Source organism: Macaca fascicularis, chromosome 3, assembly GCF_037993035.2.
Source record: "Macaca fascicularis isolate 582-1 chromosome 3, T2T-MFA8v1.1".
Classification (NCBI taxonomy): domain Eukaryota; kingdom Metazoa; phylum Chordata; class Mammalia; order Primates; family Cercopithecidae; genus Macaca; species Macaca fascicularis.
In genome coordinates this window covers 158,905,028-159,152,085 of record NC_088377.1, presented here as the reverse complement: position 1 = coordinate 159,152,085, position 247,058 = coordinate 158,905,028, and the positions used below count along the sequence as shown (strand labels likewise).

The window sequence follows — 247,058 nt, the reverse complement described above, 5'->3', positions numbered from 1 at the left end:
CAATGTAAAGATTATGTCACTGATCTTGAGAACAAAACTGAATGCTCTCAAAATCATAGATCATATCTACATTCAGGTGGTTCTAATGTGTTTTTTTTTCCTGCTCACATACACCTGCTTAAATTATATCTAATTTGATTTGTTAGTGATAAGGCATTGTGTTTTATGTTAGCTTTTCTGAAGATAAAGATCCCATTAGTGTACTCAAGAACTAGAGGTGAGAAAACAAAACCAAATTTGGAATACATTATTAAGATGACCTGTAGTAATTGATCCATGTGACTGTCAGTAACATTCAACAAACGCACTTTTTGTAATTGGTGGCAGACTGCAAGATGTCTAAAGAGGACACTTAGAACAGGGCTTTCAAAATACAGGTAAAGACCTACCAATGGGTCATTATAGCAATTTAGTGAGTTACAACTAGCGTTAAAAAATAGAAAATGTCAGTCATCTTCTATTGTCTCACAGTCAATACAAGAACTGTTTGTGAGAATTTTGTTTCTATCATGTGGATGTAAGAATGTATGTGTATGTATGTAACACAAAGTATAACTGTGGGTCACGGTCAAAAATCTTTGAAAGTCAATACCCTATAATGGCACCTAGTGGTGGCAGTTCTTTACTGCATTAGTTAAGTGGGGGCTGCACTGAGGGGTCATACAGTCTTTGGTGGTAAACAGTCTTGGGGATGAATTAAGCACTGCTGTTTGTTAGCTGTGTGGCATGAGACAACTTTTTTTTTTTTTTTTTTTGAGATGGAGTCTCTGTCACCCAGGTTAGAGTGCAGTGGTGCAATCTCGGCTCACTGCAACCTCCACCTCCCAGGTTCAAGCAATTCTCCAGCCTCAACCTCCAAGTAGCTGATATTACAGGCATGCACCACCATGCCCAGTTAATTTTTTATTTTTAGTAAAGATGGGGTTTCATCATGTTGGTCAGGCTGGTCTCGGACTCCTGACCTCAAGTGATCCACCTGCTTTGGCCTCCCAAAGTGCTGGGATTACAAGCATGAGCCACCATGCCTGGCCAGTCTTTTTTTTTTTTTAACTACAGAGAAAACATAATAATAATAATAATAATAAAAACTACAGGTTGTCCATGAGTGTTAAGAGAGAGAACGCAGAAAAGCCGCCTTAGTTGCCTCACAGATTCATAAAATAAGTAATCAATATCTCAGAACATTTTATGGTATTCCATATGAAGCAAATTTTAAGGATCTGAAGTAAAAGCAATACAATAACAGTAGGAGACTTCAACATCCCGCTTTCAACAGTGGACAGATCATCCAGACAATCAGTATAGAAATATTGGACCTAAACTTCACTTCAGACCAAATGGGCTTAGATATATACAGAACATTTCCTCCAACAGCAGAATATATTCTTCTCAAGCACACACACAACATTCTCCAGGATAGGTCATTATTAAGCCACAAAACAAAACTTTAAGAAGATTGAAATCATATCAAATATCTTTTCTGACCTATGGTATGAAATTAGAAATCAATAAGAAATTTCAGAAAATTCAAAAATATATGAAAATTAACATGCTTAACTACCAATGGATCAGTGAATAAATTAAAAAGGCAAATTAAAAATATCTTGAGACAAAAATGGAAACACCATACCAAACCTTATGGGGTGCAGCGAGCCAGTTTTATGAGGGAAGTGTACAGTAACATACATCAAAAAAGAACAAAGATCCAAAATAACCTAAATGTCACACCTCAAGACATTAGAAAAGCAATCCCATTACTGCACATATACCCACAGGATTATAAATCATTCTACTATAAAGACACATGCACAAGTATGTTTATTGTGGCACTGTTCACAATAGCAAAGGCTTGAAACCACCCCCAATGCCCATCAGTGATAAACTGGATAAAGAAAATGTGGCACATATACACCATGGAATACTCTGCAGCCATAAAAAAGGATGAGTTCATGTCCTTTGCAGGGACATGGATAAAGCTGGAAACCATCATTCTCAGCAAACAAACACAGGAACCAAACACCGCATGTTCTCACTCATAAGTGGGAGTTGAACCACAAGAACACATGGACACAGGGATGGGAACATCACACACCGGGGCCTGCCGGGGGGGAGGGGTGTGGGGCTAGGGTAGGGAGAGCATTAGGAGAAATACCTAATGTAGATGACAGGTTTATAAGTGCAGCAAACCACCATGGCATGTGTATACCTATATAACAAAGCTGCACATTCTGCACATGTATCTCAGAACATAAAGTATAATAATAATTTTTAAAAAAAGAAAGAAAAACAAGGACAAACTAAGCCCAGAGTTAGAAGAAAGGAAATAAAGATCAGAGCAGAACATTTTTAAAAAGTTGCAGCATTCCAAAATCTTTTCAAATTGTAATAATTCACAAATGCTGGCAACTATATTATGAAAATTGGATTTTAAACCATGAGTGTATAATTTAATTCATAGAAATATCTAACTGAAAATTAATAACTATAACACTTTAGCAATTTTCAATTTCATTCTATTTTAAGAGTTTCTCCAAAGTAGACTAATACATTTTGTAGTTATTTATGTAAAAGAGAAAACAAGTAGACTTTATAAAAGCTAGTTATTAGAAGTAGCCAATTTTGATAGGCAAGATCAATTTTTCACAAATACAATGTTTTTTGTGAGCAGTTAATCCTTAGTGAACATTAAATTCAGTTGACTAGGCCCAGGCATCACCTTATTTAGGCATCTGTTCTTAACAACTAAGACCCATTACAGGAAAGTCACTCTCTGAAGTAATGTGATGCTTTCTAAATTCTGTCCCATCCCTTTGCAAAATCATTTTATTCAGATAACATTCTACAGGTGTCAAAGGAGGAAATGAGTGAATAGATATCCTCTATTAGCCTGGTTTTGACCATGAATAAATATGTTTAGCTGTGTATCAAGATGGCCATTGAGTGTGAATTTGAAAGAGAAGACTGGGAAACACACTGAGAAGGAATGTGCAGTTACATGCCACATCTAGTCTGTCTTTCATAGTGAAGCACTCATATCAGGAGTTGCCAGCTCAGGTTCTGGCCATGGAGTTAACTACAGTGACACTTAACATCTCTGGCTTTAATGTCATCATGGTAAAAATTCAGAGGGTTTTTCTGCCTCCTAGAAAGAAAAACACAATGGAAACATTTTAAATCCTGCCAGTTTTTCCAATATATCCTGATACCTTATAGTAAGGGCATCAGCTGTGTATATCACAAAAGTCATTTCAGTTGTAAATTTAAGCAAATCAAGAATATATTTCTCCTAAGATAATTCAAATGTTCACATCTGCTCAGAGTGGCTTCAAACCTTACTTATTTATTAAAGTAATATTGTGCTAGGGACTAGGAATAAAGCATTAAGACATGCCAGGCACCTTCCATCTTAATAGGGCTCAGACAGTAAATAAAGAAACAAAGCAAGATAATTTCTCATTGTGTATGTTCTATAAAGGAAATCAGTAGAGTGATGTATTAATAATACAAAGCACTTGGTAAAGATCATGGAAGGAGGATTACTTTAGAGCAGAATGGTTCAAGAAAGGGTCTTCAGGGATCAGGGTACATAGCAGCCAGGGTAAGCAGCATTGGCAACCCTTCTTATGGAAAAATAGACAAGTGGGATTAAATTACATTAAACTAAAAAGCATCACACAGCAAAGGAAACAATCAACAGAGTGAAGAAGCAACTTACAGAATGGAAGAACATTCTTGCAAACCACATAGTTGATAAGGATTAATATCCAAAATATATAAAAATTCAACTCAACGGAAAGAAAACAACCCAATTAAATGGGCAAAAGACCTGAATAGATATTTCTCAAGAGAAGCCAACAGGGATATGAAAAAATGCTCAACGTATGAATCATCAGGGGAATGCAAATTAAAACCACAAGGAGATGTCACCTCACACCTGTAAGAATAACCATTATCGAAAAAGATGAAAGGTAGCAAGTGTTGGAGAGGGTGTAGAGTTACTCCTTGTACACTGTTGGTAGGTATGTAAATTAGTACAGCCATTATGAAAAACAGTATAAAGTTTCCTTTAAAAATTAAAAATAGGCTGGGCATGCTGGTTCACGCCTGTAATCCCAGCACTGTGGGAGGTTGAGGCAGGTGGATCACGAGGTCAAGAGATCGAGACCATCCTGGCCAACATGGTGAAATCCTGTCTCTACTAAAAATACAAAAATTAGCCGGGTGTGATGGCATGCACCTGTAATCCCAGCTACTCAGGAGGCTGAGGCAGGAGAATCACTTGAACCTGGGAGGCAGAGGTTGCAGTGAGCCAAGATTGCACCACTGTACTCCAGCCTGGTGACAGAGCAAGACTCCATCTCAAAAAAAAAAAAAAAACCACAGAAAGAAAAAAAAGAATAGATCATATGATCCAGCAATCATACTACTGGTGGGGCTATTTCCAAAGGAAATAGTGTCAGCACGTCAAAGAGATACCTGTACTCCCATGTTTACTGTAGCACTATTTACAATGTCTAATATATGGAATCATCCTAAGTGTCCATCAACAGATGAGTGGATAAAGAAATATGGCATATATACAAAATGGAATTCTATTCAGTCTTAAGGAAATCCTGTCATTTGCAGCAACATGGATGAACCTGGAGGACATTATGATAAGCAAAATAAGCCAGGCACAGAAAGACAAATACCACATGATCTCACTTACGTGGTGGAATCTATAAAAAGTGTGAACTCACAAAAGTAGAGAGTAGAATGGAGAGGAGATTGGGAAGGTATTTCTCAAAGGGTACAAAATTTCAGTTAGAGGCTAGGCATGGTGGCTCATACCCGTAATCTTAGCACTTTGGGAGGCTGAGGCAGGTGAATCTCCTGAGCTCAGGAGTTTGAGGCCAGTCTGGGCAACGTGGCAAAACGCATCTCTACAAAAAATACAGAAAAAAAGTAGCCAGGTGTGGTGGTGTGCACCCGTAGTCCTAGCTACTTGGGAGGCTGAGTTGGGAGGATAGCTTGAGTCCAGGAGGTGGAGGTTGCTATGAGCCAAGATCATGCCACTGTACTCTAGCCTTGGCAACAAAGCCAGATCCTGTCTCAAAAAAAAAAAAAAAAAAAAAAAAATCAGAAGGGAGAAATAAGTTCAAGAGATCCATTGCACATCATGGTGACTACAGTTAATAATAATATGTTGGCCATGCACTGTGGCTCATTCCTGTAATCCCAGCACTTTGGAAGGCTGAGTGGGGCAGATTACCTGAGGTCAGGAGTTCTAGACCAGCCTGGTCGATAGGTGAAACCCTGTCTGTACGAAAAATACAAAAGTTAGCTAGGCAGGTGGCAGGCACCTGTAATCCCAGCTACTTGGGAGACTGAGGCAGGAGAATTGCTTGAACCCAGGAGGCGGAGGCTGCAGGGAACTGAGACTGTGCTACTGCACTCCAGCCTGGGTGACAGAGCAAGACTCTGTCTTAAATAATAATAATAATAATGCACCGTATTTTTTAAAAACCTCCAAATCTACAGATTTAAAGCCATCCTAACCAAAATCTATGCAGGAAGTTTTGTTTTTAAGAGGTCAACAAGCTCTTTAAACACATTTCCCTTTTAATCGGGATTTTTTGGTGTGTCTTCTTGGTTTTCTGAAATAAAAATAGCACACAGATATTCAAGTCACTCTGACTTAGAGCCAAATTCTTTCTACGGTGACTACCCATTGATCTGGGGCCTTTTATTCTCTTTAGGAAGAGAAAACAGCCTGACCAAGTTTATTTGACTTTCAGGCCTCTGTGCTAAGGGACCTAAACAATGTTCTATTTTCTTCCTAACAAGTCCTTCAGGGGGTATTTATGTCCAAAATATTTTTTAAAGTAGAAGCAGTGTGAGTTGGTTTTATCAAATGAGTTTATTATTCAGAACTTCCTGACAATTTACTTTACCTGGGCATTTTCAAGACTGGTTTTGTGAGCAATGACATTGGAACTAGTGTAATATACAGCCTCCGTGTGGTGTAATTTGAGAGGCAAGGCGTGGTGTTCCCGCTATGCTATTCCTCTCTTCCTTATTTCTGAACTGCCTTATGAGAATGTGATATATTACAGTATTTTGTGATATGGTAAACAGAGAACTGAAGTAATGAAACTCCTCTCTGTTCTGCCCGTGAGTGATCTGTGTCATTGACCATGTGACACTTTCCTGGGCCTGGGTTTTTAACGTGGGACTAAGGTACCTTCTAACTCCAGAACTCTGCTTCTGTAATTCATCAGGCACATCTCAAATAGTTCAGATTTTTTTTTCCTGCCCAAATGCTGAGGGAATGGAATCAGAATCCTGCATTTAGTTAGAGGGAAGGAATCAGATACGACTGAGGAACCTTTAACATCAGGCGATGCCCCCAGGTGCATGTTGTTATGAGCGGGGGTAGTGACCAAGGACCTGCTGGAACAGGAAGTGGGGAGCAACAAAGCCAAGGAAAAGATGGGCCAAAAGCCAGAAAAGCGGACACGAGGGCAAAAAACAACACAGGCTGAAGATTAGCATTTTGGTAAAGAGATATTTCATTTGGCTAGTCCTAGCTGCGTCCAGGAACTTTAAGGGGGAAAAGAGTGTTCCAAATATTTACTACCAACCAAATTCTGTCAGCTGCTTGAAGGCGAAGTCCATTCATACCTTATTTATTTTGGCTTCTAATACCTAGTACTATCATATACAAGAACCATAGGAATATATGTTTGACAAGAACTATAAAAATATGATGATCATGATGATCCTCATGATATAATGGTGGTGTCCTAGCCTAACCAAGACCCCCATTTCAGTTCAAGCTCCTCTCAATTAAATTTGTGAGTTTTTCACTCTCACCATCTCCACCACCATCACAGGTATCTACATGTCTATCATGTAGGCTTTTAGAACTCTTGCAGTCACATTGCATGAAGTGGATAATCAGAGGGCAAAAACTAAAGAAATAGAACTGGCCCCATGGAAAGTGTGGGCAATCAGCCAGCAAACAATGTATCCTCAAGGGCCCTGAACATCCAGATAGGGCCAGTTGCAGTGGCCTCTCTCTCTGGACACTGGCTAGCACCCATGGAGTAGCTTCTCTCTTGAACCACGTCTTTTAGTAATCCCCAGTATTTGCGTTTTGGCATTACCCAACCCCTTTTTTGGTCTTCCTTTCCCACCTCCATCATTTCACACCCACCCAACCCCTTCTCCCTTGCAGAAGGTGCTTGGGTTTCTTTGATGCTTACACCCTAGTCTCTCCCAAGAATATCTTCAAAATATTTTAGCCAGACTACAGAACTTGAATACTTATTTAACCAACAAGATCATATTTCTAACTTCCAGCAAGCTGATCGTCAAGTCACTAATTTCTGACATTACACTAATTAGCAAAGGCTTTAATATCAATCAATAATAAAGTTAGAGAAGTGCTTGTGGTAGCTGCCTCTGCATTCCTCTTTAGAATGCTAGCTGACCATCCTGGGGCATGGATTTTTAATTAGGAAGTACTAAGTGATAAAGAGAAAATCTTAAATGTAGCCAGAGAAAAAGGCATGTTACAGGAAAGAACTACTTGAGATTTATCATAAACTGTATTCTGCAAAAGAAAATCAAATATTTCTGAAGTGCTGGAAGAAAATCAAGTATTTCTTAAGTGCTGGAAGAAAAACATTGTCAACCTAAAAACTTAGTATCTAGTGAAAATATCTTTCTAAAACAAAGGTGAAACACAGGAGAAGAAAACACATGATCATTTCAATACAGACAGAAAAACATAGGACAAAATTTAACACTCATTTGTGATTAAAAAATAACTCTCAGCTGACTAGGAAGAGAAGGCATTTAACTTGAAAAGTACATCTGTAAAAAACAAATAAAATAAACACAGCTAACATTATGTTTGCCCCTAAGATCAGAAATAAGACAAAGATGACCTTGCCTCTTCTAGTCATCACTGTACTTGAGATTCTAGCTAGTACAAATAGACAAGATAAAATTAAAGTTTGCATGGTGAAAAAGTTGTAAAACTTTTTTTGCAGATGTGATTGATGTTACAAAAATTAAGGAATCTAAAATTAAGCAACTAAAACTAATAAATAAGTTAGCAAGGTCATAAGATACAAGATCAATATATAAAAATAAATTGTAATTCCACAGACTAGCAAATTGAAATTTAAAGATATTTATAATAGCATCAAAATTAAGAAATATCTATGGGTACTTTAATAAAATATATAAGATATATATACTGTAAACTAAAAAACATGGAGATGTACCATGTCAATGGATAAGGATCAATATTTTTAAGATGTAAACTCTCCCCCAAATAATTCATAGATTCAAAGCAATCTCCATTAGAAACCTTTGCAGAAGTTACAAAAAACTTCTGATTTTTTATAAAAATAAGCTGAACCTATAATTTATATGAAGATATGAAAGATATAAAATAGCCAAAACAATTTTGAAAAGAATAAAGTTGTAGAATTGGTATTAACAGAAAATACTTACTATAAAACTACAGTAATTAAGATAAGGTGGTACTGGCATAAGGACAAATATACAGATCCTGGAACAGAATAGAGTTCAAAAATATACCCACTCACACATGCTTAATTTTTTTTTTATAAAGTGCCAAAGTTGTTCCACGGAGAAAAACAATCTTTACAACAAGTGGTGCTGAAACAGTTGTATTATCAATAAATACCAATAAAAGAAAACTAATCCTTCATTTATAACATATATAAAAATAAACTCAAAATGGATGATAGGGCTAAGAGCCAAAATCATACATCTTCTAAAAAATAGGAAAAACTTTTACCTCAGATTAGACAAAACGTCTTAGGACACAAAACACTAACAGTTGAATTTGCCTCCAGGCAACTCAAGCCACATCTAGAGAAGCTGATGAGATGCTTGGATGCCCCAACTTTTGCATTATTGAGAAATTCAAACCAAATAAACCCCAGCTTACACAAGAGAACTCTCTCTCCAGCCACACTACTCCACCACATAAAACCCCAAGTCAATTCTCCCTCCCTGTTCTCTCAATCCATTTTTAGACTTGCTTGGGAGCCTGGCCTGCTTTTCTCAGAAGACCTCATTATATGAGTAATAAACTTTTTATACCATCTTGAGGTATATGTGTATATGTATGTGTATATTTGTGTCATCATTAGCATTGATATCTGAACCGAATTTTGGGTGTGCAGTTCCAACTTCCTCTGTGGAATGACCACAACACTATCTTCCTTCCCATCCTTTGAGACACTAAATATTATTTTATACCTCACTTAATCCTGTAAATACTTATAAGCATCTTGGCCTTTAAACCTAATATTTATCCAACATACTTGAAAAGCATTACTCTGCCAACTAATCCTTCATACAATGTTCACAACTGGGCAGTCACGTCAGTCTTGTGGTTTGTATTTATTTATTTATTTATTTATTTATTTATTATTTCAGCACAAGCCTACACCCTGTTAAGATCACATCTACCAACTTCCCCATTCATTACAGCATTTACACAGCCAAGATGAATCATTTTGTTTCTTGTCATGCCTTTCTTGACAGATCTACTTCGTCATCACTTTAGACTTTTCAAAAATGAAGCCCAGAATCATAGAATCATACAGTACCTTGGGGGCAGACTTGAGATTAGTCATTTGAATGTCTGCCTTCTTTTCCCATTGGATATAGTCAACCCATATATTGTAGAGCCACATTTCCCATTGGATATAATCAACCTGTATATTGTAGAATCTAACCAGCACAGTCTCTTTAAAGAGTCATCAACAGACATATGCTTTAGGGGACACTATTTGTATACATTTATATAGAATTCCATGTGAATGATACCTCCCTTTGACTGAGAAAAGTGTCCACCTTCCCAGGGTATCTACCACTCATGACCAAGTCGTAAACAGAGCCTACCCTAAATTAAAGAGTTATTGCTTTAAAACCTCAGGTGAGTAACTTATCTGCGCCAAAGTCAAGATGCAGATTGCCAAAAATCACACAGATGAAATATACAAGTTCCATAAGACTTCTAGAACAGTCATAATTCTTGATTTTTGAATTGGTATCTAAGTCTCAAACTTCTGCAGGGTACTTAGGTATTTGCCTTTTTGTTGAAAATTTTTATAAAAATTAAACACTTTTAATACTCAAAACAAGAATCTCTGAGAAAACTCATATGCTGCACCCAAATATAAATAACTCTTCCCCAAATTCTACCACCACCACCAACACCCCCAACATCTTCTCCATCTCCTGTCAATCACGCAGTGAGCTAATCAAGCTGCTTACATTGCCTGCTAGTTATCGCACTAATGTTATACACCTTAGGAATCTTTTCTTTTGGGCTCACTCTTTTTCCAGGTCAATTCTGTAGTTCCTAACTTGAGAAGATAGCCTTTTTCCCCTTTTTTTAAAAAAAAGTATATCAGAAGGGTCAGTTATGCTATCTCATTTGTCGTGCCTTAATTTTTGAAGAAAATTGTGTGTTTAGTTGTGGGCACTAGGTCAAATGGAAGGCAGAAAACAGGACCCAGTGTCTATTTCTCCACATCAATGATCTAGAAAAGGGGGAAATCCAAGCTAGAGAACACATGTTAAGAAAATGATATATAATAACTGTGGAAATCCCACCCCTGATATTCAACATGGGTTCTTTTCTATTTCCCTAAGCATCAGCTGATCTGAGAAATAAAGGGAAAGAGTACAAAAGAGAGAAATTTTAAAGCTGGGTGTCCGGGGCAGACATCACATGTCAGCAGTTCCGTGATGCTCCCTGAGCAGTAAAACCAGCAAGTTTTTATTAGCAAGTTTCAAAAGGGGAGGGAGTGTACGAATAGGGTGTGGGTCACAGAGATCACATGCTCCACAAGGTAATAAAATATCACAAAGCAAATGGAGGCAGGGCGAGATCACAGGACCACAGGATGGGGTCAAATTAAAATTGCTAATGAAGTTTTGGGCACACATTGTCATTGATAACATCTTATCAGGAGACAGGGTTTGAGAGCAGACAACTTGTCGGACCAAAATTTATTAGGCGGGAATTTCCTTATCCTAATAAGCCTAAGAGTGCTACAGGAGACCGGGGCTTATTTCACCCCTTCAGCTTCGACCATAAGACAGCCACCCCCAAAGGGGTCATTTAGAGGCCTACCCTCGGGGCACATTCTCTTTCTCAGGGATGTTCCTTGTTGAGAAAAAGAATTCCACGGTATTTCTCTTATTTACTTTTGAAAGAAGAGAAATATGGCTCTGTTCTACCCGGCTCACCAGCAGTCAGAGTTTAAAGTTATCTTCCTTGTTCCCTGAACATTGCTGTTATCCTGTTCTTTTTTCAAGGTTCCCAGTTTTCATATTGTTCAAGCACACATGCTCTACAATTTGTGCAGTTAACACAATCATCACAGGGTCCTGAGATGACATACATCCTCCTCTGTTTACGAAGATGACGGGATTAAGAGATTAAAGTAAAGACAGGCATAGGAAATCACAAGGGTATTGATTGGGGAAGTGATAAGTGTCCATGAAATCTTCACAATTTATGTTCAGAGATTGCAGTAAAGACAGGCGTAAGAAATTACAAAAGTATTAATTTGGGGAACTAATAAATGTCCATAAAAATCTTCACAATTTATGTTCTTCTGCCATGGCTTCAGCCGGTCCCTCCGTTCGGGGTCCCTGACTTTCCACAACAATATAACACATATAAACTATATTATTGTGAACATATTAACTTTTAAAAATTCTTCAAATTGAACAGTCAATCTTTTTTAAAATTTTACAAATACACAGAGATAGAAAGTAGATTATGTGTTGCTTAGGACTGGGGGAGATAGAAAGGATGGGGGCTGATAGTTAAAGGGAATGAGTTTTCTTCTTGAGGTGATTCTAAAATTGATAGTGGTGATAGCTGCACAACTGAATATACTGAAAGCCACTGAATTGTATACTTTAAATGGGCAAATTGTATGATATCCTATGTGTATGTGAATTATATCTCAATAAAGCTGTCATTAAAAAAAAAAAAAAACACATAACAGGCATAACAGGCCAGGCACAGTGACTTACGCCTGTAATCCCAGCACTTTGGTAGACTGAAGCGGGCAGATCATGAGGTCAAGAGATCGAGACCATCCTGGCCAACACGGTGAAACCCCGTCTCTACTAAAAATACAAAAATTAGCTAGGTATGATGGTGCACACCTATAGTCCCAGCCGCTCAGGAGACTGAGGTAGGAAAATTGCTTAATCTTGGGAGGCAGAGGTTGCAATGAACCATGATCATGCCACTGCACTCCAGCCTGGCTACAGAGCAAGACTCCGTCAAAAAAAAAAAAAAAAACTAACAGAAAATTGCAATCCGGGGATGGTAATGCCTTTTTCATAGGCCACATACAATTGTTTTCCTCTTCATATGGCAACGATATTATAAAACAATACATAATTCAGTCTTGACTCTAGCAGATTTGTTGAGTTTATTTCAATTATTGCTAAAGTGGTACTTCTAACTGTAGATGGAGTGGCCAGTTGGCCATGTAGTTTGAGTCATGGTCATCTGGATCAGAAAGCACAATCGGACTCATTCATATTTTTCTACTTGGAGCATAAGATAGACTGATTCTGGATGAAATCCACCAGGGTCAAGTAGCAGAAGTATGAAGGTAGAGCTGGTCTAGGTCCGTAGCACATGGCTATGACTACTTCATTATCCTGCAACCTCTGAGGAGAATATTTGGAGTTTCAGGAGGGTCATTACAAGTGTGGCTTCATGGTAAATTCCTTTGGCAGATCCTAACTTTAGGCCTGAGCACTGGCCATTTACCTAAATTAATTACAAGTGTCTCTAAGAGAGAGTCAGAGAGTAAGACGATTGAGTTATTAAGGCTTGTGTTATAGATAACACAGTTCACAGTTGAACTTGGACATGAGGCAGCCAGTGTGCTTCAGTGGTCCACAGACTGGCCATTTGGAGACATCAATCAAGTAATCCTTTTATCTTGTTTTATAGGTAAGAATAAGGAAGTCTAAATGTAGGAGGTCATGCCAATGTCACAAGTGATTTAGCAATCACAAGCAAACTGGAGAGATGATTGCATAATGTCATGTGAACTTCTTACAACCATGGGGAAATCAATTACCCAAGCCTTAGATGTTCCCTTGCCAAGGCAGTGTGGACAGTGTTTAGCCATGTTTATTCACCTGGAAGTTGCCTAATGAAAAGGGATGGTTGTAAGAACTATTTGGAAAATGTTTTGGAAAGGATTTCCAAATCCTGGTGCTAGAGGATTATTGGATCAAAGATGCAATTGCTTGTTGAAATGGAGCTCTGAATGTCCTCTGTATACAGACAGCCAGAGTCTCTGAGAATTGTAAGCCAAAAAAGTAAGAACCTTAAGTCAAAGAAAGGGCAGCTCACCTCCCCACCTCTCAAAGAAAATAAAGTACAAAAAAAAAAAAAAAAAAAGCTTACAGTTAGACTTATGGAGAATAGAAAAAGTGTTCTCATCTGAGTTGGATTGAGTTGGAAAATGTTCTCACATGGAAGTTTCTACCACATCTGAGAGAGACTAAACCTCCCTCAGAGCCCTTTCCTTAACCACACTAAGGTACGGTCCATTTACCTCCTTTGCTTTATGACATCAAGTTTCCTGCCTATTCTCCAACTCCAGTAGACCACATTTTTTTCTCAAGTGGCAACAACCCAGCCTGCTGCCTGGAAGGATAAACACATCTTCATAATCCTAAAAGTAAATACTGTTAATACAAAAGGATTATTAAAATAAGTTCATGTTTTGTTGACCTTGACAAGGTTTCCTAAAAGATGATGTCTTTTCCTCTGAAAAAAAGGCACCCTAATAGACCAATAGTAGCAACCTAGGCAAAAATTGTAGTGAAAATTCATTACCAGAGTTTACCACCAAATAGAGAACAAAAAACCTCAAGAAAGGATATAAAAATTACTAATCATGAAGCATCTAAGCACCTACTATGTAAGTAAATGGCACCAGAGAAGTCTCTTGGAGGGGCCTATTTAGTTGGACAAGAGTTCCATGATTTTAATTTCATTCACAACTATTAAATATTTACTGGTACCTCTGCATAACACTGCAAAGCCTCAGATCAGTCAAGTGTAAAGGGTCTTAAATGTGTTTTCTTGTCTGGAGTTCACTGTGTTGCATTAAAAATGAAGGTAAGGAGGCTAGGCATAGCTAGTTGCTGGACTGTGTTGAGCCCTATCTGAAAAATTTAACAACAGCAGTGAATAAGCTACAAACTGTACAATAGGCACATTTCCCAGAAATAGTAGCAAATCAGTTTTTAAGATAGAGGCCCTGATTATGCAACATTTTGCATATCTTGTAATTTCCAGTAGTTTTTATCCCAAGTAACTGGCAAGGTAGAAGAGGAACTCATTATAGATTTGTTACTGATGTGTGAAAATATTATTCCACATTACAATTCCATATCATAAACAACTGGAGTCTTATCCAAGTGAAGAATCAACATTCAACATTAGCTTCTTTACTGGTAAAAATCAGATTAGGTAATATAGCAGAGCTACTTCCCTTCCTCTCCAAACCAAGACCTTGACTATGATTTACAAACCCATTGGCAGGTGAGAAAACTAAGCAAATAACAAAGACCTTGCCCTAACACTACCATGTACCAAGCATATGTAATATCCTACCCAAGGTTATAACTCAACTAGTTCATCACAGTCTAGAGAGCACTTATTAGTACAATATGACATCATGGAAATGAGCAAAAAGTACGATGTGCTGTAACGTCAGTTATGCTTGAAAAACAGGGAGAGGGCCTCCAAACTTCTAGGTTATATGAACAACATAATTTACCCAGTTGCATTTGTAATCAAACATATGAGACTGTAGATTTAAAGAGGGACTGAGTAATCTGTTAGTAATCTGGGCATGAGGTGGTCACCATCCAGCCTAGATGAAGGCCTTGAAAAGGCAGATTAAAAAGGAGAAGAAAGGTTTCTGCCTGGTACAATAGCAGACGTAGATAACAAATCTGTCACCATTATACCCACTTTATGAATCCCAAACCAAAGCCACCTCCATAAAGTCTTTGAGTCTGTCCTCTCTTTTACCCACTCGGGTACTCTATTCCTCTTCTGAAGTTCCATAGGCTTTATTTCTACCTCTCTTATATTACCTGTCATAGTCTGCCTTGCATCATAGGTATTGCTGTTAAGTTACACATTCCTGGATGGCGGAAATCCATTCTTATATCTCCTCCTGTGCTTCATACATAAGGCTCAATCAATGTATTTTTTTGTGTTTAATCAAATAAAGGACAAGTTACTAATAACTTTAGAATTTTAAAACTTGGGCAGCCTTGGAACCAGGAGTGGCATTAACAGTAAAGAGATAAGTCACAAAATCTACCTTGTCTATTCTTACTACATCCTTCTGGAGGAAAATCATAGTCATGCTGTGTTAATGCCACAACACATCACAGTCCCTTATGGTACCCATTCTCAGTGAGACCTTGTGCAGATCAAAGTCTTACCTTCTTTCAGTTCCTGCTCTTCTAAACCATCACTCAAGTTTCTCCCCCAATTCCATTCCCTATTCCCATTCTAGCTAGAATAATCCTAATACTCCATACTTCAAAAATAAATGAGGCCACCACCTGGGAACTCACTTATCTTCCTGTTCTCATTTCTTGACATCAAGATCAGCCACAGTTATATCAGGGTTTCACCATGAAAGCACACTGCTCAGATGTCCTGAGCATGCATAATTGTTGCTGACTTCAGCTGCTACACTCTGGGTTCCCCTCTGCATCTGTTTGAGACCAGGCTTCCAGCATGCTGCTCCCAACTGGTGACTGAGAATGGAGGGGACACTTCCACACCCATTTCTGTGGGACATGTGTCTTAGACCCAGAGTGATTAACGTAAAGCTACCTACCCAAGTCTGTTGTAAAGAGAAACTGAGACCCAGGATGCTAATGCCGTGCACCTCATGCTGCACTGACAGAGGGTACTGAAGTCACTATTTCGCTGTGGAGGATGTGTTCCAAGACCCCCAATGGATGCCTCAAACTGAATATAGTACTGAACCCTATATGTTTTGTTTTTTCTATACATACATACCTATGATAAAATTTAGTAAGTCAGGCACAGTTAAGAGTTAACGACCCTAATAATAAAATAGAAAGTGTATAGCAATATACTTTAGTAACAAGTATATTGATGTTTTCTCTCTTTGTACTATACTCACCTATTTTCAGATCCTGGTTGATCTCACATTACTGAAATCACAGAAAGCGAAACCATGGATAAGGAGGATTTACTGTAAATGCAAGAGAGGTCAGGTCCTGCAGCAGAGGCTGCTCCACAGCAATGGGGCACAGAGATATCCTTCACATGTCATCCTCACGCCATGCATCTCTGAGCTCAGGGCGTAATCTCAAATACCATCTGACATTGTGGCATGTATATCAACAGATCAAAGGACAACCTAATCTCTTCTGCTTGCCACCAGTGTGACAAGGAGCAATGGTGTCTCCCTGGATAATAGACCACAAGACCACCAACCATTTGGGGTGAGAGGCCATTTGGGGTGAGTCATCCTCCCAATATGAGCATCATATAAACATCTATGAGCATCATTTCAAACAGGAGAAATTTCACTGTCTGCAAGGGAAGAGAGTTCCGGCTGCCTTAAACTTGGCGCAACAGAGCTCAGAAAATTATGAGCAATCTGATGAAACGTAGTGATTCCATTGGGATATAGGAGAACATGTTGAAGTCATTACAGATTCTTTTTTTTTTTTTTTTTTTTTTTGAGATGGAGTCTCGCTCTGTCACCCAGGCTGGAGTGCAGTGGCACGATCTCAGCTCACTGCAAGCTCCATCTCCCGGATTCAAGCAATTCTCTGCCTCAGCCTCCCAGGTAGCTGGGACTACAGGTGCCTGCCACCATGCCCAGCTTAATTTTTTGCATTTTTTTTAGTAGAGATGGGTTTTTACCATGTTAGCCAGGATGGTCTCAATCTCCTGACCTTGTGATCCACCCGCCTTGGCCTCCCAAAGTGCTGGGATTACAGGCGTAAGCCACCGCACCTGGCCTACAGATTCAATTTTTAAAAGCTTAGCAGATCACAACAATATTGTATAGTGGGCTTGTAGCAGAGTCTAGAATTAGTTCTTTTTGAAGAATAACACCTAGGCCAGCCATGCAAATAAGCACTTTAAACTCACTAATCCTCAGAACGAGAACTTCAGTTTTTTCTTCCACAGTGGATGATGATATCAAGTACTGACATTCTACAATGTAGAAGGCTCTGTGACCATTTCATCTGATTTAATCTTTACTACAACACTATGGGAGTTATTGTTTGCATTTGAGGAAAATAAAGACCATGTAGGTTAATTTTCCAAAGCCACACAAAACTTGTTCTACCAGGAAGGAACAAGTCTGGAGGTAAAATTCAGGTATTTCTGACCTCAAAGATCTTGTTCTTCCACTATGTTCCATGATAGACTGTAAGACGATAATTATCCTTTTGTTGATGCTCCAATCACTGGCTTAAGTTTAATTTTAGCTAACTACCACCATGTTGGAAAATGTCCTTGCCACCTCTCCTCAACTTCCACATGTACAAAAAGTGCAGAAGTGACATGGGAAGTATTTTCCTTACTTAGCCAGCCCAAATGTTCAGCTACCTCTGCTTGGTAGGCAACAAAGGTGTATCTTCACACTGAGATATTTTGGTTGGACAGGAATTTGGGGCTAAGGACACTCTAGGGTTATAAAATTAGGTACCATTCTCTCCAAACCCATCTCTATGTAACCACTGTATCTTCCTATATTTTCTTCCTTTGCACATAGAAACCTACTCAAATGTAGATACGCACCAAAATGATAGAAGACAGACACTTTTTAAGATACAAAACATTTGTTCAACTTTGAGAAACTATTTGTGTTCAAGGAACTACTGCATTTCCTTAAAGTATAATTCCATGTGTTTTGACAGTTGTGTACACCTGTGAAACCACCAGCAAAATTAAGATTCAAAACACTTCCATCACCTCACGGTGGGTGGTTTTTTTTTGTTGTTTTTGTTTTTTCTTTGAGACGGAGTCTCACTCTGTCTCCCAGGCTGGAGTGCAGTGGCAAGATCTCAGCTCACTGCAAGCTCCGCCCCCCCACCCAGGTTCAAAGGATTCTCCTGCCTCAGCTTCCCAAGTAGGTGGGACTACAGGCCCGTGCCACCACGCCTAACTTTTGCATTTTTAGTAGAGATGGGGTTTCACCATGTTGGCCAGACTGCTCTTGAACTCCTGACCTCAAATGATCTGCCTGCCTCCCAGTGTGCTGGGATTACAGGTGAAAGCCACTGCACCACGCTACCATGGTGAGTTTTTTAAAATAATTTTATATTTTATGTATTATACTTTATTTACGTATTATTTATGTAGGTCAATTTACCATTCGAAATATAAATTGTGGACATTTTTCTAAGTTAACAAATATAGCTCCCACACATTCTTTTAATAGCTAAATGCATGTCCACTTTTACATACACCATAACTTATTCATCTGTTTTCTTAACAATGGACTGTATCCAGGTGTTTCTGGTTATTTTGGGTTACTTTTGCTATTGTAGTCAAGGCCACAGGAAAATCTTTATGCTCTAAAGTATCTGTAATTTTGTTTCTGTAGGATAAATTCCTAGAAATGATATTGCTATGTGTAAGGCCATCGACATTTTTAAATTGTGACCTGTAATATTTGTGGAGAGACATCTTCTAACTCTCTGCACCTCAGAACGTCATCACTTCCTCCTCTCACATTAGGGAATGTTATACCATACAAAATAGCAGGCGCCAACAAGCTATGGACAGACTGTTCCTTCTAGTACTCTCAGGAAGTTCACAGTATCAGGAAGGACCACAGGGGCCTTCCTGACACTGCCCTCCCTCCCTGTTTTCCTTCATCTCCTACAGGGCATCTTCTGGCTTACTAGGTTCCAAATGTCCTCCTTTCTTTTCTCGAACACACCAGGGCTAGAACTTTCCAATTTTCTTTTTCCAATTTTTGCTTCTACTTGAAAATATCTTCCAACATCTTTAAAAGGCTGGCAATTTCTAGTCATTCACATATGAGTGAAAACATCGCCTCCTCAGTGAAGCCTATCTACTAGCTACCCAATGAACGACGTTCCTTCCTACCCTCCTCTCCATCATGCCATGTCTACTTCACAGCACTTTCCACTCTCTGAATACCATAGGCTCTGTGGTCAAAATCCCACCCAAGCATGACCCCTTCTCCACCCATTGCCCCCTACAGTCCAGTACTCACACTGTCGCCAGGGGGTCTCCCTTTAAAATTCAAGTACATTCATGTTGCTCTCCTGTTCAAAACCCTCTGCTCGCTTTCCCATAGTACTTGGAGTAACAGCTCTTGTCATGGTTTACTAGGATGTTTGAGCCCCAGGCTACAACTCAGTCCCTTTCTCTGTCCTGGTTCACATCAAGAGGCCTCACTGGCCTCCTATTCTTCCCAAATATACCACGAACTTGCTCTCTTCAAGGTCTTTGTATTCACAGTTCCTCCCACCAGGACACTAAACCCAAACGTTCACAAGACTCATTCCCTGGCTTCCTTCAGAGCTCAGATCAAAAGACACAAAGCTCTCTGACCCTGCAACCATTTGCCCTGCCTTTTATTTCCTGATAGCACTTATCACTAGCTAAAGTTATCTGTGTACTTATCTACTCATCTATGCATTGTCTCCCTACCAATAGAATGTAAGTTCTATGAAGACATGGACTTTACTCTTCACCTTTTCTTCATTCTCAGTGACTGTCACTTGGTCAGTTCTCAATAAATACTGCTTTTAGAGCACCAATGAAATTATACTTGTTTATCACTCTCCCAGCGAGAACGTAAACATCCTGTAAACAGGGACCTTGTCCCTCTGGTTCATTATTTTGGCCCCAGCACTGATCAGGACACATGAGAGACTTTTAATATGTATTTGTTAAAGGAACAAATGAATGAATATAAACATGGAGCTGATGGAGCTTGGGACATGGTAGTGATTATTTACGTGTAAGTATTTATTTGAATCACATTTAGTTTTATTTAAATGAATTTAGTGTATTTAGAAGCAAACCTTCAAGACTACTTGCACTGAGGTGAATAGCATGCCCCAAAATTCATGTCTATCCAAACTTGTGAATATGGCCTTATTTGGAAATAGGATCTTTGCAAATTTAATCGTATCAACATGAGGCCATATTGGATGAAGGTATCCTTAAGGACAAAAAGAGAGAAATTCAGCCACACAGAAGGAGAGTGCCACATGATGGAGGCAGAGATTCAAAGGATACATTTACTAGCCAAGGAACACCAAAGATTGCCAGCAACCACCAGAAGCTAAGAAGCAGGAAAGAATCCCCCACTAAAGCCTTCAGAGAGAACATGGCCTTGCTAATACCTTGATTTCATACTTCCAGAACTTCCAAAACTGTGAGAGAATAACTGCTTTTTAATTAATCTAGATTGTGGTCCCTTGTCATAGCAGCCCTAGGAAGCTAATACACTATATCTTCTTAAAATGCTGTTAATCCAAATATATAATGGTGTCAATGTTGAAAGGATGCTAAAGAGTTTAATCATGAGCTGGAAGTTCCTCCATTTTGAATGCTGGATATTCTGTAAATAAGATTGTTCAGGGCAAGGAACTAGCCATGAGCTTGTCTGGCCTGTTGGACCTTTGTCTGAAGAGATTTGAAGTTATTTTCCCATGCCAGGTAATGTGTGCTCATTTGAACAGCAGATGAGGTGAGCAAGCACATGTTGCTATGGCCTCTACTGACAGGAAGTCAAGAACATAAAAGGCATTGAGCCATAGGAATATATTCTGAGACAGCCTTCAAGAAAGTTAAAACTTACATAAGTGTAACAGGAAACATGCCTAGACAGGTATAACACTCATTAAACAACATTCTGTAAGGGATGAGGCTTATGTGGCCTAAACTCATTGGGTACCAAAATCTTAATTGAGATAGTCAGTTGAGGTTATAGATATATATCATGAACAACACCTGAATACACCAAGAAATTATGAAAACATAATTGAGAATTAAAACCTACCTCATGGCAAAATTTTATACATATAAAGTACTCCCATATCCACCCCACCCTCCCTCTGCCCCAGCAAACTTAGGAGGATTAATTAAGAGAGAACTTTGAGGGCTGAATTCAGTGGCTCACACCTGTAATCCCAGCACTTTGGGAGGCCAAAGCAGGTAGATCCCTTGAGTCAAGGAGTTTGAGACCAGCCTGGGCAACATGGCAAAACCCCATCTCTACTAAAAATCCAAAAAAAACCTAGTGTGGCAGCACACATCTGTGGTCCTAGCTACTTAGGAGGCTGAGGTGGGAGAATAACTTGAGCCTGGGAAGTTGAGGCTGCAGTGATTGCACCGCTGCATTCCAGCCTGGATGATAGAAACCCTGTCTCAAAAAAAAAAAAAAAAAAAGAACTTTGAGGCCCACTGGGGTATAGAAGGCTGGATGGCTGAATCCCAGGAGAGAATAGGAATAATGTTTATGTCACTTGAATACTTAAAGATATTTTTTGGTATTGCAGAAGGATGGAGGAAGAGAAAACAATTTCTTGCCTATTCTAAAGGGAGAGCAAGTTTTAATCCCTTCTGGGAATTTCTCCTCCAATATAGGAGAAAGAAAAAAGTGGAAAAGGCCACAGCTCCCATTATAGAAGTTGCTGATTCTATTGTGTCAATCAATGTGGAATTGATGTGTTTCTTCAGCGAAAATGGTCAAATATTAGCTGTTTCATACGGCTCAAACTTATAAGTTCTGCCTGGACTTTTCTGGGAGGTTCCTTCCCTCTCTGCTTCTTTTGGTGGGAAGAATAACCCCCGTGTTGAATTCAAAGTGAGTAGGATTCTTCATTATGTGTAATTCCATTAAACAAGTCCCTTGATTCAGAGCCTGGTAGTTAATTCCTTCACCTTGTTATGCCTACACTTGTGGCAGGACACATTAGCAGAACTCAGGAATAGTTAATTTTAGAAATGAAGATGTCTGAATCAAACCTAGGAAATGGCATTTCTTTATATTTTTCTCTAATTTGTATATGACTTTGTTTTTAATATAAATTATGTTTATAGAATTATTTTAATTAAAATGACCCTTTTAATTTTAGAAGCAAAATGGATTTTTTTATTCACTCCTGGCTGTCCTCCAACTAATACAAGCCTAAACAAGTGTCACTGTCCACCTGGAGCTGTACTCCAAAGATAGATAGCCTATGTAGAGAGAGGTCATTTCCTCATACATCTAGTTACACTCTGTCTTAGTCCATCTTGCGCTGCTATAAATAAGCAAAATACCTGAGAGTGGGTAATTTATAAAGAACAGAAATGTATTTCTTACAGTTCTGCAGGCTAAGTCCAAGGCTGAGGGGCCCACATCTAACAAGGGTCTTCTTGCTGAGTCATCCCATGGGAGAAGGCAGAAGGGCAAGAGAGCATGTCTGTTACAGAAGAAAAGAGGGGAATTGGGGAACTCATCTTATCAGGAACTCACTCCCTGGCTGATTAACCCACTCCCACGATAATGACATTAACCCAGTAATGAGGAAAGGAGCCCTCAAGACCTAATCAGCTCAGCTCTTAAAGCTCCCACCTCTCAATGCTGTTGCATTGGGGATTCAGTTTCCAACAAGCTTTAGGGGACACATTCAAACCACAGCACCTACACTAACCTAATCCAGTGATGCAAAGTCACACTGGCTTGATGGTTTGTCAGAGGAAATCAAACTGGTTTTGAAAATAAGTAGTTTGGCATTGCTGTTTTGTTATTGTTGTCTTCTCAGCAAAAATAGCTTGAAAGCAGTAACCCATCTGGCTTGAGGGAAAAAGGAGACAACTTTCTAGACTCTGAGAGATGTGCTAAAGAGCATCGGATAGAAATCAAGGATAAACAGCATCCAAGAAATACTTGCAGGACAGTTGCTTATTTCACATTTATTAATAATATTCTGCCAGCCTGTCAGCTTAATAGCAGTCATTTCCTGAGCTGCTCTGCATGTCTACTCTAAAGAAAGACTCATCCATTCTGAGAAACTATGCAGGTTTGCCCACCTTCTCCATGCTGCTTTCTGGAGGTAAAGAGCTCAAAGGATCCAGGGCAATAATATTTCAAGAGGATCCCAGCACACATTCCTTTGAGGCCTCTCATGTTTGCCATGGGTGTTTATAACCCAGACAGCAAGAGCTGTGAAAAGAAAATTTAGTGAGAACTGACAAGATAATTTAATGGAAGTTCCTCCAACAAATAGGATGTCTTAAAATAAAGGAACCAAGCCTCTCTGAAAACCAAACGAACACCAATACAAAAGCCAAGGTCAAAAGTAGAGCCAAAAAGTTTTTGTGTGTGTGTGGTTTTTTTTAGATTTTAGTGCTGAGAAGATAAACATGATGCCAGCCGGTTATGTTGACCTGGTCTCCTTCACAGGGGTATTGTCACTTTGTCACTTTTGTTTTAATTTAAACATTATCTCAGCCTCTTCCCACAACAGAGTGAAATAAAATATAATCACCATGCTTTATGTGTCTTTCCTAGAACTGATTCCAGGTTTATATGGGAACTTTAAGGTTTGTATAGAGCATATTACTGAACATTAGCTTTTTTGCTTTTTTTTTTTTTTTTTTTTTAAGACAGAGTCTGGCTGTGTTGCCCAGGCTGGAGCACAGGTGCAGTGACATGATCTCAGCTCACTGCAACCTCCGCCTCCTAGGTTCAAGCAGTTCTCCTGCCTCAGCCTCCAAGTAGTGGGATTATAGGCGAACACCACCATGCCTAGCTAACTTTTTGTATTTTTAGTAGAGATGTGTTTTTTCCATGTTGGCCAGGTTGGTCTTGAACTCCTGGCCTCAAGAGATCCGCCCTCCTGAGCCTCCCAAAGTGCTGGGATTACAGGCATGAGTCACCATGCCCAGCCAGTTTGTTTGTTTGTTTTACCTCAAAGGATAAAATGTTGTAATAAAAGACTATTGATAAACATACAAAAATTCCCTAAAACAATGCAAAAGTATAAATAAAAGCCTTAAGTGCCTTTGATTGAAATTAATTTTCATTCTCTTTTTAAAACTGAGTCCAGCTTTCTCCAAGGACTCAAACCAAGGGTAATTTGTTACAAATTACATTGATCTTATCATGGAAAAGAGTCTACAAGAATTAGAAATGATTCTTGATGCTGATAGAATAGTAATCATCCCTAGTTTTAAAAATTGTAAAGCTCTTATATTATATTCATGTGATCCAAGTCTCTGAAACTGTTCAGTGTCAGTGAACTCTTGGATGAAATAACGTTTATTTTCTACATGTTAGTTTTGGTAGCTGCTATCAGGTACTTCAGTTAGAGTTAATGAAATGAGGTTGAATTTGAACCACATATTGCATTGCTCCAAAGCCAAACAGCACACAAATCACCTGTTTTCTCTAACTCTGCTGTCTGAAGCCCAGGCAGCCCCCAGCTATGAAGGTTATTGATTATATCAAGAAGTGAGTGTATTTGACTTAAAATAACTAACTTTAAAGAGCAACACACATTCACATCACCCGTCTTTTTTGTGACTGGAGAACAGTATTCAGACTTTCTTTTCAGACTCGATGTTCATTTGTTTTGATATCGCTGTTGACTGGAGTTGAGTCAATACTGAAAATCCCACTGGAGATGGTTAAAAACATACCTCTGCACAGAGGCTTGGCCCAGAAAAACCTTTAGGATTGCCTGGAATTCTTGAAGTTCGTACATGCAGTTGTAGAATCTTTGCTACTAAAGAGTAGGAGATTGATATATAAACCATCTGCTTTCCAAGAACTAAAAATCCTGAAATGCCTTTCATTTAGTCAACAACATTGATCATTTTAAAATAAAAATAGAACTGAGTGCAGCACTATGAAACCCTATTTGAATAGCATGAAAGGGGCTTATTTGGCTATAGAACCACACAAGAAAACTTTTCTACATTCTGTCATGGATGTGGGGCTGGTGTATGAGCACGTATACACGGCCAGAAGACAGGGGCATTTCTATGACTTACGGAAGGACCGGAGGAGTTATCAGAAATCAGTGTGAGGAAGTGAGGGGATTACCTCACACAACATTCTGATACATGACCAGCTGCAGGAGGAGTCAGTTGCTGCCAGCATATGGATTCTTTTTGAGGATGGTGATTCAGATGGGTTCATCCCTGCCTGCATTGTCACGAGCCATGAGTAAAACGTAAATCTGTTCAACTAGCCACAGTGAATTGAAGCAAAGATTGAGGCGCCTTTAGAAACAGTATCATATGCTTTGCAAGAAAATGCACACACGGACAGACCCTCATTCTGGCACAAAATCCCAGGGGGGTTATGCATCCCTGAAGCCTCAGTTAAAACTCCTAATGCTGAAAAAGCTGACCGTCACAGAGGCGACTTGGTAACCACGTCCAGTTGTGGAGCATTATAGCGAGAGATCAAAAGCCGACCCGATTGTGTGCTCTACATTGTGTGAGGGGAACAAAAAGAAGACAAATTACCTGCCTGCCCTTTGATTGGAGGTAAGAAGCCTGTTGTGTGTTATTCCAGTTCTGAAACCCTGGGACCAGGGGGAATTGAGCAGCTGATGAGGAAGTTTCCCATCCTTACTATTCGAACAATAAACTCCTATCATTGCAGCTGATGGGTATAGGATTCCTTCTTGTGACCTTGAAGAGCCCAGCTAATTCAACTGCCAGGATGTGAGGCAGGATGTCCCGCTGGGGTTACTCAACAAACTGTGAGAAAGGCAGACTCACCCTTCCCTACCTCCTCCCTGTAGCTTCCCAGCAAAGATGGGACCAGCCCACATGCCAGCTCTTATCCTAGATACTGATTGTCTTTATTGCAAAAACCTCTTGTTTGCTTCTTATTGTGGGCATAGAAGTAGGTGGTTTCTGGGTAACTGAACTCTGAAATGAGTAATCCAGTAACTTGGAAAACAAGTGTCAACAAAGATTGCCCAATAAAAGGCTATGAAGGTAGGAAACTGCATCTCAATTAGAACCTAGACAGACTCCTGGAATTTTCTAGGTGTCCTTCAGCGCACAATATTTTCGAAAAGAATATTCGTCAAGATAAGTAACAACCAAAATCACACAGGTCATAGGAAATATAAGTATCATAGCGATTCATAAAGATCAGGTCTAAAGGGCATTCAGGGCACCACTGTTCCCCCACATATACACCAGAATACACCCAGTCTCACATCCATGATACATAACATTAAGAGGGAATGAGGATTGTTTATGATTTGGATCAATGTTCAAATCAGAAAGGAGATTCCATAAAGAGGCTTTATGGAGAGAGTCTTGAAGAAAATGGATAATCACTTTTCCAGGATAAATCATCTTAAGACAGGGGATTAAGACAAGATTCTTGACCAGGCATGGTGGCTTATGCTTGTAATCCCAGCACTTTGGGAGGCCGAGGCGGGCGGATCACGAGTTCAGGAGTTCAAGACCAGCCTGGCCAACACAGCTAAACCCCATCTCTACTAAAATTACAAAATTAGCTGGATGTGGTGGTGGGTGCCTATAATCCTAGCTACTTGGGAGGCTGAAGCAGGAGAATTGCTTGAACCCAGGAGGCGAAGGTTGCAGTGAGTGAGACGAGATCACACTACTGCACACCAGCCTGGGCAACAGAGCTAGACTCCATCTCAAAAAACAACAAACAAGAACAAGATTCTCTTTCTTTTCTCATTTCTGGAATCAATTTTACGAAAGTTTCAAGAAAGGGTTGAGGGAAGGCCAAGCAATTTTCTCAGCTGGATTATGGGGAAATTGTTTTCTGTCTTCAGAAGAAATATGATCTCTGAAAAGTGATGTTAGATAACCTGCAGTTGCTTGGGTAGAAAACACTGAAGCTATCTGGAGTTGTTTGCTCTCCAGTATCCATAAAGCAGCAGTTTTCGTAACAAGAAGCCTGCCTCTGCAAGCCAGACCTTGGCACTTGAGCTCTCATCTCCTTAGTACCTCACACATACCACAATGGTCTCTCATCTCTCAAACCTTCCCAATTTCCCCAAACTATCTCCTTGTGCCTTCCAGAGTCACAATCTTCTCAGCAAAACTTCCTGCATCTTTAAACAGTTGGTGAATGTTTTCTTTCACCACATGGTCCAAATGAAAACCTGCCTCCCTTTGGGGACACTGTTTTTCCAAAGGCCTTCTCAAGCAGGCTGCTTTCCTCCCCCAACATCTTTGATAACCAGACATGGAGGTAGAGGATGACAGCCTCCTTGCTCCTTATTGTCACTTGTACACATCGTATCTCCCTCCCCAACAAATGCCCTTTTTTTGAAGTTCTGACCTCAGACTCTACCACCAGACTACACTGGCCCTTCTTTGGATAGTCATGTCGATTTGTTGGGGTTATGCTACAAAATTTGCTACTAATTTGCTTCCTTTGTTGAATGAATCAAATGAATTGAATTTTACCTCCAGATTCACTGTCACCCTCCCCTGTTATCATTGATAGAGATTTTAATATCAATGTAAATAATTCCTCCAATACCATCACCTCTCAGTCCAACAGCCTCTTTTCCTCATGGTGCCTCTGCTTCTTACTCCCATATAACACCCTTCGTCATTACCATCACCTGCATCTCATCCATGATCAATTGCAAGCATTCTAGTCTCCAGTCATCTCCTTCCCTCTTGTATCTCCAAAAACACCAAGACCCCACAAAATTCAGAACCCATCAAACTACCTTTTCAATATTCTCCTCCTATTCCATGTCCTAATATCTCTTCTCACCTGATTTATATTACATGATCATAGTTAGTCTACACTTGGCATCTCTCCTCAACTCCCTCATCCCCTCTCTTTCTGTTGTACTTGCTAGGCATAACCCCAAACTTAGTTAAATCCAGTTCTAGCCCTATTGCATGACTACACCTATGTAGCTGAAGTGGTTAAAAAATACAACCATCCTCACCAGTTCCTCTTCAAATTCATGAATTTCACTGCACATAAGGTATTTCCTGCTACCTGACTACCTTTCTGCCTGTCTATGCATCATTCATTCCCATCTCTTCTTTCAGAGCTCCCCAATTCATGTGTCAAACAGAATCAGGATGCCAGAAGATATTACTTTCTTTAGCTATCTGGGCAAATGGCAACCAGAACCCCTGAGCCATTTGCCTCTTGCCCCAGTAAACTTGGCCAGGGCTCCAAATCCCCTCCTAGTTGCCACTCAAATATTCTCATTTTTTAATGTGTGCCATGACTTTAAAATGTTGGGGGAAACTGTCTTAAGTGACAGTTCATATGTTATTCTCCTTATATCCCCAGTATCTTCTTTCCCCTCCTCATTTTTACTTGATGAATATTCCTCCCTTCACATTGATAACAACTGAGTCAATTGAAAGAAACTTACAATTGTCTATCCCCACATCTACCAAGCTACCTTTTCTCCTACTTCTAAGAGTGACTTTCCATCCTCCTCACTAAAGGTGATCCCTTGTTCCTAGGGTTCCTTCCCTCTCAACTATTCAGGGTATCCTGGAACAACTCTCAATTCTCCCCTGTTCTGCTATGGGCAGGTATACCCAACCCTACTCCCAAACTTAGAAGCTGAAGCTGAAGAAAGAGGCTGATGTATCCAGTTTCTTGGAAAGAAACATTTAATAGAGACTTACAAACAGAAGCCATGTCTGTATCTCAGTGGCAGTGAGACAAGATGCTGGATCTCCACACCCTTACTTTCCATACCCCAGGTTTACAGACCATAGGGAAAAGGTATATATGTGCTTCAGAAGGGATGTATAGAACAATTGGTTAAAGGCAGGATTTATGGTAAGTACATGCTCTTACACAAGGAACAGTAGATAAAAGAGAAATCTTAGAGGCATTCTCGGAAGAGGGGTTAATCAGAAGTCAAAATGGTGAATTAGCCTCCAAGACAGAGTTGCTTTGACCTCCACATACCCCCACCTCTGCCAAATGCCCCACCCCTTAATTTGTTATCTGTATATCCACCATACCAGTAGAATATTATTTCTCTCGCCTTTTTTGTGTTTTGAGTTGGGGTCTCACTCCATTGCTCAGGGTGGAGTGCAGTGTCATAATCAGAGCTTGCTGCAACCTCAACCACCTGGGCTTAAGCAATCCTCCCACCTCAGCCTCCTAAGTAGCTGGGACCACAGGCACATGCCACCATGCCTGGCTAATTTTTTTTTAAAGTTTGTAGCCACGGAGTCTCAAACTCCTGGGTTCAAGCAATTCTCCCAAGCCTCCCAAAGTGCTAGTATTATAGACATGAGCCACCGTGCCCAGAACCTTCACCTGTCTTCAGTTTCCCATGCAGTTCTCCCTTTCTCTCCTTTCCTTTAGAAAAAACTCATGAAGGTCTATCCTCAGTCTCTAATATTTCTCTTCCCAATATCTTGAATCCTATTAAAACGCTGTTATAGAAGTAATTAATGACATTAATATTGCTATATCCAGTGGTAAATTAGCATTCCTTATCTTAATTGACCTACACGTTTAACTCCCTCCTTCTTGAAACACATTCTTAACTTGGATTTGAACACTATTCTCTCTAAATTCCCCTTCCCTACATCATCTCAGTCTCCATCTACTTTTCCAAGGCCTCCAAAGATAGATTGTCTCAGGTTCTCAGTCTTTCTCTTCTACATTCATTCATACCCTAGGTAATCTAATCTAGGAATCCTCAAACTCTGAAGTACCTACAGATCACCTGGGATCATGACACTATCCTGATACTGAGTCAGCAGTTCCGAGGTAGGGTCTGAGAGGCTGCAGTTCTAACAAGCTCCCAGGTGATGTAGATGGTGCAAGTAACAAGAATCTAGTTCACACTCATTGTGTTAATGCAATCTCCATTTTGATAACTTTTATAATTCTGTCTCCACTCTGAATCTTTTTCCCGAACTTCAGACTCAGATTCAACTGCCTTGCTTGCCATTCCAACAAGATGTCTCAAACTTAACAATGTCTAAAATGCCCTAAATCCTTCCCATACCACCAACTTCTCCTTCATTCTTCTCAGTCTCAATAAATAATTTCATCCTTACAACTCCTCAGACCGAAATCTTTCACATCATCCTTGAGTCTTCTCCTTCTTTCCTACACTATACAATTCATCAGCAAATTTGGATGCTTAGATAAATGCAGAATCTGACCACCTCTCCGATATACCTTAGTTGCCACCTTAGTCCAATCTGCTGTGGTCTCTCACCAGGACTATTGCAATAGACTCCTAACTGGTCTCCCTGCTTCCATGCTCCATACCTTTCATTCTGGTCTCAACACAGCATCAGAGTCACCCTGCTATAATGTAACTCCAATCACATCACTCTTCACTCAAAAACTCCAAAGGTTTCCCTATGACTTAAGTAAAAGCCAGTGCCCTTACAGAGGCCCATATCATCTAACCCTCTTTGTCCCCAGGATTCACAGCACTTCCTTGCTGCTCCTCCAACATCCCAACCATGATTCTGCCTTTACATTTGCCCTTCCCTTTGCTTCAAACACTGTTCAAGACACCCACACAGCTGACTTCCTCACTTCCTTCATGTTTCTGCTCAATTGCCACCATACTAATGACTTTTTGACGATGCTACAGCAAATAATCTAATTCTCTGATTTTTCTCTTTAGTTACCATCTGCTATATATTTTTAACATTTACTTACTTTTGTCCTCATCCACTAGAATGTAAGCTCCATGACATCGAGAACTTTGCCTTGTTTGCTGCCAAGTTCCTAGCACCTAGGACACATAGACGCCCCTCAATTTGTTGAATGTCTGGTTAAGAATTCTCGCCTGATGTCATCTCCTCTTTTTTAATGAGCACCTCTGAAGTACCCTCAGGTGCCAGGCACCAGCTTACTGTTCTTTTCCCTGTTGACAAGCTTCAGTCTCCCCGGTCAAACTCCTGCCAGGCTCCCCTGGCTTCCTGAGCATCGCAGTTCTTTCAGTCAGCCTGAAAAGCCCAATATAAAAATCCATGCTTCTCAACTGGTTGCATATTAGAATCACCTGGGAAGCCTTTCAAGCTCTCAGTGACCTAACCCCATCTTCCATGATTCTTCTTTAATTGATTTTGGGTGGAGCCTTGCACCGGTGTTTTCTGAAAATCTCCAGATTTTCGTCATGATCATCCAGGTGCTTATATCTTCCATAAGCAGACCCTAACGGCTGACAGATGGAAATCCTGTTGATATACAAATATATTCCAGCTGAAAGGATTCAGAACATGTGTTTCAGAACATGCCACTTCGGCATGTTGATCATTTTGAGCTAAAAGAAACTGAGAACCAGCCAATACAGGAAAAGCTCTTTACCGACTTCTCTACATAAAATAAAATATAAATTCTCCCTTTTGTAAAGGAAATTTATATCTATAAAGGAAATGATCATGAGTAAAATATATGTACCATGAAGGGAGTTACTCTTTGGAAACATCTTTATCACCTGAGATACTTTTATCTGCGCAACAACCCAACCTTTATTGATCATACATTTCCTCTCCTCGCCTTCCCAAAATTTGCCTCCACAACCCCCCAAAAGCCCCAAACCCTTATCCCTTTCTGTAGCTCAGGATAATATATAGGTCTCAATCATCTGGCTGCTTCCTTGAGTCTTACATTTTTGTGGGACTCCCATATATACACACATAATTAAAGTTGATTTTCTCCTATTAATCTGTCTTATCTCAATTTAATTTGTAAACTAGCAAAATAAACTAAATGGGTAAGAATTATGCAATTTTTCCTCCCCTACACTGCCAAAGGTAAGAATTTCCCATGCCCTTTCCTTTTAGAATAAATGTTCTAGGCCAACCTTCCCCAAAACACAGGATATAAATGGCACAAAAAAAATAGGGTTATGTAGTCAAATCAATTGAGAAACACTACATGTGATATTCCACTCTTACAGAGTCAAATGCACCTTTGCATACTAGAGACCTTGAGTAACCCAGTACCCAGTTACCTGCAGTAACCCAGAGTAGCCCACTAAACAGATTAATAAACTGCAGATTTAAGACAATCTTACCCCTTGTTATTACACCTTTACAGACTTTGGGATGTGTGAGATAGAATTACTTTGACATTAGCAAGACTTAAAAAATCAAATACAGAGGCATAAGCCTGAATCTTAGTAGTGCTAGAAAACATGAGTTTTATCCTGCTGTGAGCATTCTGCTTTTCTCAGTAGATTTCTGCAGTTTCAGACCCCATGGGAAAGTACAGCAGGGCTGGTTGAGTCTCTAGAGAGGAAAACGTAACTAGGAAGTAGTTATCTGACTCCCTGTGTGGGGCACTGTAAAATGACTTTCCTCTGATTAAAAATGAGCTAAGTTTTCCAGTAAGTATATAAACTTTCTAAAGGTTCCAAATCTGGGAGAGCTGGGTAATTTCTGGAAAGATCCTTACCCTCTCTAATCCTCTTAGTTCTTAGAACCTCCTTCACAGAGATTGTGTGAAGAACAAAATGAGAATTATACATAAAAGTTTCAGTCAATAATTTAAATAAGAGTTGTTTCAAAGAGTCATCCTGGAGGTAAAAGTTAAAAAAAAAACTGAAAAATTGAGGAATTAATACTAAACTAAAAGACAATTTCTAGAAGAGCGAGGTGAGGAGCTCTGTGGACCAACTACCCATCAAAATAACCATTACTGGTAACAATTATTAATCATTGAAAGTCTCTGAAAATGGCCCTAAGCACATACAGCAAAAGAAGCAGCATTTATTCCAGAAAATATGCTAATCTCAGTAAGAACAAAAGTTTATGGCACTGCTGCCACAAACTGCTCCCTCTTCCCTCCCCCAATTTGGTGTGATAGAAGCTCTGCTCCAGGCTGATGTGGCCAAGATGACGGCATTCCCTCTCCCTTGAGTTTACAGCCCAGAACTGTACTGTCACCCCGGGAAGTGCAGGTCAATGGCATTTCTTATCCCCTCAAGTCCCAGCTCTGTGTTGTGGTGGCTAAATTCCAGATGAGTGAAACTAAGAGGTCAGGGGCTCCCTTCCTGCCTGCAATCCCCCTTTGTCTTGATCTATTTTGTACTGCCGCAACAGAATGCCACAGCTGGGGTAATTTATAATGAACACACATTTATTGGCTTACAGCTCTGGAGGCTGGGAAGTCCAATATCAAGAGGCCAGCATCTGGTGAGCGTTTTCTTGCTGTGTTATCCCATGGCGGAAGGCAAAAGGGCGAAAAGAGAGCAAGAAAGAGAGAGAAGGGGACCAAACTTGTCCTTTTATACTGAACTCACTGCCATAATGGCATTAATCCATTCATGAAAGCAGAGCCCTCATAGCCTAATCACCTCTAAAAGGTTCCCCTCTTTCTCTCTTGCTCTCTATGGGCCCTTCCACCCTCTGCTTTGGGATGGCCTAGCAAGAATGCCTGCCAAATGCCCCAGAGGAGGTGACATCAGCAAAAATCATTACCCTAAACAAACTCTTGGAGATATTTTGAAGTCACAAACATTGAAGTCACAAAGGATACAATGTTAGAAGCTGGTCCAAAATTAGAAAGGAGTATGACAACTTGCCCAGGCATAGAAAAGATGCTTTCTTCATATTGCAAGTTACATAACCAAAAGAAACCAAGTATTGCTCAAACTACTCTTGATAAGTACTTTAAAAGAAACATTTTAATTCTCAATGTTTCTAATGTTTTAAATTACTTACTCAATGTTTCACTATTTTTGTGTCGCTATTATTTATAACCAACAGTAAGAGAGTTTTAAATTTTTAATATTTTTAAAGGTCATGGAACAATTTTTCCCATTAATTATTTAAATTCTCTTGCATGGTGATTTTCATAGTGCCATATTAATCTGCAACATGAGGACTACCTCATGTTTGGGAAAAAATTGACAATGACATTTATACATGGAGTGAATATTTGAGGATATTAAAGATGACTGTTTTTCTAGTTATGGTAATGGTAATATGGATCAGTTTCAAAAGAAAAAGAATGATGGAGAAAGCCGTGTCTTTTAGAGACAGAGGGCTAAAGTTATATGCTGTTTGGATTTGCTCAAAATAATATAGGAGGGAAGTATGAGGGAGCATAGATGACATACGATTGACTGTGAGCTGATAACTATTGAAGTTCAGTGACAGGGGTGTGATGTTTATTATACTCTATGTCTATCTTTGTATCTATTGGAAATTTTAAACAATTAAAGTTTTAATTGACCAGAATATGTAAAAGAATGTAATGGTCGTCTCAGGCTCACTTGGAATGTTTGACTTCTGTGGCTCAATAGCTTGTCAACATTGCTTGGTTCAAATGCAAATGCGTGGTGTGAGCTCCAAGCAGGAAGGAAGCTGTGTTTGTGCAAGGACGCACGGGTTCCTGGTTTGGCTCCCCAAGGACACTGGAGTATCTGATCCAATTGGGAGATAAGAGAAAATAAAAATCATAATTTTTTCCTTACAAGAGGATTGCCTATGATGACAAATTTGCTCACACAACTTCTCTTTTAGAATATGAATAAGCCCATGGTACCTGCTGCCACTGAAAAGGCAAAGCACAAGAGAGATCATTATATTTAAAGTAGTCTTATTTTTAATTAGCTTACAAAATATTGACAAAAAATTATGGCCAGTCAATTGTGGCCAAATGCATTGATCCTTTCTTTTAATAAAACACAGAAAGTTTATTTCTTTACAATTTTTGGTAAATTATGACTTAAATTTCATAAGGATTAATTACAAGGTAGATTTTTAAATTTCTTGTATGAGTGTTTGTGTCAATATTCATCAATTCAGTTTTGGTTTCATTTATCAGCACATCTGCCATTGCTGATAAAGATTGCTCCTTCTATTATTCCATCAGCGACAAAGGTGAATGCGAAAGAACATAGTTAAAGAGCAATTTGTACCCCAAAACTATTCAGGCTTCATTTCTACTATTCCAAATGGCTTACAGATAAAATGTCTTTGAGATTCACTTACATTAGTATGTGAGGCTCTGTACTCATTTCTGTTGTTGGCATGTGTTCTTTCGGGAAATTGGCTGACTTAACAATAGAACCAAATCTCCACAAGGTGGCAGTTTTTGAAGATAAAATTGTACTTTGTGGACAGATTCTGTACTTCAATGAATAGAAGATGTATTGGAACTGAATGAATCATAACTTTTGATCCAAGTAACTTTTTTAGAATTAAACCCAGCATTAGCATATTCACTTAAAAGTTGTTGACCACCTTTCATAATGTACTTAACCATTTTACAACTAGAGAAACTGAAGCAGGATATTTCCCCGACGCCTTCATGGGATATGAGACAGGGGTGCCTCATTTACCCAGCCCGCCCTGTCTACCCCTTGTGGGAGGGAGCGTGCGAATGAATGAGTACAGAACCAGAACAAGCGAGCGCAGGAACCAGACAACCGCTTTCAGGTGTGGGCAGCGGCAGACTGTGCGGGGCCCTGCGGCAGCATCCAAGCAGGAGTGCCTGCGAGCCTGGAGGCCAGACGGTGTGTTACAGTGCTCTTTTAGCTCTGCCGTCTGCGGACGGCTTAAGTGTTAACAGCTCAGTGAGCTCTTTGCCTTTTCATGTGAGGCGGCTGCCCTCCACCAGCAAGGGCAAGGAGCCAGTGTGACAGCCTTTTGTATCCATACTCGTGGCCTCCAAGCTCTTGTCTGGCGTCCAGGAAAAATGAGGTCACATGAACGAATTGAAGGATGGTAAATGCAGGGGATTTTATTGGTGATGAAAGTGGCTTTCGGTGGGAAAGGGAGCTGAACAGGCGACAGCGCATATAGGTAATCTTCCCCTGAAGTCTTGCCTTCTCCTGTCAGATTCTTCTCCAAAGTATGCTGTCAAGCTGTCGCTCTGAGGTCAAGCCACTTCTCTCCAATGTCCAGTTACAGTCCCATCTACCAACTGAGTCAGGGGTTTTCATAGGCACAGGATGGGGTGGGGCAGGCCGTGGGTAGTTTAGAAAAAGGCAACATTTGAGTGGGAAAACAGGGATGGAAGTTCTCACTTTCAGCTGCAGTTTCAGGTTTTTCAGATTGAGGGCGGGGTTTTGCCAGGGACTCGCCCTTTTCTGCCTAGAATTTCTCTGCCCCCCCGTCCCTATCAATACTGAGTTATTAAAGAGCAATTGAGTATTCCCACAATATGGAATTAAGGATAAACCCAAAATTTTGCCAAGACTTCTTCCTTCTCTGAGAAAGTACACAGGTATTGAGTCCCTGTTCCCTGTCAACTGACAATGACTAGGGTCTCTTAGCTCTGCACACTGGGAACAGCTTCTAATTCCTAACCTAACAATTTGGAGTTCTCATGCTCCAATGTATTTGTCTTGCATTTGTAGGTTTTTTCACTGTATTTTTAAATAGGGAATTGTGATTGTCCACACCTGTTTTAACAGGTCAAACAGGTTTTTACATTGAGCTCTTGAAACCTCATTTTAAATTGTCTTCCACATAGTATTTGAGGTTCTTTCTTTAGTGAACTACTAAAATATTTACTTTGGGGGTTTTATTAGCCTTTCACTCAAATAGGTAACAATTTCCCAACCATGGAAGGTCCCAGGTTACTGGAAGGAAGCGTATTCATTTCAGGTTTTGGCTTTTTTTCCTCATAATGAAGATAAACAAAGTGAAACAACTAGGAAATAAATTAAGAAAGTGTGTGTCAGATAGGAGTGGGCATAGACAGGGACAAGTAAAGCCCCCAAATCAAGACTTCAATACAGAAAACAAACAAACAAACAAACAAATAGAAAGTATGTGACTAAAATAGTTTATTTTATTTTTTTAAATGCAAAAGAGGAAAGAAAATTTGATATGAGGAAAAGTCAAGTATCAGGATATATATAAGCTAATATATAAATGAAATGAACACCAGCAATGGTAAAAGGGACAGAAGCTAGAAATTTGTAATTTAAGGTACTTGCACTGATATGAAATGGAATATTGTTATTTAAAGGCACATGGATCACTTGTAAATGTTTATTGCCAACTGTAGAGGGCAACCACTAAAAAAGGTTAAAAAAAGAATTGCTGTGTTAAGAAGGTGAGAAAATAGAATCCTGTAAAATGCTCAACAAAAGTTAAAAAGGCAAAAAAATGGGGAAAGTAAAAATAGGAATAAAGAAAAAAGGTAACAAACACAAAACAGTAATAAATATGGTAGATATTAATCCAATTATGTCAATAATCATTTTAAACGTCAAGGGCTAAAAAACAAAGATTGTAAGAGTGAATCAAAGAGCAAGACATATATGATGTCTGTAAGAAATCTAGTTAAATTTAAAGCCCCAGGTAGATTAATAAAGGGATGGATAAAGTTATACCATGCTAACAAAGGAAATCCAATAAAGGAACTCAACAATAAGACACAACCTGATCAAAACACGGGCCAAAGACCTTAATAGATACCTTGCCAAAGAAGATATACAGCTGGCAAATAAGCATATGATAATATACTCCACATCATGTCATCAGGGAAATGCAAATTGAAATAACAATGAGATACCACCACAAAATTATTAGAATGGCCAAATTCTAAAACACTGACAACACCAAATGCTGGCAACGATAAGGAGAAACCAGAACTCCCATTCATTACTGGTGGGACTGTAAATGTTATAGCCACTTTGAAGACAGTTGGCAGTTTCTTACAAAACTAAACATCTTTTACCATATGATCCAACAATTAAACTCCTTGGTACTTACCCAAAGAAGTTAAAAACTTACATTTACACAAAAACACACACACAGAGATGTTTTAGCAGCTTTATTGAAAATTGCCAAAACGTTGAAGCAACCAAGATGTCCTTTAGTAGGTCAATGAATAAACTGTGGTACATCTGACAATAGAATATAATTCAGCACTAAAAAGAAATGAGCTATCAAGCCATGACAAGATACGGAGGAATCTTAAATGCATATTACCAAGTGAAAGAAGCCAATCTGAAAAGGCCACATACTGCATAATTCTAAGTAGATGACATTCTGGTAAAGGCAAAACTATGGAGACAATAAAAAGGTCAGTGGTTGCCAAAAGTTGGGGGAGAAAGAGGAATGAATACGCAGAGCACAAAGTATTTTTTGGGCAGTGAAACTACCCTGTAAGATACTGTAATGGCAGTTAACATGTCATTACACATTTGTCCAAACCCATCAAATGTAAAATACCAATAATGAACCCTAATGTAAACTATTGTGTTTGGGCACTAATAATGTGTCAATGTAGGTTCATTGGTTGCGTTAAGAAAAAAGTGACTGAGGCAGGTGTCTCAATCGATAGAGAGTTGTTTAGCCAAAGTTTGCAGATGCACCCAGGAAGAACACAAGCCAGAGGAGCATCTGCGACCTGTGCTTTTCCAAAGAGGGTTTGGGAACTTTAATATTTAAAGAGTAAAGTGCAAACATGGAGAAGGAAGAGGAGGGAGGGTAGGCAGTGAGGCAAATGGTTCCATTCAGGTGAGGCTCTGGTGAGTGTTCAGTAAATCCAAATTTTATAGGTAAAAATAGGGAGTAGAGGAAAAGTCAATTATGCGTTCATTGCAGGGTAGACAGCGGGATGATTTCTAGTCTTGCCCTTGTCCTGTGCCTATGAAGACAAGCTGGTAATTGACATTGTCGGGGTGAAATTCAGCATAACTCAGTTTTAGGGATATTTTATAGGAGCGATATGTATCCTAAAAGATAGGGGCTCACAAGGATTTTTCTTGGGAGCAATTGTGAGGGAGGCCATTTCAGGAGATACGTAGTCTTCTATCATTGTGGAAACCTGGTGTATGGATGAGGCTATCACACAGGATTGTGAAGTTACAGCTACTGTTAGGGAACAAAAGGAAGGGAATATTGAGTAATTCAGCTCTGAAGCTTAACTTTCCCTTTGGCATAGTGAGCTTGGGGTCTTGAAATTCTATTTTCTTTCACAGTTGTAACAAATGTACCACTTTAGTGTGGGATGTGGAATGGGGGAGGCTATCATGTATGGAGGAGTTATATGTAAACTCTCCATACTTTTTGTTCACTTTTGATGGGAACCTAAAACTGCCCTAAAAAACATAAAGTTCAGTAATTTTTAAAAAAGAACTAAACTAGAACATGCTCTGAGACTGCCCTCTTGGGGTTACGTGTGAAAACAAACCTCTCCAAGAAAGAGAACACAGGGCCGGAGGGCCTGGCATTCAGTAGGGATCTGCAGTTCGTCCACCACATGCTAGCAACTGCACATTTCATGAAGAAGCTCAACAAGGAAGCAAAAAAGGAACTAAAGAAGCCTCATCAATTTAAAAGAGGGATTTGGACAAAGAAAATCCATGCAGGTGCCAACACAGAAATAGTATTTTCCTTGATGAAGTTTTTTAAGTTATCAAGAGCTATGAGATAGCTAACACTCTTTGAAAAAACTTTAAAAGAAATAGATGGACACTTGCAGAATATAAATCTTTTGTGTTCTATAAGCCTCCATTTTAAAATAAAAATAACTTCAAACATATCCTAAGTCATGAAAGCATGGACATGAAGAAATATTTGTACACCCATGTTTATAGAAACATTATTCACTATATCCAAAAGGTGGAAGCAAACCAAGTAGCCAGTGATGGATGAATGGGTGAGGAAAAATGTGGTACATATTTATAGAGTGGTCCCCCCATCCAAGGTTTTGCTTTCTGTGGTTTCAGTTACCTGTGGCACAGTACAATAAGATATTTTGAGAAAGAGAGAGACCACATTTGTATCACTCGTGTCATAATATATTGTTATAATTGTTCTATTTTATGATTATTGTTGTTGATCTCTTACTGTGCTTAATTTATAAATTAAACGTTATACATATGTATGTATGTATAGGAAAAAACACAGTAATCAGGTTCAGTGCTATTGGTGATTTCAGGCATCCATTGGGGGTCTTGGAACATATCCCCTAAGGATAAGGAGGGACCACTGTATAATGAATATTATTCAACCTTAAGAAGGAAGAAAATTGACCCATGTTGCAACATGGTTGAGGCTTGAAGACATTATGCTAGATGAAATAAGCACAAAAATACAAATACTGTATGATCCCACTCCTATGAGGTCCTTCCAGTAGTCAAAATCAGAGACAGAAAGAAAAATGGTGGTTGCCAGGCATTAGAGGAAAGATAAATGGGGGGATATTGACTAACGGGTAAAGAGTTTCAGTTTTGCAAGAAAAAAAAGTTCTGTGGAAGGATGGTGGTGACATTTGCACAACCATGTGAATGTACATAATGACACTGAACTGAATGTTAAGATGGTTAAAATGGAAATTTTTATGTTATGTATATTTTACCATAGTTTAAAAAGATAACTAAAAATGTGTGTTCTAATTCATGTGAGATTCTCAAAAGAGGCTATATCTAAAAGACAGATTCATGTTTCATGTTCCATGAAGCTTAGAGATTGGAGTAAGAGACTGACGAAACATGACAAGTGAACGCATCTGAAAACAACGAAGTTTCACACAAATGTACGGATTTTATTGACAAGTGGTATTTTCTTACAGTAATAAATATAATGCAATCTTCTTAAGAGTCAGGTTGGAGTTAGGAAGGCAGTGTACCCTTTATGGGAACAGTCAGACTGGTGGTACCATCTTCTTCAGAACTGCATCTAAGAGGGAACCTGTGTGCTGGCTGGGAATCACACAGCTGTGGGAAACAACTGCATCAGCCCCAAGGCTTCCCTCCAGACCTAAAGGTGATTCATGGCCCCTGGTTAATATCACCCTAGGTTCTCCCCTGTCCCAGTTTTAACATAATATATCATAAAAATAGCTAGTGCCATAAAAAGTCAACATTTCAAATATAAAAATTATTTTATACAAATATAATTCATAATTATTCTTTTAAAATACAGCATTGTTACATATGTTTGAAACATTATTAAAATAAATATTTCGTAGAGAAAAAATTTTGCTTCACAAAATTATAAAACAGAAGCATATAAAACTAATTCATGATTGGTGCTTCTTCAGGGTGTGTCTCATTCTCTCTTAGTGTAGGCAGCATGAAGTACATACATCTAGCCTGAAAACATACCACCATCACCCTATATATCTAAATGCTTGGAATTCATGTGTATCTACCCACAGTGCCCATGGCCTATCTACTTACACATCCTCTACTTGGAGCTTCTGTGAGAAGAATGGCTTTCCTGTGGCAATTTGCACTAACATACTTTTCCAGTCAACCTCTAGTTCAGAGGTCTGTGAGCTTGTCACTTTCTGGAGTTTGGGAAAAGGCATATTAACTTCTTCATCAAGGGAACCATCCTGTCCCCTGTGTAAGACTGTAACAGCCCTTTTCCCAGGTAAGGAAAGTATTGTGATTATCTGAAATATCGAGATTGTTGGTAGACCTGGACAATACTAACCCTGATTTCCAGGATCTGGAAGTTCTCTTTCCTGACTGCTCACTAGATGTTGGATGGGCCATATTTTGATGTGCAGTCTTGTGGTTCCTGCAGTATTCTAATACTTGCTTGGAAATGAGATAGTTGGAATGCTTAGCAAACAATATAGTTGTGTTTCTAAACATCATGGGGAGAAGAAAGAAAAAGGAATACAAGCTTATATAAACCACCTAAGTTTCCAGTTATCATTATTTAATCATAACCCTAAGAAGTATGATTTCAGTTCTTCTCCAACACTACAAATTAATGAGTTTCACTAGACAATAAGTTGATCAACTAGGCTGATTGACATTTATAGCTGTCTTTCCAATTACTAACACATGGCAAGGGTTTTCAGGAAAATCTGGCTTGCAAAACACAAGTGGTAAATCTTCAAGGATTTGAAGTACCTTTCACACAATTTGACCATTGCCAGGAAGCTATTTATCCAGACCCATATCAGTGTCCTCAATTCCTCTTACCAAAATGTTTCTGTTTTAAAAAAACGTAATTCATCCTTGTTTTCTGAGGCAGAGGTGACTGTTCTACAAGCTCCAATTCCATGAGGTGACTGTCCCACGAGCTCCAATTCCATAAGCAAATGTCTCATGTCAACATTTAGGCTGCTCTCTAAAGCCTTGTATCTTGCACCTCTTCTTCTGTCTCCTCTTTCAGAGCAGCAATTTGGGGCTGAGTCTTGCACTTGCTTGAGTTCCGGTGGGGAAAGAGCTTCACCCTGTCGGAGGGGCTGATGGCTTGCCGGAAGAGGCTCCTCTCATTCAGCAGTTTCTGGATGGAATCATACTGCCGCACTTTGTTCTCTTCTATGACCTAGGGAAATGGCTGTTAGTGAGATCTGGGACAGAAGGCAGGTCAGACTACAGCAGGGACAGAAACTGGCACAGGCTCAAAGGAAAATAAAAGTCAAAGAATGCAATGTCCAGAGCCTTGCATTTTGAACAATCAGGTATATCACATTTAACTGCTGTGTCCTTTTGCTCTAAGGAGGTTCTACCATCTGTGAAATTAGCTGTGATTTTCTATTCAGCAGCTGGAAGATTCTTCAGGGAGGTTTAGTGGAACTGAAGGTGCTTTGAAAACAAAATGTTAGGTCCCTTATATATTACCTTAAAAATGAGTGTAAGTCTACAGCACCATAAAGAGTTGAACTTCTTCAACAGTGATCTGAAGCTTAAGAATTCCAGGCTAGTCAGGATGTCCCTGAGTTTAATACACCTCCTTGGCTTGTTCAAGTTGAGCAAATCCAAGATCAGACAATAGAGGACTTTACTTAGATTCTTGAACTTGTCCATGGCAGGGCAAGAGGTTGTGAGTCTGTCCCCCTAATTTGTTACTTCAAGCTTAGTGATAATCATGGTAATAACAAGCCTTCAGCAAGGAAACCATTTACTTCCAGGAGGCTCAAAAGCCTGAACAGAAATGACGTGATACATCATCCTCAGAACTTCCTTGTGACTAAACCGTAGAGAATTTGTAAACATCACTTGAAAGAATCTGTGACAGTTTTATTTTGTTTTAATAAAGACAGATGGGGCCTCACTATGTTGCCTGGACTGATCTTGAATTCCTGGCCTCAAGTAATCCTCCTACCTCAGCCTCCCAAAGTGTTGTGATTACAGACGTAAGCCACTGTGCCTGGCCCTGTGACAGTTTTTTAAGAACAGTGAGAAGGTGGTTGAGAAAGGTACTACCTGAACCCAAATCATGGCTAGAAAAATGAAATGTGCCTCTCAACTTTGTCATTAATACCATAAATTAGACTGCAAGACAACTAGGCCTGTCCCAGACCACATCCATGGGAGATTTAGTTATTGAAAGAATCATAAGGACCTTTTTAAAAATCTTAAACAGTGGAGTATTTTGTATGGCTTGGTCCCCAAATAAAGGGCTCAAAAATTATATATATCCTATTTATAAATATAACTTAGTAATATGCTGCCATTTTAGATTTACTGTATTTCAACTTCACCACACGGCTCAGATCAAAGTGAAAAACTTGTGCGGCTATTTTGAGTAAAGCTGGATGGCTGTATGACACATATTTTTGAAAAGAACTTGTACATTATTACAGTTTGCAGGAACTATCACACCTGAGATTGTTATCAAGCATTACAAGGGAAACAAGATCTTAAGTAAAGTTATAAAGACTCACCAAAAATTGTTGGCATTCCAGCATTGCTTCTATCCTGTGTTCACAGAGGATTACTGTGCAGTCAGCAAATGCTTGTTTTAGAGTTCTTCTAATTATCTGGTATGTTCTAGAAAAGAAAGAAAATACTATACATAATATCACAGAACAGTAATTATCTGTATTTACTATTACTAATAGTAATTATGTCTATTGTTCTATTAATTTATCTCTTTAAATTACTTCTTTCTTTAAGTTCTTTTCACATAATGTTGATATAGAGTTAGCCACAATCAGCTTTTCAACCATGGGGTAGATTCTAAGTATCCACAAATAAACAGGACAAATATTTCGAAGAAACTTTTATAAATGAGTGTATTTTTCATTATGTAGATTCACCAGTACTTCTTTATTTGGGGCTATAAACATGCTTATGGTGTAAATGGGATACAAAGGCAAATCATAAGGATCAGATTATGCCCATGTATTTAAAAGTTTCATCATGTATTGACAAGGGGGAAAACTTTGTATGAAACTAAAAACTATCTTCAGAAGAAAACACAAGACTCTTAGATAAGGAAATAAGCATTTATGCTCATTTCCACTGGGCAATTATTTCATTTCCTGGGGGAGGCCCCCACTCACAGACATGATAGCCTAATAGAAATATGTGTTACCATGAAGCAGGCATAATGATTCTGTTCCTATTGTGCTATTAAGTAACAGAACTTCTGAAACTCACACTGGATCCAAATGAGCACTGGGTTCATCAAGCAGCAAGATCTTCGCCTTACTGAGAACAGATCTAGCCAAACACATCAACTGCTTGTGGCCATGGCTTAGGACACAGCCCCCATCCACAAGGACAAAGTCAAGCTTCCCAGGAAACTGTTCTATCACAGATCTGAGCCCAACCTGCAGTTAGAGAAGGTAGTTCAGATACCACAGAGTTAAAAACACTCAAGCGGTCGACATTCTAAAAATAAACACGGGAGTTCTGAAAGCTTATGTTTTTCATACCAATCCCTCTGGCCCCACTACCTGCCACCATTTGAATTTGATTGAGCAAAAGTCTATTTATTACCTTGACAAGTCTAAAGAATCAGTCTATAACTTGTTTTATCTTTGTACTTCATTCATTAGGAAACTTTCAATGAGTGCCTATTATGTGCCACGTATCCCAAAAGGTAGTAAGGAAACAATACGTGGTACATGGTTCTTGTGAGGCTCAGGGTTTATAAAGGTGTACCTAAATTATTCCAACACAACTGAATGCATGCTGGAAAAGATAATATGTATACATCGCAGGTATGCCCTCTAGTATGACATCCTATGTAGACAGAAGATAGAATGCAGCATAAAGGATGGAGGTATGATATCATCCTTGGTGTTACGTCCCATCTTCTACTCTGTCATGATTGAGGACAAAAGATAGCATAAAATAATCAACTGTGGGGTTTTTTAAATTACATATGGAAAATTGCTATTCATCTTTTGAAATCATAAAAACTAATTGTAACAAATAGATAAAAATATGAAGTAAAAAATACTGGCATTAAAATAGTGGCATAACACTAGGACATATAAAGCCTCTTAGATATTGGGGTAGAAAATGAGGGCTGTATTAGGGTCAATGACTTTTTTTTAAGCTAGACAGTAAAAGTAAAGTTTGAAAATGCAAATGAGATATAGAAACCCATTCTATCAAAATATGACAGTTATTGAAGTATTGGATTTATCGATTATTCGAATAAATGTGCATTAAATGTTTATTTTTGGCAAGTACTCCTGAGTGTATGAAGGCCAAAGAGATATACAGATGATTGTCTCCTGCCCTTGAGAAGTCTAGAATTTAGTATCAGGAGGTAAGATGGGCTCCCACCTGACTGTAATGGAGAATGAGACAATGGCCTCAGAAAGAATCTTTTGATTTCAGAGTTAAAATCAGAAATGGTCCAAAACACTGTGTTTGTTCATAAAAAATTAACTGTGTGTCCATCATCTTACCAGGAGATTTTAAGCCTCTTTGATATGGGGTAGAATATGAAAGTTGTGTTAGGACTAATGGCTTGTTTTTTTAAGCTGGATAGGAAACAAACAAAACACATTTGAAAGTATATTGCACATGATACTCCTTTCCTTGGTTGGTTTTTCATTAAAGTAATCTCACCTTGTGGAAATTAATTAAAGTTTGAGAAGAGTTTCTGGTATGGTAGGAAATGTAAGCACATTTATTCGACAAGGGGGGCTACTCTGATGTATCCCCGAAGACTCGAACATAAAACTTAGAAATACAGGTGCTGAGAATTTGAATAAAGGGCATTGGGCAGGGAGTTAGAGGACCTGTGTCTTTCTTTGTGCCTTCAACGTTTTTTATTGTTTCAGTCTATGAAGCTAAGCTGCTATGGTCTATCTTTTTTAAAAAAACAAAAACAAAATCCCTCCCTTGTTTCTAGGTTCTCCTTTAGCTATCATTCAACATCCGCCTATTTAGTCATCTAGAAATCTCAAGAAATTAATGTGCATCTGTTGTCTCTACTGCTTCACACCACAAGAATTTTTCTTTCTTAAAACATCTACTCCTTGGCTTAAGAGAAACCACACACTCTATGGCCATTTCTTCCTATTGTCATGTGTGAACAACTCTCCCTCTTCCTGCCCCCTTGAATATTAGTCTTTGTCATTTCCAACTCTCCAGACTCTCCTCTGAGATCCCAGTCATTTTCAGGGAATTGAGGACCACCTATAAGCTAATAATTTTCAAATCTTTATCTTGATCCCTAGACTTCTTCCAATTACTTTTTAAATCATTTTCCTTCTTACCAACTCTATTACAGTGACCCCAGTCTGGGTCATCATCATCTCTTAGGCATCATCCTACAAATCTCAATTAATCAAATTGTGAGTGCACCATACAAACACCCCAGGGATCTTCCAAAGATGTAGGTTTGACCATATCACTTCTGTTTTAAATCCTATGGTAGTTCTCCTCCTGGTGGAATAAAATCTAAGGTCTCTCACCTGGTATATGAGGCATCCAAATGGAGCCCTCTTCACTCTTATTCCCAGCGGCACCAAACATCTTGTAGTTCCCTAAACACCTTGATACTCTCAAGTGATGCCATTGCTAAGCCTGACATATCCTTCTGAATATCCCTGATCATCTCCTAAGGCATTCAACCAGGTACCTAGTGATAGTAGAATTTGTGCAAGTTTCCCTCGTTAGACTGTAAGCTTCTTGAGGGTAAAAACGTGCTCTTCAGCTCTGTGTTCCTAATGCCAGTCCTGGGTAACTGTCAACCTCAACAATTCATTCATTTATGAAATAGGTACTGAGCTCCTAGAATGTGGGTGGCCGAACAAAACAGAGTTTTGATGAATCATAAATGAATCAAAACTTAAGGATGAATGAATGAGCACTGGCTTAAGCTCTGCCATTGTAAAATGTTATCTAAGACATATCACTTTGCACGTGAGTATTTAAGATGCTATAAATTTCCCACAAAATCAAATTATAAAATTAAAAGTTCCCTAACACTGACAGAAATGATAGTACTTTAGATCAATCAGCAGTATTTGAGGTTTTGTTTTGTTTTTTTTTTCCAGTCAAATTAACCAGCAAGAAAAGGTCTGGCTAAAGACTGGAGCTCTAGAGTCAAACACAGTCAGCTTTGAATCTGTCCTCTTCGGCTCATTTGCTGATGATATCAGGTGCATTATTTTAAGTCTCATTTATCTCATATGTAAAAAAAATGGAGAAAATAATAATATTGATGTCAAAGGGTTGTTACGAGGATTACCAGAGATAATTTGTGGAAAGCGGCTCCCACAGAGTATGGCACATGGTAAGTACAGTAATTATTAGTATTATTGGAGCCTGGGCAACTCCAAGGACATGGGCTCGGTAACTGAAACACTACCTTTGTGTGACAACAGCTTTGTAAAAATTTTCCTTCACAAGTTGCCTTGGGAATTAAATTAGCAGGAAGTACTGCAATACTGTGAAGTTAGTGATGGCCATAGTAACAGGGTGGAGATTTTGGTCAGAATGCAGTACGCTCCCTCTAGATTCACACTAGTCATACACTGATTTCCTAAGGCCATACTAGGAAAGCTGTTTGACTGTCTTAGACTTTGCACTTGTGGCAAAGAGCGGAGCAAAGTATGTTTTTCCCCAGATGAAATTCTTTATTAGAAGTAAATAATTACATAAATTTATATATAACTGTCAATATTTAGAGAATAGAATTTTTAAAATGAATGACACTAAGACTGACCAATGCAGGGGATATTTTGCAATATTCTTATCTCACTGTTTCATTCACTATGAAGTATAGTAAAAAGCTTTTTAGAATCATCTTCATTACAGAAAAGTCAACATAGTTAATAAAACTTAAAATTGAAGTCAGTAAACATTTAAGAAATTTATTAAGTGCCTATTTTCTGCCAGACATGGTAATAGGCTTTGGTGAGATAATGGAAAGCAAGATAGATTAGTAATTGTTTTTGAAAAGTACAAAGTTATTGTTACCAATCATATGTGCTGATAAGAATTCTCCTACGGATCTTTCGGATGTAAATGACTGCTTAGTCATGTATTCCTTCAACTGGCTCTTAATGAGAGTTTATTAAATTCTAGGTACTCTGACAGACCCAAGATTCAAAGATGAGTAACAGGAGCCTCTGCCTTAAAGGAAATTATGGTCCAAAAGGGGAGAAAAATAGTAAGTGGAAAATTACTGTTCAAAGAGATAAGCACTATGGGCAAAAAACAAACAAACAGGAAATTGCTAGAGATCATCTGATTTAGTGATCTGTGGCAGCAGAATCCTTTATCCTTTAAATATGTATATATATGCACACACATACTCACACATGTATATTCCCAATATAATCTTTCTTTTCTTTCTTTTTTTTTCTTTCTTTCTCTTCTTTTTTTCCTTTCTTTTTTTTTTTTTTTTTTTTGAGACAGAATCTTGCTCTATTGCCCAGGCTAGAGTGCAGTGATGCGATGTGGGCTCACTGCACCCTCCGCCTCCCAGGTTCAAGCAATTCTCCTGCCTCGGCCTCCTGAGTAGCTGGGATTACAGTGCCTGCCACCATGCCCAGCTAATTTTTGTATTTTAGTGGAGACGGGATTTCTACATGTTGGCCAGGCTGGTCTTGAACTCCTGATCTCAGGTGATCCACCCGCCTTGGCCTCCCAAAGTGCTAGGATTACAAGTGTGAGCCACTGAGTCCAGTCCCCAATATAATCTTGTTAACACTATCATTAGAAACCATTTTTCAATAAATTTAAAAAAAATATGTACAAACTTTAGCTCAGTCCTGTCCAAACCAAGAAGACTTCAAAATTACTGGAATCTAAAGTTTTCTAATTATTTTCATTACAACCTAGCATTAAAAATAAATAAATAAAAACATCAACAGTTTGTAGATATAAAGAACTTTAAGAAAAATAACTTGACAGCTTCATGCTAATGAGCTAGTAAGTAGTATGTACTTCCCAAACTGCTGTGAAAAAAGAAGAAATTTTGTTTTGTAACATGTTAAACTAAAAAAAAAAAAGTCTAAGAGTTTGTAAAGGATTCAAAATGTTGACTTTTGCTATTGCCGTACTCTGGAATGTTATTATGGAGCAAGAGTTTGCCCTTGTGACAGAGAAACATGAAAAAAAAATCATAAAAGTGAATTGCAGTTTTACTGAATAATCCGTAAGTGACAGTTATAAAAATAGACACAGTCAACTCCTTTTAATACTCTGTTTGCTACTCTGTAGATTTTTCAGGGTAAATTTTCAACTTACGAGGCCACTATTGCTGCTATTTAGCTTGTTTTCTAAAATACCTTACTATCAATGAGTAAGGATGTAAACTATTTTATAAGTAATTGAAAAAGCAAACAATTACCCAAAAAGCCTTCATTCCAAAATCAACAGACATTGTACTTAGATTACAGACAACCCTGAGATAGCCCACAGGGGTGATGAAGCTCTGTTCCCGCATCTGCCAGCTGTCCCAGTCGAGGCCCTCAGACATCTCAAGGCTCTGAGTCCTCATTTTAAAGTGAGGATGGTAATACCTGCTGTGTATCAATCATAAGGCTGTTTCCATGATTTATTACATATGAAATGAAAGAACGCCTTATTCATTCAACTGATATTTACTGAATACCATCCGTGTGTGCAAGACTACTCTAGGCACTGGAAATACCACAATGAATAGGATAGAATCCCTGACCTCCAGGAACTTCCACTCCAGTAGGGGACATGGACAAGTTAAAAAGTAAATCTCCAGCCAGAGTGAGAAATGCTAAGAAAGGGGTGGAGTTATAGGGTACACCTAAGAAACTGAGACCTGGAGTGTCGAGGCAGATTTTTGGAAAGAAGTGATGTGTAAGGAGAGGCCTGAAAGATGGTAGAAGCAGGCAGTGAAGGGCTGGGGAGTTTCCCAGGTGGAGAACAGCATGTGAACAAAAAAGCCTCTGCAGAACAGAAAGCACATGTGCTTTAGAGAACCAAAGAACATCAGTATAACTGAATCATGGAAAGTAAGGGGAAGTTGGGCAGTGAGTGTAGAAAGCCAAACAAAGATGAAATCATGAAGGACCTGGTAAGCTACCTTAAGCAGTGTGGACTTAGTCCAGAAGGCATTAAGGAGCCATATGAAGGGAAGAAACAAGTGATCAGATGTGGGGTTTGGAGAGATCACCAGAGCTGCAAAGAGCAGAATGAACTGTTGGGGGTCAATGAGGGAAATGAGCCAGGAAGCTATTTCAGAAATTCATTCAAGTGTTAACAGTGGTGTCACGTGGAAATGAAGAAAAGTGAATATATTCCAGATACTCCCGAGGGACAGCATTGACAGGATGTGGCATGTGGGTACCCGTGGAGGAACTTGAGAGTGAAAGACGAGTCCCAGGTCTTGGCTTTGGGAAACTGGAGGGTGGGATGTCATTCAGTGGAATTAGGAACACAGGACAGGTATGTGGTGGGGCAGGGAAGGAACACAATCATAGACATAAGGTGCTTTTCATATGCTGAGATATCAGATGGAAAGCTCTGGGAACAGGCAGATATGGAGGTCATCAAAATAGAGATATTAGTTAAAGCCAAAAGGACACATGAAATTTCCCAGGGAAATTAAGTAAAGTGAGACAAGAACTAGGATTCTGTCAAACACCATTTAAAGGATGACCAAGTAAAGTCCAGATTAAAAAAAACATGATTATAGTTACTTTTACTTGGTACCTATATTTGCCTGGCACTGCGCTGGGCCCATTTTACATGTAAACTTGAAAAGTCACAACAATCCTACCAATTTATTGGGCCACAATGCCAGAAGTCTATTTGTTTTTCTCTCGGGATTCAGTTTCTTTTAAAATTCTCTTTTGTCTACACAGCTGGTAATTTCAGTTTGGCACCAATCTTGGAGAGAAGCTGTCTGAGCCTAAGCTGTTTTGGGATGGGTAAATTAAACTATCCAACTTCTAGGTCTTAGAAACTCTCTTTCCTTCCCTTGGTCTTGCTTTAAATTCCCCCATCAAATGACAGGGCAGAGTGCCATGGTAAAGGTCTGGACCCAGGAAATAAGGAAAAAGGAGGCTGTCTGGACCAGCTTTGGTTCTAAGCCTTCCAGCTAGTAACTAGGCACAAGTCCTCATGGCTTCATGAGATGCAGTCCAGATCAGCAAGGATAAGATTCTACACTGGAGTTGGAAGCCAAGTCCAAGCTAGAAATAAAGCATTTCTTGGCCTGGAATTGTCACTGTATATATTTTTAATTTCCATTTGGGATAATGGAGAATTATGTAGGAGGTGCTGTTGGGATAAGATTCAGGTGTTTGGCTATTTGTCATTATTCTGTTCATTTACCTCTAGAGATACTAGTCATGGCAAGGACACAGAGAGGACTAAGTGAGATGACATACATCCTGGTTTGCCCTGGAAAGTCCTGCTTTACACTGTTGTCATAATGTCCTCTTCCAGTTTAGTATCTGACACGCCCAAAAATGTCCTGTTTGGGCAAATTATATTATCAACTGTATTAGACTAAAGCCTAGGCCTCGTGACTTTGAAACCCAAATGCCTTTTCTGCTTCTCTAGGCTGATATTTGCTTATTTGTATGCTGCTAGCAGGCTTCCTCATCAAAAACCTATCACTACTACTCAAAAAAGCACACTACTACTCAACAAAAACTCCGCACTACTACTCAAAGTGCTCATGACATTAAAGTTAGACTAACATCATCATCTTTGTGAATAGTGAATTATTAAGAAGGAGAACAGTAAAAATATAAATCTAAATATGAACTGATTAAATAAAAATCTAAACAGGTAAAAGTTTTGCATTATATTAGTATTTAAAATCGTAACCACAGGCTCTAAGATTTTAGATTATACTTATGATCCTGCTTTCCTGTAAATTTTATTTTGATTTGGCAATACTTGCAGATTTCATAAAGGCTAATGTCTTCCCTCCCAAGTTTCTCTCCCATTGCATTGTGTTCCTATAGTGCATTCTCTGAAGTCACATCAAAGATCTTAAAATGTGTCACTTGCAATTTAGTTAATGTTTTCTTTAAAGCCCCTGTGTTTGTTGGGTAATAAGGAAACTTTGATAATGAAAACGGTTAATCTAAGTACATTTTATTAGGGGCATGTTAAGGTTGGGCACTCAACGGGTAAGTGTTTAACACTCACAGGCATTTCAAAGCTCCTGGCAAGGTCCACTGTGAAGGGAGGCAGAAAAGGGAAGAACATTTGGGATAAACAGAAATTGGGCTACAAGGACCAAAAGTGCTAATAGTGGAATACAGTTTTTCTCTAAGAAGACCTTTGAGGCTGAACATTTTAGGTCCCCTGATCCTATTCTGCTTCTGCCACAATCCAGACCTTTGGACTTAAGTTTAATAAAACAAAATAATTTATGTTCCCCTTTTCTTTAATATAATGCCTATATTTTTAAAATTATAAGTTTATAGCTAGAGTATTCTGTTAAAGAAACCGAGAATTTCTCCAGCTCTTCTCCCCACCAAATTCCTCTGTATAATGCCCTCAATTATAATGAACCACCTGTTGGATAAACATAAGGTGTTATTTAGAAAATTTTATTCCATTTTAGTTAATATATTTCCTATATAATGTCCTAATGCTTCGAAGGATGGCATATGCCTCATCTAGGTCATGTGGTATTTTGCCTGGCAGTGCTCACAGCCACATACCCAAAGGCAGACGATTCCTGGCAACTTCCAAAGAAAACTATAGTCATTTGCAGGTGCTCTAGAATGAGCATCACTCTTTTGTGCTAAACCTATGTTTCCCAGAGAAGTATATCAAGTCAAACCAAAGCCTCCTTCTTGTAGTGGAGAACTTCAGAACTCAGATAGGGAGTAGATGAGAAGGTGTGGAGAGATGATACCTTATACTGGGAATAATCCCAGTGTAGTGGAGTTGGAGTTGCCTGAGTCTCTTCTAATTCATGTTTCATTGATGCACATTGATTACGGAAGGACAAAGTAGTGCTATCTATGGGTTTGCTATAAACTGAACTCTTCTGTCCCCCTGCCAAAGTCATATATTGAAATCCTAACTTCAAAGATGATGGTATTAGGAGGTGGGGCCTTTGGGAGGTTATTTAGGTCATGAGGGCTCTACCCTAAACCCATGATTTGGATTAGTGCCCTTATAAAAGACATCCCAGACAGCTAGCCTGCCCACTCTTCTGCCATGTAACAACACAGTGAGAACACAGACATCTGTGAGGAAGCAGGCCTTCACCAGACACAAAATCTGCTGGCACCAGATTTTGAACTTCCCAGCCTCCAGAACTGTGGAAAATAAATTTTACTGTTGTTTATAAGACATCTGGTCTACGGTATTTTGTTGTAGCAGCCCTAATGGACTAAGACAGAATATTGGTACTAGGATCTGGGTACTGCTGTAACAAATACTCAATGTGGAAGCAGCTTTGGAACCAGGTAATAAGTAGAGACTGGAAGAGTTTTCAGGTACATGCTAGGAAAAGCCTACATTGCTGTGAATGGACAGTTAAAGGCAATTCTGGTGAGGGCTGCGGAGAGGAGAGCTGTAGAGAAAGCTACTGTCTTCTTACCGAATACCTAAGTGGTCATGAGCAGAATATTTGCAAAAATATGGATGGTAAAGGCCCAATCTGATGGGTTTTCAGATGGAAATGAGGAACACGTTATTGGGCAATGGAGGAAAAGCTATCCTTGTTATAAAATGTCAAAGAACTTGGCTGAGTTGTTTGTGTCCTAGGGTTTTGTGGAAGGCAGAAGATGAAAGCAGTGAAATCGAATATTTGACTGAGGAAATATCCAAGCAAAATTGAAGGAGCACCTTAGTTATTCTTGACTGCTCATAGTAAAATTCAAAATGAGAAATGACTTTAAAATGGAATTATTGATAAAAAGGGAAGCAGAACTTCAAAATTTGGAAAATTCTCAGCCTATCCATATTGTGAAAGATGAGAAAGCCTTCTCAGGAGAGAATACAAAGGTTGTGGCCAAATTTGATAAGGAGATTACTATGGACTAGCCATCTCAACAGAAACTAGCTACTATGCATTAAGACAGTGGGGATATTAGTCAGCCACCTAAACAGAAGCCAGAATTTATAGTCCAAGACAATGGAAGAATGACTCCAAAGCCATTTAGAGATCTTCCAAGCTGCCTTTCCCATCATAGGTTCAGAGTACAGAAGCCTGGGGTGGGGCAGAAAGATTTCAAAGGAGGGGCTACAATTGCCCCATGCCACCTCACACTGCAGACTTCACATTGCCACCTCATTGCAGACTTTACATTGCCACCTCACACTGCAGTGTTTGCTCCTGTATTAGCCCATTTTCACACTGCTATAAAGAGACTAGGTAATTTATAAAGAAAAGAGGTTTAATTGACTCACAGTTCCGCATGGCTGGGTAGGCCTCAGGAAACTTACAATCATGGCAGAAGAGAAAGAGTTATGTCTTACATGGTGACAGGCAAGAGAGAGGGTGTAAGAGCAGGGAAAACTGCCTTATAAAACCATTGGATCTCATGAGAACTCATTCACTATCACGTGAACAGCATAGGAAACCATGCGAATGATCCAATTACCTCTCACCAGGTCCCTCCCTCAACACATGGGGATTATGAAGATTATAATTCAAGATAAGATTTGGGTGGGGACACACCCAAACCATATCAGCTCCCCATACTCCATTGCCAAGCATCTCCACCACCCTAGGTGTAGCTCTAGCAGACTCCAGGGCTCATGCACTACTCTCAGCAAAACTGTAGGGGGATGGCTGCCTTCACCTAGATTTCAAGAACTCAGAGAGTCACAGGGCCCAGGTAGAGGGCCAGGGAAGAGGTCATCACATAGCGCCCACAGTAGGGCAATGCCCAGTGGAGCTATGAAGGCGGGGCCACCCATGCAATCCCAGACCAGTAGAACCGCCAGGCATGCAATTGCACACTCAGGGAGCCATAGGTGTGGGATTGGAGCACAGACCTGCCACAAAGAATGAGACACTCAAATCCATGAGGATAGAGCCTCCACCCCAGGGTGTCCAGAGGTGAGACACCACTCCAGTAAGCCTGGAGAGTAAAACAAAACAAATTATTCTCGAGCCTTAAAGTCTTAGACTTATAGAGACCTGTCACTCCTTTTTTCTTTTCTATTTCTCTTTTTTGAAATGGGACTGTCTAGCCTGTGCCTGTTTCACCATTTTATTTTGAAAGCACATAATAGGTTTGATTTCACAGTTCCATAGTTGGAGAGTAATCTGCCTAAAGATGAATCACACCTTATGTCCCACTCTACCTGATTTAGCTGTTTGTGCTGATTTAGATGATATTTAGATGAAACCTTGAACTTCAGCCTTGTAAGTTGATGCTGGAACAAGTTAAGACTTTGGGGGCTATTGGGATGGAATGAATGTATTTTGCATGTGAAGAAGACATGAACTTTGGAAGCCAGGAGTGAAATGCTATGGTCTAAATATTTGTGTCCCCCCACCCCCTCAAATTCATATGTTAAAATCCTAACCCCCAAGGTGATAGTATTAGAATGTGGGACATGTGGGAGGTGATTAGGTCATGAGCACAAAGCCCTCATGATGGGATTAGTGCCATTGTAAAAAAGACCCCAGAGAGGTCTTGCCCCTTCCATTACATGAGGACACAGCAAGAAGGCACCATCAATGAACCAGGAAGTATGATCTCACCAGACAACAAACCTGCTGGCACCTTGACCTTTGACTTCTCAGCCTCCAAAGATTGCTTATAAGCAGCTCAGTCTTTGGTATTTTATTTTAACAGCCTAAATGGACCAAGATAGGGCCTGATAGTTGGAGCCTTACTACTGAGGAGAGAAGTAGGTCCAGTCAAAAGTACCTGTTGCTCCAGGTATGTTAGGGTACTCCATTTTAAAGCTGTGCACAGAAATACACACACACAAAGTGTGTAGAATGATCTCAGCCATATCAACCATTTGTGTTGGTATGAGTTACCTCTTTCGAAATCATTTCAGTTACAGGTAGGTCCAGTCAAAAGTACCTGTTGCTCCAGGTATGTTAGGGTACTCCATTTTAAAGTTGTGCACACACATACACGCACACAAAGGTGTAGAATGATGTCAGTTATATCAACCATTTGTGTTGATATGAGTTACCCCTTTCAAAATCATTTCAGTTAGCAGCCTTACCTCATCTGCAACTTTCCATATTTCTTGATCACTCCACTGTTCATAGGGATCCAAGTTTTTTCTAAATGTTCCAGAAAAGATAAATACTTTCTATATCAATAAAGAAGAAAAAAGTATGAATAACCTATATATCTTTTTATTTTTCCCTTATTGTATTGTAGAATATTTCAAGTGAAAAAATATTTCAAAATAAGAAACACCCGTGTACTTACCATCCAGTTCTCTCAAATTTTAATATTTTATCATGGCTGCTTTGTATCATACTTTTAAGAAACAAATATTACAGCAATATTTGGAGTCCCTCGTGAACATTTTTCTAATCCCAATGTCTTTAGAATAAATAAATTGAGATAATTGTTAATTATTGAATATTAAAAAATTTTATTCCTAGTAAGATTCCTTATTACAAGCAAATGTAATATAAAATTTAAAAGTAAAAAAAAAACAAAAAAACTGTAAGTTTATGAGTTATAATTAACTTGGTAGAACAAATTCCTAGTTTGTTAATGTATTTCTTTGGATTTCTCTGATAAGCCTAGCTTCCTAAGGGATTTTGAAATTTCTTTAACTTATGCTTATTCAAATACACATGTTTATCTCATCTATAAACCAAGGCAAAACTCTACTTATCTGATCAGACAGGCACAAGAGAGAGCCTCAACTTAGAAATCAGTGGAAAAGCAGAAGTCAAATATTTGCTTAACTGAATGCATGTTCCTGGTAAGGAACAAAATGACAATCTAATTCCCTGCATGGAGCATTGCACAGCTATCACTCTGAGACATCTACTTACCAGATCACCGTCTGCTTAGGTCTACCTATATTATTTTAAAATGTCTTAAAAGAAAATCACTGTCTCATTGGGGAATGCCTATGCAATAACAATAATAATATTTAGTTCTCTGTGCATAGGGGTGAATTGAAAATAATATTTTTGATATCAACATTTAGAATAATTTTTTTATCCTTTTTTCTTTTGCCTTTGGTTAATAACATCCATTAAGGGGAATTAAGAATGAAATTTCTTGAAGTGTAGTTTTTACCAATTGCCTTGAAATGAGAATATTCAGTGGCCATCTGGTTCACAAGGAACCACATAAGGCAAGTCAATCCCCAATTAATGGTGTCTGTGTCTCTCAGGCAGGAGAGTATCCTCAGCAAGGCAGCCAAGTTTACTGAGGGTCATGTTAGAAACGTCATACCCTGGGGCATACCTTATGACTTAAAGAAAAAGTTGTTGTCACATGTCTCAGGAACTCTCTAGAGAGGTCAGCTAGGAACCCTATGCTGATATTTCTCAACCTACATCAAAATCACCTTCCTGAAAGGTACCTACATTGCTTTACAGAGGTGAATATAAGAGATAAGCATATGACTCATAGGATCATAAGATATGTGATGGATATGTTTGTGTATCCACCTCCAAACTTCTGTATAAATAAAAGTAATGGCTGAATAAACGGAAGAGAGTAGACAAAGGTCATTATTGGAGAATTCTGAAAAACTAAAGAGAATTAAACAAGAAGCAGTGCTGAGAACTTGAGTCAGTTCATTATTTAAGCAATTGGATTTATTTAGTATATAAAGTTAAAAAGCCTTGCTGATAGAATTTTGCCATTTGCTGTTTTTTATATATTTTTCATTTTATATTGTGGTTCTTTAAATAAAAGGTTTCTAGCATTATAGAAAAGAACAGGAAATGATAATTTTAAGGGTTAACCAAGTATCAATGTATTACCTGCTACAGAAAAGTTATCTCCACCAAAAGGATGGACCCATAGCTCCCATTTATGGCAGACTTACTATGAACCATGTCCTGGGACAGGCTCATTCTATATGTTATCTCTTTCAATCTTCATGTCAACCTCATGAGGTAAATCCTATTATGTACATGAAGAATCAGCAGGTTGGAGAAGGTAAGTGACTTGTCCAAGGTCATTTAGCTAGGATATAGTAGGAGCTGGAATTCAAACACAGGATTGTTTGTCTCTAAACCTGTGCCTCTCATCACCACAGCAAAATGGCTCAAGTCCTTGTGGACCATTTTTTCCTTCCTATTTAAAGCTCAGGAAAGATTAAAGGTTGGGCAGCAGCAGTCTGATGGATGCATATAGAGTCCATCAGTGCTCAGCAGCATATTCTTTATTTAGACAATTATCCATCCCTCTGGTCACAGGCTCAGTTCCTGGAGAGACTAGCTTCCTCTTCCTATGCAGGACCTGAGTTGAAGGGTTTTATATGGGCTACAGCTTCATTATAACTTTCAAGGAGACTTAACACATTCAATGGAAGCACACAAACTGAAATGAAATAATGGCATTATCATGGAGGACTGCGGGAGGATGGTGGGGGGAAGGCCAAAAATGTTACAGCATCAACACAGACACAGAGTTATGAAAGGCAATGTGGCTTGCAAAGATGTTGTAGTAATGCAGTTCTGGCCTGGAAGGTATGTCTACAAACAGGAACCAAGCCTCTTTGATCCTCCATGTTTTATGAAATAGGTGCTACCTTTCTTCTCAAAGCTACTCTACCCCTAGGCCTTATCATCTCAGTGTATGGTACCTTCATTTCCTCAATCCAGAAACTTGGGAGTCATTCATGACTTATCTTTCTCCCTGATCTTCCCAAATAAAATTAATTATCAGTCCTATCTGGAGCAAGGCAAGAGCCTCCTAATTAATTTCTTTCCTTTCACTCTTGCATCTCTTCCCATCCATTCTCATTCAGCAATCAAAGCAATTCACTACAACAGAAATTAGAACATCTCATTGACCTTTTAACAAACCTTCAAAGGTTTTCCACTACACTCAGGCCTTTAAGATGGCCTACACGACCCTACATGTTTTAGCCCCTCCTACTTCTCTGACTCACTTAGTGCCCTTCTCCACTCTCTTCCCTTTCTTCCTGCCACCACACTGGCTTTCCTTCACTCCCTCAGCTTCTTCACACATTGGATTCCCCTTGCCTGGGAATCTCATTCCCTACCTTCTTTCCATGGACAACTGCCTTATTTAGGTTTCAAATTAAATATCACTTCCTCAGGGGTATCTTTCCTGATCCTCCACACCAAATAAGGTCTCCCAACATATGGTCTCATAATACTCATACTCTGCTTTCATAGCTTATAGTGAGTATTAAGATTATACATGCATTTGTGAACATTTTGTTTTTAACATCCATCTCTCCTACTAGACCATAACTGCTGTGTACCCTGTCCTTAGCAAAAGCTGTGTTCGTAATATAGTCTCAATCAATTCTGCCCAAATAAATAAATGGACTCATATGAAAATATAGGAAGTAAAATACAAAAACATCAAACTCAGAGTTCAGCACATGCTGTTTTTCTTCTTTCTGAAAGAATAGCTATTACAACCTAGTATTTTGTTTTAGCTCAGAAAAAATATATATATACACACATACACACTATATATATGTACAGATATATGTATGTATGTATACACACATGTATACATACACACAGATATGTATATAGATATATACACACATATATATACATGTATATATCTATCTAGATGTGTATAGAGATATACATATATATCTACTGCCATATATATAATATGCACACCCATATATATATACACACACACACACCATGTATAATTCTATTAAAATGTGGCCAAATATTTATTAGTATCACAGTCTTTAAAGAAATAATACTAACAACCCATTAAAATTTTTATCGTTCTCTATAATTGCTTGGGAAATGGTAGGTCTAACTTTTATTCATAATACTATAGTCTAAAAGTTTATATAAAATATCTATCGAAGTATATTGATATATATTAATTTTAGCTAAAATAGATATATATTCAACATTATGAAGAAAGAAAGCTGTTGGTTGAAATTAGACATCCCAAAGTTTTAAGTGTGGTGAATTTGATACCATTCAGAAATTCTGTAACTCTTTTGTCTACAGTTTACTGTCTAGTGTTAGGTACTGAAGTAAGTACTCTAATTGAAAAAGAAAAATTAACTGAACAAACTGGTTCAGTTAGAATTCAATTTCATACAATTAGGCATTTCATTCCTGTATTACAAATAGTACCTGGCACTCTCTTGCTTCCAGGGGTGCCAGTGGGTGTCTTAGTTCTGTTTTATAAACTGTTTGAACTTTCCACAAACTCATCTCTAAATTTGAAAGGTCTTTGGAGGTCACCCAGGTCCTTTCCTCTGGTTTACAAATGAAACAGTCAAGGCCCTGAGAAGTTAAGTGGTTTGCCCAATGTGGTACACTCAGACTGATTTTGCAGCAAAAAATATACCTGAAACTATCAATCACACAATGGCCCTTTATCTCTCTTTTAAGAAACTTCACCAATAGGAAAGTTAGGATGTGCAAATATCTGATATTTATTTAACGCCATATATGTCATAAAGAGCACTTGAGACCCAGAGAAAAATAAGAGCACCATTACTCACCCTGTGACAAACCTTTTTACTACAGCTTGAGTCCTCAACTCAACTCAGTGGTAACAGATGAGCCTATATGGAGGTCTCAGGGTTGCTCATGTATATTTCACTGCAATAGGCATTATGCTTTAGCATTGGATGTCAAACAAAAAACAATAAAGCAGTTTGGCTAGTGTGGTGACTGGATGTAATATAAATTACATAAGTGGGAAGTGTGACTGTTTCTCTTTAAGCATACAGTGCTGTTTGACTTTGGCTCAGAATGGAAATCTATCTATCTATCTATCTATCTATCTATCTATCTATCTATCTATCAATCTATCTATCTATCTATAGTAGGTAGGTAGGTAAATAATGTGTATATATATGTGTGTGTGTATGTGTATATATATATTTATTTAATGCCATACACACACACACACACACACACACACACATACACACACACACTCCATGTATAGTTCTATCAAAATGTGGCCCAAATGCTTATAAATATCACAGTGGTTTGGATCTCCCTTTTTGACAATGTCTGCAACATTTTCTTATAAATTGAATCTGTATACTAAAAATCTGTTCAGTGTGAACAAATCAAGATCCTAAATTTATGTTAGAGAATGTTTAAAAATAAGTATTGGCCAGGCACTGTTACTCATGTCTGAATTCTCAGTGCTTTGGGAGGCCAAGGCAGGAGGATCACCTGAGGCCAGGAGTTTAAGACCAGCCTGTACAACATAGTAAGACCCAGTCTGAATTAGCTGGTGGTATGGTTTGGATCTGTGTTTCCACCCAAATCTCATGTTGAATTGTAATTCCCAATGTTGGAGGCGGGCCTGGTGGGAGGTGACTGGATCATGGGGGTGGATTTCTCATGAATGGTATAGCACCATCCTCTTGGTGCTGTTCTCATGATAGCGATTCAGTTCTCATGAGATCTGCTCATTTCAAAGTGTGTGGCACCTCCTCCCTCACTCTCTCTTGCTCCTGATTCGTCATGTAACATGCCTGCTCCCTATGTGCCTTCCGTTAAAAGGTCAATGAAATGTTCTAATTTCTGTTGTAGTGAATTGCTTTGATTGCTGAAAGTTTGTCACCTTTCAAACTTGTAACTGAAGATTTAGAAATACATTTTAAAATATTTTTTCTGTTTTTTATGAATTAAGTGCATAATTGATTGAAAACTTCCCGGCCGGGCGCGGTGGCTCAAGCCTGTAATCCCAGCACTTTGGGAGGCCGAGACGGGCGGATCACGAGGTCAGGAGATCGAGACCATCCTGGCTAATATGGTGAAATCCCGTCTCTACTAAAAATACAAAAAAAAACTAGCCGGGCGAGGTGGTGGGCGCCTGTAGTCCCAGCTACTCGGGAGGCTGAGGCAGGAGAATGGCGTAAACCCGGGAGGCGGAGCTTGCAGTGAGCTCAGATCCGGCCACTGCACTCCAGCCTGGGCGACAAAGCGAGACTCTGTCTCAAAAAAAAAAAAAAAAAGAAAACTTCCTGAGGTCTCCTCAGAAGCAGATGCTGCTATGCTTCCTGCACAGCCTGAAGAACCATGAGCCAATTACATTTATTTTCTTCATAAATTACCCAGTTTCCAGTATTTCTTTATAGCAATGAAAGGATGGACTAATACAGTTGGGCATGTTAGTGCGGGCCTATAATCTACCTACCCAAGAGACTGAGGTGGGAGGATCACTGGAGCCCAGGAGTTCAAGGTAACACACTCAAGCCTAGGTGACAGTGCAAGACTCTGTCTCCGAAAAAGTGTTGCTTTGTTTTCAAGAATATGTATTAGTTAGAACAAAGTAGCTATAAATAGATGAATAAAATATTCCTCAGTCAAAAATATTTAAGGTTTATAACAAATACAGAATAATTTTGTAATATTTACATATCTTTGCATATAAATGATTGCATGTAAGATATCCAAATTATTGTTTCCTCTAAAATTACTTAATGCCTTACAACCTTTTTATACTACATCTTTTTAGTATATACTTTTTCAGAGATAGCATAAAAGAAAATACTTTCCTGGTCTGACCAAATAATCAAAAATTTCACATTTTTAGGCTCAGAAAGAATAAAATTACATCATACCTACTTCTATACAAATTATTTTTCTCTCCTCCCTTGAATTCAGTACTCCACCCCTACTGTCCTCATTTTACTCCAGACTCATCACTTCATAGCTGGAGAGCTTCCTAGCTCATGTCCCTGCTTCTCCTGCCACCTACACCCCATGCCGCAAGCAGCAGCAGGGTCCTCCACCACCCTTTCACCAGCCTCTTCCTCACTCAAAAAGGCCCAACCCATTCCTCGTGAAGCCATGTTGTCACTTGTCAAGTATTAACTTCTTTTTCCTAATACTCCCTAACTTGTGACCTCCTCTGACCTTTTGCCCCTCAACTTTTTCTAGTTCCCATCTTAGTACTTGTCCATAATCTCCCTGCCTGGCATCCTGGAATACCCTCTCAACATCCTCATGCCCCCAACCATTCTAAAATCTACAAGCTTTATGACCCTTTATGAACCACTTTAATTATCACTTTCTTTGGGAAACTATATTCTTTTGTTCACTTCTATGGTACATACCTCCAATAAAGTACTAAGATGGGGACATTATTTCTTGTGCTCAAGGAACTGTAAATAATAATAACAACCACAACACAGCATATTGTACTTACTCTGTGCCAGGGAGTAGTACTAGTTATTAACTCATTTAATCCTCACAAAAACACAATGAATTAGTTACTGCCATTACACTCATTTTACAGAAAATAAAACAGATGCACAGATAAATCAAGATTACATAGACTAAAATTCAGATACTGATGGAACCACAATCTCTCGTTAAAGAAATCAAGCATTTAGTGATTCAGCACAAAACAACGCATATTGAATTCTTATCAAGCAAGCTATTGTGTTATGCACTCTATAAGGGACAGAAAAATTAGTAAGAAAAAAATCTATGTTTTATCTAGCATTTCTATTACATTCTTTTATCAACTCTGCTTTAATCGTTGATGATTTTGTGTTTAAACCTTGCTTTCTTAACTAGGATACCTGCAAGTATTTACATTGCTAAGTGGAAATTAAACAAATACAAGGATTACTCTAATATAAGATATATTAGAAGTGCCAGGTTTATAAACAACGCTCTAAATCCCATGTGGGACTGGAATGTGGGGGTGGAATGTTGGGATTAGTCAAAAACACCAAATTCACACAACATGAATGTTGCTTTGAAAAGTCTAATTTGTGTGACTCATAACAGAGCAACATAAGGGAAAAGATGAGGAAGGCATTGCAGTGGGAGGAGAAAAAAAGAAAGGATCACTGATGTGGGGGAGTAGCAACAACAGGGCTTGGGAGCTGGCCTTTCCTAATTACCCGCATCACATTCGCTAACTAGCCCATGCCTTGACCCATGACTCTATTTAATCACCTATATTTAATTCATCGTTTTGGTTAAACCCTTTCTTCCTTGATCTCTGACTTACGACAATGAGTGTAATTTTGAACTTTTCATTTGAAGCTCATAGGTTGGATTGGGACCTCACTGTGACATTTCAAGGACAAGTGCTATCTATACCTTTTATATAACCACAGAAGCTATCAGACTTATAATGTGAAGCATGTAGGAGTTTAATAATTAATTATTAAGTTGTTAATTATTATAAAATGAGTGAGAACTGCTACACTGCTGAATCGTCATTCACATCTACAAACACATGTTTTGGTCCCATTTGATATGTCCCAGAGCAAAAAGTGCCCCAACTTTGTGGTGGGAGTTATGTGTGGACATAGATTCTTTTCAGATCATAAAGACTAGTTGCAAGAACAGGCCTAGTCGTTTCCTCAGAATAGTTTGTCACCTTTCAAACTTGTAACTGAAGATTTAGAAATACATTTAAAAATATGTTTTCTGTTTTTTATGAATTAAGTGCTTAACACAAATTCAAGGCCAATAAACCATTTCAGATCTTGTTGTTCTAACTGCCTAAACCAATGGGGCTCTGATGATAAGCCTCATTGTCTCCTCTTCGTGACCTCACAGCTCACAGGTAACACAATGAATTAAAGGAGGCTCCACCTTGAAATTTACACAATAGTCTTCCAAGCTGGCGCATTCTCTAAGATTGCTGTCTAGTTACAGGAGGGAAGAACATTAATAAAACAAAACAAAACAAAACACCTGCAAGGACCTGCCAAAACTAATGACATGTTATGATTCCACAGCTGATGTCTCAGGATCATTCTGAGAAAAAGAGGGGAAATTTCTTGTTCAAAGTTCCTGTTTCATGTGTCTGGAAACAAATGACCCATTGATACAGAGATCTCTAATGTCTCAGTGTCAGAGATCTTCAGAACTATGCCCTTGCAAAGTCTGGGAGTTGGAAGGAAGAAAAAACTGGAAAAGCAAACAAACATAATTCTCTTTGGATTTTTAATTCCTTCTTCCTTTTTTTTTCTTTTTAAAGTTTAAACTTTAGGACAAGATAAAATTACTTAATTTGAACTTTCAAAGAAAAGTTAGGAAAAGCATCTCTTGGTTTAGACATCAAAAATATATGAGGAGTTTGCCCTCTTGCTCTTTCTTGGTCATTCACATAATGTTCAAAATTTGTCACTAAGAAGAAATAGCATATTCTGTTTACAGACATCTTTATGATACTGAGAGACAGCCCCAGAAACCAGCATCATAAACACGTATATGAGAAGCATCTATATCAAGATCATCCAGCATTTCTGAAGGCATCTCTGAACATATTTTTTTTTGTTTGGTTTATATAATGCTAGAAACCATAGAAGAGTGGAAATGGGGGGGTGGGGTGGAAGACAAGCTTGGGAGACTCACTTTGGCAGAAAGGCAAGATAAAGAATTTTCAAAACTCTGGCCCACTCGGTTTTCCTCCACGTCTTGCATATGTATGTTCCTAAGTTGAACATGCAATAACACGAAGCCTCTCTACTACATAGTAGATAAACTAAAGGATTCTCAGTGAAATTGAAATTAATTTTTAGAGCTTGAATTATTCTAATGGGCAGATTTGTGTGAACAAGAACAACAAAAACCAAAAAATTCACTATTTTTCATTTAAAACGGGACCAGAAGACTTAGGTTATACTGAATAACAACACTTCTCTATCAACCAGTTCTTTTTCGCTTTTCAACATTTTTATTTTGCCTAATGCTATCACCTTGGGATACTTGTATTTCCAGTGTTTCTTTACCTATAGATCATCTAACAATCCGTTTTTTCTTTCTGAGGAAACAATACTGTTTTCAAAACTCCAACCAGGATAAAGCTTCTGGCAACATGACAAAGTCTAGACAAATAAATTAAAAGCACCAGTTGAGCAGTTACAATATTTAGTGCCTCATTAGTTGAAAGGAGCAAATGTTCCACAAAGGTAATCTATTAAGAAATACGAGCCTTTTTTTCAGTCTAGATTTATAGTCAGTCTACCTGGAGATGCTCCTGGCATTTTAATTTTGTGTAAAAAGTAGAGTAGTATTAGAAAGAACTATGGTAGTGGAATGGATTCAGGGCCCATTAGTACAAAAGGAGAAAAATGATCATTAAGTGTGAATATACACGGAGAGACTAGAGAAAATACCAGCAAAAATACAGTAAATGTCATCCAGATTTGGTCCCAGTAAAGACATTTCTTGGTTTTCATTTAGATCATTTTAAACTGAAACTGTTGCTATTTCTCTCATATACAAGAAGTGCTCTTACACAGTAACATTCTAATTAGTAGAATGATACTAAGGCAGTGAGGCTAGAGATCCTTTGTGACCCAAATCAGAGTGACATTAAAAAAAAAAAATAGCTACAGACTAATCTGACATGGTTCATTCCATCCAAAGAACAAAAAACAATCATTACACTTTCTATTTTCAATTCCACTACCTCATGATTCCAAGTGTTTGTTATTTCAGGAGCATCTTTTGTCTTGCAAAGCATTTCTCAACCTGGTGATTGCTAACTTGGAGGTCAGGCCACTGAAGCAGGAACAAAAAAGAGCTGTTAAAAACAAAAGCCCAAGGTTCCCACTGTAAATTTGGTCTTCTGAAGAACACTATCAAAGCTATGAACATTTCAATAACCAGAACTGGAGAATTCCAAACTTTTAGTGACATATTTTCTGCCTATGAGAAAACTGCACTGGAGAAAAAAAGACAGCAATGCATAACAAATATATTTTGCAGAGTAATGTGAATTTCTTGAGTACAAGTATCAAATAGCAGTAAAAAATGTAAATCAGTTGCCTTTTTTTCTGACTAAGTCCTTTTGCTCACCTGTGGTATCACTCCAAAGGCTTTCCTCCACTGTTGCAAAGTTATTGAATCCCAAGACACACCATCGATCTGGATTTCTCCTTCAGTGTTCAGTAGTCTCAAAAAAGCTGATAACAAAGTACTCTTCCCTGATCCAGTTCTTCCCAAGAGGCCCACCTATAAGGTAAAAGTGATGGGATTACTCCTGTGACATATAGATACCATGCATTAAACATAATTCAGTATTGTACTTCAATAAAAACCACTGGAGTATTTTATCCTGTCACCAGTGGAAGATATTTACTTATTCATTCAAACATTTTTGCACACTTTCAATCCTGACCAGTGTTGATATATGGAGACAAACAACCTTGGAACAGAATAGAGAAACTGGCCATAAGGAATTGGACCCCTGATGCAGACTTCTTTCATCACCGACTTTTACTAATGACAAAAAGAATGAAAATGCCCCTTTTGCATAAAGGAAAAGCAAAGAGTGTCTTCATCATCTCTCAACATAGGCTCACGCCAGAAGCAGAGACCTGCAATTTGATCTAGTACCCAAAGTGGATATAACTTAAAAATTACTTAATCTGAAATAGTTCTAATATTTAGATGTTGACCCTAATAAATTAATTAGATCAAGTTCAAGCCTGGCAGTAAATAATGATATGTTCGGGCAGCAGTATATTCCCAGAGAAGACAGGTTGGGCGAAGGCCTTACCACTCCTCAGTGAATGAGTACTTTGGACAGTGGTCAAATCACATTCTGACATTCACCCGCGCTGGAGAGAAGGGAATTTCAGGAAGCAAAATGTATATTAAGGAAAAGAAAGAAAATTATTCTTGTTACCTAAAGACCATAAGAACATAGCATGGATGTGAGAGCACCATGCACTGCATGAGGAGATCAAATGCTAGAGGTGACCCACAGAGAGCCCCAACTCTGTGTTCGGATGTCAGCTTACATGCCAGAACTTGAAGAGGGTGCTTTGAGCAAGGTAGAACACTACTGCAGTCATTAACTGACCACTGAAAAATCTGACTGACAGTTAGTGGCACTGAATAAATGTTTGTTTCATCATTTTTTAAAAAGTCATTTGACCTTTATGTACTATAACTGAGCAAATGGTCTTTTAGTATAATGCTTTTCAATCTGTAGTGAAGGACAGTTTGTTTTCTTTTTAAATTTCTAATTCACTACATATCAATACTTTAAAAATATATAATAAAAATGAAATTCTAAATATTCACCCTCAATTTTTATACTATGTCATCACAGACAAGTAAGTTTGTAAACCAGAACCAGTGAATGGACCACAGTAAATGTTTTAGAGTACATAACGACGCTTAATAAGAATAACTTACGGAACACTATTTGCAACCTGGTAATAAACTAGGTCTTTGGGATAAGCTGGAAAGCAATAATGACACAGTTGACCCTCTATCCATAATAAGAACTCTACAATGAGATTTTCACAAATGTTTGTTCTCAGACAACTGAGAAAACCAGATCAATCAAATGTTATGTACAACACCCTGTTGAATTTCTTCATAGTATTAATCAAAATTAGTACTTTTTATATTTTTTCTTGATTATTGCTTGTGTTTGTACCAAAAATATAAGTTTAACAAACACAGGGGAGTCTATCTAGTTTTGTATTGAATTATTAGCACCTGGCTTACCTAAAGTGCCCCATAAATATTTATGTGAATTGATTAACGGACAGCCAGATGGAAGAAAGGATGGATTTATGAGCAGATGGATGAACTCATGTAATTTAGCTGATCTGACAAATAGTGGATTTAATCAATTTTGTTCAATTGCTAGACAAACTCCTAATTTTAAAATATTGTGGAATTTCAATGCACATTTTCATTTATGAATCAGCCCATGTTACACAAACACATTCATCATGTGTCAAGATTTTTCTAACACAATAGTAAAATGTTGTATAAGCAACCTGAATATGCCCAGTGCAGGTAAGGTCCAGGGGAATAAAAGAAAGGAAAGTTCAATAGGTGAAAGTAATTTGCTATGAGGTCGTATCAAGAATTTTGGTAAGGCACTCCAGCCCGGGCCACAGAGCGAGACTCCGCCTCAAAAAAAAAAAATAATAATTTTGGTAAGAAGTACTTGAGGTCTAAATCCTTGTTATCATTAGATAGGTTTCTAATGAGGATTAGATAAATGTCCATGTTCCCTTCTCTTCAGAAACAAATACTGAAATTTTTAGAGAACTCAATTTTTAGGCTGGGAAAGACTGGATGAAGGGGCAATTTGTAAATCTTTGGTTTAGCTTTAAAGGTTTTAGCTATTACTCTGGTTTCCTTATATCATTGAACTGCTGGTAATGCATGATATCTGACACATTTTTCAAAAGCAAGGAATCATTGGTTTATACCCAACAAAGTCTTCTTGTTTATATAATTGGCACATAATAATTAGTTTCCGGGATTTGTTTTTTCAGGCTTCTCACTGATCTGTTGAATAAGGCTAGAGTACTTCCTGCAAATAACCTTTTAAGACATACCCTAAATCTAAGTCAGTGTTTTCTAGTAACTTCAATGCACCTCCTCCCTGAGAATGTTGGATCAAGATAAATCAAAATAATATGTGGAAAGTTAAACAGTGTTGAATTTGGTGCTAGCTGTAATTGCATTGTACCATGAATAGAACATTCTTTTCAGGGTGTCTTACTCGCCATTTTAATACTGCAACAGATGAAGACTCTTGTAATTATTTTTCATTACCTCATGGTCTCCAGAAATCAAGATGACAAGTCAACTGAAATTTAGATCCACAAGGTGATTATAATTGAATCTTTTATATGTTCATATATCTCTATTAATTATTAATGAAACATAGTATTGAGAATATGCTGCTTATACCCACTGAATGATTCAACAACTTTACACCAATTTTTATTAAGATAGAAAATGGGATATGTGTTTAGCAAAGCAAACAAGTATTTAGGTGTTTGTGCTGATATGATTTGAATCCTTAATATTCTTATAAATTATTTCCGGCATTTCTGTATTTTGAAGAGACTACAAATGGAGAAAGCAACTAAGTTCATCCAAAAGTATAGATCTTGAAGTACTATCAAATATCTATTTAATCAGAGGACTGTCCAGTACTGTGACACATACAATATACCATCTGAGGAATTTTGATAAGTCCAGATTTATCATGAAGCATCTGACTCCAAATTAAGTTCCCAGTAGGCATTTTGAGAGGAAAAAGAAAAGACAAAAAGGATGGGATATTCTAGTTGGGGGAAGGTGCTCTGGCTATTACAATTTAGATAAAAAGTCAAAAGTTTTTAAGAAAAAACTATTTGAGATTAAAAAGAAAAATAGATTTTAAAAGTAAAGGTTGTGAAATAGCTGCTACATTTTTCATGCATTGATAATAAAAACTTGTAAAGTATAGGTTCTTTAAATTAAAGGTCTCAGTTAAGAGCAAAGAAAGTAATATGACATCTTTTCCATAAAGTAATTGCTATGGACAAAGTGTTTTCACATGAAGATTGAATAATTTTTCTGCACAGAATATTTATTCTTTTCATCTCTTCACCATTACCAACAACACAGAAATCCATTAAAAATTAAATGAGATGCCCACTTAAGTCCTAAATTTTAACTGCTTTTTCTCCCCCCTAAGAAGAGCAGCCCAAAACTGAGCTGGCAGTGTTTTGGGATATCCAAAAATATTACTAGTATACTAAATTTGAGTTGACTTCTTAATTCAGCACATAAGAAATATGTGTGGAGCATCTTGTGATAGTTTGCAAGATGCTGTTATAAGTTCTAAAGGCAAGGCAGTAGAATTTATATTCTTCAGAGACTGCTCAGAATAACAATTTTATTTTTTATTTTTTTATTTTTATTATTTATTTTTATTTTTTTAATTTATTTTTGAGATGGAGTTTTGCTCTTGTCACCCAGGCTGGAGTACAGTGGCACAATCTCAGCTCACTGCAACCTCCACCTCCCAGGTTGAAGCAATTCTCATGCCTTAGCTTCCCTAGTAGCTGGTATTACAGATGGCCACCACCATGCCCAGCTAATTTTTGTATTTTTAGCAGAGACAGGGTTTCACCATGTTGACCAGTCTGGTCTTGAACTCCTGACCCGTGATCCTCCTGCCTTGGGCTCCCAAAGTGCTGGAATTAAAGGTGTGAGCAGAATAACATTTTAAGAATCAATTCCTATTCTAAGGAAGCATATAACCTAGAAGTAGATATAAGCTATGCATTCACTTATTTAAAATGTATTAAGATAGGTAACATGCTAAATAAAGGCATAAAAAAATAAAAAAAGTAAAAAAAAAACAGGACTTCCAGATTCTGATCTGGTTTGTAGAAATTATGTCAGTGGTTGGCTTCATCCTAAAAACAAGTAAAAAGCAGAGCATACTGAAAAATCAACAACTTTTCTTAGATCTGTCAGAGAAGTGAGGTCACAGGGCAAACCACTGCCCCCCAAAATGGGAGACAGGCAACTAGGTACAGAGAATCACAACTTACAGAACAGAAAACAATAAGCAGAAACCTCTGAGAGAACCAGTATTAGGGTAGGAAAATCTAAACTGCAAGTGAAAAATTGCTGGAGATTCAGTGTGAACAAGTGTGACAGCAAGAAAATTCCAAGTGGGCCCAAGTCACCGGGGGACTTCTATAGTTTTATGAATTTTGCCTGTAGGATGCTTACCAGGTTCTTACAGTGAAGATCAGAGGAAAAAAGGGAAAAGTAACCATTTTGAAATATGCCAGAGCATTCTTTTTTTTTAGATGGAGTCTTGCTCTGCCGCCCAGTGTGGACTGCAGTGGTGCAATCTTGGGTCACTGCAACCTCCACTTACTGGGTTCAAGCAGTTCTCCTGCCTCAGCCTCCCGAGTAGTTAGGATTACAGGTGTATGCCACCACACCCGGCTGATTTTTGTATTTTTAGTAGAGATGGGGTTTTGCCATGTTGGCCAGGCTGGTCTCAAACTCCTGACCTCAGGTGATACACCTGCCTCAGCCTCCCAAAATGCTGGGATTACAGGTGTGAGTCACTGCGCCTGGCCCCAGAGCATTCTATTCTTATAACAAGACCTGTCCTCAAAAGAGACTATTTTACCATGCCTAACCTCTCAGGGTTTTTTTTCAGAGCCTAACTGACCTGGGGGAAGGAAAATACTTAACTCCAACTCCCTCTCACAATAGTCACTATGTCCCACCAAAAGGGGTGAAAAAACACTTAAGTGCTTCTAAGCTGCAGAGGCACAGGCTCACTAAAAGACTAAAACCTAATCATAGGACTACAGAATACTTCCCTCACCCTCTGCTACACCTACCATTGCATGACTAAAGGCCTATTTACTACAGTTCCTTTTACCCAGCACATCATGTCCACCTTTCAATAAAAAGTTACAAGGCTTACTAAAAGGTAAAAAAAACCACAGTTTGAAAACACAGAGCAAGCATCAGAACCACAGTCAGATATGATGGGGATGTTGGAATTAACAGATCAGGAATTTAAAACAACTATGATTAACATGCTAAAGGCTGGGCATGGTGGCTCGCACCTATAATCCCAGCACTTTGGAAGGCTGAGGTGGGCAGATCACTTGAGGTTAGGAGTTCGAGACCAGCCTGGCCAACATGATGAAACCCCATCTCTACTAAAAATACACAAATTACCCAGGCATGGTGGCAGGCACCTGTAATCCCAGCTACTTGGGAGGCTGAGGCAGGAGAATCACTTGAACCCAGGAGGCAGAGGTTGCAGTGAGCCAAGATCACACCACTGCACTCCAGCCTGGGCAACAGTGAGACTCCATCTCAAAAAAAAAAAAAAAAAAAAAAAAAAGCTAAAGATTTTCATGGAAAATGTAGGCAACATGCAAGAACAGATGAAAAGCAGAAGAGAAATGGAGATTCAAAGACAGAATCAAAAGAAATTCTACAGGTCAAAAATTCTGTAATAAAAATGTAAAATGCCCTTGATGGACTCATTGGTAGACCGAACACAGCTGAGGAAAGAACCTCTGAGCTTGAGAATATGTCAATAGAAACTTCCAACACTGAAATGCAAAGGAAAAAAAAAAAAACTGAAAAAACAATATCCAAAACAGTGGGATGACTACAAAAAGTGTAACATACATGTAATGGGAATACCAGAAGGAGAATAAAGGAAAAAAAAGGACAGAAGAAATATTTGAAGCAACAATGACTGAGAATTTTTCCAAATTAGTGTCAGATACCATACCACATATCCAAGAAACTCAGAGAAAAACCAAGCAGAATAATGCAAAAAAAAAAAAAAAAAAAATCCGACACATAGGCATATCATGTTCAAAAAGAAAGGCATATCACATTCACACATTCATTAAAAAAAAACTTGATAGATGCCAGAGGAAAAAACATCTTGCCTATAGAAAAGCAAAGATAAGAATTATACCTAACTTCTCAGAAACAATGCAATCAAGAAGACAGTGGAATGAACTGTTTAAGAGTTTGAGAGGGAAAAGAATCACCAATTGAGAGTTCTGTGCCCTATGGAATTATTCTTCAAAAGTCAAGAAGAAATAAAGTCTCTATCAGACAAACAAAAATTGAGGAAAATTGTTGTCAGTAGGTCTGGCTGGTAAGAAATGTTAAAAGAATTTGAAGAGAGAAAAGGAAAATTATACAGGTCAGAAACTTGGATCTACATAAAGAAAGTATATTAGAGAATGAATAAATGAAGGTATTTCATTTTATAATAAAATTAGAACTTCTATTTTTCTCACTCTTAATTGATTTAACAGATAACAGTTTTTATCAAAAAATTTCATCAATATATTCAATCATAAATATGATAATGTGTATACCTAGGTATATACATATATGTAAGTGAACTAAATGATAGCTACAATACAAGAGACTGGAAGGTGGAACTGGGAGTGTTTTATTATTAAAAGGTACTTGCACTACACATGAAATTATTTAGTATTATTTGAAAATGGACTTAGATTAGCTGTCAATGTATATTGCAAACTCTAGGGGCAACCACTAAAAGTTTTTTTAAAGAAGATTTACTATGCTAAGAAAGTGGACATGAAGTCCTTTCCCATGCCTATGTCCTGAATGGTATTACCTAGGTTTTCTTCTAGGGTTTTTATGGTATTAGGTCTAACGTTTAAGTCTCTAATCCATCTTGAATTAATTTTTGTATAAGGAGTAAGGAAAGGATCCAGTTTCAGCTTTCTACTTATGGCTAGCCAGTTTTCCCAGCACCATTTATTAAATACGGAATCTTTTCCCCATTTCTTGTTTTTCTCAGGTTTGTCAAAGATCAGATGGCTGTAGATGTGTGGTATTATTTCTGAGGACTCTGTTCTGTTCCATTGGTCTATATCTCTGTTTTGGTACCAGTACCATGCTGTTTTGGTTACTGTAGCCTTGTAGTATAGTTTGAAGTCAGGTAGCATGATGCCTCCAGCTTTGTTCTTTTGACTTAGGATTGTCTTGGCAATGCAGGCTCTTTTTTTGGTTCCATATGAACTTTAAAGCAGTTTTTTCCAATTCTGTGAAGAAACTCATTGGTAGCTTAACGGGGATGGCATTGAATCTATAAATTACCTTGGGCACTATGGCCATTTTCATGATATGACCCAGCCATCTCATTACTGGGTATATACCCAAAGGATTATAAATCATGCTGCTATAAAGACACATGCACACGTATGTTCATTGCGGCACTATTCACAATAGCAAAGACTTGGAATCAACCCAAATGTCCATCAGTGACAGACTGGATTAAGAAAATGTGGCACATATACACTATGGAATACTATGCAGCCATAAAAAAGGATGAGTTTGTGTCCTTTATAGGGACATGGATGCAGCTGGAAACCATCATTCTCCGCAAACTATCGCAAGAACAGAAAACCAAACACCGCATGTTCTCACTCATAGGTGGGAACTGAACAATGAGATCTCTTGGACTTGGGAAGGGGAACATCACATACCAGGGCCTATTATGGGGAGGGGGGAGGGGGGAGGGATTGCATTGGGAGTTATACCTGATGTAAATGATGAGTTGATGGGTGCTGATGAGTTGATGGGTGCAGCACACCAACATGGCACAAGTATACATATGTAACAAACCTGCACGTTGTGCACATGTACCCTAGAACTTAAAGTATAATAAAAAAAAAAGAAAGTGGAAACATATAAAATGCTCAGTTAAAACCACAATGGAAAGAAAAAGAGTAGACAATAAAAATATGAACAAAGAACAAATAGTGTAACAGACAGAAAACAGTAATAAATATGGTAGATGTTTATCTAACTATATCAATAATCACTTAAAATATCTATAGTCCAAGTATTCCAATTAAAAGACAAAGATTGTCAGAGTGGATCAAAAAACAAGTCTGAACTATTTGTTGTCTACAAGAAACCCACTTTAAATTTAAAACAACATACAAACTAAAAGTAAGGGGACGAAGAAAGTTAAGTAATTTTAACACCAACCAAAAGAGACGTGGGGAGACTGTATTTCTTTCAGCGAGAACAGACATCAGAGCAAGGAAATAATGAGGGGCATTATACGAAGATAAATGGGTCACTCTCCAAAAGTCATACCAATTTTTCATGTGTATGTTTCTAGCAACAAGTATCAAAAGACACGAAGCAAAAGTTGGTAAAACTGTAACAAGAAATAGAATATTCACTACTAGAGTTGGAGACTTCAGTGTCCCTCTACAAAGAATGGACAGATCCAGCAGGTGGAAAATCAGTAAGGACATAGTTGAATTCAAAAGCACCATCAATCAACTGGACACAATGGATGTGTATAGACTACCTCATTCAAAAATAGTAGAATACACAGTCTTCCAAAGCTTACATGGAACATTCACCAAGATAGATCACATTCTAGGCCATAAATCACACCTTAACAAATTTTATAAAAATTAAAATTATACAATATGTATTCTCAGACCACAATGGAATTAAACTAGAAATCAATAACAGAAACATAGCTAGAGAATTTTTTAAAATGGTGATTAAACAACACACTTCTAAGTAACACATGAGTCAAAAGAGAAATATCAAGAGAAATTTAAAAATACTTCAAACTAAATGAACATGAAAATACAACTCATGAATATTTGTGAGATGCAGACAAAGCAGTGCTTAGAGGAAAATTTACATCATTGAATGTATAAGAATGCAAAGGGATCTTAAATCAATAATATAAGCTTCCACCTTGGGTAACTAGCAAAAGATCAAATTAAATCAAATATAAGCATAATAAAAAAACATTAAATTGAAATCATGAAATCAACAGAGAAAATCAATAAAACAAAAAGTTGGTTCATCAAAAACATCAAAAATAGAGATATCTCTAGCTTGGCTAACAATAAAAAAAATAAAAGATGTGACACAAATTGCTAATATCAATAAAATGAAAAAGGGGACATCAAAACAGATCCCTTGAACATTAAAAGGATAATAAAAGAATACTATGAATAACTCTATGTCAACAAATTTGATAACATAAATGAAACAGACTAATTCCTTGAAAGACAATCTGCTAAAACTCACATGAGAAAAAGCAGGTAATCTGAATAGTCCTATATCTATTTTAAAATAATTAATGACCTTCCAAAACAGAAAGCACCAGGTCCAGATGGGTTCACTGGTGAATTCCACAAAAATATTTAAAATAGAAATTTTACCAATTATCTTCAATCTCTTCTCAAATGTAAAAGCAGAAGAAATACTTCCTAACTCATTCTTTGAGGTCAGTATTACCTTAAGACCATAAGCAGATAAAGATGTCATAAAAAAACTACACACCAATATTTTTTCATGAACACCAATGCAAAAATTCTCAAAAAGTATTAGCAAATTGAATTCAACATGTATACAAATGATTATATACCACAACCAAATGGGATTAATCCCAGGTATACAAGGTTGATTCAGCATTCAAAAATCAATTAATGTACTTCTCATCAACAGGCTAAAGAAAAATAAAGTGCTCAAATCAATAGATGTAGAAAAGCATTTCACAAAATTTAACACCCATTCCTGATTATTTTGTAAAAAATCAGCGAATTAAAAATAGAAGGAAACTTCTTCAACTTTAGAAAGAAAACTTCTATGAAAACCCTACAGCTGAAATCGTACTTAATAAGAAACTTGAAGCTTTCCCACTAAGATCAAGAACAAGACCAAGATATCCCCTCTCACCACTACTTTAACATCATATTGGAAGTCCTAGCTAATGAAATAAGAAAAGGAGATAAAAGATACACAGATTGGGAAGGAAGAAATAAAACTAAGTTCAGATGATGATCATCTATGTAGAGAATTTAAAACAGTTGACAAAAAAATCCTTGAAACTATCAATAATTGATTATAACAAAGTTGAAAGATATAAGGCTAATATGCAAAAAAAAATCAATCATTTTCCTATATAACAGCAATGAAAAATTGGAATTTGAAATTAAAATCACAATACCATTTACAGTGGCATTCCTTAAAAATGAAATACTTGAACAAAATATAACAAAATATGTAAAAAAGACTATATGAGGAAAACTAAATTCTGATAAAAGAAATCAAAGAATCAAATAAATGGAGAAATATTTCATGATGATGGATAGGAAGCTTCAACATTGTCAAGATGTCAGTCCTTCCCAAATCCATCTATAGATTCAAGCCAATCACAATCAAAATCCCAGCCAGTTATTTTGCATACATTGGCAAACTGATTCTTAAGTACATAAAGAGAGACAAAAGACCCAGAATAGCCAATACAGTATCAAAAGAGAAAAATAAAGTCAGATAACTGAAACTACTCAAGTTTCATAGTTCAATTAAAAGATTGAGGCAGCACAACACAAATACCTTCAGTTTCCCAACTCTGTGCTCAAAGGTTCTCTTTAACTCCACTTATCTCCTTTCCTCCTATCTTGGAGAAGATAGTTTTCTCCTCAGTGCAGAGGCAAATGCCTCCATATTGCATTTGCTATGACCATTCCCCACAGACCAGTGCTCTTGCTTTCTACTTCCTACCACCAACACTGGTGTTCTACATAGCTTCTTATTTCAGTAACCACCCATTCCCTAACCTTTTGCAACTAGTCTTTTACCAACACTCCTTTATACCTAATGGCTTTATTTTTCATTTATCTTCCTTTTGTTTTTTGTTTTGAGACAGTGTCTCACTCTGTCATCCAGGCTGTAGTGGTGCCATCACAACTCACTGCAGCCTTAATTTCCTGGGCTCAAGTGATCCTCCTGCCTCAGTCTCCCAAGTAGCTGGGCCTACAGGCACACACCACCACGCCCACCTAATTTTTGTAATTTTTGTGGAGACAGCATTTTGCCATGTTGCCCAGGCTTGTCTAAAACTCCTAGGCTCAAGTGATCCTCCCACTATGTCCTCTCTAAGTGCTCGATTACAAGCATGAGCCACCACACCCGGCCCTAACGGCCTTCTTAAACAAGAGCTTTCATGCTTGGGCAAGAATGCATCAGCACGGTCTGGAAGTTGTGCTGAAACTCAGACCCCTGTTCACACCCTCAGAATTTTAAATTCTTTGTTGGGGCCCAAGAATGAACATTTCTCATTAGTTCTTACGTGGTACAGATGATGCTGGTCCAAGGACCACCCTTTGAGAAACCCTGCTCTTGAAGATGACCAAAGACCACTAAAAAAAGAAAACAAACTGTTTTCCCTATCCTACTCACAATACTTCTGACACCAACAATGTGGGTTTTCGACACCAAGCAATGCTGATAACCATCGGTTATTAGCATAGACCCCACAGGATAAGGGCTCATTCCCTTAAGACTGCCTCCCAACACACTTCAAATGCCAATGGCAAGCCCAGATTGTCACCTGTGCTTCTGACTGAGCATCTGTAAATTGCACATATCCATGAACTCTTTAGGTTTGCTAATTTGCTAGAATGGCTCACAGAACTCAGGGAAACAGTTTACTTACTAGGTTATCAGTTTATTATAAATGGATACCACTCAAGAACGGCCAGATGGGAGAGACGCATAGCAAAAGGTACGTGGTAAGGGGAGCAGAGCTTCTGTGCTCTCTCTGGAATACTACCTTCTGAGCACCTCAATGTCTTCACCCGCCTGGAGGCTCTCCAAAAAAAACTTCCAGTTAAGGCTTATCAGGTGACTTCATTACATAGGCATGGCTGATTAAATCACTGGCCATTGTTGATTGTACACAATTTTCAGCCACTCATCCCTCCCTGGAGGTCAAGGGGTGAAGCTGAAAGTTTCAACCCACCCCCCTGGCAACCAGCACTTCCCCACTCCTGTCTTTAGGGACTTCCCAAAAGCCACCTCATAAATAGAAACTGGGGTATGGTTGATAGGGGCTTGTTATGAATAACAAAGAATGTTATTCACTTTTATTGCTCTAGAGCTATTTCAGGAACTAGGGGGGCGGGAAACATATAACAAAAGATGCTCCTGTAGCTCTTATCACTTAGGAAATTGCAAGGGTTTTAGCTCTATACCAGGAACCAAACAGCACCTAATAGCAAAATCTACCTGGATCATCTGAGTTTTCAACTGTATTGCTTTAGCTCTCAAAATCCAAAATTGGAGGTTGGGCACAGTACCTCATGCCTGTAATCCTAGCACTTTGGTAGGATGAGGCGGCAGGATTACTTGAGGCCAGGAGTTTGAGACCAGCCTGGGCAACATAGTGAGATCCTGTCTCTATATTTATATAGATTAAAAAAAAAAATCCATAGTTTCTTATCTATCTTGCTCCAATCTTGTCTCCCATTGCTTTCTTTGGCATCCCCCAACCTGATTGAACCAGTCACTGTTTTCTGTGCATGCCCCTTGCCTCATGTTATGCCCTTTGCCTGGAGCACCCTTTCCCACCCACTGAGACAGCCACATGCCTAGGCAGATTTTAAAAAGGGTCCCAGAGAATCTCTAACCGACCCCATAAGTGTTTACATCAGATGCTTTTGCGCAGATGAGGGAACCTGCCCAGGGCTCGTCTGGGCGTGTGGACTGGAGTCTCACAAGCACACCGAGGGGAAGTGGGTGGAGCTATGGGAAATTTGCACCTTATGCAGGGGAGAGGCTGATCTCTTCAGTTCCTGCGTGGTGGCTTGGGATTCAATCTGTGAGCAAGACTCCATCTCAATTTGCTGAGTTTTTTTTTCTTTTTTTCCTTTTCGCCTAATAAAATCCTACTCTACTCATGCTTCAATGTATCTGTGTGCCTATATTTTCCTGATCATGTGACAAGAACCCGGGTTTTTAGTTGAACTAAGGAGCAAAATTCTGCAACACCACCTTTACTTGTTCAAAAACACAGCTCAATTCTCAAAGCTTCATTCTAAATGCCACTTCCTGTATAAAACCTTCCCTTAATAGCCTAACTCTCCGCCAACTGATACTAACTGCTTCCTCCTCTGAATTCCCATAGCATTTACTTGGATATCTCTTATTCAAGGGCATTTCAAGGATTTTGGGGGCCCAAGGCTTGTAAATTTGGAGGGAGGGCTCTTTTCAATAATAAGGATTATAGAATTATAAATACAAAATTAGATACAGGGCCTTCGAAGTTGGCTCAGGCAAGTGAAGGTCTGTGAAACTTAAGCTTTGTTATTGTCACAATAAATCTGCCTCAGGTTTCAGTGGATCTTATGTTTCCCCTTTTAGATTATCATCTCCTGGGACAGAAACTTTCTTCCCCTGCCCCATGTTTTCTGTTCTTCCACCTTCTTTAAAGAGGAGCAATGGTATCTGGTGAAAAAGCACTTTGAACTCAGACAGATTTGGGTTTAAGATCCCTGCTTCCTTACTCACTTAATTGAACCGCAGTTTCCTCCATTGTGGAAAATAAAAGCAATCATATCTGCCTTTAGGGTTATAATGAGATCAAATGTAACAGCAAATAAAAGTGTTTAAACAGTGCTTAGGAAATGATAAGCTCTCAATAAATATTAGAGTCCCTCTTTGGATGTGTCAAACAAAAATTACAGGAAGTCATTGTTTTAGATTAAGCTCTCTCACGAGGCCTCAACAGACAAGACTAAAAGTAAAAATGGAATCACCCATGTTCACCAAAGCAAAACTGAGTCGTTATCTGGCCTTCCAAGAAATCAAGAAAGAAGACAGCCTGATTTCCCAAACAGGTCAGTTTCAAACTTCAATCTTAAAGTTCCCTCTGTTTTAATTATTAATGCAATGTTAACCAATCAGTGACTTTCCTATTATTCTGTTTCCTTATCCCCACCTTTCAAGAAAAGTAACTTTGAAATGACCAATTCTCTTTTTGTTCTTTGTTTCTGCTTCCTTTGGCCCTTTTTTTGGGTCTATAAAGTCAAGCTCCTTTGCTCAACTTAGTGGAACACTTATTCCAATTTGTGAAATGAAGGATTGCCCAAATCTAGAGTAGAAAATAAAGCTGACTGAGATCTTTAAACTAAATTTGTTGTCATTTTGTCTTTTGACAAATGGCACAATCCATAGCCTTATGCGAGTGATTTTCAATTCCCCCAAAGTACCCAGACAGTGCCTTGCAGTGAATAGTTACTGAACACACATGGCCTATTTTGTATATACAGGTTCAAAGAAAATGAAATACCTGAGCATATTACTTCTTTCTCATTTTGCTACATCTCTAATTACTAATCTCACATCAGGGAAACTTCCTATATTAATGAGGACTCCACAAATTCTATTACTTTACTAGGGCCTGCTTGAATTTAATTTAGTGGACAAATGAGCATTAGCAAAGCAAAGGGGTGGCAGGATGTCAGGAGGAGAGAAAGTCAATTTATTAGGCTTTCTACCAGGTTTATACCAACCGATTCTTGCTATTGTTTATAATAATGATATCACTTTTGGCATTCATCTTGGTGCCCCAGGAAAAGACACTTTCAGTTACCTATGGTATTCTAAAAGTTCTAAAATCCATGGGCAAAATGAAACTCATATATTCTGAAACTCATGAGCAAAACTGTTTCTATGGCAGTGTTAGTAACGGTGGCCTAACATCTTTACTAACTGTATCTCTCTCTATATTTTTGCATCTGTGTTTGCAATTAACCACAGAGAGATAAAGTTTTAAAATTCAGTTTTCAATTCAGTTTTCAGCTCCCTTTTATTTTATCTAAGTAAAAAGAGAAAATCAATCAAAATATATAATACTCTTGTCTGGATTTATAAAGCAGTCCAGAATTAGGGATTTGAAGACAATTAAGAACTATGTTTATGGAGCCTGAAGTATATGGATAATGATCATCCCTGTCTCCAAGAATCAATTCCAGAAATTAGTATATATTAAGTTCCTTCTATGTGTTCAGCACAGTGCTAGGATCCATGAGAAGGATTTCAAAATAATGCCAATTACTCATGCTTAATAAATATAGTAAATAACAAGGAAAAATAATCTATATCTCAATTAAAACTTCAAAGAAAAACAAAACAAACTCAAAAAAGCTAGAAAAAAAGTATCACTTGTTTGGCAGAATAGAACTTAGATAAAATTTAAGACAATACATGGAGTCAGTAATAAGATATTATTGGAAGGTATTTTCAAGATGGAAAATCTAAAACATGTTATACTTTTGATTTATTTAATGGCTTCTTTAGTTATTAACCTAGCAATTAATTAGATATTCTGCAAGTACAATCACATTTAAAATAAACCCATTATATAGATTCAGGACTCTGCAAATTAAATTTCATATTAAAAATAATGATTCCATATAATAAAACATGTATGTTCAACGTTGATTCTACTCTACAGTAATAATGTTACAAATAGATTCTATTAACACATTGCTTCAGGCTACTGGGATTCACTTACTGAACAGAAGTCTAACAAAGCAAGCAGTGTTCAAATCTCACCCTCTGGCCAGGACTTATTGAGAAGGAAATGTTCTCTAATATGGGATTTCCACCTTCTGTGTATTTTGCTGTGAGATCTTTGACGGTCATTTGGCCCCCCGAGGGCCAGATGTCATCTTTCTTCACGTGTGAATTCTCAATAACCATAACTTTCGAGAGTTGGCCATTCTTGTATGGTTTGGTTGACCTGGTAGGTTTACCTTCTTCTGTTGGCATGTCAATGAACTTAAAGACTCGGCTCACAGATCGCATCTGAAATAAAAATAACAACATTTTTGTTTTTAAGAATGGCAGACAATTTCATAATTAGTTTGATGTTTGCTAAAAAATAACTTGTAAAATGCGACACTTGCTACTTGTCACTTGGTTATTTGTTGGGCTTTTCAATGAACTAACAGGAAATAATTGGACATAATTAAAAGCTTAACCGAAGAGAAACAACCAGGACTTATATAAATGGGCTCTGTATAGGCCTGTTTATTTTTGTGATCACCTAATTCTCAGTTATGTAAGCCACACATAAATAGCCAAACTATTCTCAAGGGAATAGATGACGTCAAAGAGAAAATTTATTTCTACTATGAGCAGCACTGCACAATGCTGTATAACCGGTATATTCTAATAAAATGTACCACACCTTAAAATCACTACTGAAGATTCTTCTCTTTCTCTCGAACTACCTTAGTAACTAACTATAATTTTATGTGTCAACCAGGTGGTTAAGTGAACTCTTGATGATTAGACAATTTTAAACAACTTCGCTATAATCTTCAAACAATTTAAGTAATTGGTAAATATCTGCAGTTAAATAATTACACTTTTAATCTAAATTACTTAAATACTCATTTTTAGTGCTAAGGAAAATGTAATTGCATATAAGGGTTATATTTGAAGTTAAATATTTATCTGCTTTATAAATCTATTCATGTAACATTTAATAAAGTTTATCTTTAATGCATTCAGAAATAAAATGACTCAATAATTTTTAAAGGTGTTCCTTTTTTTAAAAAAAAACATACTTCTTTGAATAATTACGACTTACTGGAATTTGGAATATGATTTTTAAAACAACATGGCATACAATAAGTACCCAATAAATATTTGAACAATAAATGAATAAAGGAATGAATATACTAGTGAGTAAATAAATATAAATGAATAAAAAAAAGAATTTGAAGACTTTGAATTCACTCAACTTCTGTTTTTAAAAGATATCATCTTTGATCCTGTGACTCAATCCTTCCAGGGTATTAGTAGCTGACTAGACACAATTTTACTCTTATTTTTAGTCTTACTAGTAATTATTGATGCTGGCTTTATTCAGTCAAAAGTTTAACGAGCTTTCCTTTACAATATTAACATATCATCTTATTTATACCAAATGTTTAGACATTAAAAATTATTGTTTTTGGAAAAAAATGTGTGCAAAAGTGCATTTGCTTCTATTATTTCTATTTTTCATTATCAAAAGCTGAAATGGGAAAAACTCTTCATCTTTAATATGGAATGATTAGTGGATAAAGCAGAGGAGTTTAGACACAGATCCTTAATTGAACATTAAAATTTCATCTTAGCAACTTAACTGTATTGCCTGTTTTCACATGCCATTGATCAAGCCTGCACTGTTTGGGAAGTTCTTTTTTCATTCTAGTGATTCTGGGCTTCAGTTTCCTTCATCTTGAAAATATCTTCAATTGCTGTTCATCAATTATTCAAGATTCAAGAAAATAATCCTCTGAAGTCAAGCCCACTATTAATGGAAGTGAAAAGGACCCAAAGCCCACACCCTAAATAATAGTTGAGGAAGTAAAAGGCATATAGTCATGATTGTTCCACATGTAATATTTTAAATTCTGATTTATGAGTTACTTTTAGGGGTAGCTAAGTCTTAACTCAGTCATTCTTGATTAACTTTGAATTAAAATACACTCTTACAGTGTCATTAATTGTCATAGAGAGCTACTAGTTTATAATAAGGTCTGGGAGATAAATTAAAATTACAACTACTATTGAGATGAAACTGCCAGAGATACAGTTACAATGCATTTAAAATATCTCATTGTATTTATCCTGCATAACAATAGTATCCCTCTCTTGAAATAATTGAAGGGTATACACGAATATAGATTAACTGTATAAAGTTGAGACTTGATGTTTTTGCACGTTAATTCTATACACAATTCTAAACTTATTTTTTATTAAGCAAAATAGGAAAGACACTATATAACAAGAATCCTTCACATTTCAATACTTCCAATCAATAAAACATTTAACTGTTGCTATTAAATGACTCAAAATTACACATAGTATTATTAGAAAATAAGGACTTTCAAAACCACTATTTTGGCTGCACTGGAATGTAACATAAAATGTTTTCTGTTTAGTACTTGTGTTTGAGCATTGCAAATTACATTCTGCATTAGTGAAGCTCACCATAGAGGGTGAGTCCACAACTTCTAATGTGAAATGTGACAAATGGAATGTATCAATCAAATTTAGAAAATGTAACTTTCCAACTCATTGTCTTTCTTACAGTCTAGCTGCTTAATGTGACTCTAAGACAGACTATTATAGCTCCCCAAAGCATGGACAAATATGCCTAGCCAAGAACACGTGATTTAATCTTAAGACGGGGCACTCATTCACAGCATATGATCAGACAGTCATTCAATTCAGTGGGTGAGAACACTTTCTGACAGGAAGAAAAAGTGGCTTGTGCAAACACTTTCACCATGGTCAGTTGTGCAGCCACTGAGATGCCATTACTGAATAGATGTGGACAGATAACATTATGAATTACTAACCAATTCCTTGTAGTCGCAGGCTTTCCAGCTTGACTATTCTACCTCCAGTATCTCCGGAAGGAGAGGCCACATCAGAACCAGAGCAGAACAAATCAATTCTGGTCATTTAAGTTTCAAAAACTGGCTTTTGAAACTCAAGTCAGATATTGATCATTTGAAAATTGTGAGCCATGTGAATATTGGCCTTTAAGCGCCAAAAGCCAAAGCCTAAGGACTCAAAACATCGTGTTCATGCAAAAACAGTAACCATAGACAAAATTATGATGGATTAGAAGTAGTCACTCTCCTCACTCCATAAGTGGGGATAACAAAAGGGTTTAGATACCAGGTCCTCTAAGAAAAGTTCTGCCTTGCAACCAAATCCTGGCTTTATCCTCAAGTAGATGTGGGGAATTTTAGAACAAAGGAGGCCTGTGCCTGACTTCCAAGGCAAAGCCCAGGAAATACTCATGCCATAGTGAAGCTTCCTGTGCCTTGCATGACGTGGCAGCAGTAGAGTGAACTTGGTTGCTTGGAATGTCTACGCACAGATGATTTGATCTAGCTTCAGATTTGAATGTTTTGACCCCTCACAGGCAGCAAGGGAGAGTGCACAGTGAGAACAAGAAGGACAAAGACTCCATCTACCTGGACCATGCCCCTCTAGGTCGCACAGGAACATCACTGCCTCAGAGATAGCACAGACAGAAGATGATGTAGGGCAACACACTCTTTAATCCCTAATATCATGGCAGTCTGTACACTCTACTTAGAACCCAGCAAAATCTCTGAATTCAATGATATTATTTTCTTTCACTCAGTGGAATGCATGCTCAAATAGAAAATAAACTCAATCACAGAAAAAGTAAAGTCCTATTTCTTGTACACTTAATTTCATAGTCAAAGATTCACAGCTGCTACCAGGGATGGATCCAGGTTTCGTGGAGCCTGAAGCTTAAGTAATTTCGGGAATTCTTTAAAAAAAAAAAAAAAAAAGAATCCAAATCCAAATTATGCATACAAAATTAAGTACAGGGCCTTCAAAGGAGTTCCTGCACGTGAGAGGACCTGCGGCTTATGTCTCATAGGCTTCAGGTTAAACCAATTCTGCCTACTACAGTAACCTCGTTCAAAGTGTTCCTTGTTATATTCAAACAATGGACAGTTCAAAACATCCCTTCCCATCTAGTGGTTAGTACCATGCAGTCACTTAATAAATCTTTGTTAATAATGAATGAATTCATTATTCTACCTCCTATGCAGAAAGCAGTGTCTGTGCAGTAAGAATGACAGTGCTACAAGTCTACATTAGCAAGTAGTCCAGGCTGCAATTTTACCCCTCAGCTCCTCAGCCTCAAAATATTCATTGCTATTTGGATTAGACGGAAGTTACAACCTATCAAACTATTCTTAGTCTCATCTGTTTGTTTTCTTTGAGCTTTTAACCTCACTTAACCTTTTCTCTCATTTAGAGTGCCTACTAAACATTTTCACCTGATACATAAAAACTGTGCCATTGTGTAGCTACCTACCTAGATTGTGCTGGATAGAAATTCACATTCCACAATTATCAGAATGACTGGATTGGCAAACTCCTTAACCCCAGCCTGCTGTTTCCTGTGCACAGAAAAGAGTTGTCCAAGGAGGATCGAGGGATATCTCTGTCTAGAGCAGCGAGCTGGCCTGCCAGCAGCAAAGTCTCATGATAGCCAACACCTGCTTCGGTAGGAGCACTTTCCTTAGACTTTGAGAAATAGAAGATGAAGCCAAAATGAGACCCAACCAATGACACAATGAACCCCATTCTTCATTTGTGGAGAAGAAAACGTGACATAATTTGTGCAGACCTCTGTACATTAGAGTTTAGCCCAAATTTGATGAGAATTTTTCTTAAGGATCATCATCTGGTTTAAATTCTTGGTTTCATTATTTAATTTTATTATTCTCCAAAACCTCTTCTGAGCCCCCTGAGAAGGGGTCAGTCCTTAAAACTGGACCTCACTATCTTTATAAAAATGGTCAAAGTTCAAACTAACCTAAGCATTAGAAGAACAAAGTGTTTTGGGATTATGACAGTCTTGACAAAAAGATAGCTTCACAGCCTAATCTCAGCCTTACTTTGTAAAGGATGCATTTAAGCCAAGAAGAAAATAATTCTTGATTTTCCTTTTCACTTTGTATGACAAAGAGGGAAGAGGAGGCTTACAGGCTTTTTCTAGAATAAGTCAAGAAACCAGACTCCTCTCCCTCACAAAAATATTTGTTCTATTTCCTTTCATCCTTTTGGTTGTCCAGAAGCCAGCACATCAAGATTAGGCATTAACACCCAAACTATGTGCCATCATACCCCAAAAGCCATAATAGAAAATACACTTCACACACCTGAGATCTGGCTGGCAACACTATAAAGAGACTTCATGACTGATAGTTACTGAAGGATTGCAAGAAATAAATATGAAGAGAGTCATCTAGAAAACAGGCACAATGTAAAAAAGTCACACATTTCACAGGAAAAATTTTGTAAGTATGAAGTATATAAAAGGGGAGATTTAGGGGTTTTAAATCATAAATCCTTCTCAGTAGGCAAAAACTATGCTTTTCAATACTCGCTAACACAGACCTGACATCCAAGGCCAAGTTAGATCCATTAGCATAATCTTTAGGCCATGAACATAAACCTAAGAAATAATAGCAAGAAAACAGACTCTGCCCAAAACATGTTCTTGAAACTCTGGTCTATGTTTCAACATCTATTACTTACACGACTAGAGCACATAAAAAGTCAGTCAAGTGCCATGTTGCTATAAATTATTAACAGCATAAATGAGTTACTTATATTATACTATAAACCTAGCCCTTTAGTGTATTATTACAGCTTGCTCTCTACAGAAATGGTTTACGTATTTTAACCTGTGTCAAATCACCTGAGAAGTCAGTGTCACTTTTTCTATTAGAAGTGACAGAGATGGTGATCTTCATAAAACAGAAACAAAACCTATTTGCAACATGACAAAAGGCATATCCCAAGTTAACACCAAGGTTTCAAAATATGCTGGTGCCCATTTTCAATAACTAAGAACTTTGGTAAACATGGTACTAAGTGTGTAAATGGGCAAACGAAGACTCAAACTTACTCTTCCATGTAAAAGCTCAGACATCACTCATCACATCTATTACTTACTCTGGAGCTTAATTACAATCTAGCTTGGTGAATGCAATTGGATTTATGTGACTTCCACTGAAAATATTTCGAAAGAATTTGCAAAAAGAGGAATCCAAAACAACAAATCAAAATGCCTTCTCACAGTTTTCACTATTTTAATACGATTTTTCTCCAAACATTGGAATTTTGCAATATTGTGTCTTCCCCAAATTACTCTGTCATTAAGCCTCATCCTTTACATGTCTTGTAGAGATTTATGTATGTATCATTGATTGATATAGGACAAAAGTCATTTGCTGGTGGTCCATCAATTCAAAAGGAAATTCTATGACATAGACCAGGGGTCAGCAAAACTATGACCCACAGGACACATGTAGCTACTCCCATTAGTTTACATATTATGTACAGCTGCTTTGCCCTACAAACACTGAGTTGAGTTGTCATAAAGACAACACAGCCCACAAAACTGAAAATATTTACTATCGTAGTCTTTATTGAAAAAGTTTCCTGAGTCCTCTGCTATGACTCACAGAAAATCAGAGCTAAAATGGGTCTTAGCATGTAGTTTAGTGGTTCACAAGTCTTGCTTGATACACACTAGAATCACCCGGAGCACTTTTAAAATGACAAACATCATACTCAGTCACCCTGCCCCCTACCAAGAGAACTGACTTCACAGGTTTTAGTGGACCCTGAATAGTCTGTGTTTTTGTTTTGTTTTGTTTTGTTTTGTTTGAGACAGAGTCTCACTCTGTCGCCAGGCTGGAGTGCAGTGGAGCTATCTTGGCTCACTGCAATCTCCATCTCCCAGGTTCAATGGATTCTTCTGCCTCAGCCTCCCCAGTAGCTGGAAGGCATGTGTCTGGCTAATTTTTGTATTTTTAGTAGAGACAGGGTTTTGCCATGTTGGCCAGCCTGGTCTTCAACTCCTGTTCTCAAGTGATCCACCTGCCCCAGCCTCCCAAAGTGCTGGAATTACAGGCATGAGCCACCACACCTGGCTACTCTGTGTTTTTATAAAAATTCTGCATGTGCTACTAGGATGAGAACTTGTGATCTAATTCATTCCTTCATTGCAAAAATGAGGTTATCTAAACCCAGGAAGTAAAATGATAGGCACAAAGCCCAGTGAATTTTCTAAACCTTTCAACCTTTTTTGTTTGTTTGTTTTTAACATTCCAGCAATCTCTTAGGGTTCTTGTTAAACCTCTTCTACTAATTCAAGACTCTAGAACATAATAATGGCATTTCATTTGTTAGTTCTCGTTACACACTGGCTCAGAGTTCTTTGGTCAGCTCTGATAATTGCAGCAGTGAATAACTTAATCAATGGACTCTAGCATTCAGGGATAGTAGCAGAAATGTGATTCCTGTCAGGATGTGGAATAATACCTGCCTACACGCTAATCAAGATTTGAAAAGATCTAGAAGAGAGAGATTCTCAAAGCTGGAAGGAACCTTAGAAAACTTCTCACCAAAGGGTTTCATTTTACAAATGAGAAAAATAAGGCCCTCAAGGAATCTAGGACTTGCCCAAGGCCACACGTGGCAAGGCCAGAATGGAATGCAGGGCTCTTACCACAGATACTCTACAGGATGCAATGAGAAGAGATGGATGGAAGGAAGTCTTGAGACAGAGGTCATGAGAGGAAAATATACCACAAAGACTTGTGGAAATAGAAAAATAAAGATAGACGTGATCAAGAAACCATTAAAAGGAGACCAAAAAAAATTGAAGAAATGACTCCTCCCCTCAGATTCTTACAGCAAAAACTACTTTCAGTACAAGAAAATTAGGCATCTGGAGTAATGCAGAAAAGCCAGGTACCCCTTTTCTCCACACATCAGGTTTCTTGTTGGTCATTGTACAATCAGTCGCTTGATCTTTACTGGAACCCAAAACAAACACAGACAATAAAAGGACAAAGGAGAAACCGCGGGAGTTTCTATCGACAGAAAACTCTTCTCAGATTGCATCAATCTTGGAAGAATTTTCTAGAGCCTCACTAACAGAAATCTATCCACAAGCCTTGCAGATTCATTGCCTTCCCTGCTTACCCTGGTGGCTTTCTTCTTCTTATGTTATCAGAAACACAAAGTTGAACAGGGTAGACAGCTAATGGAAACAGGGATGATTTATCTGCTGCTTCTCTGGGAGAATTAAAGAAACAGAATAATATCCACATGCTCAGAATTAGGCAACAGGAGTAAGGCAGAAAAGCCAGGTTCCCCTTTTCTTTACACATCAGACTTCTTGTTGGTCATTGTACAATCAGTCACTTGATCAATAAAACAAACAGTAAAAGACAAAAAGTAATCTTTTAGTTGTGCCCATTATGTGGTAGACAGTCTTGAAACAAACTGAATTGTCAATGGCTGCTTTCCAACAATGTGACTATGAGTGTGAGTAATTTATCAGTCGCTAGATGGCTTGGTATGGTTCAGTTTGAAGCATCACCTTGTCACCCTTTCTAGATCTTATTTGTTTAATCTTTATTCGTTCATACAGATAGAAATCTTAAGTGCTTATTTAAGTTACATAACGCTTAAGTAGCTAAGAATAGGAGAAAGAGAAGACTTATGTTACTAAAAATTGAAGGCATCTTATGAGTCCGAAGAAAATAGACCAGCACACAACTTTCTTTTGGAGGAAAAAATATAAGATAATTGCTTTAGCAATAACAACTATAAATTCATATAGTATTTGAGGTATGGAGTTTTAAAAAATCAACACTTTTCTTTTCACCCCGTCTATAGAATGGTATGAGAAATACAATTGAAGTGAATAGAGATAGAAGCCACAATTTATGTTAAAATAAAGAGTGAATTATTAATAGAAATAAACACTTTTTAAAACATTGAGATATCAATTGAAATAACTGGAAATCCCCTAACATGGGGTGTTCCAACAGGAATTATTAAATTAGATTCTGATAATTTTACTATTTATTAAATTACAGGGGTGATTCACAAACTATTAAACTATATTATTCATAAAGTGACAATGTTCAGATGACTTTTTATCCAACCTGCCAAATAAGGCCAGACACATTAGTAAGTAGAATAGAAGCTTTGTCTTGTTTTAATAGTCTCCTGAGACCCTGGGTATATTTTAAGGAGATACTGAACAGAAACTCATGCCTTAAAATGTCAAGCCTACTGAAAGACATTCTGTAATTGTGTTTTATGAACATATGGTGGTGTCAAGATGAGAGCTGGATACACATTTAGAGAGCAGGATAGAGGTCTAAACTAGAGATACGAATTTATGATTCATCAAGAGATGGTTTATTTTCTTTGTGTGTGTCTGTGTGATGGAGTCTCCTCTATCGCCCAGGCCAGAGTGCAGTGGCGCGATCTCGGCTCACTGCCACCTCCATCTCCCAGGTTCAAGCAATTCTCGTGCCTCAGCCTCTCTAGTAGCTGGGTGCATGCCACCATGGCCAGGTAATTTTTGTTATTTTTAGGAGAAATGGGGTTTCACCATGTTGGCCAGGCTGGTCTCAAACTCTTGACCTCAAGTGATCCACCTGCCTCGGCCTTCCAAGATTCATCAAGAGATGGTTTCTGAAGCATGGGTTTAGAAAATAACAGCTAGAGAGTGTCAGTAAAACAGGGCTGAGAGAAGGGGCCAGGAAAAGGGACCAAGGAGGAGCCAGAGAGGTAGAAGGAAAATGAAGCGAGAGAAGTGTCATGGAAGCAAGAGAGAAAGTATCACAAGAAGAACTTGTCCATGGCATAAATACTGCTGGAGCTGTTAAGGGAGACAAGGAAATTGGCTCTGACAAGATGTTGATCCTGAGTTATGGTGCTGATGGAAATAAAATGAAGTAGGTTGTGGAAAGAATGGGTTGAGGAAAACAATGAAATGAAAGTGGATTGAGAAAAAAATGGAAGTAGGTTGAGGAAAAGATGGAAAGTTGTCCTTTCTCAGATATTTTGCTATATATAGGTCAAAGAAACGGGATAGTAGCTGGAGATCAAGGGAAAGTATTTTTATGCTAATGAGAAAGGTCCCACGAAGAGGGAGGTATTGCATATTACTTGCTCCTGAATATAGGAGCAAGAACACCAGCAGAAGGTGGTGCATGAGGAGAGGTGCAGTAGGCTGGTGCAACCAGTGGAGAGAAACGAGAAAATTCTTTCTGGTTGCATCAAAAATTTTTTTTAAGTTTTTTTAAAAAGATATAATAAAGTCACTGGCTGAAAGTGCAGGAGTTGGAATTATTGGAGCACTTGAGACGGGAGAAGAAGGTGGGAAAAAGCTATCTTAGGGAATATAATAAGGAATTTAGTAGGAAAATCTAATAAAAAAGGTTGTTGTACAGTTTTGTGTACCAATATTTGAGATATGTGATCACAGACACAATGCAACTCGAGGTTAAATGTTATCAAAGCATTACCTTTATTAGTTGAGCGCTACAGAAAGCTAGGCACTTGGGCCTAAGCACCAGGTGGAAGGTTAAAAAAAAAAAAAAAAAAGCCACACTGTCATTTTTATAACTTCAGAGTTATGTTGACATTTGACTTTGTGTTGTTGTCTAAACTAGGCCAGTTGGGTAAATAAACTATTCTTTCCAAGTATAAACATTTTTTTCTGAAAAAGTAGAAGTATACATCAAACTAAACACCTTGTTTACTCCATTGTAAACTCAACGCTAAATTCAGTTAACAACTCAGTAAGTAAAATGACAACACTGAGTTTTTACTTCAGAAGTCACAAGGACCTTTGGGATTAACATCATACAAACGTAAAATTTGAAGGCACAGTCATATCTATTTCCTACTCTCAACATATGCCAAGGTGAAAACAAAAAAGTTACTGTATAAGTTTAGCAATGGCATGGGTAACAGCAGTATGATGGGAATCAATAACCAGATTAATGCCCATAAACATCCAGGAAAGCCTACTTGTGCTATTTGGCAGGGAAATAACTCACATATTAGCTTTGATATTCAAACAAAAGAATGTGATTTTTAAAATGTGATCAAGTGCAAATACTGATACTTTTCATAGACTGTATTATAACATAATAGGTCCTTGCAAAGATCCTTCAGTGCCACAAGATGAAAGGCACAATATCAAAGCACAGGTCACAAAGCCAGGATGCACATGTGAAAAACCAGAGGAATGAAAATGCCTTACAGAAACTCTCATGGAGATTGAACATGCAGAGTAGAAATGCACCAAACAGAGGTTTTGACATCAATGTGTAGAGGCTACTATGTAAACCAAGAAAATTAATACAGCAAAGAGAAAGGAATTGTATACATCCATGGTAAAAAGATGTTTTTAGGTAAAGAAACATGTAAGTGCATGAGGAGCTTAAATATAAAGTCAAAGTTGTAGAAGGTTGGGCAAAGAATTAAATAGATGTAAGCAAAATATTCATTTAATATTCTCCTGCTGTTTTCCAACAGAAATATTTCTATACATTTATGAGACCCAACTCCAAAAGCATGCTGGAATGGAATTAAAGACAGAACTACAGAAGCTAAAAAGAGCTGATCAAACTAAAAAAAAAAAGTTAGAGGTAAAGAAACCAACTTTAGTATAAATCATGTTCCGATTAAATTACAGCTCAATGTGTTATGAAAATGCTTAAAGAAAAGAAGAAGACACATGGACCAGAAGAGAGCATTAAAAGGGTTTTCTTTTCCCTGGAGATATTTTTTATAATGCTCTTTGTTCTGACAGGAGTTGATCATACAAATTTTATAGCTGAATAACTGTGTGTGGTTTGGGAACACGAACACTGTCTCAGAGAACAAGGAAAGACACTTAAGCAAAAAGCATAATTTTAAAAAGAGTATAATAATAGTGTTGCACAGTCATTCTTAACTTGGGTTTCTAAGCCATCTACAAAAGCAGTGCTGAATGAATAATTTTAAATACAGTAGCATAAAAATACTTTAAAAATTCAATGATGAAGCTATCCAGACCAACCACATAGTCTGATTGAAAATTATGCATTTGGTTTTTTTAATAAAAATGGGTAAATGTGCATCATTTCCTTTAATTTCTCAGTCCTGCTGCAATGGGATTTGTGCCCCTGATATGGTATTAACACACAAACATTACTATAATATTAATGGCTCTGCACTCTAGAAAACCAAAATGAGAGAAATAACACAACTAAAATGTGGTCTTTGTACACACTAATACAGTATACAAATGTGTGGCAATATTTATCAAGCAGAAAGAGAGAAGGCAAAGATAAGCACTTTAGGAATAAGAAAGGCACTATTACTAAATGATGTGAAAAACATTTAAATAATAGTATAAAAATGTTATGCTGCTAAATTTGAGAGCTCAAGATAAGGAAGGAATTCTTAATAAAGATATCAAAAGCATAAAACATAAAGGAAAAGACAATAAATTGAACTTTATTAAACTTAAAATCTTCTTTTCATCAAAAGACTCTATAAGCCAAGCCACTGACTGAGGGATTATGGTTGAAATGTATAGAACTGACAATCCATAACTCATAAATTCCTACAAATTAATTAAGGAAGAAAAAACAATCTAGGTGACAAATGAGTAATCAACATGAATAAGAAATTAATGTAAGAGAACAGCAAAAGCCAATAATTATGTATCCAGATGCCCTACATTTTTAGCAATCACTTCACATCTATCAGACACCAAGTGTTGTTGAAGATATGTAGCTATGAGAACTCTTGCACTCTCTTGATGGGGATATATGTCAGTACAACAGACCTGAGGACAATTTGGCACCACTCAGTTAAGCATGGGTGAATTCTATGACCCAGTAGTACAACTCCCAGGTATTGGTCCTAGAAAATCCTGAACAAGGAAACAGATGAAAGAATGCTCACTGCAGTATTAGATCTTTATAGTCGCTATCCATGAGGAGGAAAGAAGAGATAAGGATTTAATGAAAGATACACAGTGACCCTCAATTTATCTGTAATGTTTTATTTCTTAAGCTCAATATAGGGTATATAGTTCTTCCTCATGCTATTACTCATACTTTTTTACTTGTCTGAATTTTTTTCATTAAAGTTAAAAAGATGATAATGACTTACCAAGCTATCCACATCTATGCTGGAGTTTACAGCCCACTGCAATGTACTCATGATATTCATGGCTAAAGTCAGGATAATACCAACTGTTCCTTCTCCTTCTCCTATAGATGCACAAAAGACATAAATGAAACTCATGTTATTAAATTTACATTTCAATTTTATGTTGATTTTAACAATTTTTAAGTCTCAGTTCATCACAGCATTTACTAATAGAATAATGTTCTGCATATAGTAAGTATTCAACCAGGATTTTAAATCAAAGAGTGATAGAATATTAGGAAAGTGTTGCCCTTTTTAAAAAATGTTACTGATGTTGGAGGTGCTGTTGGTATTGGGTAGGTACCATATTTGTCTCTTCTACTATTATTCTCTAAGTAATAAGAGAACAAATATTAGAATGGGCAATGGGAAAATATCCTGTATCCAGATGAGCTCCTATACAAAGAAACCAAAAGCAGGGGAATAGTGTGTCCAAACAGCATCTGCATGCTTAGATGTTTAGATGTGCTCTGCGCCTTTGCAAGGAGGACATTTGTTAATTGCATACTGTTGGGAAGTAAATGGACTTAGAACTTCACCCGACAGTCAGAAAACTAACAGGTCTGCCATTTGGAAAGAGAAAATAATACCCTCTATGTAAAAAAAATAAAAAAAGAAAAAAAAAGATTAGTGCACCTGGGAAGAATGATACTTAAGTGTTTAATTACAATAAATTTTTTTTAAGGGCTAAAAAGGACCGCTAATTAAAACTCGTAAGTATTCAGTATTATGGCCATAAAAAATCTCTAAGAGGAATGTTCTTAAATTATTATAAAGTTAAACTATCAAGTCCCAATCAAGAGATCTTACACCTGTAATGCATGATAAAATTGTCAAAAGGTTCTACAGTTGGGAGAAATAATTTCTCTTATTATTAATTGAAATTTTCGTTTCTGCAATTCCTCTAACAGAAGGCATAATATACAGAGCATATATCTGTAGGTAATACTAAATTATTTTCATATAGGTTAGATTTATCTAGACCCCAATATATTGTTTGTTCTGAAGGTTAAGATGAGAAGATAAAATTTTAATAATAATAAGTCAGATAACATTTATTTAGTATTTACCATGGACCAGGCACTATACTAAGTGTTTTGGACAAATAATCCCATTTACTATTCACCCACACCTATGGAATAGGTAATATTATTGTGTCTATTTACACTTGAGGAAAATGAGGGGCTTAGAGAGCTAATTAACGTTTGCAAGTTAACACGGCTGAAGACCAGTCGAGCCAGGGATAATAATAGCTGGGTGACCAACATCCACTCTAGCTGACCATCTGATTTGATGGGTAAGTTCTGTACTATAATGATTGTTAAATGTTTTGATTATTGCCCCTAATAAATCAAGACTCAATCACACTCAACCATGGTATAGCATGTGTTATATTGGTTTGAATTAATTGTTAACAAATCTTCATTTATGTAATTCAGCCTTCTTTGATCCCATTTTCAAATAACTTAAAAGAATTTTTTAAAGTTGCCTAAAATTGCAGTACTGATGAGGATTAGTACATTTGCCTGCCCATGTATATTCCTTCATAGAGTCATTTCCCACTGCCCTAGCTGTGAGAACAACAAAGGTGGCGAACCCACTATCCTCATAGCAGTGGAGTAGACTGCAGGTGGACCCCTGAGCCAAAAGGAACCTGTTTTCTGTTCTCTCCAGGACTTTGCAATTGTACAGAGGAGCTCTCCTGTTAATTCAGGAGGCCAGAATGGAGACACTACATAAAGTCAATGTTGCATAGCCCTGGTTCACCAGGAAAGCCAGTTAATTCAGGAGGCCAGAATGGAGACACTACGTAAAGTCAATGTTGCATAGCCCTGGTTCACCAGGAAAGCCAGTTAATTCAGGAGGCCAGAATGGAGACACTACATAAAGTCAATGTGGCATAGCCCTGATACACGAGGAAAACCAGTTGATTCAGGAGGCCAGAATGGAGACACTACATAAAGTCAATGTGGCATAGTTCTGGTACACCAGGAAAGCCAGTTAATTCAGGAGGCCAGAACAGTGACACTACATAAAGTCAGTGTGGCATAGCACTGGTACACCAGGAAAACCAGTCTTCAGAGAGAGAAAGGAATGAAGCAGTCACAGAAAGGCATGGACCCAGGACAGATATAGACTCAAGAAGAAGAAGAGTTGCAGCTGACTCTCTTGTGCCTGTTTCAGCTTCTTTAAGAGTCAAATGGCACCACCTTCTCGTTGTTCCTTGAGGCCTTCCTGTAACTCCAACAAATGCCTGCTTCTGGTTTGAGCAGAATTCTGTTCCTACAATCAAATGATCTCCCAGATTTGGCATTGATTTGGCATTTACTCTGCCAATATTCACTGTCATATATAACAACTTACTTCAATACTTATCATAAATACTCAGAAATTCAAATTCTTAAATTAGAGAAAACAAATTTACCTACATACATTTTTATTTTACTTATTATGAAATACTTTGTTTTTCACTAAAGACCTAAAATCAATCCAGAACATTTGTGTTTAAAACACATGGCACTTTTTTTTTTCTTTTGAAAAACATGAGTCTTCCTTTCTTTTCTGTGACAGTTTTACTTTGTGCAAAATTTGCAATTAGATAACAAATTTTACCTAGTAGAGATTTAAGAAACAAAACTTACCGACAAGGGGAACTGTGTGTGTGTGTGTGTGTGTGTGTGTGTGTGTGAATGCAGATGCTTCATTTCCCTTCTTTAGGGATCTATTAATTTTGAAGCTAGGACTCTTCATCAATATGAGTATGAAGAGGTGACATTTTTTCCCCTTCAATCACAGAATTGCTATCTGACAATCTGCGTGCCTTGGTTTTTAAAACTGTGAAAACAGGGATAATACCATATATATCCAACTTCAAGTAAATTATTTGTTCAACAATAAAACAATGGAAATTCAAAGAAATCATTTGTTCAATGATAAACCAACAAATTTGTTAATTATTAAACTCCAAAAAAACTCTAAAGATACCAAAAATTGATAACCTATAAGAATGCAGCATTTTATTCATTGACAAAGTTTTTACTAAATGCTTAGCTAAAATTAATCAGTTCATAGTACCTGTTGTTAAAATGGAAATGAAGGTAACAGCAATGAAGAAGATGACAAAAATCATTTCTATTCTCATTTGGAACCAGCGCAGTGTTGATAGGTACAAGAACCAGTTGGCAGTATGTAAATTCAGAGCTTTGTGGAACAGAGTTTCAAAGTAAGGCTGCCGTCCGAAGGCACGAAGTGTCCATAGTCCTTTTAAGCTTGTAACAAGATGAGTGAAAATTGGACTCCTGCCTGTGAAATATTTCCATAGAAAACATTGCAAATAACATAAACACAGAATGCAATTTCATAACACCATGTACCTGAAAAAGACTAAATTAGAGTAATCATATCGCAAATGTCATTGGTTAAAAAGATTTTTTCACACTGGTGCCATTCTTTGAATAGATGTGATTTGTTATTTTATTAATGAGCTACCCTCCTTTTTTACTTGGCTACTAGAGATGGGAACTTAAAAAATCACCACCAACATTTATTCCTTTTTCTTGGCTACCACTGGGAATTTTCTGGCTAATTCTAAATTAATTATCACTGAAAAAAATGTTAAGACAATTTTTTCAAGTATCTACATTAAGGAAGTTTATGTGACTTGATTTAGCTAATAACCTACAAAGCAGAAATACACTGAAAAATTATTGCCTGAAAATGTACCAACACTAAGGCTGTCACTGCAAAATGTGATTCCCTAACAGCTCAAGTAGAGTTTGGGGGAACATGAAATGGCAGCTCCAATACATGAAGGAAGGGTGTCCGAAGACAAAAAGTCAAAGGGACAAATTTGGTCAAGTATCATTTGGGAACCCAGAGAAACCTTTAGTAATAGCAGCACTATCATTTTTTAATTTAATTGATATAAGTTTATTATAAATGAATGTCCTATACACCAACTGTGGTAAGATTCTATATACCCATTTTAAAACCAAAATGAAGTCACATGGCCGTTAATTAAGAAAAACAATCCATGTGTACTTTGTAATACAGTTTCCTTTTATAGACACATACATGTAGAAAAAAATTATTGTTACATGATGTGAAAGTTTAAAAACAGAATTTTTTTTGAAAAGTAGATTAACAATAAAGAATCTCAAATAGCTCTTGTAGCTTTTTTCCAAGATGAGTAGCACACATTCACTTGTCATACCTTCAGATTCCAGTTGTTTGAGTTGCTGTGAGGTTTGGAGAAAATATGCTCTCAACATAATAAAAGCCACTATCACTGGCACTGTTGCAACAAAGATGTAGGGTTGTAAAACCGCGACAACTGCTATAGCTCCAATCACAATTAATAACAACTGTGAGATCGAAGAAAACATGTTTGTGAGTAAACGTTTTCACATTGCAAAGTGGACAAAGTGTGTCAGTGATTTATTTCTAAATACTCTCCCCATTCTATTCCTAGTCGGAAAGTAACCATTTGCAAGTACATTTTTCATAGGCTCTATGAAAATTTTAAAAATTGTTCATGTCACTGATAACATTTTTGAAGTTTTGAAAACATGGTGTTCTTTGATCTTGGGATATTTTCATTTCCCAGGCACTTTAAAGTATTGTATGATAAATACATTTTAAGTGAATATTAATTTAACATAAACTTTTTAAATAATTTTAGTATGAAGGTAAATCTTAGGATTTATTTTGGTTAGACAGTTTTTGAAAGTTGGGCGTTCATCTTGGAGTCTTTTGATTCAGAAAGTTCTGCTTGAAATACAAGCTTGTCATTTAGGCAAGCTATCTAACCTTTTGGAGCATATTTTCTCATGCTTAACACTGAAATAAATCATACTTAATAAATTCCATATTTCTACATTACACCAAATACATACATTTTTAAAAGGTACAAAGTCTGCCAACACTTACTTCACAAAAACCCATTTGAATAAAGTATAAATAAAGTAACTGTCAGCAGAAAGGAAAAAAAATAAACACTTTATAACATCCGTATGCTATTCAGTGAGGCAGTTCTCTACCAGTTTCCATAAGTGACACATGCATTTTCAACTGATATAACTTTAGAACTGAAAGGGACCATTATTAGGTTTATATTCCCCATTCTACAAGTGACAAACCTGAGACCCTTCAAGATAAGTGTCTGCTCAGGGTAAAATAGTGGGAATCTGTGGAAAATAACCCCGATTTTCAATTTTCACTATACAGTGCTCCAATCCAGAAAGCAAATTTGTCAGAACATTGTCAAAAGTTAGAAAATAGAATGAAGATTATATGAGATATCAAAATACTCAAACTCAAAGAAGCAAAGAACAGAACCATGGGCAACAGGACAGGGGATAGAGGGAAATGGGGAGTTACTAATCAACAGGTATAAAATTTCAGTAGTGCAAAATGAGTAAGTTCCAGAGATCTGCCATGCAACATTTTGCCCATGGTGAACAATATTGTATTTTACACATAAAAATCTGTTAAGAGGGTAAACCTCATGTTAAGTGGACTTGCCACAATAAAATTAAAAATTTTAAAAGAGAAAAGTAATAGAAAATAGAGTGAACAGAAATATTTTTTAAAAAAGAAAACTTATAGGTATGCTTTATTTTGTGCAACAGATCTGCTTCTGAAATGTCATGAATAGAATTAAATTTTATTTGTCTGAAATTAAGTATAACTAGAGGTATAACACAATTAAGTATAATCAGAGGAGTTCACAATTTAAAGGACCCCTGTGATTAATCATTGAACAAAATCAAAATTAACCAAATTTGTACTGTATTTGGATTGTCGTATATTATGCTCTCTTAATATGAGACTCTCTTACAAATAAAATAGGTAAATTAATATAAAAGACCTCTGCTTAATCATCTGTGAAACAACAACAAATGAATCTTAGCATTAAAAGTTGAACCGGGCCAGGTGCAGTGGCTAACACCTGTAATTCCAGCACTTTACGAGGCTGAGGCAGGTGGCTCACTTGAGGTCAGGAGTTGAAGACCAGCCTGGCCAATGTGGTGAAATAATACAAAAATTAGCCAGGCATGGTGGTGGGCACCTGTAATCCCAGCTACTCTGGAGGCTGACACAAGAGAATTGCTTGAACCCAGGAGGCGGAGGTTGCATTGAGCCAAGATTGCACCACTGCACTCCAGCCTGGGCGACAGAGTGAGACTCCGTCTCAATTTAAAAACAAACAAACAAAAAACAAACACGTTGAGCAGAAGTGATTCAAATTGGCATAAAAGAAAAAATTTGAGAGCCATCACGTATGTCAAAAATGGTAATTTATAAAATGAATATTTAAAAATTAACTCTTACAGAGGAGTTCTGAAGTGAGCCTCAAATAATTATCAAGAGGCACCATTGGCAAATACTTTCAAAATCAAGTCAAGAGGTTCACATTCCAATTTTTATCTGATGTAATAATATTATATTTGGGACAAGTTATTTACACTCTTAACATGAAAAACAAATGTCAGCATTTAGTGACACAGGACATGTTTCTTTGAATGCATGAATTCAAAGCATGGATTTAAATATTCCATCAGCTGCTTCTAAGTTATATCTTTAAACAGAACAACTGAAGGATATCCAAAATGCCAAAGTTCACTTGGAACAGTAAATATACTTGTGTCAATCATTTCAGATGAGGCTAACTGACAGTCTGATTTTTCTGCACCTGCCAATGTTGGTTATATATACACACTTACGTGATAATACTTCTTTTGTTTTATATGTTCAATCAAATACAGTATTATTATTTTGCAGGGGTGGGGAAAGAGCAAGAGGGGACAATGACTCATCCCAACATGGGCAGCATCCTATTCCAACTGTTTCTCCAGGGAGATCACTGAGACTGTGGTATTTGCTCTCTGGAGCTTGACCTAAACCAGTCAGGAAGCTCAGGAAGCTGTGCTCAAACCTGGTCCAACAACCACAGCTTACAACACTCCTTAAATCCTGTCACGTATGGAGACCTGATGTCCCAAGGTCACTTTCACCTCCTCCACTGCCCTTTTCTTCTCCACTCTCACCACCAGTCAGTCACCCCAACCCAAAGAGTCAGCCTTTGAGCCAGGCTTCCCTGGAGGCCTGTTCACATCTATCACTCAGGGACAGCCCTCATAAAACCCTAAATTTTTCTTTCCCCTTTCTTTTGTTCAAAAACTTATCTTTGCTTCTCTCTCTTCCTTATGGTCCTTACTGTGGGGGAATGGGCTAGCTACTCTGTGCTAAAATGTTCACGGTGAGGCTAGTTTCAAGTGTAACCCACCCAGGGAATCCATCTTCATTCTAATACAGGCCTTTTGCGGGGAGGTTGGCTTCCATAAAATAGCGATGCCAATGCCAAAATGTCACACTTTGCGGCCAGTGATCTGGGGAAAGATAGCCCTTTGTGCCTCTCAAATCACTCCCAAGTAGACAGCTATTACATCTAAATGTGGGATTGCCTCAGGTCTGGGCCAGATAAACAGTTCTGACTTGTTATTGAATTTACTAAACTTACGTCTATTTTGAAGGCTTTGGATAATCACAAAATTAATTCAATAGACAGGACTTCAACTCTCAATCAAATAAAAATTGAAAACGAAATTGCATTTGCTTTTGTTATTATTTAAAAAACAACATGGCAAATAGACATACTTAACAGTACTTATTTTTACATACCTGGATGAAGTCAAATATGGTAAGAGGCAGAAGATCATCCAAAATTGCTATATCTTTGGAGAATCTATTAAGAATCCCACCTATAATATACAAGATGACAAATTCCTCAAAAGATATATCAATATATTCAATACTAAATTTGGATCACAGTAGACTCATTCAGAACCCAAATAAGAATTAGCATGTAATCAGATAAAGACTTAGAAAATTTTGTTTCTTTCCAAACATTCTAAATAATTATATGTTCAAGTTATTGTCTTGTACTTTTAAACGTTTTAAAAAGTTTCAGATTCCTGTAAGATTCAAGTAACAACCAATGTCTTTGAAATAGATTTTACTATAAATTATGTTAGGAATAGGTGGGTATTCATCCTGCTATTACAATCTTATTTTTGCAACCTTGCATTTAATGACAACTTACTCGATACGCTGTCACCATCTCCTCCATTTGTATTCCATAACATAGGGGTCTCCTTTTCCTCTGACTTCCATACCTTTTTGACATACCTCTACCAAAACCCTGGCTGCTCTCTCTCCCTGCCTGCCCCACTGTCTGGTCCTCCCTTGTCATACTCTCTTTCTACCCTCTTCATGGACAATCTACATTTCAACCTGTCATCTGAATCATGGATTCACATTTGTAAGGTTGATAACTTGTTGCTTCAATTTAAAAAGGTTATATACAAGTGTCTACTATGTACCAGGCACAATACTAGGCACTGAAATAACTGAGGTGAATAAGCCATGCTCCTTGTCCTTGAGAAATTCATTGTCTAGACAGGAATTAAACAAACAATTTGATAAAATGTAACATAATACTGTACAAATAAAGTGATATTGAATCTTATCATTTACCCCCCATAAACTGCAGGATAAAGTCCAAAATTCCTAGTTTAATATTTAATGCCTTGCATAATTTGGCCTCAACCCACCTACTTAGTACAAGCTTCCTCTGCTCAAATATCCTGTTTCAGCCAAACTGGTCTATTCTTTAAACACACTCTACACTTTCCTACCTCCCTGCTTTCCCCATGTGGTTCCCTCCACCTGAAACCCCTTTCCCCTCAGCTCTCATTGTCAAAATCTGTTTCCTCCCTTGCTCAACTCAAATGCCCCTGCTGCAAGAAAACATCAGTGTTTTCTCCAGCTGGGATTAATCTCTTCCTCTGGATATACTTAATACATCTTGTTTGCACCTCTGTTATAATGACTATATGCATGTCTTATATCACAGGAACTTATAAACATATCTTAACTCTTTTTCTAGGTTATAAATTGCTAAAGGTCAATGGGATCATGCCACACTTATTTTGTATCACCCATAGCCCCAAGAAAAAAGGCCGTATATGTAGGAATTATTTAATACATATTTATTAATACATTCTTTGGCATATTTAATTAAATATATTTGTATCTTTCCATGATAATCAAAAATTGAAAAAATAGCCATTGGTATTTATAAACAGTGTTTAGAAAATGAAATTTGCTTTGGTGGAAAGAAAAAACCATCCTGGTGCTTATTATATTTCAAATGGTTTGGAACCAACTATGAACAGCATTAAAGGGAAACAGGAGCTTGGAAAAGAAGAGGTGGAATGGCCAGTGCACCCTCTGTGGGAACAACACCCCACAGAAGGGAACCACGGGGAACTTATATTGATTTCCCACTGGCTATGTAGCAGGCAAGTAAATTGCCTTGTTTCATTCTCACAAAGATCCTCTGAAATATTCTTTTCCCCACTTAACAGGTGAGGAGGCCAAGGCTCAGGAGAGTCACTTGCCCATGATCACTGCTCTTATAGCGCCAACTCAGAGCTCAGGCAATGCTCATGTTCTTTCCACTGTGCCACATGGCTCATGTCTGACTCTTCTAGAAATGTGCGAGAAATCCCCTGCCTGCTCTGGGTCTCAGATTTCCATAAAAAATAAAATCAATGGATCAATTAATTGGACATCTTGAGTCTAAAATTCTTAGCTCCAAAACAGAGGATGGTGATGAGTATATCCAAATGAGGCAAGATTTCAGCAAGACACATGGGCTTCAGAATAAATATCAAGATCTTCCTACATACTATAACACTGAAATTTTGTCATCCAGAAAATATGATGGGTTTTTCTTATCTTGAGTTTTTAGATTTCTGAAAATTTTAGTCTTGGAATTTATTCCTTGCTTTATATCAAATGTTTCTGTGTCAATTCCTCCTCTCACCTGTGACCTCCTCCAGGGCAAGAACTGTGACTTATTCATCTTTTCATATCACAGAGTAAATGCCTCAACAGAGAAAGTGCTCTCAGGTTGCTGTGAAAAAACTTGGGGGAATCCTTATTAACCTCAGTCTTTCAGTGCAAATTTGTCTAATGAGGAATCAACAGAATTGATTTCTTCCAAAGTATCTTATTAGTTTTTAAAATTTTTAGTATCTTTATTTTACTACTCTGACTTTCTATTACTTCAAATATGATAATACAAAAATAGTTTTAAAATACATTTGGGATCCCCTCTACCATATAACTTTGAGCAGTTACATGAAATTAGATTATTCTACCCCATCAAAAGACTTAATCAATACAAAAAAACATATTTTCTTTGATCACTTTAAGTTTCCTGCCCTTTTGAACAATATTATATATTGGCAACAAGATGCCCAGAAGAGAGCTAGACCAAGTATTTGAAAAGAGAGGTATGACTGACCCATAAGGGCCTTCTTGTGCTGCTACAGTCCCACCAACATCACATTCTTACAAACCTAGCTACTCTAATTATCTAACACAGAAATATTAGGAGCAACAACATATGATAACCTATAATATCTGAGAAATGTGCATGCTAGTCAAAAGGAGGTTCAACAAAGGACAGATGCCTCTGTGCAAAAGCCAGCACTGCCATTAGAAAACCAACGAAACCACAGGCCCTATTGATGGTGGATCAGCAGTTTCATTTCTTAGTCCTAGTAAAGTACCTGCTTTCAACGTGTTGAGGGTTGACATAGGTGCTTGAAGAACAGAATGTAACATTTTGTGGTGTAAAATTTTCGACACTGTGATTAGAGTATGCACCAGTGGTAGACCTCTGAAGAATCCCATAGCAAGCAAAGTGTCGGCTACTCCCACGTAAATGTAAAACACATAATACGAACTGGTTCTGGTGATAATCACTGCATAGCTGTTATTTCTACTATAAGTACTATTCCCTTTGTCTTGAGGAGGAGTGCTGTAAAGCAAAAGGGAAATTGTTATTTGGCAGCCAAACTTACTAATTGAATTTCCAATACATGTAAATGGAACTAAATTTGAGTCTAAAGAAATACAATATATTGCATTAGAAGAGTGTGCACCCTTAATCTCAAAATCTTACTATTATTGCAAGAAAATAGATATGTTTTCTCATTATTGACAGAGATTGAGTTGTTCTTTATTAAATTAAAACATTTGAAGAAAACTGTAAAAGTGTAATGTTATTTCAAATATTTTTATTGTGTTTCACAGAAACTGAACAGAACTATATTCTTTAGAAACTGCAGGAACTGTACATGCTCACAATTTATTCATTTTATTTTATTTTATTTTATTTTATTTTAGATATAGGATCTTGCTATATTGTCCAGGCTGGAGTGCAGTGGCTATTCACAGTGATAGAACACTACAGCCCTGAGCTCCTGGGCTCAAGTGATCCTCTTGCGTCAGTCTGTGGAGGAGCTAGGACTACAGGTATGTGTCACCTTACCCAACTAATGGTCATCCTTTAAACAAAAAACCTTATTTTTCCACTACCATAATGCTTGGGAGAAATGAAACAAAGTAGATTACAATACATACAAACAGTGATTTACAATATTTAATCAACAGAAATAAAACACAATCTATACAATAGGACATGGAATACTCACTTTCCAAGGAACCACAGCACAACCAAAGAAGCAGCCACCTGGAATGGAACAAGAAAACAGTTGATTTTTTTCTAACATCTTCACCTAAATTCACATCGCACCATTTGATGTGTGTACCAATATCAATGTACACACAATTTCATCTTCCTTTGCTTTGTGTTCCCGGGTCCAGCAGCTGTAATAGTTGTTCTAAGTACTATTATTTGGATGAGAACACATTAAGTTAACGGAATTCAAATTTCACTGCAGTAAATTCTTTGCCATTTATCTCCTTTATTCAATGGAAACGACTGAACCTCACAAGAAAGCCAAGATCACAGCTGAATGTTTTAAATAATAAACATTTTTTAAAGAAACTAATCTCAGCCTGCTGGCAGATAATTAATCTGTTTATTTGCTATAAATAATTTCATTTGCCATTCAATGATTATAGGGGACTAATACCTGTGAAACCAATTAATTACTGGAAAAGGCGAGATTAATATTAATGGAAATGAATTACAAGTTTCAGGCCACGCACAGCGGCTCACGCTTGTAATACCAGCACTTTGGGAGGCCAAGGCGGACATCACTTGAGGCCAGGAGTTTGAGGACAGCCTGGCCAATGTGGCAAAACCTCATCTCTACTAGAAATGCCAAAAAATATTAGCCAGGCCTGGTGGTGCACACCTGTGATTCCAACTACTCAGGTGGCCAAGGGACCAGAACTGCTTGAACCCAGAAGGTAGAGGTTGCAGTGAGCCAAGATCACACCACTGCTGCACTCCAGACTGGACGACAGAGTGAGATTGCCTTCAGTAATTTACTAATGGAACAATAACCAAAGTAATGTTCAAAGACTGGTCTAGTCATCATAATATAAAATTATTTCGTGGCTGTTTCCACATAGAACTACCAACCTAAACTGCTTAAATTGACTAGAACAAAATATTTTCAAGGACTTAGCATAATACTTTTTAAAAATATTTGGTACATATAGAAACAATAGGGTAAGCAAGTTCTGTCATTTCATTTTCAAAATGTTTTCAGGTTATAAAGGTTATTCAGTTTATGATAGAGTGACCGTCATAGGTGATTAGGGTAAAAAGGAAAAATATTTTTATTTTCAATTTTCTCAGGGCTTTAAGAATCATTCCATACCACATAGAAAACAGCATGCTTAATATCCAGATTTCAATGCTTCACAAGTCAAATGACACCCTAAAACATAAACCAACTGTCATAAAGCTGCTCTAAAATAATTACTATTAGTCAACAGCAGCAGTGGTATTATGGGAATATACTACATATCTACTACTAATAATGTAAAGCCACTCAGGGATTTCTAATCAACAAGCAGAAGGGAAGTCATAAAGAAACAGGATAAAGCAGTTCTATAACATATTCTTAACAATCATAGAATGAAAGTATTAAAAAGGATCTTCAGATATTCCAGTCAACAACAAGACTCTCTAGGTGTTTTCAAAAGAACCAGGAAACTGCTTCCTAATGTATTATTTTCATTTCTTCTCCATCTAGTCAATGATGCACTGCCAAGCAGGGGTTCTAAGAATTAACATAATAGATTTTTTTTTTTTTGGCCTATTTCTTCGGTGCTAATGTCTAAGAACTCACAGAAGATACTGCCCTATAGCAGGGAAAATGTTACAAAATACAAAAGTAGAGTCACTTTCTTTCCAAAATGATAAGTGCTAACAAACTGAATAGACCAAATTAATTTTTTTCACTTTAACAGCTTTGAAGAAGTTTTTAAAAAGACTACATACTTCATATTTCAAAAGGGAAGCATATTTTACCTAATCTATAAAAACATAAATCTAAATTGAAATTTGAACCTTAGGAAAACTAAAAATAGATAAACCACTTACATCAAGGACAAAATGTATCTTAACCTTTCTTTAGGTTCTCTGGTCATGAGTACAAGACTCTCAATTGAATTTAAAAAAACTAAACTGTCATCCTGGATTAGCAGTTGTACCAGAATGTGACATGCTCATGATACATTTCAATGGTAATGAGAAATGGGCACAATGGTATCATAAAGGAGCTTAGTCTAAAAGAAAAACTATGGAAATTTTGGCTCAAAGAAGGCAATAGAATTGTGAACACTGGTGAATGAATTGCTTAGTTGTATAATTGTGAACATACTTTTTAAAAATTACTATTTTTCTACTATCACCTCTTGTGCTGATGAGGATCTGAACTTGTGGCCTACCATGCAATTTTCATTCTTTCCGCCCCCACTCTTTTTTTTTTAACTTGGCCATGTGAAGAACAGTAGAGGCTTGGTAAAGAAACCACAATGGGGACATTGAAGACAACAAAATTTCTGTAAGCAAGTGTGTGATTTGACTCTCTAAAAGGGTTGTCTAAAATGAATGCTAAGCCACTAATACATATCTAATCTCATTTTGTGAAGAAATCTTCATTTAAATAGTAATTGCCTGCATATTTAACAATAAAATATCTAGAGCAGCTGTGTCCAACCTTTTGAATGAGAGGACTATTATGCTTATCTGTGGTGGCAGATATCACAAAGATTATGCATGGACTTTTTTTTTCTTTTTTTTAGCTCATCTGCTATTGTAAGTGTATTTTATGTGTGGCCCAAGACAACTCTTCTTCCAATGTGGCCCAGGGAAGCCACAAGGTTGGACACCCATGATCTAGAGTCAAATGAATTTAAAATTTAATACAGATTTGCTTTCAGTGTTTTTGTTGTTGTTGTTGTTGTTGTTTATAATTTATTTAGAGATATGGTCTCTCTCTGGCACCCAGGCTGGAATGCAATGGCACAATCACAGCTCACAGCAGCCTTGACCTCCCAGACTCAAGCGATTCTCCCACCTCAGCCTCCTTAGTAAATGGTAGCATACAAGCACACACCACTATGCCCAGCTAATTCTTTAATGTTTTTGTAGATACAGTGTCTCACTATGTTGCCCAGGCTGGTCTCGACCCCTGGGCTCAAGCAATCCTCCCCGTTCAGTCTCCTAAAATTCTGGGATTACAGGCATGAACCACCGTGCCTGGCCTTTAATTTCAATCCAAATAAAAGCCTTCTACTTTGGGTTTTTTAATCTCTTAACATTTATTGTAAAATCTATTAAAAACTCTTATCTTTATATTTAAATACATTTGATATGTAATATGAAATAATAAAATATCAATAGTGATTCTAATTGGTTAATTTCAATCCAAATAAAAGCCTTCTACTTTTGAGTTTTTGAATCTCTTAACATTTATTATTAAAATCTATTAAAAACTCTTCTTATATTTGTATTTAAATATATTTTATATGTAATACGAAATAGTAAAATATCAATAGTGATTCTAATTGTTGATTTTTCAGAAGCTAAGAATTATATGAATCTATACTATTATATACTGTAAAATCACAAATATATGTAATATATAAATATATACATACTTATACATAGTTATATATGTGTGTATATATGCACACATACATGTATACATATATATGTATGTGTATATATACATATTTAAGTGTGTGCATATATATGTATACATCCTTCGAAACTATCTTAATTTAACTTTAAATCACAGTATACTTTACAATAGAACAGTCTTACCTCAGCCAGAAAAATTACCAAGCACCAAATTAGCACAAAAATTAAGCTCTTGTGGACAGTAATATATCGAAGGTATGTGTTCCATGTAGTCACTGCTGGTATGCTCTCCATATCATCAAAAAAGCACTCCTGAATAAGAGAATTATGGCTATTACAATAAGACAATACAGTTTCATGCCACCATGGTGGTTTTATTTTTAATATATGAAAATAAAGGAATAGTATTACTTGAATCTAAGTGTATTTTAACAAATATAAATCAGTATAAATGCCATGTATGATGTCATTTTATAGTCAGAATAATGTCTACTGGAGCAACACAGCTTTATTAAAACTGAGAAACACCGTAATTTTTCAAAATTCTAAAAATGTATCACTGATTATGTAACTGTATTATTATTGGACAGTTTTACCATTAAAGGCTTAACAGTGGCATACCTTTTATCAAATGAATGATACCACCTAAATGAAGTTTCCCAGAACTCTCTTTGATTTAACCTGTTTCTTCAGGGGTCCATGGACAAGTACAGGTCAGTATACTGCACTGTATATACTATAAAGGTCTTCCAGTAGACTGAAAGCCCATTTGTGTTTGAACATTCCTTAGTAACTTAGGACTATCTCTCTTTGCAACTATGATTTAAATTACATAATTCTCATCCTAGGCATATTCCTATTCCTCTAGAAATCTTTGTCTTTTGGCATATCGATACATTTCAAAATTTTGAAAAAGAGAGATTCCAGATAGTCCAAAGGAAAAAGATAGTTTTGTTTCTCACAAGATCAACAAAACTCATAGGAAAGCACTATGAATCACAAAGAAGAGGTCCTATGGTATTGGGATATAGTGCACTGGTTAGGAGTATGCATTTTTTGAGTCAGACAGATCTGAATTTGAACCCAAACTCCACCATTAACAGCCTAGGAGCCGCCTGAATTCAAGCGTGTTGCTGAACTTCTCTGAACTTTAATTTCCTTATCTGCAAATGTGAAAAATTTTAAGTACCTTCCAGGGTAGTTGTGGGGACTAAATGTATGCCACCTAGAACTAGATGCAATCCATAAATGGAAACTATTATTAGTCAAGGCTATCATTCTTTACAACTAAATTTTTAGGCTCAGGATTGAGAAATTCATTTAGATTGATATTAAATTATATAAATGGGTTGGGCACAGTGGCTCAGGCTGGGCGCGGTGGCTCATGCCTGTAATCCCAGCACTTTGGGAGGCCAAGGGGGGCAGATCACAAGGTCAGGAGTTCGAGACCAGCCTGGCCAACATGATGAAACCCCTTCTCTACTAAAAATACAAAAATTAGCTGGGTGTGGTGGTGCATGCCTGTAATCCCAGCTACTCAGGAGGCTGAGGCAGGAGAATTGCTTGAACCCAGTAAGCAGAGGTTGCAGTGAGCCGAGGTCACGCCATTGTACTCCAGCCTGGGTAACAGAGTGAGACTCCATCTCAAACAAACAAACAAACAAAACACTATATAAATGAATTATCGTTTAGGAAACCTTCGTAAAGTATGGAAATTCTAAAATTACGCACTTTAGGGATCTATTTTATTCCCTCATTTTACAAAGAAGGAAACTTCAGCCTAGAGATGTTAATGGCTTGTGTCTTGTCAAAGGTCACATTATTCTCAAATGATCTATACTATTAAATATATCAATTAATTACAACCCTGCCCATGGCTCATTTCATCCAAGGCATTAAGTTTTCTACTAAAATAACAAAAACTCTCCTTTTTACATTATTTCTTGTTTTAAAAATAAAATACTTTTATTCTTAAGACCTAATATAACAAACTTTCTGTCTGAAGATTGGCACTAGTACATGTTGAGCTTCATATACCTTCTCTAAAAGAAATCTCTTTAGCAACCCAATGTATAAAGCAAACTCACAAGATAAAAAAAGCCCACAATAGCTAAATTCAGGCAAGACTGATACACAAACTAGAATGTGAGTCCCATCAAGAGTCTAAATGTTTATACACCTTATATAAGCTACTTCCATACAGATTATTTTGCGAGCTATAAATAATGAAAGCTACTATTTATTTATACAGTTACTTATACTGCACCTCTTCCCATAGAGGGTTCAGATGGTAATAAAGTAGATGCTTTCTAACTTATAGTCACAATTATCACTGGTTTAGTAAAGGACCGAAAACTAAATCCTTTCCCATTTTATGGGAAGAGATATGTCCATCGCAAAAAGAAATCATTTGTTATTTTACATTTTAAAGTTGCTTACATAATTAATGAACTTCATACTGTCTGAGTTTTAAGATAAACCTTATCCTAATCCCATGATTTGAGTAAATTTTGTTACATGCTACATATTGCATTCTACTCAATTGCACCCTGTATGGTGAAATACCCACAAGCAATTTATACCTACCTTTAAGTCTTCTTCATTAATTTCTTCACTTATTTCCAAGCCAGTTTCTTGAGATAACCTTCTTGAATATATATCCAGTTCAGTCAAGTTTGCCTGAGGGGCCAGTGACACTTTTCGTGTGGATGCTGCTGTCTTTCTGTGAATGCTCTGACCTTGGTTAACTGAGTGTGTCATCAGGTTCAGAACAGACTGCCTCCTCCGTGCCTGAAGCGTGGGGCCAGTGCTGATCACGCTGATGCGAGGGAGTATCACCTCTCCCTGCTCAGAATCTGGAACTAAGGACAGCCTTCTCTCTAAAGGCTCATCAGAATCCTCTTCGATGCCATTCATTTGTAAGGGAGTCTTTTGGACAATGGAAAATTTTCGTATAGAGTTGATTGGATTGAGAATAGAATTCTTCCTTTTTTCCCCAAACTCTCCAGTCTGTTTAAAAGATTGTTTTTTTGTTTCGGTCCAGGAGACAGGAGCATCTCCTTCTAATGAGAAACGGCGTAAGGTCTCAGTTAGGATTGAATTTCTTCTTTCTGCACTAAATTGGTCGAAAGAATCATATCCCATGAGTTTTGAGCTAAAGTCTGGCCGTAGATTTTGGAGTTCTGAAAATGTTCCATAAAAATAGCTGCTACCTTCATGTAAAATTAATATTTTGTCAGCTTTCTTTAAATGTTCCATTTTAGAAGTGACCAGAATCCTAGTTTTGTTAGCCATCAGTTTACAGACACAGCTTTAAGATATAAAAATATATAAATATCAATTTTATAAATACTTTATTGCAATAATGTCTTGTATTTTAGCATTTTATTAATGTTTTATTGCATATAATCTCTATCATACAATTTTATTATATTTTAAATGATTCTATAAGTACTCTGTAGTAATTGAATTGGTACCTTGTGAATTCTGATAGCATGAAATAACATGCTATATTGAAAAGTTGCATGTTAACAGACTGGGAATGAAATTAAATTTCCTATATTAAGTAGATATTTGACTTTGAGCAAATCATTTATCCTCTGGGTCTCAGTTTATTTATCTAGAAAATGAGGAAATTATTAGATGACCTTTAAGGTCCCTAGAGATTTGTACTTCATTTCTTTTAAATGTCAGAGCTCTGCTGTTCTTTAAATTTTCTATTAATTTCTTGTTTACATTTTAGGCTGACCACCAATTTATTTCTCAAGTGCTTACATTAAGACTAATCTGTTTTGCTAAAAATAAAACAGCAACAATAACAACTGAGAATTGGATAATTAATTTGACTCTCCTCTAATAAAACTTTAATCTGTTCTAGAAGTAAATCCTGACTAGAATCATCTAAGAAATACCAGTTTTTTTAGGTATTATGTAATATATCATATAGAAAGATACATTGTTCTACTTTGTACTGTAACACACTAACACAATAAAAATGTAGTAAAGTTTATATTGATAGAAGTTACTTTTCACAGTCTCAGGGTTGTAAAGATAGTATCTTGGATATTAAATTTAACTAAATTCTAAGAAAGGTACTTCTAGGAATAATCCAGCCATTTTATACACATATACATCTTTATTGCTTAAAATCTTTATTTCTAGAAGAGTATATAACTGTTCTCCCAATAAACTATTTGATAGTCCATGAAACCATTTTGAAACTTTGAAAGCAAACCATATACTGATTGTCTGTCTGTCTAGGGAATTTCATGTATATTGGACCCTAACAGGAGTTCCAAGGAAATATAATTCCTGAGCTCTGTGTGACTGAGGAGGAGATCTCCAAGGAAGTATTGAGGTAGATGAGTGGTCTAAGCATTCACCTATATTAAACCAGTAAAACACTTAGCATATGTATTTTCTTAAGAAGTTTACTATCTAAGGAGAAGACAGAGTAAAATACACAAAAAAGTAAATAAGAATGTTAAGTATAATAATCAATTAAAGTAATATATATCACAAGGCAATGATACTGCAAAAACTACATAGATAGCAATTGCTATAACAGTATAGCAATGGGAGAAACTGGTTTAGCATGAGGTGGTCAGAAAAGGTTTTAATGAAAGCAATCTTGACTCTTGGCCAGGTAGGGCAGATCAGATGTGAGTTAATACCATGCTACATTCTGCCATACCAACAATGGTGAACATATTTCTCAAGAGGTAAAATGCAATCTATGATGGGATAGACTTTCTTTCTTGTGTTTTAGCATAAGCATTATAAGCAAGTTATTCAAAGAACATACCTTTCAAATATTTCTTTTTCTGTTAAAACATCTAGGTATCCAAAAGGAGAGTCTAATAAATACAAATCAGCATCTTTGTATACTGCTCTAAAAAGAAAAAGGAAATTAAATTACTATTTCCTGTGTCTTTTAGTGTAGATGATTTGCCTTAAACAGTTCACTACATGCATTACAATATGGTCATTACATCCATTCACTGAAATAACGCTATTCTCAAAAGTGGTGCAGAAGTAGCTCTTTTATACATGTTTTTACTGGGGTAGATGATTTTAAATGAGGAATAAAGGAATAAGTTGCAGATTTTTATCACTTTTCACAACATTCCAAGAACTGCTGAAGTGGTTTTGCTAACTGTAAGTGGCATAAACTAGCAAAAGTCACAAACTGAATTGTACCATAGCATACACTATAAAATATTACCTTAAAAAAAAAAAAAACAACTTTTAACAATAGTATCTATTTAGAGACAAGTACCATGCTATGTGCTCAAAATACAATGGCAAAAATTATACAGTTCCTGCCCTCGAAGATGTTGGGTTTTGGTGAAGACACCAAGAAGAAAATAAACTATTTCAAACTGTAAAATGTCAGAGATAGCTAATGAATTATAGTACTTATGTGAAATTATTTTAAAAATGTTTTTCTAAGTGTTAACCACTATCAACAAATTGATAGCAGTGCTGCCACAACTGTAGAATTGATATTGCATTTTGTTCCTTGTAGTTTTAGTCTCTATGTCATATTTATAAAAGATCCAAATAAGGAAAGTATGAATAATTCACAACAAAATGTATATCCATATTATTTTACTATTTAGCTAAAATATGAAACTATAAGCAAGTAAAATCTACATTGAGTTGACCTTAGAACGGTAATAAAGATGAAGACACAGTTCTCATATTAATAGAAATGAGACAATTTCTTTTATAACATTTACATTTTTCAAGTGTGATTTTAGTAACCTTACTTATATCTCAAGCACATAGGATTCTGTGTTTATACATGTAATTTTTGGTACTTCTGTGAAAAAGAAAATTGTATTCAGCACACAATTAAGAAATTTTTAAAACCAAGTTTTAAAATTTTTAAAAAACCAATGAGAAAACTTTAAAAGTCTAAAACAACCTTTATAGTGTAACTTATTTTTGAAGACAGTATGCAAGAGCTACATAATGGATCCCGTCAAAATGTACACAGTTCCATCCCCCACACTCAGTTCTTAATTCTCTCCCTCACATGTATGACAAGTTTCTTATGAGATTAGAAACAATAAATTCTTCATCCCAAACTGGACAACACATTACACATTCTGATCAGAATAAGAATAGACAATTATTTGTAGTTCCTCAAAGTGTGTGCACCTTACAGCAAAACCAAATCTTAAACTGATAACACAAACTCAATTCTATGTTGGATGTCTAGAAGCCATATACTCTATCTTATCTAAATTTGTGGAATACTTAGAATAAATCTTACTTTGGCTCTCAGATAAAAATAATCAACTTCCATATTTTTTAGAAGCCATTATCTTGTCTGTGAATTATCCATATCTATTGATTTATTACCTTACAATGTGTTTCCAAGATCAAAGCATGGTTTAATGTAAAGAATCAAAAGGACCTGGTTCAAATTGTGACTCTACAATTTTCCTGTGTGGCTTTTGGCAAGTTAACATCTAACAGCCTCAATTATCTTATGATCTCTTCTGTAAAGCAGGGAGAACAATTCTTACTTTGCAGAGCTGTAAGGAGATTACATACACACAAAAATACACACACGACTAGAATACTCCCAGGCAATTGCAGGTGCTCAGTGAGCGTTAGTTTCCAGTCTCAGCTTCTGGAAAGCAACAGAAAGTAAGGGAAAGGAGCCAACACATCAATGAGTCAATGTGATTTCTTGTTAACGACTTTGGCAACAAAGTGAGAAGAATTTTGTTCAGATAAAGCTTGAGAAACATTTGACATCACAGTCACCAATAATTGTTTAAACTGAAAGTTACAGTTTAACCACAAAGCTCTCTCCTTGACATACATTATCTATATTTACATCTCTTTAACAGCTTTAAAAGGCTTGGACCAAGAGTGTTTCTACCTAGGGACCTCCTCCCCCAACAATGTTAATGTGTTTGTCCTGTTTATTTTAAATATTATAGATTTTAAGCTAAGTGACATCATTTGCCTTCCTATTTTGCTATGAAAATCATGATGAAAAGCTTTGAAAGTAGATGTTTATCTATACCAAGAAGCCTAAAGCTGGTGTGTACATTGGAGTGGCGGGGTCCATGATGGAACTCACAGATATTTACATCTTCTCTTGCCAGTATTGTGCAGAATCCTAGAGTCTTCCATTTGTAGTAAACTATACCATGAGGCAAACAAATATACAGACACCAAAATATGGGCATGGATTTTGAATAAGCCATAATCTCTACCAAATCTGGATACTATACCATTATTTATAGTTCTTAAATGTGATTCTTAACCCACTAGCTATAAAACCCCAGGATTTTTTCAATTCCAGAAACAGAATATAAAGCAATAGAGAAATGTCTGTAATTTTTTTTACATGAATGACATTTACGGCAAATGCTTGTTAGACCAATAATTATTCACCTTGCTAAAGAAATTCTTGCTCGTTGACCTCCACTCAGTGTGATTCCACCTTCTCCAAGAACTATATTGTCTTTCTCTGCAAACTTGGAGATGTCCTATTATCGAAAATAGAAAATTAGAGAGTGACTTTTAGTACGCTCAATCTGAATTTGAAAGGCACATCTTATATCACACTATTGCTTTAACCACAGTTGAAATTTTGAACATTGCATCTCCATTATTTCAAAAGCAATTTATCTAGTTGGTCAAAAACAACATTGCTGAAATTTTAGATGTAAATTTTTATTTAATTTTTAAAATGTCATTAAAGATCATTAAATAATAATTATAAAATACCAAAACATAAAATATGTATATATTTATAGGCATATAAATGTGTGTAGATCATCCATAGGTCCATTTTACAAATTCAAATGCTATCAACATACTAAAATGCACTTTTCTCCAATTTAAGTTCACTCGTTTCAAAAGAAATCTCCCAAAATGAATCAACCTCCTAATAAGAGAAACTAAAAGAACACTATTTACACCTCTGCAGGATCTAAGTATCTTCACTGGGCTTCCATGGTTCCAAGGCAATTCCTTTCCATACTTCTCTCACCTATCCTCCCAACTAAAACAGCTTTCTTCCTCATCTATCCTCAGCACCTCATTCCCACGACCTCTCTCCACTCATTCTGCCTCTCCTGTCATCCTTCCTCCCAGGTAATGAACATTTCTGTGGCAACAGCCATTCTAGGCATCGTAAAAGAAGACTGGAATTTATGAGAAATAGTCCTTGACTCCTAGGCATTATATGTCTAATTTAGAAGGTAAGTCATAATCCTGCAGAAGGCTAAATACCATCCCAAAGATTAGCTAACCATTTTAAGATAGTTTATAAAAGAGTTCACAATTATTGGCAAATTAATTTTGCACATAACTGAAGTATACAATAGATAGAATACCCTAGAGGTTTTCAAATAGATGGGATTTGGTCTGAGTCTTGAAGAATGAGAAGAGTTAGATAGGTAGTAAACTCTCATTAGCCTTAAAAAAGAAAAGAAAAGAAAAAAAGCTCTCTCCCTTTTCTCCTCCCATCCTTGCACATTTGTTTCCACCTCCTTCTTCCTCCCCTCTATTAAAAATTCTCTTCCATATGCTTCTTCCTTCTTCTTTCACAATCCAGAAATAATCCAATATTATCTATATCTAAAGTGTCAAAATGGTTACTTCTGTTATTCATTTGTTTCATTTATCTATCATATGGACATAAATAGGACTTCACATGCAAAACTCCAAATGCACAAAGTAAATAGATTAATAAGTAGTCATTTGTATTGAGAACCATTTGGCAGCTCCTGTTGGCTGGAATCATGCTAGCCACTGCCCTCAAGGAACTGTTGCTATCAACATTTCTGATCTAGAGTGACAAAAGGCCTGTGAAAAAAATGCTGACATGTTGGAGGAGATGTAGCAGGACTCAATGGACTCTGCTACTCAGGCGCTGGAGAAATAAAATAGAGAGAGGTCATTAATACCCATAAGCACTGCTTATGGGGAGGACCTTCTGTGGTTATGAGACCTGTAAAACATAGCTCTTTCTTTCTACCTGGCCTAAATGAGCATGCTTTTGTTCAACTCATGAACTGGACCACGTGCCTAGGATTCCATCCAAATAACAAGACTGCAGTAGATTTCACTCATAATTTAGAAGGTAGACTTCACACCTAATTTAGAAGGTAATGAGGTAATTTAGAGGTGTTCATGGAAGTGCTCCTTTAGCGAGGCAGAAGATTTCAGTTTTATAGCAATTACAGGACAGCTCATGTGTGTATTTCTTCTCTCCTGCCTCACATTTTTCCCTTTTCAAATCGCATTCTCTTTTTAAAAACTAAATCTGGTTGGGCATAGTGGCTCACTTATAATCTCAGCACTTTAGGATGCTGGGTGGGAGAAATGCTTGAGATTGGAAGTTTAAGACTAGCCTGGGCAACATAGCAAGACCCATCTCTACACAATTTTTTTCTTTTAAATTAGCTGGGCGTGGTGGCATGCACCTGTAGCCCCAGCTACTCAGGAGGCTGAGGTAGGAGTATTGCTTGAACCCAGGAATTTGAGGCTACAGCGAGCTACAATCACACCACTGCATTGCAGCCTGGGTGACAGAGCAAGACTCTATATCTTTAAAAAAAAAAAAAAGCAAACAAAAAAGCACTTAAATCTCTTGGGGAAAAAAAAGAGAATGAAGAGAATGGTTTGCTTTTGCCTTGTATGAATAGATTCACTGTAGGCTTTTGATAAAGAGGCGAATTTTCTAATACATTATTAAAAAGCAGGAGGTTGCTAAAATTATTACAGTTTTCCATTGTTTTTTCAGATTTGAACTCAACATTGTATTAATTAAACTGGTTAAAATTTCAAAATATTTTTAAGTACTAAAAATAAGTAATTATCTTGACAGTATGATTATAACACAGTTGACTATAGAAAACAGATTATGGGGCCGGGCGCGGTGGCTCAAGCCTGTAATCCCAGCACTTTGGGAGGCCGAGACGTGCGGATCACAAGGTCAGGAGATGGAGATCATCCTGGCTAATACGGTGAAACCCCGTCTCTACTAAAAATACAAAAAAAAACTAGCCGGGCGAGGTGGTGGGCGCCTGTGGTCCCAGCTACTCGGGAGGCTGAGGCAGGAGAATGGCGGGAACCCGGGAGGCGGAGCTTGCAGTGAGCTGAGGTCCGGCCACTGCACTCCAGCCCAGCGACAGAGCAAGACTCCGTCTCAAAAAAAAAAAAAAAAAAAAAAAAAAAAAGAAAACAGATTATGGATTTAGAGGGTATAGAATCCTAGCCTAGCACAGGCAACTAATGAAGATTTATGGAAAGAAGGAAGAGAGACAGGGAAGGCAAGTTAATCAAATATTAAGTTAAAGAACTACATAGAAGAAAATAAATAAATGTGTGCAGAGGAGAAAAAGAAAGAAAATTGGAAAAGCAAAAACTGTCAGGAGAAGCAGATATCTACATATTAAAAAGTCAAGAAGATAATAGTGGGAAAAAAGGACAAGAAAAGTGAAGGTGTCAATAAGAAACAGAAGATAAGGAACTACAGTCCATACTTTAGAAAATGTCCCTGCTGACAACAACCAAGCTGAGAATCAAATCAAGAACTCAATCCCTTTTACAACAGCTGTAAGAAATGAAATAAAATAAAATAAAATACTTGAAAATATATTTAACCAAGGAGGTTAAAGATCTCTACAAGCAAAACTACAAAATGCTGCTCAAAGAAATTACAGATGACACAAAGAAGTGGAAACACATCCCATGCTCATGGATGGGTAGAATCAATATTGTGAAAATGACCATACTGCCAAAAGCAATCTACAAATTCAATACAATTCTCATCAAAATACCATCATAATTCTTCACAGAAATAGAAAAAAATCCTAAAATTCATATGGAACTAAAAAAGAGCCCACATAGCTAAAGGGATACTAAGCAAAAAGAACAAATCTGGAGGCATCATATTACCCAACTTCAAATTATACTACAAGGCTATAGTTACTAAAACAGCAAGGTACTGGTACACAAATAGGCAAGTAGACCAATGGAACAGAATAGAGAACCCAGAAATAAAGCCAAATACTTAAAGCCAACTGATCTTTGACAAAGCATACAAAAACATGAAGTGGGGACAGGATACCCTATTTAATAAATAGTGCCGGGAAAACCGGCAAGTCACATGTAGAAGAATGAAACTGGATCCTCAACGCTCACCTTATACAAAAATTAACTCAAGATGAATCAAATACTTAAATCTAAGACCAGAAAACATAATTCTAGAAGATAACATTGGAAAAACTCTTATTGTCCTTGGTTTAGGCAAAAAGTTCATGACTAAGATCCCAAAAGCAAATGTAACAGAAACAAAAATATATAGATGGGACATAATTAAACTAAAAAGCTTTTGTGCAGCAAAATAAATAATCAGCAGAGTAAACAGACAACCTACAGAGTGGGAAAAAGTATCCATAAACTATGCATCCGATAAAGGACTAGCATCCAGGATCTACAAGGAACTCAAACAAATCAGCAAGAAAAAAAAAAAATAATAATTCCATCAAAAAGTGGGCAAAAGACAGAATAGACAATTCTCAAGATATGCAAACAAATTACAAACACAGGAAAAAATGCTCAACATCACTGATTATCAGGGAAATGCAAATTAAAACCACAATCTTACTCCTGCAAGAATGGCCATAATTTAAAAGTCAAAAAATAATAGATGTTGGCATGGATGTGCTGAAAATGGAACAGTTTTACACTGCTGGTGGGATTGTAAACTAGTACAACCACTGTGGAAAACAGTATGGAGATTCCTTAAAGAACTAAAAGAACTACCATTTGATCCAGCAATCCCACTGCTAGGTATCTACCCAAAGGAAAAGAAGTCATTATATGGAAAAAAATAATACACATACATTTATAGCAGGACAATTCATAACTGCAAAAATATGGGTCCAACCTAAATGCCTGTCAATCAACAAGTGGATAAAGAAAATCTGGCATATATACATCATGGAATACTATTCAGCCAAAGAACTGAATGAAATAATGGCCTTTGCAGCAACTGGATGGAGCTGGAGACAATTTATTCTGAATGAAGTAATTCAGGAATGGAAAACCAAATATCGCACGTTCTCACTTATAAGTGAGAGCTAAGCTATGAGGTTGCAAAAGCACAAGAATTATAAAATGTGCTTTGGGGACAATAGAGGAAGGGTGGGACAGGGGGAGGGATAAAAGACTACATATTGGGTACAGTGGACACTCCTCAGGTGACGGGTATATCAAAATCTCAGAAATTACCACTAAAGCACTTATCCATGTAACAAAAAAACCACCTGTAGTCCAAATACTATTGAATTAAATTTTTAAAAAAGAAAAAGAAAATATCCCTTCTAGATTTAAATGTCCAAAGACTACAATGTGATTTTATTACATTAATTTTTAAGAAAATAATTAAGAGGCTGTTTCAGTCAAATTTCTATCTTAGGTGTCTATAACATTTATATTTTAAACAAGTCAAGGAAATAGGAGGAGGGAGAATGAAAATAAAGTATTCCCTTCCTTTTTTCCTGTATGAATAAGGTGAAAAATATTAGAGAAAGAGATCAGAAGATCTCATGTGAACTCAGGCTTTGCACACTCAGATCGAATGGAACATCAAATTCCTCCAAAGACCAGAAACAACCCTCCTTTTTAGTCTTATCATTCTTCAAATCCTAACTTAAACCTTGTTGAGGAAAAGGAGAAAATGCTTTAAGAAAATGAGGGATTTAGGGAAGGAATTGCTAATAGTTTCTTGGCACCATGTTACTCTGTCCATTTCAATTATAACCACAAGCTACTCTGATTCCTTTTTATTTTAAGAATAGTGTAGTGTGCCGCAGTGCCTGGTCTTTTCAACACTTTCAGTTAGTAAGCCATGGCATGCATTCTAGGAAGGCCCAGGCCTGCCTGGGGAGATATGGCTGATGAGAGACAGTACTCTCCTTCGCCTTGTCCCAGATTAGAGGGAATGGGATTCCTCAGGGTGAAACCTTCCCTGATACTTGGGAGATCTTCCAGGTTGTGTGTGCCCTGGGAAAAATGCCATAAAGAAATGCATCCAAGTGTCCTTCCTCCTGAGTCACTGCTGAGTTGAAATCTGAATTATGTTTGTAAAATCCATTTTGAGAGCTATCAGATGTCATGTAAACTGTGTTTGTAGTGGTTGCTCAATAAGTAACAAAGCTGGAATATTGAATTGGATAATGTGAGACCCAGAATTTGAACTCTGGTCTGTCTGGCTTATTGTGAAATCTCAGTTACTTAACAGGTCTCTGACTCAATTCCTCTAAAAAAACCTGGGTCAAATAATAGTTTATGTTTCATAAAGAGTGCTAACTATGAAAATTAAGAAAGTGGCATTTATAAAGCAATTCTATAAATATAAAGCAATGAGATAAAATGTAACAATCCAAGTGAAATTTGTTTTTTTTAAATTCTAAAATAAAACTTGGCCGGACATGGTGGCTCAAGCCTGTGATACTGGCACTTTGGGAGGTCAAGGCAGGTGAATCGCTTGAGCCCAGAAGTGCAAGACCAGTCTGGGCAACATAATGAAACCCTGTCTCCACAAAAAATGCAAAATTTAGCCAGGAATGGTGGCACACACCTGTAGCCCTAGCTACTCTGGAGATTGAGAGGTGGGAGGATCACTTGAACCCAGGAGGTCAAGGCTTCAATGAACCGTGATCACTCCACTGCACTCCAGCCTGGGTGACAGAGTAAGATCTTGTCTCAAAAAATAAATAAAGTAAAATGAAATAAAACTTTACACAAAATACAAAACATGAGTGGTAACATTAGTCAAAGAGCAAAATGACCTGTATTCTAGCCCTGTCTCCATTACAGGACTAACAGCTTTGAGGAAGTCTTTTCTGGCCCTAACTTGTCCATCTATAAAATGGGGATAATAATATCTTCCTTTAACAGTTGTAAAAACATTGTATATTAAGTTACTCAAACATTGGTAACTCTCATAATTTTGTAATGAGATATTTATCAGTGACCTATATATGACATTCATTTCCATTTATCCTTGAATAGAATGCTTACCTGACGTGATAATACGCCCTATTCTGCCTTTACAAAAAAAAAAAAAAAAAAGCAGATTTTAAGGCCTGATCACATAGCATATCATCATAAGGAATGTACAAGAGATGATGTCCAGAAAAAGCACTGGACTTAGAATCAGAAGTTCAAGTCCCAGGTTTGCATGACCTTGCCAGATGTACTGTTGTTGAAGTTGGTGTGTATGTAGCCATGTGATTTTAAACTAAAGGCTAGGATTCTTAAGGGTGAGGTCAAGGTAGACATGATGTTCCCAGACAAGATCTTGACTTCTTTCACCTTCCAAGCATGACCACACTAGAAATGACCAGTTAATTTTATTTTACAATGCTAAATTGTGCTATGATATTTTTATTCATCTTATATTCTTATAAACGAATTGAGGGAGGACATATAAGTTCTTTACCTTGTCTTTTCTGAGAAAATGTGACTTGCTTTTAGGATGACTAATTGTTTATTTGAAATTTCCACTAGAATATGTTTCAGCAGTAAAAACAAACAAGAATATCTTTAAATCCCTACACTTGTTGCTAATTGAATAACATACTACTGAATGAAAAATACCTAGATACATAAATATTTTAATAATCAACACCACAGTAACTTTCTTGATAAGTCAATATCAGGATACTGTAAGAAAGCAGATTGATGCAACCTGCCTTCAAGCAATTCTGTGCTTGAGTTCACTTGCTCACAGTTATTTGCAGTCTGGACTAGACTAGACTGAAAGTGTAAGCTTTTGTAGTTCATAAATACACTTATTAGGTACTATGTGACTTTCCCTGGCATTTACTATCCACACTCCTCCTCATAAAAGAACCTACCAATAATATCATTGCACATAAATCTCTATGATTTTGTGATCTTATTTTTCTAAGACATATTCTCATGAATGGGATGGCTAGGTCAAAAGTACGTGTTTTCTTTATTTTTAAAAGACGTTGCCAGGTTCCTTTACAAAACAACCAAAAGAATTATATTTACATTAGCAAGTTTTGAAAGTACCTGTTTCCCCATAATCACCACCACCAATAGATATTAATATATAGATATTTATATAATCACACCTCAATTTTTGCTAATTTGCCATTTTAGTTTGTATTTTCCTTAATACCTATGAAATTGTAAATACTGAACATCTGAATTGCTCTCCTGTGAAATGCCTATTTTTATTGAATTCTGTGTTACATATTCATTTTTATTTGTATGTAATAGATGTTAACAACCTTTTTTGCTGCATATGTTAAAAAACATTTTTTCTTTTCTCTTTTATACTATCCATAGACCATCTATCATGTGCACAGTTAACATTTCATGAAATCACTGTATCTGCTGGAAATTGGAATTCCTGTATTTGTTTGCTATCTTTTTTTCTTCTAGTATTCCAAGTGATTAATTCCTATATTTGTTGAAAAGTACTACCCACCCTTCAGGTAACTGATATACATTGAGGATCCTATATTTCTTTTCAAATATCATTGCTCTTTTTTAATTAAAAAATTTAATCAAGGTAAAATTTATGGTTATATTTGGTATGAGACACAAATCTAACCTCATTTTCTTTTACTTGGATAGCAAGCATGATTTATTAAATTAATATTTTTTCTACTGAATTCATTTAGCATCTATCATATATCATATTCTCATATTTCCTAAGATCCATTTTTTTATTCCTATATTAACATTTTGCCAGGTTTTTTGGCACTTTGGGCTTTTTTAAATGGCTCTAATATCTGACAAAGCATAAATCTTATTCATAAATTCCTTGACTCTCTTTGGTCATTTAGTCTTCTCATATAATAACAAATATTAACAATACTAATAACATAAATAATAAGAAGAATAGCTAATGGATATTTAGTGCTTACTGTATGTCAGGCACTGTTTTAAGCATATCTATAAGAAAAGATGGATGTCATCCCAAAGATAACACAGCTAATAAATGATAGAGCCAGGATTCCAATTAAGGCAATTTGTATACAAAGCATGCACTCTTAAATATTTTTTATTTTTTATTTTTTCTTCCTATATGAAATTTAAGTTCCAATTAACAAAATTTCAAAACCAACATTATTGGGTCGTATTTATAATTTTGTTAAATGTGCCTATATTTGGATAGGGTTCACATTTTTAAGATGCAAAATTTTATGAAAAATCATGATCTTTCTATTAATCCAGGTCTTGTTTTACGTACTTCGATAAGGGTTTATTCAATTCAATTTTCTCCATATATATCTTATAAATTTCTTAGATTTTTGTCTAAATATTTTATGGTTTGCTACTATTATGAATCAAATAGTTATTAGTTTTCCATTTTAATTCCTAAAGGGTTATTGCAAGTAGAAAAAAAAAGCTAAATTTTCTATATTTATCTCTTATCCAGCCATCTTATTATATAGCTAACATGCTTAGTCAGACATTTAAATAGCAACCTTGCTGAAGCATGACTTTGAAAGAAGCAGCAAAGCAACTGTTAGAAGAAAAAAAAAGGTTTGACTGAGAAAAAGAAGAGTTATATTAGAAGGGTTTAACATATATCTTAAACTTTTAACAGAAATTCAGATATCTTCATTAGTGGAACTTAAATATTTGGCTATTTGGTTGTGTTAAATTTAGCTTAAAAGAGAGATTTTCAGAATTACTTGAAAAAGATCTAAACTGACAGGAAACTGAAGATGTTTCAAGCATTAGACAAGATTTTACCCTTAGAAATGCTCTCCTCAATAATATTTAATCAATGTGATTTTCATTTACAAATATAGTACATCTAACCAGAATTTACCACAGCTGCTATCCAAAATACCAATTACAACTGACCCTTGGACAACACCCTTGGACAACATGAGGGTTGGGGTGCTGACTCCCCATGCAGTCAAACATCCACATATAACTTGTAACTACCAAAAACTAAACTAGCAATAGTCTACTGTTGACCAGAAGCCTTACTGATAACATAAGCAGTCAGTTAACACATATTTGGTATGTTATATGCATTATATACTATATCATTACAATAAGGCAAGCTAGAGAAAAGAAAATGTTATTAAGAAAACCATGGGGAAAAAGAAATGTATGTACTATTCATTAAGTGGAGGTGAATCATCATAAAGGTCTTCATCCTCATAGTTTTCATGTTGAGTCAGCTGAGGAGGAAGAGCAAGGGGAGGAGTTGGCCTTGCTACCTTAGGGGTGGCAGAAATGGAAAAAAAAAATCTATGTGTAAGTGCACCTGCATAGTTCAAACCCATGTTGTTCAAAGGTCAACTGCACAATAACTTGGCTATATACACATATACATTTGAATATAGATACATATATGGAAATGTATATACACATATATGAAAGTCTATATATGTATATGTGCATGCATGTATACTATATAGCCATATATATGTACATAGGAATGTATTCATAGAGCTTGATTTCCATCATTCACTATTATGGTGCTAAGATAGACTGAATATCCTGCATAAGTAAAAGGGGATGATTATTTTCCTTCTGAACTGGGTTACCACTTCTTATCAAAAAAGTACAACATATGTGGAAGATATGAAATTCATAAGAATTTATTTGCCCCACTTTCCAAAGATTTATCATCTTCAATCCTGTTACATAATAACAAGAGTTATGTATTATGTTATGCAACATGTTCAACTACATGGGGAATCAGCACCCCTAACCCCCACATTGTCCCAGGGTCAACTGTAATTGGTATTTTGGATAGCGACTGTGGTAAATTCTGGTTAGATTTGCTCTATGCTTTGGGAGCCAGAGCAGGCTTAATTATTGCAGGCAATATGTTCCAAGCAGTGAGTGAAGTATTGTAGGTACCAGAGACAATTAAGGTATAGCCTCTGATTTCAAGAATTTACAATCTAGTGAGGGTATAGAGGACAACTTAATGAAAGAGCAGGTTTCTGAGCTGCACTTTTGTTTCATGCATAGGAGATCTATTGTATCTTCCTCTGCCCAGTCTTACTGATCCTAGCCCTCCCTTGTCTTTATGGTTAGCTTGAGACACTATGATGCCCCACCAGAGGAAACTCTCTAATCCTAAGTAATAAAAAATATACAGAATAAAGTTATTGTTATTTTAAATGTAGATACTGATGTGAAATTAAACAAGTAGATGATAGAATAAATACAGTTGTGCCTTGGCATCTGTGGGGAATTGGTTCCAGGACTCTCTGTAGATATCAAAATCCATGAATGCTCAAGACCCTTATATAAATGGGCTAGTATTTGCATATAACATATGCACATCTTCCTGTATACTTTAAATCATCTCTAGATTACTTACAATACCTAATACAACGTAAATGCTATATAAATAGTTGTTATACTATATTGTTTAGGGAATAATGACAAGCAAAATATATATACATGTTCAATTCTGATGCTTTTTCTAAATATTCTCTATCTGTAGTTGATTGAATCCATGTATTCAAAACTCACAGATACAAAGGGCCAACTCTTCCATAAAGAAACACATGCATAGATCAGAACCTAGAAAAAAGATGTCAAAATGACAATAGGGGAAGGAGAGACTACTCAAAAAATTATATTGGGACAAGTGGCTTTCCATATGGAAAACAATAAAATTAGATTCCTAACTTACACAATATACAAAAATTAATTCTAATGATTGCAACTTTCAAACTTTTGGCAATATAGAATAATATTTATTCTGTTATATTATTCTATATTGTTATAAAATAACAATAATATTTATTTATATTTTATAAGTATAATAAATTTTGTTTATTATAATATTTAGACATATATAACCACATTGTTATAAAATATAAATAATATTTATTCTATTATATTATTCTATATATTATCTATATAATAATTATTTTTATATATAATAATTTAAAAAATTATTATTTCTGTTAGAAAAGATGCTAAAGAAAAGACACAAAAATACAAACCATAAAGAAAAATATGGATAAAAGTGACTACATAAAAATTTTAAAACTCTCTACAACAAAAGATCCCACTCTAGAGGATGGTAATGCAATGTACAGAACTGTGTTAGTACAGGACTTGCAAGTTGCTAATGGCAAAATGGTATTAAATGTGCAAGGATTTATTAGGGGAAATAATGGTATAAAAGGAAATAAGGAGGGAGGCAGAGGAGGTTATGAAACATCAAAGTAAATTCAATCCCTTAGTAAAGGAAAGAAGGGTAGAAGGCTGGATAGAAGATGTTAGAACACTGAGCAGTCTAAGGAAGGTTTGGCAAAGTCATTTGTGAGCCAAAAATCAGCCACTAAAGAAGTCTCATATCTCCCAAATACACATCTGCTTTAGTATCCCAGCTTTACTCATTCATTCATGTGCAAGGAGAAATCTTGAGACAAACTCAGTGAAGGATTTTAATACACAGCATCTGGGGCTCTCATTCAATCATATTCCCTTTAGCAAGGCCTCTGTAAGGCACATCTCATGGCCACCACAATAACTTATCAAAAAGATAATTGGCAAAAGATATGAAATCAGAATGATTAACAAACATGAAAATATATAGCATCATATAAGTAATTGGAGAATTGCAAATTAGAACTAGAGATAGAACAATAGAGATTCTGATTTACAAATCAGAATGGCAAGAATTAATATGTCTGTTAATAACAAGAACTTTCAAAGATTTGAAGAAATGGGAACTTTCATAAGTGGCTGGTGGTACTGTAAATTGTATGGCTATTTCAAAGTGCAAATTGGCAGTATCTCGTGAAATTTAAAATGTGTGTATGTATCCTGTGACCACACAATTCACCTATAGATAATATGTCAGAAAAGTCTCTTGTGTACGTGCAAAAGAGAAAAATTCAAAGATTTTCATGGCAGTATTGAGTAAAACCCTGGAAGAATCTAAATGTTCATCAGTAACAGAAGGAATAAATAAAATGTGACACATTATGGGTACAAAACAACAATGAAAAAAGAACGAAATAGAATTCTATATACCAGCAGCATAGCTAGATCCCAAAAAGATAACAGTAGCCAAGAAGGCAAATTAAAGAAGGATGTGCACAAATTATACTATTTATGTAAATTTTAAAGCCACACACAAAAAAGCTACTAAATATTGTTCATAGATAACTATACATATATATGGGTGTAAATTTATGTAAATGGATTGGGAAAGTACATGTCAAATTCATAATAGCAATTGTCTAAAGCTGGAGGTTTTGTGAAAGAATGATGGTAAGAAGAACAGGCTAAAAAGTTCTACTTAGAATTTGTCTTGGCCCCTATCAATGGAGTTAAGGAAATAGGAGTGTTGTCATATGAAAGTTTTCTGTCTACAATAGACACCAGAAATACAGATTACCTTTAAAAGTGTGAAAATAAAAGATTCCCACATCTGAAAAGATTAGATGTTGTGAGGCAATGTATTTGGCCTCCTTTTCTGGACTGAAACATTTATATAAAGAGAAATGTGTACATTTGGATAACTTTAATAATAAGTGCCTCAGAGATAATATGAAACTGCTGAAACTGGAATAAAATAAAATAGTGGGGGTAGGATGAGGAGAATTGTAATTAAGTTCGTTATTTTAAAACAAAATACATTAATAATACCAATATCCTGCTATTAATCCCTGTACCTGTTCTGATTACCTAATTTATTGTTCATTTGTAACCACGTTATTAGTGTTTGACTTTGTCTAACTGATTTAACACAAAACACTTCATTTTGTACACACTGTTAAACATTTATCTTTGCTGATTACTAAGGGTGCTGAAATCTGGTAACATATTTATCTTAAGGGTGTTGGTTTTCCAGCCTTCACAGTAGATTTTCCCTTCTGTGAAAGTATGATCTAAAAAAATTAATTCCACTTGATGCTATCATAATTTTTTTAAAAAGCAGTATGAGAGCCTGTGCTACTTAGAGAAACCTTACACACAGGGACAAATTCCACTTCTCTTTGTTCACACTACAACCTACAACTTCCTTTGAGGTCCCTTGGAGTTATCCACAAAAAATGTTGTGGGAAATCATTCATTGGAATTAAGATTCTGGGAATGAATTGACCTGTTACATAAAAATTACTGAGATTTAAAAACAAAGCCTTAGTCTTAAACCAAATATAGAGTTTTAATATTGTGTTCAATTAATTTTCTTGTTGAAAGGGCCCTGAAAACCTTTTCTTTCAAACCATCCTCCACTGCCATTTCAATTTTTAATAATTTTCTCAGCATGGTTTAATCTACAGATAAAAAGTCAAATTATTTGGATCATTAGTTCTTAATATGTGGTCCTTGGACCAATTTCAGAATCACCTGGGGAGCTTATTTAAAAATGCTTCACCTACTCTTACTCATGAGAATTTGAACAGGGTAATCTATCTGCATTTTAACCTGTGATTACTATGTGTACTAATGTTTGAGCTACTCATCTAGATACTTGTTTTTTGGCTCATTTCCTTTACAACAAACTGGTCAGAAAGACAAATGTCAGCTTCAAAGGATTCTATGCATACAACACATTGGGTCTGTTTGAGATTGTAAAGCACTTGAGAATACTTAGATAAAGAGTACTAGAGAAGGTCAAAGTGATATTATAATAAGTGTACAATAAAGATTAACTTAATTATTAAGGAGTGTATAACAACATTTCCAGTATGATATATGCACTTTTCACATAAATGTTTATAATTTTATTTTTTTAAGTGCTAACATTATTCAACTGGACCAAACAAACCAGAAGTTGTTAAGGAGTAATTGCTAATATAAAGCTTATTAACTCTGATTTGCAAATACAACAGGGCAATGATACAGGGAGTTGCTATATTGACAGAAAGACAGAGAGAGAGACAACTTTAAAGAAAGGGCGAAGTGTTACATTTAATGGTCCTGTGTAATTTTGCAATATTTACTGAGTACATTTGAGCTTCCTGTGACTTTGTAGATAGGAAAATACCATAAACCTTTTTCTAGTGGCTGGCTTGTTACTCTTTATAACAACCTTGACAATATAGATGCTTGTGGTAAGGGAGGAGTGTAAGAAGCTTGGCTGGGTAAAGGAAACATGAACTTTAGAGGTAATGTCATTCAATAAAGCATGTCATTAACACTAAATCATTGGGTGGTTACTGTCATTGTTATTAACATTTAATAATTACTAAGCACTTGTGTTGTGCTTTATGCACAAGGAAAATGGACAAGGGGGGAATAAGTGTGGTAGGAGCAGAGGGAACAGGTAGAAAGAACAGAGGAAGGGAAGAATAGAGTGTGTGAGAGAATATAGAGAGTCAAGAGAGTATTAGAGAGAGACAATGAATTAAACATTTTTGTATACAGCTACTATACATGTGAATGTGTAGCTGAGAATGCTACATGGCCCTGTATGATATATATCAACAGAATTCAACTTTCACAGCAGAAAATAGATACTAAATAATTTAGAAATTAAAATTGGGATTCTGTTTTTTTAGGAAAGAACATTTGTTGACCTAAGTCAAACATGATAGCTGTATATAGAAATATTGGCTAAAGATTAATCACTACTAGAAAGCATGAGAACTAAGAATCTTCAATCAACTTGAAAAATAAAAAGGGGCCAGGCGTGGTGACTTACGCCTGTAATTCCAGCACTTTGGGAGGCTGAGTCAGGCAGATCACCTGAGGTCAGGAGTTCAAGACCAGCTTGGCCAACATGGCAAACTCCGTTTCTACTAAAAATACAAAAATTAGCCAGACCTGGTGGCAGGTGCCTGTAGTCCCAGCTATTCAGGAGGCTGAGGCAGGAGAATCACTTGAACTCGGGAGGCAGAGGTTGGAGCGAGCCAAGATCATGCCACTGCACTCCAGCCTGGGCAACAGAGCAAGACTCTGTCTCAAAAAATAAAATAAATAAATAAAAAATAATAATAAAAAAAGGTTTTTCCTTCACTGATAGGAACCGACCAAATGTATAGCAGAAAACTCAAATTCCAATGCAATTTTTACTAGACCCAACAAAAGGTACAAAAAGCACTAACATAATGGATGTTAATAGATTTTGTCATGAATATCACACTTAATATTCAGTGTTATATATATGTATGAACTTGTAAGCATATATAACTCTGTTTAATATCTTTGTCTCTTTAATGTTTATTTCTATATGTGTGTAGATCTGTATTTGCTTTTGAAACGAATAATTCAAGCATTTTTAAAAGAATGGCTATAGAGTGCAGTGACTTAAGGTGTTTGGGGTAAGGCAAATAATATTAGAAAAGATACCTGAAACAAACAAACTGTTTTATTTTTCTTATTCTAGCTCTACCTTAGACTCATATAGCTACGGATTTCTGGACTCCAGATTTAAGAATCCTCAAATGGCCCTTAAAAAGTCTGGTTTCTGAAAGCTTTTTAGATGACTTTGATTCAACTGGTCTAAGAATTGGCATTTAGCAGCTGCTAATTCCTTAACTACCTCCTCTAAGTCTGCCCACTTAGAAATGCCCAAAATGCTGCCTAAAATGCTAGAATAAATCCAATCCCTGAAAAAAAAACTCTTTTCTCAGTACTTCATTGCTATATTATTGTGCTATCTTGAAATTTGTCCCTGCTCTGGATTTCCTAATATGTTTTCCAGCTCCCTAGTAAATAAGTCTTCTGCTTTGTAATTCAGATCTTAGCAGCTGGCCTTCATACTTACCTACCCATTACTTCTGAAGTTCCTACCAGATCCTTATTCTGTCAAGAGCTGGCTTTGTAACACAAGCTTCTCATCTTCCCCTTTGCTGACTGTCCACCACCTGGACTTCCATAGTTTAAATTTGATATTATGAGGCATGAAGAGATTCTTTCCCAAGAGGAGAGGAAAAAGAAGAAGGTAATTTGGGAGAAGATCTGGAAAAAAAATTTCCTGACTTATTTAAATTTCAAGTGTGTTAGAATAGGTGGTTTTCCCAAATATACACTTATTTACGATAACGGTAGCTTGAAAGCATTATTTACACAAAAATAAATATCCTGCAAATATTTTCCAAAATTATGTCATAGAATTCTCAATATCATTAGTTCACTAATCTTTGTTATCATAATCTCTTTTACAAACAGAAAATTTACAGTCTTGATAGTTTAATAATACTGTGACCCCATAATTAAATTAACTAGTATGAAGTTCTAACTTAAAGTAATTGGTGTTCAAAGAACAAGTCATTAGTGTCTGAGACAGAATTTCTTTTCTAATATGAACACTAATAAGGCATAGCAAAAAGATAAGTAGTTAGATTTGGATTGTATTGCTGGTGCCACCAATTATGAGACTTGTGATCTTAAACAAGTCCCTTAAACATTGCCCCTTTTTACTTTAAAATGCGAATAACAATATTTCATAAACTTTTAACCAGAACATTTTCATTATCCCCTTCCAGTTTGCATATTGACAATAGATGAATATTCCTAAAATATTATTTGGGCTATAGCTCTTCCCCATAAAGAAAAGCAATTGCGGAAGACACAATTCCTTTCCTTCCAGGCATTTTCTGTGCTACAAAGGCTAGAACACTAAACACTACATTTCCCAAACTCTTCTATAGCTGGAGTGCTGTAAAATAACTGGATTTCACTGGTTACGTTACACATCAAAGTTAGACCTTCTGTCTTTCTGCCTCTTTTTTTGTTTTTGGGTGTTTTTTTTTTTAGAAGTAGGGAGATGGACACCTTCACCTTCATAAGGTAGCTCTATAGTAATAATGTGGTGAGTACTATACTGGAAACATAAACAAAGAGAAATGGCAGCATTAATGAAGCAGGAGAGGAGAGAATGAAGAGGTCCATGAACACTCTTTCCCAGGCACTCTATACATCACCCTAATTTTTTATTGTTAATGCTGAAACATCGTATTATTGACTTTTAACCTATTTGTAATCTGTCCTCTCAAAGTGGAAGGTAAGCTACACGAGAGTACAAACTGTCTTGCTTACCACTGTGTCCTCCATTTGTAGAATGATGCTTGCCACACAGCAATAGCTCAATTAAGTATTTCTGAATGAATGACTAAATATGAATTTGCTCAACTTCCCATTACATCCTACCTCATATTTGCATCCACACACATTACTTGTATTCATCCTACTTCAGAAAAGGGTCCCCACATGAAAAGGATCCAAACATGTTCTATGGTTTCTGTCTCCTTGTTCTATAAGTCACCCCTTTTCTCTTCCGTACTGAAATTTCAAATGCTGCCTCTCCTCAGGCTCCCTCATACTGTTATTTAGTCATGCCCAATGTTGTTTTATACTTTTCTTTCATTATATATCAGATTGAACACATTTGTATATGTTGAATGCTTTGAATATTTTTAATACATTTTCTTCTTATATGTTTTGTCTATTTTTGATTATTGGGTTGTCATCTATTTATTATTTATTTGCATAAGTTTTTGTAAGATTAAGGACCTTGATCCAATGGGTACTTAGGAATCTTACTTGGCCTCTTCAAACTTTTCCAGACTCCAACCTTACAGTAATATTTACAGCTTCCCCACAGGGCAAAGTGCTCTCTTGGGTCCAGGCTCATTTCATTCTACATCCCAGCCACACAGAACTGACTATAGTTCCCCAATGTAATGAATGTTCTCTCTTGGCATCAGGCCTTGTACATTTTGTTCTCTTTCTGGAATGTTCTCCCTGTTGTTCACTCAGATGACTCCTGTTTATCCATCTTCTCTCAGCTTAAATGTCACTTCCTCCAAGGAAACCTTTCCTGACCTTCTAAGACCAGATTAAATGCTACTTCTCTAGACTTACATAAGAACCCTACATTAACCAATATCATATAACTTACCAAACTGTACTGGTTTTCATCCTCTCTACTAGAATGAAAGCTCCTTGAGGACAGGATTATGTCTTTGTCATCAAATATGTTCCTAGAGTTTGACCCAGTCCCCAGTTCAAAGTTTGCACTCATAAAATATTTAGTAGTAAATACTACTAAATGAATGTGTGTGTGTATATATATGTATACACATATGTGTGTGTGTGTGTATATACGTATACACATATATATGTATATATCTTCACCCTCAAAATATCTGTAAATCATAAACTCATTACAAATATGAACTCCTGTTATACTTGCAGGCAACATCCCTGGTGCCAAACACAGTGTGTCCATACTAGGAACTCAACAGATATTTATTGAAATCTATTTCTTTAATTTATAAAATCTAATTCAAGAATAACTAAACCTGGTAAATAAAAAGTAGGTATTAATATCTTGGTTCTGAAATATAATAATGGGAATACAATCTACCATTTCAAGAGCTGTTTTGTCTAGAGAATACTTGTACTCAATTTTTAGAAATACCAACATTCCCTTCCTGAAAGGTCTTCACGAACATTTTTCTATGGCTATAGAGTCAGAAGCCTAGTGACATGATCATCTGCAGATGTAAAGAATCAGCCAGAGATTTCTAAGGTTCCTTCTATGTCTAAGGTACCATTAAAAAATAAGTGTAAGATTTCTCTTGACCTCCTTAAATTAGATATCTGTTCAATATAGAAAACGCTAAGAGTGTAGAGTCAAGAATCTCAATTCTTCAAGAGGGTTGAAACATCAGGCATATATATATATATATTTATCATGATACAGTATGGCTTTTACCTTTGGAAAACAATGATGTTTTACTTTGTGTTTTAATATGAAAACATGGCTTCAGTGTCTTAATTTTATTATCTATTCATAGGATAGTTTGTTCCTAGACAGCTATAATTATATTTATATACTACTGTTCCATTGACTGACCCAAATCTTACTAGGAGGGACAGACTTAGGGCTATTTTGGTTTTAAAGACATAAGAACTCTCATTTGTTAACCTAATAATTAGTTCCAGAATTGTGATTAACTTCTAAAACCCAGCTCACACTTTTGGAATTCAGCATGTTTTCACTTTGACTGCAAACTCCGAGTGAAGCTGTAACTAGACAAATGGAAAGTGAGGATTTAATGACCAGTTCATGAAAGGTGGTTAGCACAGTGCTTATGGGTCTGTTCTGTTCACAGATGTTAGCTAGCATTTATTTTCAAGTTCCAGGGCTCAAATGAAATGAAATAGCAGTTTAGTTCACAAAATGCTATAGCATTCCTGTTTGGTTCTGGTTCAATAGTTTTTTGTTGTTGTTGTTTTTAAAGTTATTGCTTCATATTACAGTAAATAAGTGTCAGTGCTTTGAAGCTTAATTACCTATCAGGAGAAATTACAGGTAGTTCAAGGTACAGTCATTTAGTGATGTTTATTCTTGTTTAAGGGACATAGTTCATTGTGTTTCAAATATATGTTTTATTTTATTTTTGAGACAGAGTCTCACTCTGTCACCTAGGTTAGAGTGCAGTGGCACGATCTCAGTTCACAGCAACCTCTGTCTTCTGGGTTCAAGCTATTCTCATGCCTCAGCCTCCCAAGTAGCTGGGACTACAGATGTGCACCACCATGCCTGGCTTGTGTGTATGTGTGTGTGTGTGTGTGTTTTAGTAGGCTGGTCTTGAAATCCTGGCCTCCTGTGATCCACCCACCTCGGCCTCCCAAAGTGCTGTTATTACAGGCATGAGCCACCACACCTGGCCTCAAATTCCTGTTTTAGATGTCCATTATGTGTTGGCTACTGAATGCAAATGTTAATTCCTATGGTACTTTTTTATTTTCAGTTCTCCCAACTGAACGATCATAAATTCTCCTACAGTGGTAGATTGACCATTCAAAGGTTAAGTTTCAAGTTCTTGCAGGTTAGTTTTTACCAGACCTGGAAAGCAGGAGGTCAAATTCAAATTTAATCAGTCATGTGATATCTGCATGATAGAATTTATTTTCCAGAACAGTCATTAACTCATTTATTTGCTTACTTCCCTCCCAAGCTTTTTCATACTTCTTGCCAATTTCCCTCCCAAGTATTTTTTTCTTTCAGTAAATTCTTGTCAGCTTCCCTCCCAATTTTTTTTTCTTCTAGTGACTTAAGTACAAAACTGCCAAGCAGAGTTTAGAAACTACATCCAGATTTTACCTTCTTCAACTTACACAGTAAATAAATTTTTATTATAATGTATATGTAATGGCTGTCATGACAGACACTTAAAGAAGACCATTACGTGGTTCCAAAAGTATTAACTAGGGCTTAATTATGTTGATTTCTCCTTTTAAACTAGCAAAGTCTCCAGTGCTGTTTACAAAAGCTACAAATATTTAGGAGATTCTAAAGGTGGTTTGGACACAGGGGAAGAAAAATAGTAGGATAAGTTAATGGGCACAGGGATACATAATAGTATTTTAAAATAAGTGTCACTTTGCCTAGAAATTCATTCTTCTATAACCTATATTTAAAGTAGAAAATGTAAAACAAAACATGGAGCTGTTTATGAAAGAGGAGGACTGAAGGTGAAGAATCCGAACCTGACTCGTCACTCATGGCTGTACATTACAGGTTTTCTATCAACACAGAACTATCTCCATGCCCTTCCCTGTGATAACGTCTTTAAGCTATCTCACTGAGTGAATAATTTCCAAAAACAAACTGAAATCAGAAAACTATGTGAAATATGTTGTGCATGCTTTCTCCTATCCAGACAACTTTACACTTACCTGCCTGCTCCTATGACATCAAGGATCATTACATACGCAAGTGCTTTGCAGACATTAGAGTTGAACAAAAACACAAAAATGAGGAAGATAATATTCTGTTCTCATCTCCAGTTCCAAGTCTAGATGTAATATATTAAGAAATAGATCAACTTTGGCAGTCAAAATGAAAACATACTGAATCATGAATGTTTGCATTTGGTGAACAGGGCTTCATGGAGAACATATTGAGGGATTCTTGTGCTGGCACCAGCTGCTTAACCATAAAGGATTCTGTAGGTATTTCAAGTTCTTATGATCAAAACTCCTCCACACTTAAAAAAAAAAAAAAAAGGGCACCTTCATTTGGCACACAGGCATTATAGTGTATTGAATTCTTATTGGCCTTTTCAAAGGTGAGAACACTTATTTAACAACAATACCAAAGACACAAAAATGGAAACTCTTAAGTCACTGAAAATAGGGGACACTTTTGATTTTCACTGTCCGGATAACTGAGCACTTTCAGTTACTTTTATCTGTTACTCCCAGCAATCACATGCTACCATGTAATCATCTGTTCAATGTCTTGAGACTGTGAGACAGAACAACATTTGCTGAGCAAAATTTTTGCAACTGACATGCCTACTTCAAAACACTTCTGAAACAATCATCCAACAAGAGTTTAATACTCTCTCAATGTGCTACATGGAGTATACCAAAATAAAGATTTTGGAGTTGATATTTTCAAGGAATTGACCATGTAGTTGCATAGAAAAGAACATATATTAAACATTCAGTATAGAGAAGAAAACAGCATATACTAAGTTACTCATTGTATTCATTACATTTGTTTAAAATTCATTACATCCATTACATTTTTAAAAAATACAAGAAATGTAGGAAATGCCTGGGTGATTTTTTCTATCATAAGATGACTAAGGAAGCCTAAATCAGTTACAAAAGTCAGCAGAACATAAAAGGGAACAGGGACTCAGAGATACTTTGAAATAAAAAGCTGAATGTTTTATTTGACACTTATGCAAAGAAGAAGCATAAATTGTTTAGTTTTTTAAATGCAGCCTATAGTCAACAATTATTTACTAAACCTCACCTAGTGGCATCTTCCACTAGTACTTCGTTAGCAAAAGCTGTGATTCCTCTGTCTTGATCAGATGTCTCAATTCTAAGTAATTCACCTCTGCATTTTTCCTTCCTAACCCCATAGCATTTCTACCTGTCTTCCCTCCCAATTTTTGTTATGCATGGAGTCCTTAATCTCAAACCAATTTCTCTCCTCTTCTAATTTCTTAAAGAAAAAAAATCACTCTTTCCTGAAGGATCATTTTTCCTGATGCCTTTTCTGATGGATGCAAATAGTACATAAACATGACATTTCTTATCTTCCCAGAATTCCTATATATAACTCTTGTCTCTTCCTGTCCATCATGACCATATCCGGATTCCTGAAATAGCTTCCTATTAGTCTTTCTCCTTCTAGTCAGAATAGCAAATAGTACCATCAATAATAATAATAACTTTTATTTTATATTATATATGCCAGAATAATCCACTAAACTCTACAAAATAGGCAGTATTATCCCCATATTGCAGAGGATAAAACTCAAGACATAGCAAGGTTAAGTAACTTTCTTCAGTAACCCAAGTCTGTCAGCTTTCAAAATCTATGTTCTTTCTGCTATTCACAAAGCTTCTAATCATGTCCACCTTAATTCTGCTCCTCACTATCACAGTCAGTGATATATCCACACTTCAAAGCTGATTACATCATCCCCTGATGAAAGTTCTCCATAATCAAATTCTTGAGACTGCTATACAAGGCCTCCATGACATGGCCTTCTGGCTTATTTACACTCTGGTTCTATCTGGTTCTATCTGGTTCTATCCTGATGATACCCTGCACCAACCAAGTAGTTTCATGTCCTTGTTTCTGTTCATACAATTTCCTCTGTCCAAAATATATTTTTTGTCTTCGACTCAGTCTTCAAGGCGTCTGATTTTAGAGATCCCTGAACTGTCCAGCCAGGCTAAAAACCATCAACTAGGCTTCTGTAGTGCCCTAAGGGTAGCTCTAGCTCAGCACTTCATATTGAAATGGTCTCTTCCCCCAACCAGCCTACAAGTTCTTTGACAGAAAAGACAATAAAGTTGTCGTTTCATACCCACCATGCTCACTACACAGTGAATAGTGTCTGGCATAAGGTACTCACACAAGTCATGTTTATGTGTCTGAAAGGGACATAAAGTGGAATCACCTCCCAACCCCATTGCCATTTCTTGAGCATGGAGCCAGTGTGGCCACAGTTCAGACCTTCAGGATTCTATGCTGTTTTCTTCCACATGATATATCAACTTCTGTAAATTGTATCACACAGAACAACTACTATATTTATAAGTGACCATCCTTTTATAACCATAAGTGACCACTTTGTGGTTATAAAATTCATATTGATGCTTTTTCATAATTCATATTGATGCTTTTTCATAATTCATATCATGAAAATTCATATTGATGCTTTTTCATAATTCTTTGGCTTCATGGCTTTCCTTCTCCTTAATTACACCAACCTCCATCTTTTCTGCACAGTAGTCACTAACAAGAACTGGCTCTCAGGGGTATTTCTCCCATGTCATGTTTTCTAACAGTATTCTTCACCTCAAAGGGAGGCATAAGTAGAAGAAATACTATCAGTAATAGAAATACTATTTCTAATAGTTTTCTTCACCTCAAAGGGAGATAATACAAGCTAGTCTCTACTGAATGGCTACTTTGTACAAGACGTTGTGTTAGGTACATTATATGTACATCTCAGTTAATCTTCTCAACAAGCCAGTGACCATTTACTCATTAATCTCCTACTTCTTCACATCAATCTAATCTTCACTCTACTTTATTGGCAGCTCTTAATCAAAATATTCCTTCAAGGCCCTAAGTTTCATTCTTGTCACCCTTAGAATTGCATGGTGAATCATTGTATCAGAGGACATTAGCCTTGTGCCTCTTTGTGTAAGGAGGTTACTCTTCACATCATGCAGACCCAGATAGAGTCCATGCTACCTCCTTTTACTCCTGTAAAAACGCCTCTGTCATTTTCTATTACATCACTAGTTTGATTTGTTATTGATATGTTTGTCTTTCCCACTAGTCCACGAACCCCTGAAGTATATGATTCATATTCTACACATATTTTCATCTCCAACTCCTAGTACACTGTATAAAATATAGCAAGTCTTAATAAATATTTGCTGAATGATGATTCCTTAACTGCTTCTTCTTTAGAAACTTATTTAGGCACAAAAACCCCTATTATATTATCATCCAGAAGAGACAAATTGATAGAGACAGAAAGTAGATGGGTGATTGCTCAAAGCTGGAATGGGGAAGACTTAGCTACAAAGGAATGGTAATTGAATGCTAATGGGCACAGGATTTCTTTTCAAGGGGCCACAAATATGGTGATGATCATACAACCCTGTCAATATGCTAAAAAAACACTGAATTGTACACTTCAAAAATAATTTTAAGGATGCCCATGCAATCAGAAAAAAAAAAAGATGTTCTTCCTCTTCTCCTTTTTTCATTATTTTTAATAACCTTTTTGATATATTATTCACATACCACACAATCCTTCATTATTAATACAGGGGCCTCTGCTATAAACTCTTCAGGAAATAGACTATGTCTTATTCAACTTAGTATTCCCAGGACCTAGCACAGTGTTCAGAAATTAGTAAATGCTCATTTTGAGAATGAGAGACCCACAGTACTAAATTTATTACTAGTAATATATTTAAGTTATATTTTGGCTACATATACTTTTAAAGGTTGATTTGAGGAAATCCAACCACCATTTATAAATTGATTTCTATGGGAAAACACATACTTAACACAAAAAAAGTCCGCAAGGCACCTTCCAAAACTTTTCCACTCATAAGTAAATAAAGCCCATGATTTATCTTGCAAGGTACTACCACTCTTACAACCTAGTCCCCTCCTAGACAAATATCTGTGTCCTCTAGAAACACTCAGATTTTTTTGTATAAAATCCAGATTTTTCCAACCTCCAGGTTATGAAATACTATTCCTGGAAGAAGGCCTTTTGAGGAATGAAGTATATCCTCTCTGAAGTAAGTCCAAAACTTTTGCAGGATAGCTTTTCTTTTCATTATGCTCTCAAAGTGTATAAAAAATAAGAATGGGGCTCTAAAAAAAACTGTTGAATGACTGAGTATATACATGGAGGGCCATTCATATAAGAATGCAACCCTTTTTATAAGAATTGCCATTTCTATCTAATCCACAGTTAGCCCTTTTCCATTTTTTTGGATACTGTATTTTTAACTACATTTTATTTTCTCTGCAATTTTTTTCATAAAAGATTATATAAAGGAATTTCAAATGCCATCTATCAAAGATATTGCTTTTGAATCAGAAATACTGTTTGGAGTATACTGCCAATAAACTTCATAGTAACATATTCCCTGCCCTAACATTTACAGCAATAATTACTGAACCCAGCATCACACAATTTACATAGTGAACAGCACAAGATCCATATACTGGTTTCTCTTGGAATACTTCATGTAATTTTCAGATAATTAGCTCATTCTCCAATATTGTTGTGAAATGAGTAATAGCATCATCTTCTTTTTGCCTCTGCATCAAAGAACCGCAGTCACTAGAAGTTATATGGTTATTTGTTCAAAGCCAGGGATACAATATCATCACAATTTTACCCCTCTAATTCTCTGCTGGCAGATCAATGCTCATTCCATTAGGCAATAGTATTATTAAAATTATTAAAATCATCTTAATAATTTTTTCAGTATATTTTTAAAGACACATATTTTGTGGTATCTTTTAAAAAGATACCACATATCATTTATATGCATGTCATTTAAATAACCATTGAGGACATTTGTCTCACTAATGAACAAAATTCTCACCATTTCATAAGATGCATTTAGTGTGATCAAATGAACCCATTATTTAAAAAATAAATTGCATTTATTTTATGTGTTTGCAAGCTTCTTAAAGCATAGGTCATGTGTTTTATTAATTGATCCATTCACAGTAGCCTACCCATAGAGGAAACATAAGCATATGTAGACTGATTGAATATGGAGCCAAGTATATAATTTGGGTAGTGTGAAGGGTTCATATGCACAATAAAAAATTTTTCACATAGTTTCTTACCTCTTCTAGTTGGCATGCTTTGATGACACTTCTGTATCTGTATTCATCATAGGAAACACCAAAGATGATATTTTCTTTAATGGTGCCAGGCATAATCCAGGAAAACTGAGAACAGAATGAAATTCTTCCACTGTGCTTAATTTTACCCTCTGAAGGCTCCAGTTCTCCCATAATCATCATTAGAAGTGAAGTCTGGAAATACAACCCATCATTATTTGGTCATTATCAAATCACGCTCAGGATTCACTTGCCCCTAATTATCATCCTAAGCAGAAGTGTATATTCTTATTTTTAAAGATCCTATTAACTAATTTGATTGAAAATATTTAAAATATTTCCTGTTCCATGTACTCTGCTAAGCACAAAAGATACAACAGAAAGTAAAAGAGACAATTACAATATAGTGTGACAAGTATTTTGATAGAGGTTCACAGAGAAGGGGCACCTGATTCAGATAGTTGGAATAGGTTTGGAAGAAGAATGGCAAAGGTTAGTAACAGCTAACAGTTGCTGAGTGCTCACTCTGTGTTGAGTGCTGTTCTATGTGCTTTAACTATATTAATTTATTTAATCTTCACAGAAATCCTACAAAGTAGATTCATTATCTTCATCTTATTAGGTAAAGATTAGGTAATAGAGATGTATTCAGGTAATATTGTTCCCATGAGCTTTTCTTGGAGTATACAGTCATCTAAGAGATGATAGTACAAAAGGACTATCAGTGAACAAAGATTTATATAACTGTGAACAAAAATTAAAACTAATGACAGAATTAGAGTTGAAGAACTGTTATATGCCCGACAATAAGAAAAGTTAGCAGTAAAAACCAAATAAACAAAGGAAATGGGGTGTAAGTGTGGAGTGTAAAGGAAATTTGCTGATTACTTTATCAAGAAAAGCTGAAAATCAAAAGGTATCATTTAAAGCTAATAAACAAAGTAACAGAAGCATAAGCAGATTTAACAATACAACGATAAATCTGAAAAAAGATACTACTACTGACTAAAATTGAGTAGAAGGAAAGGAGGTAGCAGAGGAAGAAAAAGCACTGATTTATTTATTTATTTATTTATTATTTATTTAATTATTTATTTATTGAGACGGAGTCTCTGTCGCCCAGGCTGGAGTGCAGTGGTGCAATCTCGGCTCACTGCAAGCTCCACCTCCTGGGTTCACGCCATTCTCCTGCCTCAGCCTCCTGAGTAGCTGGGACTACAGGCACCCACCACCACGCCCGGCTAATTTTCTGTATTTTTAGTAGAGACGGGGTTTCACCGTGTGAGCCAGGATGATCTCGATCTCCTAGTCTTGATCTCCTAACCTCGAAAAAGCACTGATTTTATCAGAGCTCATATTAGTGAACTAGGGTCACATAGAATGAAAAATTTAACATAAAGTTATTAGTATAATTATTGCCACTGGAACACAAATACAGACTTTTTTAAAAGCCATAATACACACATATACACACACACTCACAGATACACATAGTCTACAGACAATACAGTGGCTTCATAACAAAGGAAAGAAAAACATACAACAAAACATAGTAAGACAACTCAGATGAATCAAATTTACAAAATTAGTAAACAAAAATCAAAAGGAGGTGACAGTTGCACAACTATGTGAGGATACTTTATGCCACAGAGCTATGCCCTTAAAAATGGTTAAAATGATAAATTTTATGTTATGTACATTTCACCACAATTATTTTTTTAAAAAACTTTTTTAAACAAATTCCAAAGTATATTAGCCAATCTATTCAAAAATATTTGTGGAGGACATACTTGAAATAAAAGTATGTAAGTCAGTTTTATTTTTCAATTGGCTTAACCCATCTATTAAGAGGAAAAGACTTCAGATGAAATTAAAGACAAACCTAACTTTATGCTAACTAAAAGAGACACACCTAAAGCAAAGAATGCATAAAGGTTGAAAATGGAACTTAAAACTGTAAATACAAACAAAGAAACAAAAAAAAGGACTATAATTTTCATGTTAGACATATATATGTAGGCCCAAATACATTCAATGAAAAAGAAAAGGATCTTTATAATGCTAGAGTGCAATTATAAGTATCTACACATTACGTTTAAAAAGCAATATTCTTGAAGTAAAAATTACAGAACCGATAAGGAATAACAGAGAGAAACGTATGTAGTTGAAGCTTTTAATTCAACTTTATCTGTTAATGACAAAGCAAGTAGAAAAAAGATAAGTGAAGATGTAGAAGACCTAGATATCATGAATAATGATGTACATTTAATATCTGAGTTGAACTCTATTAATAGAAATTACACAAATACATTCTTTTATGTGGTCAGAGAGCAAGTACAATTACTGACTATTTACTGGATACACAAAAATGATAAAAATTCCAAGAAGTAGAAATAATTTGAACAACATTCTTGGAAAACAAAGAAAATTTGTTTTCTTTCTGGAAAATGTTAAACTTTCCCTTAGGATATCTTAGGTCAAAGAGGAAACAAATATAAAACAAAGCTACAGATTTTCTAGAAAACAATGTAATAGAAACACTATATACCAGAATCCATAATACATAGCTAAAGTATTACCCAGAGGAAAATGCACAACTTTTTAAAAAAGCATCAAACATCTAACTCAAAAACTAGAAAAACAACAAAAAAGCAGAAGAAAAATAGAATAATTAATAAAGATAAACTTATAAATTTTATACTTTATAATTATAAAATTTAACGATACAACAGATACAACAGAACAGTTGATATAACGATACAACAGAACAGTTAAACTAATAAGTAAATCTAAAAGCTAATTCATGGAAAGCTTGTTTGGTTTTAGTAGAAACCTAATCAAGAAGAAAAGTATCATCAAAGGAGTTGCAAAAATACAATATAAAAATTGAAATAAATAAAACAGAGAGAAAACTCATAAGGGACCGCTTGGGAAAAAAGAAAATTCAAAACAGGTAACTCCAGTGCTATTTAAACTGTTACAGAATCAGGGGAAAAGAAGACAAGCTTCCAGATTTTTTTTATTGGGTAACAATATTAATGGCCGGGTGCGGTGGCTCACGCCTGTAATCCCAGCACTTTGGGAGGCCGAGACGGGCGGTTCACGAGGTCAAGATATCAAGACCATCTTGGCCAACATGGTGAAACCCCGTCTCTACTAAAAATACAAAAATTAGCCGATGTGGTTGCGCGTGCCTGTAGTCCCAGCTACTTGGGAAGCTGAGGCAGGAGAATTGCTTGAGCCCGGGAGGCAGAGGTTGCAGTGAGCCGAGATCGCACCATTGTGCTCCAGCCTGGCGACAAGGAGTAAGACTCCGTCTCAATAATAATAATAATAATAACAACAAAATCTTATGAAGATTGCTTGGAAATATAGATTTAATCTTATTTATGAATATAAATACAAAAAATAAATAATATACCGTTGATCCTTTATCAACATGAAGGTTGGGGTGCCAACTCACTGTGTAGTCAAAAATCCACATATAATTTTTGACTCCACAAAAACTTAAGTACTACTGGCCTATTGTTGACTGGAAACCTTACCGATAACATAAACATATTATGTTAACACATATTTCATAGTTAACATATTATGTTAACACATATTTCATAGTTAACATATTATGTTAACACATATTTCACAGTTAACATATTATGTTAACACATATTTCATAGCATATTTCATAGTTAACATACTATGTTAACACATATTTCATAGTTTGTATTTTTGAAAAAGTGCAAGGTCTTCACACCTGCTGGCATAGCTGCACTGATGGTTTCACATTTTATTTTCTTTTATTACAGTACTCTTTATACTGGGTTCATTTATCTTGAAATTACAGGCAACTGTAGCTGCAGACCTCAATATATAGTAAATACCAAGCAATTCAACTTTTTTCTTGTACTGTTTCAACTTTTCCATGCTTCCTGGGAGCACTCACAGCATCACTAGTGGCACTTTGTATGGATTGCTTGATGTTATTCAAGGTTTATGGCATTGCACTAAACATGATGAAAAATATGCGAGAATCACTAGCGATCACTTTTTACTGCAATATGCAATTTACTGGAGAAAGAACTGCTCACATGGAGATGATTAGCATCACGTGGTGTTTTAAATGGCTACCTGCAACGCTTGAGCTTACCGTAATAGCAACAGGAAGTGGCTACCAAATTATTACAGTAGTACCATATGTACTACAGTTAGTTTTATGCAGTTATGGTTTAATACTATATTTTTATGTTTGTTTACATTTTTCTTGACTGCGAATGGTGCCAGGTAGGGTAAGGGTTAGTGTGTGTTAAGTTTTGATAAATTTTAACTTTGTATAGTAGATTGTGTGTATTTTATAGTAGTAAATGATAAAATAGGCTAGTGTCTACATATATTTTATGCATTCATGGCATATCTTACTTTTTCGTAATTTTCTCAATATTTGTAGCCTACATAGTTTATGAGTTTTTTCAAATTGTCAAAAATCTCCCAAAATTTTTCCAATGTATTAGTTGAAAAAAAGTTCACAAATAAGTGTACCCATGCAGTTCAAGCCTGTATTGTTTAAGGGTCAATTGTATTAGCGAGTGGACACCAAGAGTATATCAAAAGAATAAGGCATCAAGGGTGGTCTGTATTTGGTCTTTTCTTTCCTCTTATTCTTTCTAATTTCATTCTGGTCAAGTCTGACCTTCTTTACTATTGCTTTCATTAAGTCACGAGTTATCTCTGTATTTCAAAAGACACTGGTTAATTATCACAGTTTCATCTTACTTGATGAATGAGCATTTGACCTTGCTGATAACACCCTTCTCCTTGACATCAGTTTGGTTCCAGGATGCCACATTCATTCACTAGCTTTATCTTCTCAGACTTTTATTTTATTGGATTTTCTTCACCCACCTCCCTAACCTCAAATACTTAGAATGCCCTTAGGCTAACCCCTAGACCCCTTTCTCTTCTTATCAACCCTCTCTCCTTTGGAATCTCATCCAGCCCCATCTTCACACTACCAGCCCCCTCTTCCTTGAAACTAGACTTGTACATCCAACTAACATCTTTATTTGGATGTCAAATAGGCATTTCAAACTTAACCAAGCTCCAACCAAAACTTGTTTCCCCCATTATCTTTCTAGTAAATGGCACCTTTATCCTTCCAGCTACTCAGTCCAGAAAGCTTGGAATCATCTTTGACTCCTCTATGAATTTTCTCATATACCATTGTTCAACTTATCCATTAATTCTATTGGATCTTCCTTCAAAGCATGTCCTGAATCTGATCACTTCCTACTATACTACTTCCACCACTACCTGGATCAAGCCACCATCATCACTTGCCTGAATTGGCACAATAGACTCCTAACTCATCTCCTTGCTTCCTCCCTTGTCTCCCTATAGAATAGCCTAAAAACATTAGCCAAAGTGGCCCTGTTACTTCTGTTTAAAACTCTCTGGTGGCCTCTAATCTCACCCAGAGAAAAAAGCCTTACTCTTTATGAAGGACTTTATGGTCTACCCCCTACCTCCACTGCTGATTACTTCTCTGACAGTATTCTACCCTTCCTGTCTTACTCTATGCCAGCCTCAGTGACCTCCTTACTGTTCTTCAAACCAGACGGGTATAGTTAGTCCCATCTGAAAGCTTCACCTTCTACTTGCTTCACCTGCTACTTTGAAGACTCTTCCCAGAGTCTACATTCCCTAATCCCTCAACTCCTGCAAGTCTTTGTTCAAATGTTACCTTTCAATGTTTAAAGACCACTTATATTTTTATTTTTGATGAAATATCTGTTCAATGCTTTGTACATTTTCCTAATGAGTTGGTGATATTTTTCATTATGATTCTAGGATCACTTTATATAGAGATAAATTCCTCCTGTGTATAAGTTGAAATGATATCTTACACTACTCATAATAAAAGAAATGCAAATTAAAAATACATTGACATACTATTTTCTCCATAAGAGGAGAAACTTTTAAAATTAGATAATATCATCTGTTAGTAACACTGTGGGAAAATCAGCACTCTTATATAGAGTGTATGGCATGAGTATGAATTGGTACAAGTTTCAGGGAAGGACATTTGACAACATCTACCAAAATCACAAGTACACAAATGCTTGACCACTTATAGGAAGCCTACTGATACAATTGCAGATGTGCTAAATGGTATGTATATAAAGTTATTTATAATGTTGTTCTTTGTGTTAACAAAATATTGGAAACAACCCAAATGTCAATCAATAGTGATTCATTTTATCATAGAATATTCATCCATATGATAGAATACTATGCATCTATTTAAGTGTGTGTGTGTGTGTGTGTGTCCTTGTTCAGGCTGCTATAACAAAATACCATGAACTGTGTGACTTATAAATAACAGGAATTTATGTCTCACAGTTCTGGAAGCTGGGAAGTCCAAGATCAAGGTGCCAGCAGATTGGGTCTGCTAAGAGACTCCTGATTCCTGGATGGCCAGCTGTCTTCCTGCTGTGTTCTCACATGACAGAAAGGGGTGAGGGTCTCTCTAAGGGGTGAGGTTGTCTCTAAGGGGTGAGGGTCTCTCTAAGGCTTATTTTATAAAGACACTCATCTCATTTACTAAGAACTCCACACTCATGGACTAATCACCTCCCAAAGGCCCCACCCTGCAATACCATCACCTTGGGAGTTAGGATTTCAACATATGAATGGCAGGGGAGAGACACAAATATTCAGCAGTGTGTATGTATGTGCAAGTCCTCTGTGCTTTGAATATGGAAAGTTGTCCAAGATAGTGGGAAAAGCAAGAAACAAAACTCTGCATATTGTTACATAAAAAGAGAGGTGGGGAACAATAAAAATATATATTGATTATATATATGTATATATATGTGTGTGTATATATGTGTATATATATATATAAACATCTCTGGAAAGATACTAAAAAAAATTACCCAGGTTGGCTACCTTGGTTGGATGAGGGAATGCAGTAGAATGGAAAATGGACAAATGAGAGACAGTAAAGAGAGGAAGAATTTTCAACTTTTTATATATTTTAATTTTCATTTTTAAATTTTAATAAATAATATCACCTAAAATATATTCAGAAGAAAGGAAGGTCAAGTAACAGATATCTTTTTGATATTTGTTTCAGTAAATTTTATAATTCTTATTACGTGGAAAAAATCTAAATTACCTCATTTCTATATAAAATTGTTTTGCACAAAATTAAAACTAGAAGTGATATTTTCACATAGTACAGCTTTATGAACCCAAACACAATATAGTGATGATCCAGGTTAAAAATATATATATACATATTGGACCAGACACAGTGACTCATGCTTATAATCCCAGCACTTTGGGAGGTTGAAGCAGAAAGGTCACTTGAGCCTAGGAGTTCAAGGTTACAGTGAGCTGTGATCACACCACTGAAGTTTAGCCTTGGTGACAGAGTAAGACCCTATCTCTAAAAAGAATAAAATTTTAAAAATTAAATAAAATAAATCATGTATCATGTCTATACATATGTGTGTATGTATATATGTTCAATGATGAATTTAACTTCATATCTCCCAAAATTCCAAAACATTGATAAAACTCTTTGCAGACATGTATTCTGTATGAAAAGCAAGCAAAAACATGAGCTAATAGCTTATTCTATACATATGAGTTCTGGTTACTACAAGAATAAGCTAAAACTCAGTACCATAGTGAGGCAATGATAGATAATAGAGACAAGGTGGTGTCAGGAATTGTCAGCAACAGCACTGCTTCAGCTGTGATGTGGACAACAGAAGGACTGAAACTTCCCACCCACTGGTGAGATGCCACAAGCCAGCTTTCACTCAAGAGCATCCTGTGATGCAAAATTCTATACTAATATTGCTTCACTAAAATAATTCAAGGAAGTTTCATAAGTGCAAGACACTTAATGTAGACTAGAACAACTACAAACAAAAATCTATTTCCTAAAGATATTCAGTTAAATTTCTATAAAATATCTGTCAAGTGCTAGGCACTTGTTGACAGTCCTTGGAATATAAAAATAAAGAAGACATGGTCCCTTTGCAGCCTAGATGATTATGAATAGGGGAGAGTGATAAAAGTCAACAAGGTTATTACTTTATCAGCAAAGTAACAAAGTAACAGAAAATCTAGAAATATAAAATATACCCAAAATTTCACAGATAACAACTTGATAAATTTATCCTTCCAGACACATATATACATACACATGTGATTTTATGAAAAATGGATCATAATGTACATAACATTTTGTAACTTGTACATAACATTTTGTAACTCTTTATTCACTTAAGAGTATATCATATACATCTGTCACAGTCATTCTTTAAGAGCCCTTTTATTGGCTGAATAGCATGCCATTATAGAAGTACACCAGAATTTATCTAATCAAACTCCTATTATTCAACATTTATGAGACTCCTCCCACCCAATTTTTGGCTCCTGAAAGCAATGTTATATTGAAGAGCTTTACATAAAATCTCTGCAAACATATTAGAGTAAGTTATAGAAGTAGAAGAATTATTAGGTTATTTCTGATACAAATTACCAAATTGTATTGAGTGGGTAAGATTTAAATTAAAATGTTAATATTTTTAATTATTCAATCTTATATTTTAGCTAGATCTTTTGTCCAAAAAAAACAACTATAAAGTGCTCCATTCCTAATACTACTAAAAGGCAACCTCCTAGATTGAGCTGGTAAACTCCATTTCTCAGAAGTTTTTAAATATTCCCAAGGGACCACTGCTTTCCTCTGACTCTGCCTTCATAGCTGCTTCCCATAAGATGCAATTGTAATGTCAGCCAGTAATTATCTGCTCATCAATTTTTAATAAAACTGCCTGACATTTAATTGCCAGTAAGTCTTGGAATTTGTAATTCCAAAGCTATTTTTGCACGTCTATCATAGAATTGATCTTGAAGACATATGCAGAATTAATTTTTAAAATTCTATGAAACACAATTACTACCTTTTCATAAACATCCTTGTTTAGATCATTGTTAACTTATTTAGTATCAACCCCTCCTATGGTATAATTTTTTAATAGTGAAACTGCTAGTAATAATACACAAGTACAGAAGAAAAATAATAACATATTAAGAAAGAAAATGTTTATGTAAGAAAACATACACAATTCCAGCTATTTTATTTTAAAAGCCTGTTTCATATGTAGGAAAACAACTGGAGAGAGAAACAACCAAATTGTATTATTATCATTGTGAACACCAATTTTTTTTTTTTTTTTTTTTTTTAAGCCTATCACCTAGGCTAGAGTGCAGTGATGCAATCATGGCTCACCGCAGTCTCCACCTCTCAGGCTCACGTGATCCTCCCACCTCAGCCTCCCAAGTAGCTGGGACTACAGGCACACACCACCACACCCAACTATTTTTTTGTTTGTTTGTTTGTATTTTTTGTAGAGATGGGGTTTGCCATGTTGCCCAGGCTGGTCTCAAACTCCTGGACTCAAGTAATTCACCTGCTTCTGCCTCCAAAAGTGCTAGGATTATGGGTGTGAGCCACTGTACCCAGCCTGACACCAAATTTATTGACTGGAAATTTTTTGTGGCATTTTGTTTCCCAAGTCTCATATTCAATTCTTCAAAATATGGTTCTCCTCATCTTAGATATTGATAAATAATCGCCTTTCAGGAGTCTTTCTTAATTTCTATTTTCATTAACATTTTTACCTACAGCAGTAGCACTGCTTCCCTCTTACTTCCCTCCTTCTTTCCTTCCCTCCTCCCTACTTCCTTTCTTCCTCATTTCCTTCTTTCTTCCTTCCTCTCTTTCTTTCTTTTTCTGTTTGACTTAGATTATTGGGTATAATTCTAGAAAGTATTTTGCAAAGCTTCAAGAGATCACTAAACTTTTTCTTACATTTCTACGAAGTACCACAGCTAAAATGACAGTCAAATGGGAACAAGGAACAATTTTATAGACTTCTGAAGCAAATACCTATTGCCCTATAGCCCATTCTAATACTAGAAAGCTCTTTCTCATCTCTAATTTGATTCTTTCATGTCTTTTAAATTTATTTTCTCAATAGTAAAAGACAGCAAGTGTTTATCATTATCTACACAATGGGTTATGTTCTTAAAGATCACTACAAAGTCTTCTCTTCTCCTGACAATAAAGTTTGGTCCTTTTGCACTGTTTTCTTTCTAATCTACTAGTTTTTTTCAGATGTGTCTCCAAATATGCCCGGTTAAGTTGTTCTTAGGGTGAGATATGGAGAAGAGGTTGACCACTGAATAAATTAACATTCCTATGTATTTCTTCAAAAAACTATCCCACTAAATAATTTTTCCTTATAATATATCATAAGCAAATCTAAATCTATTCTGAAAACCCTAATGTTAACAAAAATGGGGACCTTTTGCTCATGAGGTTATTGAGGCAAAATGTAAGTGATGATTTTCCTGGACTGGCTCCGAAAAAATGTCTGTTCTGGTGAAGACTGGGTAAAATGGATGATTCGTTTATTCAATAAAGTTAGTGAATGCTTGCCATGTGCAAGATACAGTGTTGAATGTGATGCAAAATATAAATATGTAGAAGAAAAAGCCACGGAAAATAATATGAGGAAATAAAAAACCAGAGTAAATTATCAGTGGAGTAATTTCTATTATACGAGACATTATACCCATACATTCTCCTAATGCTCATGCAAGAATTTCTCCAAAAATACTTTTCAGCACTACAGACAAACTACAAAAAAAAAGAGACATGGATATCAAATTAAGTTCTTAATAGTGAAGAATAAAAGAGACTACCTTGCCTGCTCCAGTGGATCCAGCAACCGCCAACAACTGTCCTCTTTCTATCTTGAAATTAATATCTTTCAGGACAGGAGTACCAAGAAGTGAGAAATTACTGAAGAAGAGGCTGTCATCATCATTAGAAGTTTTTCTATTGCTATTGTTTTGTTTTGCTTTCTCAAATAATTCCCCAAATCCCTGTTAAATAAAACACACACACACACACACATCAAAAATAAAAGATGAGTTTGTCAGATATTTTCAATAAATGCTTGTTTTATGTATGATTAGTTTGAAAAGCACATGGCACATGATCCATTATACTGTATACATTATTACTTTATAGTACATAATTATATAGCATATGGTTTCTAGAGGACATGATCCAAAACTCAGATATTTGCCCATTATCAAGTTAAAGATTTTTTAATTTAAGTAAAGACTGAATACATACATACACACACACACACACACACACACACACACACACCCTCTTATCCTATAAGCTGGGTACATAAACACTTATTTAATCTTCAGCATTAACATGAGATAGATTTTATAATCCTCCTCTTTCAAAGCTGTAGACTGTGACTCAGCAGTTAACTGACTAAAGTCACATAGCTTTAAGTCACAACCCAAATCTGAATTCTACTCCATTACTTTTGGTAGCATCCTCTTCTGAGAAGCTCAGAGCATTTCTTGAAGCAATTATTGTTGAAAATAAATATGAAGAGATTGCCAGATGATTCAAATGAATTCATTTCACAAAAGTAGCTAGGAAGAAGTAATTCCCTTTTAAAAATTCCTTGCCTCACTATTGGCCCCTTGGGAAGCTTTAGCATAGTGGTCTTCAAATCAAAGTAAACAGTCCTAAAGATTGATCAGGAGGAAGCAAATGCACCTTGTTTTAAGGGACTCTATTAACTCTTTCCTACAATTAACCTGCCTGAGAATCTATCATTTCTCCTGACCTACTTCCCTCTCATGAGTCCTTCCCTCATTTTATACAGACAGCCTTCTCACTTACCATGCAAGGGAGTATAGTACTAGTCTTACTACGCAGAACTTTCTGGAGTAGAAAAACCTCTGGGACTCAAACAAGGGGACCATGAGAGAATGACTTTCTCTTGAAAGAGGCTCCCATAAAAGCAAAGGCAGAAATACTGAAGGAGGCAGTATCTTATTTCACCCAGATTTCAAACATAAGGCAATCTATGTGTCTTATCTATTCTTAGAGTCAAATTGCAGAAATGAGTAGGGGAATAAGGCATTTTAATTAACAAATTATTTAATTATTTTTTAAATTTTAATAATTTAATAAAGTAATTAATAATAGTTATTAATTATCTGTATTTTAAAGTCAGACTTTTCCTGACAGAAAGCAAGTTATATCTAGCTGATTGACTTGACAATAAGAGCCAATTTCATGAATTCATTTATTTTCCATAAATTGAATGCACTGAAACTGCAGCTTCAAGGTTTTGAAGAAATCCATGTAGCATACTTACGCAGTGCAAAATACACAAGAAACTACATCATTTGCCACCACTTAAAACTATGTCGAAATATTTATAAGTTAACTTAAAAGTGTGTCAGGGGTACATAGGTTTTCAAAATTCTTTTAAGGCATACATAAACAATCAAGCTTGAAGACTACTGCTTTGAGTTTTTTATATATGGGTAGCTAACAATGAAAGTATTTTAAAATGAGACAAAGGTATTTGTTATTCCCTTATTCATTTATTTATCTAATAAATATTTATAGAGTATAATCTCTGTATTAGAAACTACTTCAAATGTCCTACATGGGAGAATGATAAATGAATTAATATTGCAATGTGCTTGGTGCAACAATTGAAATCACACCATGTCATATAGGAGTACATTCAAGAGAACAACTGACTCACCCTTGACCAAGTAAATTACATGCGTGCTAGGCTATGAAGGATGTAAGTAGGATTTCACAAGACTAAGACATCGTTATAGGTGTTTCGGGAAGATGGATCTGCATGCACAGTGATTTAGGCACAAAGGAACAAAATATATCTCAGGAATGGTGTGAGTGGCTGGGTCAGATGTATTGACAAGGTGACAAAGGCTATTAACCTAAAAGTTGTGAGTTTCATGCTTAGAAGTGGGACTTTTATCCAATAAGCACTTGTATCAATGGAAGACTATTGTTACTATAACTTTTATTTCTGATTACAGAAGACACATTTGAAAACATAGAAAACTAGAAATAAGAAAAGAGAAATCACCTGTAGTTGTACCACTAAGAACTATGTTTAACATTTCAATGGATATCACTCCATACATTTATATTTATATTTACATTTACATATAGTAAATGTGTATATTTACATATACTAAAAATCATATATACGGGCCAGGTGCAAGGAATCATGCCTGTAATCCCCGCACTTGGGGTGGCTGAGGCAGGAGGATCGTTTGAGAACAGGAGTTCAAGACCAGTCTGGGCAATGTAGTGAGATCCTGTCTCTACAAAAAAATTAAAAATTAGGTAGGCGGCCAGGCGTGGTAGCTCACACCTGTAATCCCAGCACTTTGGGAGGCCGAGGCGAGTGGATCACAAGGTCAAGAATTCAAGACAAGTCTCACCAATGGTGAAACCCTGTCTCTACTAAAAATACAAAAATTAGGTGGGTGCAGTGGCAGGCACCTGTAATCCCAGCTACTCAGGAGGCTGAGGTAGGAGAATTGCTTGAACCTGGGCAGCAGAGGTTGCAGTGAGCCGAGATTGCACCACTGCACTCCAGACTGGGTGACAGAGTGAGACTCCATCTCAAAAAACAAACAAACAAACAAAAATTAGCTAGGCATGGTGGTGTGCACCTGTAGCCCTAGCTACTCAACAGGCTAAGGCAGGAGGATCACTTGAGCCCAAGTTCAAGGTTACAGTGAGCTATGATTGTGCCACTGCACTCCAGCCCACATGATAGAGCAAGATTCTGTCTCTTAAAGAAAAAAAAATCATATATGTGATTTTTTTTTTAAATAAGTGATGATATGCTGAGTGAGAAAGGACTTTGGAGTCATAGAAGCCTAGCCTGACATTTTAGCTCTGCCCTAGCTAGGTGTGTAACCATGCTTGAGTTACTTAAACTGTCTAAGCCTCAGCTTCCTAATATGTTAATAGGAATTTTACTTACTCTCAGGTTTGGAGCAAGGGAGGAGTCATATATAACTCACCAGGGACTTGCCTCTCAGAGATGCTATCAAAGGAGATGGAGAATACACTAAAATGAGTGGGTATTTATGAAGCCTGGGGAGTGAGGAACAAGAACATTGAGGTACGTGCAGGAAATTTGGAAACATATGTATGAAGTTCAAGAAAGAAACTGAAGCCAGAGATGTGCATTTGAGAGTCATCAGCACATTGATATCACTTGAGCCTGAGAGAGGTCACCCACAGAGAACATAAAAAGTCAGAATGAGGCTGATATGGTTTGGCTATGTCCTCACCCAAATCTCATCTTGAATTGTAGCTCCCATAATTCCCATGTGTTGCCGAGGGGACCCAGTGGGAGATAATTGAATCATGGGGGCGGGTCTTGCCCATCCTATTCTCATGATAGTGAAGAAGTCTCACAAGATCCAATGGTTTAATAAAGGGGAGTTGCCCTGCACAAGTTCTATTCTCTTATCTGCCTCCATGTGAGACGCGCCTTTCATCCTCCACCATGATTGTGAGGCCTCCCCAGCCACGTGGAACTGTGAGTCCTTTAAGCCCCTTTCTTTTGTAAATTGACCATTCTTGGGTATGTCTTTATCAGCAAGTGAAAACCAACTAACACGGAAGCCTAGGTGGGGACCCAGTGGCCCATAATCACTTAAGTGGCAGGCAGGGCAGACTTAGAAGTCATGGCCTGAGGCCAAAATGATCTGGAAAGAACGGTTCACTGAAGCTACATTAAATGATATATTCTACAAGAGTATAACAGTTTTAATAGATTGGTGATAACAGAATCTATGTTGTAGTGGGGAGAAGTCCACAAAAAGTGAAGACGTGAGAACAGCCTTGACAGCAAAGGGAAGAAGAGTGATAAGGTTTTGGGCATGAGGTTGCATGAGCAAAAGTCAGGGAAGAAATTGTTTAACCTGAAAATATTTAAACATGAGAAGGAGTCAGTTGACAAAAGATATTGAAGCTTCTGGAGGAAGAAGAATTGCTGGTCCCCTGTTCTGAGAAGATGAAGCAAAATAGAATAGTTCAGACAAGGGTAAGAGGAAGCATACGTCTTTCTCTTAGATACAAAAGAAGAAAAAGGTAATTCCAAGGATGAAGAGAGATGTTGGAAACATTCAAATATGATGGTGGCCTCTATTTTCTCTATGTATTGTGGGAGACAAGGCCATCTACTGGGGGTGAACAGATCCTGGGAGAAGATGGGAATTTTGTGAATGTGATAAAAATCTGGAATAGCCTTTAGGGAAATGGTAAAGAAAATTAAAGACAAATGAAAGGATTTCCCAAGAAGGATTATAGACCCATATAAGGTTGAAACAATAAATGTATAAAACTTACAGTTGACTAGAGTCAACAGATAGCACTATTGTTTCTCAGATAGCACTTCCTTCTCCAAAACTGATAAAGTAAGTGTTTTGCAGGGAAAAAAAAAAAATCACCAAAAGGAAAAGGGAATTGAGAGTGCAGCTGAGAGAATGAAATTACTGTTCTTTGAATAAGCAGAGGTTAAATCAGGAGTCCAAAAGGAAGAATTAAGGAGACTAGAAATTCTGATGAAATGGAAAGGCAGTAAATGTAGAATTAAAAGACTCAAAGAGTTGGAAGATTAGGAAATTCCAGGCTGCGAAAGAGATTTCAGAGTGCAACAATTCCAAAGCGAGGTAAGTCCAGGTGCTAACAAAACTCAGGATATGACTAAGAGAGAAAGCTTCTGAAGAAGTCACTACAAAATAAAAGTTCTAAGTAAAGTATTGGAAGACTCGTTTATATGGATATTAAAGTCTCAAACAGGAAATTTAACAAGCATCAGCATCATAAGTAAATGCCACCAAGGGGTGCACAGAGTTTAGGTGACAAAGACTGGAGGAGGTAGATGCCACCAGATGGAAGACAACAGTTTAGTGAAAGGGCTCCAGCCTATGACATTTGGGACCAAAATCCGTTTTCAATCTTTGCCAGTTGTGTGAGCTGAGCCAAGTCCCTAAACTTTTTGAAGCCTCCATTTTATTATCAGTGAAATGAAAATATTAATTTTATTGAGGTCATAGAAATGCTGTGAGAATTAAGTGGCAAAAAACATATAAAGCGCTTATCCTAGTGCCTGGCACATAGTAAGAGCTCAAGCATGCTACCTATTTAATTAGATGGAGTGAGACAGGAATTGAGGATTTTTGCACTAGAGTAGGAAAATAATGACCTGAAAGTAGTAGAAAATGTCAAACTACATATTTTTCCTTCATGCCTACAAAGACACTTGAAATTCCTAAAATCAAAGTAAAATAAATCTGATCCACAAACTTTTATACCAAACAATTTTGCTAGGCACATGGGAATTACTCTGTTTCCTATATCTTTAAAAAATGAAGTAAAACAAAGCACTGGTACTCAAGTTACTTATATAAATGAATCCAAAGTATGACATTGAGAAAGATTTAGACCTAGGACATTGGCTTCATACCTCCTACCTGCACACAACCCATGTAAGTGAGAAGAAACTAAAAATTCCACAGGTGTGCTCAATAATCAAATATTGCTCTTCAGAGACTAAAAATCATTGATAATATTTTTTATGTCGAGCAGTATAACAGAATTTGTAATGGTGGATGAAAATAGGTTAAAAATGGTAGAAAACAATACACGGGTATATCTCTCCCACATCCTTTTATTAACTGGTATATATAAAGCACTTTGGACTGGAACTTGCAATCAGAGAAGCTAATGTTTATTGAGGAACCACTGTGTGCATGGTACTCTGACGAATGTTTTACCCAAAATGTCTCCTTCAGTCTTCACAACAAACTTGCAAGGTAAATATTAATATTCTCCATTTTACACATGGAGAGCCAGAGGGCCCACAAAGTTAAGCAACTTGACTTAGATTACACAGAAAGTAAATGGCAGAGCCAGGATTCAAACCCAGCTCCAAAGCCTATGATCTCTGTATTATTTCCTGATTTGTTATGTGAAACAAATTATATGACTTAGAAATAAAAGAGCTTTTATATTGCATTTAATATTCCTCTATTTTTTTGTTTGTTTGTTTGTTTTTTGACAGAGTCTCATCTTGCTGCCCAGACTGGAGTGCAGTGGTACGATCTCGGCTCACTGCAACCTCCGCCTCCTGGGTTCAAGTGATTCTCCTGCCTCAGCCTCCCGAGTAGCTGGGACTACAGGCGTCTGCCATCATGACCAGCTAATTTTTTGTATTTTTAGTGGAGACAGGGTTTTACCACGTTGGCTAGGCTGGTCTTGAACTCCTGACCTCAGGTGATCCACTTGCCTTGGTCTCCCAAAGTGCTGGGATTACAAGCATGAGCGCCCAGCCATTCCTCTACTTCTTAATCTAAAAAATAAGTGAGTGATCCTCCTTCCCGTTCTACCAGTTATATCATCATTCTAATTTTATTTGCCATCAGGATGAAATCCAGATTCACCAAGAAGAAAATAGGTCTTTAGATAAACAATTTTTTAAAAATTCTGACCTCCTCCCAGAAGGCTGTTACATTCTCCATCACTACTTCTGTAGTTGTTAAGTTATATTCCAATGTCTTATATTCTTGCTTTTGTAAGAAATCCTATTTATAAAAGAGAGCAAAAACATGTTATAGAATCAGGATAGCATTAATGCATTATTACATCTACTTTATACTCTCATTGTGCTACATCTTATACATGAATTTTAATAATGAAATAGTAATTATTTCTTAATATAATAATTTTATTACAGTGTTCTAAAGTTAATTTGCCAAGCACTAGGATTCATATTTGAAATATACTCTCTAAACATATGATACTTTATAAAACTTTTTACACATTAGATTTAACATACAACTGATTCTTCCTTGTACTATTATATGCTAACCTTAGTGATGAATTTATAAAGCAACCCTGAATTACCCACTAATGTGCCTTAATCCAACACTGGATGGAGAAAAAATGAATGTCTTCATCTTAATAGCACCCTCCTCATTAAAGGCCTCATTAGCATCACTTCTGTGGGTTAAGGAAGCATGTGAAGATATATAACTAGTTTTAAGGCATCAAACTGTGATTCTAAAAGAAGGGCTCTATTAGAGACTCAAATCAGTTTCCCTAGGGAAGGTAGGAGCATAAGGAAGAATTAAGTCCATGCATCCGGAAGTCTTGGCCATAAGAAGTAATGAAAAAGCCTGGTCCTCGCCTCGCTTCTTCATTTTCTTCTCTGCTCCTGTTTACCTCTCTTTTGGTTTCTCTCATTTTCTCCCAGTTTGGTTTTCAAGATCTGTTTCTCTGTCTGTATGCTCCCATTCAGTAACTCTCCCCAGATCTGTTTCTTCTTCTTTCTTTCTCTCTCTTTCTTTCTCTCTCAATGGATTAACAGAAGACAAGATGATTCCCAGAGCTACTTACTATGATTCAGAGCTAGAGTCACCACTTTGTCTAAATCACAGATCTCAAACTCACTTAGTCTCAGGACCAAACAGGTGATATAATTAAGGAGTGGGGCTGAGAAGACAGCGTGATGAACTGGAGATGGCAGGCGCTCTGTGAGCAGGGAGCTGCCATAGCTTGTGGAAAAGGACGACGCAGTTGACTAGTTATTCCAATTCTTCAAAAGAGGCTGCACACATGAGCGTGTGTGTGTTTATGTGTGTGTGTGAGAGACATCTCCCAATTTTTAATTGCAGGCAACCAATATACATTTTTTAAATGAAAGGTTAAAACATGTCTAGGAGCCAAAATTAGGTCTATGGGCCACCATTTGCAACCTCTGGCCTAGAATAAATAATGCCAGAACTACCTAAAAGTGGCTCACCCTTCTCCCTCATTTTTATTTCTGTCACAGTGACTTATTTTCTGGGTTAAATATTTAAATAAACAGCAAAAAAGCATAATAAGCATTTATTTGCTTCTTAATAATACGCAAGTTTATCCAATTAGCTTCATATAAATTGAGTCTTATCACCTGAAAACTTCAGAATTTCTCAAAGCTGCTAGCTACATCAGTATTATTGGGATTTTAAGGTAATTTGGCATAAAATGCCATTCTCATCCATCATACTGTCCAGAGAAATGCCAGGAAAAGTTTAAGGTGAACATTCCTAGTATTAGCTGGCAACTTTTATAACTTCCTAGAGAAGGAAATTTCTTTTTCTATATTTTTGCACATTTGCAAAGTTCATTATAACTGATCTATTGACTGATTACTTAAATCATAGTATATAATGCAGCATTATGGTACATTACCTGTATTTTGTTTATTGCTCCAAGAGAGTCATACCATGTTTGTACAGCCCAGGGAAATTGCCGAGTGACCGCCATGCGCAGAACAATGCAGAATGATATGGTTGTGAATATTTTTCGGAGGACGATTCCTTTGATTAGTGCATAGGGAAGCACAGATAAAAACACCACAAAGAACCCTGAGAAGAAGAAGGCTGAGCTATTGAAGTATCTCACATAGGCTGCCTTCCGAGTTAGTTTCAGTTCTGTTCTATAAAAAATAATAATAAAATTCAGGATGTTATTTTATTTTTCAAATATCAGGGATCTTGGAATGTAAGATCTGAGCATGGTCTCTAGAGTCTTTCTGCCTATATTTTTAATCTGGCTCCACATCATATGACCTGTGTGACCTTGGGTATATTATTTAATCTCTCTGGGCCTCAGTTACCTTATACGAAAGGATAACAATGAAAGTACCAGTGTTTTGTACATACTTGTAAATATTATATTTAAATTATAATTAATAATTGGTTACTAACATTATTATGACATTATTTTTAAACCTTTACTTCATTACTAACTTGTAAGATTAGACTAATCATTTTTTGCTTGTTGGTTGGTTAGTGTTTTAAGTAATTAATTGTGGAAACGAGAACAATGTTGCAAGATTTATGAAGGAAAAAGACAATTCTGTGATTATCTAATGGATTCTTAGCACTTCGGAAATTCTAACTTGGCTTTGAGGAACACTGAAAATAACATATAAGCTACAGAGAAGTGGTTCTCAAACCTTAGCATGTGTAAAAATCACTTGAGATGCTTTTTAAAAATACAGTCTCAGGCCTGCCTCTTAGAGATACTGATTGAATGAGTCTCAGTAGGTTTCCAGGATTTGCGTTTGAAAAACAAAACAAAACAAAACAAAACAAAAAAACCCCAAAACACACAAGTAGTTCTTTTGATTCAAGTTGCAGGTGGGTTTTGAAAAATTATGAAAGTAGATACTACATCCTCTCTGTCTCATTTCAACATAATTATTTGCAATCACATTACACTATACATTCAATCTTCTAGTCTGAAATGCAAATGGAAATTAGTTTTTTTAATATATATGTGAGGCTTCAGTGCTCTAACAGGCAGAAAACAGGGAGTGCAGGAGACAACACTGCCTTCAACTCGGTCCCAGTCTTCCAGAAGCCATACAAATTGGAGTCACTTGTGATCCTCCCCATCCAGTTCTTGCCCAAGGAAAGGTCAACCAGGATAGAGGCAGAGGGCTCTGGTGAAAGGGGGCAACAGCTGTGCCATGGCATAGCGCATGTGGGTACCTGGCATTTGGGCATTAGTTCTTCCTTAATTCAGAAAAGCTATTCTCATTCTCAAGTGCAGAACTAAGAGGGAATCTTTTTTCCATTTTTAGTCTGAAAAATAAAATGTAATCTGAGCACATTGATGAAGAAAATTGAGTTCAATGTGCCCAACCCAGATTGCAATTCAGTCTATTTAGGTCTACCAATTTCAGTAACTTGACACTGAAGACAGATTATGATTTTGGCATCTCACCTGGCTTTGAATCCTGGTTCTGCCAGTTACAGCTATGACATCTTAAGCAAGTCACTCTGCCCTCTAACTTTACAGAATCCACCTCTATAGAAGGAAAACATGTCATCTCCTTTGTGGAGTTGTTGCCAAGATTAAATAGCACAGTAGAGGTCTATATTTAAATTTACAATGTGTGTCCTTTCTCCTCAACAAGAAAAGGAAAAACATGGACTAGGCTGGTATTTATAAAATGATAGAAAACACTTTTTATAAAAATGTTAAATTTGTTGAACTGTTGTTGAAATATATTAGAGCTGAGAAAAATAGGAAGAAGAAGTACTATAAGAAAAAAAAAAATGGATCCAAGAACATTTGTAAGAATCACTCAGAAAGTAGATTCTCCATAATATAATCGCTAACATTTTATGACTCATAAAACTATTATATCAGTTTCTTATTTTTAAAATTGAAAGTGACTTTATTACTAAAGAGCAATAAAAAAGTGGATTTTCAGGGAGCTTTGCACAGCCTTTTGACCAGCACAACAGTGTCCCAGGCTGAGGTAATCACTCCTTTGATGTGAATTCTGCCAATCTCTTCCAGAACATTATATTTGCTCTCTTGAGTAGGGGCAATTCTTGCTTTCCCATATTTATGTCAACACTTTCTAGCCTTTTCGAGTGACAATTTCATGCCAGATTATAAAGGTTACAACTAAACATTCACTATATATCAAACAGAAATACCAAGTAAAGGGAATAGATTTCATCTTTTGAGGAAGAGGGAACAAAAAAACAACAAAAAACAAAGTAAAATCAGCACCAAGAATGACCCAGTCATGAGTTTATCATGAGTTTGAGAAAACCAGATCTTCTGATATCCTTGTCATCACCCTTGCTATACATGTGTTTGCAGAAGAGTGATGCAGAGAGCAAGTGTGATGGAACACTGACTTGTTAATGAGATAAAGAAGATCTACCAATTGAACAATTCCCCCAAGAACTTGTTTTCTGGAAAGAAAATGCAATTCCTTTCCTGGATTTATCTTGAAATGCATAACAAAAACAGGTGACCAATAATGTTTGGGAAATAAATACTCTTTTACTCTTTCTGTTTACATGGCAAAGGACTTAATATTTCAGCATTTCTTTTGTTGTTCCAATCACACACCTGCAGCTCAGTTACCATTGTGTACTGGACTCAGCAGCCTGAATTCCTCATAACCCATACTGACACCATCCATAAGGGTACTTCTCTTTTTAGTATATTTTTCCCTGTGAAATTCTCATGTGCTGAAATTATTTGTTCCTTGAACAGTGTATCAACTTTCACTGAGTCTCCTAGAACCTTTTTAGATTGGAGTTTGTAGAACATGGAGCTCAACTGAAGAAAAATGGTCTCATTGCTACAGAAATGCTATAGTTTACATCTTGCCCAGATTTATCTCAGTAATCATAACTCAGTCTGCGCTGTACTTTCTTTGTTGGATATAATCCTTACTAATCAGTGAAAGGTTATATGAGGTGAAAGAACACTAGAGATAGGTGCCAAGTACTGATGCTATCTCAGGAGGTAGCTTTCATTACTTGAACTGACTTCACTTCAAGTGGAGGATTTATAGGAACCCAATTTGTGAATACTACCCTATGTCATTCCCAAGTTAAGGAAGAGCAAACATATTCTAACCAGACACAAGTTTTTTCATGGTTAATGTACCGTAACACATAAATTAAGATATAATAATAGAGAATCATTTATTTGGTTCAGAATTGTATACTCTACCAGTTCCATCTGAGTTACCAATCAGCCTTCAATATCTTGATCATTATTTTAATGAAATAAATGTATTGAGCAGCAGTGAACACATGTAGGAAATTCTTTAATAAGGTATCAATATAATATACTTGCAGCGCAAAATAACACCCTGGACTAACTACATAAAACTACAGCCCATGAAAGTGAATTTGTGCAACTAATGTATGAATATTGAGAGAACTTAAATGCAATCATTTGATTGTCAGAAACATCAAATAAGAAGTGGAAGTCTACTGTGACAAACATATTTTTTAAATATTAAGGACAGAATTACTAACAACATTGAAATTACTGGAACAACTTACTGTCTTAGGTTTTCAATCATTTTTTCCATTGCTTCTTCCCAGCAGTATGCCTTCACAGATTGGATATTTTCAATCATTTCTGAGGTAATCACAAGTCTTTCATTGATCTTCCCAGCTCTCTGATCCCTATAAATCAATCAATCAATCAATCTAATAGTAAAAACAAGTCAAATTATCTACTAAGAACTGCTCAAGGTTTTAAGTCATATTTCTTTTATTCGACAGATGGGCATTTATTTTATTATCAAATAGATGGTAACAAAAATAATAATTACTGTTTAGTAAATGCCTCCTATGTGTCAGATATTGTACAGACTCATTCCATCTGCCATCTCTATCCCTTACAACAGTCTATAAGCAGTGGGTATCTCTATTTTAGAGATGAAAAAAGCAAAGACTCAGTGAGATGAAGTGGCTTGACTAAGGTCACATAACTAGTAAGTATGCAATCTGGGATTCAAACAAAGTGCTATTTGACTCCAAAATTTATATACTTTCTATCATACTCTAGCTGACAAATTCAAGCCCTTTATCATAAGCAGTGACTTGTGTAAGTCATTCATTCACTAGTATTAGTTATTCTGTAACACAAAGTAACTAAGGCTCTGGTGTGATGATCCATAAACCAGAGTAGTAAAAGCTAATCAACTCTACACAAAAATTAGGTATTCCCTTTAATTCACATAAATGTTTTATCCATTTTTTAACTGTTTTATAATCTAAAAAATGAACTGAATCAACATATTTATAAACAAATTCAGGAGACTGAGAAGCAAAAAAAATGTCCCATTGATACAGGAAGTAATATTTATACCATCTTAAAAAGTCTTTTTTAGGCCGGGCGCGGTAGCTCATGCCTGTAATCCCAGTACTTTGGGAGGCTCTGAGGTGGGCAGATCACCTGAAGTCGGGCATTCGAGACCATCCTGGGCAACCTGGTGAAACCCTGTCTCTACTAAAATACAAAAATTAGCCGGGCGTGGTGGCATGCGCCGCTAATCCCAGCTACTCCGGAGGCTAAGGCAGGAGAATTGCTTGAGCCTAGGAGGCAGAAGTTGCAGTGAGCCAAGATCGTGCCACTGCACTGCAGCCTGGGTGACAGATCTAGACTCCATCTCCAAAAAAAAAAAAAAAGTCTTTTTTAATGACACTGAAGATCACAGTTCTATGCATAGAGCAGTCCTGGTTTTACTAAAGTGGACTTTTTGAAAACATAATTTTAAAAACCTTCAAGCTATGAAAATAGGTTGCTACCTGTACTTCATCATCATTCTCCCTAGCCCAGCCTGAAAAAGGGCAAGGACTATCAGGAAACCAAGTCCACAGAAGGCAGAGGCCTGTAACAACTCCCAGATTAGCCCCATGAGGAGTGCCACTTGCAGAGGAACGATCCACACGAAATGTGCCAATGCAAGTCCCTGGAAAATAAAAGCACAGCAAAAACAGGTGTCATTTTATCTTCCACCCCTAGAAACAAACAATCATATATGAAAAAAAGCAAGTAAAAGGAGCTTATATGGTCAAACACTTCGTGGTTCTGAGCACAGTAAAATCTAGGTAATCATTACATGGAGCACATAACAATGTGCTTAAACATTCTACACATAGAATAGGTTTCCCCAAAGAACAAATTTCAAGCCAGTGCACTTTTAAGCATATTTTTATTCAGTGGAATTGAGATTGGACATGTTAAGTTATCATTAGTCCAGGTTTTAAGTAACTTACTTTTTTTGCATAAAGCAAGAACCACAGCACAGAACATGAGAGAACAAAGAACTCTCTCCAGAGACTCAGTCTACACAACTGCACAACTCTGTCATTTGATAGAGACATTTAGAACAAATATTTGCTCAATTCAACAGTAATTAATTTTGTACCAGCTGTGGGTCTCATGCTATTTTAAGTACTGGATGTGCAAAGATAAATAAAACACATCATATGTCCCAAGGACCTTGAATTTATTTATCACATAAGACAACACAGAACAAGAATTGCTCAGAGTATCATATTCAGCCAAAGTATATAACAGATTTAAAGTTTTAAAAAGAAGCATGGTCTGATAAGAATTAAGTTTTGAAAAATCTTATTAACAACAGGCTGAGGTGCCTTTGAGTTGGGTGGTTCTACCAGACCCCAGGATGGTGTTCTGCTATACAACTGACCTTTCTCAGTTTTCAGAATAGGGAAGCTAGAGCTGAGCAAGACTTAACCACTTATCTGATACAGGAAAACTCTACCTTTCCAGTTGTATAATTTATAACAATAGTGCCTAAAAGATTAAATCAATAGGTACATACTTCATCAAATTTGTTCAGGTTGTTGGAAAGGAGACTAACAAGTTGTCCAATACTTATTTTATCTAGAACACGGCTTGATAGCTTTAAAGTCTAAAAGAAAAATGGGAAGTTAGATAATTTCAACAAACAAAATACAAATATATTATAAGTAACATTATAATATGACTAATTCAGTTATTATGCATTCATTATTAAGTAAAGGTAATGAAAATTATGTTCTATTCATCTAGCTTACTATCATCTTAGATTCATAAATATTTCTTTTAACAGTCAATACTATACTGGAATGCTTCTAGTTGTTTTATTTTCCAGCATCTAGAGAGAAACAATTATTTTTTCTCCTCACAATGAGAATGGTATTATACTTAAATACCATTTATACCGTGTGGGAGTTTTTGGTTTTGTTTTAAAAGATAGAGCCAAAGGTACTGAAATTTGAAATTAAGCCTTGGCCTTGAATTTTTCATGTAGTTCTATACTAACTCATTTGGATAAAATTACTTTTAAAGTCAATAAAAGTATATGATGAATAACTGAAAAATTAATACTTTTGTGTAAAAGTTTGTCAATACAAAATCCATACATTTTACAAAGAAAAATGCAATGCTATGTGAAAACTAGTTAAGCAGGTAAATTATTTTTTATCTACTTATTTATCTGTCAATTAAATTTACTTAATTAAAACTATAAAGTTGACAACTTAACTATGATTATGGAAGATCAGAGTCATATTTTGCCTATAAAACTGAAGAATTGATTTGCTATTAGATCACTTTGACTGGGAATTATTTAATATTAGTTTCAAGTGAATACCTCACATATTTGTTGAGCATTTAGTAAGTGCAAATCACTCTACTTGATGCCTCAGGGATTATTAAGATTTATTAAAACATAATCCCATCGTCAAGGTGACCTAGTATATAAATAACTAAATATAATATGATAGACGAGTTAAGGGAAGTAGAAAGTAATAGGGTAGTTAAGAGAAAGTTAAAACTCCTGGTTAGAAAAATCTGGAAGGATTTTCTTGAGGAGTTAAAATTTGAGATGGTGTAGAATAATAAATAGTGTATAGATAAGCAAAGAAAGGAAGGAATCAAGGCAGTTAATTCCAAAACATTATCAGAGCAATATGAAGTGGGGGAAATCCATTGAGCTAAATTGCACATGACTTAGTAACAGGCTTAGTCTCGAGCGACTTTGAGTGCTGCACAAGGCTTAACATGGAGCTGTGTGCACAGTAAGGACTCAATGAATATTTTTGTTAATTTAGTTATCTCTGCATTCTTGAAAATTATAGGCAAAGCTCAAGTTTGTATTTAAATTCATTATTTAAAGTAAAATGTTGCAGAATTTGGAACAAAGCAGAGGAGAGCTCTATTACAAACTTTGGAACATTGTAGGAAAGGTCCCACATATCCTGACCATGAGGACAAAACAGGTCAGATATGGGAAGGCATGAGACCTGGGAAGAGTAAACACAAGGTTCACTTTAGGGACCCAACCAAAGCCACACGGAGATGGGATTGCCTTCTTTGGTGATGATGGCCAATGTAGGCCAATAAGTATGGCTAGAGAGATGAAGCAAACTGGGCAAAAACATAGATATGCAACACTGAGAAAGGAAGACAAATACAATACCACCTAACTTTTTATCAATGCATCTGGGTCTGAAAGCACCTATATCCTGTATTTCTGCTAAATGTTACATATGGACTTGTTTACAAACTAACCTGCTCTTTATTTGATCTCTACACCCGTTTAGCCCATGCCTGTCTCTTCCTGCATTACAGTCTGCCCACTAAATATCAGTACTCTATTGTCCCTAGTGGTTAGAAAATCCTCCAGTTCAGAGATTGTGATTTACCTATTTTAGAAATTTTGAAGCAGTGTTCGCACCATGTTCTGTACTTTTTAAATCTTAGTTTCCTTATCCATAAGACAGGGATAATAGTACCTACCATTAAGAGTTGTGCAGAAGATCAAATGAGAGTGTACCCAATCACTTAAAAGCTTGTCATGCACATCCTGAGCTATTGTCATTATAACAAGCACTTTCTATAAACATTTATTAAACTGAATTCAACTTTCTCTGATATGCCGCTGTGTAGATTCTACATTCCAAATGATATCTAACAATGTCTTCACTTATGTAAAATGTTCAGATCAAAATAAAACTTTTGTTGATTTATCACGTTTTCCTGGTACTTGTGAACTGATGAGATTGCAGCTGAGGTGATAACTGTGGACTCCGTTTTTATTTACTTCTGCCTTCATAAAAGGCTTTTTTGAACAATAAAGTATGGTTATCAAGGTTTTACAACACAGTTGACCTTGCAGGTGTGTCTTAGAAGTGTTATGGGTTATTTGCTAGAGGCAGATTTCAGATCTATGCCCTTAAAAGCCAAGTATTTAATATTTACATTGGTAAAAGAAAAAAGAGAAGAAGGGTAAAGCAATATCCAAATGAGTCCATCAAAACAACTTTCTATAATGACTTTGCAGATCCAAGTTAGTCACACATGGTAGTGAATCAGGATGATGCAAGTACATGCCTTCAAAACAACCTTAAATTGTGTTTGTAAGGTAGTTAAATGTTAATTTGAATACACCTATATGATGCCTCAGCAACTTGGGCCCTTGTCTGGATAATACATGCAGAAAAGCAGAGTAGGTTCTTATGGTTTCAATACACGTGCTGTTCCAAAACCTTTAAATTTGTAGGGCTCATAGGATGATAAAAATCCAACTCAAAATAAGGCAGTGAATACTACTACTTATGACAACCAGTTAAGGTGAAAACTTTTGTTGTTTGGGTTATCATTAACAATCATATATTACACTCTTCTTACTGAACATAAAGATATGTGGCATTTTACTATAAGATGATATTTTGTCAATTACTTTTATGTAGGCTGTGTTTCACCTTAACAGGAAACCATGGATTCCAAAAAAAAGATAACATGATTAGGAGAAAAAAAAAAAAAAAACTACAACAGAGGCAGTTGACGGAAGATATTTAATAATTATGAGTTGAAATCAATTAAATTATCAAGGATAATTAAGAGCATTAATTATTCCTGCCATTTATTTCATAGGCATATGAAATTAATTTCAGCATTTATCCCTTACTTGTACCAGCTCACTACCTAATTTATGGCATTAAAACATGTACCATACAGAACATATGTACCACAGGGCCTGTGCAAGGAAGTATTACCTTCTTATAAATCAAACTAAACATAGCTATTCTCATCTGCATTCCAATGTGATGAAGGCCAAAAATGGCTGGGTGTAAGAGCAGTGTCCTCACGATAAAGAGAAGGCATAAGCCTATGCCTAGATAAATCGCAATAGAGCGTTCCTCCTTGTTATCCGGGTCATAGGAAGCTATGATTCTTCCCAGTAAGAGAGGCTGTACTGCTTTGGTGACTTCCTGCAGAAGTGGAAAAACAGAGAAAATTAAATTTCATTTCTTTCTCATAAAATACCCTGATAATTCCAACACAGGACTTTTCAGCTTTAGAGGAGACTTAAAACGAGTTTATATAGAGAGTCATACCACATGTGAAACTCTTAGCACTATTTTCAATATCTTGATACTTTGAAATAAGATTTGGGATTTGTTATAGCAAAAGTCACTGGGAGACAAGTTTATATATGAGGTATTTTAAATTAAACAGTGAATAGTGGCCATAAAATAAAAAGTATAGTTTCTGAAATGGTTTGTTAATTAGTAACATCTACATAGCACTTAACAGTTTCTAAAGCATTTCCCTTTTTTATTTTTCATAACAACTTTCAGTATCAGAATAGGCATTTTTTTTTGTTTACTATAGAGACTTTCTTAGATACAGAGTAGGCACTATTATTTTCACATGGCAGATGAAGAAACTGAGGCCAAAGAGACCAAGTGGCTTGATGTAATTTCAAACTAGAATTTTCTAAAGTGTTTTGGGCAATGGCATTATTTTCAGAATGAACTTAGCTTCTCAAGGCAACCACATAAGGCAGAACTGGCAATGGGAGACAGGAGCACACCAGCACTAGTGGTATTTAAAATTGGCCATTTCCAATGCTAGTCCCTTCTCAGTCAGCAATAAGAATGGACTTTGGTGAAGGAGTTTGCCAGCAGCCTCAATCTCAGGCCAGATTCCAATGACTGCTGGACTCCTCAAAGGCCCGTGAGTCAGTGAGGGAGAGCAGAAGTTATGTTTTCCCAAATATACCTCATCAGGGTCCTCAATCTACTACTAAACCAAATTGTCCATCGAATTTATTACCACTTCCCCTAAATATACAAGAATAGATCTGAATCCAGGGATTTTGAACCCAGGAGGTCTAATTCTTACCCATCTTGTTAAATTGACCTCAAAAGAGAAGGATGCATAATTCCCCATTTTGTTTTATAATGACCCAGTAAAATAGGGACCAGACGGTATCCCTGAAAGGAAATGATGTTATGATAATTGGTTCCATTTAAAATATATATTTCCAAGCAAGACTGCCCCCTATCCCTGGTATTGCCAAGCACTATTCTGCCTCATCCCTTAATTTGTTTTTTTTTTTTTTTTTTTTTGTCCATTTTCTACAATGTATTTTCTAAACCTCAAGTATCCAATACCTCCAGCCCCCTCATTCTCAATAGATGACAGTGCTTTCTACGTCAATGTCATCCCCACAAGAAATCCTAACCCCTATAGAGCTGACATTGATTGAGTAGCTTTGTATAGCTGCTCATTCTATGCTTTATATATGTTTTATTTTGAATTAACTAAGTCAACTAAGGCTCTGAATGCAAGAAAACATTCAAACTTTTAAAAAGCCTCCAAACTAATCACAAACCTGAAATATTATAGTTCTCTCACCTCACATAGCCACATGTTAAATGTGAGTTTAAATGACAGCAGACAGGCAGGTGTTAAAAAGAAAATTGCCAACTTCCTACCCAAATATTACATGTAAATAGTTTGCTAAATCTACTTAAATATTTTTGAAAAGTAAGTACACAAATGACTGCACAGTATATACTATGTTCGTTTTGTACTTCTATTATTACATATGTTCATCTTTAGAATATATATCAAAGGAGAACGGCTTTTGAGGTTTTTAAATTTTATATAAATGACATCCTACTGTGCTTTTTACAACTTTTTAAAAACTTAACACTGTGTTTTTCACATTTATCTTTATCAATACTTGTATAACCAACTCATTTATTCTAAGTGCTGCCTAACATGCCACCCTGTGAATACATTGGGTTATTTGCCCATTGCTGTACATTGAAGCAGTTGTGTTGTTTTCACTCCTAAGTTACTGCAGTCAGTGAAAGAGCTGCCCTGGATGTTTTTACAAACTTCCATATGTATTTGCCAACTTTTCTCTAGATTCAAGTATGTTTTCTTCCAAAGTAATGTTTTTAAGTAGGAAAATGTACAATTAAGGTAAATCTTAGATTTAAAATTATAAATATATCTGTACTACAAACATAATTGTTCATAGTATGCTTACAGTGGCAATATTTAATCCTTAAAATTATTTGAGATCAATATTTTATCCCAGAATTGTTCTATATTATGCTGTTTTTCATAGACAAATATCAATACCATCAATTTACTTTGATTTGCTTTTCTTTTTTTTTTTTTTTCCTTGACTAGTGGGTTTGTACTTGGCCAAAATGCTCTCCTGAGTTGCAGTCAAGGCCACTGGATTTACATGTGCTATCTATGTTACAAGTATCACATGTGGTCATGATGCAGAGAGCAAGGGGCATTATTTACGATGCATACCAGATAAAGCATCGTTTCTTGTTCATTGTAAGACAGTAACAGGAAAGGTATGAACCGTGAACACTGCTTATAAGGTCAATTGCTTATATCATGATTAGCATAAACACATTTCTCCCCTTTCAGAACTCATTTATCTCCTAACATATATCTATACAGACATATAGTCAATACAGGGAGACTGGATAGATTATCTCAAAGAATACAGAACTACTGATAAACAATACATTGCAAAGCAAGTATGTAAATATTTTAAAAAGTAACTTGTGTCTGTAGGATGCTAAAAATAATCTTCTGAGAAAAAAAGAGAAATATTTTAGCAACCAAGCTAAATTTTAGCACAGAATTTTTCAAGTTAGAAGTGTAAAGACTTCTATAAGGTTTATTTTCTTTTGAGTAATGTGAACCAAAATCTCTTCCACTGGATCTCTCCATTATATTTTCCAGATCACAATAGACGTTTCCCTATCACAACAGGCTTATTTGTTGAATTTTTATTTAGTTGTAATTTATAACAAAACACAATTAAAATGCGTATTAATCTGAATGGAATGCCTTTTTAAAAAATTCAGAGACAGGGTCTTGCTTTGTTGCTCGGGCTGGAGTGCAAGGGCTATTCACAGGTGCAATCACAACACACTACAGCCTCAAATCCACAGATCAACAGATTCTCCTGCTTTAGCCTCTCAAGTATCTGGGACTACAGGCTCATGCCACCATGTCTGGTTTGTAATACCTATTTTACATATTGTCATTACTGAGTTAGTTGTCGTCTTTCCTCAACCAAAAAGGACATAGTCATCCTTTGAACAACAGTACCTATTTCACAAAGAACTGGTAGCACGACTCTGGAAGGGCATATGTTTACAAACTAAAGTGTGGTTCATTTTCAGTATGAAAAATTCTAATAATAAGACCACCTGCAAACAGCAAACCAACATAAACCTCACCACCATATGGAGCTGTTACCATTCAAGGACAAAATCAGCACTCCGAAACTCCACCCCTTCTATAGTTTTCCCTAATCTGTTTTAAGCATCATGTTCTTTAATATTTACAATGGAACCATTTATAGATATCACCTGATTTTTTTTTATTTGGAAAAAAACATTGGTAAGTGATACCTAGCTTAATCTATGACGTGCAACCCTTTACAAAAATTATCCCCAGAATGACTGGGAGAAACGTAGTCCCTCTATTCTTGGTACAAGAAAGCTGACTGTACTCCGTTGTTCAGAGTATTTTCACAGACACAAGAAATGTTCTGATTTGTTACCACATGAAGTAGTACAAGCAAACTCAGGCTTGCATGTAAGAAGGAGGAATGTATAATTATTTGGATATTTAATAAAATAGTTTATTACTCTGTATCAGACATGAATCAAGATGGAATTCACTTAATGGTCACTTCAATAATAGAAGAAGCCTGATACCAATGTGTAAGCCAGTGTGATGGTGAAATAAACACTGAATTCAAAATCGTGAATTCCAAATTCTTATCCAGCACATTACCTACATTGGCTGTGTTACTTTAGTCACTTCCCTGCTCTCGACAGTTTTCCTCACTGATAAACTAAGAGGTGGAGAAGGCTAATTGTGATGTCCCCTCCAGTGCTAACATCTCTGATTATATGATCTGAGTCTGCAGAGTCCCATGGCAGAGGCCAAGAATTCCTTGCGTAATTGTCCTAGCCCTCACCCTGCCATGACTATGGCTATTTTCTACTAAAAAGGATGAAAGTCTGAATAGTATGAGTTTAGAAGATCATCTGGGTAGAGGGGCTCAGGTTGGAAAACAGCTCAAGTGATTGCATTCCTGGTGAGAATAAGTTTGTGACTCAATTTAGATCAGCCTCCCAGGGAAACTTTGGAAGCCTAAAAATATCTCCTATATCTTCTAGGAGTGGTATCTCATTTCTCACAGGATCTTCAAGCTCAGAGCTTCAAAGTTATTGTAGATGAGTTTAAATTCTTTAACCATTTCTGGTTAAAAAATTATAATGCATACCTAGGATAGGGTCAAATGTTTAGTCTAGAGATAGGAAACTCTACTTTTTCTAGATATTCAAACCATGAAGGAAAGTTCAGGTGAAAAAATAGAAACCTGAACTCATGCTTGCGATTACATCAAATGAATTAATCCCGGTTTACTTTACTATAAATTAGAGTTCTGATCCCAAAGCAGAGTTGTTTCTAAGTAGAATGATCAGTTGGAAAAATTCTAAGGCTACAGTGTTTTCTATTGTGTGAGGTCACTTAATAAAATCACCATTATCATTTTAACTTGTTTTAAAAATACAGTACTTTATATGTCTCTATCCTAAGAATATTATGACAGTTTAATTTTGAGAAATTAATTAACAGAATACAGAAGAACCAATGATTATCTCAATAACAAATGAAAAGGAATCTGATAAAATTTCAATATGTTTCTGATAAATGTTCTTAATAAACTTGAATATAAAGATATATTATTAACCTGAAAAAGGATTTCTTCCTCAAAATAACAATCAATGCCATAATTAATAAAAGTCTAGATGCATTACATTTAGAATCAGGAAAAAACGGAATAGTAGCTATTACTACCATTTAACATTTTTCTAGAATTTCTAGCTAATACAACTCAACAAGAAAAATGATTGAGGTATGAATATTGGAAAGAAGAAGAAAAAGTATCATCAGCATAGAATATGATTCTGTAACAAATGTAAATGAATCAAGAGTTTAAAAGATAGAGGTTTAAAAAAGAACTATGTTAAGAAAATCGATTTCTATATACCAAACATGACAACTAATTAAATGAGCATCCCATTCATAGTAACAATATAACAAAAGATACATTGTAATAGCAATAAGATGTATATCTTAAAATATACAACTCACAAAACATTATTGGAACTTTTTTTTGTTTTTGTTTTGTTTTGTTTGAGACGGAGTCTCGCTGTGTCGCCCAGGCTGGAGTGCAGTGGTGCAATCTCGGCTCACTGCAAGCTCCGCCTCCCGGGTTCACGCCATTCTCCCGCCTCAGCCTCCGAGTAGCTGGGACTACAGGCGCCCGCCACCACGCCTGGCTAGTTTTTGGTATTTTTTTTAGTAGAGACGGGGTTTCACCATGTTGGCCAGGATGGTCTCGATATCCTGACCTCGTGATCCACCCGCCTCGGCCTCCCAAAGTGCTGGGATTACAGGCTTGAGCCACCACGCCCGGCCTATTGGGACATATTTTAAAAGTCTCAAATAAATGGAGAGACTTAAAACTTTCTAAAATGAAGAACTTAATATTGCAAAGATTACATTCCCCTCCAAGTTATTTTATAAGATTAGTGCAATCTTCATGAAAATTTAAAGATTTTTTGGAAGAGAATTTTTGGCACTATAAGGGTAGGGACTGTCAGTCTCAATTTTGGCAGCAATCCTAACACCATGCACAATACCAAGCACAGAATATCCACTCAACAAATATTTGCTGAATCAATGAATACAATGATTATACATTTCATTTGGAAGAGAATTCATCAAAAACATTTGAGGAATAAGAATAATGTGTCAGAGAGTTTACATTACTGGATATGAAAACATAAAGCCATAATAATATGTGACAAGACAAAGAAAGAGACTCATTTATCTGGCAAGTCCAGGAACATGTCCAAGCACATGTAATACTTTAATATATTATAAAATACAGCATTTTAATTCAATGGAGAAAGAGATCATGCAATAAATGATGGACGAACTGGATACTCATCTTTTTGTAATTAGATTTCTACCTCATACATGCATCAGAATGAATTCCAAATAGAACAGATAGTTAAATATAAAAGATGAAATAATAAAAACATAGCTGCATGCTTACATAACATTTGGGTGGCATGGGTCTTTATAAAAGAATAATGTCAAAGCAGAAAACAAAGAAGATATATAGATTTGCCAGCAAATTTTTCAAAAATTAAAGCTTTTAATTGTTAAACAAAACAAAACTCACTAGAAACAAAATTCAAAATTACAAGGCAATTGACAGGCTAGGGAAAATATTCAGTCATGTATCAAGAAAGAGACAAATACATCAAAATAAAAACACACAAAGAACATGAAAGGCAATTCACACACAAAAAAAGAAATATAAATGCATAATTAATATACAAAAATATTAAACTCACTAGGAACCAAAAGTAATGCAAATGAAAATAACAATATGCTCTTTTTCACTTAGCATTTTAAAAACATTTTTTAAAATACCTATTGTTAGGACTGAATTTTCATAGTTTAGTATCAGGAAAGTAAATTAGTAGTACACCTTTTCTGGAAAGCAATTTATTTGTATTTGTACATTTAGGTAGAGAGTCAAGAACACCTTCTAAGAGTCAGCTTTTAAAGGGGTGTGTACTGAAGGATGTTTTTATAGTAGTAAAAAATTGAGGCAATTTAAATATTCAATGATGAGGAATTGATTAAATAAATCGTGGTACAGCCATATGATTCATGAAAGTAATTAGGTAGAAAAACATCTAATGACCCAGAAAGGCATTCACAACACATTAAAGGGAGAAGCAGATTAAAAGGACATTATGTAATGATGACCTCTCCCCTTTATTAAGTATAAATTTCCATGGGAAAAAGTTGGAAGGATGAACATCAAATTTATCAGTAATTATCTGATTATTCTGATTATTAATCAGAAAAAAATAAAAATTTGGATAAAAATTTCACATAACTTACAATAATAAATAAAAAGAAAACATGCATACAAAAAAATGGAAGAAAGCAAACACACCTACACTCAGAACTTATAGGATACAGTGAATGCTGGCTTATATACTAAAGCAAAAGTTTAAGATTTTGCTTTTGGCAGGGTAAAGTGAGGGTCAATTTTTTGTTTATTTTGATACAGCAGAGTCGGACAATAGTTTTTGGCTTCATACAAATTGCTAAGGAAAAGAATTTTTCCATATTCATCAAAGAAAATAAAAACATATTCATGCTTAATCCATTGAAGAATTGTTTAAGAGGTTTATTTTTAAATATTTCCTTCATTTTGCCACAATTGTTTATGGTTTTTGCAAAAATACACATATACCACGCCTAGAACAGAATCTCAAAACATAAATCTATCTTTCTTTTAGATTCAATGACTAATTCAAAATGTTTTGGTTTTGGTATTTTCCTTTTAGTGCTTACTGATTTTACTAATTATTGCTAGTAACATCTTCACTAGAAATCTAAGCTATATTCTCCATATTTTATAAGAAAAACCTCCTGGATTTGCTGCAATAGCAGCAATAATAGGTTTGGTTCAGATAATACAATAATGAAAGATGTGTTAAAATATTAATTTTAATTTCTTTTTTTTTTTTTTTTTTTTTTTTGAGACGGAGTCTCGCTCTGTCGCCCAGGCTGGAGTGCAGTGGCGCGATCTCAGCTCACTGCAAGCTCCGCCTCCTGGGTTTACGCCATTATCCTGGTTCAGCCTCCCGAGTAGCTGGGACTACAGGCGCCCGCCACCTTGCCCGGTTAGTTTTTTGTATTTTTTTTTTTTTAGTAGAGACGGGATTTCACCGTGTTAGCCAGGATGGTCTCGATCTTCTGACCTCATGATCCGCCTGTCTCGGCCTCCCAAAGTGCTGGGATTACAGGCTTGAGCCACCGCGCCCGGCCTAATTTTAATTTCTAAAGTAATACTAGAATCTGCCGTCATTTTAAAGCATTAGCAAAATATATTCCTGTGCCTTATAAAAATCAAACTGGTGCTTCAAGATTTGCTTATAGTATATATACAGAAATAACTAAATGTAAATAACAAGTATTTGTGCACTTAGGTAGAGTCTATTTAAAAATATAGGGACTGGACTAGGTGCAGTGTCTCATGTCTGAAATCCCAGCACTTTGAGGGGCCAAAGCAGGGAGGATCACTTGAGCACAGGAGTTTGAGACCAGCCTGGGCAACATGATGAGACCCTGTCTCTAAAACTGAAAGGCAGAAAACAAAACAAAACAAAACAAAACAAAATAGCAAACATATATATATGCTAACCTATTATTGCTGTTATATATTTAAGTCTATGAAAGGCATATATATACATATGTATATATGCATATATTTTAATAATATAATATAATATAGTCTATTATATATTATATTATAATATAATATAAATTATATTATTTATAGTATATATTTATTTGGAATAAATATTACTATATTATATATAACACACATGTTATATATAATTATAATATATTATATATTATAATAATAGGCTAGGGACATACATGTGACATATATAAAGGTTTTACATATATATTCCTTTCATATATTTAAATTGGTACAAAGGTAATTATGCTCTTTGCCATTACTTTCAATGGTGAAAGCCACAATTACTTTTGCAGCACTGTATACAGAGCTCTACATGTAGAGAGAGAGAGAGCACTTGCTTTGTACCAGAATCTATTCTATGGGCTTAACGCATTTAATTCTCACAACTCTGTAAAACATGTTCTATCCAGCAAAAGAAACTATCATCAGAGCGAACAGGCAACCTACAGAATGGGAGAAAATGTTTGCAATCTATCCACTTGACAAAGGGCTAATATCCAGAATCTACAAGGAACTTAAACAACTTTACAGGAAAAAAACAAACAACCCCATCAAAAACTGGGCAAAGGATATGAACAGACACTTCTCAAAAGAAGACATTTACGCGGCCAGCAAACATATGAAAATAAGCTCATCATCACTAGTCATTAGAGAAATGCAAATCAAAACCACAATGAGATACCATCTCACACCAGTTAGAATGGTGATCATTAAAAAGTCAGGAAACAACAGATGCTGGAGAGGCTGTGGAGAAATAGGAACGCTTTTACACTGTTGGTGGGAGTGTAAATTAGTTCAACCATTGTGGAAGACAGTGTGGCGATTCCTCAAGGATCTAGAACTAGAAATACCATTTGACCCAGCAATCCCATTACTGGGTATATACCCAAAGGATTATTAATCATTCGACTATAAAGACACATGCACATGTATGTTTATTGCACCATTGTTTCCAATAGCAAAGACTTGGAACCAACCCAAATGTCCACCAATGATAGACTGGATAAAGAAAATGTGGCACATATACACCATGGAATACTATGCAGCCATAAGAAAGAATGAGATCATGTCCTCTGCAGGGACATGAATGAAGCTGGAAACCATCATCCTCAGCAAACTAACACAGGAACAGAAAACCAAACACCATGTGTTCTCACTCGTAAAAGGGAGTTGAACATTGAGAACAGGTGGACACAGAGAGGGGAACAACATACACCAGGGCCCGTTGGGAAGTAAGGAGTGGGGGAGGGAACTTAGAAGACAGGTCAATAGGTGCAACAAACTACCATGGCACATGTATACCTATGTAACAAACCTGCATGTTCTGCACGTGTATCTTGTTGTTGGATTTTTTTTAGAAGAACAAATTTAAAAAAAATTAAACTAAACAGTTCTTTCTATGGATACCACTCTCCACTTTCCTCACCTTAGATCTAGCAAAAGTCAAATCATTAAGTGACCATGCTGATGCCTGCTACAAGTAGTTCTCAACCTTGGCAGTATAATAGAATCGCTTGGGGAACATTTCAAGAATGATAGTGTCCCAGGTTTTATACCAGACCAATTAAATTACATTTTCTGGGGTAGGGCAGAGTTGCATCATGGGAACTAAGGGGAAGATGTACAATGCAGTAGATAGCACGAGAAAATGCAGCTGTGTTAGAGATGGAGTTTAGGATGGGGTAAAATATTCAGGACATAGGAGATTGTGGGGAGTACAGTGTCACTCTGGGGTTAGAGAAGCAGCTAGATAAGGGGGTGAGACAGAAAGATAAGAAAGGAATTCCACATGGCAGACATTTAGAAGATTTGCTGGAGATAGCAGTCCCTAGGTAGCCAATCACAGGAAGAAACATACATAAATCAAAGTGCCTAAGCCACAGGCCCTCTATGCACAGAATTCCCGAAAGAACACCATCCCTTCTTTAGTGAAGTAAATAAAAATAGTTTACCCCCACATATATTTCATTCACATATTTTGAAATGGTTGCCAGAGGCCCAGTGGATAGAAGTGGTTCTGCAAAGCTGTATTTTGTGGGAGAAACTTGCATCTGTAGAAAACGTGTTAGTGCAGCCAGGCTCTCCCTTTCCAGGCCTTTTTTTTTTTTTTTTTTTTTTTTTTTTTTTTTTTTTTTAATCTAGGAGAGATTAACTGAGAGTCTGACACCTGCCAAGGTTTGAAAAGAAACATTTACCATCTATTTTCTCTGTGGGCTGCCAAGGATTTATCTATAAAACAACACCCCCTTTGCTACCCAAGCCTCTTCCTTTCTCCCTCTCATAACCTGTCTTGCCACTGAAACCTGTTTTACAAAGATTCAAGCCCCCATTCTTTCTGTAACCTCAAGATGGTATACAAGGTTCCATACTGCATTGTGAGGGTGGGTCTTCATCCTGAAGGCTCCCATGTATACACATCAAATACATTTGTGTGCCTTTCCTCTTATCAATCTGCCTCCTGTCAGTAATTTTTCAGCAAACCTTTCGGGGGCCAAAGACCTTGGCCCCCACATTAGCAGTAAGCTTGTATTCAAATGCCTACCCAATGTTTTTATCCAAACATAAGGGACAGAGATCCTCCTTTGCCATATAGACTGTAGTCTGCAACATGAGTACCAGGACTTCTCCTTTACGTCCTTTAATTTTGTGAGGTTTAATGAAAAAAGGTAGTCTGACCTAGGCTGCACTGACATATGCCTCAATTTGTTGGTAGGAACATGCCCAGAGTTACCTAGGAATCAAGAATATTTTTGAATGAACGCTTGTGAATTTCTTATCATCATAAATGCCTTGTGATAATCATATTCTCTCAGCAATCTGCTTACAGAGCTCCCTCTACTTGACTTCCCTCAGACCATCCTTGATTGACTCTCACATTCAGGATTTCAGCGGCCAGTTTCTCTTCCATGCTAGGAGTCTTTTATTTATTTATTTATTTTTTCTTTTTGAGATGGAGTCTCGCTCTGTCGCCCAGGCTGGAGTGCAGTGGCGCGATCTCAGCTCACTGCAACCTCCGCCTCCACCTCGCAGGTTCAAGCTATTCTCCTGCCTCAGCCTCCCGAGTAGCTGGTGCCCACCACCATGCCTGGCTAATTTTTGTATTTTTAGTATAGACGGGGTTTCACCATATTGGCCAGTCTGATCTCAAACTCCTGACCTTGTGATTTGCCTGCCTCAGGATCCCAAAGTGCTGGGATTACACAGGTGAGCCACCGTGCCCGGCTTTGCTGGGAGTCTTAAATGTTAAAGACAATGTTGCATCTATCTGGCTGCTAAGTCAGATGAAGAAAAAACAACTGCATAGTTAATGGTGAGAAGTCATAGCTAATAATATTTAAAATTACAGCAGTACTTCAGAAAGATTAGCTCCTTCATGATGGCATTTCCTTTTTTTTAACCTTTCACAGTTAACAGCAAATTTTATAGTACTTTTCTCTATCAGTCCTGAAACCAACCAAATATTTTTATGCCACAACTGTCATTGTTTAGAGGGACTAAGAATGTGTAGACATTCTTAAAGTATGACCATCTAGTTCTAAGAGAAGTGTTATAGCAGTTTCAAGAATCCCTGGCTCATTTATCCTTGCTCAGTGAAAGAAAAGAAGAAATACCCATAAAGAATACTATAAATAGGAAGGTACTGGTGTAAGTTATGTAAAAGGATGGAGAAAATGTACAGAAATACTATAATGGCTAAATTTTCTCCCCCTCTTTTATTTTTATAGGAGATGAAAAGAATTAAATCAAGAGATCAGATACCCTGAAAAAAAACTGCACTAATCTAAATGGCCACTATGGCTATCTAAATTATTTAAGACCTAACAATTTGCAAATTTTTCACTATTTAAAACTGCATGGTGTCAGCGTGGCTTTTTCTCCATGACAAGGGTGAAAAACCTGCAGCCTCATCACACTCGTGCCATTCCCAATATAAATATTATTCTCTCTGCCTTCTCACTATACACATTTCAGCTGCTTCTTCCCCCTGGATCCTTCACTCACCAACATTCCATTGGTTATCAGTAGGAGCTGAGATGGTGGAAACACGCTTTCCCCTTCAAACGTGCTGCTAGTTCCAGAGCTGTAGCCTTGGGCTCAGGAGTACCTCTCCACTCACCCCCGTGCATGGACAACTAATACACCATGAAGGGCTTTTAAGATCTCCTTTGCTGGGATATTTTTAATCTTGAGAAGTTTAAGAACAATTTCATCTTTCTCCATACCTACTTCATTCTCCTATCCCTTATTTTTGTCTGTAGGTTTGGCACTTAGCATGACTGGTTCTTGGGGGGATTTCATACAGTTCCTCCTCTGGGTATAACTAACTGAGAAGATCTTGTTGATTCCTGCCCTGCTACCTGTTGTGAACTTTCTTCAGATTTGCCCCTGAAGTGACCCTGGAAGAATCCTCAGCCTTCAAGCTCTGTAGCCTGTGTCTCCTAAGAAGATGCAGAGAAGCTCAGCAGAACCAAGGCTGGTTACTAGAGTCACCATTCTGTTGAGTACCTAAGTACAAGCATTATAATTATAATCATATTTTAATAGCAATCATAATCTAATATGGTGAAAGGGTCAAAGGCTTTGGAGCTAAAGAAACAGATATTTCTCAAATTTGCCATATATGTAAGTTTAGGAAAGTTACTTAATTTCCCTTATGCTCAACTTCCTATTATATAAATTAGAGATAATTTTTGCTCCATGGAGTTACTAGGAAAATTAAATAAAATAATCTACATAAAGAGCTTCATATTGAACTGGAACTGATTAGGTACTCAATAAATATTAAACTGTTCTATATCATGTTTATTTTTTGGCATACACCAGACCAAAAAAAACTCTACAGACATGTCCATGTGTCATACAAACTTTGACATTTAGGTTTTTGCTCACATGAAACTATGTTGGTGGGATCTAGAGAAATAAATTATTTTACAAGCCAAGCAGAGAATAGAAAGGGGCCTTCTAATTAGACCCCTCTTCTAGCTTCTACTCAGTAGTGCTTATGTTAATCGATAGAAGCAGCATGCAATGGAGAACACGACAGGGAGAAATTTTGAGTTTCACTGAAATCTTGGCCATGACATAACAATTACTTGAAATATCATTCACTTCAATCCAACAATCATTTATTGAAAATGTTAAATACTTACATGATGTATATGATAGGATCAGAGTGAACTGTACTCCATACCCTGATTCAAAACAACCAGCAAAACTTATTTTCTAAAAATTACATCAAATAGAATCAGAAGCTGTGAATAAAATTGTTTCTCAAAGCTCTGGGTGGTGCTGTGATTGAGAAAAATCATCTCAAAGGTAACTTAAAAGACATTTAATTCTCCATCTACCTCATTTAAATTTGCTAATAAAATATTTTTTATCCCCAATTTCCCACATGATTTCAGATTTCCATAAGAATATATATTATGGATCTATTATTTCAAAAGTCAGAAAAATTTATTCTAGGAAATTCTCAAGAGCATTAGAGAACATTCTGGACCTAAGTGTAGTTATTTTTGTTAAGATAAGTTTTAAGTGCATTTTTCATGGAGGTATATGAACTGAAACTTTTTAAGCAATGTAACACAAATGGCATTCTTTGGGAGACACTGTAGCACTGCTTAACTCCCTGAGGCATAAAGACCAATACAAACACAAAGCAATTCATATGGTAAGTAAACACCCCAAAGCAAATATTGTACACAGCCTTAACAAGAAGATTAAACAAGTCTTGAACCTTTCGCCTTTTATAGGTTACAACCAAGGATTCAAATAATGCTTTCATGATGTAGAAAATAATAAATCAGAGTCACATTGGACAGCAGCTGGGGAACATACAAGGCACTTAAACACCACAAAGCCTGGATTTTCAGATGTGCAGCTCTTCACACTGATCAGATGTAAGATATTAAGAAAATAAATTGCAAGAGAAATTTGCTGCTATACTTTAAATTTTTAGTATTTTTCTTTGAAACAATTCAGCATGCAGATATGACTTCAAAATATTACAAACATTCATATGTATAATTAGCTGCATTTGACCTAATTCTGCTGACATTGTCTCCTGACATTCTCCTGTTGAATACAGCAAAATAAAGGCACCAGTAACCTAATGTACCAGTAAGATAATGTGATTTGGAATCGTAACAGAAAATAATTTTTAAGCAACCAATTTATTTTGCTGAGCTCAATGAGAGTGTAAATTGCCACCTGTGTTCCAGGACATTTTAGTTCCAAAGGATTTTTACTCATCCTCACTAGAGTTTTAGGTGGTTCCTTAGTGTTTGGAGTTGGATTCATCCTTTATATTTTTATACCTATTAACCAGATTTCCTAGTCCTTTAATAATCACAAAAATGAATATAGTTATGTGATACATAATGAATGTACAAATGAGATCCTTACCCCTAAATATAACAAGATTCCATAGAACATAAATCTCCAGAAAAAGCATCGCCGAAGGGCATTAATGAGTTTGGGATTTTTCTTTGAAGCCAGCTCTCTATCCCATTCTCTGCAAAAGAATAAAAAGTGTGACCAATAAGTTACATGTGCAAATATTTCAGTTGTCCTGTTTCCCTTAACATAGTTTGATTCACACAAGTATATCCAAGGAGATTAACCCAAGGATTTATAGAGACAAAACCTCATGGAGACCCTCCAGCACCAAACACTCAGCCAGATATTTGGCAGAATTCAATGCTCTGCCTTGTATCACTGTGCAGGGAATTGATTTCATGAAAAGGCCACATTGTATGTGTTAAAGAAAAGTGTTGGCCTTCTAAATAACAATGAAAAGGGTGGACAAATAAAGTAAGGCTTTTACAAATAGTCATTGCTGTGCTTAGAACAAGGGAGAAAAAATAAACACATAAATATTCTACATTTTTCCCTTACACCTTGATCTTTATCGGTTTAGAACTGTGGCAGATTTTACAAGATTTCACTGACAAATCAAAAACAAGTTAAAATTTCAGGTGGCTTTTTCTGTGATTTAACATGAGAAAAATCTGTTAGACTTTGTTTTTAAAAGTAGAGGCATAAAATATCATTAAACTTCATTTTCAACTACTAAAATCATTTATTAGAGTAAAAGTCTTTGAAAAATGAGAACAGGATCAAATTATATATTTTCTATTATAGTAAGAATAGACATTAAATAGTCTGAAAACTGGCTGAAATCTAGCAAACTTTGTTTTCTTTTAAATATTATAGGAACACCAGTTGATTGTATTTATTAAGTTATTGCCATTGATTTGTTAATAAAAGCCTTTTTTCTCTTCACAAAGGAACAAAATATCTGTAAAAATTATCATCTTAATTTTCAAACTGTACAGAGATGAAAAATTTCATGAACCACAAGCAAGAACTACGTAAACAATTAGATAAAGGCTTTACATTTCATCAATGGTTATTCCCATTACTATCAAGTTACCATAAATAAACTTAGCTCTAAATCACTCTAAAGGAGTAATAGGCTGGGGCAGTGGCTCACACCACTAATCCCAACACTTTGGGAGGCCAAGGCGGGCAGATCACTTGAGGTCAGGAGTTCAAGACCAGCCTGGCCAACATAGTAAAACCCTGTCTCTACAAAAATTAGCCGGGCATGGTGGTGCATGCCTGTAGTCCCAGCTGCTTGGGAGGCTGAGGGAGGAGATTTGCTTGAACCCAGAAGGTGGAGGTTGCAGTGAGCTGAGATCACACCACTACACTCCAGCCTGGGCAACAGAGCGAGACTGTCTCAAAAACAAACACCACAAATTAAAAAAAAGCATAAAGGAGTAATATACAGCTGAGATTTGAAGACAAGCTTGGCAATCTCTAAGCATGGATCTTAGCATCCCCCAGAAGCTCGCTAATGAGAGCCTTTCTACAAAGCCTAATTACCTTTTCCCATCTATTTACCTCCCCACACTCTTCTCCACCATTCTCTCACAAACAGAGCTAACCTCCCATTCATAACATTTGGTTACTCAGAGTAAGAAGCTAAATATGGAGCAGACTCACCTTCTCCATCAAAGGAGAAATGGATCAGATGGGAAAGCCAAGGAAGGGGTGTGTACATAAACCAACAAAATGGGTTCAATGTGAAAAAGTGGTCCACACCGAAGTTATGTAGAAAGGTGTCGTTATATTTCATAAGAGGTCTCTAGTGACCCTGGGCAATGTAGTTTTAGGAACATGGTGGAAACCATACTTCAGGAGCTGAGATATAAATGAAAGAGAAGTAGAGAGACCAGAAGAGCAGAGAATATTAGCTATGAAAGAAAAAAAAGAGAATGGGGTAGTTACCTGAGGAGAAGGCAAGGTTGGGGAATTTCTTTAATGGATGAAACTTGAACAACTTGGTGCCACAAATTGTTAGCACCAAGAGTAGGTGGTGTGGTTCTAGTAGCACCACATACCAGGCCCAAATCAGAAGGGAAGAAGTTTTATTCTTATAAAGTTCATATCCTGACTACAATCTTGGAATGGATATGTGATCTGCATACTGCAGTTATGTAGAAGATTCAATCCATGGTCACAAAATGGAGCCAGATGGGTTAATGTTCTTCAACCATCTGGCAACCACTTGAGGGCCATGGTCACAAGGCAGTTATGAAACGTGAAGCCAGGGCCACTTTCCCAAGGGTGCAGAGGTACAAAGTACCAAAAATGGTATGTCACTCTTCCAAAATACTTCAATAAATTTCAAATACCAATTTTATAAGAAAAGAAGTAACAGGGTGAAGAGATACAAAAACAAAACAAAAATAATAGAATGTATGGGTTTGTACTGGCACAGCATTGTTGAATTGAAGTAAAATAGGCATATTTTTTAAATTGAATCAACATGGGGGATACAGTGAAAACTGAAGAGAAAAAAATGTTAAGCCAGATAATTCTGCAAATTCAGATTCATGTCCTCTATCTGGCCATAAATACAAACGTATCAGCAGTACATATTTTTCAGTTAACCCAGCCCTACTCTGATTAATCATTCCCTCACCATTCAATTAAAATTTAGATATTCAAAGCCAGACACCGTGTCTCACACCTACAATCCCAGCATTTTGGGAGGCCGAGGTGGGCGGATCACTTGAGGTCAGGAGTTCAAGACCAGCCTGGCCAACATGGCAAAACCCCACCTCTACTAACATACAAAAATTAGCCAGGCGTTGTGGCAGGTGCCTGTAAACCCAGCAACTCAAGAGGCTGAGGCAGGAAAATCACTTGAACCTGGGAGGTGGAGGTTGCAGTGAGCCAAAATCACACCATTGTACTCCAGCCTGGGTAACACAGCGAGACTCTGTCTCAACAACAACAACAACAACAAAAACTTAGATATTCAATATCCATTATATTATTTTAAACTTGTCAATATACCTGCAATGGATTATGTTTTATATTTTATCTCTCCAGCAATGCTACAGGTTTCTGTGTAATGCTAGCCATTTCACCTTCAATCATTGATTCATTCGACAAATACTTATTGAGTATATACCATATGCCAGGTCCTATTCTAGACACTTGGGGATACATCATAAACAAAAGAGATCAAACCCAATAAAAAATAAAAAACAAAACAAAGTATCCCTACCTCATGGCACTTGCACACACCAAGTGTTCATTAATAGAAGCTGGCCCTTGATCTTAAAAGTGTGAATCTGCAACTCCTACTAGCTTAATTCTTCGAATAAAATCAATAAAAATAAAGTTTAATATCTTACTTTGCCTTCAAAATACCAAAGAAAGGAAATGAATTTAATTAAAAGAAACAAATTGCAAGTCAACTCAATGTTTTTACATTGGTACAATAATTTATTAGCTATGTCCTATCTTTTATCCCCACTCACTCTCCCTTTTATCTGGCATCAGGCCTGTGCTATTGGCACAAAACTTAGCCTAGCTCATTCTAGACTATCAGTGGCCCAAGGGGTAAGCATTGTGACTCAAGAGTCTCTGGGGTTTTTCACATTTAGCCAAGGACAAAGGGCTCCTTCTTTCAAGGTCCTTAAAGATAGGAGTGAAGAATTCTAACCAAGGATCCACTTTATGTAGAAAGCCCGTGCGGTCTGAGAAAATAAAACCAGCATAAGGCAAATGCCACCAGGTGGCATTTGAGTCCTTGGTCCCATTGAGTTCCTAAGGCCAGTTCTCTACCTAGGTCTTCACACAGTTCGGGCTTCATGAGCCAATAAACTCCTTTTTATTTACTTAAGCTAGTTAATTGGGTTTCTGTCACTGGCAATCAAAAGGGTCCTAACCTTTTGATTGGAAAGGAAATTGAGAAATTCTTTATGGTGGGGACTACCATTCCTAGAGAGCAAGGCAATACAGACCTCAGCTGGAATCATGGTTCTGTCATTCATTAACTGGCAAAGCATATCATCTCTCTGAGCCTCAGTTTGCTTTTCTATAAAATGGAGATAATGATGCTTTCCACTCAGAGTGGCTGAGAGAAGATATTCTACCTGGCATGTAGAATAAAGACAATTCTTTATATTTGTTCGTAGCCAGTAGTCATTAGCTTAAGACTTCCCAGGGAGTACATTTGTATTCAAATATAAAGATTTTTGAAAGCAAATATACACAATTTACTTCATAATGGTGTTACTTTAGTTTTCACAAAATCCATCTCATGGTCTCTAATGAGATAAATTATCTGAAACCGAATTTTCCAGGAAAAAAAAAAATCATTTCTCAGGAAACTGATTATTTTTCTTTTACAATTTTATTGTTTAATGATTTCAGTCAATGAGACGTTCCTTTTTTTTTTTTTAAGAGAGAGAGAGGGTTTTGTTCTGTCACCCAGGCTGGAGTACAGTGGCACAATCATAGCTCACTACAACCTCAAACTTCTGGGCTCAAGTAATCCTCCTGCTTCAGCCTCCTGAGTAGCTGGGAATACAAGCATGCACTACCATTCCCAGCTAACTTTTTTATTTTGTGTAGAGATAAGATCTTGCTGTGTTGCCCAGGCTGGTCTCAAACTCCTGGTCTCAAGCAATCCTCTCATCTTGGCCTCCCAAGTAGTTGGGATTGCAGGCATTAGTCAGTAATGGCTTCTATTTTTAAATATAAGAATTAAACCTACAATATGTTTCAATATGCTTCCTTTCTTTTCTCTAAATAATAATATGAATTTTTCTCTTCAACTAAACAATGTACATGAATATACCTTTCCAATTTTTCAGATAGATTGTCAGCAGAATCAGCAGAAGGGATTTGGTATATATCTGACAATTCCAGGCGCTGTCTGTATCCTTTCCTCAAAATTGGTCTGGTCCAGCTAAAATAAAGAGAGGAGGAAGAGATATTCACTTGATTTGGTCTCCAATACAGATTTAGAATCTGATACCATTCAAATTTTCTGGCATGTGAAAAATTATGTACACGTAATTATGAGAATAAAATAAGTCAATTTCTGTAAATACCAGGCTTCATCTCTTACAGGGTACACCTGTATAAAACATCAATATCTCTGAACTAACATGACTGACACTTTGTCAAAGGGATTGGGAATAATGGTATGGTTTTTCTCAGGGGAAAAAAGCAAACTGCTAAACATTCCATATTTAAATTATTCTTTAAAAAAAAAAACTGCCCCCAAACAATCATATACTAGCAGTTTATAGCAAATTGCTGAAGTCCAGCCTCTTCTATTTCAAATATAAAATGAACTCTGAATAAGACAGGCACTTAATCAAAACTTAATCAAAAGCCTTATATAATTTTGTTACTGTAGCACAGCATACTCACTAATGAGCTATTCGTTGTAGGAACTGACTATAGCCAGAGAGTTAGTGACTAGTTTATATCAATTTGTTGACTTAATTATCATGTTTGAATCATTACTTGAGGGTAGGATCATAACTTTCTTATGTTTTGTCTCGTCACTCCATAGCAGCTACACTCATCTGCCCTCTAGGCATCAATAAATAATAATTTATAATGGAAATGAGTAAAGTTGGCATGGGAAATCACTATGCAGGATACTCTAGTGATTTTCAAAAGTATTGTTTCTAACTATTGAGAATAAGGCAGAATAATCTTCATAAAGATAGGAAAATCTAGAAAGAAGAAAGTGGAAGAGGAGGCAGAAGAGGGATTGTGAAATCAATCATGTACAAAGAGAAATTTCTAAATAAAATTTGAGAGCATGAGAGCTTTCTCAGGTAAAATTTTGTGTATTTATTAAAGAAAGGAATTGAACTGGGATTTAGTGAGTCCAAAACCTATGCTTTTTCCCTCAGCATCTTTCTTTTCTCTGGAGAATTCTAAAATTTGGTGTCATTCAGACCTTATTTGGTAATGTATCAAAAGCACCAAAAATCAAAAGGGAGTGCTTTAGCAATATCTGAGAAGCAAGATAAATTCATAAAAGAAAAAATATTCTAGCAAAGCCATTCAGAACAAAGAGAAAGGGCTATGCCAAATGCAAACATTTTGACACTGTTCTGGGGCAAAACCTTGCAGGTGGCCCTCATGTCCAACCTCATTGCTCCCACCCTAAGGGTCCAGGTCCTTCTTTATACTTCCTTGGTCTGGAACTTCTTCAGTAGGTGCCTGCCCTGGGTTCCTGATATCTCTACAACTTGTCCTTCATTAAAACTTAACTGAATTAGGGCTCTAAGGTTAAGTAACTTCACCATTTATTCCTTACTAAGCTATTAATGGGTGATTATGGTTTACTATGGCATATTTTTTCCATTAATTTGCAATATCTGCATTTTAACAAGAGCTGTCTTTAACAAAGAGCGATAATTAGGTTTAGTCTTCATTGCCCAGTTTGATTCATTTGCAATTTTTCCTGGAGAGCAATAATGAAAATACTTGAGGCCAGTCTGAATACAGCAGGAAAATGAGTGCCATAATCATGCAGGGTCTTCAGGGGGCATCGTCTGAGAAAGTGATGGCACACCCACTTGGTGCATACCATCCCAGTATCTAACATAAAGAACAGAAGGAAAGTCGAACATATAGGAGGCAGTTAGGCTGTAAAAAAATCTGGGACAGCAATTTACGATATAATTTAGATTATGAGTCCTTGTAAACTAAAGTCAAGAAGTGAAAAGGTGAAGTAAGTGTTTACTACTAATAAAAAACTATGTATTTAGTGCTTTCCAAAGTGCCTTCATAAACATGAGCAGGTTGTGGTTTTCATTTGAAAATCTTCTTAAATGAGTAGAACAAAAAGGGATCATTGCCCAATTTTACAGATAAAGAAATGGAAGCTTAGAGATGCTAAACTGGACTAAATGGCAAAGACTAGATTTTCCACATTCTTCTGACTTCATTCATTCTTTTACCATGTTCAGCTTTCCCTATTTAAGAAAATTTAGTATGCTGGGTTGTGCTAGACAGACAGCTGGGAGAGGAGCCTGAAAGCAGGAAGAAAAAATAGCAGACTGCATGTAGCGGTGTTGCATGCAGGCAAATATTTAACAATCCCCTCTCCGGAAAACAAAAACAAAAACTGACTTATGGCATTTGCCAATTTCTATGATGTAAATACGCTCATCATCACCATTTTCAAGCAACCAAATATAAAGTCATTGAACACAGAGTTGGGAAGGGATACACAGTTGGATATTAGAATAGTACAATGAAAGTACAATAGAATACAGTCCACTTTTCAAATACAATGAAGGCAAACAACCTTAATAGCATAGATAATAGTAAAATGTAAAATAATTAGGAAGTGATAACTTCTGAGGTTTTTCTTTTTTTCTTTTTCTTTTTTTTTTCTCTTTTTTTTTTTTTTTTTTGAGACAGAGTTTCACTCTTACTGCCCAAGCTGGAGTGCAATGGCACAATCTCGGCTCACCACAACCTCCACCTCCTGGGTTCAAGGAATTCTGCTGCCTCAGTCTCCCAAGTAGCTGGGATTACAGGCATGCACCACCACACCCGGCTATTTTTTTATAATTTTAGTAGAGACAGGGCTCCTCCATGTTGGTCAGGCTGGTCTCAAACCCCTGACCTCAGGCGATCCACCCGCCTTCGTCTCCCAAAGTGCTGGGATTACAGGCGTGAGCCACTGCGCCTAGGCAGCCAATGTTAGAGTTTTTAATACTTTTGTTTTAATATAATTTATTTAATTATAAGTTGAAATAATTTAATTTTTAATAATGGCCATGTTTAACAATTAGCTCACAAATTTTCTGAAAATTTAACAATCAGCTCAGCTGGAAAGAGCTAAGTGCAGCAGATCACTTACTTCCAGATGTTTGAAAGGCTTAGAATGAGGGTAATGGCACCATGTGTGGATGGAAAGAAAAGAACCTGTAGAACATTTAGTAAAAAGGAAAATGTGCTCCCACTATTAATAAATTCTGCATTTCCAATATGTTTGAAATTATTAAAATATGATACTATATTTACAAATCAGCAGAATTTCACTGTCAATACCATACAAAAAAAGGCATTTTCAAGAAATTTAAAAATAAATCTCAAGGTATTTTACAAAATATAAACATAACTCTTTTGATCCATATCTACAACCCAGTGACCATTCCCATAAATGGCCAGTTCATTTCAAATAACACAATTTGTGAGTTGCTTTTATAAAAAGCTTCCTATGTTATCTGTGCCCATTTTAATAAGTTATGTTACACCATGACACATAGTTTTGATTAGCAAGAATGCCATAGCCTAGCATCATCAAACCAAACAAATTCAGTAATATAAAGACTTAAGTTCACCATCCATAATTATTAGTATCATTTAGCAGTTCCTGGAAGATTCACTAGAATAAACCTCTATTTATATCCTGAAATAGAAATTGGGTTTAAGGTAAATTATGATAATTAAAATCCATTATGCTTATGCTGCCCAACAATGGCCACAGAGTCATCTTAAGGATATATTTTATTTTGTGATTAAATCAATAAAGTTGAATGAAAATTATGTCCCATCAAGGAATTCTCCATGCCTACCTCAGGCCAGTCTTAGAAATACAAAAAAAAAAAAAAAAACCCAGACATATATACTTAGACACTTTATGAAATATTAGTTAGTGCAAAACTCCAGCCACCCTTCCCTTTGAAAAAACCTGAGTTTATTAAACCTAGAATTTTTAAATGCACAGTCAGGATTTTTACTTCAGCATTTCTTCCACTAGAAATCAATGATCATCCAGGTGTTTCATGAGACAAAGCAGACACACCTGGAATAACCAAACAGCAATAAACTTGGCTCTGCCTTTCACTTGGTCCTGCTGTCTTCTCCTCTCAATTAATTTCAGAAGCTCTGGATAACTAATTATTTGCTGCTAAACAAAAGACTACAAACCAATACTGAAAAATCTTCTGGAGATCCAGGATTTACAACCATATAGGCACCTTAATGGAAATTAATTTGCTAACTTCATGTCTAATGAATTCAAACATTAAATAGAAAATTGATCTACCCATTTCATGAGATGCTTCTAAAATATAAACATTATTAGGAACAGAAGAATATTAAGAAAATATCAAAAAAGATATTTTCTTTTTTGTTTCTCTATATTCTCTAATGTTTAACAATAGCATGCGTAATTTTGGAAGGAAAGAATTCTTTTTTATTAAAGAAAAGGGGGGGGCGGAGAAAGATGGCCGAATAGGAACAGCTCCAGTCTCCAGCTCCCAGCGCAGGCGACAAAGAAGACAGGTGATTTCTGCATTATCAACTGAGGTACTGGGTTCCTCTCACTAGGGAGTGCCAGACAATCAGTGCTGGTCAGCTGTTGCAGCCCGACCAGCGAGAGCTGAAGCAGGGCGAGGCATCGCCTCACCTCGGAAGCGCAAGCAGGAAGGGAATCTCTTTTCCTACCCAGGGGAACAGAGACACACAAAACCTGGAAAATCTGGTAACTCCCACCCCAATACTGCGCATTAAGCAAACGGGCACACCAGGAGATTATATCCCACACCTGGCCAGGAGGGTCCCACGCCCACGGAGCCTTCCTCATTGCTAGCACAGCTGTCTGCAATCTAACCGCAAGGCAGCAGCGAGGCTGGGGGAGGGGCGCCCGCCATTGCTGAGGCTTAAGTAGGTAAACAAAGCCCTGGGAAGATCGAACTGGGTGGAGCTCACAGCAGTTCAAGGAGGCCTGCCAGTCTCTGTAGACTCCACCTCTGGGGACAGGGCACAGCTAAACAACAACAACAAAAAAGCAGCAGAAACCTCTGCAGACGCAAGCGACTCTGTCTGACAGCTTTGAAGAGAGCAGTGGATCTCCCAACACGGAGGTTGAAATCTGAGAACGGACAGACTGCCTGCTCAAGTGGGTCCCTGACCCCTGAGTAGCCTAACTGGGAGACATCCTCCACTAGGGGCAGACCAACACCCCACACCTCACACGGTGGAGTACACCCCTGAGAGGAAGCTTCCAAAGCAAGAATCAGACAGGTACACTCACTGTTCAGCAGTATTCTATCTTCTGCAGCCTCTGCTGCTGACACCCAGGCAAACAGGGTCTGGAGTGGACCTCAAGCAATCTCCAACAGACCTACAGCTGAGGGTCCTGACTGTTAGAAGGAAAACTAACAGACAGGAAGGACACCTACACCAAAACCCCATCAGTACGTCACCATCATCAAAGACCAGAGGCAGATAAAACCACGAAGATGGGGAAAAAGCAGGGCAGAAAAGCTGGAAATTCAAAAAATAAGAGCGCATCTCCCCTGGCAAAGGAGCGCAGCTCATCGCCAGCAATGGATCAAAGCTGGACGGAGAACGACTTTGACGAGATGAGAGAAGAAGGCTTCAGTCCATCAAACTTCTCAGAACTAAAGGAGGAATTATGTACCCAGCGCAAAGAAACTAAAAATCTTGAAAAAAGAGTGGAAGAATTGATAACCAGAATAATTAATGCAGAGAAGGCCATAAACGAACGGACAGAGATGAAAACAATGACACGAGAAATACGTGACAAATGCACAAGCTTCAGTAACCAACTTGATCAACTGGAAGAAAGAGTATCAGCGATTGAGGATCAAATGAATGAAATGAAGCAAGAAGAGAAATCTAAAGAAAAAAGAAGAAAAAGAAATGAACAAAGCCTGCAAGAAGTATGGGATTATGTAAAAAGACCAAATCTACGTCTGATTGGGGTGCCTGAAAGTGAGGGGGAAAATGGAACCAAGTTGGAAAACACTCTTCAGGATATCATCCAGGAGAACTTCTCCAACCTTGTAGGGCAGGCCAACGTTCAAATTCAGGAAATACAGAGAACGCCACAAAGATACTCCTCGAGAAGAGCAACTCCAAGACACATAATTGCCAGATTCACCAAAGTTGAAATGAAGGAAAAAATCTTAAGGGCAGCCAGAGAGAAAGGTCGGGTTACCCACAAAGGGAAGCCCATCAGACTAACAGCAGATCTCTCGGCAGAAACTCTCCAAGCCAGAAGAGAGTGGGGGCCAATATTCAACATTCTTAAAGAAAAGAATTTTAAACCCAGAATTTCATATCCAGCCAAACTAAGTTTCATAAGTGAAGGAGAAATAAAATCCTTTACAGATAAGCAAATGCTTAGAGATTTTGTCACCACCAGGCCTACCTTACAAGAGACCCTGAAGGAAGCACTAAACATGGAAAGGAACAACTGGTACCAACCATTGCAAAAACATGCCAAAATGTAAAGACCATCGAGGCTAGGAAGAAACTGCATCAACTAATGAGCAAAATAACCAGTTAATATCATAATGGCAGGATCAAGTTCATACATAACAATCTTAACCTTAAATGTAAATGGACTAAATGCTCCAATTAAAAGACACAGACTGGCAAACTGGATAAAGAGTCAAGATCCATCAGTCTGCTGTATTCAGGAGACCCATCTGACATGCAGAGACATACATAGGCTCAAAATAAAGGAATGGAGGAAGATCTACCAAGCAAATGGAGAACAAAAAAAAGCAGGGGTTGCAATCCTAGTCTCTGATAAAACAGATTTTAAACCATCAAAGATCAAAAGAGACAAAGAAGGCCATTACATAATGGTAAAGGGATCAATTCAACAGGAAGAGCTCACTATCCTAAATATATATGCACCCAATACAGGAGCACCCAGATTCATAAAGCAAGTCCTTAGAGACTTACAAAGAGACTTCGACTCCCATACAATAATAATGGGAGACTTCAACACCCTAATGTCAACATTAGACAGATCAACGAGACAGAAAGTTAACAAGGATATCCAGGAATTGAACTCATCTCTGCAGCAAGCAGACCTAATAGACATCTACAGAACTCTCCACCCCAAATCAACAGAATATACATTCTTCTCAGCACCCCATCGCACTTATTCCAAAATTGACCACATAATTGGAAGTAAAGCACTCCTCAGCAAACGTACAAGAACAGAAATTATAACAAACTGTCTCTCAGACCACAGTGCAATCAAACTAGAACTCAGGACTAAGAAACTCAATCAAAACCGCTCAACTACATGGAAACTGAATAACCTGCTCCTGAATGACTACTGCGTACATAACAAAATGAAGGCAGAAATAAAGATGTTCTTTGAAACCAATGAGAACAAAGATACAACATACCAGAATCTCTGGAACACATTTAAAGCAGTGTGTAGCGGGAAATTTATAGCACTAAATGCCCACAAGAGAAAGCAGGAAAGATCTAAAATTGACACCCTAACATCACAATTAAAAGAACTAGAGAAGCAAGAGCAAACACATTCAAAAGCTAGCAGAAGGCAAGAAAGAACTAAGATCAGAGCAGAACTGAAGGAGATAGAGACACAAAAAACCCTCCAAAAAATCAATGAATCCAGGAGTTGGTTTTTTGAAAAGATCAACAAAATTGACAGACCGCTTGCAAGACTAATAAAGAAGAAAAGAGAGAAGAATCACATAGATGCAATAAAAAATGATAAAGAGGATATCACCACCGACCCCACAGAAATACAAACTACCATCAGAGAATACAATAAACACCTCTACGCAAATAAACTAGAAAATCTAGAAGAAATGGATAATTTCCTGGACACTTACACTCTTCCAAGACTAAACCAGGAAGAAGTTGAATCCCTGAATAGACCAATAGCAGGCTCTGAAATTGAGGCAATAATTAATAGCCTACCAACCAAAAAAAGTCCAGGACCAGATGGATTCACAGCTGAATTCTACCAGAGGTACAAGGAGGAGCTGATACCATTCCTTCTGAAACTATTCCAATCAATAGAAAAAGAGGGAAACCTCCCTAACTCATTTTATGAGGCCAACATCATCCTGATACCAAAGCCTGGCAGAGATACAACAAAAAAAGAGAATGTTAGACCAATATCCCTGATGAACATCGATGCAAAAATCCTCAATAAAATACGGGCAAACCGGATCCAGCAGCACATCAAAAATCTTACCCACCATGATCAAGTGGGCTTCATCCCTAGGATGCAAGGCTGGTTCAACATATGCAAATCAATAAATGTAATCCAGCATATAAACAGAACCAAAGACAAAAACCACATGATTATCTCAATAGATGCAGAAAAGGCCTTTGACAAAATTCAACAGCCCTTCATGCTAAAAACTCTCAATAAATTCAGTATTGATGGAATGTACCTCAAAATCATAAGAGCTATTTATGACAAATCCACAGCCAATATCATACTAAGTGGGCAAAACCTAGAGGCATTCCCTTTGAAAACTGGCACAAGACAGGGATGCCCTTTCTCACCACTCCTATTCAACATAGTGTTGGAAGTTCTGGCTATGGCAATCAGGCAAGAGAAAGAAATCAAGGGTATTCAGTTAGGAAAAGAAGTCAAATTGTCCCTGTTTGCAGATGACATGATTGTATATTTAGAAAACCCCATCATCTCAGCCCAAAATCTCCTTAAGCAAAATCAAACTTCAGCAAAGTCTCAGGATACAAAATTAATGTGCAAAAATCACAAGCATTCTTATACACCAGTAACAGACAAACAGAGAGCCAAATCAGGAATGAACTTCCATTCACAATTGCTTCAAAGAGAATAAAATACCTAGGAATCCAACTTACAAGGGATGTAAAGGACCTCTTCAAGGAGAACTACAAACCACTGCTCAGTGAGATAAAAGAGGACACAAACAAATGGAAGAACATACCATGCTCATGGATAGGAACAATCAATATCGTGAAAATGGCCATACTGCCCAAGGTAATTTATAGATTCAATGCCACACCCATCAAGCTACCAATAAGTTTCTTCACAGAATTGGAAAAAACTGCTTTAAAGTTCATATGGAACCAAAAAAGAGCCCGCATTGCCAAGACAATCCTAGGTCAAAAGAACAACGCTGGAGGCATCACGCTACCTGACTTCAATACTACAAGGCTACAGTAACCAAAACAGCATGGTACTGGTACCAAAACAGAGATATAGACCAATGGAACAGAACAGAGTCCTCAGAAATAATACCACACATCTACAGCTATCTGATCTTTGACAAACCTGTGAAAAACAAGAAATGGGGAAAGGATTCCCTATTTAATAAGTGGTGCTGGGAAAATTGGCTAGCCATAAGTAGAAAGCTGAAACTGGATCCTTTCCTTACTCCTTATATGAAAATTAATTCAAGATGGATTAGAGATGTAAATGTTAGACCTAATACCATAAAAACCCTAGAAGAAAACCTAGATAATACCATTCAGGCCATAGGCATGGGCAAGGACTTCATTTCTAAAACACCAAAAGCAACGGCAACAAAAGCCAAAATTGACAAATGGGATCTCATTAAACTAAAGAGCTTCTGCACAGCAAAAGAAACTACCATCAGAGTGAACAGGCAACCTACAGAATGGGAGAAATTTTTTGCAATCTACTCATCTGACAAAGGGCTAATATCCAGAACCTACAAAGAACTCAAACAAATTTACAAGAAAAAAACAAACAACCACATCAAAAAGTAGGCAAAGGATATGAACAGACATTTCTCAAAAGAGGACATTCATACAGCCAACAGACACATGAAAAAGTGCTCATCATCACTGGCCATCAGAGAAATGCAAATCAAAACCACAATGAGATACCATCTCACACCAGTCAGAATGGCGATCATTAAAAAGTCAGGAAACAACAGGTGCTGGACAGGATGTGGAGAAATAGGAACACTTTTACACTGTTGGTGAGATTGTAAACTAGTTCAACCATTTGGAAAACAGTATGGCGATTCCTAAAGGATCTAGAACTAGAAGTACCATATGACCCAGTCATCTCATTACTGGGTATATACCCAAAGGATTATAAATCATGCTGCTATAAAGACACATACACACGTATGTTTATTGCGGCACCATTCACAATAGCAAAGACTTGGAATCAACCCAAATGTCCATCAGTGACAGACTGGATTAAGAAAACGTGGCACATATACACCATGGAATACTATGCAGCCATAATAAAGGATGAGTTTGTGTCCTTTGTAGGGACATGAATGCAGCTGGAAACCATCATTCTCAGCAAACTATCACAAGAACAGAAAACCAAACACCGCATGTTCTCACTCATAGGTGGGAACTGAACAATGAGATCACTTGGACTCGGGAAGGGGAACATCACACACTGGGGCCTATCATGGGGAGCGGGAGGTGGGAGGGATTGCATTGGGAGTTATACCTGATGTAAATGACGAGTTGATGGGTGCTGACAAGTTGATGGGTGCAGCACACCAACATGGCACAAGTATACATATGTAACAAACCTGTATGTTATGCACATGTACCCTAGAACTTAAAGTATAATTAAAAAAAAAAAAAGAAAAGGTACATGTAATTATAAAGCATTAATTGCCATGGGTAACTACTAATGTAAATTTTCTGGCCAAATATGTTCTAACTCCATGATTTTCATATAATGCTCACTATCTATATTAATTTTCTATAAAATCACTTTTTCTTTGTCAACATGGTTGTCTCACACATGGTTTCTTTCTCAACAAGGTAATATTTCACCTTGAAGAATACGAATCCCCTGTCACCTGATGCCTACTACCAATCTGTTACTGAAAAACCTGAAAGATATTAAGAAGAAAACACAGCCCTAGCTTGTAACCTTGTCTCTATTATTTCCCAGTGATACAGCCTTGGAAAAAGCTCTGAAGATCTCTCAGCTACAGTTCCTGCTGGAGGTAATAACTACCATGACCACTATTCCTGAAGTTCATGAGAGCCAAATTGAATGTTGTCCATAAAGCATTGTGTCTGTACATTATTACATGCTTCTTCATATCAACTGCTTGGCTTTGGTTTAATTTTCAAAGCACCAGAATATATTATTGGGATTATAACAATAATGATAGCTAACATTAGTAGTCATTTCCACAGACCTGCATAATTCTAAATATTTCACATACATTATTTCACCTGATCCCCACAACAATTCAAGAGGTAGGTCTTGGTAATATCTCCATCTTACAGTTGAGAAACTGAGGCTAAGGAAGTTTAATTAATTTGTCAAGGGCAGAGTTAGAATTTAAAATTAGGATTGTGACACCAAAGCCTACACATGTATCCAATTTGCCATATTACAACTACTTTTTAAAGTACCATACACTTAGCTACAACACCAGAAGCACAAGCAGCAATAACAAAAAACAGATAAATTGGAAATTATCAAAATTAAATACTTTTGTGCTTGGAAGGACATCATCAAGAAAATGGAAAGAAAATCCACAAACATTGGCGAGGAAAGAAAAATAAAACACAGTGAAATACCACTTCATACTCAGTAGAATGGCTGTAATTTTAAAATGTAGATAATAATAAGTGTTGCAAATATGTGGAGAAATTGAAACCCTCACACAATGATGGAAGGAATTTAAAATGATGCTGCCACTTTGGAAAACAGTTTGAAAAATCCTCAAAAGATTAAACATAAAGTTACTATATGGCCCACCAATTACACTCATAGGTATATGCCCAAAAGAAAGGAAAACGTATGTCTGCACAAAAACTTGTACACAAATGTTCATAGCAGCATTATTTATAATAGACAAGAATTAGGAACACTCGAAATATCTATCAACTGGGGAAAGGATAAATAAAATACATATACTTACAAATGGAATATTATTCAACAATAAAAAGAATGATGCAAGCCAGGTGCTGTGGCTTACACCTGTAATCCCAGCACTTTAGGATGCTGTGGCAGAAGGACCACTTGAGCCCTGCAGTTTGAGGCCAGCCTGGACAACATAGCAAGACCCTGTCTCTACAAAAAATTATAAATTAGCCAGTCATGGTGGTGCATGCCTGTAGTCTCAACTACTTGGGAGACTGATGTGGGAGGATCGCTTTAGCCCATGACTTCAAGGCTACAGTGACCCATGATCATGCCACTGCACATTCCAACCTGGGCAACAGAGCAAGGCCCTGTCTCTAAAAAAATAGAAAAGAATGATGCACCGATACATGCTACAACAGGGATGAATCTTTAAAAAAAATATGCTAAGTGAAATAAGCCAGTCACAAAAGAACACTTTGTTTTATTTACATAAAATTTCCAGAATAGGCAAATCTATAGAGATGCAAAGTACATTTGTAGTTGTCTAGGGCGAGCAGGGGGATTTGGAATAAGGAATGACTGCTAATAGGAATGGAGTTTCTTTCTGCAGTGATGAAAGTGTTCTAAAATTGGTTATGGTGATGGACAACTCTTTGAATATACTAAAAAAAAATCATTGAATTGTATGCTTTAAATGGATAAGTTGTTTTGAATATGAATTATATCCAATAAAGTTATTAAGAACAACAGCATACAGAAATCAACTGTCAGTGTTAATTTTAGAAAGTTTTACTGAACATTTGATTTTTCACTCCTAGAATGGGTGAAACCAAAATTTTCATTATAGTGACTTTGATACACTAAGGTCTTTCAAATATGTTAATGGCTGGTGGCTACAGCAAGCGAGTTAAGATTTCATGCATAGCTCATGAGAAGATCTAAGGACTGGTGACACGCACCATGAGTTGTGTAAATTGTCTATTTTCTGTCCTCTAGAAGCAAGGAACTTAACTTTTGGGACAACTATGAATTTATGACTTCAGATAAGAAGTTGTAAGAGCAATAGTATTGTAAAGAAACCAAGGAATGTGTACCATTGGCGTTGAAAGGCCATTTCCAACAGCTGTATCTAACTCACTCACATGACTTGGATTTCAAAGACTTAAGCACTTGAGAGGCAATAATAAGCAATGCTACAAAAAACAAAACAAAACAAAAAACAAAAAAATCCCCACCCATCTTGAAAGATAACAGGAGAAACAAAGCATTGTGATTTATAGATGATGCCCATCTACTTTAGAGAAGCATCCTCAGAGTGCCTTTCCATGATTTTGGTTTGATTTTTATTCTATCTGGGAATGAAGCCACTAACAAGAGCCATAAAACTGTAGCTGGAACAACTGGCTAGAAAGAAGAATGATTAACTACCCTATAAATTGCTGCATCCTGTATAAGTTCACATTTAGGAACTCTTTATTCACAGGACAAGGGATACCATTGCTCTCTAATTTAGGATTTTTATTTCCATTGGCAATAAAAATATATTTGAAACCAAAAAAATAAGGAAGAGGGGAAATGAATTGGCCTTAAGATTTTATGGTAGAAATGCCACTGGGTTACTGGCTGGCATTTTTAAAAGTTTAAAGAAAGAAACTTGTGCAACTGTCAAAACGTCATCACTGTTACTGTTAGACAATCACATTTTAGAGAACAGAAGCAGAGAAACAGTTTTAAGCATGTCCATTCCTAGCTGAGAGGGAAAAAGGAAAACAAGTTCCACCTCTCTTCTGCCTAATATAGAAACAAAATAGACATCACATGAGTGATATAAGGATATCTACCACATGATATATTGATTTAACTTTGCTGGTGTTTGTTTTATAATTATTCCATTTATTTGGTATTTCCTCTTTTTTTTCTAGACCTCAAAATCCCTTATTGAGGCTCTTTGTTCACCCAGCTTGTTCAGATACCATCACTAGGACCCAAAGTAAACACTCTCTACTAGGTTTCTCTGCCCTTTGACAGAGAAATACCCATATTTTTCCAAGCCATGGTTGTCATTCTGGAATTAACTCAAGATTTGGAATTAAAGTACTTGATTTTTCTCGGCTAAAGTGTGTATTGAAAGGTGGAGGTGGCATTTCTCTCTGGGGACATAAATCCTCTGATAAGCTCTGGGCTGTAGAGTCAGGAACCACTACAGGCAAAGCGCATGCTAGACTTCCTTACAACTTTCAACAACCAAATGATTTAATGACCTCTCACTATGTGTACAGAAAAATTACTATTTATTAAATCCTTTCTAACACTTGCTTGCAAGTTACTGCCTTGAATCGACTTTTCCCAAAATAATAATTAAAAAAATACTGTGTAATTCCACCCAATAGAGTTTGGGGACTTTTATTTGTTTCTTCACTGGTGAAATAGAGACTAGAAGTGACCTCAAAAATGTTCAAAGATGAAGATGATTAAGAATTAATACTCCAAGGATAATACTGAAACTGATGCTGCATCACAACGGCAAAGCTGATGATTTTTAAAATTCAATTGTGATAAAGTTGGTCTCCAGGATTCTGCCTGAAATCATCTAAACAGACAAAAATGATCAGTCAATTCTGGAATTTTTCTCATCTGTCTTAATCATCCCTTCACCTTCATTTGTTTATATTCTCTGCTCTGTTATACAGTTATGTTATGGCTATGCATGGTTATTCCTCAGAAGGATTCAAAGAACATCATGGCATTGGATTCAGACTTCTCAGTGATAGCTGATTTCCCACTTTCAAACTAAACATGGAATTGGGTTCTGGGTGCCATTTTAACCCTTTTTTTCTTCCATTGTTATTACTTAACCCTCAAGAAAACAAATTGCTAAGTACTGCAAATTAAAGTTAGCATCTTCTTTACTTCTCCTTTTGGAGAGCAAGGGAATGTATGTAGACACAATTGTATGACTCAAGATTTAAGTTTCATCCTGTTCTTGAGTTTGAGGACCAATACTTACACTACTTTCATTTTCTTGAAGCTTTACTATCACTGGGAGGGAGACCAATAGCAAAACTTGAGAGAGGCAGGATTGGACAGCACCCCCGGATTAACAATCCCCCATTCCCACAGTGAATTACAGAAGCAAGGAGCAAGACACAGGCAGAGAATATAGACAATTGGTTCAAGGTTTACCAAGGAATCAGTAAGACTCTACTGCTAAAACCTTGCTTTAAATCCCTTTTACTTAATATTTACGTCTTATTTTTTCATAAAAGCAACATATACCTAAGTAAAGGTCTGCAAAACACTTAATTTGATATTTTTTTCCAATAGCAAAACACACAGTAAAAGATAATTGATTCATTAACCAATCCTAATAAGCAATTTAATAATTCAAAATGTTCATCTTTGCAATCAGGTCATTAAAAGCACAAATCATGATAATTTGGAGATAATAATTTTTATAGGCATTTCAGAATTTTTTTTGATCTCAAAATGTTATAATCTCTTGCTTCCATTCACACTCTAGGAAAATGAACTTTAAAGGAAACGTTGCGCCAGAGTCTCTTCTTTTAACTCTGCAGGAGCTCCCACTGAATGGAACTATTGATTCATTAGGTGGCTCTTAATTTTTAAAGATTCTCCTATTACCATCACTGGACATGGCATCTTTGGCTCAGCCACATCACACTAAAAAAAAAAAACAAATGATAACTTCCTTAAAATAAAACCTAGCCTCTATTTCCAAGAAACCTCAAATGCACTGAAATAGTCACACATAAATTATGTATGTGTGAGCCTCTCTGAAGTCTAGGTTAATTCCCCGTCGTGTGCTCTATTCTATCCTGTACTTCTTCCACCTGAGCCTTTACCACAAAATGTGTATTTACTTGTCTGCCAATCCCCCATACTTCCAAACACCCTAGACTGTAAGGTCCACAAGAAGAAACACTTCATAGATCTTGTTTTTTTAAAACTATTGTATCCCCTGTGCCTAGCATGGAACATGGCACATAATTGACATTACAATTTGTTTGCTAATATCTTTCCCTCAGAAGACTAACTTCTTGAGGACAATGTAAGTGTAATATTTATCTTTTATCTCCATCATGTTGTTCAGTGCCTGGGACAGAGCAGAAATTGAACAAATTAATGTCAATTAATTAATTACACAAATATGATATGTTTAGAGCCCACATGAGGACACTGATTGCAAATAGGTGTTGCTTAGCCTTTACTCCTAGTCAAATATATTAAAAGCCAAAAAAAAAAAGGTTAGAACATTTTTCAATTCTATAGTAAATGCAATGCATATGTGAGGGTGTCTATACTTGTTCAGGGACTATTCTTTAAAAATGTTTCTTCTCTTTCTCTGAGTCCTAAAGATGATCATCCTAAAACTTCCAGCCAACATTATTTAATTCTCCTCAATAAAATGTTTTTATATGCAACCTTCTCCATTATCAAAATATTCTTCCTAATATTTGGCCTTCATCCTATTTTTAGTGGACATGTACCAAAATTTCATAAATGGAAAGTCATTCTTCAGTCCTCTCAAGAGCAAAAGGTCCTTTTTCTTATAACCCTCTTGGATTGTTCCTGTATCATATCCCTTAACATCCTCTGCAATGTCTCCATGCTATTTATGGACCACTATACATGAGGTACATATGGCTTTCAAAAGGTTTCACAGATTAACTCCCTACATGTATATATTTTATGGTTTCAAATTACTTCCATATCTCATTCTGCTCCTAAAGACTGTTATTGATTGTTATAGGTTGAACTGTGTTTCCCCCAAAAAAGGTATGTTTGAGTCCTAAGCCCCAGCACCTAAGGATGTAACCTTATTTAGAGATAGGATCTTTACAGAGGTAATAACATTCCAATGACATCACTAGAGTGGACCCTAATCCAATACGACTGGTGTCCTTATATTAATAGTAAAGAAGTCTGGACTCAGAGACAGGCACACAGGGAGAACGCCATGTGAAGATAAAAACAGAGATCAGGGTGATGCCTCTGCAAGTCAAAGAATGCCAAGGATTTCTAGCAAACCACCAGAAGGTAGGGGAAAGACATGGAATAGACTCTTTCTCATGGCCCTTAGAAGAAATCAAACCTGCCAACACCTTGATCTTGTACTTCTAGTCTCCAAAACTGTAAGATAATAAATTCTTGTTATTTAAGCCACCAAATTTGTGGTATTTTTTTATGGTAGCCCTAGCAAACTAATATGCTGGTCCTAAGCAACAGAGAAATTCCACATTAGGATGATGCACACAAGGGGACAAACGAACAAAGGTGATACTTTTAGTATATAAGGTACAGTCATGCACTGCATGACATTTCAGTCTACAACAGACTGCATATACAACGGTGGTCCCACGAGATCATTACATAGTATTTTTAGTGCATCTTTTTTGTGTTTAGACACGTTCGGATATGCAAATACCACTGTGTTACAACTGCCTGCAGTATTCAGTACAGGTTTGTAGCCTAGAAGCAAAAGGCTCTGTCATATTGCCTAGGTGAGTAGTAGGCTATACGACATCTAGGTTTGTGTAGGTATACTCTATAGTATTCTCACAATGATAAAAATGCCTAAGGACATATTACCCAGAACGCATTCCCATTGTTAACTGACATATGCCTGTAAATTTAAAAGCTAGGGATAAAAGTCAATGGCAAAGAAAGCCTACAGATGTGGAATTGGGAAGGGGCGTTTGTAGGAGTGTGACCTCCATAATTCAGAGAAAGCACTGGGTCTAATTCATAGGAGAGGAGAGATAAATTTAGAGAAGAGAGGTACTTTCCCAGAGCCCAGACAGAAAGATCAAAAGGTGCTGATTATAATAATCCTGTTGTTGCTGATAACAGTGCTTACCATTTATTAAAAGACACCCTATGTCTGGCATTATTTGCTATCACTTAATGCATAGAAAGTGCTTACAAAGAATGATGGTTAATTTTATGTGTCAACTAGGAGGGTGTTTTTGGATGAGATTAACATTGAAATCAGTAAACTTTGGGTAAAGCAGATTGTCTTCCCTAATAAAGGTGAACTTCATCCACTCAGTTGAAGGTCTGTAGAGAACAAAAAGACTGGCCTCCCAGAAAAATACTGAATTCCCCAACAGACTGCCTTTGGACTCAAACTGGAACATTGACTCTCCTGGGTTTCCTGCCAGCTGAACCATACTGCAGATTTTGGACTTGTCAGCCATCATAATTATGAAAGTCGATTCCTTATAAAGTGTGTGTGTGTGCATGCATGCGTGTGTGTGTACCATTGGTTCTACTTCTCTGAAAAACCTTGACTAATATGCAGAGTAAATACTCAATGAATATTTGATATGAAAATAATACTGTGCCATGTTAAGATAAGGATAACTCATCGTACTGATGTGAATAGCTGAGGTTCAGAGAGATTAAGTAAATTGCCTAAGATCACGTTGTTAATAAGTGACAAAGTTAGGATTCCAGCTAGGTCTGTCTGATTCCAAAGTACATGCTTCTTCTATCATATATTGCTACCTGAGAGTTGACAGTGAAGATAAAGATGAAGTAGAATATGAGATCATTTTCTAAGGATACAAATGGGTGAAATAAAGGACACAAGAGAAGATCAACAACAACCAAGATGGGGCAAGAACTAAGTCAGTGGTTTTCATACTGTGAACCCCAATACCGAGTGTTCTCTAGAGATATTTCAGAGAATTCACCAACTTCTGATTTGAAATGTATATATTTTAAAATATTATTTTATAGATAGGAACAAAAAAAATCACACATTCTCAAATGTAGGACTATATGTTAATTTGAGCACACTAGATTCATCCAAACATGATCCTGGGCTGTCAGGCTTACTTGTTTAGTATCCACTCTGTAGGAAAGCTTCTGCTGACATCTCTTTGCACATATTTAAACCTGTTATGATCTGTTATTGGTTATCTCTGCACTGCAATAGTGAGCATGTCACTACACCATATGTGGGTCAAGCTCAGTTAACAGCCCATCATATCTTTGACATACCTGTTTGCATGAGGTCTCATCGCAGCATAACAGAGTTGTACAACACTCAGATAACAATAATAAGCCACATATGATATTATCATGGTTTTATAATACTTTACCATGCTTACTTGCTTTAAGGTGATATTGGTTATATAATTTACCATCAATTTAACAATAGCCTTTCCAAAAAGAAGTACTACATTAACTACACACAGTTTTTAGAAATTAACAAATATTATGTACTTATTCATGCAATCACCTACCACTTTCTTCTTCAGCATCATAATTAAAGTTTTAGTCTAAGCGTTCTTCATATTCAGAGCAAAAATATTCTTCTGAGTCACTCTCAGCCTTTCAGAGCTATGAATAGGGTTACAGTGACAAGCTGCATTCATAACACCTTCACCTGTAGGACAGGCAGTATAATTTCAAGGCATAATAAAGTGCTGAGCTTAGGCAACTTCTACTTTAATTACACTGCTTAGTATGTCAGACAAACTTCAGACTAAATATTACCTGTTTTTTTCAAAACTAGATCACAAAGTAATATATCCCAAGACATTTCAAGCAACAAACTAAATATGAGAGTCAACCTTGTGGGATGCAACCAATGCAAATAATTCAACTGAGGTCACAGGAGTATATACCTTTATGTATTGCTAAGTTCCCATATTACAACATATTTCTGGGTCTGGTGGCTGACAAGTTTCTTTTGATATCAATTATGAAAGGTGTCTCAATTTCAGAAACATAACTCTGTGAAAAACACAAGCATGCAGGATCAAGAAAATTGCATATAAATGTTATACAAAATCACTGCAGCCTTTACTTTAGAGCACTAGGTTAACTGTTTCTTTGTATTTATGGGAGAGTTACTATTTTTTATTGTCACTGCTATTTGTATATACTGTGGTCCCACGGAACATTTTATTTGAAAATTGATTACAGTATAGTTTTTTTTAAAAACTGTGAAAAACATTGCCCTGGGAAAATGTAAGACACAAGATAGATAAGATAGAGCCTTTGCCTTGAAGGACACATTAAAAGATGCATATTCCAAAAAAAGAGGCAATGAAATGATCAACAGAGGCTTATAAGTCAAAAATTATTCTGGACAATAATCTAATAACTATTAGGCTACCATTTTCTTCTCCTGAAAAGTTCATTTTACATGTCTAAATATTTCATTGACTTTTAAAATTATTCAGTTACTGAAAAAAAAGTTATAAAAGCCTTAAAATTTTTTCTAGATTTTATTTTAAGCTAAGAAAGACTAAAAACTGTATCATTGGCCAGGCGCGGTGGCGCACACCTGTAATCCCAGCACTTTGGGGGCCAAGGAGGGTAGATATTAAGGTCAGGAGATAGAGACCATCCTGGCTAACACGGTGAAACCCCGTCTCTACTAAAAATACAAAAAATTAGCTGGGCGTGGTGGCGGGCGCCTGTAGTCCCAGCTACTCGGAAGGCTGAGGCAGGAGAATGGCGTGAACGTGGGAGGCGGAGCTTGCAGTGAGCCGAGATCGCACCGCTGCACTCCAGCCTAGGCAACCAGTGAGACTCCGTCTCAAAAAAAAAAAAAAAAAAAAAAAAAAAACTATATCATTCTAAAGCATATTGCAATAGAATTTAAATGAAGAATATTTTGCAACATGTAAAAGTTATATGAAATTCAAATGTTAATATCAATAATAAAGTTTAATTGAAACACAGCCATGCCCATTTGTTTGCATATTGTCTATGGCAGAGACTTAGGTGGCCCACAAAGTTGAAAATATTTACTGTCTAGCCCTTTACACAAAAAAGTATGCAATGGACTTTGGTTGAAAAAGTGATGCTTTTGTGTTGGTATTGTTGTTTTAATTTCTAGAGTTTATAGAGATGTTTAAAATAAATAAAATGTACAAAGGGAGCCCCCTATATAGTTTCTCCACCTTGCTTCCTCTAGAACTGTGGTTGCTAATCCCAGCCAACATAGGCTTCATTTTCTTGTCATACCCATAACCAATGCTGGACTCTAAGGTCTGGCCCTTGAATCACCTCTAAACACAGCTGTCAGTACCCATGGGATTCTGCCTATTATGTTTAATTTTCACGTATTTATCTGACTGGTACCAAATGAAATTCTAGAGTCCCTTTTTGAAATTCTTAAGCCTTCACTAGGCATTTGGGAGTAGATGTGAAGTCAGGTAGGAGGTAGCTGCACCTCTGTAGGCCATGCTAAGAAAGAGAACTCTGTGTATTTAACAAAGCTCAAAGTTTTAACATAAAACAAGGATACATAACCTTTTCAAAAGTAATGAAAACTTTCTTTTAACACACATAAAAACCTCATAATAGTAGGTGAGCACCTATTTTTATTCAATCACTGGAGACAATATCTGAAGTCCTAAGCAGATTTTCATACCTCATGGAATTTCTATGATCTCTCATATGTTGTGTCCCATGATCTGAAAAGCACTCCCTAAAGGAGTGAAGTTATCAGGAGGTTCAGACATCAGTTAGCAGGTTATATAGGAGAGTTCTAAGTATAATTTCTAAGTAGAATTTAACCAATACTGTCCCTAGAACTCAGCTGCTTCTTCCTAACACTCTCAGGTCACACCTATGCCACAATAAGGCCAAACAAGTGGGCATTCTACATGTTTATAAAACTGTCACCTCAGACATCTTATATCTCTTACCTAAGACTAAGCTCTAAATCACTTTAATACATTTTCAAATAACCATATTACCTGACCCTGAGCCATACACATCATTTCCTTTTCTTGTTTTGAGAGAAGTAGAGTCACATAGGTCTGCACTCCTACTCCATGCATTCTCTGATTAAATTTTCTCATTCAGTAAGCAGCACCACTATCCCCTCTATTATCCAAATCAACAAATATAGATGTTATCCTTAACTCTTCTCTTTCCTTCACTTTCCACTGCTAATTAATTACCAAACCAGTTGATTTTACCTCCTAAATGTCTTTAAAATCTCTCTCTCTCTCTCTTCACCCCACCCCCGCCCCCACCATGGCCACTCTTCCAGCTCATCTTTTCTTTTACAAAACTGCAACAGTATGTGAACTGATTATGTGCCTCTCCTGTTTAAAACCCATGGCTCTTCACTTCCAGTATGATAAAGCCCAAGCAAAGCCTACAAAGCCCTTTATGATCTGGCCCCTGCTAGAGTTTTCAGACCTATCTCCCACAAATCTCTGTCACACATTTTATGTTCCAGTCATAGGGAACTTCTCAGGATACTTTGAAGGTGCCATGCTTACTTATCCTGTCAGTCCTCCACACTATCTGTTTAAATTTTTCCTAGCCCATCCCCACCCTCTTTGGATAATTCTAATTGAATAACCCCCTTTAGGTGTGAATGCAAAAGACACTTCCCCCAGCAAGCCTTCCTTAACCAGCCTTAGACTCGGGTTAAGTGCCCCAGTTGAGTGCTTCTATGAAGCCCTTGAGAAACCTGGGTTTCAGATAATGTGTTCCATAAAGGCAGCAACAATTTCCTTCTTGTCCACCTCTACCTTCTTAATGTCTCACATAGAATACAGAATACGAATGAGGTCATCTTTCAAGTTACCCAGAATCATGACCTAAAAAGGAAGTACTGCTTTATCTCAGCTCCTTGGAGCAAGCTATGGGAGAATTTTCTGGCTATATCCAGGCATAGCTTCAGGCCTGAGAGTCCTAATAATCCTACAGACCTAGCAAAAATCTTCATTTCCTTACCCCATGAGCAAGAAATTAGCAAGCATGCTATCCTACAAAGGCTAAGGCAGAAGGGACACAAGAAAACTTTGATGGAATAATTGTTCTAAGTACTAAAAATCTACCCACAGTCCCACTTGCTTTGACCTCTTTTTATCAAAATGATGCCACCACTGCAGGACTGTTGAATGTCATCGATCTACAATATGCATAGGTCTCTAGGGTTGATCACCATGAACTCATAACCATCACAAAAAGATCTTTATTAAATCATTCCATGGAAGAGTCCTGAAATGGTCTGAATATTATACTAAACAAATTAGAAAAGGCCCTGACATCCAGAGCTTTACAATTTGAAATCATAATTTATGTCAAAAGATAGTAATAAGTTAATAGAGCTGCACAGAAAATAGCAAACTTGACAAGCCTTGCAACTTGAATACAGCTGTGAAAAACTCTGAAAAAAGATTTTTCAGAGCTCCGTAGGAATGTAATTCTCTACATCAAGCAATCTAATAGTAAATTAAATTCTTACAAGCTTCTTGCTAAAAGAAGCCTAAGCTCTTTGCTGACACAAAGCCCTAAAATAAAGCCACTTTGTAATGCTAATTCCACACTGAAACAACTATGTGATAAATCGATTCTAGAGGTCTAAAGAGAACCAATAGAAATAGCAATGTTTTCCTCCATGATTCATGCACTTGACATATTTGTAAATTAATCTTTCTGCCAAGATCTCCAAACAACCAGACCTTTATCATAGTCTGTTTTCCCCTCTTGACCTCATTGCATCTCAGAGGTTTTTCGCCAGGAAGATGCCCTACGCAGATGCATCAGGATCAAAATTGCCAAAATTGCTGCCAAGTCAGAGATGTTTTTAAAGTTTGACAACCAACACATAACTGCAAGCTAAATAGTTAACACCCTTCCTGATGGTTTTGCAATACTATACTTACATTGTAGCTCTATCACACTGAAATTATAGGCTCTTGTGAAATGACACTAGCAACAATAACACATTTTATAGCGGTATTCACTCAAGGACCTTCAGACAAGCGTTAACATTTATGTATTGAATATTATTACAATAAGTTCCACTCCCTCCTATAAAACATAAATGGAAAACTGGAAAACCATGATTTCCCTAGTGTAACAGTTAGCTGTGAGAGATATTTTGACTGTCACATCAAACATAAAATATTGATGAAGCAGCTAAGAAAAATAGATTCCACTTCTCTCTTTAGCAAGGAATTAAATATTAAAACTATACTATTCCTTATAAGTATATAAGAATATTCCTTGAATCAAGTGATTAATAATTAAACTAGCATATAAAAAACTATAGGAATAAACTTCAAAACAAAGGAGAACTTTTTAAAACTTGCAAAATTAACTAAAAGAAACTTAATCATATAATCATATATACACAGATATTTTATATATAAACATATGTGATAATTTTAGTCATATATCATGTATAGGAGGTACTTTTAGAACTCTGAGAGTTAAGCTAATCAAAATTAATACAAAATTAACACATATTCCCAGTTGAAAAATCTCAACTGTGTAATAACAAAACATGGTCAGCAAAAGGAAGATAAATAGAAAAGACTATTGAGGGACTGGTGTAGAAAGTCAACATTTGTTAGTGTGCAGGCAACATTGTTCAAGACAGAAGGGCTCCTATCCCAGAAGTAGAGCCCTCCAATTCCTACAAGATACAAAGACAAGAGAGAATATGGAAACCCTGGGCTTTCATTGATGACATTTGCTCATGGACTGACTAAATAGACTCATGGTAATCAGGAACCCTTGGCAGTTGTATATCACAATATAATTGTTCAACACATATTGGCCTTTGTTTTATGCATCTATTTTATTTTGATTTGGATAGCCTAAGATTTGTCTGATAGACAAACCTGAGATAATGCATATGTATTGATCAGACCTAGACTAAACTCTTGTTTGAGTAGTCAACTGGTCTTCCTTGGCAACATTTTTACAAACACCCTTGACAAACTGCAAAAGTATTTATGGCTCAGCCATAATTTTAGCTTTCCTCACAAATTGCCAACATGTAAATAAAATATAAATATAAAATAATCATGATGAATTTTTAATAGTGTATCATAATTTATATAACCAAATTAAGTGTAGTCCCATTCAAAATGGCCATTTTTAAATCTTTCATTATATAATTTTAATTATACTTCCATTGCTCAAAGCACTTATATTTCTCTTCATTAAGCATTGTCTTTAGGCTGAAAGGGTGAGGTGGCTTATGCCTGTAATCCCAGCACTTTGGGAGACCAAGGTGGGAGGATAACTTGAGGCCAGGAGCTCCAAGAGCAGCCTGGGCAACATAGTGAGATACTGTCTCCATAAAACTTAAAAAAAAAAAAATCCAGGCATGGTGGTACACACCTGTACACCTGAAGACCCAGCTACTCGTGAGGCAAGATGGAAGGCTCACTTAAGCCCAGGAGGTGGAGGTTGCAGTGAGTTATGCTTGTGTCACTGCACTCCAGCCTGGGCAACAGAGTGAGACACTGTCTTTTAAAAATAAACAAAGAATTTTCTTTAAAGTTTGCAATGTTTTTTTTTTTAATGAAAACACCTAAAATTAGGTAGAATTTGGCTGTTAACAAAGGAAATTATGATGAAAAATCTTTATATTTTCAGAGTGAATTTGATTTTGTGGTACAGTCAAAAGTCACTTGAAAGCAAGTCCAAGAGACCAGTCTGGGTAATACAATTTTTAATCTAAAGCAAGCTATGAATATAAAATAATAACTATAAAATAATGAGGCTAATATATACTTATGAGAAGAAATTTATGGATTACTTAGAAAGGCAATTTCATAATGAGACCCAAAATTATTTTGATCAAAGGCAGAATGTTTAGAATATGAGTGTGGTTTTTATTAGGTAGCTATTTGGAACCACCATACCTATTCTAATATATAAATTCAGGTGTATTGGTTTGTTTAAAAATCTCTCATTACTTTGTGTTTAATAATTACAAAAGTATCTCAAATTATCTTACTGTTAACTTGAGACTTAGACTATGTGATTCTTTGCTGAATTTCCACCTTAGATCCTAACAATATTTTACTCTTTGGTCTTACTTGAGACTTAATCTGTAGAGTTTATAAGAGACTCCACATCCCTTGTAAGAAATCAATGGCACTGTATACTTGGATTCTGTGGGGTTCCCACAATTCCTCATTATAGACCTAGACTTATAGCACAGATATCATGACCAAAATTCAAGTATGTCTTCTGACACACGATTTGATATACACTCTTACAACTAAGCGAAATATGAAAAATTCAGGGCATGAGAGAAGAGACAGAGAGGAACAAACTGAATAACTACCTTAAAAGTTGTGAGAAAATGTAAATTTTAAAAATTTTCCCAAATTAAATAGCACAATCTCCATTGGTGACCATTTATAAATCAATCCCACTTGTATATGAATTACAAATTTTATACTAATATATCACTTCTAGTTTAAAAATGGCTTCCTATTTCACAAATGTCATTTTCATAAAAGTTTCTATTTAATTTACTTGTTTGCCATGATAGTCATGAACTACCTGAATTTTTCATGGTAAAATTCTCTCTTAGATTATGTTTATTGTTTTTATATATATATATATATATATATGGATTATGATACTTCAGATGTTCTTCAAATTTTATACTTGATGCGAAATCCATGCAAAATTAAGAAAGTAAGAAATAACTTAGATTTTTTTTCCAAACTTTTTTGGTTTTCCAATGACAAAACCTAGACCTATAAAGAGATATTCAATACAATCTATAACCCATACCATAACAATTTTACTGTTGTATGACTCTCAAACTGAAGGGATCCTATTCAGAAAGTTAAATTCTAAGGCATTTAACAACCTATGATAGAAACATATGATGTGTTTCCTGTATATCTGGTAAGGCCATGTGAAACACAATTTTTCATAAATTAAATTCTCATCCAGGCCCACTCATTGCATATCCAGATTAAGAGTCACAAAATTATACTCAAAGATGAATTGAACATCTTATATTAACAAGGTACATGTACTGTAATGAATGTAAAAATATGGTAATCCATAATAATAGCAGTTAACATTGGGCTAACCCTTCACATTCATTTTCTCAAGGGATTAACCCCTATGACAGTCTCCAAATTTTAAAGGTCAAGTCACACACAGAGATGTTAAGGGACCTGCCTCAGGCAACACAGCTACTAAACAGTAGATGTAGGATCTGAATCGAAATAATCTGACTCCAAAATCTACCACTTTTGAAAACTAAGCAATACTGCCTAACTTAATGCAAAAAATATGTTTTTTACAAGAATTGCAGTCCAGAAGGCCAGAAGGAAGTTTGTAATCATTGGTATTTTAGGTGATTGTCAGTTCCTATAAATAGTAGGAACTTAACTTTTAAAAACATACCTATTCTTGGAGCAACTTATGAAGTATTTTGGAGAACAGAAATGAGTATGCTCTTAACACACTTAGTAGCCTTTGTAATACATTTTCTTTGCAAACCAGCCTGATAGCATTTTTTAACCTATATTAAATGTGTCAGGTGATTTGTAAAAAGAAAATTATATAAAAACCCACTTTGACAGATCAATAGTAAGCTATTTTAAAGTTCATTAGTATTTAGAACTATCCATGGAATATTAATTCTTCTGAAAACTGCATTTTTAGACTGATTGGCATTTAGCTTCCTCAAAGTTCTCTGCTAAAAAGGTCTATAATTTATGCCAATTAACATTCTGATTTTATAAGAAGTAGGAAAACAGATCAATAGATAAGCCGATTTTATGGAAGAAGTAACAAAAGGTGCTATAACATCAATACAAAAAGGTAATTCCAAAGAGTAAAGTCCTTCTCTCTCATCCACCGGGAGGAGCTCTCCTTCAAGGGCCACAGTCTCTCCTTAGCACCGGAGTTCCAGGATTAGCTGCACATGCAGAGAACTAAACATAACAGAAATGTGAAAGCTAAATCTCTTCCCCCCTACACACTTATATGAGCTATTTATAACATATTTCACTTTTTTGATACCTCAGTATGCTTATTCATTGGGTAATTATGAGTCAAGTAATATCCCACGAGAGAGAAGTACCTACTCATTCATTCACACAGGTATAACAGGAACAAAGTAGATGCAATATCCAAAGAACACTTCAAATATGAAGTGCTACATCTAATAACACTTTGCCTAAGATTCCGAACTTAGACGCTGTTTTTCAAAATCTCATTAGATAAAGTTTGCAAGCTTCTATGGCTCAAAGTTTGCAAGCTTCTATGGCTCATCACATTAGGCTAGGAATACAATTTATTAAATGTCAGTTGGATATAACTTCAGTATCTATTTCTATGGCTTTTAAAATTTATAGCTTGTAAAGTTAACTTTTTTCAAAATAAATATTTCAACAAATTTGCTTTCAATTTTTAAAGAACAATGTACTTGTGACAAATACTAGATTTATCCAGTCTCATAACAATAAATATTTTAAGCACATATTTTCTACCTACCCCAAAAATTTTTTTGGCAGAATTCAGTCAAGAAATGTTTTCTGAGCACCTACTATATGCAGGCATGGCACCTGTATGTGCCAAGAAGATAATCAAGTGTCCAAGGCATGAAGGGGGAAAACCAATAAACCACACTTAAGTATTTATTATTAACAAGTTTTTTTAGTTTCTTAGAAAAATCAAATAAAATAACTGCATAGTAGCATACTTGGGTCTTGAGATTCTAACTTTTCAGTTGCAAGTAGATGTGGCTGTCTATTCAATCAGCTTCAATTCATTCTTCAATCTCTTCTTAACGCTTTCTGTTTTATTCCACAATACCCACATTTTCTTTCAAAACAATGAATGATAGCGCATCTTTTTAAAAACTGCTTATTTCTTTTCCCCAAATCCAGCCCATACACACGCCCTAATCTTTCGTGGGCACGTGTCTTTCCAAAGCTCGGTTGGCCACCCTCTCACCTGAAAAAAAGTTTGGAGACAACGTTGGCCTTTTCCAGAGGCGACCTCTGCATGGTCTCTCGGGCGCTGGGGTCCCCGCTAGGGCCGACTGGGCTCAAGCTCCTAATGCCAAAGGACCTATTACTCTGGGTGCCTGCCGCTCAACCCTTTTTCTCTGACCTGCTGTGATGTCATTTGCTTCCAACTCCCCCCACCCACCCCTACTCCACACACCACCCCTTCCTTTTGCTCCTTCCCCCGCCTTCACTGCCCAGGTTAAAAGCCGAGTGCTGCCTGGTCCGGCCCCAAATTTGCTCTAGCGGCTTTCTCCACCCACTACGCACCCCCGGCAGCACCCCGGCCGCTCCTTCCTCCTCTCCTCCTTCGCTCCCTCGCCGCCCCGCACCTCCCTTTTCTGATTCTGACTCCCAGCCTCCCTCCCTCGCGCGCGCTCCTTCCAGGTCCGTGTCCTTACCGCCCAGCACCAGGCCCATCCCGCAGGTGGGCGACAGTCGCGGCCGCTCTTTAGGTGCGGTTGGCAACGCTGGAGGACAGAAGAAGCCACCGGCAGAACTGGCTCCCCGGAGAGCCTCCTGGACCGTCCTTCGCGGCAGGGTCCGCCAGACCCAGCACTCGCTGCCACCAGCTTCCCCCGAGCCTGCCTTCCTCCTCTTCCTCCTTTTTCCGATGATCCTAGCTGGGTTCCTGTTACGTTTGCAAGGTGCATTTTGAAAAGGGAAGGAAAATGTGCCTTTCGTGTATCAAAATACAGCCTTAGAGAGCCGAAAAGTTCCGCGGCAGTGTGGGTCTGATGCATTCACCTTAGCGCTTCCTCTGCGTGTTGGAGAAAAGCAGCAAGCTTTATTAGTTTCAGGCTTAGGTGAGTGAACTCCAAGGATGACAAAGAAATCTGAGGACACGTACTTAAAGGGGGAAAAAAAATCTACAAGGAGGTAAGAGGAGATAGTGCTTCGCCTAATTACCAGCCCAGGATTTGTTCCTTGTCTGTCGTTTTTAGTCCAGTGTGCATTTTTAAGGAGGGCTTTGGAGTGTTTTAGCGACAATGACAAGCAACAATGTAAACTAACCCGCCCTCCTATAGATTTCCTAGTCTCAGTCAGCAAAACATCTTGACTAATCCACCGAAAGGAATCCAAGCAGTCTTTGAAGCGAAGGTAATGTGTTAACTTTGACCTGACTCAGAGAAACGCCATCTTCAACTCTCCAAGGGCAACTGGACATTCCCAGGCGTAGGCGCCTTCCTTCTGAGCACTTGGTGTAGGATTGCCTGTGTCTCTGACGGTATTTAAAGAGCCAACCCTCTAATCCCTGAACCCTATTGTGTAAAAGCAAGCACACATTGTGTTTGAATTGAAAAATTCAAAGGAAAGTAAAAATTTTGGCCTGATTACTTCATTGTCAACACATCTAAGGCAAGGGTCTTGTGAATGATCTTATTGTTAACTTGTGGTCACCCAACTACAGTACAAATAAAACATGCATTTCATGATGGAAAGACAAGAACATGTGTTGAAAATAAAGAATGTGTTCAGCAGGTTTTCATAGCTCTGCTTTGCACTTCAGTGGACAAAAGCATACCTTTTTTCTTGAATATTGTAAAGTAAGATTTAGAAACATTTAATCTTTATTATCCTAAATTTGAATAGTAGAGAAAAGGGCAAAGAGATAAACCACATTGCATTAAGTTAGACACCAGGAAAGAACTTTAGCACTTTTAACTCACCATCCACCCTGTTGTTTGAAATCCTCTACCTGTGTTTTCACTCTCCAGTATGACAAAAATTGAGACTGTCTTCACTATTGACTTTTCCCAGACATGTGACTGAACTCACTCCATCCACTTCCCCATCCCCAATCTGTTGTTTGGTTTATAACTATTAGTGTGGCCCATCAAATATAATACATGCGTTTGAAATAAATTATTTCAAAAAATTATTTTTGAAATAAATTATTTTGAAATAAATTATTCTTTGTTATCAACAAGCAAGTGAAAATAAAGGGATTAAGAATTAAGCTCCAAAGAGAATCATAGAAGCTGACTAAGGAATATGGCTGCAGGAGACTCCAAATATTTTTCAGTCAATCTCCTTCTGGAAAGAATGAAACAGTTACTTGAGTTCTTACTATTTGCCAGACATTATTCATATAACCCTTACAACAACCATGTAAACAGGTGTTATTATCTTCAGTTTTCAGTTGAGTAAGCAAACAAGAAAAGTTAAGTAAATGCCTATAATGATAGAGCTAAGATTCAAACCTGGGTCTAGTTCTAAACCATTACTCCTATCACTGTGTAATACTGCTTCTAATCAAATCATCCCTCATGTATTTTTATAATGTCACTTATACATCAACCTAGTCTCTTTCCTCACATTAGTTTCATGAAATAATAACTTCTAGGCCTGTTTAACAATGAAACAGGAAAGCAGATATCTACAAACCAAGTAGCCAAACCAAGTAGCCACTGGAGTTATATACTTTTAAAGAATTACATTTAACTATAACATTCCATTTTAAGCATGTACACACACATGTACATAGGAAGACCATAGATTTTTATCATAAAACATTATGGTCCAAATTTGTTTTGGTAGAAATAAAACTTTACCATTATTCAGAGCTTTAACACAGTTAGGAAGCATGTCCAAATGCACTAATTGCGACATGATATTCAGAATTTGCATCAAGGTACATACATAATGTGGGAATAAGGACTTATCCACCAGAAAACTGTTCAAATGTGACTTAAGGTCATGACTGAAATCCTAAACGTATCTTTGAAATGTCAGGAACAGGAAAGAGATTAATGGGCCAGGGTGAGAGTAGGTGAAACAGTGAAGCTCTTCTTTCATGCTGCTCAATGATAGCTCATATCATTTTATAACAATTTTATAATAGCCTATGGTTGTTGGGCACTTACCATATATGCCAAATTATAATGACAAATACACAGCCTAATTTGCCTTTTTTAATCTTTACAACACCTTCATGGGACAGGTAACTTCTTCATTAACTATATATTACAGATAATGAACCTGAGGAAAAACAAGTTTCATATTTTCCCAAGCAAGTTGCACAATTAATAACAAAAGAGGAAACTTGGATTTAAACCTAAACAATCCGTGGCCTGAGCCCAAGCATTTAATGATTCCACATACTTCCCCTATAGAATTTCCTAATGCCCGAACTGATCTTAAATATCGAAGACTGTGTGGCCATTTGTGTGGCATCATTTTAAAGGTATATTAAAAAGAAGAGCAAGGAGGAGTAGGAGAAAAGGAAGCCAACATTTATTTAATACCTACTTTGTGTTCAGCAATGTGCTGGGTGCTTCTTACACATGATCTCAATATATGAAAGATTATAAGTGATAACCTTCTTGTCAAAGATTATTCACCCTGCCAGGTTTCGCCATTAGAAATCATGGGAGTGAACTTTCACAATACTTTACTTATCCATCATGTTCAACTTAATTTGAGAGTGTTTCTCAGATTCTCTCCTGAGTGGACTTTAACAGTGATAAGTGGGTAGCAATCACAAGTACACTAAAACCTGAAAATGTGGAAGAAGAAAAGAAATAGTCACTCCTATTGGGAAGAAAAGCTCATTTAAAAAAAAAAGACGAGGTCTCGTCAGCTTCATATATGTAGTCTGGTTGTGCTTATAAATTTATCTAAGCTAGAAGGGTAAGAACGGCCACAGCTCTTCAACAGTGGGCCACAGTGATTACCTAGGATGTAAACACACATTACAGTCTTACAAAGATGTTTCAGGACTTGAAAGAGGTGTCCTGGGAAATGACTAGGTCAGATTCTAGTTTACTTTTACTGCTTCCAAAATAATGTTTGGTCTGACAATTCTGTTTATAAACACACACGCACACCAACTTCTATTTACATACATACATAACCCCTCTTCCCTACAACCTCCTTGGAGGCACGAATTGCATCTTATGTTTTCCTTTGAATTCAGCCCTTATTTTGTAATACAGTATATGCACTCAACCAACCATTTTCTCTTGGGGTTACTGACCTAATAGTTGAAATGTCATTCTAAAGGGGATATTTGAAGATGCTCAAGAGATGAATGGTTAACATTAATTTTTCACCAAGCAAGAGCTTGGATGCTAAAGCAGATGTACAGAATAAGGCAGTATCTCCATCCTTCAAAATTCAGAATCTACTGATGGACATCAACATTATCTGAACATGACAGAGTATAGTGGAAATAGCTTGTGCTAAAGCAATAAAGAATTAGGTTTTCAATCCTGGCACCACACTTAGCTCTGTGACCTTAAATAAGTTACTTAACCGTTCTGTGTTTTTTTTTCCTTGCCTCAAAACAAGGTTAAACAGACCCACCTTAGTCAGGTGCCATGGTTTATACCTGTAATTCCAGCACTTTGAGAAGCTGAGGAGGGAGGATTGCTTGAGCTCAGGAGTTTGAGATCAGCCTGGGCAACACAGTAAGACCTTGTGTCTACAAAAAATAAAAAATAGCAAGGTGTGGTGGTGCATGCTTCTGATCTCAGCTACTTGGGAGGCTGAGGCAGGTAGATGGCTTGAGCCTGGGAGATCGAGGCTGCAGTGAGTCGTGATCATGCCACTGCACTCTAGCTTAGGCAACAGAGTGAGACTTTATCTCCCCCAACCAAAAAAAACAAAAAACAAAAAAAAACCCACCTCATAGGGTTGTTGAACAGATTAAGTTAGGGTCTCTCAACTTCAGTACTATTGACATTTGGGTGTGGATAATTCTTTGATGTGAGGGTTGCCTTTGTACTGTAGAATGTTCAGCAGTATCTCTAGCTTCTATGCCTTGGATGCTCGTAGGACCACATACATCCTAGGTTGTGACAACCAGGACTATCTCCAGAGATTGCCAAATATCTTGGGGAGAGAGATACAAAACTGTCCCCAGTTGAGAACCACTGGATGAAATAAATTAAATGTGATATATATATCAGAAATAAAGCACTTAGAATCTAATAAACACTTAATAAATGTTAGAAATTATCATTACATACCACTGGTTATAAATTAGGAGTTTGTGTAGGATTGCAAAATGGAATGCTACAGAAAACTGAACTCTCTAAAAGCTATCAGAATTCTCAGGAACACTGGAATTTCTCATTCCCTAAGAATTTATTGGTATTGGAACTAAATGAAAAGGGGTAAATCAAGTACTCTTGCAGTTGTAAAATCATTTTTATTTACAGACAAACTTCTATTTTTATATGGTGAAAATGTCCCCTTGTATTGAAATAGCATTTTAAAGCTCTGTTGTTTGGTTGCTCTACTTTTCAGCTCATAAACAGTGGTGTATTTGTAACTCTGTCCAGATGGAATTTGGCACCCTGATGGGTCTTCTATAACTTAAAGGTAGTTTCTCATTAAGGAAGTCTTAAAGATCTTCAAGCTGTTCAAAATGGGAGCTTATTAATGCTGCTAACGAACTGAAATAATTATGAACAATATCAAAAATACAATTTTGTCATAAATGTAAAAGCTACCAAATCCTGTAAGATTTTCTAAAACTGCCAGTCATGAAATGTTTTATTCATATGGGTTCTCTTCCCATGTTCCCGCTGAAGCCTTTCTAGAAACAAGGGAATTCATAACACAGATTAAATTTTCATTGGTGATATCATGCTGAAACTCAGATGCTATCTATAGATGTAGATAATTATAAATTTGAATTCTAAAAAGAAAAGTAACCATTTTTTTCTCAGAAGAGTTCTGTGATAATTTACATGATACATAGAAGAGTTATATTTAGAAAGGCAGGGGTGCACAGTAAATAGAACAGTGAATTATTTATTTATAACTGTTTCCCTCTAAATAGATAATCAGTAATCAAAACAGTTAAAACAGGGCATTTGAAATAATAATAATAAGAGAGACATGATAGAAAAATTTCATTGCACATGGGCACTAACAGCAATTCTGAAAGTCTTGGCTGTCAAAGCCCAATCCATTGTATTATTCTCATGGTCTGATATCTGAGAAAAGGCAATATGTAAGTTCACCTGGAAAGAAAAACCATCCTCCCTCTACCCCATTCATGGAAGAGTTTGCTGTTTAGAGACTTACATCATTGAGTGGCATCATGAACAGTATTTTCAGCAATAATTTTCTCAAAAACATTTATGGTCATTTCTTATACCAATCTATGATCAAAAACTAAGTACAGGACATGAAGCCACTTAAAGAAGGCTTGTTGGCCTGGAAAACTAAAATTCAAGAATTCACAGGTTTAGGGACTCCTTTCTGATTTGCTTTAACTTCTACTACATAGAAAGAGTCTATGAAATCTCATTGTTTTAGGGTCATTTATTGATCTTCAAGTTCAATGTGATTGGTGAAACTACAGTGATTAATCTGTATGGTCAAAAGGATAGCCAATTCCCAGTTCGGTGACTGTGGCTCACTGGCCTCCACAGCCTGCATCCTTGTGTCTGAGACACTGACTGGAATCTCCCCACTTCAAAGGCTGTTGAGAGGCAACACTGACAAAGTGATGGCAAAACACTTTGGAACTCTTATTTACATGTGCAAAAATTATATTTAAAGACATGTATGAAAATTGCCAAAGTCCTTTCTAGAACAAAGTATATCATGCTAATGAAGAAAAATCAAATTGATAAATTGGTATCATGTTTTTCATCCAAAAAAAATTAACTTACAAAGTTTTACCTAAAAATATAATTTTTCAAATAAAGCAAATTAAGTTTAGTATGGTACTGTCTTTGTAAGAAAAAAATGTCTGTTACGTATACTTGTTTGTTGTTTAAATTGCATTATGTGCCTCAGGAAAGACCCTATAAAGTTAGTACATTTTATTATTAACATCACAATTTAAAAATGAAGAAACTGAGGTACAGAAGGTTAAATGCCATGCCCAAATTCAAGAAAGAGTGCCAGAATCTGAACAAACCCAGTTGTCTGGCTCCAGAACTGAGTAGTTAATCACTGTGATCTCTGTGTAACTAGACCACATAGAACTCTTCTGTTTATTTAAGAGAAAGGTGCCTTATATAATTTGTGTTCTTGCTTCTCTGTTTAGGTGAAAACAAGGACTTATCACAAACTAGACTTGTATTTTTTTCTTCATTTCTTCTGAATGTATTGAATGGACCATCTTCATTAGAAGAATGAAAAGTATGTAGGTGTCTAGGAGGAGAAGAAAGAAGAACAAGCTCTTTTTCGTGGCTTGACAAAGACTACTTCTATTTCTTTTGAGATTCAGTGTAGTTAGAATCTGTTTGGTGCATTGAGATAATCCCAACTGGAGTGAGCAAACAGAAATACCGAAGATACCGAGGAGAACACACCACACCGTAAGAGAGAAGTTTAATGCCAACACCTACTATGTGGTGGGAGATGGGTTCTTGCTTCTGCAGCTGAAACTGGAAACTTGTCTTTACTCACCCATCCTTAGGTGCCAGGTGGGCTTTGGAAACTACTATAGCAACTTTGGAACTCCAACAACAAAGTGTTACTGGCTGATATTAAGGCTGGGAGAATGAGTTTCATCTTCCAGGAACTACTGTGACCCGTGCAGGGATCTGTTCCAACAGGGTGATAATAGTAGCAATAGACTGAGATGCATCTGACTCTGTGGGAGGACCTATTTTCATCAGTGACACAATGCTGTGGTGACAGAGGCTCTTGCAGCAGAAAATGGGGTGGGGCATGTGACAATGGACTAGTCAGATCCTTCATATTCTCCTTTTTCTAGTGTTTAGAAACAGAAATTACCTATTTGAACCAAGAAAGACTTGGAATTCTTGGACAATTAGGGGTGGAAAAGTTCTTTAGAAAAAGTTTCTGGGCTTCTTGCTAACTTCAATGTTTTAAACATTTAAAGTTAAGAAGAGATGTGACCTTATTTGTACTCCAAAAACTGGGTAAAAGGAGACCTACAGGTCACATATACATGTTTGCATAAGCATTGAAGAAAGCCTGGAAGGATGTATGTCATAATCATGTCAAAAATGTATAAAGTTTTTAAATATTTATCTTTCAAAATAAAGAATTGCATCTTGGAAAATAAAGTGACTTTCTGATTCCATTCCACAGATGTTTTTGGAAAGCCTATAGTGTTCCATCTCTGTGCCAGGCAGTGGACACAGTAAACAAGACAGGATTCTGCTACAACTTCCAACGAGCTTCTTAGATCTAAATTTTACTACAACTCTGACAAAGCAAAGCATTACTTCTCTGAGCCCAAAGAAAATTACCAGTATCATTGCCTCTGGTATTTATTCTGACTTTCCTCAGCCCTGCAAAATCTACAGTAACTCCCTTGTCTCCTTTGGTTTCCCCTTTTTGTACTTACCGAGGCCTGCATTTTTCCCCCATTCCTGTTTTAAGACTGAAAACAGAATCTTCTCAGGAGTCATAGTTACAAAGATGCCCTGTTGGGAATAGAAGACAAACACTTTCCTCATCTAACTTTCAATGTTAATTAGATCCCTCTACTGTTCATTAGCAGTTAATATTCTTATAAATCTTTTAAGTTGTATTATCTTGCATAAGTGCCAGAATTCCACTGCACTTTACTTTTTACATGTTAAGAGCATTAATTTTGGCCAGGCGCAGTGGCTCATACCTGTAATCCCAGCACTTTGGGAGACTGAGGCAGGTGGATCACCTGAGGTCAGGAGTTCAAAACCAGCCTGGCCAACATGGTGAAACCCTGTCTCTACTAAAAATACAAAAATTAGCTGGATGTGGTGGCAGGTGCCTGTAATCCCAGCTATTCAGGAGGCTGAGGCAGAAGAATCGCTTGAACCTGGGAGGCAGAGGTTGCAGTGAACCTAGATCATGCCATTACACTCCAGCCTGGGCAACAGGAGCAAAACTCCATTAAAAAAAAGAAAAGAAAAGAAAAGAAAAAGAAAGCATTACTTTTTTCAATGCAAATTTAAAATCTAAAAATTTTAAATTTTTACAACTCATTTTGGCTTTTATTCTTAACAAAAGTACTAGGAAACTAAAAAATGAAAGTGCCTCGGTTCTGTTTTTCTAAGAGGAAACTCAAACTCCCACTCAAACTCCCTACTCATCTCAAAGGCCAGGCTAAGACATGTGAGGTGTAAGAGCAGGTTCTTGAGCCCCTGTCAATGCAGATTTCTTACCCAAAGCAAAGCAGGAACTTCACTTTTCATGCCCCTCATGTCAGACGACCTGCACGCCCTCAACACTAATGGGGAACAGAAACCTTCATCCTTTCTGCACCTGCCTCGTGATTGGCACTGTGGGAACCCCAGCGACTGAGAGCTCCCTGGACAACAGCCAAGCTGTGGTGGAACACCCAGTCCCATGCTGCAGGCTCATCGCCAGCCACCAAGCCAACCACCAGCTATGAGTACTGCTGTTTTTAAGACTCAGTTTGGTCATGATTCTAATTGTCTTTAGGAATTCTTTTTGTTAATTACTTATCCAATAACAAAGCAAATGGCTCTTGGAAATTATTTATCTGCTCTAAAATGGGGTGGGGGAAAAAACCTATTTGATTATTACATTCTATCCTACTTGCCTTGAAGAAAGTAAAGATGAAAAAAAGTTAATGTGAAATAAATTTTAACATCTGGGAAAAACTATATACTTCTATCCAATCACCTAAATGTGTTCTCATACAAACAAAAATGAATTTGAGGCTTGTAACAATTTGGATAATTCAAGAAAGATGGACTATTTCCTGTAATCTGTTTCTATAATCACTCATTATTAAATTTAAGACATACTTTCCTTTAGCTTTGTAAGTAAACAAACCTTAGATCATCTCATTTTAAAATATATTTTCTATCAGACAGCACTGCATAGGGGTTTAGAACTCTTCAACTGAGTGTGATCTAAGGTTTCTTCCTTTATAAAATGGTGGGAAGAACAGCTGCCATTACACAGGGCTGTAGTGGGAATTAAATGAGTTAATATAAAAGAAAAAAATTTAGCACACTGATTGACATAGGATAAGTGCTCAATAAATTGTGTGTGTATCAAATTTTACATCCTCACATTAATGATTCACTGAATACTGAACTGACTCTTCCATGATTTTTCCCATGAAATAATAGAATGTGTATCCTACAATTCGTTACGATTTTTTAAATGCATGTCTTCTCAACCAGTTTTATTGTGTTTATTTACTCCATTCAAAAATGAAGGAATATAAAACTCAATGATAAGAAAACAATCAGCTGGGCATAGTGGCTCATGCCTATCCTACTTGTAATCCTAGCTTTGGGAGGCCAAGGCGGGCAGATCATCTGCAGTCAGGAGTTCAACACCAGCCTGACCAACACGGTGAAACCTCGTCTCTACCAAAAATACAAAAAAAACAGCCAGGCGTGGTGGTGGGCGCCTGTAGTCCCAGCTACTCAGGAGGCTGAGGCACAAGAATCACTTGAACCCAGAAGGGGGAGTTTGCAGTGAGCCAAGATCATGCCACTGCACTCTAGCCTGGGTGAAAGAGCAAGACTCCATATCAAAAGAAAAAAGAAAAAGTAAAAGAAAACAATCAACACAGTTTTAAAAAGTAAGCAAAACATCTGAATAGACACCATACTAAAGAAGATTTACAAATGGAAAACAAACATATGAAAAGAAACCCACCATCATTTGTCATTAGAGTATTACAAATTAAAATCACAATGAGATACCATCACTCACCTTTTAGAATGGCTAAAATCCAAAAAACTGACAATACTGGATCACTGGCAAGAGTTGCTGGTGGCACAATGGTACAGCCACTTTGAAATACAGTTTGGCAGTTTCTTGCAAAGCTAAATATAGTCTTACTATATGATCTAGCAGTCATGTTCCTAGGTATATTGGTATACTTCAATCAGCGAATGGATAAACAAACTGTGGTACATTTCTATGATCGAATACTACCCAACAGTAAAAAGTAATAAACTACAAGCCACATAAGGACATGGAGGAATGTTAAATGCATATTGCTAATGAAAGAAGCCAAGGTGAAAAGTCTACATATTGTATGATTTCAATTATATGCATTCTGGAAGAGGCACAGCTCTATAATAAACAGATCAGTGGTTGCCAGGAGTGTGGGAAAGGGGGGTAAGGGTTGAATAGGCAAAGGACAAGGGATATTTTTAGGGCAGTGAAACAATTCTGTATGACACTGTAATGATGGGAACATGACACTTTGCATTTGTCAAAACCTATAGAACTTTACAGCACAAAGAATAAACCTTGATGTATGTGAATTAAAATAATAATAATTTAGGAGACCGGAGAGGAGGGAACCCTAAAATGGAATGCAGACTGCAAAAAAAGAATCTGTGTTACTAACACATGAAACAACTTCACTAGGAGGAGTATGAGTGAAATGTTCTGGACTAAACAACTTTGGAAATGAGTAGAGTCAGTAAAACTAAAGATAACAGAACCTGCATAAGCACCACTCTAGTTGACAAAGTTGTATCCCACACGGCTATATGTAATAATTCTGAAACCACTACATACATAAACTGGAAATGAGAAATTAGGTAAGCAGATAGTAGGTGGTGGAAGACAGATTTTTCACTGTTTGAAATAGGAAGTTATAGATAAGCAAGAGGAAGAGGCTAGAATAATCTATACTGTAATTGATTAGAATTGAAGACACTATATGAACTCATATTTAGCTTAATAAAGATACAGATGTTACATATCAAAATAATCATAGATGTATGTGTATACATAGGTTAATATACACACATATATTTCTTTGCTCTGTCAGCTGGGAGAGAACCTAAAAGTAATGACATCTCGACAGCAACCACCATACCACAGGGCCCAGACCTTAGTTTCTAACACCATTCTCCAATAAAAAGAACCCTGACTTTAGTTAATACTAATGTATCAATATTGGTTCACTAATTGTGACAAACGTAACATACTAATGTAAGATGTTAATAGTAAGAGAAACTGGGTGGGGGTTGTACAGAACCTCTTTGTAGTATTGCCATAATTTTTCTGTAAATTTTTATTTAAAAAAAAGAATTTTTTTATTTACTGACATTTGGCACATTTTCTATGCAATAAGTTACTAACAATTTAAACCTTTAACAATTTTAATACTTAATATCTCAAGCCCAGTGAGATCCCTTTATGTCATTTTAGCACTTTCAAAATTAATGCTCTTCATATTTAATTTTTTCAATTAGATATTTCTCTTGTAAGGGTGACCATGAGATCTAGGGCTTATAGCATGAACTGCCTAAGTCTGAAAAACTAGCTTCAAGTTGGGTTACTCTGTGACTTACAAAAATACATTTTATGCCCAGTGGAATTTATTTTTCAGTGGGAAATAAATCATGTAAAAAATAGTCAATAAACATTTCTTAAAAGTTAAAGAAAAAAACACTAAATTTCTTCATCCCAAGAAAGCTCACAGGAAAAAGTAAATCTTCATGTTCTTATGCCAACCCAGGACCATCAAACTGGTCTGCAATTATTCAAAAATCTGTAGCAATTATTAACAGGACGCAATTCATCAACCATACCAAACTTTCAAGGTAATATTAACTACTGGCTATGAGAGTTGTATGACTTAAAAATAAAAAGTGTTAAATTAAATTAAAAATAACACATTTACCTATGTAAAAAACCTGCACATCCTGCACATGTATCCTGGAGCTTAAAGTAAAATTTTTTAACGTAAAAATAAAAAAAGAAAGAAAAATGAGTTTGAGCACAGAGTGGTGACAAAATCTACTCCTATTGTATAGTGTAAAAACACTTGGATTTGAGAAAAACATTACATTAAAAGAGATTCAACCTCAAAGTTCTACTTTTTATTTTCTCTAGGAAAGTATTTTACTTAAATAATTATATTCAATCTGTACCTTTCCATCTCTCCACTCATTTTATCCTCTAATTCTTCTATATTTACCATTACTGAGTTTCAATTTTAAATATTTCAGTATTATTGCAATGAACTAACAAAGAGGTGTAACATCTCACTCAAAAAAAGCATTTTGGAAGTAGTCAAAGTTGACCAGCAATGGTTTTTACATCCTTACTGAAAAACTTTTAGTAAAACATGTTTTGAAAATAAAATATTTTCATTTGTAGAACTAATATACGTGTGTGTGTGTGTGTGTGTGTGTGTGTGTGTGTGTGTGTGTGTGTGTATGTGTGTTTGAGACAAAGTCCCACTCTGTCACTCAGGCTGGAATGCAGTGGCATAAACGAGGCTCACTACCTTCTAAGGTCAAGCAATCTTCCTGCTTCAGCCTCTCGTGTAGCTGGGATCACAGGTGCACACCACCATGCCTGGCTATGTTTTTTATTTTTTGTAGAGACAGGGCCTCACTTCATTGCCCAGTCTGGTCCCAAACTCCTGGGCTCAAGCCATCATCCTACCTCAGTCTCCCAAAGTGCTGGGATTGCAGGCATGAGCCACTGCACCTGGCCAGAACAACTAATATTTTAAGTCACTGAAGCATGAAACATGGATCTTTGTTGCTATCTTGTTTTCCAATCTGACACAAACCCATGGTATATCCAGGATAAGCAAAATGCAAGAAATTTATTTGTATTAAGTCTCTAATATGCTAAGCCTTTTATGTGGCTTTTATTCCTCATTTAATGCTCTCAATATCCTTATGAAATAATCATTACTACACATACCATTTTACTCTTGAGTAAAATAAGATTCCAAAGAATCTTTAACACACTTGCCTATAGCCTCACATCTAGTATAGGCAGTCCTGAATTACGTCTAACCAATCGCAAAACCACACTTTTTCACTATATTGTTGTAGGGTAAAACGTCAATAAATCAAAATCATTGAGAATAGGAAATTGTAATATTAATTTTCTTTAAATTTTTAACAAGAGACCTCAAACTGAGACAAAAAAAAAAAAGTCTTTTGGTTTTTTTTTTTTTTTTTGGTTGTTCTTTTTTTTTTCTTTTTTTTTTTTTGAGATGGATCTCGCTGTGTCGCCCAGGTGACAGACAGTGCAGTGGTGCGATCTCGGTTCACTGCAATCTCTGCCTCCTGTGTTCAAGCAATTCCCTACCTCAGCCTCCTGAGTAGTTGGGATTACAGGTGCCCGCCACCACGCCCAGCTAATTTTTGTATTTTTAGTAGAGACTGGGTTTCACCATCTTGGCCAGGCTGGTCTTAAACTCCTGACCTCGTGATCCACCCAGCTCAGTGTCTCAAAGTGTTGGGATTACAGGCGTGAACTGCCGAAAAAGTTTTCTACTGTGTAACACTTGTGAAACAATTTGCACTGAAAACTTCAACTGGCTTCTTGATTTTTGGCATTTAGCAAAAGAGACTGTATGGTTTGTTCCCTTAAGTCCCAAGAGAGTTATGTTATAATGCAAATAGTAAGAAAGGAGTGAATAAAGAAGCAAAACCCCTTACCTTTTCAACACTCAGGAGAAGTCCAGCTGATGGGGCACCTCTCATTCAAAAGTTCAGAATAAGACCTCAAATCATTGTCCAACACCTTTGGTTGGCAGAAAGAGCGAAGGATAAATTATGGATGTGGAGGGTAATGGAAGTTTTGTTGGGCTTCAGTATAGAATTCCATGTGGTTATATATATAAATCAGGCCACATACTGGGTTTCGTTTTATAATATTGTACAGAAATATTAAAGTTTGTAGTCCTTCCAAATAAGATACATTTTAAATTTTCGTTGGAGACTTTGACATGATTGGGACTATGTTGCATGTTTCACAATTAGATAATTAACAGAATTTTGTCCACAAATAAGTGTGTATTTTCAGATGCCTGTTGGACATATACATGCCTACTCAACTGTAAAGTAGTAAGCAGTATGAAAACTATCCTTTCAGGCATATTTTTGTTTGTTTTGTGAGACAGGGTCTCACTCTATCGTGCAGGCTGGAGTGCAGTGCTGTGATCTCAGGCTACTGCAACCTCGACTTCCCTGGCTCAAGCAATCCTCCCACTTAAGTCTCCTGAGTAGCTGGGACTACAGGCATGTACCACCACACCCAGCTAATTTTGTTTATTTTTTGCAGAGATGAGGTCTCTCAATGTTGCTCAGGCTGGTCTCAAACTCCTGGGCTCAAGCAATCCTCCCGCCTCAGCCTCCCAAAGTGCTAGGAGTACAAGAATGGGCCACCGTGCCCAGCCTCAGGCATATTTTTGTATGTACAAACTGTCCTCTTGAAATTCTTCCTTAGGTTTTATGAAACTGTCCTCACCTTTTTCCATAAAATCCTATTTTGATCGCATCTGCATATTGATACTCAGTTTTCCCAAGGTTAAGTTCTGTTGTGATTTATTTAAAATGCTTTTGTGTGCGTTAGTTAAAAACAAATTGTAGGTTAATAAAATGCTTTTTACTTTTGGTGAATATAAAGATTTGTGGATAAAAATGAGAATATGAAAGAGGTGTGAGAATGGCTTATTCAAATTACAACTTACTTCTAGTCATAGAAAAACCTTTAGGGCTATTATGGATTTTTAAATGTTTTTAACATATGATACATTTTACATAAATGTAAATAAATTAACATTTAAAATAATCAATAAATTTCCCAAATAACAATCTTTCAAGTTTTTCTGTATTTAACTATGTATCTCTTACATGTGATTCTTGCAGAGGACATTTCAGAAGCACCTGCATTTAGTACAAGTTAATTCAAACTTCATCACCCTTTATGTCCAATCCATCTCTATCCTTGCTCCTTGAGTGACCCCTGCTCCTTGAAAAAGCATCAGATATCTCAGTTGTATGGAGGTAGGAGAAAAACTTGATGCCTAATGTTTAAACAACCAAATTTCCTTTCTTACTGCTGAATTATAACAACTCATTTCTTGTTCTCCTTTTCACTATAAAATAATTTTATAGGAAAGGTTGGGTTCATGTTAACTTAGCAAAGTAGGGCTTGAAACATATCATCCTACTAACTAGTCTAAGGGAATGAGATTATACCATTAAAAAAATCTAAATACATACATGTCAAAAAAATAAACAATGGTAATTCTTACGATGAGTTCTTACACACCCAGGTGTGCCTGATTTATATGCTCTACACTAGAAAGAGAATTACAAAGACACATAATTCATGTATTTATGCTCCTCAGGTATCCCATACCTCTACGCAAAATTAAGCTATATTGTCCAATAACAAAGAATGATTGAGTATTCATATCAATTTTCACTCTTATGATAATGATTTCTAAATACACTGAAGTGATAGAATTCTTCATTATTTTCCACCTGTAGGGCAGTTTTGAAAAATAAATTATACTAATTCTCATGAAGCATTCATCTTTGTTACTAACTCAGAAGAGTCATAGAAAATACAATTTGACTCTTCATGTGCCTCATAGGGCAGGGAAATATAAAATTAGTTAATCAGGCAGTAAAAATGAGTACTTTTTTTGGAAAAGTGTCTGTTCATATCCTTCACCCACTTTTTGATGGGGCTGTTTGTTTTTTTCTTGTAAATTTGTTTAAGTTCCTTGTAGATTCTGGATATTAGCCCTTTGTCAGACAGATAGATTGCAAAAATTGTCTCCCATTCTGTAGGTTGCCTGTTCACTTGATGATTGTTTTTGCTGTAAAGAAGCTCTTTAATTTGATCCCATTTGTCTATCTTGGCTTTTGATGCCATGGGTTTGGGTGTTTTAGTCATGAAGTCTTTGCCGATGCCTATGTCTTGAATGGTATTGCCTAGATTATCTTCTAGGGTTTTTATGGTTTTAGGTCTTATGTTTAAGTCTTTAATCCATCTTGAGTTAATTTTTTTTATAAGGTGTAAGGAAGGGGTCCAGTTTCAGTTTTCTGCATGTGGCTAGCCAGTTTTCCCGACACCATTTATTAAAGAGGGAATCCTTTCCCCATTGCTTTTGTCAGGTTTGTCAAAGATCAGATGGTTGTGGATGTGTGGTGTTATTTTTGTGGCCTCTGTCCTTTTCCATGGGTCTATATATCCATTTTGGTACCAGTACCATGCTGTTTTGGTTACTGTAGCCTTGTAGTACAGTTTGAAGTCAGATAGCATGATGCCTCCAGCTTTGTTCTTTTTGCTAAGGATTGTCTTGGCTATATGAGCTCTTTTTTGGTTCCATAAGAAATTTGAATTAGTTTTTTCTAATTCTGTAAAGAAAGTCAATGGTAACTTGATGGGAATATCACTGAATCTACAAATTACTTTGGGCAGTATGGCCATTTTCAAAATATTGATTATTCCTATCCATGAGCATAATGTTTTTCCATTTCTTTTTGTCCTCTCTTATTTCCTTGAGCAGTGGTTTATAGTTCTCCTTGAAGAGGTCCTTCACATCCCTTGTAAGTTGTATTCCTAGGTATTTTATTTTCTTTGGAGCAATCGTGAATGGGAGTTCACTCATGATTTGACTGTTTGTCTATTACTGGTGTATAGGAATGCTTGTGATTTTTGAACACTGATTTTGTATCCTGAGACTTTGCTGAAGTTGCTTATCAGCTTAAGGAGTTTTGTGGCTGAGACGATGGGGTTTTCTAAATATACAATCATGTCATCTGTAAACAGAGACAATTTGACTTCCTCTCTTCCTATCTGAATACTCGTTATTATGCGGCCAACAAACATATGGAAAAAAAACCCTCATCATCACTGGTCATTAGAGAAATGCAAATCAAAACCACAATGAGATACCATCTCACGCCAGTTAGAATGGCAATTATTAAAAAGTCAGGAAACAACAGATGCTAGAGAGTATGTGGAGAAATAGGAACACTTTTACACTGTTGGTGGGAGTGTAAATTAGTTCAACCATTATGGAAGACAGTGTGGCGATTCCTCAAGAATCTGGAACTAGAAATACCATTTGACCCAGAAATCCTATTACTGGATATATATCCAAAGGATTATAAATCATTCTACTATAAAGACACATGCACACGTATGTTTACTGCAGCACTCTTCACAATAACAAAGACTTGGAACCAACCCAAATGCCCATAAATGATAGACTGGATAAAGAAAATATGACACATATACACCATGGAATACTATGCAGCCATAAAAAAGAATGAGTTCATGTCCTTTGCAGGGAATGGATAAAGCTGGAAACCATCATTCTCAGCAAACTAACACAGGAACAGAAAACCAAACACTGCATGTTCTCACTCATAGTGGGAGCTGAACAATGAGAACATATGAGCACAGGGAGGGGAACATCACACACCAGGGCCTGTCGGGGGATGGGGGGCAAACATTAGAAGAAATTACCTAATACCTAATGTAGATGACGAGTTGATGGTTGCAGCAAACCACCACAGCACATGTATACCTGTGTAACAAACTTGCACCTTCTGCACGTGTATCCCAGAACTCTTCCCCAATATCTAGTTCTCTGACCTTCAAAGTGTAAAACAACTGAAAGTTAAATTTAGATATTAAATTAGATGTTAATAACTTTCAAGCTTATTTCTGAATAATATGATTACACAAAAATAGAAATTCATTGTATAATATTTATATATAGCATCATTTTGGTGTGTAATTAAACTGAACTCATTTCAGTGAACATTTATCAGACATCTACATATGGGGACCCCTCACATAGAGTCCAGAGGGTCCTTTGGTCGAGGCCTCAAATTAACAGTCCTAGAGGCAAACTGACAAAACAGAAAGAAGAAAATCAACATGCAAAACATACAACACTACACTTGTGTACAGTTATCAGACTATGCCAACTGAAAAACACTGTGAGTTAAATATTTTAGAAATCCTGTAATTATCTTATGCAGCACACAATTACACTGGGGATTCTTGTGGGCTGTATGTGTTTTTATCACATCCATTTTTTGACGTTAACATTTAAAATATGCCACAATTTTGTAACCCTGGCATTTTTCAGTTTTTAATATACTGAGGGCCTGAAAAAATACAAAGAGCCCTGGTGTCTCTGAATGACTCTGCCAGTTGCAGGACACCATGCTAATCTCTGGGGACACCAAGACACAGTCCCTGCTCTCAAGGAGTTTATGGTTGGCATATAAAGAGAAACGAATATACAAATACCAATAATAGATAATAGAATATGATGAGGGCCACTCTAGAGATGCAAATAGCCATGAGACTTAAGGGCACCAAAGATCATCCAGTTAAGAATAAGATATGTCTTCAGGAGAAAATGTCATTGACAATGGATCTTGAAAGACAAGGGGCCACTGACAGGCAGAGATGACTGAGAAAGATATGAGTGGAAAGGGACATACTTTTGAAATAGAACTGTTTTGTGGTTTGTGAAAAGCAGAGGAAGGAGTAAATGTAGAAAATCAGATTGGGACCTTGTTCAGAGTCTGAAATGTCAGAAAAAGAAGCCCCACGCCTACTATCATTGGCAAAAGGAAGTCAGCATGGGGTTTTCAGTAAGGAAATAACATCAACGTGTTGCATTTTAGAAAGAAAAAGGTAGAATAAATACACATGGTGGCCTAGTGGAAAAGGAAGACATTGTATGGGCAACCAGTAAAGAGGCCGTCACAGCAACCCTAGGCCTGAAGCTTCATCACTCTGCCTAACTGGAAGAATTTCCTTTTTGCTTAGTCCGGACGATCCTTTCCTTGTGTTCTCCCCTACACCTATGTTCTTAGCTATAATAACTGTAAGCTTCCATTCATTAGGTGACCTGAGGAAGTTCATTTTTGTCCAGTATTTGGAAATATTCCTTAGTATGACCAAGGGGAGTCCTCATACATAACCTTACTTGACAGTTAAAAAAAGACTCTTAAAGATGAGGTTCTCAATAAGCAAAGGAAAGAAGTAATTTCTAGTACTTGGAATAAGCAATATGGGGATTTATCTTCCCAAGAATTACTCAATCTCTCCCCACTACTGAACTTCAGAACAATGCCATTATTCAAGGTGAAAAGGCAAAAATCCAAGTTGCCACCTGACTTTTGATTTAACAAAGGTTATGTGCAAGGTGTTCTGAACTGCTGAATTACATAGTTTATCATATCATCTAATGTTTTGAAAAAGATGTTTTATTATTAATTAAACATATTTAAAGTTTCAAGAGAAAACATCCTAATATACCTACTAAACTGTATTTAAACATTCCTGTAAAGTATATTGTTGAAAACAAAAAACAAAAAACAAAACTCTATCACATCCCATTTGAGTTTCCTTCAATTATGTTTATAAGATACATTACTTGATTAATAAAACTGAAAACCATGCTTAACAAATCTGCATGTTGAAGGAAATGACCAAATGGCTATATTAAGATGTCTATGGAAAATATTCACATAAACTTACCCATAATTGAACTAGAAAACCACAAAAGGAAAAAGTCTAATAAATTGAATTACCCAATATAAAAGGGGATATTTTTTATCGCTTCAAAATATAAAGAATATTCAGACTTTTCAAGTCTGAATTTATAATTCGTTTATAAACTTAATTGAAAATTCAAAGTACTAATTTCATTGGAGATTCATTAAGCCAAATATATGTAAGAAATTAAAATTTATACTTAGATCGATTGTTTTCAAAATATAAAAGAGAAAACAAAATAGCTCACTTTGTAAATATATCAGAGAAGTGTTTTAAATAGTTGAATGGAGGACGAGATACTTTTACAGTATTTTCTTCTCTCTGCCTTACCTGCCCTCTGCTGGTGAAAAGAGAAAATTGAAAAGTAAAGAAGCTTCAAACAACACCCCGGAAAAGCACACTTTTATACAAGGAATATTTAGTGTTATAAAATTTTTCATTAGACCAGATTAATTTGACATCATATTATCCCACCACTCTTCTTGGAAGCAATATTCATACATAAATGTTGCCTGTGAGTTAGGATTGGAGTAAAAACAATTAGGAGACTTTGGAAATATTTCACTATTTTATATAGTTTAGGTAAATGACCATGTTAAAATAAGAGTATAAACATCTAACAAACCTCTAAAACATCTAAAAATATTATGAAAGATAGTTTATGTCATTTCTTTTTTTTTTTTTTCTTTTTTGAGATGGAGTCGCGCTCTGGTGCCCAGGCTGAACTGCAGTGGCGCCATCTCGGCTCACCGCAACCTCCGTCTCCCTCGTTCAAGCAATTCTCCTGTCTCAGCCTCCTGAGTAGCTGAGATTATGGGTGCCCACCACCATGACTGGCTAAGTCTTGTATTTTTAGTAGAGACGGGGTTTCACCATATTGGCCAGGCTGGTCTTGAACTCCTGACCTCAGGTGATCCGCCCACCTCGGCCTCCCAAAATGCTGGGATTACAGGTGTGAGCCACTGCGCCCAGTCATTTTATGTCATTTCTATCTTTATATTCTTATTGACCAAATAAGCATGGACTAGATGTGAGTTCCATTAGCAGTAGTCATAATTGACTGACCATATCCAAAAGGGTCTAATGTCTCACTGTGAGCCAAGATAGAAGTCAATAAGGATGGTCTACAGGGCTTTATCTTTAGTCCTCCCTGACCAACATTTTCACCAATGTTGAATATAAAATTAAGTAAATCCCAATCCATAAAGATTTCAACAGACTGGAAATAGAACAAATTGTACCAAAACAAAACAGGAATTACTACACAGGTTCAAAATTTGCAGAAGCATGAGGTTTGCAGTGGTATCATTTGTGAAAGAGACTCTGATATTTCAGTTAGTAGCAAACTCAAGAATAAAGTGGGATGCAAATATCAAAAATTTAATAATAATTTATATCTTAAGTGCTTGATATGTGCCGAACCTATGTTGAACAGTTCGTATATGTTCTAAAACCTGAGCCTAAAACAAATTTAGATCAGTAATTGACTCATTTACTGCCCAGCTCTTGTTCTAGAAAAGGGATGAGCTAGAATTCTTTTACTGGGTGGGGGAGAAGGATTAGGAAATGACTGTCTCTGTGTATTTTTCAGATTTTCCCAATACAAAACTTACTTTGTTAAGTGCAGCATAAGTTTCAGTGTTTTTATATTGTGCTTATTATGAAAGGATAGACTCATCAATTACACAATATGGCAGCCCTACATTTTAGGTTAAGTGGAATTTTTAGACCCACCTATGGCCAATTTTTCCTTCTAAAGTTAATTTTTTTGAAATTTAATATACATACAGAAAAGTATAGAAATCATAAATATATGAGCTATATAAGTATATATGAGTCATATATACCTATAGAGAGACAGATACATAGATATACATCTCAACAAACTTTTACAAAGTGAATACATCCAAGTAGCTACCACTAGATCAAGAAATAGAGTACATCAGCAAAACAGAAGCCTCCCTCCTGTCATCTTTCAATAATTATCTCCTCCCAAAAGGAACTATTCTGACTTCTACCACTATCAATTTTTTTTTGCATGTTTTTGAATTTCAGGTAAGTGAAATTACAGTATGTACTATCTAGTGTCTGGCTTCTGTCACTAAATTTGTGTTTGTGGGATTCATTCATGTTGTTCTATATAAAGGTAGTTATTTCCTTACTACATAGTGTTCCATTGTATGTGTACTCTTGATAAATATATCATTCTACTCTAATGAATATTTGGATTGTTTTTGCATTTTAAGGAATATGCAAGGAGGAAAAAATCTGTGTCATAGGATTTGCATATGTTCAATTTTAGTAAATATTTAGATCGTTTTCCAAAGTGTTAGTACCAATTCATAATTTATAATCTACCAAGAGCATATGGGAGTTCTAGTTGTTCCACCTCTAAGACAATACTACGTACTATCAGGGATTTTGTTTTAATGTTAGTCATTGTGGTAAATAGAAGTATTTTGTAGTTTAAAATTATATTTTCTGATCATTAATAATTTTGAGTACATTTTCATATGTTTATTGTCCAACTGAATGTATTCATTTGTGAAGTACCAGTTCAATTCATCTGCTCATTTTTCTGTTATCTCATATGCTACCTCTTGTTGATTTTTAGGAGTTCTTCATATATTCTGGATATAAGTTCTTCATCAGATATAGTATACTGCAAATATCTTCTTTCCCTCTGTAAGTTGACTTTTCACTTATATTAATAGTATCATTTGATGAAAAGAAGTTCTTAATTTTAATGAAGTCTAATTTATTAATATTTTCCTTTATAATTAAGTGCTTTTGTAGCCTGTTAGAAATCTATAAGCATCTTGAGCAAAATCTGAACTTTATTCTCTAGTATCTTGGCCTCTCTAGTCGAGGCTACTAATCTTGAGCTATGATTAAGATTAAGAGGAAGAAAGTAGGAAATATTTGACATTGTCTTCGAATATTTGACATGCTCATGGGGTGAAAACATTAGACTTGCTCTGCACAGTCTCATGAAAGGAGTAAGACCCTAGGCTGGAAAGTCAAAAGATGAAGATATACTCTCAACATAAAACAGTATGTCTGGCTGGCCGCAGTGGCTCACACCTATAATCTCAGCCCTTTGGGAGGCCAAGGCAGGCGGATCACGAGGTCAGGAGATGGAGACCATCCCGGCCAACATGGTGAAACCCTGTCTCTACAGAAAAAAAATATATATATATATATTAGCTGGGCATGGTGGCGCATGCCTGTAATCCCAGCTATTCGGGAGGCTGAGGCAGGAGAATTGCTCGAACCAGAGAGTTGGAGGTTGCAGTGAGCCAAAATGGTGCCACTGCACTCCAGTCTGGCGACAAAGCGAGACTTCATCTCAAGAAAACAAACAAAAACAGTATGTCTGAATAGTCCAATGATGAAATGAAACTGTGTTCTTTCTGACATTGGAAGGGTTAAAGTACAGATTAATGAACAGTTTGTTGGAGATTGAAAGTTTAACAGATAACCTTTAAGCTAATTCATCTGGCTTTAAAGATGTGACTACAGCATGTGATGTGGGACAGTATAGTTGCCTTACATGCCATCAGCTTAAGGACTGCTTAAGGCCAGGAATTCAAGACCAGCCTGGGCAAGATGGGAAGACCCTGGCTTTACAAACAAACAAACAAACAAATTAATGAATTAATTAAAAACAACTTAGGGTTGAAGTCTCATAATATCCTTATTTTTTCTTAATAGAATATTTGAACCTATATAAACCCTTATTTATAACTATCCATATTTTCAGTCTCTATGACTTCTACTTCTTAAATAATACAGTAATTCTCTTTACTTAAAATTTTTCTTTTGAAAAAATTTAAGGGAAGATCTCTATTTCTAATATTCCAGGATTTATCAAAAAAGATTCTATTTATCCTAAACATATCCTTCAAGATTTAACTCCAATCATTTTGCCTTTCTACCTTCATCTATTCGAAGAAAAATTATCTATTTGTTAGTTCCTGCAACAGCAAATCCTTCAATTCTGTTTACTCTAAAATCTCATTCCCTACATGTTCTCCTATAGCTTTATATATTTCTTCTTAAAATTTTTTTGTGGGTACATAGTAAATGTATATACTTATAGAGTGCATTAGATATTTTGGTACAGGCATGGTATGTGTAATAATCATATTATGGAAAATAGGGTATCGATCCTCTCAAGCATTTATCCTTTGTGTTACAAACAATTCAATTATGCCCTTAGTCATTTTAAAATGTACAATTAAATTATTATTGACTATAGTCCCCCTGTTGTGCTATCAAATGCTAGGTCTTATTCATTCTTTCTAATTTTTTTTTTTTTTTTTTTTTTTGCACCTATTAACCATTGCCACCTTCCCACTTCCCAACCTCTGGTAACAGCCATTCTATTCTCCATCTCCCTGAGTTCAGTCGTTTTGATTTTTAGATCCCACAAATAAGTGAGAATGTGATGTTTGTCTTTCTGTGCCTGACTTATTTCACTTAACATAATGACTTTTAGTTCCAACGACGTTGTCACAAATGACTGAAACTCATTTTTTATGGCTGAATAGTGCTCCATTGTGAATAAGTAACACAATTTCTTATCCATTCATCTGTTGATGGACACTTAGGTTGCTTCCAAATCTTGGCTATTGTGAACAGTGATGCAACAAGTATAGGAGTGCAGCTATCTCTTTGGTACACTAATTTCCTTTCTTTTGGGTATATACCTGTGGGATTGCTGGATCATGTTAGTTTTAAGTTTTTTGAGGAGCCGCCAAACCATTCTCCATAGTGGTTTTACTAATTTTCATTCCAACTGATAGCATACAAGAGTTCCCTTTTCTGCACATCCTTGCCAGCATTTCTTATTGCCTGTCTTTTGGATAAAAGCCATTTTAACTGGGGTGAGATGATATATCATTATAATTTTTATTTGCTTTTCACTGGTGATCAGTGATACTGAGCACTTTTTCATATGCCTGTTTGCCATTTGTATGTCTTCTTTTTAGAAATGTCTATTCAAGATTAGGGGCGGAGCAAGATGGCCGAATAGGAACAGCTCCAGTCTCCAACTCCCAGCGCGAGCGACACAGAAGACCGGTGATTTCTGCATTTTCAACTGAGGTACTGGGTTCATCTCACTGGGGAGTGCCGGATGATCGGTGCTGGTCAGCTGCTGCAGCCCGACCAGCGAGAGCTGAAGCAGGGCGAGGCATT

At 36.5% G+C, this 247,058-nt stretch overlaps 1 protein-coding gene across 2 annotated transcripts; it reads right to left on the bottom strand.

Moving 5' to 3' along the window:
* Positions 1–40,562: 40,562 nt before the first annotated feature.
* On the bottom strand, positions 40,563–222,251 carry CFTR (CF transmembrane conductance regulator). Of its 2 annotated transcripts, XM_005550598.5 has the most exons (28): positions 222,032–222,251; positions 221,578–221,679; positions 193,030–193,140; positions 188,271–188,379; positions 173,209–173,424; positions 169,989–170,078; positions 168,946–169,109; positions 167,692–167,817; positions 164,051–164,297; positions 162,307–162,399; positions 155,632–155,814; positions 144,850–145,041; positions 118,410–118,504; positions 115,795–115,881; positions 113,577–114,300; positions 111,174–111,302; positions 107,578–107,615; positions 106,651–106,901; positions 103,691–103,770; positions 100,221–100,371; positions 99,083–99,310; positions 95,969–96,069; positions 82,973–83,224; positions 67,094–67,249; positions 56,356–56,445; positions 44,389–44,561; positions 43,671–43,776; positions 40,563–42,328 (listed from the first exon to the last, which is right to left on the bottom strand). In XM_005550598.5, the coding sequence occupies exons 2-28, from the start codon at positions 221,628–221,630 to the stop codon at positions 42,128–42,130; spliced, it is 4,446 nt and encodes a 1,481-aa protein (XP_005550655.2). In that variant the 5' UTR covers positions 221,631–221,679; positions 222,032–222,251; the 3' UTR covers positions 40,563–42,127. The 2 variants fall into 2 exon arrangements, with proteins under 2 accessions (XP_005550655.2, XP_065398571.1); XM_065542499.2 differs by lacking the exon at positions 222,032–222,251 and having other exon boundaries at positions 221,578–221,701.
* Positions 222,252–247,058: the final 24,807 nt, after the last annotated feature.

Excerpts from the sequence above, each read along its gene's own strand:
- CFTR (XM_005550598.5), bottom strand. The coding sequence starts at position 221,630 with ATGCAGAGGTCGCCTCTGGAAAAGGCCAACGTTGTCTCCAAACTTTTT. Across the intron at positions 107,616-111,173 it reads TGGTAATTTTTCTGGCTGAG|GTGGCTGCTTCTTTGGTTGT; the intron begins GTAAGACTGTTC and ends GTTCCATTCCAG. Across the intron at positions 67,250-82,972 it reads CAATAAGTCCTGGCCAGAGG|GTGGGCCTCTTGGGAAGAAC; the intron begins GTGAGATTTGAA and ends TTTACCTTATAG.